This window comes from Rhinolophus sinicus, chromosome 17, assembly GCF_057876585.1.
Source record: "Rhinolophus sinicus isolate RSI-liver-muscle chromosome 17, RSI-T2T, whole genome shotgun sequence".
NCBI lineage: Eukaryota > Metazoa > Chordata > Mammalia > Chiroptera > Rhinolophidae > Rhinolophus > Rhinolophus sinicus.
The window spans coordinates 196,675,105-196,921,999 of record NC_142517.1 but is presented as its reverse complement, the minus strand read 5'-3'; the positions used below and the strand labels follow the sequence as shown (position 1 = coordinate 196,921,999).

The 246,895-nt window shown below is 45.4% G+C and overlaps 10 protein-coding genes, 2 non-coding genes and 1 pseudogene across 30 annotated transcripts; 3 read left to right on the top strand and 10 right to left on the bottom strand.

The window, feature by feature from the left end:
• Positions 1 to 4,453: 4,453 nt before the first annotated feature.
• Positions 4,454 to 29,362, bottom strand: CNOT9 (CCR4-NOT transcription complex subunit 9). The gene is made up of 8 exons (XM_019741858.3): positions 29,139 to 29,362; positions 19,650 to 19,829; positions 18,440 to 18,555; positions 14,989 to 15,098; positions 10,401 to 10,510; positions 8,450 to 8,548; positions 8,144 to 8,235; positions 4,454 to 6,749 (listed from the first exon to the last, which is right to left on the bottom strand). The coding sequence occupies exons 1-8, from the start codon at positions 29,160 to 29,162 to the stop codon at positions 6,581 to 6,583; spliced, it is 900 nt and encodes a 299-aa protein (XP_019597417.1). The 5' UTR covers positions 29,163 to 29,362; the 3' UTR covers positions 4,454 to 6,580.
• A 79-nt stretch (positions 29,363 to 29,441) lies between these two features.
• On the top strand, positions 29,442 to 106,668 carry USP37 (ubiquitin specific peptidase 37). Of its 6 annotated transcripts, XM_074313365.2 has the most exons (26): positions 29,721 to 29,924; positions 34,179 to 34,319; positions 35,684 to 35,767; positions 38,370 to 38,593; positions 42,371 to 42,542; positions 43,705 to 43,805; positions 46,488 to 46,666; positions 47,026 to 47,103; positions 54,914 to 55,011; positions 57,393 to 57,477; positions 64,539 to 64,700; positions 71,468 to 71,599; positions 71,761 to 71,884; positions 72,384 to 72,574; positions 75,230 to 75,347; positions 76,609 to 76,688; positions 79,026 to 79,190; positions 80,933 to 80,998; positions 83,714 to 83,855; positions 85,569 to 85,824; positions 93,869 to 94,035; positions 96,345 to 96,405; positions 99,591 to 99,706; positions 101,019 to 101,088; positions 101,407 to 101,545; positions 102,063 to 106,668. In XM_074313365.2, exons 4-26 carry the CDS (start codon positions 38,438 to 38,440, stop codon positions 102,148 to 102,150), a joined length of 2,946 nt encoding a protein of 981 aa, XP_074169466.1. In that variant the 5' UTR covers positions 29,721 to 29,924; positions 34,179 to 34,319; positions 35,684 to 35,767; positions 38,370 to 38,437; the 3' UTR covers positions 102,151 to 106,668. The 6 variants fall into 6 exon arrangements, with proteins under 6 accessions (XP_074169461.1, XP_074169467.1, XP_074169473.1 ...); XM_074313360.2 differs by lacking the exons at positions 29,721 to 29,924; positions 35,684 to 35,767 and adding an exon at positions 29,442 to 29,580; XM_074313366.2 differs by lacking the exon at positions 35,684 to 35,767 and having other exon boundaries at positions 29,719 to 29,924; positions 34,179 to 34,274.
• Positions 39,406 to 39,466, bottom strand: LOC141568062 (U7 small nuclear RNA). The gene has a single exon (XR_012491077.1). It is a non-coding gene; the product is annotated as a U7 small nuclear RNA (small nuclear RNA).
• On the bottom strand, positions 58,372 to 58,474 carry LOC141568013 (U6 spliceosomal RNA). Its single transcript, XR_012491028.1, has one exon. It is a non-coding gene; the product is annotated as a U6 spliceosomal RNA (small nuclear RNA).
• VIL1 (villin 1) lies at positions 105,207 to 127,895 on the bottom strand. The gene is made up of 20 exons (XM_019741853.3): positions 127,827 to 127,895; positions 123,556 to 123,640; positions 123,160 to 123,234; positions 122,165 to 122,361; positions 120,676 to 120,784; positions 120,406 to 120,516; positions 118,697 to 118,899; positions 118,530 to 118,608; positions 118,250 to 118,348; positions 117,452 to 117,605; positions 116,806 to 116,906; positions 116,580 to 116,717; positions 115,799 to 115,957; positions 114,608 to 114,787; positions 113,940 to 114,085; positions 113,086 to 113,230; positions 112,479 to 112,667; positions 111,278 to 111,346; positions 110,135 to 110,275; positions 105,207 to 107,657 (listed from the first exon to the last, which is right to left on the bottom strand). Exons 2-20 carry the CDS (start codon positions 123,628 to 123,630, stop codon positions 107,544 to 107,546), a joined length of 2,484 nt encoding a protein of 827 aa, XP_019597412.2. The 5' UTR covers positions 123,631 to 123,640; positions 127,827 to 127,895; the 3' UTR covers positions 105,207 to 107,543.
• Positions 127,896 to 134,379: 6,484 nt separating this feature from the next.
• CTDSP1 (CTD small phosphatase 1) lies at positions 134,380 to 140,722 on the bottom strand. Of its 4 annotated transcripts, none has more exons than XM_074313270.2 (7): positions 139,861 to 140,722; positions 138,334 to 138,482; positions 137,788 to 137,892; positions 137,614 to 137,670; positions 136,906 to 137,073; positions 136,593 to 136,778; positions 134,380 to 136,043 (listed from the first exon to the last, which is right to left on the bottom strand). In XM_074313270.2, exons 1-7 carry the CDS (start codon positions 139,925 to 139,927, stop codon positions 135,915 to 135,917), a joined length of 861 nt encoding a protein of 286 aa, XP_074169371.1. In that variant the 5' UTR covers positions 139,928 to 140,722; the 3' UTR covers positions 134,380 to 135,914. The 4 variants fall into 4 exon arrangements, with proteins under 4 accessions (XP_074169371.1, XP_074169378.1, XP_019597406.1 ...); XM_074313277.2 differs by having other exon boundaries at positions 137,788 to 137,889; positions 139,861 to 140,715; XM_019741847.3 differs by having other exon boundaries at positions 136,906 to 136,998; positions 139,861 to 140,686.
• Positions 140,723 to 143,142: 2,420 nt separating this feature from the next.
• SLC11A1 (solute carrier family 11 member 1) lies at positions 143,143 to 152,745 on the bottom strand. 3 transcript variants are annotated; one of them, XM_019741843.3, is made up of 15 exons: positions 152,602 to 152,745; positions 151,918 to 152,051; positions 151,009 to 151,131; positions 150,590 to 150,709; positions 149,689 to 149,795; positions 149,194 to 149,264; positions 148,803 to 148,870; positions 148,491 to 148,646; positions 147,697 to 147,855; positions 146,730 to 146,819; positions 146,473 to 146,592; positions 145,895 to 146,044; positions 145,459 to 145,532; positions 144,893 to 145,046; positions 143,143 to 144,762 (listed from the first exon to the last, which is right to left on the bottom strand). In XM_019741843.3, the coding sequence occupies exons 1-15, from the start codon at positions 152,612 to 152,614 to the stop codon at positions 144,652 to 144,654; spliced, it is 1,650 nt and encodes a 549-aa protein (XP_019597402.3). In that variant the 5' UTR covers positions 152,615 to 152,745; the 3' UTR covers positions 143,143 to 144,651. The 3 variants fall into 3 exon arrangements, with proteins under 3 accessions (XP_019597402.3, XP_074169351.2, XP_074169363.2); XM_074313250.2 differs by having other exon boundaries at positions 151,918 to 152,141; positions 152,602 to 152,732; XM_074313262.2 differs by lacking the exon at positions 145,459 to 145,532 and having other exon boundaries at positions 151,918 to 152,141; positions 152,602 to 152,737.
• Positions 152,746 to 160,964: 8,219 nt separating this feature from the next.
• On the bottom strand, positions 160,965 to 166,345 carry CATIP (ciliogenesis associated TTC17 interacting protein). 3 transcript variants are annotated; one of them, XM_019741868.3, is made up of 10 exons: positions 166,211 to 166,345; positions 165,962 to 166,054; positions 165,423 to 165,623; positions 165,059 to 165,114; positions 164,340 to 164,426; positions 163,998 to 164,165; positions 162,847 to 162,971; positions 161,950 to 162,026; positions 161,562 to 161,650; positions 160,965 to 161,347 (listed from the first exon to the last, which is right to left on the bottom strand). In XM_019741868.3, the coding sequence occupies exons 1-10, from the start codon at positions 166,233 to 166,235 to the stop codon at positions 161,123 to 161,125; spliced, it is 1,146 nt and encodes a 381-aa protein (XP_019597427.3). In that variant the 5' UTR covers positions 166,236 to 166,345; the 3' UTR covers positions 160,965 to 161,122. The 3 variants fall into 3 exon arrangements, with proteins under 3 accessions (XP_019597427.3, XP_019597422.3, XP_088649896.1); XM_019741863.3 differs by having other exon boundaries at positions 163,998 to 164,426; XM_088793770.1 differs by having other exon boundaries at positions 165,962 to 166,235.
• A 7,292-nt stretch (positions 166,346 to 173,637) lies between these two features.
• LOC148754905 (small ribosomal subunit protein uS14 pseudogene) lies at positions 173,638 to 173,956 on the bottom strand (annotated as a pseudogene).
• Positions 173,957 to 174,364: 408 nt separating this feature from the next.
• PNKD (PNKD metallo-beta-lactamase domain containing) lies at positions 174,365 to 232,524 on the bottom strand. Of its 3 annotated transcripts, XM_019741779.3 has the most exons (10): positions 232,381 to 232,524; positions 231,452 to 231,620; positions 180,430 to 180,545; positions 180,183 to 180,295; positions 179,480 to 179,538; positions 178,675 to 178,767; positions 178,161 to 178,324; positions 177,363 to 177,449; positions 176,513 to 176,628; positions 174,365 to 176,279 (listed from the first exon to the last, which is right to left on the bottom strand). In XM_019741779.3, the coding sequence occupies exons 1-10, from the start codon at positions 232,445 to 232,447 to the stop codon at positions 176,106 to 176,108; spliced, it is 1,158 nt and encodes a 385-aa protein (XP_019597338.1). In that variant the 5' UTR covers positions 232,448 to 232,524; the 3' UTR covers positions 174,365 to 176,105. The 3 variants fall into 3 exon arrangements, with proteins under 3 accessions (XP_019597338.1, XP_019597340.1, XP_019597341.1); XM_019741781.3 differs by lacking the exons at positions 231,452 to 231,620; positions 232,381 to 232,524 and adding an exon at positions 193,596 to 194,005; XM_019741782.3 differs by lacking the exons at positions 174,365 to 176,279; positions 176,513 to 176,628; positions 177,363 to 177,449; ... (3 more) ...; positions 180,183 to 180,295; positions 180,430 to 180,545 and adding an exon at positions 230,024 to 230,432.
• TMBIM1 (transmembrane BAX inhibitor motif containing 1) lies at positions 213,339 to 229,325 on the top strand. 3 transcript variants are annotated; one of them, XM_074313229.2, is made up of 12 exons: positions 213,339 to 213,473; positions 222,088 to 222,329; positions 223,462 to 223,556; positions 224,346 to 224,410; positions 224,569 to 224,622; positions 225,041 to 225,091; positions 225,600 to 225,639; positions 225,878 to 225,915; positions 226,094 to 226,181; positions 226,476 to 226,571; positions 227,499 to 227,552; positions 227,941 to 229,325. In XM_074313229.2, the coding sequence occupies exons 2-12, from the start codon at positions 222,128 to 222,130 to the stop codon at positions 228,085 to 228,087; spliced, it is 930 nt and encodes a 309-aa protein (XP_074169330.1). In that variant the 5' UTR covers positions 213,339 to 213,473; positions 222,088 to 222,127; the 3' UTR covers positions 228,088 to 229,325. The 3 variants fall into 3 exon arrangements, with proteins under 3 accessions (XP_074169330.1, XP_074169336.1, XP_074169342.1); XM_074313235.2 differs by lacking the exon at positions 213,339 to 213,473 and adding an exon at positions 215,248 to 215,383; XM_074313241.2 differs by lacking the exon at positions 213,339 to 213,473 and adding an exon at positions 218,596 to 218,753.
• A 280-nt stretch (positions 232,525 to 232,804) lies between the features above and the next one.
• AAMP (angio associated migratory cell protein) lies at positions 232,805 to 237,894 on the top strand. Of its 2 annotated transcripts, none has more exons than XM_019741774.3 (11): positions 232,805 to 233,012; positions 233,429 to 233,587; positions 234,333 to 234,452; positions 234,966 to 235,105; positions 235,363 to 235,507; positions 235,803 to 235,886; positions 235,981 to 236,096; positions 236,258 to 236,361; positions 236,493 to 236,583; positions 236,848 to 237,002; positions 237,430 to 237,894. In XM_019741774.3, the coding sequence occupies exons 1-11, from the start codon at positions 232,892 to 232,894 to the stop codon at positions 237,503 to 237,505; spliced, it is 1,311 nt and encodes a 436-aa protein (XP_019597333.1). In that variant the 5' UTR covers positions 232,805 to 232,891; the 3' UTR covers positions 237,506 to 237,894. The 2 variants fall into 2 exon arrangements, with proteins under 2 accessions (XP_019597333.1, XP_019597334.1); XM_019741775.3 differs by having other exon boundaries at positions 232,806 to 233,012; positions 233,432 to 233,587.
• A 257-nt stretch (positions 237,895 to 238,151) lies between these two features.
• GPBAR1 (G protein-coupled bile acid receptor 1) lies at positions 238,152 to 245,760 on the bottom strand. Of its 2 annotated transcripts, none has more exons than XM_019741783.3 (2): positions 240,924 to 245,760; positions 238,152 to 239,330 (listed from the first exon to the last, which is right to left on the bottom strand). In XM_019741783.3, the coding sequence occupies exons 1-2, from the start codon at positions 240,978 to 240,980 to the stop codon at positions 238,293 to 238,295; spliced, it is 1,095 nt and encodes a 364-aa protein (XP_019597342.2). In that variant the 5' UTR covers positions 240,981 to 245,760; the 3' UTR covers positions 238,152 to 238,292. The 2 variants fall into 2 exon arrangements, with proteins under 2 accessions (XP_019597342.2, XP_088650169.1); XM_088794043.1 differs by lacking the exon at positions 240,924 to 245,760 and adding an exon at positions 239,884 to 240,914.
• Positions 245,761 to 246,895: the final 1,135 nt, after the last annotated feature.

The window sequence follows — 246,895 nt, the reverse complement described above, 5'->3', positions numbered from 1 at the left end:
GTAACGAGCTTCTTGCAAGGGCCAATGAATAGGCAGTTTAAACAGAAACCAAGATTGAGGAAACGGGAACAAGTGAGGAGAGTAATGTGGGACTGTAAAGGGCTTTATTATGGCCCCATTCTTCACAGTGAGAAACTGAGGCCCAGGGGAGTTTAGGCAACGTCCTGGACTCACATTGCAGCAGCAGAGACAGCCAGTCCCTTGCACTCTCCCAAGCACTGTGCACTGGGACGTACTTTTGCTCTGCTTTGGCAAGACTGCAGGACATGGCTCTTTCTGGACCAGTGGATGACCATAAGGCAGCTGAGGTCATAGGGCACATCTGTACTTGCACTTCTGTGGGATCCTTTTCCCGTGCGCTGTCTTCATCGTAGGCACAGAGTGAAACTAACTATATGAAATAATGTGATTTTAAGTGTACTGAGATCTGTCTGCTTCTCATGGCTCCCCAAACACCCCTCAACTGCCCAATATTCTACCATTAGTGATTATTTATAGCTAAAACGTTAGTCCCATTAAAATAAAATCCTCCTAAGTGATTACCATAAATGTCAGGATAGTAGTTACTTTGGGGAGGAGGTAGGCGTTGTGATGGGATAGGACCCAGAGCTCGTTTCTGAAACAGCCGGCCAAGTTCTAGTTCTACTTCGGGTGCTGACAAGGATCTTCCCTTTATAATAACTCACTAAGCTATCCATTTTCTTTATGTCGTTTTCTATATCTGTGTAATATTTTACAATAAGAGGGTTTCAAAATTTTGCAACTCGTCATTTCTGAAGCCTTCCTCGTTTTTCACAATTTACACCGAGGTTGAGTTTCCCATACTGTACTGAGAGCAGATTTTGATAAAGGAAGAGGGGAGGCAGAAGAGGGAGGCCATTCATGGGGAACAGAAAGATTAGGGGCGTATCAATATTTAAACTGTGCTGATTTCATATTTTACTTACTAGAGGCCGTGTCTCACTGCCTGTCTCTCTCCCATTCCTGCCTCCCCAACCTGGCCATGTCCTTATTTTTCCACGCTTGCTTTTCACATTCCCCACTCCTCTTCAACACTGCAGGATCATCTATGGTTTGCCTCTTGGAGTCACTATTTGCTTCACCTAATTGCTACCCCACATCCTTCCCTTCTGGGTGTTTTGTGAGGGGTACCATCACTCATTCTGGATTTTCTGGGAGAGTCCAGGTTTCAAATTTTCTGTTTGTGTCCTCATAAACATGTTAGTGCTCCCAGATCATGTGTTCTACTTTTGGGGACAGGCACTTGGAAACCTTCACAGGTGAGAACAGCTCCAAAGAGTGGCTTAGAAAACATGCCCCCCTGCAGGACGCTCTTTAGATCAGGAAGTGAGCAGAGAGACAGGGCCCCAGGCACAGGAACTGTCCATCTGGTTTGGTTGTTCCTATTTCCATAATGATCCTGGCCCTTTCCCCACTGTTGTCTATTATTAACAGATCCAGAAACCCGATCAGGGCAGCAGCAGAGGGACTCTCTGGGAACTATGCCCAGGAAAGGTCGAGAAGCCCCAAATTGAAATGAAAGTACAGCTGGCAAAGAGGAACACCTAAACACTATACTCTCACGCTGCCACCCAGATAAGCCTAGACCCTCCTCCTGACGCCTAGGAGAGATGCCCCAAACATTTTTCTTTTTGGGACAGTCAGGCTAGGGACTCAAAAGACCAGTTCCCCAGCCCATCCAATCTACTCACACTTCTGGAATAAAGCCCATCTTCTTGGTGGTCAAAAAGGCAACACAAAATATTAAATTTCATTTTAAAAATCACAAATGAGTCTACCTGAAGAATTAAAAGCCATGATATAAAACTTCAAAAGACCAGATACTACATAGCCATTCCTCCATTCCAAAAAAATTAAAAACAAAAAACCAAGGGGAAGGGAGAATCAGAAGGTGTAAAATATAGGTTAAAAAAAAAAAAACCAATGGTATAATATTCCATAACAGACCTTTCAGAAAAGGTCATACAACAAAATACAAGTGTGTGCTCTTTGTAACTCATCTGGGAATGGGAAGACTCCAATTTTGTTCTTACTCAAGATTACCTTGGCTGTTTTGACACTCTGAATTTCTAAACAAATTTTAAAATCAGCTTGTCAATTTTCACAAAAATAAACCTGCTGGGATTTTAGTTAGAATTGAATTTAACCAGATCATTTTGAGAGAAATGGCATCATTTTACAAGTTTTCCAGTCCATGGAGATGATGTATCTCTCATTTATGTGTTTCATTTCTTTCAAGAACGTTTCATTGTTTTCGATGTAAAAGTTCTGCACATCTTTTGATATATTTCTAGCTATTTGATTTCTTATATTTTTTTAAATTTCATTTTCTATTTATTGTATTTAGAAACATGCAATTTTTTTTTTTTTTTTGTATATGGATTTTGCATTCTGTGACTTAGCTAAACTCACTTAATTCTGAGCTTGTAGATTCTTTTGGATTATTTATATACACAATCACGGTGTCGGCATCCTTTATACTCTTTATTTTCTTGTCTTATCACACTGGCTGGGGCCAGAATAATGATAAATAGAGGTGTGATATTTCATTCCTCATTTTATGGTGAATGATTTCAATATTTTATCGAGAGGTTTGCTGTAGGCTTTTGGTTGATATTAGATTAAGGATGTGCCCTTCTATTCCTGGTTTTCAGGGTGTTTTGTTTTTTTTTAAATCATGAATAGGTATTAAATTTTAGTGTTCTTTTCTGATTCTATCTAGATTGTGATTTTTCTTTCTCCTTAGGTTACGTGGTAGGTTGCATTGGTTCCCTTTCAAGTATTGAATTCTTCTGTTTTTGCAGTAAACCCAAATTAGATGATACATTATCATTTTTTATATTGCTGGATTTGATTTGCTTATTTTGGGAATTTTATGTCTACATTCACGGGAGTTTGGCCCCTGGTTTTCTTTCTTGTGATATCCTTGGTGGGTTTTGGTGGCTGAGTTATACCGCTTTAAAAGTGAATTGGATGTTCCCTTTTTCTGTTGTCTGGAACAGTTTATGAAAGATCGGTGACTGTAAACTGTAAGTGATGTCCCTTTGTCCATTCCCAACATGTTGACATATGTTCTTCTTGATCAATCTACTAAGGGTTTATCAATTTTATCGATGTTTTCAAGGGAATGAGTTTTGGCTTTGTTGATTTTCTTTACTGTACATTTTTTTCTAATTCACTGATATGCTTTTTAAAATTCTTCCTTCTATTTTTTGAATTTGCTTTTTTCAGTTTGACATGAAAACTTAGATCATTGACTTACTTCAGCCTTCATTTTGTAATGTGTGAATTTAAGATAATGTATCTCTTTTAAGTAGTACTTTACCTGTACACTACAGGTTTTGATACAGCCTATCTTCATTATCATGCAATTAAAATTATCTAATTTCCTTTGTAATTCTTCTGTGATCCAGGGGTTATTTAGAACTGTACTGCCTGTTTTGTAAATAGCTAGGGAGGGACTTACCAGGCTTTTTTTCCTAGCTTAATCCCATCTGTTTGGTTCAGAGAACATCCTATTAATTTTCTTTTTTCTTTTGGAAATTTTTTGAGGCTTGCTTGATGGTGCAACTATGATCAATTTTGGTAAAATGTTTCCAGTGTAATCAAAAGGAGTATGTATACTGTTGGTTTAGATGACAGTGTTCTATATGTCAATTAAGCTAGGTGTGTTGTTCAACGTATGCTATATCTGCTTCTGAAATAAATGTATTCTTTTTAAGAATTAAATTCTACAATATTCAGGAAAGAAATCTCATTCCATTGAACGGTTTCCTATTCCACATGTCTCTTGGGCTTTTGATAGCAGTAACTTTGTATATCGACCCCCTTCCCCAGCCACTTAGCAGCAGGAATAGTGAGCAAGGGAATCACATATTTGGATATTAAGGAAGGCATGCTCTGAAGGCTACCAGTGCCTGTCCTTGCCCTGCTCCACCACTGAAATAGCCAGAGGCCCTCGAAAGTCTTAGAAGAAGCTGGAAGCAGAGGTTGGTTCTGTCCCACTGAGAGTCAGGAACAGAGAGGGAAACTACTCTGGAGATGTGCCCTAAGCCTTGAATCTTAGAAGGAAATGAGGATTAAAGTCTGTGATAAAATGCTGCAAGTGTTACCTCTTTACTTATGCAAGTCTCTTCCATACCAGTACTAAGTTCTGGCCACTACAGCCAGGAGTGAGGTTCTGTTCCAGCAAGAGATACTTTATCAGATAAAGGGCACCGTCTCAGTCTCCCAAGTAGCTTTTATATAATACATCAGCAAGACTCTCCCACAGGACCTATCCACAAAGGAAGCATCACTGCCCTCTTGGCAGGGCAGTGTGTTTGTTGTGCAGGGGGACAGACAGTAGAGGCAGGAGTGATGGGGATCCCCTGACCAAAGTGCCTAGATGTCTCTATAGTGACAAAACCAAATCTCCAGTTTAAAGAAAAAATTATTTTTATAAAAACAGAAGCATGTTTTATTTCAATTCTGTTGAGGGAGTGAGAGGGATGGAAAACACAAAATGAGGGGAGGGGTCTCTTTATACACACATGACATCAGGACCAACTACAAGGAACAATACCCATTTCCATCCCTCCCCCACAGCTCCTATGTGGAGCCCAAGCCCAGCTGAGAATAGATGGAACAAGAATTAAGACACTATTGGCACAGTAACATGGCCAATGCACCAAAAGATGGAAAAAGAATTTCCCAGGGAGGAAGGCCCTGGGCCTCAGCCGCTTCCCCAGTGGAGGGGGAATGAGAAAACTTTGGCTCAACAGGAAGGCGGTTAGCAAAAATCAGAGTTACCCTAGCTGGACTCTCCACATACAAACTATGGGCTAGCTAAAGGGAGTCAAGACATCTATCCAGTCCATGCCGTTTCTGTTTCTCCAAGACCTCTTCTCTTCAGGCTTGAGACTACTGAGAGCTGGCCTGGTTCTCCTCTTCATTTTGAAAGGCAGGGGAATAAGTGCATATCCTACCCTTCCTACATTTAGGCTATTTAATTACTACTTTCTGGGCCCTAAAGAGACAGAAGCCAACTAACATGGCCGGCTCCCTTTATGAAAGTCGGCTTGAAAGAGCCCTTGTGTTGGCAAAACTGCCTCTGCAAAGGTCGCTGAGCTTACCCCATAAAGACCCTCCCCAAACTTGTTCAGAGACACTTTCAACTGTGTGAGATACGGACAGAAAATACTTGGTCTCTCTCTCGCGTTGGATTAACAATCTTATCTTCGATTGAAGATGGGGATAAGAGAGAGAACAGGTGTTGGTACAGGGAAGGACTGGGAGAAAGCAAAGCAGTTTACACTGGGTTGTGAATAGAGTCATCTGAAGCTCCAAAGAAGGAAGGGGGATTCTCGAACACAATATGAACAAGTGGCAACCCTGTAATTCCCATAGACCAAAAGGGAATGTGTCAAAAAAAAAAAAAAAAAAGACTGAGTGGACTAAGATAGTGGACTCAGCCCTCTATCTTAAATCTGAATAAAATTAACTCAATTCAGCTAATACTGCTTCAAGTACAATCATGAAGACAGATGGAAATGCAGAAATTCACACTAAAACAAAGGATGGAATCAAGTAGCTTATCATCTTAATCCCTCCCTTTTAAAAGTCATCCAGGAAATATCTTTGAGGATTTGAACTGAAGGTAAGATCCACCGCCATCTTTCCTCCCCCAATATAATACCCTTTTAGGACAGCTTAATGAATTAAGACGTCTGTTTTAAGTTTGATAGGAGGAAAGTGAAAAAGGGGAAAGCACTGAGATTTGGAAAAGCTAGCAGCTAAAGCCAAAACAAGGCTAAGGTCCTCGTGGCATCCAGAATTGAGGGGAGAAGACTGGGAAATGGAAGGGAAATTTGGCGGTGGGTTCCTGCTGTCCTTTGGCTTTATACCTTTCCCCTGCCTCCCATTCCTCCCAACAGTTCATGCAGCTATTGGCCTGCTAGAGGGGATGTAATGCCCAGACCAACTTTTTATTGAGCTTATGCAGCTAACAGACTTGTAAACAGTGCCAATTGACAAAGTTTTGCTGAATATTACAGCTTGTGTTCACTAAACACACCTCTCTCCGAGATTAAAAACAAAAAAACCAAAGTAAACAAATACTGAGAGAGAGAATGAAGAGACACATCTTGAGTCTTCCAGGAAGGCAAAATAAACAAACGCCACATGGCTTGGTCCCAGGCGTTCACCAAGCCTAGAGTGCTGCTGCTATCACCACTGTCTCCTCTCCCTGCCAGTGGCCAGGTACAAGTCGGGGAGAAGGGTCGTCTTGGGCATGCTGCACATACAGCATTTGCTGGTGGTGACACCCTCCTGGGGCTGTGGTGGCAGACTGCTGTGTCAGGAGCCCATGTCCTGGGAGTAGCAGAGGGAGCCCAGGTCCTCCAGGCAGCCTGAGAGGGCATCTCATACACCTCGGCAGGGGTACCTTGCCCCTTTTCTCCAGTGCAGTTCAGCATTGAGGTTGTCTATTCCCGGTCGGTGATAAAACCTGAGCTGTTTTCCTTGAAGGTTCCCCCTCCCTTCCTCACCTTGTGTGAGTAGTGGGAAGGGACGGGGAGGATCACTGAGGGGGCAGGGGGATGCCCCGGGGATCGGTGACCTGGCCCTCTTGCAGGTTCTTCACCAGTTGTGCAAGCCAACGTTTGGTGGTGGTGTCATCTTTTAGCACCTGGGCAAAGGTTGTGTCCTTCAGCTGGTCAGGGAGGCACTGCCTGAGCGCTTCACGTGCCCTACATCAGGAACAAACAAACCAACCAGGGAGACCAACAAATAAACCCACATTGGGGGGAAAGGGAAGAGTCCCTTTCTTAGACATAAATATTCAGAATCCTGCAAATCTATGGCTCTGTCAAACTACTTTAAGGATCCATTAAAATCTTTCAAGCTTATATGTACAAGACATAGGCTTAGGCTCTGTAGTCTGCACACATTTTCAGAATTATGCCCCAGTACAAACTTTCATGACAAGAGAATGGAATAAGTGGTACAATAGTTGACTTCAAACTACTTTCTGATTTATTGCAGTAAATACTGCCAATATACTCATGTTAGAAATATGTGAGTTATAGTAAATAAAACATTTCCAAAATCAGTACATTAACAGGGAATATGACCTGACTCAATGTATGATAAATGAACTTTTAATTCTAAATTAATATAAATTTGTGTCTTTTCAAAAACTGCTTCAGTTTTATAGTTAAAACCCTTAATAAGAGATGAGCAGTAAAAACAAAACTATGGTAGCAACGTTATTAGATGAAGTTTTACATGTTTCATTTTCTTTAACCGATAACTAGCAGAAAGTCATGTCTGAAATCCTCAAAGAGGTAAATGTTATCTCTAAGGCAGTTTTAAGCCAAGTTACGGCTTTTGTACTCAGGCTAATTTCCTCGTACAAGTAGAATTTCAAATAAACATATTTTCAAACTTAGGTGAAAACAGGAACCACTGAAGAATAGGACAAAATAGTTGAAGAAATAGCCAAGGCCGAATAACCTCAGGGGCAAGAGGCTAAGTTCACATTAAATCAAATTATCCCCATGCCTAGGAACACAGAAATTGCCCCATTATGTGGTTTAGCAGAATCTGAGAGTGGCTTTCAGCATGAATTATGGATTTACACAGCAAAAGGTCAAACATTTCTAAATGCATTATACCTTCAATGTATGATTTCTGGCAGAAAGATTCTGAACATAGTGAGATAAAATAATTAGCTCAAGGACTTTACAGGAATCAAAGAGAGAATTGAAAATGAATCAAGAGCCCTCTGGGCTCTGCTCCTTTCTTAAGAGATCTTTGAAAGTATCTTTTTTTTCTGACCACCTGGAAGAGCACTAGAAAGTTCAAATCACAGGAGTCATGTATCATAAGGTTCTTTGGGAACTGTCTGCACTCCTTGGAATTTTAGAATAGGGTACAGAGTTACAGTGGGGAAATAAAGCTCTGATGGATTTTTTAAATTCAGCACTTCATATTTTAAAAGGAATTAATCAAGTTCTATCTCAAACTAAATATAGTTGTATCCCTTCCCTGTCCTAAAGATATAGAAGCTATGCCGTGAGATGGAACAACCATTTTCACCAGAGTATTTCCCCCAAATCCTATAAATACTGTAAATGTTTACCTGGGATTATCTGAGAGGCGAAGGTAACATCTCACTACATGTTTCAGCAGACGGGCGGAAGGCTCTTTGGATAGCTGCAGGACCATCTTACCCTGTTTCCCCCCAAAATGGGGTGGGGTAGGAAAAAAACCACAAAACACAAAATAATCCTAGTTGACATCAGAGATCAAATATTGCAAGACTTGTTACACAAGATTCCAGGTTGCTATTTCTAGGTGGAAGACTGAAGTTGCTCAGTGTCATCTGCAAAGGGAATAAGCTGTGTGGTCAGCAGCAGTTGCAAAGAGGGTAGATAAAAGAACTCACCAAGATCATGGCGACATGGGAGAAACGCTCATATGTCTGACATATATAAGCCAAACCGGTGTCATCTAAGAGGATCTTCTGCAGGATGAATGTGGCAACCTGGAGTAAAACAAAATTAAGGGCCCACAACATTGTCTATTCATCTCCCAAGAATAACGATCAACCAGAAAATTAAGCAGAGGCCTTTGCACTATATACAACTTACTTAACAAGATATGCTCAGTACAAAAAAATTAATAAATATCACCATATTGAACACTTATTATGTGCCAGAATTTCTCCTAAAAGCATAACATGCTATATCTTATTTTCTCTATAAACCCATGAGGTAGGTACCATTGTTATTCTCAGATTAAAAATGTAGAGACTTTCACAGTTATTGAACACTTACTATGTGTCAGGTAAAACTATTAATTAAAAACTTGCCAGGTTAAGGTCCCAAGTGACAAAGCTATTAAGTTGCAGAGTTGAGATTCAAAACTAGTTTGAAAACAGAGCCTCTTCTCTTTTCTATGGGCCAAGATGATTTTAGAGATTCAGTCAGCTATGCCTCATCTCTTCCAAATAACGTAAGGCTTTTCTTATTCTTAAAAGATCTTTAAGAAATAAGATTTTGGGGGCAGCAGATGGCTTAGTTGGTTAGAGCGCAAGCTCTGAACAACAGAGTTGCTGGTTCGATTTCCATAACCATGTTAAAAAAAAAAAAGATGAAGAAAAGCACAGGTTGACTGTTATTAGTCAGTACTAAAAGATCAGGTACCAAGTTTGGTCCATCATATTAGCAGCAGTTTAGCCATCTAAATCATTTTTCTATCACTCTTGCTAGATAAACCCGGTAAATGCTACCTTACATGGCAAAGAAGTGCTTTGTAGATGTGATGAAGCTCAGGATCTTGGGGGAGATTAATCATCTCGGATTATCTAGGTGGGCCCTACGTGTAATCTCAGGTGTCCTTGTACGAGGGAGGCAGAGGGAGACCTGACCACAGGAGAGGGTGACGTGACAGAAGCAGAGAGAGATGTGAACATGCTACACTGCTGGCTTTGAAGATGGAGGAGTGGGGGCATGAGCCAAGGAATGCAATTGTAGAAGCTGGAAAAAGCAAGGAAAGGGACTCTCCCCTAGGGCCTCCGGAAGGAATGCTACCCTGTTGACACCTGACTTCCACTTGGTGAAACTGATTTATGAGTTCTGGCTTCCGGAACTATTAAGAGAATAAATTTGTGTTGTTTTAAGCCACCAAGCTTGTGGCAATTTGTTATGGAGCAATAGGAAACTAATACAAACATACACATGGTAAAATGTGTGAAGTGCACAAAGTACACTAATCTTAAGCGTATCTCGATGAATTTCTACCTGTGTACACGTTTATGAACCACAACCAGATTAAAATATAGAACATTTCCACACTCCAGGAGATTCCTTGTGCCTTCTCCCAGTCAATATCCTTCCGTGAAAGGTGACCACTATTCTGACTTAGCCCCATTGTCTGGTTTTGCCTGTTGTTGAATGTCACGTAAATGGAATCATACAGTATGAACTCCTATGTGTCTGGCTTCTTTTGCTCAACAAAATGCTCATGAGTCATCTATATTATACTCATGTATCAGCAGTTCATTCTTTCTTGTATATGTATTGTGATATATAGAGGGTGCCAAAAAATGTATATACATTTTAAGAAAGGAAAAAACTGTATTAAAATTGTAATACTCAACATATACCGATAACAAAAAATAAATAAAGTCATGTGTATACATTTTTTGGCACCATTGGTACATGAGCACTCACTTCTCTTGGGTATATACCTCAGAGTGGGACCACTAGGTCATACAGCAGGCTTATTTTTGGCGGATACTGCCAAACACCTTTCCAAAATAGTTATACTACACCATAAAGAAGGAGCCCTAGAGCCAACACAATGTAGAATCTAATTAAGTTAAAAGCACATACCGTTTTAGAGAGCTCACTTCCAGATTCCATGATGCGCAAACACAAAGGGATAATTTCTGTTGTCAATAAAAAGTTGATTACTTCCTGCTCATCTGTTTTTACCAGAGCCCCTAAAGAAAATATGGACAAACAAAATTATTTCAGAGTCAGGGCTCCCAATTAAAATTAACTTCGTATTGTTCATCCAGCTAGTTGTGGAACTTAAACAACACAGAACACAAACTGTGGTTTATATGTCAGAGAAATCAGTCATACCCATGTAACAAAAAAAGAGAAAGAAAAGCACAGCTTGACTGTTATCGGTCAGCATTCAAAGATCAGGTACCAAGTTTGGTCCATCATACAGTTAGCAGCAGTTTAGTTATCTAAATCATTTTTCTATCACTCTTGGTAGATACAATAACATCACATCTATTCTCCATTTATTTTGGGTAACAGAGAAGAATCTACATCAGTATTAAAGCATATTCCCAGGTAGCAAAGAAGTGGTGTCCGTCTGAATCCTACTTCACAATGGGCACAAAACATTACTTCTTGATTATTTCATTGTCCCTCTTTCCCCAAACACAACCACAGTGGGTATATCAAAACAAGAAGCACACATACACCTGGATTCTAATCCTAGTTCTACAACTAGTTTACTTAAGTTTGATAAAGTTACCTTCCCTTTGTAGGCCTGTTTCTTTATCTATAAAATAATAGTCGGAGCAAATGACTTCTAAAATTCATCCCAATTGTATCATTCTGTTGGTTTCTAAACTGACACGAGTGGTCAGGTGACCGACACAGCTCAGTGCCATCTTCTCCATTCTGTAGAGAGGGAAGCAGAACCCCATGGAACAAATGACTGCTCTCTGAGCTGTCCAATGCATCACTGGCGTTTTTATGAAAGGCCTTGGTTAACTGGACCTGTACTATCTAAAATCAATCGTTAGGAGAGAGTAGGGAATGTCATTTGTTTTAACCACAACGGGCAATCTACAACTGCTACATCTCTAAGCCCCACAGCAAACAGCATGTACCATAATTTACTAATAAGGCCTACAGTAGAGGTCAAATTACTATTTCATTTAGATTTTACATGTAGGTCTAAAATCCATTTTGAGTTAATGTGTGTATAGAGTACACAGTATAAATCACTGTTCATTGTTGTACATATAGATATCCAATTGTTCCAGCACTATTTATTGAAAAGACTATCCTAAATTGTCTTTGTACCTTTGTGAAAAATCAAATGACCACGATGGTGTGGATCTATTTCTGGACTCTCCATTCTGCTTCACTGAAGTGCAAGTCTTCCCAATACCACATCGTCCTGACTACTCTAGTTTTCTAGTAGGTCTGAAAATCAGGTAAGGCCCATCTTCCAACTTGTCCTTTTAAAAAAATGTTTAGATATTCCAGTTCACTTGTCTTTCCATATAAATTTTAGGATCAGCTTATCAATTTCTATTAAAAAAAAAAACCCCTGCTGGATTTTTTGGGACTTGCTCTAAATCTATAGATCAGTTTGGGAGAACTGACATCTCAAAAATAGTAAACTACTGATATGAAGAGTATGTCTCTGCATTCCTTTAGGCCTTTTTTTATTTCTTTCATCATAGTTTTTAGCTACAGAGCTTGCAAATACGCGTATTTTGTAAGATTTATACACAAGTTTTTCACAGGTTTTGGTGCCATTATAAATAGTAGGTTTCAAGTTCTAGTAGCTTTTTTGGGTAGATTCTTCAAGATTTTTTTACATGTAGTTAATCATGTTGTCTGTGAATAGACAGTCTTATTTTTTTCATTTTAAGTTTTATGCTCTTTATTTTTTTCTCTTGCGTTATTGCAGCAGCTGGTTACCCAGGATGACACTGAATAGGAGTGGTGAGAATGAACATCCTTGCCCTGTTCTCAGTCTTCGGGGACGACATTCACTTGTTCACTTAACCATGACCTTAACCATAGGTTATTATTTTTTGTCTTTTATCAGATTGAGAAAGTTCCCCTCTATTCATACTTTGCTGGAGTTTGGATGCTGAACATGAATGGATGCTGAATTCTGTCAAAGGCTTTTTTTAAAAAACTATAGAAATGATCATATGATTTTTTTCATTAGTCTCTTGATATGATCAATCAATTGACTGATTTTTGAAAGTTGCACCAGCATGCATTCCTGGGATAAACCTCTCCTTAGTCATGATGATTCTTTTCATATACTTAGATTTGATTTGTTACCATTTTGTTGAGAATTTCTGCATCTGTGTTCTTGAGCGATACTGGCCTATAGCTTTATTTTCTTTCATTTTTTCCCCCTGGTTTTGTTATCAGAGTAATGCTGGCTTTACCAAGATTTCTTGAGATGCCTCCTCTCTGTTTTCTAGAAAAGTGTTATAGAATTTTTATTATTTCTTCGTTAAATTTTGGCAGAATTCACTAGTGAAATACACCATCTGGGCCTGTAGTTTTCTATGTTGGAAGGTTTTTAACTATGAAAACAATTTATTTAATAGATGTAAGACTATTCAGCTTATCTATATTTTCTTGAGTGCATTTTGGCAGACTGAATTTTTCAAAGAATTTGTCCATTTCATCAAAGTTGTCAAATTTATGGGCATAAACTTATTAGCAGTGTACCCTTATTATCATTTTAATATCTGTAGTCTGTTATAACATACCCCTTTTCATTCCTGATATTTGCAATTTGTGTCTTCTCTTTTTTCCTCAGTCTGTCTGCTTAAAAGTTTAATTTTATTGAATTATTTTTCAGTAAAAATTTGGCGGTGGATGAAATGGGTAAAGGTGGTCAAAAGGTACAAATTTCCAGTTATATGATAAATAAGTCCTGGGGATGTAATTAATGTACAGCATGATGACTAGAGTAACAATACTGCACCGTATAATTTGAAAGTCTTTAAGGGAGCAGACCTTAAAAGTTCTCATCACACACAAAAAAATATTGTTAACTATGTGTGGTGATGGGTGTTAACTAAACTTGTTGTGGTAATCAGTTTGCAATATATACATGTATCAAATTGTGTTGTACACCTAAAACTAATACAATGTTATATGTCAATTATATCTCAATTTTTTTAAAAATCAGCTTTCGGTTTCATTGATTTTATCTATTGTTTCTGTGTTCTCATTTTCTTGGATGGCTATTCTTTATTATTTCCTTCCTTCTGTTTGCTTTGGTTTAATTTGTCCCTTTTTCTAGTTTCTTAAAGTGAAAGCTCAGCTCACTGATGAAAGACCTTTCTAGTAATAATTTAATGCTACAAATTTCCTTGTAAGTCCTGCTTTAGCTGCACTCTACAAATTTTGGTATGTTGTGCTTTTATTTTTAATCAGTTTCAAGTGTTTTCTAATTTCTCTTATGCATCATTTCATTTGTATTCAGACTTGTCTGATAATGCTTAAACTGTAAGCAAAAGATCTAGGCCCAAATATTCATCTTCTGTTTGTTTTCTCAACTGACTTGGAGAAACTGAGTTTCAGAAAATATATGCAAGGGTGGACAATTGGCTTAAATATTGTCCTCCACTGCTAAATTTATTCTAACATCTCATAAATGCATCATCTAACCTCATTGGTCAAAAAACTAGCAGAAGTATGATGATGTGAATTAGATTTAAGAATATAAATGTTTTCTTTTGGCTGGAATCCTGTTGATGTTTTAAATCCTACATGAAAAATTTTTATAGCTTAAAACAGAAAATAATATATTAGAGAAAGTTTCTAATTAGAGTTCCCCTTGGGAGGAGATCTAAAAAACAATAACATTCATTTGGAGAATATGAGATAAGTTACTCCTTAAAAGTAGAATAAAATGTCTCAGACATATGTATTAGAAATACCAAACTTTTAAATTTTACTTCCTGATTCATAGTTTATAATCACAGGCATGTGAACACAGGTTGAACATAAATACAATAACCTAACAAAACAAAATTTGCATAATCAATGTTCTTATTGTTTGGTCAGTACGTAAACAAAAACCATGAGAAAAAGAAATTGAAAAAAGGAAGTGTAATTTGGGAAAGAAACTCTTGAATGTATTTGCATGTCACAAATCCAAAGATAGGTCTTTACTACCCAGGAAACTGACATCTAAAATAGCTGATACATTATTTTCTTGAGTAAAGAGAATTTTAGACACATTTCCCACAGTAAATGTATATGGAAATATTAACTTGAGCATGCAAAAATTTAACTAGGTGAAAGAAGTTAAACACTTGGAGTTAAGGAAGAACAGTTTAGAAGTGAGAAAAAAAGACAAAACAAAATACAAACTCAAATTCTTATTTCTATAATTACATTCTTTATTTGTTGACTGAAGGTCTTGTTCTTTACTCTCCCTACAATTCCAGTAAACATTTCTACATATATGCTGAAATTAACCCAAAATGTTGGGCCTTATTAGCAATACTCAGAATGGTACTTGATAAGAACCATCACGTTCCTTTATCAGTGAAGAGACTCAATCTCAAAGACAAAAACGAACAATTGATGGACAAAAACTATAAAACACCAGCCAAAACACCCAAGTTAAGACCATTATTATGAATTAGGGCTTCAGGCTTGCAAAACAACCCTAATAACTCACCAATAACTCCAAGACTGGTTAGCCGAAGATATTCAAAGGGACGCGTTTTGCTGACAGTGTGCAAAAAGGGGTACAAAAAAAGTGGGATGTGTGCTGCAAGAAATGCTGACCTGAAAGAGAAAAATAATCACATTTAGAGCCCAGAGCTAATTTCTAAGAATTCTAAACATTAAAATTTCCAGGTGAGGCAACCAACTGAATGGCAGAAGATTTCTGCAAACAGTGCCTCTGATTAAGGGCTAATATCCAAAACATACAAGGAACTCATGAAACTCAATAACAGAAAATCAACAATTGAAAAATGGGCAGAGGACCTGAACAGACATTTCTCCAAAGAGAATATACAAATGGCAAATAGACATATGAAAAAATGCTCAACATCACTAATCATCAGCGAAATGCAAATAAAAACCACAATGAGATACCACCTCACCCCAGTCAGAATGGCTATCATCAACAAGACAAATAGTAACAAGTGTTGGAGAGGCTGTGGAGAAAAAGGAACCCTCATACACTGTTGGTGGGAATGCAGACTGGGGCAGCCGTTATGGAAGGCAGTGTAGAGGTTCCTCAAAAAATTACGAATAGTATTACCATATGACCCAGCAATCCCTCTCCTGGGTATCTACCCAAAAAATCTGAAAACATTTATACATAAAGACACGTGTGCCCCAATGTTCATTGCAGCTTTGTGGCCAAGACATGGAAACAACTAAAATGTCCTTCGATAGATGAATGGATAAAGAAGTTGTGGTATATATACACAACGGAATACTATTCGGCGGTAAGAAAAGATGATATAGGAACATTTGTGACAACATGGATGGATCTTGAGAGAATAATGCTAAGCGAAATAAGTCAGACAGAAAAAGCAGAGAACCATATGATTTCGCTGATATGTGGTATATAAACCAAAAACAACAAAAGAACAAGACAAACAAATGAGAAACAAAAATTCAAAGACACAGACAATAGTTTAGTGGTTACCAGATGGTAAGGGGGGTGGGGGGTGGGAGATGAGGGTAAAGGGGATAAAATATATGGTGATGGAAGGAGAACTGACTCTGGGTGGCGAACACACAATGGGATTTATAGATGATGTAATACAGAATTGTACACCTGAAATCTATGTAATTTTACTAACAATTGTCACCCCAATAAATTAAAAAAAAAAAAAATTTCCAGGTGGTTAATTCTGTAAGGTCTATAACACTGCCTGACCAAGGGACCTTTAGGAAAGATGGTTATTGGTCAATAGTCTAGAACAGTGGCTCTCAAATGGGGTGATTTTGCCCCCCAGGGGACATGTGGCAATGTCTGGAGATATTTTTGATTGCTACAACTGAGGGGATGCTATTGGCAACCAGTAGGCAGAGGTGCTGCTAAACATCCTTTAATGCACAGGACAGCCGTCTCCCACCCTCTTCCTCCCACCACAAAGACTTATCCAGCTCAAAACATCAGTGGGGTCAAGGTTAAAAAACCCTAGTCTAAGCCAATGGTTAAGAAACTACATGATTTTACCTCTTATCAGCACCAAGTACCTTAAAAACTGATAAAATAACCAACTGCAGATTTTAAAAAATAGATCATAAAATGCAATCAAGTGTCCTAGAGATTCTCTTACTTGCCCTCTCTAACCTACTTTATGGTTGAATAACAATATTCCCAGGTATAGTCAGATAAAACTTTATAAACCAAGACAACAAAACCACGCAGCCATTATCAGGGTTTATCTGCTGTGCTTAAATAAATGCACACTTTTCTTTTTTGTTAGAGAATTTCAGGTATACTAAGTATTCTAAAAACATCTTAATCTTCAACTGTTATGTCAGAGAACTAATATGGAATCAACCTATTACTTTATATTATTTATAGTTAAACCTTGTAGATGAGCCAACACCCCAAATTTTTAACACTCAAAGTACTTGTACATTTTTCTTAAGTGCTTAAAAATAATTTTCTTAGTAACTTCGCTAAAGCTCTGGAAGGTCAGTGCCATCATCCTAGCACTCAGATTCTGTAAGGAAACTTGACAAAGAGAGAAAAAACTTTAATAAGATGACTATTAAGTGCTTTAGGGTCATAAAAGTCACAAAGCAGATTCCTAAACAGTATTTCCCTTTTCTTAATTTTTCAGCTATAGCAGGAAGGCAAAAATGCTTCGACCTGTATGCCAGTTCTTATCTATTACAGTGGTTGCCTAGAGTCATATATTAAGAAAGATTCTGATGCCAATCTAGATTTGGTGAAAAACAAGTGCTCGGTTCAGATATTTACTAAATACCATGCACTGCTTCACACAAGGCACAGTGATGCCTACCATGGATTCAGGAGGAAGAAGTGGCTGTATGCCTGACCTTTCCTGAGATGTGAATACCACTCCTTTAAAATTCATTGCTATGAATGGGTAAAAAGTAAATGAGACAATGGAATATTATTCAATCTTAAGGAAATTCTGACATATGCTATAATATGGATGAAACTTAAGGACATTATGCTAAGTGAAATAAGCCAATCAACAGAAAGACAAATACTGTATGATTCCACTTAGTACTGAGTAATCAAAATCATAGAGACAAAGTAAAACGGTATTGTCAGGGGTTAGGAGAATAGACAGTTATCATTTTTCCCCCCTCCTTCTGCGCCCCCCGCCCCCCTCACCTCCCCAACCCACCTGCCCACCTGCCCACTCTGGTGCAAGCTGTTGTTTCTCAGTCTAGTTGTATAGGACACAGCTCCCTGGCCCATGCTGGTATTATGAATCTTGCACAGCTCGAGGCAGGCAGCCGGTCGCCAGTTGTCAGTGGGCGGCTCACAGAAGCTCACAGCAGCTCTCGCAGGCTACCAGTCGCTCACGACAGCTGCCGGCCACTCATGGCAGCACACAGTAGCCCGCGGCAGAGGCAGCACACAGTAGCCCGCGGCAGCCCACAGCAACTCATGGCAGCCCAGCTCCAGGGAGAGCCGTTGTTCACAATCTTAGCTGTAGAGGGCGCAGCTCACTGGCCCACATAGGGATCAAACCAGATCTCTGCGTTAGGAGCACAGCGCTCCAACCACCTGAGCCACTGGGCGGCCTATAAGGGCGAGTTATAATTTCATGGGTATAGAGTTTTAGTTTTAAAAGATAAAGAGTTATAAAGCCGGATGGTGGTGATGGTTGACTATTATAAATACATTTAATACTACTGAACTGTACCCTTAAAAATGGTTAAAATGGTCAATTTTACGTTAATGTATATTTTATCACAATAAAAAAAGGTTAAAAAGATTAATTATAAAAGACATGTTAAACAATACTATACTGTTACTACACTAAAACAGAGTGAATTAGAGACCAGACCCACACACACGCAACCTACCGTATGCCCCTCCTGTCACCATTAGAAACGGTTAAAAAGACTGTTCAGTATAAACCTTCCCCAATAGATGCAGTCAAAGTCTTTACCTGGTTTCTGGGTGTGATGCCACACATTGCAGTAATGCCAGAGCATTGCAAACTCTGTTAGATTGGTGTGCTGTCAAGGTGGGTGGGTTGATGGACGGATAAATATTTACAATTTCCTAAAAAATGGAAAACAGAACCAGATGAACATGGAATAACTTATAAAATTAATTCCTATGATATTAAAGCAAAGAACTTAAAATAAACAAACAACGCTCCTATCCTTTCATCAAAAATACACTTGACTGAGGTATTTCTACATATGTCTCTAGGAAGATTTCTATGGAGGCAACTTTGGTCACCGACACTTTCTTTATATCCTGCATCTGTCAAGGTTTTTATTTGAGGGACTCTTACGTTTATAATCCCTCTTTTTTGTCAACAAGTTATAGTGATGAGATAGTTGTCCAGAAAGTGTTAGTAAAGCAACCATAGTGACTCATAAAGAACTCTGAGTTTAGTTAGGTAGCAACTGCAAAAAGGCAAAGATAACAGGGGTATACGCATGGGGATGTGTATAAACAGCAATGAATATATGTACTGTCACAAGGTGATCATTTGTTGAATACAACCTCATTTATTTCAATTGTAAAACTTTTACATAAAAATGTTTCTATAAGATTAGATTCTTGGCTACATGCAGTAGGGATAGAATGTGAACTGACTTTACGGATCTGAAAAATTATTAGGTATTGTAGACAGTATTTAAAGGATGATCATTCCCCACCAATGACCATTTTTGTCAGAACCAAATGTCAGTTATTTATTCTTGAACGTACAAATGTATGCACCTTTAACACTACAGCTGGTTCTATCTTTAACATGTTCTTTGCTCAGAATATACCGTGCAGTCCTTACACCTTACTTTCCACCTCCTCCCCAGTCATGTAGAACTGTCTTGTAGCACTCCTAAAGCTGTGTTTCTCAAAGTGTAGTTCTTAGAACACTTGAATCAGAATCACCCGGGGGCAAAGAAGGTTCTGGTTAAAAATAGAGATTTTTAATCTCAGACTAAATAAATCAAATATCTTGGCTAGGATCCAAGAATCTACATTTTAACGAGCACCTTAGACTTTTCTAAAACAGATTCTTACAAATGCTAACGTTTAGAGAGACTCATCCTACTAATGTCTTCAAAATCATTTGGGCAAAGGCAGACAGATACGACGGTGACGAACAGGACTGAACTGCAACTCACGCCATGTGTACCCACCTGTAAAAGTGCTGCAATCGTACCAAATGAATGCCACAGCATGGGAGCAAGGTCAGGAACAGATTCTCGCTTTTTACTCAGCTCCAGCAAAGCATTCTCCCTGGTCTCAGGACTGGACAGCTCGTTGATCCACTGATAGATCTTTTCTCGATCCACCTGAGCCAGTGCAGTAGGCACAGGCTACAAGTGAAAACAAGAAAGTAAACAAATGAGTTTCTTTAGAGTCAAACCAAGTCTTACTCTGCAGCAGTGCTGTGGAGGCAATATAGTTTTCATAAATACCAGGAGAGGTTTTCTAAATACATACACTTGATATAAACTATTTGAATCTATCAAAATCTAAAATGCACAAACGCTTTAATAACTCCATGTTTAGGAATTTATCCTATAGGTATACTTGGGCTGTACTGAAGACATGTCAGGATGCAGAAAACTTGATATAACAAGTATCTACCAATAAGGAATTGGTTAAACATGTATGGGCACGTCTTTATATGGAATACTATGTAGCCCTTTAATAAAAGAGATAGCTCTGTAAGTGCTAATACTAAATAAAAAACAAAAACAAACAAAAAAGGGTACTGAATAGCATATATGCTTCCATTAACACACATATATATTCTTATATATTTACATATAAATTTTTAGGACACCTGGGAGACTTTTCCTTGTATACAATAAAATCTTCTGCATAGTTTAAACTTTTTTTTAAAAAAACTATGTACCTGTAACAGTTTTTGAAAGAAAAGTTACAGCTTCCCCGCCCATTGCTGGTCTTTTCCCAGTAATTCCAGCATCCCACTCCGTGGAGCAGAAAACCTATGTAATTTGAAAAAGCTCCCTTTTCTAATGGTTCTCCTAAGAATCATTCATTACTTACTCATGTAGGGACTATGTAAACAGACTTATAGAACATGCTTTCACTATTGTGGTAAAGAATCGCAATATTCCAAAAAACTTTGAGGATTTCTATAATTCTTCACATTTGTCAAATAGCCTTGTGACCTTGGTTAAGTCCCTTGATTATTTTTATCTGGAAAATAAGATGGTAGACTAGAAAAACGATCACCATTACTATTTCTAGCTCTAAAGTCCTAACAAATTCATGGTGATTTCTATCCTTGTGTCCAATATTCTTCTCACTTAATTCCCCCCAAACCATGAAGAATAAAATTTGGGGAAATAGAAAGAAGGGATCTACACTTGCAGAGAACTATGCTCAGAGGAATCGGCTTCTTCAAGTCACTCAAGTATGAAAGTGCATATTCCAGTGCTTTCTTGAACTGTATCATACAGCTCCTCACGGTATTTACACGTTCCCCCTACACCTTAGGGTGATAGAAGGATGGTCTACCCATTGCCAAAAGGAAAGACGAGGACAAAAAGGGTAACTGTCTCTGATGAACAACAGACTGAAGACGGACTCTGAGGTGTGCTCACACTCACCCTACCCACGCTGGACACAGCTGTCTATAAAGGGAAGCTGAATCAGGAGCTTTTAGCCTAATGTTTATCATTTCACTTGCTCGACAGAATGAACCACAAGGTGTTCTGCTAAGTGAACTTAAACACCATGCAGCCTAAGTCTTCTTGAAGTGCCTTAGAGCATCCTGTGAAAAACTGTTTCGTGATTCCCATCAGGGATGCGCCTCAAGGAAACAGGCCCCTAAAGCAACAATATGATGTAGAAAAAATAGGGTAGTTTTTTCCCCCTCCCAACAACCAAAGTAGTATTGTCCAAGCAGCTGCCCTCTCAATGCTGCTCCAGACAGGCCCTCAACTGAAAAATTATTTTTGGAAATGTAATTCCCACCAGAAGATAGGGTATGTTTATTTAAAGTATTACGTCACCTTAAAGGCTCAGTGGAAACAAGGGCTAAAATTTTAGCTTTGGGTTTCCTGCCCAGTCTCTTGAACGGCCCACAATCCAGTAACTAACGAGGGCCTCATAAACGCTGCCCCAGCAATATAGTATCCACCCTGATTAGTCATTCATTCTTGTCAGCTCTCCCCAAAGTCCTGTCACCAGACACCACCATCAGTAAACTCCACACCCCACTAGAGCCAGTCAGTGACTTGTATCCAACAACCCTGTACCCCGTTCTGCCCTGGGGTACCCGACGTGAACACCACCAGGCTGCACTAGTAGCCACCAGTCAGCATATCATGGCTTCTGAACACCAGGCCCATCCCCCCATATTCCGTTCCCGGGCCTGGCCTGACTCCCGCGAGGAGATGGTACCCCTGGAATGGTGTTGGCACTCCGAGGAGCCAATGCCCAGTGCCTATTTGGGTCCGTCAGGCCATGGCCACCGGAGGCCAGAAATACTCCAACTTTTGAGACTACACGTGGGAGCTACAGCCTTCTCAGGCACTGCTTTGGAGCTATGGGTTCCGTAGCCATTCTAGCAATGGGAAGGCAGTGAGGGCAGTTTGGTACCAGGAAACACCTGGGGTAGGGACCCCCTTTTCATCATCCCTATTGAACTTTGCCCCCAATTTAATAGCGGGAGTTAGTTTAAACCCACTGAAGACCTATTTGTTATGGGATGAATAAAATTGTTTCTTAAAATAAACATGGGAGCTAACATATATAGTGCTTACTGTCAGGTACTGGCCTAAATAAATACTTATCATCACTACCCTCATTTTATGGATGAAGAAACTGAGGAACAGAGAAGTTATTTAAAATCTTAAGCAGCAAAGCCAGGATTTGAATTAGGCAATCTGGCAATAGAGTCCATACTCTTAACTGCTTTGCTAGTGCTGCTTGTCATCTGTCTCAAGGATTAGGTCTGATTTAAAGACGACTTTCTAAATAACTATCTCCTGTGACCCAGACAATAGATAGAGAATGTATAAAAATCTCAGACAAAAATTAAAATGTTACTGCTGTTAGTTCAGCAGAATCTGAAAAACAATCAGCCCCATGAGCAATGTCACTGATATTAAGAGAAATTCTCTATTTGTTGAGATTACAAGGTACTTAATAACCATAAATTTAATGGGAAAGTCTGTGAAATTGTTTGACATAGTTCCCTATGTCAAATCATGGCTCAGATGGGCATAATTTAGCTAATGATAGTGACGAACACACACACACACCTATGTATCAACAATCAATTTTATCACACACACGGAAATTCAGTTATTTTGGAGAATAAAAAATATTTCTACAATTCTGAGTTACATATTGATTTATAAATTAATTTATATTACCAGACAATTGATAAAATACTTTGGACATCATCCCTGAACAAAACTCTAAAGCACAACTTTAGCATCTTACTAGATGTTTTTTTGAGGTAACACTGGTTAATAACATTATGTAAATTTCAGGTGCACATTATAATTTGGTATCTGTATACACTACAGTGTGCTCACCATGCCCACCACCAAAAGTCTAGTTTCCATCTGTCAACATATACTTGACCCCGTTTCCCCATTTCATCCTCCCCACACTTCCCTTCCTTTTGGTAACCATCAGTCTGTTGTCTACATCTAGGAGTTTGTTTTTGTTTTACTTGTGTCTTTGTTTTATACTCCCCGAGTGAAATCATATGGGTTTTGTTCTTTTCTGACTTATTCCACTTAGCATAATATCCTCAAGATCCATTCATGTTGTTGCAAATAGCAACATTTTATCTTTTTAATAGCTGAGTAGTACTCCATTGAGTCTGTGTCTTTACACACACACATCATCCTTATGCACTTATGTTTTTTCCAATGCACTTACGTTGTTTTCATATGTTGGCTACTGTAAATAACGCTGCAATGAATATAGTGGTACATGTATCTTTTCAAATTAGTGTTTTCATATACTTCAGATAAATATCCAGAAGAGGAATTGTTGGATCATATGGTAGTTCTATTAAGTTTTTGAGGACTCTCCATACTATTGTCCACGGTGGCTGTACCAATTTACAGTCCCACCAACAGTATACGAGGGTTCCCTTTTTTCTACAACCTCACCACTTGTTATTTCTTGTCTTTTTACAGCATTCTAACAGGTGTGAGGTGACAACTCATTTAGGTTTTGATTTGCATTTCCCTGTAGGTGATGTTGAACATCTTTTCACATGCCCGTTGGCCCCTCTGTATGTAAAACAATGTCTATTCGGATCCTCTACCCATTTTTAAATCAGGTTGTTTGGGGTTTTTTTGTTGAATTAATCTTTAATCCATCTTGAGTTAATTTTTGTGAATGGTATAAAATAGTGGTCTAGTTTCATTCTTAGATCTTGATGGTAATAAAAACCCAAAATGCATTTCACTTTCCTTCTGAATCCCAAGGATCATTTAGGCACACCTTTCACAAAAATATTAGAATCTGAAAATTGAGGTCTTCTAAAAGGTAGTGGGAAGTGAAAGTGGGGATGAGGGAAGAGAGGGATCTATATGCACTTTTGAAAAAACATGGTTTCATTTAATGATCACAATAAAGTGGTTTCATCCTCATTTTACAAATGAAACTGTGAGTAAATGATGGTGACAGATTTCCCCCTTCCCATGCTTGATTTAAAGATCACCTCTAAAGATTCCTGATTCACTTGCTACTATTCTTAAATTTATAATTTACTAATTACTTTTCTGAGGCTGTGGCTGATGTGGAACTCAGTCCAGTAGCACACACTGTCCAGTGGTAGATAAGCAAATTCATGTATGACTTCCCTACTGGAGACCACCTAACTTAAACATTTTAACAATGATGGCAGGATACCACAAGCACAAGGGTTAACATTTCTTGAATCAAATGAAATCTATGGATCTTTTCCTCAGAAAAATACATAATTGCAAATTGTTTTGTACATAATTTGTTTTCCACAAATTTACACATAATTTCAGGGAATTCATAGACCACCCCCTTTGCAACCTATCCATGGACCTAGGATTAAGAACCTGTTTATCAAATGAATGAATAGGAAACGCATAAGTGGAACACACACTGGATTAGAAGCCATAAGTGGCTTCAAAACACAGCTTTGCCATTTCCAGCATGTGTAACCTAGGATAAGTCATTTACTTTTGCAAGCCTCAGTTTTATCATTGGTAAAATGAATGAATTAATTACGGAAGTCTCAATCAGCTATCTTAGAAATTTATTTAATTCTTTGTTATAAGTGAGAGACTAATCTAAGTGGCTCTTTAAAAATAATAAATTTTATTCAGGTATAATTTATATACAATAAAACTTCAGTGCACCCATTTTAAGTATACATTTCAATGAAGTTTGAGAAATCTATCTACCTGAGTAACCACCACCACAATCAAGATATAGATCGCTTCCATTACCCTCAAAAGTTCTCCAGTATTCCTGTCAGGAACCGTACCACACCCAGCCCTAGGCAACTATGGATATGCTTTTTGCTGCTATAGATGAGGTCTGCCTTTTCTAGAAACTATTTATAGGAGGTAATATTTACTGAACATACCATGTGCCAGTCACTGTGGATCATCTGCCTTATTCTCAAAATTCTAAGAAAGAATGGGTTCAGGGAGGTTAAATATATGCAAGTTCACACAGCGAGTATATGGCAGAAAATTAGATTTAAATTCTAGGCTACTTCTCTCTAGAATCAGTGGTAGATTTCAATCCTACCTGGTTTATAGGATTGAAGTCACAAATATCTCTCCAAGTTGAAGAAAATATTTCTTAAGATCCCAATACAGACTTTGAAGTTTAATATCCTATTGTGTATAATACAGCTCATTAACAGTTGGATTTGGATAAATGGTAAGTTCACTTACATACCCAGAAACATAAGGTCATTTATGAGAAGTCTGATTTAAACTATTAGTTATCTTCCTCAATACTGTCTTCCAAGATTACAAACAAGATCTATTGGATATAACTGTATCTTCAGATATAACTCGCTTAATGTCAGTGGTCCCTTCCTTTCAATGTTAAAAATGTCTGTATGGCCAAAATTTAGGAGGGAATTGCTCTCCCCTTTTCTGTTTAATGATTTGTATATAGAAAAAGTATTTCAAATAACTTTTTTCTTTCAACAAAGCTTAACATAGGCAAGACATTTACCACTGTGAGTCACCAACGGTTAACTTCAAGTGTCACAAACACAGGGTACTGATAGTTGGTCTTCTATCTCTGTAAGATCTTAATACTTAATGTGAAAAGGAAAAGATATTTAGAATTTAAATAAAAAGACCCACATTTACCTATAAATGAGAAAGAAAAATGATTTACCCCTTATGAGGAAATTTAAACATTGATGTTGATGGCTTTTCTTAAACAGAAAATATCTAAATCTTTCAATACAACTTTATGTTCAAGGGCCAAAATAGCTGGCTTTTCTACCAATGAATATGTGACAATGAATAAAGAAAGAAGAGAATTAGATTGAAATAGAGATTATTTTCCCAAGTCTGGAGATGACTTAACAAGTGTCTTTGAATGTCTAGCTGATGATATTGCAAGAAAACACACTTTCTAAATATTGCCAAAGGGAAATATTAAATTAGCTTAATTATCCTCATATCTTTATAAAAATAAAGGCCAGAATGTTCTTCAAAAATAACTTTTTAAAAATAGAAGTGAATAAGCAAAAAGAAGTTAGGCAATTTGCTTAAAACTTGAACAGGAGACAGTCCTTGAATTAGATGCGCGAGAATGCACAATATTCTTTTTACTTGTCAAAGAGGAAGGCATCTGGGAGTCTAGCACAACTTCAACAAAAAGATATAGAATAACTAATGACGCTGCCCATTAGGTGGAAAGCAAGGAAAAAATAAGGGTTTAAGGATGTTAGAATTGCCAGTAGAAATCAGTGGGGAATATTTTTAAAAATGCATACCCAGAGCATCTCGTAAGGGCTCTCCTTCGGTTGTTTTAGATCACTACCATATCATTCATTACAGAAGACCCACAGTGTGTGAAGATATGTATAATAATTCTATTAATCAACCTCCCAGGTCCATAACAAAGTGATTTGTTACTCTGTTGAGGCAGGAACTAGAGTCCCAAAGCTGAACCTAGGAGCAAGCCATTTAACCAGCGAGTGAACCTAGCCAACCACTGATCACTCTGTTATTCTTATTTCATCTTTAAATAATCCTGTGTGTATTTGTGTCCTTATTTCATAGGTGTGAGAAAGAAATGACGTTCTATGGTGGCAACAATGAAGATATTAGGATGTATTCTGTAAAGAATGAAAAGTCTATTATACCATACATTTCTAGTACACTACTACTCAAGTCAAAATTTAAGATACTTCCCAGATTATCTCAAATCCTCCCTATTGTGAATGAAATCCTGCATTCACATGATCACATTCTCCTTGGACAGTACTATCTCCCTAGCTGAATGATGAATTACCTGTTATTTTAAAAAAGATAAATAAAGGTACACACAAATACAAATTTTCATCATTAGGCAAAAAGTAATGTTGCTTAGATTACTGCAGGCACTGGTGCATGTATTAACTTTTCTCAATTTCTAGTGAGTGACAAACACCATTACTGTCCCTTTACCCAGATCAGAATAAAACAGGCAGTTTAGTCCAATGGAAGGCATGCGCTTCAGTCTCCTCTCTAACCAAATATTCTAGTGAATGAGTGGTAGAAAGTAACTTGTCAGAGCTTTCGTGTGGTCTAAGCAGCCCAACAAATGAAAGTATATCTAAAAGTTCATATTTTAAATAAATGTATTGTCAATTTAATTGAAGAAACATGTATTGAGTACTTAATTATAAGTAGTGAACCACAGCTTTAATCGCTATTCAAAAGATGAATTATAGGGAGCAAATGAAAATAAAAGAAATTGAACAGGTATGGGTATAGAGTTTGGGGAGGCACAGAGAAAAGAGCAGCTTGGCATCCAAGTGTGGAGAACACACAATCAGATTTTGAGAGATGGACAAGCCAACCTTAGAAGAATCTATTTACCTTGTCCCTCCCTACTAGCAGAAACCTCATCTTCTGACTTGCTTCTTCCAAATTATACACGCAATTTGGGAGAAGAAACAAAAAAGTTGGGGAAATTGCAAACATCTAATTGAAAGATATAAAAGGTACTTCTCCACTTTGAGTAGTTACAAACACTTAGAAACATGGTGACAGGAGGCAAAGAGATGCCACTGGCTCTGGAAATGACAATGTTTTCTATAACCTAATTACACTAAGCTTCCTTTTTATATTTAAAGGCAATTTTTCGGGTTCTCTATTTCGTGTTTGTATCATTTTGCCTACTAACGCAACTTAAGTATATTATTCTCTCATTAAGTCACTTTACCTTGGTGAAACAGAAAAAGTGGGATGGGCATTTACAAAAGTGTGCTCAAATCACATGATCCCATTTTCCCACTGTGGATAAGTGTTCTCAGTGGCCACCTCCTTCATCTGCACCCCTCATTTAGCAAAGTACCCGAGCCCTTACTTTGTGCCAGGAACTGTCCTGGACTAGGGTGACCATGTAAACAAGACCCACATGATCCCTGTCTCTGTCCTCAAGAGGGAGACAATCAACAAGCAAATAAATACCAAAAAAAATTACAAACTGGAATCAATGCTGTAAAGGGTACTCTAAAAGTAAAGTTGGGAGGTTACAGAACTACAGTACTTTAAAAAAGATGGTCAGGGTCAGCCACTCTAGGGAGATTTGGCAGAGATCTGAGGGAAGCCAGCTATGCCCACATGGTGTGTGTGTGTAAATTGGAAGAGCATTCCAGGAACAGAGATCAGAAAGTGCAATTTGGAGTGGAAAAGCACACCAGAAGAGATGGTAGAACGGATGGCCAGTGTAACCAACTGGAGCCTACCGGGCAAGTGACATAAGACAAAACTGTAAACGTGGGTAAGGACCAACGAGGGTCTTCTTTGTCATGGCGAGGAGTCTGGATTTTATCTAAATGCAATGGGAAGCCACAGTATTACACGAGACAGGTGAACTACCCGATCCATTTTGGTTAAAAGACCACACTGATAAAACGAGATGTGTGAGAAAAGGTTTTAAGCGCAGAGAACCGTAAATCAGACATGATAATTATTCACTTCTCTGGGCCTCAGATTTTCCGTCTGCAAAGCAAGTGGTTTGAACTAGAAGCCATTTCCTTTCCGCTGCGATGTGCCTAGGCGGTCAGTTCCGAGAGCCCGGGGCCTTGTCAAATTGATCACAGAATTACCCTCATCCCCGCCGACGCCCAGAACGCAACTGGCACCCGGAAACTGTTGGTCAGGGCAATGAATCAATGAATGGCCAGTCCGGGCCGCGAGGGAGGCGTTCCGGGCGCGGGACCAGGCCCCGGGGCCGGAAAAGAACGCGAAATGCGGCGCGAGAGGCCACAAGCGCCGGTGGGCGAGGAAAGTGGGGGGTGGCTTCACCGCGACCAAAGCGCGGCGAGGAGGGGGGCCGGGGCCTCGTGTGTCGAGGGCAGGAGCTGGACTCCAGGCTCCACAGAGGGAGCTAGGAGAGGAGGCCGAAACGCAGGACTGAGGAGGGGTTCCGGGCCCAGGCTGGGCGGCGCACCCACTCACCGCAGCCGTCGCCAGGCTGTGCATGTTGGGAGCGGCCACCGCTCTCCTCCCACCGCCGGACGCGTCCGACCCACGTCCCAGCTTCAGCGACTCTGCCGCCAAAGAGCCGCCGCAGCCGCCATCCGCCTCCGGCTCGCTCCGCCCCCTTCGCAGCCCTATGACCTTTCACCCCTGACACCGCCCACAAACCTCTTCCCTCCTCCTAGCTCTCGGCGGACTTAGTCCTCAAGTCTGTCCTTTGTCTCTTAAGATTCAGGACCTGAAGGACGTCCGCCTCCTACTAGTCCTCGCATTCCCCGTCAGGCATCCCCAGAGAGGGGAGTGAACTCTGACCCTCCTCCGGAGGCCAGTGAAGGGCGGGAAAAGCAGGGCAGTCCCCGAAGGAGAAGTAGTGCGCATGCCCGACTGGGCTGAGTAAGATGGAAACGCTGTGAAGTCGAAAGTGAGTGAGTAAGAAATGCGCATGCGTCCTGTAGTCAGATGGGGCGGGGCTGCCTTGGTGAAACTTCGCCGGGTGCTGGGGCGGGGCGAGGGCGTGGAGGGGCGGAGTTTGCATTCCTGCGCGCACGCGCCTCGTCCGGTCGCGTAGAGTGTGCGTGCGTGCGTTGCGTGTTTGCGTGTGGTCACAGTTCCCGCCATCAGCCGCTCTCCCTGAGTCGGGGGGAGTGAGCTGTCTCTCTCCTTCGTGCTGGGTGTCCCTTCCTTCCTTCCCCCCCACTTTTCCCCCTCCGCGCGGACTCCGTGCTTCCGGCGGGCCTGTCCCGGGCTCAGGACTCTCAGGCACAGGTAAGGCGGGCCCAGAAAGCTTCTCAACTGAGCGGTTTTCCCCGGCGGCCCCCCCCACCCCCGGTCCGCCCACTCGGCGTTCACTCTTCTGGAGTTAGCCCCGCTGCTGCTCAGCCTGCCCCCGTCCACTCGACGCTCCCCTGGCCTCGCCGGTGCTGCACTGGGGTCTTCCCTCAGGCTTTCATTCTCCTTTGACCTGGTCTTTACTGCTACTCGCCCCCTCCGCAGCCGGAACCTCCCCCATTTCGCTGGGGGCTGTCGTCCGCCACTCGCCCCTTAGCGAGGCCTGCTGTCTCTAAAAAGAGGACCTACGTTGCCGCACATCCACAGGCCTTGGACGTGATTCTCTCACTCTCTTGACAGTTCCTCACCTTCTTTCCTCTCCTAACCATCTCTCACTAAAACGCATGAATTGTGTTCTTGTCGTGCATTTGGTTGCTCCCCATCTCTAGCCGTCAGTTCAGGTTGTCCGGTTTACCTGTTTTAGGGCATGAGCCATGAAAGGAAATGATAGTTGATGACAAAAGCCTGTTTTCTGGAGACTTGGCCTGTAGTGGCTTTGTGGTAGTTCTTTCAAAATTTTGGCTCTGTAAATGCCTTTGGGGGGGTGACAGTATCTGACAAGTAGCTAACTGGAAGAGATACCTAAGAGAGGATGTCAAGTTAGCAGTTGGATATATTGGGTTGGCACTCAGAGGAGAGTTCTGGGCTGGATATATAAGTAAATGTATATATGTCATTGCCACGTTGATGGTAAACACATGGATGTGGATGAAATTGCCTAAAGTGAGTATAACGCTAGAAAAGGGGATTTAGGATGGCTCACTGAGGGGTTCTTGACGTTTAATAACTGGATAGAGGAATACAAGTCTGGTAAAAGCGATGGAAGAAGTAATCAGTAGTGTTGCATTTTGCTGAAAGATGAATGAGGACTGAGAAGCCCAGTGAAATCAAAGTAATCGATGATCATGGTGAGAGAGGTTTAATGGAGTAACATGGAGTATCTTGGTTCAGTCCTAGGTCCTGTTCTTTTTGCTCTTCCCTTTCCACCCTAAGCTTTGAATTCTACCTATATATTGATGACTTAAGAACTTTTATTTCCAGCCTCTTCCCAAAAGCTCAAGATCTATTATAACTAGCCCCCATTTGCTTGACATCTCAGTTTGATTTTTTTCCTTGAGATTTCAAATATAACATGTCTAAAACCAAATTCTTAATCTTTCTCTCCGTATCCAAATTCTTTCTCCAGTATCCCGTCTCATTAAGTGGCATATCCATTTATCCACTTACATAGGCTAGACACTTGAAAGCCATTCTTGACTCCTCCCTCATCTCATGTATCCGCGCCCTCTTCAAGTTCTATTTATTCTATTTCCAATATGTGTGTTGAATCTATTTCTGTATATCTTTCGTGTCACTTTTCTAGTTCAAGCCACAACCCTCATTCCCTTGGACTTAATGTCACTGCTGGGCACCCTGTATTCTCATCTGTGAAATGGGTATAATCACACCTTATTGAATTTTTATGAAGATTAAATGAGATAACTGTGGTAAGAACATGATACATAGTAAACAGCCAGTAAGCGTTATTATTGTAATTGTTATAAGCTGAATCACTTTAATTCTTTCATATCTGGTTGTCCTGTTTTCTTCCATTCTTGTTACTTTCTCCTCCCCAAATTGAAATCACTTCTTTGTTCAGCAGTAACATGTCATTTCTCTGCTTAAAACCCTTCTGTGGATTTCCCAATCACTAAGTATTTATTACATTTAAGGTAAAATTCAAAATCATTACTATGGTGTACAAGATTCTGCATAACCTGAGTCTTTCCTGCTTTACTAGCTTCATCTTGCACCATCCTCCTCTCTCTCTCACGAAACTCTAGTCACACTGCTTTTCATTTCTTCAGTCATACCAAGTTACTTTCTGTCACAGGGCCTTTGCACATTTTGTTCTGTTTACCTCGGTTGTTCCAGCATGACTGTCCTTCAGTGAACTCTTTCTTCAATTTTCAGCTTATATGGTACTTCCTCAGAGAAACCTTCTCTTGGTGCTCTCTAACCTTTAACCCCCAGTCTTAAATCAGGTACCCTATTATAAGCTCTCATCATGCCCTGAACTTTATATTATCTTTCAGAACTTGTAAATATATATTTATTTGTGTGGTTATTTAAAGTCTGTCTCCTACTAGAATATAAGCTAGTAACTATTTCATTTCTGTTTCTGAAGAATTGGTTAAATGAGTAGCCATCATGTCTTTTGGAAGCTTACTGACATTCTTGTCATCTGTTGACAAACACCTTTTCTGTCTGCAGACAAATCAAAGGATACAAAAAAACAACAAAGGGTTTTCCAGCTTTGGATGAATTTACATTTTTGTGTCATTAAATCATTTAGATTTTAGACTCTTTGAATTGGAGATAAACTTTATCTAGGGCAACTTCTCTCTTTCAGCCACAACACTAATTTTATCTTTGTGCAAGAAAGCCCTTAGAAATCAGAGCAGTGGTTTATATATTTTTAAACAACAGATTAAACTATGAGACCAGCAAGGAGGAGGTTTCCAAAACTAAAGGAAAACATCCTATTTAAGTAAGTTGGTGGTAGATGGGAAGGAAGTATTAAAATTTAACAATTTGTGTGTGTAGAACAGGATTTTTGTTGAGAAATAGAAAATAAAACATAGGACGTGTATGAATGCCGAACAGAGAGGCATTTGGATTCATCTTGTAGGTAGTGATGAGCTGTTAAAAATGTTTGGGAGAAAGTTTCAATTAAGCAAGCTGAAAAGTTGAATAAGGTCTAGCAATATGCTGTACAACATGGTATCTGCTGTTAACAGTGCTGTGTTGTATACCGAAAAATTTGTTAAGAGGATAGATCTCATGTTACTATTCTTACCACAATAAAATAAAAATTTAAAATTGTTTGGGAAGGAATCAGCATCAATAGCAAGTATTTAGCACATACTAAGTGCCTGTTATTTTGTTGGAGTACAAAAGAAGGTAGGACAGGTCCTCCTCCCTTGCCCCCCGCCCCCACACTTTTAGGGAGAAAGTTAAGGAGGCAGTGTATATTCTCGTTGATAGGAGATAAAAAGAGTAGTTCTTTAGAAAGGGTAAAGATTCATTGGATGAAAAAATCCTGAGGGAATGGAGACTGGAAAGTGGTTGCTGCAAATTATTGATGAGGATACAGTATGGTATTAGTTAAAAACGTGGGTTCTGGTGGTAGACTGTTGTCTCTTACTGACTCTGTGACCGTAGGTAAATTATGTAATCTCTCCAAGCCTTGGTTTCCTTATCTGTAACATAGAGATAATAGTAATCCCTATCCTTTAGGATATTGTGAAAATTAAATGAGATAGTGCATGTATGGAGCTTAGCACTGTGCTTAGTAAATGCTGCATAATGAATATTAGGTTGGAGTGATGGCAAAATGATGTGTTTCTGAATTAGGGTAGTAACTAGTATGAAAAGACTGGGTTTTAGATAAATGCGAAGAGGTTAAAGCTGATGCTAGGATTTTTTGCCTGAATGAAGGTGGAAGGAGAAGTATAGAGAAGTCTGGGGAGCCTCTTGAAGGCATGGACTGTATAATTTTCACATTTGTATCCATACTAGAGTGCTATCAAATTGGAGTAGCTCAGTAAATGATTTTTTACTAAGTGAATAAATGAGTTTAAAGTTGATGTTACAGCTTTCAAGAAGGCAATGAGAGATGTTTGAGTTAGAACAGCCTTTAAGTTGAGGCTTAAAGAGGCCTAAATTTGAAAAAGAAACCCATAAAGTTAGTTTTGAAAGAAAAGTAAAAACCAGGTTTACTTAACCTTTTGAAATTGTATCAGCACATCATAGAAGTGGTATTTTAATACTTAAGACATCATTATGAAACAATGTTTCTGAAGTTAACAAAAGATACACTCTTTTTCACTGCCTTAGTTTCAAAATGTAGCAGGGATAAATAAAGCAAGACACAAATTGATTGAAGTGCAGGCTCCTCCTGGGATCCCTCATTTTGCCCATAGATATATCCCTACAGTTCTATTGCACTCTCGTGTGTGTGTGTGTGTGTGTGTGTGTGTGTGTGTGTGTATAGCTTAAGCATTATATTTTAAGTGTTTTCAGTAAGGTGGTTTATGGTTTTTAAATAATCAAAAGGTTAATCTTTGTTGTATAAATGATCACATTTTAAAATAATTTTAATTTTATACATTGGATTCATTTAAAAAGGCACGCTTATATTTTCTTTAGCTGAGTTGATGGCTTCCGGAGAACTGGCATAGCTGCAGAATATGAGTAGTTCCTCAAGAAGAGTGCATTGCCTTTGGCACAAGCATCAGAATAAAGGTGAATTGTTGTTACATAGGGTTTTTCAGTAAAAGTCACTGAAAAGTAAGTAATATTTTTATTTTGGATATGTGTTTCCAAGAGTATGCATGTTGACAAGAATTGACAGTTTTCATCTGTTTTGTAGTAACTGTTTTATTCTTTAGCCTGCTTTCTTTACCGCAGAATGCACTTTCTGGGTAAGGATGTTTTCAAAGCAGTACCTAAAATAGCAATAGCATTTATATACCTGTACGAGGGTATAGAAACATGTTTGGTAATTTTATTGAGTATTTTAATAATTGTGAAGAAATTTAGGGAAAGGGGTATCTCTCTGGATATACTTAAAGAATGAGTTTTTGTTATACTTTGTCTTCCTAATGTCACTGTGATAGTGAATTAGCATTACAGAGGTCAAAGAAACCTTGTCTTTGTCCTAGTTTCATAGAAAGTTTTAACTATTACTGGATCATGCCAAATACTGAAAAAGAAACTTAGTGTTTTTCTCTTAACCAAGTAGGGCAAACCCTGAAAATATGAATATACAAAAGTAGATATAGTTAATCCATTTAATGCAAGAGTAGGTAATGGACTAAGTTGAGGCATTAAGAAAATGTTTTATGTCCTGTACCTTTTAGGTTTTTTTTTCTTAGAAGAAAAAGAGGTTGTTAGTAGAAATGGTTAGGAAAATGTTAAATATCTGAAGTAAAATTTTATGTACTTAACCAAACTCTGCATCAAATGTTTGAAAATTATGTAGAGAGAAATTATAGAGAGAATTATATGGAGAAATAGAAATAACCAATAAAGGTTTTTTTTCTGCTGTATTTTAGTGAACTTTGAAATCTTTACCTCAAAATTTTGTTAAATAATCTAATTTTTAAAAAATATGATTTTCTTGGTGGAATTCAAGGTCAACAACCTTTACTTACTTTTGGCTTATAAGGAAAACACTAAGATAATGGGGTTTTATATTATTTCCTTTTAATTTGGCACCCTGACCCATAATGACATATAAAGAAAGATCAGGAAATTTGACAAAACTCTTAAAATGGAGTTTTTTTTATTGAACAATGAATAATACAAATCCCAGTTCAGGCAAATTCACTAAGGTTTTTGTTTTAATAATGCATTATTATCTTTTTCATTGAGTCTTAAGATATGAGGACAGCTGTACATTTAGTGAAGTTCATATGCACATAGAAAAAGCTTAAGCGTTCAAAAGATGAGTTATATGTAATACAGTGCATAGTGATACACTTGTAAAGAACTTAGGAAATATAGCCCTATATATCCACATACAGGGTAACATAAAAGGGATTTATGGCTCTAGTATCTACTGTTGTATATTTTCACAGTAAATTGAATAAAATTGATAGTATGGATTTGTTCATTATTCGTGAATAATGAGTTTATTTCTTGTGTGTCAGACACTGTCCTAATGGGGATGCAAAGCTTAAAGAACACATTCCTTGTCTTTAAATAGAAGAGTCTAGATAGAGAGAGACAAAGAGGTAAGCAGTTTATAACACAATGTGATAAATGCCTTACTAGAAGTAAGCGCGGGGTATAACAGAAGAATAGAGAAGTATGGAACAGTCTCAGTGTGGATATGGGGTGAGAGAAAAAGTGAAAGATAGCTGGGAAAGGCTTCTTAAAGAAGATTACATCTAAGCTGAGCCTTGATTTTATAGACAAGAAAAGAAATTATGGGAACTTGTGGGGTATGGGGAGAGTACGTAAACATCCTGCAGACTTCAGCCTCTGTGAGTGCAGCATGAGAGCATGTGGCTTTTTTAGGGAAATTATAAATAGTTCAGATGGCTGGATTTGGAGGGCTTGTTGGGAAGAGAGGTAAGCAGAACCTGGATCATGAAGGGCATTTATGTCATGTTAGTGAGTCTAGATTTTATTGGGAGGGCAATGGGGAGTCATTGGATAATATTGAGGAGAATGATATGATTTGATCTGCATTTCATTATAAAGTTGTCTGGAAGGTGTATGGAGGTAGAACTGACAGGACTCTACCCTGACCTTCCATCTCCAGTCCAATACCAATAATCATCAAGAGGAAGTCAAAGATAACACTCATGTTTCTGGCATAAGAAACTGGGGTAGGAAAGGGGCCACGTATTATTGGCAGGGCTGAAATAGAGAAGAAAAAATTTCAAGGATGTATCCAAACAATGAAGCACCAAAAAATAGTATTACAAACACATTGCTGGCCCAAAATTCTCTAGTTACTAGTTTGAATAAAATGGTGTGTAACAGACAGGACTATAAACAAAGTAGTGGGCTGTGTTACTTTGATGGATTCGTATACCCAGCAAACTATACTAAATCTGGCTACAGTAGACACTCAAGAAATTTGATGAGGTGAGTGAATAATGATAAGAGGACTTACAATGCATAACACCTTTTAACTATTAAGAGTGTTTTCATATCTCCTTAAATTTTATTCCCTGTTATTTGATGTACATTATATAGAGGCCTTAAACTAGCGGTCCCTAGGCTGTAACCCTGCCTACAGGTGGGTTTTGTTTGATTTGTAGCTTTTAAAAATAACTTTGAATTCATTGCCCACAATTAAAAATGGACAGATTTACATAAAAATTTGTCATTTTCTTGAAAAATTAGACGATCTGGTAATGCTAGGTTCACCATTTCTACGTGATAAAATTGGCTGGATTTGAATAGCAGTGTTCATCTTTTGCCTGCCCATCATTTGTGTTACCTGACTGACCCATGTAGGTAGTTGAATTGGTAACCCCTGTTAACTTATTTATCAGGTGTCTTTGAAGAACAAAGTGTTTGCAGACAAGGAATAAATTCAGAAAATGGACACTGATTTCATATTAAGGCTAGGGTTTGTTGAGTGCCTAATGTGTGTTATTTCATTTAAGTCTGCAACACTATAGCATTTGTTGTTTCTATTTTACAATTGAGAAAACTAAAGGTTAGAAAAGATAAGTTACAAATTCGTAAGTGACAGCTGGCTCCTGATATCTAGACCTAGTATGTTTTTCCTTTGATAACTACTTTTTTTGAAAGTTTTTCTAGTTGAGCTCTTTAGGCAGATGCAAAGTTTAATGATTTTTAATTTATTAAATTATAAGCACAAATCTGTATTAGAGGCAGTGATTTTAGAGATTTGAAAAGAGTATAAATAAAATGTTTTAACATTGAGTGTGATGTGATTTGATCTGCAGTTCATTATAAAGATATCTGGAATGTGTGTGGAGGTGGAATTGTATAACACATACACTATTGTTGGCTTTCTCTGCTATTACTATTGTATTTGTTGATATTTGGGAAGCTACTTTGAAGAGTCTTAGACATTCTATTATTGTTGTAAGCCACTTGTAAGTATTAGAAGGTCATTTGTGAAATTTGAATATCTGTCATAGATGAAATTGGTAAAGAGTTCCAGGAATTGTAATATTAAACATAAATGGTAAGTGGTTCTTAGGAAGAGAGGTTTTTTGTTTGTTTTCCCTAGAGAATAAATGATTTTCTCAAATAATACAGTTTTGGGCGTTAAACGAATTTGATTATTCTTACAGTTTTGCTTTCACTTAATGTCTTCTATACATGTGGATATGCTTGGACTACTTGGTATGAGTTGGTATTTTGAGAACTCCATTCTGAGAAATGGAGTCAGCTGACTGAAAATATTTTTTTACTTGTATTTGAAATTCAAGACCCTTTAGCATTCGTGAAGGAAGGTAAAAGTTGATCGTGTTGCTGTAGGCAATCCCACTGAGAATGCAATCTTTAGTATTGACCTGCCTTTAGTGGCAACAATATGGTGTGAGTGGTACAAAATGCAAAACTTAGGCACTAATACATAGAGGTACTAGACACATGGCAAAGAAGGGAACATGTACTGAAGAAGTAAGTAAATGCTGGCTATATTCACACAGTCAGGATCAGTGACTGCTTTAGTTGTCTTTCTTACCTGTGCCATGCCGCTAATCAAGGCCTTTGAGGCTGCTTAATAAAATGTGGTTTATTGAAATGGAGAAAAGGACATAAGATGGTTCATTAAATGTCCTCTTTCAAACACTTATTTTAATTACTGGTAAATTGTAACTTTATTTTATTTTTCTTCCTTAGAATCTGTCAGGTGAAGGTGTATTTTTGCTTTATAATTTGGCTAGAAGCAATTTATTTTTTAAGAAAGTATGTCTCCTCTGAAGATACATGGTCCTATCAGAATTCGAAGTATGCAGACTGGGATTACAAAATGGAAAGAAGGATCTTTTGAAATTGTGGAAAAAGAAAATAAAGTCAGCCTAATAGTGCACTATAACACTGGAGGAATTCCAAGGACATTTCAGGTATTACCAAATTTCGATTTGGAATAGATCTTCAGTGACATGTTTTAGTGAATGATTGTTCTCTGCCATAGTAAGTATCATGGTAGCCCTCCTCCTACATTAATATTTCTTGTTTTTTATTTCCAGCACACTCATACTCTTATATTCATATGTTATAAATTATTCAGTAACATTATTGATCATGTATAATAAAGAGTGGGAAGTAGTCACCATTATTGAAAAGAAAGTTGACGGGAGGAAGATTAGAGGAACTGAGTTTGGATGCTATCTATCTAAGCTATTTTAAAAACCGCAGTAGGAGAACTTCATTCCTTTTTTTTCCTTCTCTTTAACATAAATGATAGATTTATCTTTACTTAGTGTTAGCTTTTAATAGGACTTCTTAGTATCATCTTAATGTCTGCTTCCTAAATAATCCTGCCAGAGTGGTGGTATAGACCATTCAAGGTCATCCTTACAGCTGTTTTCTTCTAATTGTAAACTTTTAAAGGATCTCATTGTTTTATCACTGCAGAAAAGAGATAATTTTGTTTTCACTTCTATACTGTTTATCTTGTGCAGCCAAGAACTCATCTTGATATGAGTTGAATTTAAGAACATAATGTCTTACGTTTTTTCTGCACTTTAAAGTTCCATGTTTATTAATTAGATTATACAAAAGCATATCTTAAAGTACTCTATTGAAGAACAATTTATAAAACTTTATGCTTGAAAGCCTGAGCTGAGGTAAAATTTCCATTTGTCTTTGCTTTTGAACTATGAAAATAAATTGTTTATGATTTTGTGTATCAAAGATGCTCTTTTTTGGGTGGGGGGGCTCTACCGGTGAGAACTGGAAGACCTAGACAAATTCAAAAAGAGCTGTAAGCACTAGGTATTCTTAAATAGATTAGAAATGGTGACAGAGGTAATAGAAACAGTACAAGTTTCTGCCACATACATGTAACTACTAATTGCCCATCTCAATTAAATAATTTTTCCAAATAGATAATCAGTTTTTCTGTCCTCAGCCCAAATTAGCACTGGGTAAATATTTCAATATTCAAATAAGCAAGCATAGATCTTTAGGAGCATAATGATTGTACCTGTGATTCTACCCTCATCTCAGTTCTAGATTAGTTTGCATTCAGCATTCATTTGTTAACCACCTACAGCTTGCTGTGGTGGGTACTGTGCTAAGGGCTAAGAATACAAAGTTCAATGAGATACTTTTCCTCTAGAACTTAAAAACCAAATGCAGTCTCAGCTGTAAACATATTTCAAAGAGATGTGGAACATATATACAATGGAATATTACTCAGCCCTAAAAAAGAATGAAATTTTGCCATTTACAACAACATGGATGGATCTAGAGGGTATTATGCTAAGTGAAATAAGTTAGAGAAAAACAGATACTGTATGATTTCACTTATGTGGAATCTAAAGAGCAAAATAAGTGAACAAACAAAGCAAAATAGAAACAAACTCAGATATAGAGAACAAACTGATGATTGCCAGATGGGAAGGGGTTGGGAGGATGGGCAAAAAAGATGAAGGGATTTAGGAAGTACAAGCTGCCAGTTATAAAAATATCACAGGATTTATACAGCCTAGGGAATATAGTCAATATTGTAATAACTATGTATGGTGCCAGGTGGGTACTAGACTTATTGTGGGTATATAAATGTATAATCACTAGGTTGTACACCTAAAACTAATATAATATTTTATGTCAACTGTAATTTAAAAACAAAACTGTTTGATTGTATAAAAAGTATTTCAAAGGTACTGAGGTAACACAAGGGGGTGGTTTATGTTCTGAGGATTTAGAGGATAAATAGGAATTTGCCACATCTGGTAGAGGTGATGCAGAGGTAATATCTATACGTGGACAAACACATGCAAGTGTGGATCAACACTGAGGAAACCAGAAAATTATTTAAAAATAAATAGACAGTAGGGAGTGAGTGGCAGAAATAGATGCTGAAGGGTTAGATAGGAACCAAATCTTGAAATATCTTATTTGTCATACTTAGATTCTAAGGAGCCAAGCATCTTAGGTTTAGTTTCGTTGGAGGACTAGGCAGATGACTTTATTTCAAGAGATAGTGGGAGAATAAGGACATGTAGGAGGTTATTGTGGGAGTTTAAGAATGAAAGTCCTAAACAAAGGCAAAGACGTGGGAGAAGCAAGGGGAGGAAAGGGTAGATTTGAAGTGATTTCAAGGAGACTTAACTCAGTAGATTTGGGGGGTAAGAGAAAAGTGTTTGGGGAGCTTCCTAAGTTTCTTGGTGGGTGGCCGTCCCTTTTATGTCCTCTGTGATGGAGCAGGGGGAAGATTGGGGTGTGGAATGGGGAGAGATGAATTGTTTGAGTTGTTAAGATATTGATGTCCAATGGGCTTTAGGTAAACAGGACTGGCGCTCCACCAGAGAAGTCTATATTTAGAGAAAGAATTGGGAGGCCTCACCACATGGGTAATTACTAACATTGTGGGGCTAGATAAGATTTTCAATTATTGAAGTGATCCAGTTCAAGATGATTCTCATCGTTTGTTAATGAACAAACGTTTCCCCTTTTATTTAACTTTCATTTTTAAAAAGTGGTATATTGAATGAAATAATGGTTTTATGTGATCTATTTTCCTTTTGCTTTCTAAACTGTTCATTTAAATTTTGGACTTAAAGCACTTGAAACTAGTTATTGTGTTTTGTGATAGAATTTCTACTAAAAGACATTAATTTAAGACCTACTTTGAAGCTAAAAAAAAATACATTGTTTAAACTTTAAATGTAAATTAAGTCTGGTAAAAAAAATATTGTTTAAACTTTAAATGTAAATTAAGTCTGGTAAAATTGTTTTTTCTTATCTAAAAATTGACAAAGGTCATTCTTCCTAATTTAAAAAATAAGTATGAAATGCTGTTACTTCCTTCTTTATGCTGTTCAGAGGGTATGTCTTCATCAAAAGTCAGCTTTAGAAACTTTTGTGTATGCCTGCTGAGGGAGAACATTAGAGAATAAGGATGCCTGGTTGGTAGGAATTATTTAGATAATAAAGAAACTGAAAGATTTATTAATTTAGTCTTGGAAAAATTTCAGCCAAGAGAAAATAAAAGTTATCACTTTGTAACACACATCCAGAGTCTGGAGAAGTATAAGACAGGTTATTGAACCATTTCTGGGGAGAGGGAGAAGGAAGCTAAGATAGTTCTTTGTGATTGAATAAACGTTAAATGAGCCTGCTTAGACAGTTAAAGACAAAAAGATGTCTTTACAATGATAAAGTTTTATTTCAATGTGTTTTTGAGAAGTGGAATTATTTTAAGGACTATAGTTTGAATTAATATATCCTTTTACATTGTAGCTACTTAAACCATTTGCCAGGTATCTTGCAAGCTTTTGTTTAAAAGAAAAAGGAAGCCTCTAATCCAATATGGCTTTCGAAATTGGTGATGGTATAACCATCTAGATTCTGAAAATTAACTCACTAGTTTTTATAACTTTATAACTATACTTGCAGATATGTAATTCCCTACCATAAAATCAAGAGTGCTAGGATTACGATGTAAAATAAATTTTAATATTATGTGTTTGCCTCTCCTAAAATTGAAAATTTTGATTTAAATGTATCAAGAAATAGTAACTGTTTTTTGGTTGGGGGGAAAAGAACTAAATGTGGGGAAGAGTATGAAATGTAACTTAGAAAGTATAAAGTTTATTGATTATACAGCTTATTATATGCTTCATTATTGCATGTTTTTAGTGATAAGATAATTTTTCTTTTGTGTTGATCAGTTAAGTCATAACATTAAAAATGTGGTGCTTCGACCCAGTGGAGCAAAACAAAGCCGCCTAATGTTAACTCTACAAGATAATAGCTTCTTGTCTATCGACAAAGTACCAAGTAAAGATGCAGAGGAAATGAGGTTGTTTCTAGATGCAGTCCATCAAAACAGACTTAATGCAGGTGAGCACTAATCATCCCAAGGTCTAACATTAGCAGTTATAAAAGAATAGTACTAGACTGCAGACCAGTATCCCTGGTGAATATTGATGCAAAAATCCTCAACAAAATACTAGCAGACCAAATTCAGCAGCACATTAAAAGGATTATGTACCATGACCAAGTGGGATTTGTATCTGTAATGCAAAGATGGTTCAAGATATAAAAAATCAGTCAATATAATACAACCCATTAACAGAATGAAGGACAAAAACCACATGATCATCTCTAAGCAGAAAAAGCATTTGATAAAATTTAACACCCTTTCATGATAAAAATACTCAACAAACTATGAATAGAAGGAAACTACCTCAACTTAATAAAAGTTGTATATGAAAACCCATAGCTGATATCATACGTAATGATGAAAACACGGAAAGATTTTCCTCTAAGATCAAGAACAAGGCAAAGATGCCTTCTCTCACCACTTCTGTCAACATAGTACTGCAAGTCCTAGCCAGAGCATCCTTTACCCCAACAAGTCTGTTCTAAGGAGTTTATCCTACAAAAATTGTTCCATTAGTGCAAGAGATGTGAAAGGACGGTCAGATTGTTTACAATTTTAAAAATTGAAACATTCCAAATGATCATTGGGAAATTGGCGAAGTTTAAAATACTTTTAAAAGTATACAAATTCCTATTTATGTAGTATCTTGCATGTTCTTTAAACTATCGTTGATTTCTTTGGAATAGAAGCCATGTGTTCCACTTGCTGAACTTAAAAAGAATGTTTTGGAGTCTGCATTATTTGAAGTATATCTGTCACTGGTTCTGACATGTTTCCCTGGCATCTAATTAATGTCATTGTTCATGCCATGGAGACACAGTAACTAATTTTTCTATAGTATTAATTACCAAATATTTGTATAGGAGAAATTCTAGCATGTTCTTTTTCCATTTAAAATTTTATCCTGCTGTGTGCCCAAATTTTTGCATGTTAATTAATTTTTTGCTTGAAACTCTAGCTCTAAATTTTAATTATATATCAGATGTGCTTTCTATTCAGGAAGAATTGGTTTATAAGCACTTTGATTTGTTTTATTCCTGCTTCTGTTTCTTCAGTATTATATAATAACAAATCTCTTTATTAAAATAAGTGATTTGGGTTTTGTTTGTTTTGTACCAGCCATAAAACCTTCTCAGGGGTCTGGTAATTTTGGAGCTATTCTGGGCAGCAGGACTTCACAGAAGGAAACCAACAGGCAGCTTTCTTACTCAGACAATCAGGTATGTTCATTTGAATCTTTTTAGCTTTTTTTAAAAAAATGGTAATCATAGACATTCTGTAAGGTAATTGCAGGAAGTAGAATTTAGACTGTAATGCCTAATAATTCTGGCATTGTCACAAGGGTATTTTCCACATAACTGAAATTTACCATTTTTGCTATCTCAAGCTCTTCAGCTATTTTTATGAAAATCTTTCTCAAATTTATCACATTCTTCCATTTTTACATGTAGTTCTACTGAGCACAATTTAACGTTGCTCAGTGTCTCATGGTCATCATTACGAACCACAGTATAGTTTTTAAAAGCATAGCTTTAGCGTTAGATGTGGGTTTGAGACTTGGTGCTGACACTTATTAGCTGGGGGTCACTGGAGAAGTTCCTTAAGTGCCTGAACCTTATTACCCATCTGTAACATTGAGAGAGCAATAATACATTAAGGGTTGCTGTGAGATGATGCATATAAAAGTGCTTAGCCCATAATACGATATACTAACAACCCTATCAGTGTTTGCTATTATTTCTGTGATGCCCTCTGTGTCTGTTCTGTATTACGAACTTTGCCCCTACGCTGTATGATACCGGACTGTTTTGTTGAAGTCTTCTGTTTGCTTTTTATTTCTTTTAATTTGTTTTACAAAGGAAAACCAGGTGTTAAAGAGAAACTTTGACGCTCTCCTGTAAGTAAACTGATGAGTTCTATTTGGCTATGCAGAGAGGTGATTACTCAGTCCATTTACTGGACTAAGCAATGAATAAGGTTTCATTTTTATTAATTTCTTTTTATAGAATGGGTGTTTTTTTTAACATTTTAGTTGAAGTATAATTGACATTAAGTAAATTGCACATAATAAAGTACAGTTTGATATATTTTGACTTATATACATACTCGTAAAACCATCACCGTAATCAACCTAGTGAACATAGCCATAACCCTTAAAAGTTTTCTCATTCCCCCTTTGTAATCCTTCCCTCCCTCTCCTTCTCTGGCTCTTATCCCTAAGCCACAGCTAATTTGCTTTCTGTCACTATAGATTAGTTGTATATTCTAGAGTTTTATATAAATGGAACCAGAGTGTAATTTTTTTAAATCTAGCTTTTCCACTCAGCATAATTAGAAATTCATCCATTTATAGGTAGAAATTTAAACTGTTGGAATTTAACATGCATAGCAGGCTATCTATTATATTATATAATAATATTTATATTTATTAACATAGCAGGCTATACACAAATAATGATTCCCATTAGTGGGATTATAAAATCAATTTTGTGGTTTGTGACTAGCATTAAATAAAGGAAAGAATAGACTAGGAATAGAATAAGAATAGAATATAGAAGGTATTGTACATAGTAACAAAAAGTATTGGTTTCTGAAACTTGTTTCAGTTTTATTTATGTGTGTGTAATAGATTGTGATGTAAAATATGTCTACCGTACTAGGGGGTCAAAAAGGTTGAAAAGTATGCCAAATGGTATACATATTGTATGCTACCATTTGTATAACAAAAAATAAAATATTGATTTGCTTTTGCATAAAGAAACAATAGAAGAATACTTACAAGTAGTAGGAGAAGGAAGTGGAAGAATAGGTGGATGGCATGGGAGTGACAATGGGACTTCTCAGTGTATGGTTTTTATAATACTATTTTGATTTTTGAATCTTGAGAATGTGTTACCCATTTGAAAATAAACTTAGCTTTTTAAACCGTTCATTCAGATGACCTCAGAGATGTTTTCTTTCCTATCCAAAGATTATAATTCTGTGGAAAGTTTTTGGAAATACCTTCCATAGAGAAATCACATAGCTCTTAATGTAGAGTTATAAAACTTATCTGGCTGAATGCTGTTCGAAAGCACTACTTCCCAACTAATACTTTTTAATTACTGTTTTCTCTCTAAATGTTCTTGATATATCTTTCGGGTACACTCTTTGATTCAGTTTCTGCCAGTGGTCTCTGTCCCACTCTCATTTTTCCCATGATTACATATATTTGTTTCATTCCTCCAAACTAGAACTGCCTCAAAAGTCATATGTGACTTGGCATTTAAGTTGTGGCAACCAGATGTCATTGTTCCTTTTTGTCACATCTATGTTACTGTAAGACAATAATGCTGGGGAAAATAGAAGGCACCAGGAAAATTGGAATACAAAAAATGAGATGGATACAATGCCATAAAAGAAGCCATAAGCACAAGTCTACAGAAGCCGAGCAGGGCTGTTGAGGACGTTGTGGACATCACTCATTCGTAGGGTCTCCAGGAGTTGGAATCAACTCAGTGGCACATCACTTTAATTTATCATAATCATAATTGGATTTTTTAATCTAAAGATTTATTTTCATGCAGGTCAGGAGAACCATGTCTTGTGTATGTGAATCTTTTCCCCCCCGGTAATTCATAGTAAATTCCCTTCTGCTCTTCTGCTCTAGGTGTGCTGTGGAATTTTTAAGTTTACGAGAGTACTGCGGGGAAAAAAGTGTTGCTCAGTTTATGACATTAACCATACATTAGAATCACCTGTAGTGCTTTAAAAAAATACTGATGAATGGGCCTCATCCCAGACTAATTAGGCTAGAATCTCTGGAGATGGGTATTTTTTGAAGTTCCCCACGTGAGAATCACTGTTCTAAAAGTATGCCAATTTATTTGAAGATTTAGCTTTGTTAAACTTTATTTTTACAGGCCTCTTCAAAAAGAGGAAGTTTGGAAACTAAAGATGATATTCCATTTCGAAAAGTTCTTGGTACTCCAGGTAGAGGACCGATTAAGACTGCAGCAGGAAGTGGAATAACTGTGACCCGGACGATTCCCTCTTTGACATCTGCATCTACACCTCTTAGATCAGGGTTATTAGAAAACAGGTATGAAAGATTTTTTTTCTTTCTTAGTCACTAGCTGTGCCTCTTTATAAATGTCTTTCAGGCCTTGTAGAAAGATCAATAATTTGAGAAAAAGGAGGAGATTGTCCAGTAAGTAAAGCGTATTGGAAGAAGAAAGTATAGAGTCCATTTTTAGTAGATAGTTAGTATTTGTCTTACGTGGTTTATGCCAATGACACGTAGTGAGAAATTCAGATATACAGTATGTTAATTTAAATGTGGTGTAGAGAATGAGATAGCAGTCGTCACCGTTCCTGTCCTTGAGTATGTTGGTTTATACTTTTTAATGGTATGAATTACGACTTTTTAAAATAACCTCTTTTTTTCTCTGTTCTCTGTAGGACTGAAAAGAGGAAAAGAATGCTATCATCTGGCTCAGAGTTGAATGAAGATTACCCTAAGGAAAATGATTCATCATCGTAAGTTGCTTTGAGAACCTTTAAGGCCCTAGATCAATGTTTCTTATATTGGTAATTATAACCACTAAGGAAAGTGGGGCGCGGGGGCGGTGATATTCAATTTATGGGAATTCCAAAGATAAAAGAGTAAAATTTAAAGTATTTTGATGACAGTAGGTTGTAGGCTCAGTTGAGAGAGGATTTGGCTATTGCTATTGCTTTGGTCATTTCATTGCACTGTTCCTATCATAGCTTTTTTTTGTTGTTTTTTTATCTGCAGTACTTAGAGGAGGAGGAATAGAGCTGGAGAACTCTAAATAAGTGTTTTTTTACTGACTGCTCTTTCAGTGTGAATCCTTTCCATCCCTCCTCCCTTTACATGTAAATTTTTTTTTTTTTTTACCTTATTCATGTAAAAAGTTAGCTTAAGGGTAAGAGGATGTAAACCCTACATAGATTCTAGGCAAGGAGCATCGATGTTTTAGAGCTATTTTCTGGGTTGAACAAAAGGGGATACACCTACAACAGGAGAGTCACTAGCTCACAATCCTCTTCCTCCTCATGGGTGAGTCCTTTCTTTTGTTTTTGTCTTCTGAGGAGAGAAAACTTATTAGTTATTAGTTTAATACCTCAACACCTTAACAGAAATCAGTTGTTAGTCAGTTGACTGGTATTCAAAGTCAAGGGGTCACCACAAGGGAATTAGAAAAAGCTGAAGAAACTTTATATATTAATTGGGATCTTGGTTCTGCTGCTGTAATAAGATGTAAAAATTTGTGTAGGTTGTAGGTCTCGTGTGGTATCTGAAACTATAATCACCATGGGTGCAGATTCCTTCTATCTTGTTGATCTGCCATCTTTAATAAGTAGCTTCCATTTTGTGAACCAGGATAGCTGCTTCAGCCTCCACTCTCATGTCTGTATTCCTATTGGTGGGAAGGAGGAACAGAGCAAAGGGAAGGCATACTGTTTTCCTTTAGGCTGGAAATAGTATACACCACTTTTCTGTATATCACATTGATCAGAACTTAGTCATATGGTTATATCAAGTTACAGGAAAGTCTGGGAAATATGTCTAGCTCAAATTTTACTATAATGGCAGAAAGATACAATGGTTATTTGGGGACAATTAACAGGCTGCTCTAGTTCACCCCTCTAGTCACAGAAATAACCCCGTTCATCATTCTTGCCATACATGGAAGACTCTTATCCTCATCCTAATGGAGACAGCTTCCGGTTCTCATTTAGTCCTTGTATCCATCTCAGAGTCCAGGATCTCTAGGTGATGTGCAGTCCTCTCCATAAAATCCAGGTGTGCTTTGGACCACACACCTCATGGTCTGGTACCTAAAAACTAAAAGGCAAGTTAATCTGCTTTCCCCGCTCCCATCTCTATACACATCATTAGGTTTAGCTCGGAGATACTGTGGATTTGGTTCCAAACCACCGCAATAAAAGATCACAATAAAGTTACACAAATTTTTTGTTTCCCAGTGCATGTAAAAGTTATGTTTATACTGTAGTCTAGTAAGTGTGCAATAGCATTATGTCTAATAAAAACAATGTGTATACCTTAATTAAAAATACTTTATTGCTAAAAAATGCTAGCCATCTAAGCCTTCAGTGAATCATAATCTTTTTTGTTGGTGGAGGATCTTGACTTCAATTTGTAAAAAAACACAATTATTTGCAAAGCCCAATAAGATGAGGTATGCCTGTACATTGCTGGACTAGGACAGGATATCCACAATAAAAATTTACATTTAGAAAACACAAGCATAGGGAACTGCAGGAGTCACTGGTCTATAGCAGCAATAAAGTCATGCTAAGCAGAAATTGTGAAGGCAGTCAAGTCTTGATTAGCCCTTGTAGCAGTGTGTCTCTGTTATGTCTTCTGGGAGAAACCCTTGCTCATTGTACTCCGAATGACTCCTGGCTTTGTCCTCTGGTAGGTTTCCTTTGTCTGTTATCTTTCAAGGCCATAGCTGAAGGTTTTGCAAATTACGTTCTTCTTTGGGGCCATGCAGCTTTTATAGCCTGCTTCATGCTGGTGCTGTTCTAGAAGTTTAGAAGTGTCTATAGAAATCTAGAAGTTTTAGAAATCTATGTTTTTTTAAAGGTAGGCCAAGCAGGCTTTTTTAGGCTCAAAAAAGAATTGGGACCAATATTTTTATTGTTTGGTGTTTTTGTTTTTATAAAACTTTCACATTTTGGAATAATTTTAGATTTACAGAAAAGTTACAGAGATAATATGGATTGCTCCGGTGTACCTCTCATTCAGGTTCCCTGAATATTAACATCAAAGTTTTTTCACAAACCTATTTTTCCATTTACCTCTTATCATTGCCTCAGTTTGAGAATCAGAAGCAATTGAATTTATTTTGATCCCTTATAGTCTCAAATTACCAGATAATTTCAATTCTAGGTCATTGGCACAGAGAAATGTATTCCTTTTTATCCTTGCTTGCAAGCTGTCTTGTTCTTGCCCAAATTCATCTGTCTCGAGTAGGACCTTATTGAAGGCAATAAGAAGCACTAACACAGACCACTGTTCTTAATTGCCTCAACATTTTCCTTTAGAGCTATAGGTTTCGCAAGTATTGAACTCTGCCTCCCAAGACGTTACAAATAACAATTACGTTTTGCTGAGGTACAACAACAGTCGCTGGCTTTCCAGTCTATAATATTTATGTCCTTACCTGCTCTACCTTCCTACTGAGCTGGTACTACATATTTTAGGTTTGTTATGGTAGCCTCCCACTTCTAGTAACAAAATATGTGTTTTTGGGATCCAGTTGTAGGGAGCAAAATTCACTCTTAATCACCGGTAGTTTACACACTAAGATATTTGCATACAGAGAGTATTAAATGGCTTACCGAATCATTAGGAAAGCTGAAAAGGTAAGTAGGCAGGCTCTAGGTTAAGCTTTCAGGAATGATTTTTGAGAGCCATGCCACAGATTAGGTCATCAAAGATGCTTCTGGCTACCATGAAGCTAGCAGCTGAATTGGAAGCTATCACGAAAGCTATCATCTGTAGGACCGTGCTGCCATTGGCAAGTTTGGAAATCTACAGAAAAACCAGACACCTCCAAAATGATGTTTGCCATCATAAGTAGCAGAACACATGGCCTCTGACTTCGTCTTCCACTTTCCAGATACTGTACAAGTACATATAATTGCCTTGTCTTAAATTACATCATGAACACTAACTTGGAAGTGTAGTTTTTTTAGCTTTCTGGCTTCTGTAGAACAGGGAGGTACACAAAAAGTGGTTGTTGCTTGTCAGTTCACCATATTCACCGCACTTTGGAGAAGAAGTACCAGTTCTGCTTAGAATTCTGTTTGATGAGCTCTAAATTTTTGATCATTATTCCAGGCACTTTTTACACCATCATAGTTAGATTTTTTTTAAAGTTTGAGCTTCCTAGAAGCAGATTCTAAATGAATATACTTGTGCAAGTGACTTATTAAAGAAGTGCTCATAGGAGAGACCAGTAATAGAGTGGGGAAGGCAGGACAGGGAAGGAGTGGAAGCCAACCAAGGATGTGTTTTAAGTAACGGTCCCATAGAAAGTAGGATCCAGCCAGGAAACTCGGGGCTTGTCCCAACCTGAAGTAAGGAAAATGGGCTTTCATATTCCCATACTGCACAGTCTTTGGTTCGCGGCTGTCCTGAGGCTCTGCCCAGATCTGTAAGGAGCCCGAAGCAGTCCTCTGAAGAACTGCAGGTGCTGTTGAAAACACAGTCTGGAGGTGTGAAAATACAAAAGGGGCTCTGATGAGCATTACTATTAAGTTCATTTTATCTTAGCACAGATTCTTCACATTGATGCTTTCCAATTTCTGGGTGAGAATCTTACAAAAGGAAGGTTAGTGGGATGAGCTACAGTCCTTATTGCTACTAATAGCCTTGAAGCAAGAACTGATATTATCTCCTACCATCCATTGTAGATTTGCTGCATTTTCCATTTACATTTCTGTTGGTGGTAGTGGTTTGCCTTATGATATGACTGAGATCTTCATATCTGAGGGGTCTGAGCTCCTGGTTACCGTGTACTTGTCAGGCGGTGGTTGCTGTAATTGCCCAATCATAGTTAAAATTGAGCATTAGAGCACTAAAAGATTTCCTAGTGAATCCCCTTTATTCATATACGTATGCTTCCTGCCCTCATTATATAGCAGCAACCCTACTTCCTTATAATAATCCAAGTCAGTTATCTCTGCCTGTATGGTAACTCCTGTCTTTGCCTGTTGATCTGCCAGCATGAGGAGCCCAAAAGGACTAGATAGCAGCCATTACTTTAAATGGGACTCTTATTGTCCCTCTTGGTGAAAAAGTCCCCCCTCGGAACCAGGACTACAAAAATTTAAATCAAGGAGACAGGAAGCACAAATTCTTTAAGTGGGTTATTGATAGTGATAGTGAGTGGGGGCAGTCCTAGCTCTACTCCTTGGTTTCCAGACCTGTGTATTCTCTGTAAGTATAATGGCTTATTGGTTTCGGGTTACATTGTAGCTTGAAGGGCACACTGTTCCTAATGAGATCGTCTCTAAGGTGTATCTTTAAAGGCTATGAGAACACTTTATCAGGCTCTCAGCTTTGGGGTAATAACCATATGTGATAATCAATGAATTCTTTGGTCGTAGGCCCAATTATACCTCCTTTTATTTTGTGTGCTGTGGGTTCCTTGTTCCGGGATGATGTGATGTGAGACTTCATGTTAGTAAATCATCTGATTCCTCTTAGGAGCCCTCAGATAGTGATGTGGCCAAGGCACTACGGGCAGAAAAGTCAGAAGTGAACCTAAAATACATGCCAATCTTAGGATTCATTGCTGCTCTTTCTAGAATGTAAGGAATCTGGTATAATCAGCTTGTCACCACATGACTGGTTGTTTCCTTAAGGGCTAGTGGTCAGTCGGGCTGAGTGTCAGTCTCTGCTGCTGACCAGTTGGACAGTTAGCGACAGAATAGCTAAACCAGCCTCAGTGAAAGGGAGACCTTACTGTAGGGTACATGTGTAGCTTTTATCTCTGCCACCATGGCTGTTATTCATGAACCCTTTGAAAATATTGGGATGGCTGAGTACAGAGATTGGCTGGCATCTACTGGACAAGTTACCCTGCCTGAGTATTTAATGTCTCTTTAGTGGAGTTCTCCGGTGAGCATTAACATATGAAATAGATCTTCACCCTTTGTACATACTTCTTTCTCTATGGCTATTCATATACCTCTTCCATAAGTCACATCTTGATCTTCCAGGCTTGCTCCTTCCAGGCCCATGACCATCTATCTAAACCATTTGCCACCTTGCAGAAGTCCATTGACCCACTTTTTTCTCCACACAGAGTAGATAATGAGTTGCACCTCTCAAACTCGGCACAGTGGAAGATTTCCTTTCACTACTGTCTTTCCGGCCAGTCCCTTAGTGGGGCTGGAGTGCAGCAGCAGCTCATTTTCAATTTGTCCTCCCAGTGTACCAAGATGATCCATCCATGAATCAGCCTCAGGTTTTTCTTTCTCTTTCAAAGGGTCATAAGGAATACTCATAAAGTCTTGTTATCTATTCCTGCTTACTTAGGCTAATCCCATATGTACCACTTCCATTTGATGATGGATTACTGCTGTAACTACCTGATCTTATGACTTTGTTAGTATGATAGCACCCCGCTCTTGATGGCTAGCTCTGGTTGCATAGTTCCTTGATAACCTATAGTCAGATGCTCAATCTCTTCCAGGACCTAGTAATATGCCAGGAGTGGTATGCATACTTTACAAATGATGTATTACTTTCCGCTGCATACAGCATAGTATTGCTCTTAAATCCTAAGAATCTGTGCTGCAACTCCCTTGGGTGAGCCATTCTACATGACGTCTTTGTCCTTAAGTTGGTAATTGGCTCAACTGAGCCTGTCATTTCCACTCTTAAGTGGATACTCATAGCAACAACCAACTGATTCCGTAATCTTTGTGATTATTTACTTAATATCACTTGTATCAGTTATATATTGCTGTATTATAAACCACTGTAAAACTTAGTGGCTTAAAATAGTAACTTTTATTGCTTATGAGTTAATGGTCACTTGAGTGGTTCTGGTTGTCTGGGCCAGGCTTGGATGATTGTGGCTGGATTCTCTCATTTTCTCATGTACCCATCATGGTCAGTTGGTGGGTTGCCTAAGGGTTGGCTGGTCCAGGATGGCCTTACTTGTATGACTAGGCTGCTATTTGGCATGATGAGGGTGGTTGGCCATGTGTCTTTCATCATTTAGCAGGTTAGCCTGGAATTACTCATATAGTAGTGGCAGGGTTCCAAGAAAGTGAGTGGAAATTTGCAAAGTGCCTTTAGCCTTAGTAGGACTTAACACACCATTATGTCTATCACATTATTTTGGGGAAAGGAAGTCACAAAGACAATTCCATTAAGGGTTGGGGAAAGAGAATGCATTTCTTGATGGGGTTGAGGCTTAAGTACAAGGAAGGGAATAAGTTGGGACATTTTGTAAACAACTTTATTGAGGTACAGTTTACATACCATAAAATTATTTTAAGTGTTTTAAATGTACAATTCAATAGTTTTGGGTAAATTTATTGAGCTGTGCAACCATCACCTTAATGCAGTTTTAGAACATTTCTGTAACTCCAGCAAGATTCATCGTGTAGTCTACCACATTTCTTGAATGCTAGAGATACTGCATGAGCCATATCCTTTTCTACTTTATCCCATCCCAGTTCAATACAGTGTTCTTTCATCCAAAAGATCCATGAAAAATCTTAGTAATTGTAACACAATTATAGGATAACAGAGGTGTTACTATCAGCAATGGGATTTCTGTTGCCATTGCCAAACAAGTGATCCAATTCCAGAATCCTGTCCTTAGTGTGCTTCCTGGAACCAGCTGTTGTTCTCCAGAAAGCAGACCCTGAAATGGAGACTAGTGTGCAAGTGACTTATTAAGGATGTATTCCCAGGGAATACCAGGAAGGGAATGCAGAAGGCAAGACAGTGAAGTGCAGGAAACGAAACGTTAGTGTGATCTCAGACTATCCCTAAGGAAACCAAAATAATAGAATGTTATTAGGGGTATCCCTAGGTACTGATACCAAAAATATACTTAAATTAGTGTGGAAAAGCAGATACAAAAATGGGGTCAGAGGGAATCTGGGTGGAGTTGTCTGCTAGCAGGCTTTATTTATGATGGTTCTCCTAAAGTAAGTACTTTTAATCAAAGCATGAGCGTGTATCTGAATGGACCAACTCTACTTATATAGGTTTGGAGGGGGAAATGGAACTGACGAAATTTTAACTTTGTGTTCATGAACTTAAAATACTTTAATCACTGTGAATTTAAATGATGTTGACATTTAGTAAATAGTGTTTCAAATCTATAAACTAAGAACATTTTGGTGTGTTTATTTGCTTTACTTTTTAAACCTACTTAATAGTCAAGCTTGAATAGTTTACTTCTTAATTGATTCTTTTGGTCTTAGTAGCTAAATCATTTCATCTACTCTTGACTTTGGCTAAGAAAATCCATATAATCTTGCTGTCTCTCATTTGCCTTTTGTATAAATAAAATGCTCCTTCATTTTTGCTTAGTTACCAGGGTTATGGATTGGATTGGCTTTTGACGGTAATGAAAGCTTATTTTCACGATTCTCATTTGCTTAAGTCTGTGACCTCTTGAGTCTTTAACACCTTGTAGCCTAACTTCCTAGCAAATCAATGAATTCAGCACTTGCAATGTAAATTTTTTAATGACAACTATTTAAAATTAAGAATTATATCTTTACACGAATATATATTGAATTAAATTATTAACTGTAGGAACAACAAGGCTATGACAGATCCCTCAAGAAAGTATTTAACCAGCAGTAGAGAGAAGCAGCTGAGTTTGAAACAGTCAGAAGAGAATAGGACGTCTGGTAAGTATTTGGCCTTTATATGTAAGATACTCATTTATTATATGATACATTGTATAGACTAGAAATAAAACCCTAACCTGGGACATACCTCACTACTTTTCAGGAATACTGCATAAGTTAGTACTAGTTATTAAGCACCAATTTGTATCCAGTACTCTGTTAAAGTATTAGAAATATATATTTTTACACCAATTATAATGCAATGTAATGTAATACAATATAAATATTCTATTTACGAAGACTCTAGACTTTACCGTCTTTCCTATTTAACTGCCTAGAATTCAGCTCTTTTATTATCAAAGTAACTGGACAATAGAATGATTCCAAGGACTTAAAGTGGTTGAAATTAAAGTTCATTGGTGTTGCTGCTTATTAGAAGTTCTAGAAGATATTGAAATTGTTGCTTCAAGCTGTTGTTTAATCTCACCTTGTACTCTGTTTTTACAAAAACTGAAAGTTAAACTGTCCATGAATTTTTATCAGTGCTTCCTGCACTTAACCTCTCTCTCTGATCCTCTACACTAGAGACTCAGCTATCTAGTATTGATTTGAATATTATGTCAACTTTAAATTGAAGCAAACGAAAATATGGCATAAATTTGATAAATTGAGAGTTTAAGGGAATTCATTTGATCGTAACTCTAGGAATGGTCTCCTTTTAGTGGTACAGAATTGTGACATTGCACTCCTACAGAAAGGAGTAGCTCTAATTTTTACCTCTGAAATAATAGTACATTATATAAACTCCATTTATTGGTTTTCAGCTTTTACAATCAACCTATAGTTAGAAAATAGAATTCTTACAGATGTAATAAGCCTTAACAATGTTGAAGTTAAGGCTTCAACACCTTGTAGCCTAAATTCCCAGCAAATCAAGAAAATATACCTAAATTGGTGTGGGAAGGAAAACACAAAAATGCGGTCAGAAGGAATCTAGGTGGAGCATTTAAGTTGTTTGCAACAGGCTTTATTCATGATGGTTCTCCTAAAGTAAGCACTTTAAATCAAAGGAAATCACTTTCTACATCTTGTTTTTAATTTACTTTTTCAGTTACAGTTGACAGTCAATATTAGTTTCAGGTATACAGCATAGTGTTTATACATTTATATAATTTATACCAATTAGTCTAGTACCCACTTGGCACTATACATAGTTGTTGCAACATTATTGACTATATTCTCTATGCTGTACTTTACATCCCAGTGACTATTTTGTAACTTCCAGTTTGTATTACTTTTTATTTTTTTATTAGTTTCAGGTGCACAAAACAAAGTAATACTTAGGCGTTTATCATTCATATCCCTCACACTGTGTCAACCCCCCCCCCCACTCTCCCTCTAACATCGCACACAGCCGTTACATTTCCACTGTCTTTATTCCTAATGCTGTACTCCACTTCTTATAAGTATATACATTGTATTTTTTAACCCCTTCACCTTTTTCACCCAGCTCCCCAATCCCCTTCTACTCTGGCAACCATCAGTTTGTTCTCTGTATCTATAAGACTGTTTCTCTTTTGTTTATTCATTTATTTTGTTCTTTATTTTCCATATATAAGTGGGGTCACATATTTGTCCTTCTCAGTCTGACTTATTTCACTTAGCATAATACCCTCTAGGTCCATCCATGTCACAAATGGTAAGATTTCATTCTTTTCTATGGCTGAGTAATAGTCCATTGTATCTGTTTACCATATCTTCTTTATCCAGTCATCTATTTCAGATTAGTGTTTTGGATTTCTTCTGATAAATACCCAGAAGTAGAATTGCTGGTCGTAAGGTAGTTCTATTTTTAATTTTTTGAGGAACCACCAAACCATTTTCCATAGTGGCTGCATCAATTTGCAATCCCATTCACAATACAGGAGGGTTAAGTTAAGGTACATCTTACAAAAGTGAATGTGAAAGAGGGAGAGAGAGAGGGAAGTAAGTGGTCAAGTGATAAGAAGGTTCATGGAACATAAGAAGATTCATGGAACAAAATGTAGATTTTTTAAGTGTATTAAAGTTACAAAGTTAATCAGTAGAACTAAAGTTGGAGAGAAGAAGACAAGAGTCGGGGTGATGTAAATGAGAAATTTCTAATTTTTCCTAATAAGGAGTTAACTTATACTGTTCAAAGTGAATCAAAAAATAGTAGTAGATACAGTATTTAGTGCTATGGAGGAAATCAGAGAAACCAGGTTTTAAAAAATGGTTAGAAATTAGAAGCAAATTTGTGGAGCTTTGGGGCAGGATAGTATTCTTTGCTATTATAATCTTTTCCACAGCATTTATTGAAAAGAAAGGGAGACAAGTTAAGTATAATCAAGCCCAATGCATAATTTTATTGGATGGTTGATTTAGGAATTAAATTTTTCCTGTGTTTGTTCATTTTATAGGGCTTTTACCCTTGCAGTCGTCATCCTTTTATGGTAGCAGAGCTGGATCTAAGGACTACTCTTCTGGCACTACTAATCTAGACAGGTAGGCATTGGTTGTATGCCTTGTAAAGAACTTAAAGAGCTCTTCTTCAGAATATTGAATGATGGGATAGGCTGTATGTTACACTCTCAGTGAATACCCTAATTTAAAATAACAGAATTGATAAGAATCATAGGCTCATGACATTTCAGTTGGAAAGTACTCTACAAATAGTTTAGTTCCATCTCTTCTTTTTTTACGTTTTTCAAGAAATGAATAAACTGAGTTCTAGGAAGATTTGTACGGAGGCTACAGGTGGTGACTGGCAATGCGATCAGATTTAGACCAGTGTATTTTCCATCATCCCAAGTGATGAGAGTATTAAGATCTCTCTTCTGAGGCATTTTTGAATTGCCTTTATTACCTGTGTGTTTGCTAAGCTACCTACCAAAAGTTAAGCCATTTTCTTTTAAAAAGCAAGTTTCACATTAATGAGTCTCTTACTGGAAAAGGCTAGTCAGAAAATTAATAGCTGATTCTATGGATACAGATAAATTTTTTTGAGATTTATTGAAAGCTGCTAAACACTTGTCAGGGCGTGATTACGGAATGCGGCACAGAGGAGCAGGAGTAAATGTGAAAAGTGGGGACACAGGTGGTGTGTAACAAATACGCTGTATGATGACCAAGGAAGTCAGATTTTTTTTTACTAGAATTTAATTCAGAGTGGTAAAAACATCTTGATTATTTATATAAAATGATTAAGGTGGAGTACAAAATTTAAAAAAACAACAACCTTTATTTCCAGGCATTCTAAAAGACTGCACCTCAGCTTTTAAGTAAAATATTTGGGGGAAAAAATTGTGGTAAACACATAGGAAAGAAAAAATAGAAAGCTGACCTTTCACACGGATACTGAATTTACAGAAATACATGTTTGAGAGACACTAAGCCAAAAAAAATATGGAACGCTTCATGAATTTGCATGTCATCCTTGCGCAGAGGAATGCTAATCTCTGTATCATTCCAATTTTAGTGTATGTGCTGCCGAAGCGAGTACTGGAGTAAAGAATTTGAAACTGTACATTTAGCCTTGAGTGGTCTCTGTCAAGCACTGAATGACTACAGTGGTAACCAGGTTATTTGAATTTAAGAGAGTGGAAGCTTGACATAATTCTGTTTATTAGAAGAATCTTAAAAGACTCTAAGCTTTTTTCAAATACCAAATTTGATTTATAAATGATTTATTAAATACAATACAAATTTCTTGTCAAAATAATAGAATGAGCATATTCATTGCACATAGCCCTGACTAAGGGAAAAAAATTTTAATGCAAAGCTATACTCTAAGATAAGGTGAAAATTTCCAGATCAGTGGGAAAACTAATCATGAGTGAAGGCCTATGCCATAAGGCACATGGAAAACACAAACAGGAGTCAAGTATTTAGCTCTGGGTCTTCAAAACCAGCGTGAGATTGGGAACTGAACATGACCCCAGACCAGAACTTGGTTTCTTACATGAAGCTATGTGAAGGTGGGTATCTAGAACTGCTCTTTGTGCTAGTAAACCAAGGCAAAACACTTCTATTAATATATAACTACCTAGGTTTGGAACCATAAATGTGCTGCTTACCTGATGCTCCCCAAGCAGAGAGCAAATACACAGAAATGGGAATTGCAGTGATTGGCATCTGCTTTAGTGTTATGTGCATAGAGGCAAGAATTCTGAGCCCCTAACATGAAGTCCTGTGCAGATTAGAGGTCCAGACTGAGGCAACTGCTAAGTATATCAGAAAGGTCTGATCATGGAATATAGCACAGAGAGGAGATGGTAAATGTAAATGAAATTAAGAGATTTATGTTGGGCTCCTTGGTCTACCTTCATGTCTTAATAGCAGTTGGGGGGGGGGCAGACTAAGGGGAATAAAGGCAAGGAATTTGTCAAAGAAATAATGGATGAAAATGATGAAAGTTCACACATGGAAAAGTTACCTCAACAAATGCCAAACAGCAAATATTTAAAAAAAAAAAAAAAATCTGCATTGTAGAAGATGATGGGTAAAGAAATTTTAAAAACTACTGGAAGAAAATATGTCGTCTATAAAGGTAAAACAGACTGACATTAGCAGCAATAGGAACAGAAGGCACTGGAATGGTAGCATCAAAGAATTCTATGTCCAGCTAAATTATAATTAAAGAATGCAGATAAACAATGCTGTTTTTAGATAACACAGAGAGAATTTATTCAGCAAAAGGAAAATTGAAACAAAGAAAGAAGTGGAAGAAATAGCAGTGAGCAAAATAATTTTAAAAGCGTATTTTAAAATCTAAATACTTTTAAAATTTATTCTTTTGTATAACTAATAATGCATATGGTAGAAACTTCAAAAGTTACAGAGTATATACAGTGAAAAATAAATCTCCCTTTGTTTCCTAAGTCCTAGTTGTGCATTTTGTCTTGCCAGAGGCAACTACTTTAATATTGGTCCAGGGTTATTCTATGCACCTAAATACATTTTGATAGTTTTTATAAAATGAGGATATAGTAGCATTAAAAGCAAAATACTAGACAATAAGAAATACAGAAGTGGGGAAGAGTACAGGGAAATTTTTAAGTTCCTTTTATTTGAGAGGAGGCCACAGTTAAATTAAATATATTAAAAAGTTAAAGATGACTTCCTCTTCTGGCAAAGATGGAGTAACAGGGACCAGATTACCCTCCTTCATGAAACAACTAAAAGCCTGAACAAATCATAAGACACAAGGGATCTTAAGACATTGGACATGAGGCAGTGAAGGACATTGATGCCTGGGAGATGAGAAATAAATGAAATTAGCCTTATGACTGCCTAGCTTGTTTGCTAGAGAAAGTTTCTACGCGGCCACACAAAGGGAGAGCCAGGAGGAGCCCTGTGCTCTTCCTGAGTTCAGAAAAATAGAGCTAGGAGTCCAGGGAGGCCAAGGCAGCTAGAATTCAGGAGTACCATATGGGAAAGCTGCACGGAGAGAATCGCAGAAATGTGCAGAGGGTCCCCTTGAATATTCAGTTGAGTGCCAATCAGCTTATGTAGGTGAGAAAACTAGCCAAGGCCAGTTTTCAAGGTGGTTCTCAAAAACCACCCAAAGGGATCTAAGGGAATAATACTTGGCGTTCACCTAAAGCCTGACGTAGTTCTTGTTCCTAATAGCAGTTTGAATGCTAAGAAAGGGTTTGCCTCATTAGTGAAGAAAATTATCTCTAGACTAATTGCCGCTCTGGTCCCACATCATAAATCTTAAAAGCAAGACCCAAAAAGATCAAACTGTTTACAGGTAACCTAACCACATCTCAGAACAAAATTCAAGAATGTTAAAGAAGTCAGAAAAAATCCAGCACCCAACAAGATAAAAGTCACATCTGCCATCTGAGAAAACATTACTAGGCATACAAACAAGCAGGAAAATACAACTCATAAGGAGGATAAAAGTTAGTAAATACTGACTCAGCAATGACACAGATGATAGAATTAGTAGACAGGATATTAAAACAGTAACCCAGTACTGGCATAAAAACAGACACATAGATCAGTGGAACAGAATAGAGAGCCCAGAAATAAATCCATGCCTATATGGCCATTTAATCTATGACAATGGAAGCAAGAATGTACGGTGGGGTAAAGACAGTCTATTCAATAAATGGTGCTGGGAAACCTGGACAGACATGCAAAAAATGAAGCTGGACCACCTCCTTACACCATATACAAAAATAAATTCAAAATGGCCTAAAGACTTAAATGTAAGATCTGAAACCATAAAAGTCCTAGAAGAAAATATAGGAAGAAACTTCACAGACATTACCCGGAGTAAGATTTTTACTGATATATCCCCTCGTGCGAGGGAAGTAAGAGAAAAAATAAACATGTGGGATTACATCAAACTGAAAAGTTTTTTCACAGCAAAAGAAACCATCAATAAAACAAAAAGGGATCCTACTGCATGGGAAAAGATATTTGCCAATGATATATCTGATAAGGGGTTAATATCACAAATTTATAAAAAACTCACTCAACTCCAAAAAAACAAACAACCCAATTAAAAAATGGGCAGAGGACATGAAGAGACATTTTTCTAAAAAGGACATACAGATGGCAAACAGACATATAAAGAAATGCTCAACCTCACTAACCATCAGAGAAATGCAAATAAAAACCACAATGAGATACCACCTCACTCCAGTCAAAATGACTACCATCAATAAATCAACAAACAACAAGTGCTGGCGCGGATGTGGAGAAAAGAGAACGCTTGTGCACTGTTGGTGGGAATGCAGATTGGTGCAGCCACTATGGACAACAGTATGGAGGTATCTCAAAAATCTGAAAATGGAGCTACCTTATGATCCAGCAATTCCACTCCTAGGTATCTATCCGGAGAAGTCCAAAACTCTAATTCAAAAATCTTTATGCACTCATATGTTTATTGCAGCACTATACACAATAGCCAAGACATGGAAACAACCGAAATGCCCATCGGTAGAGACTGGATTAAGAAATTGGTACATTTATACAATGGAGTATTACGCAGCCATAAAGAAGAAAAATCTTACCATTTGCAACAACATGGATGGACCTAGAAGACATTATGTTAAGTGAAATAAGTCAGACAGAGAAAGACAAGTACCATATTATCTCACTTATATGTAGAATCTAAAGAAAAGAATAAGTGAATGAACTAATCAGAAACAGTTTTGGAGACATAGAGGAAAAACAGGGTTGCTAGATGGGCGGGGGGGGTGGGGATAAGGTGGAAGGTGAGGGGATTAGAAAACAGTCGGTAACCACAAGATGGTCACAGGGTTTTGAAAATTAATTTGGGGAATGTAATCAATAATGTAAAGATTTTGTAGGGTATCTGATGGACACTTGTCCCATTTGGGAGACCACCTCAGGGATGATGTAGATGCCTGATCACTGTACTGTACACTTGAAGCTAAACAATAATGAATGCGAACTATAATTTTATATGTATGTATGTATATGTATATATATGTATGCATACACTTACAAGAAGCGGAGTACAGCATTAGGAATAGAGACAGTGGAAATGTAATGGCTCTGTGCGATGTCAGAGGGATAGTGGATGGGGGGAGGGGGGTTCACACAGTGTGAGGGATATAAATGATAAACGTCTAAGTATTACTTTGTCTTGCGTACCGGAAACTAATAAATAAATAAATTAATTAATTAATTTTAAAAAACCAGAAACCCAAATCAGTAATGATATTAAATATAAATATACTAAATGTTCCAGTTAAAGAGAAAGATGGACTAGATTTTAAAGGAAGAATAATAATCTATTTGCTATTTAAAAGAGAAACAACTACAATATAAAGATTCAGAAAAGTTGAGAGCAAAAAGATGGAAACAAATATACCTTGCATTGTCCAAACAACAACGTTCAGTAGTGCATTATGGACAAACCTGATAGAAAGCTAGTGATAACTTTCAGGTAGAGGATCAGGGTTGTGTTTAGGAAGAAGCATTTAGGGGGTTTTGACGTTAGTGATTGTTACATAGTTATTTGCTTTATAAAAATTTAGTAAGCTCCACACTACACTTTTTAAAAAATTAGTAAACCTTATTTTTTGAGCAGTTTTAGATTTATAGCAAACTTAAGCAGAAAGTGCAGTTTTTATATCCCTCCTGTCCCCACACATGTACAACTTTCCATACTATTGACATCCCACACCACAGTGGTACACATTTGATTTTTATACACTTTTCGGTATAATTATTCTATTTCACTTTTTTTTTTTTTTAAAGTAACAAAACCAAACAATGGCTAAAGGATGGCCTACCGAGACAGTAAGTCGTTAGGAGACATTTGTTTTTTCTTTATAAGAAAGTAAATCACATTCCTACTTCACGACGTACAAAAAAATGAACATCCAAGCAGATTAAAGACCTAAGTAGGAGGGAAAACAAGATTTAAAACTTTAAGGGAAAACATTTCTGTGACCTTGTGTTACAAAATCATTCTTAAGGCACAAAAAGTGAAACTCTAAAAAAGATTGATAAATTTGACTATGTAAAAACTTGAAACTTAGACTAATAGACAAAGGATTAGAACATAGACTATATTAAAAAAAACTGCAAATTTTATAAGAACCCAGTGTAAAACTAAGGGTACACAAATGTAATTCAAAGAGTAAACAGTTTGTTCGACTTCAGTAGTAATCAGGAAAATAAAATAATAATGAGAGATCATGTTTCATTCATTAGATTGGTAATAATTAATGGAGACTGTGAAGAAGTGAAAATTCACTTGGTGGAAATATAAATTGGTACAGCCTTTTTGGAAAAAAATACTATCTAGGAAAATTAAAAATGAAAATTGAAAATACTTCTAACATTTTCACTTCTAAGTATATAAACTGGAGGGAGTTCTCAAGGAGATTGGGTAAGAATATTGGTAGTGTCATTTTTTTGTCATAGTAGAAAAAGTGAACTGGCTAAATGTTTTCAAGACTAGGTAAACTAATGTATGATATCCATTAAGTGGATAAAAGTGAATAAAAAAGTAAAACTATAGTTTTTCTCAAGCCATTAACTTGGATTATTTTGATTGTACGGTATTATATGCCTCTTCAGTTCTCTATCAACAGACTTACATTTGTGGAATTTTCTCAAGTGATCATTATTATTGATATTTCCCCAAATTTAGATTTCTTTTTTCTTAGACATTGACTTCTCTGAATCTACTGGGGGGGAAAAGTAGCATTCAAAATTGTTTTTTTTTCTTTTTAATTCAAGTTTATTGGGGTGACAATTGTTAGTAGAGTTACACAGATTTCAGGGGAACAATTCTGCAATACATCATCTATACATCACATTGTGTGTTCACTACCCAGAGTCAGGTCTCCTTCCATCACCATATGTTGGATCCCCTTTACCATCATCTACCACCCCCCTCCCTCAAAATTGTTTTGCCCCTTCATTGTCTATTCTTTTTTTTTTTTTTTTTTTTTTAAAGGAGGGCTCAGCTCACAGTGGCCCATGCGGGGATCGAACTGGCAACCTTGGTGCTGTCAGCACCGCGCTCTCACCAGCTGAGCTAACGGGCCGCCCCCTGTTCTTTTTTATAGGACTAATGTTTCAAGCCAAACTCCCTCTGCCAAAAGAAGTTTGGGATTTCTTCCTCAGCCAGCTCCTCTTTCTGTTAAAAAACTGAGGTGTAACCAAGACTATACTGGCTGGAACAAACCAAGATTGCCCCTTTCCTCTCATCAACAGCAACAACTGCAGGGGTAGGTAAATTGTTTTACTTAGCTTTCTTTTTATAAAGTGATTCAATTCATGTATGTTTTGACTGATGTAAAAAATGATGAAAGGAATCATATTGAGTACAGTTCTAAAATATTTGCTCACTTATTAAAGATTTATCACATCCATAAATAATAAGTCTGTTATGTGGTACAATTTTTGAACTTTAAAAAAAAAAAAAAATATATATATATATATATATATATATATATATATATATATATATATATATAAAAAATATTCATTATAAAGCAGAAAATAAGTAATTTCCAATCCCATATACTTCATCCTACTCCTGAGATACTTCAGCATTAGGTTTTATTTATATCCTCCCCAACCCCTCCATTCTTAATTTTTATTTAACACAAAAATAAGATCATAGTATAATAATTAATAATAATAGTAATCTTACCTGAAGTGTTTGTTATGTGCCAGATACTGTGTGCTAAGTTTTTAATGGATTTTTTTTCCCTTTAAATCCTTATAATAGCTCTGTGAACTAGATGTATTAAAAGTCTGCTTTTTTATTAGGTTGGTGCAAAAGTAATTGTGCCAATAATTTTTGCAATTATTTTTAACCTTTTAAACCACAATTACTTTTGCACCCACCTAATAGATGAAGTAACTAAGCCTTAGAAAAGTTAATTAACTTGCTCAAGGTGATACAGTCAATAGTATACCTGTAGTAAATCTCGGCAATTGGACTCCACTTGCATTCTTAACCACTGTGCCTATATTACTTCTCTGTTCCCTCATTTTTTCCCACTCCACGTTCATCCTGGGAATTCTCAAATATTAATATATAACCTTCAACCATGTTAGTATGCATTTAGATTTCCCCTTTATTCCAATTATAATCCAGGCTAGAATGAACATTCTTATATGCATATGTTTTTAATATTTGTTTGGACGCTTCTATAGGATAAAGTCTTGGAAGTGGAATTGTTAAGGCTAAGGAAGGCATTTTGACATTTTTGATTACTGTTACCAACTTGTTCTTCCCAAACCTACCAGCTTGTTTGTTTGTTTGTTTGTTTGTTTGTTTGTTTTAAGTGTGTTTTTCCAGGACCCATTAGCTCCAAGTCTAATGGGAGCTAGTTGTTTCTAGTTGTTTCAACCTAGTTGTGGAGGGCACCGCTCACAGTGGCCCATGTGGGGATCGAACTGGCAACCTTGTTGTTAAAAGCACCTCTATCTAACCAACTGAGCTAACCAGCCGCTCCCAGCTTGTTTGTTTTTAATCTCACTCAAATTACTGTTTTTCTACCAGGTTTAAGATTATATTTTTACTTGAATGAGTGGTGTCTGCCAATTTGGCTTTTCCAAAGTAGTTTATATGCTTCATATCTTAGAAAACAGCATAAAATTTGCAGTGAAAACATTTCACTTTATTCTCTGCTTACCTGTTCTTTTCTCTGAGCATCGTCTTTTCTGCTCTGTCTTGTATTTATCTTTCAGTTTAATTCTTAATTTCCTTTGTTCTTCATTCTGATTGGTCTGCCTAAAATTATCTTGCTGTCTCCTTACCAAACAACATTCTTATGTTAGTCTTACCTATCCCATTTTGTGACCATTTTTCATCTAGATCTTTTCTCTGTCTACCTTGGTCTTGTCTCATTTTTTTTTATTGCCCGCTTTTGTGTATTTTATAGTCTACTTCTGGTCTCCGTCATTCACCTCCTTCAGAGTGCTTTGGTGTCCTCCTGAATTACTCTCCTTTGGTGCTCCAGGCTCCCTGTCTACCTGCAGTGTTTCTTTAATTTCTGTATCATACCTGTACCCATCTCTAGAAATGCAGCTTTCCTTTTTTCAAACTTCTTCCAGGAATTAGAGTGTACTGTTTCAAGTAGGCTAAGTACTCAGGACAAAGGACTTAAACTGAGTAGAAAACTGCCAGGTCTAGAGGATATTGAAGGCTATCTAATTCCAGTGTTCCTCACAAGTCCTCCAAAACACATGAATGCAAAGAAAAGCACTCATCACCTTCAGCATTACTAGGATACAAAGAATACTATCACCTTTAATCTGTCTTCTAAGTAGAGAAACAAACCAAAGTCCAGCAGTGTACCTGAAAACTGGAAACATGTGGAAATTTAAAAACATACTTTTTTTTTTTTTGCCTAATGCATTCTTTTATTTTTATTTATTTTTAAATTACAGTTGACATTCAATATTGTATTAGTTTCAGGTGTACAGCATAATGGTCATGCATTTATATAAATTACCAAGTGATCCCCCCGATAAGTCTAGTACTCGCCTAGCACCATACATAGTCATTACATTTTATTGACTATATTCCCTATGCTGTACTTTACATCCCCTTGACTATTTTGTAACTGCCAATTGGTACTTTTTTTAAGCTAGAATATTTCTTTTTTTAAAATTAAAATAAGGTTACTCAGAGTATCTTTTTTCAGCTATAAATATGTATAATTATTTCAATTGCAGTAGCATAAAAGAAATGATTAAAGGAATTAGAAATAGTTCAGCAGTAAAAGAGACTTGATAAAATTTATGACACAGACCTTAACCTGGAGTGTCTGTGGGAGGAATTCTCACATTCTATGTTGTTATGACAGCCCAACAGGCCCAATTTGTACTTTTTAGTCCCTTCACCTTTTTCACCCAACTTCCCAACCCGTCTTGACAACCATCAGTTTGTTCTCTATATCTATGAGTTTCTTTCTGTTTTGTTTGTTCCTTTATTTTGTTTTTTCTGGTGTTTTTTTTTTGGTTTTTTTTTTAGATTACACATATAAGTGAAATCATATGGTATTTGTTTTAGTCTGATTTACTTCACTTTAGCATAATAACCTCTAGGTCCATCCATGTGGTTGCAAGCGGTAAGATTTCATTCTTTTTTAAGTCTGGGTAATACTCCATTATATCTGTGTACCACATCTTCTTTATCCAGTCATCTGTTGATGGACACGTTGATTGCTTCCATATCTTGGCTGTTGTAAATAATGCTGCAATGAACATAGAGGTGCATGTATCTTTTCAAATTAATGTTTTGGATTTCTTCAGGTAAATACCCAGAAGTGGAATTGCTGGGTCATAAGGTAGTTCTATTTTTAATTTTTTGAGGCACCTCCGTACTGTTTTCCATAGTGGTTGCACTAATTTGCAATCCCACCAGCAGTGCACCAGGGTTCCCTTTTCTTCACATCCTCACCAATGCTTGTTTAAACAACATACTCTTAAACAACCAGTGAGTCAAAGAAGAAATCATAAGGGAAATTTAAAAATACTTAGAGATGAATGAAAGCTAAAACAGTGTACCAAAACTAATGGGATACAGCAAAAGCAGTGCTCGGGGAATTTTATAGCAGTAAATGCCTACATTAAAAAAGAAGTGCTGATGAGGATGTGGAAAAATTAGAACCTTGCTGGTGGGAATATAAATTGGTATAGCTGCTATGGAAAACAATATTGCATTTACTCAAAGAATTAAGAGTAAATTACCATATGATCCAGCAAGTCTATTTCTGGGTATAGAATTGAGATCAGTGACTTGAACGGATATTTGTACACCCATGTTTATAGCAGTGTTGATCATAATAGTCAAAAAGTGGAAGCCGCCCAGGTGTCCATTAATGAATGAGTGGTTAAGCAAAATGCGGAATATACAGCATTAAATAGGAAGGCAATTCTGACACATGCTACAATATGGATGAAGCTTGAAGACATGCCAAGTGCGATGACATGCTAAGTGCAGTCATCAAAGGACAAATGCGGTATGATTCCACTTATATGAGTTACCTACAGTAGAAAATGATAGCCAGAAAGTAGAATGGTGGTTGCCAGGGAGAGGGGAATGGGAAATAATTGTTTAGTAGGCCAGAGTTTCAGTTTGCAATGACGAAAAAATTCTAGAGCTAGATGGTGGTGGTAGTAGCATAACAACGTGAACGTATGTAATGCTTTTTAAGCCGTACACTTATTTGGTAAATTTTATATTGTGTGTATTTTACCATAATTTTAAAAAATGACCTCAAATTAATAACCTAACTTTACATCTTAAGGAACTAGAAAAAGAATAGTAAACTAAACCCAAAGCTAGCAGAAGAAAGAGAATAATAAAATTAGAGCAGAGATAAACAAAATAGAAAAATAATAGAGAAAATAACACCAAAAGTTGATCCTTTAAAAAGATTAATAAAATTGACAAACCTTTAGATAAACTAACAAAAAGAGAAGACTCAAATAACTAAAATCAGAAATGAAAGTGGTTATATTACTACCAGCCATACCAAAATAAAAAGTTATAAGAAGATAATATGACTAGAAGTATACCAACAAATTAAATAACTAGACAAGTTCCTAGAAACAATGTAGAATTGTGCAACTGTGAAAAGAAAATGAAAAAAAGAGGGTATATGAAGTCAAAACCAAAGTGAGACATCACTTCACACCCAATAGAATGGCTATAATGAGAAACAAACCTGAAAATAACAAAAAACATATTGATAAGATAAAAAAAAAATTGCTGAAGCGTATATATCGTATGCTACCTTTGTGTAAGAAAGGAGGGAGAATAAGAGAACATGTGCCGTATAAAATATTTACAATATTATGTAAAATCCATTTTATATATTATATAAAATGATATATGTAATATTTTACAGAGTATATAAATGTATTTTATTTTAAATTATATAAAATATATAAATTTTATGTATTATACAAAATAAACACTCATTTTTGATATTTTATGTTGCTAAGTCTGCAAGTTCACTGGTATTTCCTTCTTTGGTGTTTAATATGCTATGAAACTCATTCAATAAAATTTTCCTTTCAAATATTGTGTTTTTTATCTCTAGAAGTTTAATTTGAGGCTTTTTAATATTTTCTACTTCTTTCCTCATATTTATGTTTTTCTTCACATCCTTGATCACATGAAGCATATAATAGGTGTTTTAATATGCTTGACTGCAGTTGGGTTTGATTGTTTTAAGACTTTAAGATTGTTTTAAGCTCTTTGAGCTCAAATCTAGAGTGGCTTCTGCTCTAAGGCTAATTTAATTCCTTCTCCAAAGCGTGGCCCCCTGGGTTCTTTAATGCCCCAGGAATTCATTTAGTTCTCTCTCTCTCTCTCCTGTCTGACTGGTGGGAACTCAATTTTAGGTTCTGCATGAGCTCTGGGGACTGTTCGGCTAATAGCTCCCCAGTAATCATTGTTTCCTTGATGTTCTTCCTGCCTGGTGTCATGGGGTCTCACCCTAAGCATGCACAGGTTGATGTTCAACGAATACGCAACCAGGTTTCTGTGCAGATATTTGGAATTCTTCCTTTGCACAGTGCCCTCTTTTCAGGTCCAGAAATTTTAGCAATCTCAGCCACTCAGACTTCCAATTTCTTTCAACTTAACTGAGCAAAATTTCTGGCCTCTCTCTGGACTGCAGTTGACATATTACCGGCAGGCTGAAGACCCTTCATAATGGTAGGGTTCATCATTTATTTTTCTTAAAGATCACAGTCCTGGGCTGCGTGTTGTCCAGTATTTTGTCCAATTTTTTTCATTGTTTATGACAGTAGGGTAATTCCAGACCCTGATATTTCTCATAGAAGTGGCAGTTCTCAAGGGTATTCAGAATTGACATCATCAGTGAACAGCACAAGAATACTGTGTGCCTCTGTATGTGATGTCCTTGAAAGGATACAGTGTCACTGTGCATTACTATGTGCTCTTCCAGCCTGGGCTGAATCGCATCATGAGAAAATAGCAAACCAAATATGAGGAACATTCCACTAAAAACCAAGAGTGAGGGGGAACTGTATTCTTCACAAAGGTCAATGTCCAGAAAGAGAAAGCTGAAGAATTAATTCCAGATTAAAAGAAAATTAAAGAGAAATGAAAACTAAAGGCATTATGTTATCCTGGACTGAATCTTATACTTAGGGAGAAAAAAAATGCTATAAAGAACATTATTGGGTCAATTGATAATACTGGATTAAAGAAAATATATTACATAAGACTTTTATTAGCATTTAATTGTATAATGCTGATAACTGTACTCTGGTTAAATAAGAGAATGTTCTTGTTCTTATGTAATGTACCCTGAAGGATTTAGAGCTAAAGCTATGATTTCTGCAACTTATTCTCAGATGGCTCAGAAAAAAAATAGAGAGGTATTAAATGATAGAGCACATAGTGCAAAAGGTTAACAATTGGTGAATCTAGGTAAAGAAGATTATTCTTGTGCAACTTTTCTGAAAGTCTGAGAATATTTCCTATTAAAAGTCTTTTTTTAAATGTGAATTTTGGAAGAGTGTTTGGCAGTATTCACTAAAACTAAACACAACGTATATTCTATGAACCAGCAGCAGTTGTACTTCTGGGCATATACTCAAGAGAAATGAGTAAGTTATAGCTCAGTGAAAAAACTAATATTATAAATAAGAACAAATAGCTCTTTGGGTAAGTCCCCAGTCCTTTTAGGCATTCATCTGAAAATGTGTAATTTTTCTTGAGATGAAACTAAAGTAGTTACAATGCAGTGGTTCTCAAAGTGCGGCCCTATGCTAGACTCATCAGCATCAACTGGGATCATGTTAGAAATGGTTGTTTATGCGTCTTCTTTGTCTAGACCTACTGAATCGGAAACTCTGGAATCGGGGCCCAACAGTGTGTATTTTAATAAGCCCTCCAAGTGATTCTGATACATGCTATACCAGAGAACCCCGGCTCTAGTGAGCATACTTCAGGAATTACTGTTGACTTCAAAAGTACTATTTCTTTCATTTTCAGCTTCTCCAATTTGGGAAATACCTGCTATATGAATGCTATTTTACAATCCCTATTTTCACTCCAATCATTTGCGAATGACTTGGTTAAGCAAGGTATCCCATGGAAGAAAATTCCACACAATGCACTTATCAGGTAATTGTTCCATACTTCCTGGGTAAGCTTTTACCTTATTGATTATAGAATATTGGAATTTTACATATTTAAAATTCTATGTACCATTGTTAGTAGTCTTTAAAATATCATACCATCCAGTGTTTTGTAAACCTTGCTAAACTTGTCTCTTGTTTTATCAGACGTTTTGCACATTTGCTTGTTAAAAAAGATATCTGTAATTCAGAGACCAAAAAAGATTTGCTCAAGAAGGTTAAAAATGCCATTTCAGCAACAGCAGAGAGATTCTCTGGTTATATGCAGAATGTGAGTACCAGTTGCTTTTAAACACTTTAGAGACGGGAAATTGAAATGATTTTAGTGTGTTACCTGATTTTTATTTTAAAGTGAGATTTGTATATGTAGGTGTGTTCATCACAGGTTGAAAACTTTGAGGACTTCTGGTAAGGGTCAATATAACTCTTCTGTGTATTTTATCATATTTTAATAATATAGATGTGGTCTAGCAGAACCAGAATTTGGGTTGTTTTAGCTACAAAGGCTATTTTAGAAAAATTACTTTTTTTAAAGAAACAAAGTAAGAAGTGATTCATTTATTCATTCATGCTAAGCCAACGAATAGTAAAGACTTTAAAATCCATCATTTGTTTTTATTCACAAAATATTATACCCCCAAACAGTAAATCTGACCTTTTTTATATAATGTTATTGATTTCCAAATGCTTTAGTTGTATAAATCACAATGTTGATAAGCTATTATTGTGACAAGAAATGTTTTGATCTAATTAAAGATATTATGCCTTAGGATGCTCATGAATTTCTAAGTCAGTGCTTAGACCAGCTGAAAGAGGATATGGAAAAATTAAATAAAACTTGGAAGACTGAACCTGTTCCTGGAGAAGAAAGTTCACCAGATGTTTCAGCCACTAGAGTATACACTTGCCCTGTTATTACTAATTTGGAGTTTGAGGTTCAGCACTCCATCATCTGTAAAGCGTAAGTGGTCTCCAAGAAAACACTTTTCCCTTTTAATGCTTTATGGCAAGTGATTTAAAACTGTTCTGAAGGTTTTAATTTTTATCTCATCTTCCTTCCTATGTCATAGGGAAACATTAATACAAACATCTTTTTTCAGTGTCATTACTTTCTATAAAAATGCTTGGTGGGGTGAGAACTAAGGTGCACTTAAATATTTTGTCATGTGTTTTAGTGCTGACTAAAGCAGTTAATTTGGACCTATGTTTTTTGGTGTGTGTGGTTTTTTTTCTTTAATCACTGTGTGGAATATCAAGTTCTTTGGGAGTACTCATTTTTTTTTCCCCTGCAAAGACTCCTGTTAGTTGCTTATTTTGTTGAACCAAATTGTTTTTATTAAAAATGGGTTTTTAATATGAAATAGATCAAAATAGATCAAAATTTGAATTATCTTTAACTTTTGCTTGCTTTTTAGCCATGTTTACATTAGTTACTCAGATTTACTTTCTACATTTCATTAATTTTCATGCTCATTGTCAGGGCTTGTCTACCATGTACTTCACATCAAAAGGTGCTATTTTGATTAATCTTCCAGTTATTGATAGTACATCTCTGAATACATTTTTTTCAGAGAGAGTGGAATTTTTCACAGCCCCTATATAAGTAAGAATTATTTCTGTGGCTTCTACACGTGAACTTAATATAGCATTATTGAGTCACACATAGCTTTTCCCCCTCAACATATTACATACACTGTTCCATCATATCCTGTTACTCTGCGTCACTTGGGAGAAATCTGATTTTTTGGGTAATCTTTTTCTTCCTGAAAATCTGTTTTTCTCTTTCTATTTTTCTTTATTTATTGGAAATTCACAACTTCACTAGTTTACGTCTAGGTATTGACATTTTTTGTTAAATTTGCTTCGAACATCATGGGGCTTTTTCATCTGAAGATTTGGGGTTTTCTTCAGCTCAAGAAAACTGTTCTCTAAATACTGCTTCTGTTCCATTTGTTCTGGAATTTTCTTTAAAAATACTCAGTACCCCCCACCACCACCCCCAAAATACTCAAAACCCATACATATATTGTCTCTCCATTCTAAAGAAAAAGTCCACTTCTTAAAAATACAGCTCACCTTTTTGTAAAACCTAGAGAGCCCATCAGCAGTTAATAATATGATAGACCGCGATCTTTCCCTTTCTTCCAATGCACTTTCCAAGCAAAATTTGTTCATGTCAGAGAGAGAAGAAAAGTTTTTTATCATTATTTTGTTTACTTGTGGAGGAACCAACCAAATCTCTTTTGGTAGGAAAATTTCGGTTGCCTCTGATAGAAGTGACCATAGGCAGCACAGGAAGAAAGAAGACCTTGTCAAAATGGTGGCTGCCACCTTGTGCCAGCAGCATCAGGCAGGCACTGTAGCTGTGCAGCACCCAGGTGTGAGGTGTGTGTACCAGCGCATAAAGTGATGGGGCTCCCGGATGTCGGTACACCAGGCAGCCAGGCTGAACAGTGTCCAAGGCGTTTGGCAAGTCCGGGGAACAACAGGGTTCTCTGGGGCCACAGCAGCAGTGGTACAGCTATCTCCTCAAAGGCCTTTATCAGTCATTTTCTTTTAAGACAGTTCTTTAAGTACAAAATAGTTTCTGGCTGAAGGAAGATTCTATTTACCTTATACCTCAAATTGTAATTTTCCATGTTTAGCCTCTGTCCCATCTGGCTGTAGGTTAGTTTGGCCAGATTGCCAAATGTACTACCGTTTTTCGTTTTTTTTAAAACTATTATAGTTTAAATTGACTGGTTTTCAACTATTATAAAGCGTTTCAATATATTAATGGCATTATCGAATATGAAGAATTATGAATTATCCATTTCAAGAACTTAAAAAATCCAAAATTGAATACTTAATATTCCTCCTAAAACTTCCTCTGCAGTCTTCCCTATCTCAGTAATGACAGTTCCGGAAATGTGTATTTCTTAACTCTTTCTCTTGCACACCTACATCTCGTATGTCAGCAAATCCTTTCAACTCTTCACAATACATCCAGAACCTGACCACTGCCACCACTTTGGACCAAGCCACTGTCATCTCTTGCCTGGATTGTTGTAATACCTTCTAAACTAGTCTCTGTGTTTCTGTCCTTGTCTCTTTGTAGTCTGCACATTAGTCAAAGTGATCCATTTAGAATGAAAGTTAGTTAATGGCAGCCCTCTGCTTGTAACCCTTAAAGTAAAAGCTGAAATCCTCACTGTGATCTACAAAAACCCCTTATGATCTGCCTTTAAGCAACCCCTCTCCCCCAATTAATGTATAATGTACTTAATGTGTAATCTCTGACTTAATCTCCTACCACTCTTCCCCTTGCTCATTCTGTTCTAACCAAACCAGCTTCCTTGCTTTTTCTCAGAAATGCAGGATACTGGTACCTCAGGCTTTTTCACATTTTAAGGAAGTGCTTAAATACTTGCAATTGAGGTTTTACCTGTATTGATTTAATACGCTTAAAGTAAGCATGATTAAAGTTTTATATGTTGTGTATTTCTTATGCCTAGTCAGTCTGTCAGTACCTGGTTAAGTTCTGTGGGAGAACAGTGTTTCTGGAGTATATTTGTATTTCTTTTGTATAGTAATTAGACTTCTAAATGCTTGCATTTGTTGTCTTTTATTCTTACAGATGTGGAGAGATTATTCCCAAAAGAGAACAGTTTAATGACCTCTCCATTGACCTTCCTCGAAGAAAAAAGCCACTCCCTCCTCGTTCAATTCAGGATTCTCTTGATCTTTTCTTTAGGGTAAATAATCTTTTCAGTATTTTGACATAATTGAATTTTATAGATAATTGTATTTGAAGTTGATTTCTGTAAGGCAGAGTTTGGAAAAAATTACTTGCAGGGAAAAACATGAGAAATATTTATAAATATTTAAAAGTTTGATAAATCTAATTGTTAACTCATTGAAGAAGAAAATTGATTGCTTAAGTAGATTATACATTTGACTCAACAATAAATGTTTTAGACTTAGAAGTAGTTATTTGTAAACATATTAATTTGAAGCATGAAGTAACTAACACATGCTAAAATTTGGTAATGTGGATTAAAATTGGAGACACTGTATAAGTTAGTATACTAAGTTCTGAGAAATAAAAAAATACTCTTTGCTTTTCCTTAGGTTGTGTGTACCCTATTAGAAACAAAAGGGAAGAGTCGTGTTTATCCAAAGCTGTAAATAAATATTTGTGTCTGTGATATACTGTTATAGATATTCTGGGGCATAATTGGACCTGTTGTGTAGCAGTCCTTATAACTGATGGAAATCTGCCAGGATCACCCAGTCTTTATAATAGTGGTTCTTGTTTTGTTGTAGCAAATAGTCAGGGTTGTCTTCCTAAGATTTAAAAAAAATGCCTGTTCTTTAAATGATGAACATTTAGCTCCACCCAAAGCTAAATACTTTTCTTTTTGTTTTAATCATTCCTTACTATTCCTGTTATTATCGTAGAATTTGAAGCTTTTTCTATGTATCTTTACCCCCATTTTTTAAGGATTTCTTGTTTCAGTTTTCTCTAGGTAATGCTATCCACCCCAAACTTGGGTCCTTTTAGAGCAGTTGTTCTTAGTGGGCTGTCACCAGAAGATTGAGTTCCATTATAAGAAAGGGGTAGAGTTACACCTAACAGACCAGGAACACCGCCTAACCTGAAGGTGATCTTATCTCTGCTATGGCCAAATGTTAAGTCTGGATATACTTTTGGCAGTTCTTGTGTGTCCATGGGGAAAAGGTTGAGAATCTGCTACTGTAGTCTAGTTACTGTCATAAAGTGAGATGTTTCCTTGGTAAAAAAGGAAATTAGGAATTCTGAAATAGGGCATGATATAACTATATTTTGAGGATTAGGTCTTAATTTGGTAAGGTGTGTGACTAGACACAAAATATAAACTGGTCAGAGTTGTCATTCCACTGAAGTAGTATGACTAGAGAAGAGGAGTAGCATTAAATGGGGTAATGTTGATTCAACTTCATACTTCTTTATTTTTCCTTCTTGTCTTTTTACAGGCAGAAGAACTTGAGTATTCCTGTGAGAAGTGTGGTGGGAAGTGTGCTGTTGTCAGGCACAAATTTAATAGGCTGCCCAGGTAAAATTAATTGTTCTTTAATTTTTCTTCTTTAAAGTGCTTACAAATATTACTAAGTGAGATTTACCAAAAAAGAATTGATAAAGAAAATCAGCAAAGCTGATGTATAAAAAGCGTACATGATAGAAAACTAGAATACATAAGGAAGGAAGAGGATTTGGAATGTAGAACTTGAGAGTTCCAAGAAAATGGCAATAAGCAGACATGGCTTGTGAGACTGAAATAATGGTAGGGACTAGCTAGTAGATTGTTAATTAATTCAGTAATATATAACATTCAGTTATAATTTGTTGTTCAGTGTTGAAATGTAGCTTCCTTCTCTTATCCTAGACTTTCAGTAAAAGTCTGCTACAGACACATACACATGTGTGTGAAAATAAATTAGGAAGAGTAATTTTCTGCAATTTGTACTTTCGTTTATTCAGAGGGTCTTATAAGATGGTAAGTTTCCTGTAATAAGAATTCTGAATTAGGAATGAAATTAACTTACATTGTATTAGTTCTCTATAAACAAATGTAAAACCTAACTAGTTAGAAAAATTATGAAGTAATTATAGGACAGCTTTTAGTTCTTCCCAAGAATAGATCTCAACCACAAACAAGGTTATTATTAACATTAAGTATTTATGTGGCACTTTGCCTGCAGAGTGCTTTACTTTCTTTTATTAGCTTCAATTTTTCTAAGACTAAGTGTGGAGTTTCTGGAACCTAATCCCTAGAGACTAATTCTTTTGCATTCCATAATCTGTTCCTTTTTAGAAAGTGAATTTCTTTTAAAGAAATGACTTTCTAAATCATAATACTATTATTATGTTGACCATAGTCTATAATTCTTAAGAGACCTATTCTTTCCTATTTGTGAGTGTTTTGAGGCATTGAGAGTGGGGGGAACAAGTATTAAGGCAAAGGATTATTACCAGCTCTTATTAAACTAAGGAAACTGGTGTACAATTAAAAATACCTGGTTGACCTGGCAAGCTGACTGTCAGTTCCCTTTCCCATTGTCTAGCTATTTGGTTTTTCAAATGGGAAAAAAAACAATACTGAGGGGAATTTTTCTCCTTGGGGTTTTTTTTTGTTTGTTTGTTTGTTTTGTAGGCACCTATGTTAAAGGTTAATTTATACCAAACTTACGTGAAATAGAAGCCTTTGTATCATAAGTCTTAATTATTGGATTTGCTTTGTTTTTGTTCATTTCAATATTGAAGCCAATCTAGTTTTATTCTTGAAGGGTCTGGTATCTTTATCAAATCTGTTCATTTGTAGTCCACCTTATCTTTACAGGTCAGTGATTTTAACTATGTGTCTGTTTCATATTACCTTTTATTTTGGTAGGATTATTTGAAAATTTAGTCAAAATATTTGACATTAGTTTTAGTCTCTTCACATCAGTTGTATCCTGGTGTTCTCTGAAGTTGTGAACTTGAAGGTTATGAATTCTAACATTCTTTTTAAAGAGAAATATAGTTGATAATTTTAATTTACAGATTTTTGAGTTTGTGGTTTCTGTGATGAAAGTACATGTATATGGTAAGAAAGGAAACAGTTTTCCATAAATCAGACATTATTTTTGCCTACAATTGAGGTTTATTCCAATAAGAGTTCTGAAATTCAGTTGTTAAAGTGTTCTTGTGGACTGTGAAGTATATCTAGTTCATCAGGTAGAGATTATGTTCTGTATCAGAGGTGAAAAGTTTGCCACAATTGTAACTGAAAGTGTTTTTACGGAGTTAAAATCCTTTTCAGACCCGTAAACCAGATGTGCCATGAAATTTTATATAACTTTTTTCTAAGTGGAGAAAAATGTTCCATTTTTCTCTTAGCTATCTTCAGAGAAAGTGCCACTGAAATAAGAATAGTTCTTGTCAGAAATCATCTTGAAAAAAAGGTCACCATCAAACACAGGGCTGTTTAACACTTTAAATTATCATTAGTGGTTATATAAAACCTAATTTTTTTAACTATATAACATTGACATAAATTAAAGCTTTAACCCAATATCAATATCAGCGTTTAAAAATTTAGAGTTCTTGTCTAATGTGTTTTATTTGGTATGGTTTTTTTTTTCTAGGAACATTGTAAGTATTTTACCCAAACCTCATTGATCCACCCAATGCCCGTGTTTTATTTTTATTTGTGTTCTTAATAGTCAGCACAGTGCTTAGCACATGGCAGGTATTCAGTAAATGTTTTTTGGCTAAAACTTTAGTTTGGCCAAATGTACTCTTTAAATCAAAAACGATCTAACATGGTTAGTTGCAGTGATCTCGTCTCACCAATAAGAGAGCTACCTCTATTATGTACAAACTAGTAATGTCATTATCTCCTGTTTTTCAGGATCCTCATTCTTCATCTGAAGCGATACAGCTTCAATGTCACTCTCTCACTTAACAACAAGATTGGGCAGCAAGTCATCATTCCAAGATACCTGACCCTTTCGTCTCATTGCACTGAAAATACAAAATCACCCTTCACCCTTGGTTGGAGTGCACATATGGCAATGTAAGCCCTTTAGTGAGAATCTCTTTGCCTTCCCTTTTGAAGTAGAAAAACATTTAGTATCTAATGAAAAGAATGACTGAACTAGATAGATAACATGACTCCCAGGTAAAATCAGATCAAGAAGGAGATTTTAATTTTGCTTTATTTTGGGATTTTGTATTAAATTACTGCCTGACTGAAATAATTGTAGTAATAAATTGAAGTAATAAAATTTTTAAACAAAATTCTTCCAAGTACATTAGTTGCCTTTCATAGTAAGTTACCTTTTTAGGGAATGCTCTTACGCTTTTAGATCACTAGAAGACAGTTTGATATATTTTGGGAATATAAACCTAATTTGCATGTTCATAAGAGTCACCTGAACACTAAATTTACCAATTCTTGTGTTCTTTCCCTAGAAGTTCTGTTTCATTAGATGTAAGTTAGGGCTTGGGAATAGATATTTTTAACAGATGCCTTTGCTGACTCTTTGGGGTATGCAAATTTGGGAAACTGTGTATATTAAATGTTATTCTGAGGTCCCAAAAATAGATTGTTTTCATAAGTGTATTGTCACTATTGGGAGTGAAGAACTTCAGTGACTCCTAAAAATTTTTCCATGAGAAAAGAAGTAACCTTTACGTTTGATTTTGCTTTATCATGTATGCTGAGAAAACCTTAGGACTTCTCTGAATGTTGCTCTTTCTTCTAAATACTTGCATTACTTTGGAGCCATATATTGTTCTTTTTTATACTTGAACTCTAGTTTGATATGATCATCAAGTTTAGAACTTTAGAGGTAAATGGGATTTTAGAGATTTTATCTAAATTCTTAATTTTATAGAGGAGATCAAAGTAGATTAAGTAATTTTCTTAAGGTTATAAGTTAGTAACTGGAAGAGCCAGGTTTCTTGGCTGAAATGGAATAATAGACATTTCAGGAAGTGAATAAACATTTGCTAACATGAATTGATGCAGTTTTATAAAATGTGTTTCTCCTTGGGTTAATAATTTAAATATACACTATATCATATAAGTTTACACTAAAGGCCTCAATGGGTCTACTAATAAAGACATGTTCCCAGAGAGGCTTAGTGTTTCTGGATTTTCTCTTATGGCCTTTGTTTGAAATAGATGTGTGGGGTTTTTTTGTTTTGTTTTGTTTTGTTCATTTGTTTTTTGTTTGTTTTTTTGCTTGATGCGGTTGCCCTCTGCTGATAGAGTTATTACTCTTTCTGGCAGTAGTACTATTTCAAACCATCAGTGTAGACTCTATATGATAGCCTGAAACCAGGCTATCTGACTCTGTAATTTAATAGTTTTAAGACTTTGGACGAAATTCCTTGACCTATCTGTAGGGAAAATAATAGAGTGGTTGTGAACATTAAATGAGGTGATATACGTGAGTTCTTACTACAGTGCCTGACATCTAGTAAGTCCTCAACAAATGAGAGCTATTATTATTTTATTGTTTAAAAGTAAAGAACTGAGACAAGATGATTTTTCCCAGATTGTTCTTTTCATGTGCATTACATTTGACTTTGTTTCCAGTGCTGTTTATTGAGGTCATTGGATCAGGGAGAACCAGAGATGGTATTTTGTTTTCTTTTTGGCCTCTATCACTAGTAAAAATATTATAATTGTTTGCTTTTCAAGAGGATACATAAGGGTCTATAGTACAGAGTAATTCATTTTGTAAGTTAAATATATATATATTTAATAATGTAATTGTATACATTACATATTTTCTAATTTTCTGATAGTTCTAGACCATTGAAAGCCTCTCAAATGGTGAATTCCTGCATCACCAGCCCTTCTACACCTTCAAAGTGAGTTACATTTCTTGTGTACCCAAAATTTGTATTTTTAAGGATTTGGCTTACCCTAATTTCCAAAAGTATCCTCCCCTTTTCTTTGTTGTTTCTCTTTTTGCATGATAACTGCTCTGTATTACTATACTTCGGAATTTTCCTGAATCTGCTTTAAACTATAATCTAGGGTATAACAAGTTTTTAACAGTGAAGCAAGTTCAGATGATCCTCTCAAAATTTTGTTCTAAAACTTCTTAAATCATCTGTTAATATTGTAATATTTCCATCGTACAACTCTAGAAATTGACTGATGGTGAGGATTTTTAAGGATTGAAGGGATGAAATAACCCCCAGTTGGTGTAAAGCACTGTTCCTCAAAGATGCGCATGGAGATCCCAAAATATCTTTTTACCTGTTGTTAACCAGTCTGGAAATTCTTGTCTTAGACACTGAACTGGAGCTATTCTGAAAGGGGACAGGAAAACAAACACACACTGGAATGTAGCTGTTCTACAAGTATATTTCTTTATTTTTGCTTAAGACCAAAAGTTTGTCCAAGAAGGGAAGCAAATACTTTTTTTTAATATACCTCCTCCGTGATTAAATTAGAGTGACAGTTCCTGATTGGACAATTCTAAATGACTTGCTTGTCATTGATCTTTAAAATTAGTTTTTCTAAAAATTTGGTGTCCCAAAGTACTTTTAGAAAAGAGACATTTTTGTTGTTTAAGGGTTTTGGGGGGCTTATATAACCATAAAATGACATTTGGGAACTGCTATTTTCTTTTCCTCCTGTTAATTATTTTTCAGTGCAATTAAAACCAGATGACTAACATGACTAGAAATCTGAAATGGTACCGATATGAATACTCTTGCCCGTTCTCAAGATACAAATGAGCAATACCACTTGGCTGCTTAGAAAGTGAGCAAGTGATGCATTTACAGGATGAATATTTTTCATTACTACAGGCAAGCTGCCTTCTGTGAATATAGTAACTATTAATGGAATGCACTCTTTATGTACCAGATCACTATAGTTTCAAGAAAGAGATGGTTTCATTGGGCATCATTTTACTTGGCATGGTCATCTGTTCTCCAGGGTCTATTGGTATCAGAATTTGAGAATTGGTCACTAAAGGATGATTAGGCCCTAGAAGACCTGTCATGCCGATCAAACTTAAAAGAGGCTGAGTTATGAACCGAATATCATTGGTTCTACAATGTCCTTTGTCACATTTGACCCTGGCATATTAGTAGCCAGGTGTCACCCTCATTCAGCAAAGTATTTACGTGGATAAACAAATTAATATGTTCAGTTTTGCATTGGTAAGCACGAAATCAGAAATGAGGAATTAAGGTGGCTAATTGGCTATTTCTAAGTTACACTAAAAACCTTTTTGACAACATAATGGGAGGCTCTTCAAGTGTTCGGGCTGGAGTGCACTGCTATCCTGGCTGCTCTCAGCCACAGACTATGTTTGGGCTTATCACTGACCACTTGCCTCTTTTCTTTGATCTACATTGCTATGCAGTTCTCTTGGTTTCCATTGTGGCCTCTTATTTCTTGGTGCCATCATTCTGTATGTTTATTTACAGTTTTCACATTTAGATTAATTGCATTTTTCCAATTTCCATTTTACGTTTTTTTAGTATAGCATATGAATTTATGTTAACCTTCATCAAAGAAAATTTGTACACTTGGACCTTTACCACTTTTTCCTTTAGCTTATTTTCAGCTCATTTAGAAGACAACACAGTAACACCTTACTTATCTGGTATCATTGAAGAATGATATTTGATATTCCACATAAATGAATTTTTATATAACTGAAGCTTGCCTTTTTAAGCATTAATCTTAAATTTTTTTAACCATTTTAGGTGGTTATATACTCTGTGACTTTACAGAACTTCTTATATTCTTAAATAAAATATACTGAAGATAACTTAAATATGTTGTAATGACTTAGAATGAGCATTGAGCATCAGTTATTGCACTGTTTTAATATCGTAATGCCCTCAGAGGCTCTTAATTCTTACAAGACAGTTTAACTTTATATTAAATGACTTTATAGTTCTTTATTGCCTTTTTTGTGGTTATTCTCTGTCACTTTTTAGCTCTCATTTCTTGATGAACTTGCTACATTATTTTATACATCATTTCCTGGGAATGAAGGGTCCCTTTCTAAAGAGTAAAGTGCATGGGCTTTGAATCTGCTGCCTTCCTCAGAAGCCTTTTTTCTTACTTTTGAATCCCTGTACTCTGGAAGGTAGAGGTTGCCAGAAATCTGACCTACATAATTGGATAAGTGGAATGTTACTGTTAATTTTAAAACACATGGATCATAATTTAAAAGATCAAAAATTAGTCCTCATGTACTCTGTTGTCAAAAACATTTATTCATTGCTATGTCTGCATGCATTCAGTAGAGTACTTGTTTTATAAAAACAATAACAAACTTTGGGGTTGATCATTAAAAGAAAAAAGGCACAAAGTGATTGGTTTACTGATATGTAATAGCATAAGAATTGTCTAATTTTCAAAGCATGACTCTTGGAGTGGGGCAAAGGTAATGCTTAAATATAACTTTTTGGTATATCTTTTTTTTCTCTTGTTAAATCATTTTCCATAATGGAAAAGTTTTTTGTTTTATTTTTATATTTATGCATCAAAAGATAACAAGGACAAATATCTATCAGACTTATATAGGGTCTTATTTTTTTCTTGAATTACAGGAATTTCCCCTTCAAATCCAAGAGCTCCTTGGCTTTGTGCCTTGATTCAGACAGTGAGGATGAGCTAAAACGCTCTGTGGCCCTTAGCCAGAGACTTTGTGAAATGGCAGGCTGCGAACAGCAGCAGGAAGACCTGGAAAAAGTAAGTAATTTCTTATCAAAATTTCTGACAAAGATTTGTATAGCTCTTACTCTCCAAACAAATGCCTTTCATGACCAGCACCAACAAACTTAATATACAACATAGATCATAAACTCAGTGGATCTGTTCACACTAGTTTTGGACTGTGCCTTCTGTAGCTACAAAACAAGTCTGTTTAAAGATGGATTGAGACTTTTTATATTGAGGTATGATTGACATATAACATATTAGTTTCAGATGCACAACATAAGGATTTGATATAGTATATGTTGTGAAATGATTACCATAGTAAGTCTAGTTAACATCCATCACCATCCATAGTTACAAAAATTTTTTTCCTTATGATGAGAACTTTTAAGATCTACTCTCTTAGCAACTTTCAAATATGCAATACAATATCATTAACTATAGTCACCATGCTGGACGTTACACCCCATGACTTCTTTATAACTGGAAGTTTTTATCTTTTGACATCTTTCACACACACACACCCCCCACCACCCTCCTCTGGCAACCACCAATCTGTTCTCTGTATCTGTGAGCTTGAGGTTTTTTGTTTGTTTAGAGTCCACATATAAGTGAGATCATATGTTATTTGTCTTTATTTCACTTAGCCTAATGTCCTCCAGGTCCATCCATGTTGTTACAAGTATCAAGATTTACTTTCTTTTTTATGGCTGAATAATATTCCATTGTGTATATGTATACCACATCTTCTTTATTCGTTCATCTATTGATGGGCTTTTTTTAAAGTATTGGTGTGACAATTGTTAGGTAAAGTTACATAATGGTCGCTTTTTTGTTTCCAAGATTGAGACTTAAGAAATGAAAGTTGTAGATAAATTGCTTTCTCCTATTAACCTTCAAAGCTCCTTTAACATATGGGTCCTCAAATTATTACTTGCTTTATTTTGGTACTAGTTGTTAAATGAGAGAACCATAGTAAACATTTTATGTCAACAGGCAAACCACATAAACTAAAGGTTTGAATAATGGGTATGAAGGCATAACTACATTATCTTCTATCTTGACACATAATGATAGCTAATACTTTGAAGATACAAGCTTTTCTAGGAGTTTGCAACATCTTATACAACTGTTTGATTTTAAATCTCCCTTTCAGTAAGGTAATTATTTTAGTAGTTATTTTTTGTTCTGACTTGTTTCCCATCTTACTTTAAAGCTAGAAGTGTTTGTGGTTGCTACCTTGAATGAGAAATCATAAAAAATCAAAAATTCTCCCAGAAACAAAAGTTATTCAGAAAATAACTATGAATATTTACATAGTGTTGATGTAGTTTTTATTTTCTCATTTATTAGAAGAAAATAAAACTTGCCAACATTTAAAAAGGAATATTAGGTATAGTGACAGAATATTTACAGTATAATCCATGTATATCTGAAGAAAATACAGTATTATCTCTGATGGATTTTGAGTGAATTTGTTTTACTATTTTTATATATTTTCCAAATTTCCACAAAGAACATACTTAACACTTATTATAATCAAGAAAATAAACATGTATTTTTATGTAGTTATTATTCAAAGAATATTAGGTTTGCTAGTAAGTTTTTATATTGTTATTGATAGTTAAATAACCCAAAGCATCAAAGAAAGGAAACTCTAGAAATAAAATAAACTCACTTTAAAATCTTAAGATTGCTATATTTGTACTCATTCTAGTTTCCTATAAAAGTAACTCTCTTCTTCAGGATTCAAAATCATGCAGAACAGAGACTGATAAGTCTGAATTGGAAAACTCAGGATTTGATGGAATGAGTGAAGAAGAGCTTCTGGCAGCTGTCCTAGAGATAAGTAAGAGAGAAGCTTCACCATCTCTGAGTCATGAAGATGATGATAAACCAACAAGCAGCCCAGATACCGGATTTGCAGAGGATGATATTCAAGAAATACCTGAAAATCCAGATGCAGTGGAAACTGAGAAACCCAAAACAATCACTGAGCCAGGTAGGTTTAATGAAAATATCTGTTAAAGAAGGCACACTTGTGTTCCAAATCCTTGTAGTGATACCTGGCTTCTGAGTAATGAGGTGAAATGGATCTGTATCATGTATAACGGAGCTAATGATATTTTCGTGCTTTCTTTTTAACAGTTTTAAAAATGAGAAATAAATAATGTGAGTAGTACCCAGAGGCTGTTATACCCTTTGGGTGTACATCAGAAGAAAAGTCAGTATTCTTATGTGCATTTAATAAAAGTTTGTATCAGTTTTTGGTCACTTTTCTCTCACCACTGCTCGCTCAGAAGAGTGAATAATTCTTAATTTTTCTATATTTGAACAAGTTTTAGTGTGCAGTCGTCCCTCAGTATCCATGGGGGATTGGTTCCAGGACCCCCACCAATACCGAAATCCACATATGCTCAAGTCCCTTATATAAAATGGCTTAGTATTTACATATATCCTATGCACTGCCTCCTGTATACTTTAAATCATTTTTAGATTACTTACAATACCTAAAACAATGTAAGTACTGTGTAAATAGTTGTTATACTGTATTGTTTAGGGAATAATGACAAGAAAAAAAGCCTGTACACATTCAGTCTAGATGCAACCATTGTAGGCCTAACTATTAGTACATATCAGCAATAAGGTAGCAATTTTTTTTCAAAGTATGTTCAATCAGTGGTAGGTTGAACCTGGATGCAGGACCCACGGATACGGAGGGCTGACTGCATAAATAATTCAAGTTCTCCATTCTCTTTTGGGTTCATCCTTTCGTAATGGTAGAAAAATCACTCAACTAAGAGGTCAGATCTTGGGCCTCTTGTCTTGGCTATACCACTAACTAGCTATGAATTACTAAATAGGTCATTTACCTCTTTGATACTCAGTTTTCTTATCTCTATATGGGGATCTACCAGACATACTTCTGAAGGTTGAGAATAGAATATTAGGTAATTAATTTATAGAGATAAAAATTATTTTTGTGGTAATTATTATATTTTGTTACTTCTCAAGTTGTCAGTGGGAACAGCAGAGCTGAACCTCTGCCTTGCACGATGGGTATTTTAAGATTTTTAGGTAGAAAATTTTTACTACTTCCTATCACCAACTCTGATATTTTTTATCCTTATATTTCTAACATATGTATCATTTAGCTAGCTAATGTGTTTCAGTATATCAAACCTAGAATTTTGGAGATGAAGAGAATAGTAGTGTATCACAGAATTGCTTTCTGTATTCTTGGGGTTAGGGCCTCATCAATTTTGAATTATTTTATGTGCAAGTGAAATAAGAATTACTGCAGCCTCAATTTTTTTGGGGGGAATAGCTGATGATTTTTGTTTATCAGAGTTCTTTTTATTCCTTCTTGATGCAAGTATTCTTATGAAATCCCCTTCTCTTATTAAACTTATTGCCCTTAGGTATCATTGGTTAATATTAGTGCGTTTGTCCCTTGCCGATTTATTTCCTGCTTTCAGCTCTTTTAATTTTGTCTCAGTCCCACATCTCCTTAAAATTAACAAAGGAAGTTATTCTTATGTACATTTAGCTCTAGATTGTCTATGCCAATGGAAAACACTGAGGTTATCAAAATCATTAATAATCTCAGGTGGTTTACAACTACAGCAGCTTTGGTGAGAACGAACTTGTTTGTAAGTACTTTATATGGAAGAGCCTCTATTGTTTAGTTACCATCGTCCCCAGTTGGATGCTGGCCACGATTGTTGTGTTTCCTGTTTCTTTAACCTCACTATTCCATTCATCTTCTTACTATAACTGAAACCTAAAGACGTTGCTTCTCCTGCAGTTATTTTTTTATTTCTTTTTCAATTCTTTTTTTTTTTTAACATGGAAAATATTGAGCAAAGACTAAAGTAGAGGGATGAGTATAATGAACCTTCCCCCTTGTACCCATTATCAACAATAATTACCCAAAAAAATCCAGTCTTGTTTCATCTGTATCACAGCTTCCTTCTACACCCCATTCCCTGGATTAATTAAAAGTGAATCCCAGATACTAGATCATTTCATCACTAAGGGTTTCAGTGTCTCTAAAAGTAAGAAATCATTTTTAAAAACATATCCTCAATCCCACTGTCATACTTTAAAAATTAACAATAATTCTAAGGAATGATCAAATATTAAATCCTCCATGAGTCAAATCTGGAGAGAAGTTGAAGAATAAATAGTGAACACTTACATATATCCTACACCTAGATTCATTAATTTCAGATTCTCTTTTTTCTACCCACCCCACCCTGTGTGTGTGTGTTTGTGCAGCAGTTACCTGAAAATTAGGGTCTTAAAACAACAGTAATTTTAATATCGCTCATAATTCTATGGATTGGCTGGTTTTAGCTGGTAGTTCTTCTGCTCCGCATGATGTTGGCGGGGACTTATCAGGGCCACAGCATCCAAGATGGCTTACCTTGGCATGTTGGTTAGAAGGGCCCACTGGGATGGCTAGATACCCTCTCCATTCCTCCCTTCCCCTCCCCTTGCCCGTCTTCCTCCCCATCTTCTCTTCATCTTTTCATGTAATCTCAGGGCCTCTTCCTTTCCATGTGGTCTCTCCAGCAGGATAGCCAGGCTTCTTACATGACAGCTCAAGGCTCCCAAAAGCACAAAAGGGGAAGCTGCCAGGCTTCCTTAATGATTAGGCTCAAAATGTGCATGGAATCAATTCTAGCACAGTGCTTTATTGGTTAAAGCACTCACAGGATCTGTCCAGATTCATTGTGAGGGGTCTACACAAGAGTAAGAATACTGGTAGGCATGGTTCATTGGAGGCCATACTTAGAGACTACACAAACACTTTTCTTTTTTAATGGAACCATTTGAAATGCAGGTATCATGACATTTCATTCTAAAACACTTCAGCCTAAATCTTCTAAGTATATGGAAATTTTCCTACATAACAATTATCACAAATAAGAATACTAACAGCAGTTCTATATATAATTCCAAAATAGAGCCCACACACATTTCCCTGATGGTCTCCAAAATATTTTTTATACCTTTTTTTTTAACCTAAATCCCAAAGTTTACTCACTGTATTTGGTTGTTAGGTCTCTAGTTAAGGCCAGTTTTTCTTTGAAAGGCTCTCATTTTTTGTTGTCATACTGTTTTTTAGGTATAAGCTGTTTTTTTCCCCCATACCCTAAAACTTTAGAGGCTAGAGATGGAATAGGTTTCTCCTTGTTACCCATTGCCATTTCCAACGGTTGGTCTCCTTTTATCCTACAGAATTTCAGGCTGCTTTGAAGTACATGACGTCAGCCTTTGCCACCTCTTATCTCTTCCTGTAGCTGTCTTTTACCTTCCAGCAACTCCCCTCAACATTCTTAGGGCCTTCAGCATCCTCATGAATGATCCTTCACCAGCCTAGTTTCTCAGTAGATCTTCTTCCCCATCTTCATTACTAACAGAAGTCATACCCTAGACCAGTTATTGTCAAAGTGTGTCCCCAGACCATCAGTGTCATGTGGGAACTTGCAGGAAATGCCTTTCTTGGCCCTACCCCACAGCTACTGAATGAACAACTCTAGATGTGGAGCTCAACATTCCGCGATTTGATTCCAAATGATGCTCAAGGATACTAAAGTTAGGGAGCCACTTCCATAGACTTAGTTACCATCAGTAGTTGTACCACCTTTGAAATCTTGATCTCAAATAGCCTTCTTTAACCCTCCTCTCCTTTAGCTACCCTACTGTCATAGCCTTATTTCAATGATTACTTGGTGTCATAAAGACTTCCAGTCATTTGACTTTTTTGCTATTCATCACCTCCCTCTTATCACGTCCTTCCCCAGTCTATCTGCCGTACTGTGGTACTCTTTTAGCTCCTTGTTCACTTTTCTGTCACAGTCACAAAATCTCAACTCTCAGCTCAATTAGCTTCTTATTCTGTGCCTACTTTCACAAGCAGCTGAAGATTGCTGGAGAAAAATCACAAAGCCGTTGACTACACTTTCCTCAAATTTGTGATTATACTCTTAAATGGGCACCAAATTCGATTATACTAGTTGTATTATACTTCCTTAGTAAATTTCTCTTCTCAGTCTCCATGATCTCTTCCTCAAATCTCCTGTTTTCCTTTCACACACATTCTGCATTCATAACTTAGCAGTATACTTTTCAAAGCAAATAGATGCAATCAGATGAAAGCGCTGCCTTCACTTTCACTAAGGAGGAAAAGTCCCTGTTCTTATTTAAGGCCAGTCCCTCCATTCATATCCAGAATCTTATTCACTTGTGCCTTCTAAAGACTTTCACTCTTGAAATTATGCTCTTTTTCTTCTGCATCAAGTCTTCCCTCTCTTTGAAATTATTCCTGTTGTGCTTTAGTATCACCCATATTTTAAAAACCCTCTTAGGACCTTATGTTTCCCTTCAGCTACTGCCCCCTTTCTTTGCTCCCCTCACAGCAAAATTATTTTGAGAGTTGTTTAATTCATTCTCTCTACTTTCTTACCACCTCCATGCTCTTCTCAGCCCTCTCCAAGTGGGCTCTCCTCCCCACCACCCCATTTATATGGTTTTTATCAAGTTTACATTAGCAGTATTTCACACAATCTACCTACCACTCCCTACTTCACATTTAAAACTTTGTAAACGTTTTTCTCTGAACTTCCATCGTACTACACTTGTTGGGGTGTTTTCTTCCTACTAAAACAACTACTCATTTCAAGTTGGTTTGTTTTGCCTCCCTCATCAGAACTCTAATTGTTGGAGTATTCCCAGGACACTGTCGTTAGCTGTGTCTTCTTTTCTACTTAAGCGCTCTCACTAAGTGATCTCATAGTACCCCGGTGTCACAAGATCAGAGTCGTATTTCCAGCCTAGCCCTCTCCCCTGAGCTTTGAACTTGTATGTTGAAATGCCTACTTGAATGTCCATTTGATGTTTAATTTTTATCCCCCTTCCCCTAAATATTCCTTCCCCATGTCAGCAAATGGTACCATCATAAATCCAGTTGCTTAGGCCAAAAAAATACATCTCCCTAGATTTTTTTTTGTTTTACTTCACACCTCGCATTCACCATCAATAAGTCCAATCAAATGTACCTCCAAAATACATCCTAAATCCAACCATTTATCAACATCTTCATGGCTACAACTCTTATCTTCCATCTCTCACCTGGGCTACCACAACTGATTCCAACGTCTATTCCTTCACTCTTTCCTCCTACAGACCTTTCATGAACAAAGTGGCCAAAGTAATCTTTCTGAAGCATAAATCACACGGTCACTTAAAAGTTATTGTGACTTCCTATTGCACTTAACCCAAGTTTCTGACCATAGCCTGTCTCCATTCTCCCGCTCTTTCACTTACTGTTTGTTTTAGCCATACTGGTATTCTCTCTCCCTCAAATATGCGAAGCTCATTCTCACCTGAGCCTTTGCGTTTAAGCTCCCTGAATGCAAGCTATCTTGCCTTAATAATCACCGTATCCCCAGCTTCTGCAACCGTGCCTGGCGCGTAATAGATTCCTAATCAATATTTGGGGCTCAAGAGAGTAATTATCAACTGAAGAGGAACAGGAGGGATAGGGTTAAGTAAGGTTTCACTGTCTCCAGACACCAGCCAGAAGGAAGAGTGTGCAAAAGCCCACATATGAGACAGGCCATGGCAAACTAGTAGACCTAAAAAAAAATTCAGCATGGTCTGTATGACTGGAGCATAAAGCAGGAGGTGAGACTAGAGAGATACGCACTCTCCAGTCTTTACATGGCCTAAAGCCATGTTTAGGAGTTTGGACTTTTATTTCAAAAGCATTAGGAAGTTATTGAATACTTTTAAGCAAACAGGTGTTTGATAAAGATTTATATTTGGAAAAGGTCACTCTGGCTGTAATGTAGCTTATAAATTAGAGAAGAGCCAAATTAATGCTTTGAGACCTGTTAGGAAGTTGTTGCAATAGTCCAGACCAAAAGTTAATATTGCCCTACGCGAGCGTTTTGGCACTGAAAAGAAAAAAGTTGGTGGGTTCAAGCGATAGTTGGAAAATAATGATTTATCTGATATGAGGGGTAGATGAGAAGTCAAAAATGACTCCCAGGTTTCTGTCTTAAAAAAAAACAACAACTCTGTGGACAGTGATCCCATTCACTGAAATTCACTGAAATACAGAATGTTAGAAACAGGTTTCAGTGGGGGGGCAGGGGCAGAGGCAGATGTTATATTCAGTCTAAGAATATTGAGTTTTAACACATAGTTCCCTTTTGATTCACTGTGCAAGTTCCTTAAAAGTGCATCATTATTTTGTGGTCATATTTGTCCCATAAATCTTAAGTAGCTTTTGTATCTATCTGATATTCTTGTCCAAAAGACAAATGTGTGTTAATTTTAGCATATCAAAGTGAACTTTATTTGTTTTCTATCATGTGGATTAGTTGCTAGTGTAATTACAGCATTGTATGAGGTACATTGGTACATTGAGTGGTGAAAACTATTGGTTAAGAAAAGTTGTACCTCTGTCACCTTTTATGAGTGTTTTGATGATAAAAGTAATAATATTCATCTTATGCCCTAAAATAGTAGCCTCAACTCTCAAATCTTTCTTCCCCTTGAAATGCTCAACATTACCTAACTTTGAATGTCTCAGTTCCAAATTTCCACAACTTACCTGATTGAGCAACACAAATATTTATTCCTGGTCTAGTAAGCTAAGGCCAAAGGATGGGCAGAACCATACAGTCTTCAGAGCTGCCTCTTCCAGGTTATGGAAGTGACTCTATTTTTTTTTAATTGAGATCATACTGCTTTTTGTACTTAATATATCCTTAATTTGCCTCTTTTAATGAATATTGAGTTAGTTTTAGTGGTAAATATTCAGTCAGCAATTCAATACAATGAAAAAATGACGACTAGTTGCTAATTTAGAGTCTAAAGCCAAGATGCCGTAAACTTCAAAGTTGCCTGTGGTGTGGAAAACTATTTATCATTTAAATGGTTAAAATGCATTTTGGAGGCAGGTAAACGATATATACTAATTTTAAAACAATACATATAAGGTTAATCTGTAAAGGTAATTCTTATTGATCAGTCATACTTTATGAAAATTTCTTTGCTAAGAATTTTTGCTTTGGTAAAGGTTAGCGATGGGTGGGTGGGTGGGTGGGTGGATGGATGGATGGATGGATGGAAAGTCCTCCCCACTTATCTTTAATACTTACCAGTATTAAAAATGATAATGAAATGTTGTTGCTAACACAATTCAAATAACCAGAACAAAATCATGGCCATACTGTTTATCCCATCCCAGTTAGCCATAGTCCAGAGACTGAGAAGGAACAAAAAGAAATTGATGATTAATTTTTTTCTTCTCTCCCTGGATGAATGTTCTAAACATATATGTTATATACTTGTTCGGTACATGAAACGTTTATTACATATTTTATGAAACTCTCTTGATATAGAATATGTACAAGACTTAAGTTGATTATTAATGTAAAAACGCATACTCATTTAATATACATTGTAATAAATGAGAAAATCTCAATATTAGCTTAATAATTCTAGCCTCATTCTTCATTTACTCTAACAATAGTTTATTCCTAGTACTTGATCATGTGACATTATGACCTATGAATATAGCTGTTAATTCTTTTCCATCCTAACCATAGTGCTTCTGGTGATTGGTTAAATTTCAGAACCCTTGCTGTAGATCAGTGGATCTCAACAAAGCGCAGTTTTGTCCCCAGGGGACACTTGACAATGTCTGTCATTTTTGGTTGTCACAACTAGGGAGGGGGATGAGGCTACTGGTATCTACTAGGTAGAGGCCAGGCATATTACTAAACATTTCACAATGTACAGGACAGGCCCCCGACAACAACAACAAAATTGTCCCACCCAGAATGTGTCAGTAGTGCTGAGATTGAGAAACCCTCAGCTAGATGTAGTAAGATAAATTGTATGTCCCAAGAAAGTTACCTCTGAGGTTATGTAAGTTTCCCTCTGAACAGTAGATGTCACTCTAATCCAGGGATTTCGGTTTATTAGAGAGGATTTCCCAGTTATATTATGTTCTGCTTCCTCAGATCCTGCCAGTTTTACGGAGATAACTAAAGACTGTGATGAGAATAAAGAAAACAAAACCCCAGAAGGACCTCAAGGAGAGGTTGATTGGCTCCAGCAGTATGATATGGAGCGTGAACGGGAAGAGCAAGAGCTTCAGCAGGCATTGGCTCAGAGCCTTCAGGAGCAGGTAAGATATTTATATTGCTACTTTCTCCATACCTATCTTTCCCAAGAAATAGAATAATAATAATAATTAATTAATTAATTAACTGACGTGTTAAGCACTTACTATGTGTCCAGGTGATTTATATACAGTAAGTCACTGAGCCACCAAAACAAACAAAAAAACTTCTTTGGGGCTTTGCATTGGATTTGAAACAGAAACATTGACAGTTTTTCTGCTTTTAAAAATCCAAATGCAACAAAATATATTGTTGGCTACCTCCCATTACTATAATTCATTGCATGCTAAAGCAAGATGTGTTATTATAGATCACCCTAGGCCAACATTATTTTGCATGCTGTACATGCAGCCAGTATACCACCGCGATTTTATTGTTCATTTTAATGCAATGTATTTATTTTGGTCATTTTCTCACAATATGAGTCCTTTCCTATGAATTATTTGAACACAAAATTCTTAGGAATATTATCTGAATTTTAGATTTTATTCATAGACTAATACCTGCTCCTTATGTAGTAATCTTTTCTTCAATTTTTAGTTTTTTATGCTTATATTTGCCAGAGTTGGTTGATTTGCACTATTGCAGTCACCTGAGGTATCTGACTAAAAGGTGTTTTCATGGTTGTCTAATCCTATGCAATCCAAGTCATGTTAGTAATAAAAATTTACCAAGACTCCCTAGAATGCATGCATAGTTTTAGTGTGTGCAAATAATCAGATTAAGAAATCTAACTTCTCTAGCACAGTGTGTCTCAAGGTTAACTGCACATTAATATTATCTGGGGAGCTTTTAAAAATACTGATCCCTGGGTGGTTCTGCCCCTCAGAAATTCTGACGTAATTGATCTGGGCATCTAGATTTTTGTGATATATAAAAACTTCACCCATTGATTTTAATGTGCAGCTAAGGTTGAGAACTGCTGCTTTAAAACCACTTCAAAGCCAGCTGTTCTGTATCATTTTATTTATAGAAAGTACCTCCCTGGCTGCCTTGTTATCAAGATGTATACATGTCAAACTATTTTACAAATAATATGTAGTCATCATTTTTTTAAGAAAACTTGTTTTTAATGTAAAAAAACAAGGCCTGACTTCTTAAAGTAGTACCTTATAGTGCAGGGAAAGAAAAAATTCAGCACCCCTCTTTTTTCATAGATGAAAGACATATATGTTATTTCTTGTGAGCTGACCGAATTAAAACTCTTATTTTTCTCAGATGTGAGGGGTGGGTTATAAAATGAAGTTTCTTTAGTTTGATATACCCACATCATTCTATTAATAACTAAAAGAGAGTGACCTAGCTTCAGCATAGACTTTATATATTTGAATAAGTTTAATCTTATTTCCTCTTAGAGAATATCTCAGTTGCTTTCTTGAACACAGTATTAGTGCTCCCAGTACTGTAATTCAGAATAGCTCATTTTAAGCTTCTTACATACTTTACTAACTTTAAACACAAGTCTAGAATTGAGGAAAGTATAAAACAGTTGCTTAAATTAAATTTTTTCTTTATTCATACGTTGTTTGTAAATTCTCTTTTCTCTGAAGATGAGAGGGGAGATATTTATAGTCAGCATTTCCTTATTCCTTTTTATAATTAGTCATCTAGTTGAGACGTTTTCAGAGGTACTAATTTTTCTAAGAAAATCTCAGATGTATTAGAAAAGTAACAGTCAACAGCATTCATTTAGTATTTACTGAGCACTTACTATGTGTCTTGGTTTCTTTAGCAAGAACAAAAATAGAAATCTATGAATTAATACCCTGTGGAAATATTGTTTATCTTGCTGTCATAGACTTAGGGTCAGTGGTGTGCTAGAGCCAGCTCAGTCTCAGCTCGGAGAGCCATCTAGTACACACCTCTTTCTAACTCTGCATTCAGTGTCACCTTGATTGCTTAAAATTGGCCACGGTGGGAATACTTATACCATGGAAATTGGCAAACACTATAAATCAGGGTAGAGGAAAGACAGCAATTTACTAAGTATTTGCTATATGCCAGCTATTTCGTATGTGTAAGAAGAAAGGGGATGACGTCATAGTGTCACATTGAATGGCTTTAGGTTGGCAAGCCAAATGTCACTGACTAGAGGAGACAGCATTTAAGCCTTTTTAATCCCCAAGTTTATGTTTTAGGAGGATGGTGTTGGAAGTAAAGAATTTCTTTAGATCCTTCAAAAGGTCATATTCCAAGCATCCAGAAGATTATGGAAAATATTTGCAAATACTTTCACAGCAACTAATTTTATCCTCATTAAATAAGTTTAATCACTACCTCTTTAACTACCTTAGTTTTGTTCTTGTTTCTTTAGGAGGTTTGGGAACAGAAAGAAGATGATGACCTCAAAAGAGCTACAGAGTTAAGTCTTCAAGGTGTGGAGATAATTTTAATTACATTTTTTTAAATGATGAAATGTATCACACAGAGAGGAACGTATAAAATGTGTTTGTTATTTTTAATAACGAATTTGATCACTTCCTAGGTAAAGAAATAGAATCTTAGAAGTTATCTGGATACCCGTCCTTCCCCCTTCCTGCCAGAGGAAACCACTATTCTAACATTTGTATTCATCAGTAACTTGCTTTTTGAAAAAAAATCACATTTATTATATCCATATCCCTAAAGCAACAAACTATATATATATATATATATATGTATTAATTAATTAGCAAGGACAGTCTGTCTGTAATCCATCTATGTGAAAGCAGTACTGCTACTGTTAAGAGACTCCTGGTAGAAGATAAGGTAGCTTCAGTTTCCCCAGAGCTCACTCTAGAGAAGTCAGTGGGCAGAGTGAGAATTCAGAAGCATAAGGTTCACCATAGTCATGGCATTTGGCAGAACTAATATATGAACCAGGTACTGGAAGTCCACAGGGGCATGTAGTCATAGGAAATAAGCTCACTATATTTTCTGTTTCTAGATCACTGTAGCCTTTCTCCAGCTCTCAGGAATAGATCAAAACAGAACACTTTGGTGATGCAAAATGAGTGTTCTAGGGTGGTCTAGACACCAGGGCATGGAGAAAGAGCAAGAATTTCACTAGCACATGGTTGAGACAGTTACAAATCAGAATTCAAGCTAGACTCATCCAGGCATCCTGTCCTCAGATTAAAAAGATGGTGCTGATTGTGGTGATAACCATCTTGGGTCATATTGCTCCCATGTGAACTAATTGTCCTCTACATCCGTGCACAGCTATCCTGATAGCTCCCTCTGATTCCCCCTGGGAATTCCCTCTGATTCTCTCCTCTGTTTGGATCTCCCATTTCCTGTCTCACTCTGCCTCATTCTTCATCTGCTTGTGCTTTGATAAGAGAGCATCCCCACGAGTTTTCTTGAAAAAGAGGCGATGTGACTTAGATTTTTTTGGAGACCTTGCAAGTTTCATTATATTTAAGTATTTGGTTAATAGCTTGGCTAAGTATAGAATTAATTCCAGGTTTACAGTCATTCTGAAAGTATTGTTTCCCGCCGACTTTATGCTGCTGGATGGGAGAAATCTTGTTTGCAGGGTTGCTGTATGAAAAGTCTAAAGCTGTTTGTTCTTGATCCTGATGTGACCTCTTTTTTCTCTGAAAGCTTGTAGGATCTTCTCTTTGTTTCTATTGTGATCAAGCTTCATGGTGATGTGCCTTGACATGGGTCTGTTTCGTCCACCTTCTGGGCACTTGATGGATCATTTTAATCTAGAAACTTGTGTCCTTGAATTCTAAGATATTTTCACTAATTTTCTGCCTTCCACTTTCTCTCTTTTCTTTTTTTGAAACTCCTATTATCCAGACCTCCTAGTCTGGTCCTCTTAATTTTCTCATCTCCTCTCTTTAGTTTTCCATCTTTTTGTCATTTTACTCTACTCTTGGGAAGTTTCCCCAACCTTATCTCTAACTCCAAACCTTCGTTTGAGGGTTTTATTTCTATCATATTTCTAATTTTTAAGAACTGATTTGTTTTGTGAATATTCCTTTTTTAATAAGTATTTTATTTGTTTTTGTTTGATTTGGTTTGGTTCATGGAAGCAATACTATCTCAATTCTTGAGGATATTAAATATAGTTTGTTTATTTCAAGTTTACTATTCTTGAATAGATTCTTTCCTCCCAATTGCTCTGTCCTGTGTGTTTATTACGGTCTTTACATTTCTTGTTAGACGCTTTCCTCAGCTATCTAGTGATGCTTGACTGTCAGCTTATGGTTAAGAATAGGGGACTGAAAAGATGATTGGAAGCTCTGTGCACATGAATAACTAGGGCTTGACAACTTTTGAGTTTTACAGGATGGGACCATTTGGAGGAGGATGTTTCTATTTTATCCTTTCTCTTGGACTGGTCAGATTCCTAAAGAAGGGTTTTCTAATCTCTGGCCTTTGCCTAAAGGTAAAAGATGTGGCGGCCAGAGTTCTGGGAGCCAAGTATAAGAATAGGGATGGGGGCTGTTATAGTCATCTTTCAGTACGCAAACTGTCACCGCCTCCCATTTTCAGTATGGTACCCATGGCTTCCTCTGTGCCTCGCATCCCGCAATCCAGAGACTGTTTTACCCTCTCCACGGAATAAAGAGCTCCAGACTTCTGTCATTGCCTAGCAGCATGAAGTGGTGGAAAGTGGATCTAGGAATCTTTCTCAAACAGCTTTCACTTAATCCTTATTTTTATCCTCCCCTTAGCCTCCAGTTTCAGTGGTGCTTCCAAGTTGTATGTTTTTTAAAGATTCTGTGATATAAATTGGATTGGTTCTCAGTTTTTCCATTACTAGCTTAGGATTTGGCTTTGGGTTTCTTAGGTCTGCTAAGTCCATCTACCCATCTACTTTTCAGCTTCCAGAAGTTTGAGGCCATAGTCTTTTTCCTGTTCTTCCCATTCTTAGGTAGTCATGTCCTTTCAACAACTCTATGCTGTGATTTTAGTGGAATTAATTATATTTCAAAGCAAAGAGCCATTTATGTACGAATGCTCCTGGAAGTCTTTATTTCAAGCAATTAGTAAAGATGGAGTCTTCCAGTGGAAGCACGTTACTAAAGAAAAAAAGTGGATCTTGGATTTGTTTGTTTGTTTGTTTGTTTGTTTAGTGTATTTTTAGGTGAGATTTAAGAGTTAAAGGTTGAATTTCCTTTATTTTTGTTAAATTTCCAAAAAATGATTTAATATTAAAGAGAATGAAAGGATACTGACCTCTTTTCTGTGAGGTAATTTATATTTACTGGTGTTACTTACAATATGCACCATGTACTTCAAATCTAACATATGGTTTATGTAATATGGAATTTAATAAAGTTGGGTTAACTTTCAAATTATATTCTCTTCAGTTTTATTCCTTTCTTACATGAGTTATATGCCCTTATATATAAATATATAAAAAAGAAAAAGTATTTCTTTTACAGATAGTGGTGCCTGAATTGTGATTCCCCAGCATTTGTTGAGTGAATTGGAACTCTAATAATACGTTTTATGTTTTCTTACAATGATAACATGTATCCTCAAGCTGTTTTTTTATTTTCTTAATCATTTCTTTGTGTCTATTCCAAGAAGTTTTACAAGACTGTGCCTTTGTGTTCTTCAGAATTTAACAACTCTTTTCTGGATTCATTGGCTTCTGATGAGGACTCTGGAAATGAGGATGTTTTAGATATGGAATACACAGAAGCTGAAGCTGAGGAACTGAAAAGAAATGCTGAGGTAGGTGCCGTTTTATTTCCGGAGTAGAACTGGTCAATAGTCAGTATCACTCCTGCTCTTTATCTTCAAAGGCCACACTATCAGTTTCTATTGCAGGTTCATTTCTGCCTCTTTGGCAGCCACGAAATGAGCTTCACTTTCTTTTGTCCTTTGCTCCTCATTTCTTACAAGATTCAGAACAAAATGAAACAAAAACAGAAATACATTCTAATCACTTTATGTGCATGTTAGGTAATTGAGTAACATGCCTCTCAAACTCATGTTTATTAAATCACCTCTTAGCTCTACCAAAACTATGAAAACTGTTGAATTAATGATATTAACTAGAGCACATTAGAATCTTTTTTTTATTCTTTTAAAATTAATTTTTTTATCCCACTGTTCTAACAAAACTGTTAGCATTTTGACATATTCTTTTGTCATCCCTACCCCCAAGTATGCTTTTAAAAAAATCATAGTATACAATTTTTATCCTGTTTGTTAAAGACTAATTGTTAATACATTTTATTTTTAATGGCTATACTATATTTTTTCAAATGAACATACTATTTTATTTTTAACATTGAGGATTTAAGTTTTTTCTGTTTTTTCACTGTGATAAATAATACATTGAAGAATTTTGTAAGATTGTAATGTTTTCTATATTTAGGAATTTTCTTTAAGTAAGTCGCCAGAAGTCAATTACTACATCAAAGTTTAGGAATATTTTCATGGTTTCTGGTTTACATATGACACGTTTCTTCCCAAAATTGTACCTCATAGTGCTGCCTCTGTGCAGGAATATCCCTTTTTAGTTTTGTTTTATTTTTCTACTAGCAGTATTTTAATAGCGTTTTTAAAAATCTTTAAATATTGATTATTTCCAGTACTTAACTGTGAACATACCATTTTTATGGAGCTGTGGTTATTGTGTGCATTCATGTGGGTTTGAAAACAAGGTAACATCTTGGTGAGACCCACGTGATTCTTTTAAAAATAACTGAACGTTGTATTGAGTTGCTACAGCACTAACTGCTTAACCATGATTGGGCCTATTGTTAGTTCCAACTTTTCGTTACTAAAGATAATGCTACACTAAATAATTTTATACAAGTATTCTCTCCTTTTGAATTATTTTCTTAGGATACATTCTTAGTTGGGAGTAGAATTCTTGGGTCAAAGGATATGAACAATACCAACCACTGGATATTTTATTAAATCTGACCACACACACTAAAAGTTAGCCATCTCAGCTTTGATAATAAATTTAAATGTAGTATTTTGCTTTGATTCAAATGAAGAGGTAAGAGTCATGCCCACTTCTGTTTTCCAGACAGGAAATCTTCCTCATTCCTATCGGCTCATCAGTGTTGTCAGTCACATTGGTAGCACTTCTTCTTCAGGTAAATGGACATCATGAGGTCAGCATTTTATAAATGAAGTAACCAGCATTCACTCCTTATTAGGTCGCTCTTTGCCTAGTTTGTGAGGTGTAAGTTGAATGCATGAAGAAAAACTTTGAAACCTTTTATCAAAAAAGTGGTTCTGGTGTAATCTATTCCTCCTGTAAATTTTTGTACATGTTTTTTTAATGGTTTTTAGAAACATTTTGGGGGGGTAAGGTGTATGGGGTGGCTGTTTCTTTCTGAAATTTCCTGTACCTAAGAAAAAGTCAATAATGTTTTTTAAAAACCTGAATTTTCTGATTTGATTTCTTTCAGGTCATTACATTAGTGATGTGTATGACATTAAGAAGCAGGCCTGGTTTACTTACAATGACCTCGAGGTATCGAAAATCCAAGAGGCTTCCGTGCAGAGTGACCGGGATCGGAGTGGTTACATCTTCTTTTATATGCACAAGTGAGAAACCAGCAGATCTGAAACCAGGGCTGAAAAAGTCACCCAACTCTTTCTTCTTCCTTGAAGGATAAAATGTTTCTATCACTTAATTGATTGATAATTTTTGGTTTTTGTTAACCTTTGCTTAGGGCTCAGGTCTTGATTATTTCCTTATAAGTCCAGAATATGTTCATTAATTACTCATCACATAGTTGCATTTAGATACAGAGCTTAAGGCTGTTTTATAATAGAAGCTGTCTTCTCATAAACCCTTTTGGTCTTCCAGTTGTATTAGCTAGAAGATCTGAGTTATATCCATGGGAACCACATAGCATTTTTATGAAAGCTAGCTATTGCCAGCTTCCTCCCTCCTAGTGTTCTCAAAAATCAGCAATTGGGGTTAAGATGGTGATCAAATGAATGAGCTGCTCATTGAATAAAATTTAGGCACCAAATGGGATTATGCAGGCTTTATGTACTTTCTGTCTATTCTTTGGCTTTGCTCACTGAATGCTAATTTTGTTTGTTTTATTTTAAGGGAGATCTTTGATGAGCTGCTGGAAACAGAAAAGAATTCTCAGGCACTTAGCATGGACGTGGGGAAGACCACTCGCCAGGCCTCGTGAGGAACAGACTCCTGGGTTGGCAGTGTGCACTGCGTATTCTTTCTTACTGTCACCCACCTCACTCTCCTCTGCTCGAGGAGAATTTGGAACTCTACTTGATGCGGGAGCAACAAACAGCTCAGGGCCAAACCAAACGACGAAAATTGCAGTTGCGCAGAATGCTCCATGCTAATTGTTTTATGGCAACTTTGGTCTCATATCTGTAGCTGATTATCCTCTTTTTCTCCTACAAGAGTAGCACTTCCTTTTGTCTTAGGAATACATGTTGTAAATATATATATATGTACATACACACACATATATGTGGAATGAATGGAGCCTTAAAGAGTTAGGGTGAGCCACCAGAGTATGCCTGCTCAAAATTAATAGCACAGCAGTTTGGAGAAGAAATGAAGTTGTCACAGAGTCCATTCTCCTGAGAAATGTGTGGAAATACACATATCAGTTGGCATTTAGTGTTTATGTTTTTTGAGTAGTTTCACTCAAGTCTGTAATCTTTCATGTGTGTTTCTGATTAGTAAAGTTCACTGGAAAACCAGCTCTCCATGTTACACTAATGACAGTTTGTCCTCCTTGCAAAGGAAGGGCATTTCTGCCACCTGACTTGGGGGCTTTTTTAAAAAATTATTTCATGGATTTGTAATGCTTTTGCTGTTTACATGCAGTCCCAAGAAATGGATTGTTGGTGCTCGGAATATGTTATGGTCCCACATTTGGTATTCATTGTACACTTTATATTTTCTTTAAAGAGACTCCTTCACACAGTGTATTCATTGTATATCATCTGTTATTATTATGGTGGTGAAGATAGAATCTTTTCTTTTTCTTCTGTATCATTCTTCCATGGAGCAAGCATTACCCTAACAGATTGCAACCAAAACATTAAGAGGTAGGAAACTAATATTGTCTCATTTGGGACCCCCCCGCAAGGATACTTAAGGATAAGGAAGAAGGCTAGCCTCTCTGTCTCTCAAACATAGAGACATCAAGAGGAGTATTCTTGTGTTAAAGCTAAAGCTCTGCACCACGGAAGCTAAAAGCCCTACTGCAAGTATAAAGTAAGTACATAACCTATAGGATAAAGCTTGAACATTTAACCATTCGCTGTCTAGCTTTGCCCTTAAAATAGGGTGGGAATTAAAATGTGATCCGTTTAGGTAACCCCAAGAATTAACACATAACACAGGTGTGTAATATATTTATCTTACTTTTTGGGTGCTTTGAGTTGAAGCTAAATGGGGATACAACATTAAGTGCTACATTAGTCATGATGACATAACCAGTTTGGTTAAGCAGCTTGTGAAACCATATAAAGAATGAATCTGAGAGTAGAATTCTGTCCAAAAAATAATTGTGTGAGCCCAGGAATCATTAGGATCACACAGAGTTAGGTATAGCAAAATGAAGCCTTCAGTATTTTCTTTCATTTTTTATTTTTCTTTTTTTGTAAATGAGAAGATTACTCTTAAGTTCTGTGGTAGGGACAAAACCATATCATTTTCAAGGGGAGAAAACATTTTGAAGTCAGTCATCACAGAAGATGCAGCATCTTTTCTGAAAGATTGCCTTCAGAGGTCTCCAGCCCCACTCGTGAACCTTGGATGTGTCTGACATAAGTTACCTCTTCTTAAACTTTGAATCTTTGAATCATAAACAGCCCCAGTACTTCTGCTTAACTACTGACAAAAGCTTTGCTTCCTACCATTTATTTACATCTTACTCTAGTGAACATCCCAAAATGATACGGTGGTAGGATATGCGGGAGTAGTAGAGAACAGAGTAAAGTATTTGTTTTAAAAGCTCACTTTTTTATGTTTTGATCTATTTCCACTGGGGAGCCTTTTGTTTTTCTTGAAAATAACTGGTTTTCTCATAAACAAATGAAGTGGTGATCAAATTCTTTAGCTATTTATTCTCTTCCCTGTGTCTGTATTTGAGAGCTTTGAGAGGTGCTGTTAAAAAGGAATGATTTGAAGTGAGGGGTACATTAGGGCATAAAAAAATTAGAAATAATGCTATAAGCCTAGGTTGCCCAAGAAGTACCCTCATTTGACTTGCATTTCATAGCTTGTGTGTATGTATGGTTTAGAAGTACACTTGGCTCAAAAACCTAATTTGATTTGATCTTCATGTCTTGGGAGGGACTTACTAGTTGACAGTAGGTTAGTGGGATAAATGAGTTATCTCGCTGCTCATATACTTGCAAGTTTGGGACTTGAATTTTCCTTGTTACCTATTCATTGTTGTATCCTGGTCAGCTTTCCTCTCTCCCTTCACTCTTTTAACTGTTATCCCTTTTACAGAGTTACTTTTTCATTTTGGTTCAGTGAAGGGTTAATGACTACAGATGGAGGTTTCAGCTGGACCATGTTGATGGGGTTTGTTGTTTTGTTTTGAGCTGACTATATATTTAAAAATTATAAGTGGATAATATTTTTTGTGCAGTATGATCAGTTTGCTCAGCATTGGGGGGTGGGGGCATTTGGCATGTTGGGGCCAAGAAGGGACAACTTACATAGGGGCAGAGTACTTCAGTCCCAGGTAGCCTGCACAATGACTAACTTTCCTATTTAAAATACCACGTGGTTACAGTACTTTAAATGACATTGAATTGGAACTTGATAGCGCTTGGTTCTGCACACAGCTGAATTTTTTGGAAGGGAAAACTAAACTGAAATTCAAACTTGATTCTCATCAGCTAATATTATGGAGAGTTGGAAAGTTGCATGTGGCCAGATGCTATCTAGTGTCACTTTAGTAACCATGAGTATAATTTAGGCCTGTGAGGAGATACTTTTTTATGGGGGATGTATTTATGTGTGTGTGCACATAAGTTTTGTTTGAGCAGGATAGAAAAGAAGCAAATCCATGACTTGTTCTTCTATTTATATTTTGATTCCAAAAGCTATTTGTTTACTTGGCAGTGGTCTGTTAATTTCAGGCCTAACTTAATGGTTCAATAGCAGATATAACAAATGTAAATGTGTTTACATTTTAAGAAGTATGCAGTGATACTTAAAGATCAGTTAATTAACTCTGGGAGGCAAACATTAGACTACACGTTTCTTTATTTCTGTCTGATCAAATGTAAAATTCTTCTAAAAGAGAAGCTTTAAGAATTAAAACCGCAGCAAGTGAATTCATTACTTTACTTGTTCTTCCATACTGCAGTTCCCATTATGTAACTATATAACTATAGCTACAGCTACAGATACAGTTGTATAATGAAAACTATTTGGACACACCTCAATTAAAGAGATTCTTGGCAGTGCCTGATACATAACTGAGCATTATGAGTGCAGAGAGCACAGGGGAGGACAGGGTGGAAATATAAAGAAAAGTAGTTTGTAAACTCATTTGTGGTCTACTGAAAAGAGATTGTATTAAAAACATTGCCCTTCTTGCCCTTCTCTGTCCTCTGAAATGACCAGTGGATGCTCTTAGTCATCCAGCCTTTTTGTCCCCCCCATTTAATTGATCCCCTTAAGTAGTGTCTTGTTTTAAATCAGGGAAACAGCTAGGTCTCCAAGTACAGGTGGATCTTGTATAGATGAGGAGATTTTTACAAAGATCAACAACAACCCAGTACCAGATGCAAGTCACATAAGTGTCCCCCAAAATTAGATCTGTCCTTTTCCTCCCCATCTTGCTTTACACTGAGTAATGCACTCTTTAAATGTACAAAAACTAAACAGAAATCTGCCCTCAAACATCCTTCAATTCATTACTTCAGAATTCTTATTTTGTCTCTCTTGATGTCTTAACATCTGGAAAAACATTCTTTTTAATTGGGAAACTATAGTTTGTTAGGCCTTGAGAATTTTGTGACAATTCTTTTGCTGTGTCTCACCACAATCATTGACTCCTTTGTGGCATGCTTTGATTACTAGACTTCAGGCAGTCTATTTCGTTGTATCATATTTATCGACAATGAGTACATTTTCCTTACCCTGTGTGCTGTGTCTAAGGTTTTGAATAAAAAGTGTGCCAGTATGAATATAAGCAGTTGATTTTGGTAACATTGGGCTTTAATGTACACGGCATAAGAACAGACTGGATGGAAGGTCTGGATTAGGATCCAAGTCTGTTAGGTCATCTGTCAGAACGAGCCATTGGCTAACCTGCTCTATTTCAAGAACAGAGAGGGTGCAAAGAGTGAGACTGCATGTGGGTGTACATGCCTCTCGTCCCCAGGTTTCCCTCCGCCTTCTCTGGCCTGTGAGTGTTTGTTTATGCTACAGAGAGAAAAACAAGAAGTAAGCTTTCTACACTTTGCATAATTGAGCCACTACCAGGTTTGCTGGCAGCTTTGGCCACGTGATCTGTGAGGTGATTTTCTTTGTGTTCAGAGTGACTTCTGATTCTTATTCTTTGTTGTTTTGTATGGAGCGGCACTTTATCTGTGTTTTAGCAGAACTGTTCCTCTGTATCCTTGACGGTTTTTCCTTGTTTGGGTTTCCTTTTTAAATTATGCATAGAGTTTTTTTGTGTGTGAAATTAAAGCCTTTATTAACCTTGTGTTGGTTCGACTGTTATTTCTGAAAAGGACATATTCTTGCAGATACTTAACCAGTTGTTGAAGTTGTGGAAATCACCTTGCATTGGCCTTCTGACTGGGACTTCCATGGGGCACTGTTAAACCGCAAAGGAAGTGGACTGGCAACCCAACGTATGCCCAGAGTCAGAACCCAGTGCCGTTGTTTTCATCTGGGGAGCCAGTGAAGCTTTGCAGAGGGTCCGGGTAATGGCTTGTAACCCGGCACTGGCCATAGCTACGCTCTTCCTTTGCCTCAGTAAGAGTCGCAGAGAGGGGCTGCAATGGCATTTGCGTTTCATACTCGCCTTTAGGCCTCAAGCCTAGACCCAGTGGATATGTCGCTCTCACTGGGGACTGGTTACTGAGTGTTGTGAAACCTATTGGGGCCATTCAACTCTCTCAAAGAAGGGATCCCCTTAACTTACCACCTGAGGAAGGCTGTGAGGAAAATAACGTGAACAGGAAAGCCATTAGTCTAGGAAAGGTGTAAAACTGCAAAAGGCTTCAGCCCACCTGCCATTAATAAGAAAAGCCTAGGGAAGGCTCCTCAGAACGAATGCTCCACGGAGCATTTGGCTCCTCTTCTAAGAAGGGAAAGCTCCACAACATGATGGTTAAAAGTGCTGCAGCCTCCCAGGATAGAAAAAATGCGACCACCTTGAGAGCTGAAATTGGGACGTCCTTAGGGAAGCACCATCTTTATGGAGGAATGGGTTACAGAAGTGGTGTTGCCACACTGCTGCTCACAGGGACAAGTGTAAAATTTCAATTAGTACAGGATTAATACCAGTAATGAAAAGACGAAACTGCAAGCAGGGTAACCAACTGCCTTCACAAACACAGCTACTCTTGCTTCTCAAAATAGTCCTTTTGCTTTCTTGAGGTTTTGTTGCTTCCATCGAGGCAAGACACAGAAGGCATCTGGAGTCATCCCCAGGGCTTTGGTGAAATCCTCGACAGACAGGTGCTCCTAGAAGGAAGCAGAGGGCAAATATTACAGTCTTCCCCAAGGTTTATTTGATGAGTCAAACAGGTGTGGTAGAGAAATCAAATGACCAAAAACAGGCAATGTGGGGAGAGCCAGCAAAGGGACGGGGAGGAGGCGCATGGCATGAGGTCCAAGAGACTGATCCCTGAATGGGAGCCTAGTAAAAAGGACGGTGACAAATTGAGGTAGATTGAGCTCCTTTTCTTTTGACCAGGGTCAAGTTGACATTAATCCTGAAATAAGAATTAGGACATTTACTTGATTAAGGAGTTGCTTCTCTTTCCAGGTCTTAGTTTTCCTCTCTATAAAATGGGAGAGATTCCTTAAAGATCAATTTTTGCTTTGTAATGCTTTTATGGGGGTGAAAATAATATATGTGAAAGGGCATTGGAGACACGATCTCTTGTTCATCTATCTACTTAAACTGTGACCCTACAGCTAGGAATTACCTTTCTAGGCCTTGGATATCTTCAGCCATAAGATGAGGGGAATGCCTGAAATGACCTTGGCTCCCAGCTAACAGGATATTACAGTGATACTATTAAAGGCAAGCTAAATGCCCTCGAGGTAAATTCAAATAAGAACCCCAAATTAAAGCTGCTTAAACCAGCCTTCGAATCTGCTCCCCCAGGCACCAGGAGAGGACAGGGTGGAATGAAAGCAGTGGGTTTCTTTCCAACCTTGGGCTGCTCTGCTATGGGGAATTCCCCTGCAGGACGCTGTACTGACTTCTGCAGCGAGCCCCGAACTGAACAGCTTCTTGGTAAACACCTGCAGATGGATCCCAAGCTCAGGTGAGTCGGATGCCCCAGTTCTCTAACCTGTCATTAGCTTTGCCTCCAGCCCCTGGGCATTCTCTCCTCAAGACTCTTGGGAGCCCTCCCCACTCCCCCAGTCATGGCAGTGGAGCGTCTTTTTTGGAAGAAGAGAAACATGTGAGTGAGTGGTTTAGGCATCAGTGGATAGGGAAGAGCTGCCAACCCCAAGTCTGGAGCATTCCCCTCCCCTGCCAGGTCCCTCACTACTGTGGCTGCACAGTCCTGGCTCTGCAAGTGGCTTCAGGTTCCCTCTCTGGCCCAGCCAGGCTGGCTCCGCAGCTTGGTCAAGACTTCTGGACTTTGACCCCGGGGCTAGATAGCAGGGACTGCCCATCCCAGTGGACTTGTATCTTTCCACGGGTCCTGTTCTTACACCCTGTAGTCCTACCAGCTGATTACCAGCCTCACCCATGCCCACATCCGCCTCTCTGTGGCTTACTCATTGGTGCTCAAACACAGATTACCCTCTTGATACTGCCCACAGGCAGACCCACCACCCCACTGTTCCCTGACACGCTCCCCTCGAGTTTGGAGCAGGCTGAGGTCTGAAGACCTCTCCCACCCTCACCACTTGCCACTGAACCCCCAGTTCTCCCACAAGAATGGATGCTACTACCACAATAAAAAATCTAACAGACAACTGCTTTTGTAAAAAGGACCTAAGAATTCCTAGACTACGGTACTTCTGCCATGATGGGGTTGTGTCGGTTCTGTTTGCTCCATTCAAAATTAGCAATCCATTTAGCCTCCTGTCAGTCAGGCTGAAGCTGTGCTACCAGATAGGTCTGCTCTGGCGCCTCCCAGACGCCTCAAACCCCGCGGCTCGCCCTGAACTCATCACCCTCTCTAAGCGCAGTCCCTCCTGGGTTTTTTATCTCAAAGAACACAATTTCCCCCTCTCATCCAGTACTTACCAAGTGTCATTGATGTCACCTCCTAATATTTCTCTAGACCATCTCCTCTCCATCTTCTCCAACCCCATATATTCTAAGCTCCCGTCTACCTCTCAGCCTGACTTACAGCTGCTGCATTTGCCACCTTCCAATCCATGCTTCACCACCAGCTTTAGTGCTTTTTTAAAAGTGTAAACTTGACTGCCACCCTTTTGCTTCAACCATGATGGCTCCCTTGCACTGCTAAGATAGACACACCACCCCTAATGTGGCATAGAAGGCACTGCTCAGTGCGGCCCCTGGCCCCCCCACCCCCACCCCGGCCCACTGTCCCTCCCCAGCTTGTGTACTGCCACCGCGCTGGCATTCTGCCCCACCCTGTGCTTATTCCCTGCCTCTGGGCATCATGTATGCTATTCCCTTCTCCAAGAATAACCCGCTCTGCCTGAATAATTCCTCTTCACCTTACAGAATGAAATTTTCTCTGACTAAATCAGGTTCCCTTTTGTAATCCTCTTCATGGCACCTATACTTCAGCTTTGGGGCACTCAACTTCACTGAAATTCAATAACACGTAATCTGGCTCCTTTGATCTTTCTGCACTGCGATGTAACTTCCCATGAAAGGCAGAGACTGGGTCTGCTTTGTTCACCAGCTCATCTGCAGGGCACAATCTGGGGGTCAGTCAGTGTCGCCCAACAAACGGACACGCCATAGCTCTTCGTCCTCCTGCTCGAGTCTGACTCACCTCTTTCCTGCTGGGGTCCACACCTGGGGGGAGCTCCTCCACTGGCTTGTTCACCAGCTGCTCCAGAGGAAAGATGGGTAGAGGCCCAGAATTGAGGTTGCTGTTAGCATTGAACACATCCGGTGTAGGGCTGGTGATATCCTAGGGAAGAAAAGGAAACCACTGGTACTTCAGCTGGTTTGTGGCTGCCTCCCAGGCTGCCTTTCTCCCTGAAGTCCACATGGATCCTATGGCACCTCCTTCAGGACATCATCCATGAGCGCTCACGCCCCATACACACACTCATAAGAACACAACAGATAGGCTTGGACTCACAAGCTAAAGCTTGATGGTCTGTATGCAACCAAAGCCAGTGGGGGAGAGATGACTTTTGTTTTATGACTTATGAACTTCTCAATGGCTTCCTCCATATGTTCAAGGTCTATCTTGGACATTTATGATCTTTCTCTTATCTGTTGTGAAATTGTCACATGTAAAGTCACTTAGCCTTGACCTAGCTATCCTTTCCTGCTTGTTCCATCAGTCCACCAAGAAAGGTTTACGAGTGCTCTCAGCTTGTGGGTGGGGCCAAGGAGTCATATGTGTTTGCTGATGACCTTGGTGTGTTTGGGAAATCGCTGTCGTGTTCTGGACACATTTCTGCCAAGTCTACTTGGCTTGTTTCCCGTGCAAGCCGGTGAACTTAAAGGAAAGGTTTTACTTTCATATTTCCCTATCCCAGGCCTAGCGTCTACATACATGTCTATAGCTATCTGAAAGATCAAAGGAATTGCAGTTATTCTACCTGTAGACGGGAGCCCAAGGCTGATAATGTCTCCCTCCTAGTAGAGAAATTATTTCTCAAAGGGCAGCCTGTGGACTAATGGCATCAAAGTCCCTGCAGTTTAATTAGCTTCCCTCACCACCACCCCCAGCTCCCCATCATCCAGACTCGTATGCATGATAAAAATTGGGAACCATTTCACTAGGGAATGGAGAAGACAAACCAACTAGAAGCATTGAAGTGAAGCAGCAAGAAGACCTCCATGAGAAGTGGGAGGAAACGGAGGGAAGGAAAGCCCAGGACAGGAGCGTCTTAGGAACTTCCCAGCTCCCACAGCTGATTATGGTCAGCTGGCCACCTGCCCCGTACCCCGTACTCACAGTAATGATGTGACCCCAGTCCCCAGAGTTTCCAAGCTCGGCTTTCATGTCCTCGTAGGATTTGGCATTCTGTACATAAAGCAAGCAACAAATGAGACCTGGGTCACAGCAGAGGAGACAAAAGACCATTTTCCTTCAAGGGTTGAAAGGAGGCTGGCCTAGGGCCCGGGGGTGAGAAGGGGAAGAGAGAGTTGGCGGAGGCTGGAGGAGGTCAGGTGGTGATGGTGGGCACTGAAGGGGCTGATGGGTCAGAAAAGGCTGAGTGGGGGTTATTTGTCCCAGCTCAGCCCGACATGGGGACACAGAGGAGTATGACCTTCTAGGCTCAGAGACCCATGGAAGCCACTGCTTGCAAACTTGAGAACCCTGCCTACATTGCATAGGTGCCAGGGGACCCTGGGGGATCTGGGGTACTGGGGGGCTCCTCTCATAGCCTGGAAGGAACCGTGCCACAGAGGAGTGAAAAGAGTCAAAGGGGCCGTGGCTCCATGGGGAGCCCCATCTCCATATCCCCGGGGCCTGGCACTAAGCACGCACATCATGAGCTTCAGTTATATGGAAGGAAGGAAGGAAGAAAGGAAGGGAGGGAGGGAGGGAGGGAGGGAGGGAGGGAGGGAGGGAGGGAGGGAGGGAGGGAGGGAGGGAGGAAGGACCACATGTGTGACCCATTTTGCTTAGAATTTAGAGCCAGGAAGGCATGTGTGTGTCCTTTAGACCTGACATGTTTCACCGGGCACGAGGGTTCCCTAGTACTAACCCGTAGAAGTTTCTGTGATGATGAAAACATTCCCTTTCTGTGCTGTCCAGTATGACAGCCACTAGACACATGAGCCTACCAGGCACTTCAAGTGTGGCTAAGGAGAAATTGAGGCTTCAGTTTTGTTCGATTTTAATTAATTTAAATTGTAGTCAGTACAGCTCCAACAGCTTGGAGCTAAATCTAGTGCACAAGTCAGGGGCTGTAATGAGCCTGGGTTTCAGTAGACTTTCATCTCCTGAGCAGGGGCTCAGTGGTCTTACTGCAGCCTGACTTTTTATTCTAAGGCCCCTCTAAGCCTTTTATAAATATATCACATGTCGTCTGTCACCACAGAACAGACAAGCCTGGGAGTCTGCCCTGCCTTGGAGGTGTGCCATGAAGCAGCCAGCCAGAGAAGGGTATGCTGGGCTGTAAGGCCCAGGGCGAGCTGGGGCCACTCACACTCCACTTAAAGGGATCCCACGCCAGGAACCAGCCCGTGAAGGTGGCAGGCTCGTGTCCTTGCTTCACCACAATGATGGGGGTCTCAGGGTCCCGGCCACTGGGGTGGGTCTTGAGGTATTCCTGCACGGTGATGGCTGCAGCTTTCTTCTCGTCCTCATTGGCATGCTTCCCGATCCAAAAGAAGACCTATGGAAAACCCGGAGCTCCATCAGTCCTTCCTGCCCCCCGGCCCCACAGGACTCTGCCTGGTTCACCCAGGCTTAGATGCCCAACAGTGCATTGGACTTGGGCTTTGACTTTGCATCTGGGAAACGAGGAGGTTGGTGCTTTCTACTTAGTCATTCTGCAAATGCATGCCTCCCAACCTCTCCGGAGCCAACGCCCCTCCAAAACAAGGCTCTGCTACGTGAAACGAATTTGACTTTGGGAGAAGATACAGCCCACACAGCAGCCCCTGCAGGAACATCCCTCCCTACCTGCCTTCTTCTTTCTGACACTCCTCTTGTTCATAATGCTGCTCGGGAAAACATATATGGGAGCCAAGAACATGTCAACCCTTTCCTGTCCCTAATGCTGCTCTTTCTTGGCCGGGCCTGGGTCCCACCTGGTCCCAGACATCCAGCAGGAACACGTCATCCTCTTCCAAATCATCCTGAGTGAAGTCAGGGATTTCTGTGGCCCGGAAGCACCCGGTCTGGTTGGAACATTCAAAGAGCCGGGCAGTGACGACCACGTTTTCTTCCTGTAGTCTGTAGGATGGAGGGAAGACTGTGTTGGCAGGAAGGTGTGGGGGAAGGAAAATCAAGGCCACAGAACTTGGAGGGACTCTAACATGGAAAGCCACCTCCTAAGAAAACACTCTTTTTCTGATCACATCCTGCCAAGAGTCCAAGAGTGCTCCACGGGAGACATTCCTACTGCTTTTCTAGAACATGCATTCTAGTGGCTCTTCTCTCGTCCTGTTAGGAAGTTCTGTCTGATACCGCCCCTCTGTTACTCCTGGTGCTACTGCAGTACATGGCCTTCCTTTTGAATTGGGGGTCATGGACCTTCTTCAGAAAAACCGTTGGAAAGAGGGTTTACGCTGGTCCTCCTCAGCATCCGGGTCCCGTGTCAGCCTGAAGGGCAAGGGCTGGGTGGGCTCTGACATCTTCTTCCCAAGGGTAAACCTATAGCCCTGCCCCTCTCTTCGAGCGGCCTGCTATGGCTGTGAACTCCCTTAGCCAGGGAAATACCCCGTCAGGCCCCGGGCAGACCATGGTGAACAGCACGGACACAGTCCCTGTGCCCAGGAGGGTCTGAGGACATGTACTGTCCTTGCTCATCCTGTGGCTTTGGGAGTCTGGCACACAGGGCCCTAATCCATGCCTGCTGCAGGCTCTGGGCCATGGGGATAGAGGTCTGGGAGGCTCTCCAGCATCAGAATGTGAGCTGGAGGCAGAGGGACCTCACACTTACCTCTTGGTGCTGGCATAGGGGGCCTTCCCGCCCAGGGCGACCCAGAAGTTGGCTGGCTCCTGCCCTTCCACCACCACTTGCTTCTCCGTCCGGGAGATGGTGTTGGCAACCATCTTGGCCATCTCCCGCTCGTCCCCACTACAGCCCTGGGTAAAGGAGGGTGGGGAGACGGTGCTGGGGGAAACCATCTCTAATACCAGGCGGACCCCCACCCTTCTGAGCTCCCGGGGCTGCAAAGGCTCTCCTAGATCAGGACCCCAGACCCATGGCCAAGGCAGAGACAGTTGTCCCATCCTATCTTCTGTCCCTGCCACTCCAACGAATAGCAGAGGAGACAAGAGATTCTGCACACTCCTTACAAGGCAAGAGAAGGATTACAAGAGGCTCGTTACAGAGATTGATGGAGAGGTAGTGATAGGCGCCGGGATAGAGAGGTCCTAAGACATAAAGACAGACCAACACTGGGACAGGCAGGGGTGGCCAGAGACCAGCAGAATGAGAGACTGACCGGACACAGAGGCAGAGAATCTGAGGATGGCCAGACCCAGAGTTGAGGAGGAGGAGGAGACAGGGCTAGAGACTGTGGGGGGCTAGTACACAGGGCCTATTTGGCCAGAGGCTCCCGTCCTGATCCAGGTCTGCTCTGCGGCTGGGGGACCTGCACACACCTTCCCATACCACAGGTAGCAGCAGGACGGGGTCTTGAGTATGAAGACGTCGTTGGAGTTGAGGGAGGAGGCCCGGGCTGAGACCTCGAAAGCCTTGGTGTTGTTGCTGCTGGTTCCCCGGACCTGGAACAGCCTAGTGGAGGGCACAGGCTCCTGGCTATTAGCCCGGGAGGTGCCTCCCTGCAGAGTGGGGAAGAAGCAGCAGTAACTTAGAAGAGATGGGGTGATTAGAGGGGCACAGACCAGAGACGAAGAGAGGCTGGAAAAGGGTCTGCCTGCCCCTCCGGGTCTGCCGATTCAGCATCACCAGATTCATCTTTCCAAAACACTGCTCTGGTCACGTCACTCCCCTGCTCAGAAACCTTCCATGGTTCCCCACAGCTGAGAGATTGCTCTTCAACGGGGCCTTTGAAGACCCCACACGATGAAGGTGCAAAATGCCTTTCCAGACTCTGCTCTCTCCAAACCCTGCAGTTTAGCTTTCAGGCTTCTCACTGCTCCCCATGGCTCCCTTCCTCTGGGCCTTTGCCCTCACTGCAGCCCCTGCATTGCATGCCCCCATTATACCTCTGCTGAGCTCTTCACCTGACTCCAATGACCTTCTCCAAGCCCCCTTTCTACTATGCCTATTCCCAGATTACTGTATTCACACTCCCCTTTGAACTCGACTTATATAAAGTACTTAACCACATGGTGCCTTGGGCTATGAGCTCACTGCTCTCCCAGCAAGATGGCTAACAGTATTAGCATGACATTCTCCTCCCCCCTTGGCACTTTGCCAGAAGGCTGTGTGCTTAGTAGGTGCTCAATAAACAGACAGTGCTTAAATGAATTCAGGAGATGTCTATTTCATTATGTTGGAAAGCACCAATGCAGTTTGAACAAGTCCATCGTGTACGCAAATCTAGCCAAAATAATTTCCTTTTTCATGTAGAGGATCTGAGTTGAGGTGTAGAGAGAGAAAGAAACAGTGCTTGCACATGCTAAGTGCTCACTACATGGACTTTTTAAAAGTATTGAATGGTTGTGTCTATTTTCAGTTCCATGTGGTGACGGAACCTCAGTCCTCTCCTATGGAGAATGGGCTTCCCCTAAAGCCCCGCCTCCACCCCAGCCCCCTCCCCCATCTCCTGGATGCCCACCCCGCCTCAGTTGCAGGCACTGCCAGGCACCTCAGTCCAGCAGCCACACCTGGTAGACCACCATGCGTCCTTTGAAGATGGACATGAGATGAGATGGCTCCTTGCCCATCGGGACCCGGATCTGGACCGGCTCATTGTTGTACTGCTGGTCCAGGATGACAGCCTGGTAGGCCGAGGCTGTGATTTCGTCTGGGCTGGCCTGGCTGCCCTGGGGTGAGCAGGATAGAAGGCGTGGGATGGGGTCAGGCCCCGATTCTGGCCCTGTCCCTGCCTTCAGCAACAACTCCATCCTCAATTCTGATCTGGCCCCAAACCCAACTGTCTTCCCTACCGAACCCCACCCCGTACACAGCCAGAAACCCAGCCCGACCTAGACTGTAGTTCTGATCCCAGCCCCACAGCCCTTTCCCAGCTCCAGCCCATCCCTGACCCACCTGCGACCCCAGCCTTGACCCCAAATCTCCTCTCCTCCTTACTGCCCCTTTCTCAGGGTTCACCTTTTCACCATGGCTACCACATCACTCACCCCCAGCACCTAAGCATCTCCCTGCTCCCTAACATCTGGACACAGAAACACAGTCAGAGCAGGTGAAGGGAAAGAAGGCCATGGAAATGGGAAGGCAGACTCAGAAAACCAAAAGGGAAAAGGGTTGTGAATGGGGGTACTCACAGTCATTGGGATTTCACAGCCAAAGCAGTCCCAGAATGATAAAGGGGTGCGCCCCCCATCTCCACAGGTATTCAGCTCAAGGGGGATGGCCCCTTGGCAAGGGTACAGGGGAAGAGGAGCTGAGCTGCCTGTGCTCTGGACAGGGTGGGAGGGGCCTTACCTGCCAAATGTAAAGCAGGTAGTGCTGCTTCTCTCCGATGAGGTAGGTATAGAGCAGCAGGTAGCAGTCGCCCCCAAAGAAGTGGCCCAGCCACTTGGAATCCACAGGCACCAGCTCTAGGTTCTCAATGCGCCACACCTGGGGCGGGTCCCAGGTTAGCGTGAGGTCCAGGACAGGCTCCACCAACCCCTCCCACTCAGCCCAGGCCTCCCTTCCCTCACCATACCTGCACCTCCCCACTCCCGTCGTCTACCATCTTCTGCTGTGCAGCCACCTGAGGCTGGATATGCATGGATGCAGCATCAAACTTCACCTGCTCCACCTTGGCTGGAATGAGGGGAAATCATGACACCAACGGTCACCAGCTGAGGTCCCCCAGGTCCTCACAACAGCCCTGAGCAGTAGCTATAATTCTTAGACCCATTTTACAGATGAATCAGAGAGATTCAGTAGCTTACCCCACCAAGGTCACACATGACATAGTTAGAATACAGAACCATATCTACCTGCCCCTAAGAATCATGCTTCACCAGGGCCCCCAAGGGAACCAGAAGAGGGACAACACTTTTATCCTCCCCTAGGTGCCTGGCACTGAGCTTGCCCTCAGCCAATATTGTCTGGGGAGAGACCGAGCTGTCTAGAGAGACCCCACCCCTTTCCAAAAGAAAGGCAGGTCATTCTCAGCTCCCATGTGTGGCCACTCTTGAGTTTCTCCATGTCCCCTCACATCCCCACCCCACCTGGGGAGCACAGACCAGGGTAAAAGTGCACATGAAAAAGGTGTGACTGGGAAGGAGGATGGCAGGCAGGGCTGGGTGCTCTCCTGGCCCCACTCCTGGCTCCCAGCCCACCCTGCCTCGTCCGGCCCTCACCCACAGAGCCCACAGTGTGGGTTTTGCCCAGGCCTGAGGTCCGGTTGGGCACTGTCCACTTCTGGAAGAGCTGCTGGAAGACGGCGGACTCAGCCCCATCATTCTGCACCTCTATCTGCGTGCTTGGGGGGTACTGCTTGGCTTTGATAAAGTTCTGGGAAGAAAAGAGGGTGACTGGGGCTGTGTCCCACCCCTCGCCTCCACCCCTGTCCCCAGTGCAGGCCAAAGCCTGGCTCTAACCTCAACCAGACCCAACCATGAACCTACCCCTGGTCCCAAGCCCAACCCCCAACCCAACTCAGTCCCAAAGCTGACCCCCAAACCTACACTTACTCTTGCCCTAACCCCAAGGCCAAACCAGCCCCCCCACTTCAATTCTAACCCTGATCCTCAGCCCCCATCTCCAATCTTGAACCCAAACCCTAATCCAACGCTGAGCCCAAGCCAGATAGGGTTACTAACTGCGGCCCAACAATGACACCAAACTCTGACTTGGCCCAGCCCCACGCTGACCCCATCTTCTCTGCGGGAAGGCCAGCCTCCATGTCTCCCTCCCTTCGCTGAACCCAGCTTGAGGTGGGAGCCCCTATCCTGAGGAGGTCCCCATTTGCCCTGCTGGTTGGCTCCCTGGCATGCAGAGAACCCACAAGATGGCTGCACCACTGACACTCAGCGCCCCCAGCTGGGTCAAGCCCAGAGCGTGCCCTGGCCTCCACACCCTGTATGCCCCAGCTTCCCTCTCCCCGAGTCTCTCTACCCTCTCCTCACAGTCTCCTCCTCCCCGACCCCCATGCCCACCAGTGCCTGGCTCATGGCTCCCTTCCTCTCCTGGGCATTGGCGTTCTTCCCCTTCCACACGTAGATTTTCAGCCCACCCTGGTCCAGAATGTAACAGTCCTAGAGGTGGGAGACAAAGACTCAGAGGCAGAGCCTGAGGGCGCCATGGGGCTGGGCTGGGGGAGCTCTGGCACAGAGTCTTCCTCCTGCTCCTTTCCAGCCTGCTGGCGCAGCTCCAGCTTGGGGGAGCGTGGGCAGGGTTGGGGGTGGGGGTGGGGGCTGGGAGCCCAGGCCTTCTCACCTCGTGACTGAGCAGGTCTTGTGTGAGTGGCCGCGTGGCGACTTCCCTGACCACCAGCTTTCCCTCTGAGTCAGACACGCTGCAGGACAAAGGGATGGCATAAACCAGGAGGGGGCCAGCCCCAGGAAGCCCCCCAGCTCCCAGGAGGGGCCCAGCTGCGCACTCACTGGTACAGTTTGAGGGCGGCCTTGAGTGCGGGTTCCACCACCGTGTCAGGCACCGCGGGCTTCAGCTCCCTCCGCTTGCCCAGCACTTGGTTCATAACCTCCATCAGCTGCGGGGACGCCTTCTCGTTCTCCCCTTCGACCACGGCCACGTAGGTCCGCCCACCCCGCTCCTGGTCTCGTATCTCCTTGGCGAGGGTCATGCCCTGCAGGGAGGCCCCGGGTGACCCATGAAGACCAGTGGGGGACAGGGCAGCGTCCACCGCCTCAAACCGCGCCAGGAGACCCCCACCCACCCACAGCAGCCCAGAGGGGTGAGGCACCTCCCTGCTTTTCCCCTTTAAGAGGGTCCAGACTTTTCAGGTGCGTTTGAACAAACCAGGTGAAAACCCGCTGGGAAAGCAGGTTTCCTCATTGGTGGGAGAGTGTTTCCTGTGGACTTTGTGGGCATTCAGTTTTGAGGTTGTTTGAAATTTGTGGTTTACTTTGCAGTTTTGGACAAAAGCGGAGCCCTGAAGGTCACAGTACTCAGTCTCTTTGCCCAAAGCACGCTTGCGCGCGTGCACACTCACACACACACACACACACTTGCACACACACACACACACACACACACACTTGCACACACCCTCCTCAGCCCAATGTTCTACTTACTGGCACTTGGGTCCCAGCCCCTACTTCCGCCTAGGTGATTTCAACCAGTCCCCAGGGCTTCTGGAGGCTGTTCAGGCCCATATTTCTGTCTCCAGCCCAGCTCTCTGCTCTCATCTTATTTATCCAGCTTCCATGATAGCCCCTTTTTAAGATGTCCAAAACTGAACTCTAGATTTTCTCCCCAAATCTGTTGCTTCCCGATCTTTCCCCTCTCAGGAAATGGGACCCCATTCATCCCCACAATTGCTCAAGCACACTGCTCTGAGAACTGCTTCACCCCTCTCTCTGCATCCGCCATGCAACATACAAGTCCAGTGGATTCCACCTTCCCAGTCCTCACCTGACGGACAGAAGGCTCCCTGCATTCTCTTAGCCTTGTAGGCCTTTGCATCCCTCAGAAGTCAGAGTGACTCAACAGCCTCCGGGCACTGAGAACAAATCCCACCCCTCTTACACAACCTTCTGACCACGAAACGTGCCCCTGTAAGAGCTGCCCGCTCCTCTCCAAGCTCCCCCACATCCCTGTCTCATGCTCTGGCTGCACTGGAAGCCCCCACCCTACCCCAGCCATTTCCCTCCTGCCTTAGGGCCTTCTCCCACCCACACCTCCTCCCAGAAGCCCTCCCAGAACCCACAGAACTGCACTCCCCACCCCTCATTTCTCAGTTATTCCCGTCATGTTTGTCTCCCTCACTGGACAGCCAGCTGGAGGCCAGAGCCAGAGCAGGGGTCTACCCACTTCATTTACCCCTGGATCCCCAACGCTTGGCAGAGGGTGTGCCACACAGCAGGGACTCATTAAATCCCAGTGGATTAGCCACAGGTACACACAAGCCAACTCCAACGTGCAAACATCTCCCCATACATGGCAGCTCAGATCCCCCTTCAAACACCAGCCCCAGGCAGCCAGGGAAGAGAGGCCTGGGGAAACAGCCACTAGCTGGGGGAGGCAGAAGTCTGGAAAGTTTGACTCTGGGGGAGGCCAGGTGCTGGTGTGCCGGAGCAGGTGGGCGCAGGGTGGGTCTTGTGGGCAGGGGTGCTGCATCGGATGGGCTTACCCTGAGTCTCTCCATGCGGTTACTCTCCGGCCCGTTCCACTGGATGATAAGCTTCCCGAGGTCCAGGAGGAAAACGTCCCCACGGTTGAAACTCCTCCAGGACATTTCCACCTGGAGAGCCATGAGGGAGGAGCAGCCCCCACTCAGACCCATCATCCATCATCTCTTCCCCACCCTCTCCCTGCCCCTCACCCCACCTCGGCCTCTGCTCTCCACCAGGCTGGGAGCGGGGATAGGAGGCCATGCCCTAGGGCCCTGGTGAATGCCCACCTCTCCGGCCACCACGTTCCTCTTGCCCTTCACATGCAGCAGCCGCTGGACATCGCTGGAGTTGGTCTCCACATGCTTCATGCCAGAAGCCACACCCCCTTTCCGGATCCTGAGAAGAAAGGTGAGCTGACCAGAGAGAATGGGCTGGGAGATGTGCTCGGTCCCTGCCCTCCCTGATCCTGCCACTGGGGCCATCTGAGGGTCCGGGCTGGGACAAGAGTGAGATGCATGTGGCACCTCTAGTGCCAACTTTAAGGACATGTTCATCCGCAGGATCATTCAAGTGCAAGGTCGGTGTGTTGCCTACGTTTGCGTGACCCTGGCAGTGAGGGTCACCTTAAAGGTTGCACCCTAGTCCCTCACTTACCCTCAGTCCCTCCCCTCCTGAGAGAGAGGTCTGCAAAGACAGGTGCATGGTAATGTGGTAATGTGGAAAGACAGGACAGGACCCTGAGGATAGGGATTACAGAGAAGGAAAAGAAGGGACATGCCATGGACTGAACTATGTCCCCTCCCAAACTCACATGCTGAAGCCCTAACCCCCAGTGTGATGGCATTGGAGGTGGGGCCTTTGGGACGTAATGGATTTAGATGAGGGTAGGTGAGTCCCTGGGAGTGAGGCCTTTATGATGGAATTAGTGCCATTATAAAAAGAGACACCAGAAATCTTGCTCACTCTCTCCACCATGTGAAGACACAGTGAGAAGGTGGCTGTCTACAAGCCAGCAAGAGAGCCCTCACCAGCAAACGAAAAAGCTGGCACCTTGATCTTGGACTTGCCAACCTCCAAAACTGTGAGAAAATTAATTTCTATTTTGTAAGCCACCCAGTCTGTTTTTTTATCTTTTGTATGTTCTGTATTTTGCTATGGCAGCCCAAGCAGACTAAGACAGGAGAGGTGCCAGCTCAAATGTCCAAAGGAGTGGGTGCTGCTGTAAGGATGGCAAGAAGGGGAGCAAAAGAAAAGGGAGGGGTGGCAACTGTAGCTAACTCGATAGTTCCTGGCCTATCCTACAGATCAGTAGCAACTTGGCTCCTAACTGTGTTTCCATCAGAAAAATCCAGAAGCTAGAACTTCAGACTTTTCAAGAAAAGCTGGAAATCTGGGCTTTTAGTGTGAAAGGTCTGCTTTAGAGAGAGGAGCAGTCATTTGCCTGTTGGTTAGAGGAGAGACTTGATGTAATGCCTTCTCTCAGCACTAAGCTCTCCAGAGCATTCAGATAGAGGGTGATTTACAAAAATTCACAGCACACAGAGATACAGAATTTGAGAATGGACTTTGGGAAGCCAAAGACAAAATTTAGAGGGGTGAAGACCAAGGATGGGGCAGCAGTAAAAATGGGGGAGAATGGAAAGATGAACACAAATCACCCTTGTGGGCTCCCCCCACAACCTCAGACCCCCTTCCCAGCTCCAGCTCTGCCCCCAGCCTCAGGTGACCCTCCCTGACTTGGTCCCACTCCCCGGCCTGCAGCACGCCCCTCCATACACAAGGCCCTGCTTGAAGTAGCCTCGGAAGGCATCGCTCTCGTTGCCCTGGACCTCGCGATGCTGGACAGCCTGGCCCTTCAGGAAGTCGTCCATCTGGGTGGTGTAGATAGCAGCTGCCCCTTGCTCATCCTGAGACGAGGCCCGGCCAATCCAGTAGTGGATGTCATAGGACAGTCTGCTACCTGTCTTGTGGATCTAGGGAGAAGGATGTCCAATGTACCCGAGGCCCTGGGCTCCCACAGCCCTCTCCCACCTCTCTGCTTTGTATGGTCTCCCATGCACATGGGGCCTGGGCCACAGATGAGCCCAGAGTTGTGGTCTCAGCTCTGCCACAGACCTTCTGAGATGGGGGCAAGTGGCTTCCCCTCGGAGACTTGCTCTTCTCCCTTGGCAATAACTTGGCTGGACTATGGCAGCGTTTCCCCAAGTGATGTGCATGGACCATCAGAAGTCCGTGTGGTAATTAAAAGGTATACAGACAGATGTGTATATAAAACGATTATATAAATATTTTGTAGCTACTCTCTGTTCCGGATACGGGACACAGTTTCTATTTATGGTAATGACATACAGCCATATTTTAAAATAAATGTATTTCAACTTAAAAAGTGACTTATATAAGGAAAAATGCAAATGTATTAGTGGTACAGGTGATACCAGGATGTCATCAAAACCAAGACAGTGTTATGAAGATGACTGTGGATTTGGGAAATGTGGGCTTGAGGTAGGGTGACATCCCACCAGCTCAGAAGGTCGCCCGTGACTCTAAATTCACAGGAAGTCGCCTCTGCTGGGAGCTCCGCGGCCGAGGCAGGGAGAGCCTCTTACATCTCTGGCCCAGCAGAACTGCCACTAAGCTGGGCGCCTGGGCACACCCAGTGAGGACTGTCTTGGGGTGAAACCAGGCCAGCTCTGCCCACTGCCCCAGCCTCAAGTTTCCCCCCTGACCCCACAGTGGGCTTGGCTCTCTGCCCACCCCCACACCCCACTCACAGCCAAGACTATGTAGCAGTCACCATCGAAGAAGCTGCCAAAGGTGCTGGAAGGAACAGGCACCATCTGCATGGCCTAGAGAGAGAACAGAGGTCAGATGGGCCGCCCTGGACCACCCAGGACTCCGGGCTTCCTCCCTTAACCACAGAGAGAGTTGGGAGAGGCAGAGAGCCAGGAGGAGTAGGCAATGACCAAGCTGAGAAGCAGAAGGGATGTGAGGAGGGGGGCAGATAAAGGAGAGGAAGAGGCTGATGCCTGACGAGTGGGGACAGGTCACTTGGAGATAGGCATCAGGGGCTTCCATGCCACCAGGGCAGGACTGGAGGGCAGTAAGAGTCACCCCAGACCTCTTCCTTCCCTCAGGCCTCTCCCGCCCCCGTGCCCAGACAGGCTTACCTCAATCCTCCATATCTGTATCCCAGGGCTGGTGATGTTGAGAGAACCTTTGACTTGGGCATTCAGTTTGGTCATGGTGATGAACCTAGGGGGGATGCAGTGTGGCAGCAAGGCCTGAGGAGTGGGGAGCGCCCTGGGATTCAGCTGCTGCTCTCAGCCCAGCCTTGAGAGCTCCCAACAGTTCCAGGAGGCCAGGGCTCAGGAACCTGGAGGAGAGGGGGTTGCTCCCCCCCCTGCCCCCTGCCGCGGGGCCCTGATTGGCTGAGGGCTGAGACCCAGCTCTGACCTTGTCACTCTCTTGCTCAAGCACCTACCCTGACCCTCTATCACCATCTGGATAAAGCTCCCATTCCTTAGCCTGTCACTCAAGGCCCTTCTTAGTCTAACCCAAAACAACTTTTCTTTTGGAGAAATGTTTATCAAAGCATGGCTGGTTAAAAAAAATCATACGGGTTTTTTTCTTTAAAGGAAAGCAAAGAATAACAAGGGATGCAAAGTGTATGCACCCAAAAGAATTGAAAAAAACAGATGTTCAAACAAACACTTGTACATGAAGTTCATAGCAGCATTATTCAAAGGTAGAAACAACGCAGATGTCTATTAACAGATAAATAGATAAACCAAAGGTTGTATATTCTCACAATGGAGTTTTATTCAGCCATAAAGAGGACTTATATATGCTACAACGTGGGTGAACCTTGAATACATGACGCTTAGTGAAAGAAGCCAGACACAAAAGGCCATGTATGACTCCATTTATATGAAAGACCCAGAATGGGCAAATACATAGAGATAGCCTGGTTTTCAGAGGCTGGGGTGGGGGCAGGATGGGAAATGGGGAGTGAATGCTATTGGGTATGGAATTTCCATTTGGGATGATGAAAAACATTCTGGGACTAGATAGAGTAGCGATGGTTGTGCAATGTCGTGAATGTGCTGAGTGCCACTGAATTGTACACTTTAAAGTGGTTAAAATGATTTTATGTGTATTTTGCTGCAATAAAAATGTATATGCAGCAGTTTCCTATTCCTTCCCAGCTACCCCCAAACATCCCTCAATCACCGTTCTGATGACTCACAAGATGTAGACCCCACAAGGACGGGGTCCAGGTTTGTTTGTCAGTACTGACTCCTCAGCATCTAGCACAGTGCTGGCACTTTGCTGGGTGAGTGAATGGATGGATGGATGGATGGATGGATGGATGGATGGATGGACGGACGGACGGACGGATGGGAGGATGGATGGATGGATGGATGGATGGATGGATGGATGGATGGATGGATAAATGACACAGTGAACCTCTCCCATTGTGAACCACCCTCTACTCACTGAGCTGGAAGAAACTTCCCTTCCCCAAGCTTCTTTCATGGTATCTTGTATGGCACTTTTGGTTTTGACTTGTAGCTGTGTTTTCCACTCCAGCTGCTCATCAGTATCACTTGGGGAGCTTTTAATTAATACCAATGCCCCAGTGTGCAGGCCACCTCCCCAGGGATTCTGATTTAATTAGGCCAGGCTGGGGCCCGGGCATGGATACTTTATTTCCTGCTTTTTTGAGAGGGCATGGGTGCTTTTAAAACTCCCCAGTCATTCTGACATGAGCCAGGGTGGAGAACCACTTGTTCCCAGTTGTTCTCCCCCCTGGTTTCCTGCCCCTCCTCACCAGGGTGGAGGCCACCTCATTCCCCACTGAGCCTACCACCCAGCCAGTCAGAGTCCCCTCCATGAGTGCTCCTTGCACCGATGCACAATGAATGAAAGGTCACATGGCCCCCAGGGACAGCCTGAAATCTCTATCTAATCTCTCTCTGCACCTTGACTCTGAGTCACCTCTTAGACCGCTCAGTCGTCCTAACTGGTTGCCTGAGTCACCTCTTGGAACAATGACCTGGACTTTTGCTGCTCAGAAACTCCCTCTTCTGATTCCTGAGAGGTGACCCTTCCTCGCCCTGGCATTGCGGAGATTGGGGGCAAGGTCTCCCTCCCTCGCATCTCATTAGCGCCCCCTTCAGGCAACCAGGGCCACCTGCCCATCGCCAGCTCTGAGCTTGTTAGGAGCCTCTTGTGCCTGGGTCCTGCCTGATGCCCCTGTAGCCAGTGGCCTCTTCTGCGAGGTCCACACACAGGGACCCCAAAGCTCCCAGGGCTCCTGGTTCAGTAGAACCAATTTGGGTACAAAGAAGGAGAATGTTTGTTTTATTTCAATCACCATCTTTGTCGAATCTCCTTTCCTCCAAGACAGACTCTGACCCTCACAAACTGTATGAACATGGACCCCGTTTCTTCGTCTAAGAGATGGAGGGGCCGACTAGATGATCTCTAAAATCCCACCATGGACATGCTCCGATCCGAGGAGTGAACAGCAGGAGGAATAGAGGGTAGACATGTGAAGTGCTTTTTCAGGGCCGCCGGATGGCTCAGCTGGTTAGAGAGCAAGCTCTCAGCAACAAGGTTGCCTGTTCAGTTCCCACAAGGGATGGCGGGCTGTGCCTCCTACAACTAAGAGTTGAAAATGCAACTTGACTTGGAGCTGAGCTGCGCCCTCCTCAGCTAGATTGAAGGACAACAACTTGGAGCTGATGGGCCCTGTTCCCCAATATTTCCCAATTAAAAAAAAGACACACACAAGAAAGAGTCCCTGTTTTAAAAAAAAGAATGTGCTTCTTGCCCCTCAGGGCAGATTCAGGGGATCAGGGACTTGAGAAATTGGGCGCTCTCCCTCCATAGAGATTGGGGGCATAGAGATTGGGGACCTCCAGCAGCCTGAACAGGGGGAGCTGGAGGAGCCTCCTCATGGCCAGGAATGGGCAATGGGATTCTAGGGAGTGTGGTGCCAAGAGTTCCCCCACCTCCAGCCCCATGCTGCTTCTCACCCTCCCACCCATATCCTTGCTCCTGCTGTTCCCATTACTGAAAACCCTCCCCCACCTTTCTTCACTTGGTTAACACTTCTAGACTCAATTTAGAACTTCCCAGAATTCTCAGGCTAGTTCAAGACCCATTGCCAGGGGCCCCAAGGCTTCCTAGACCGATGCCTCTCTTGGCCCCCTGATCACATGGGATGAAAGGATCTGTTTATAAGTTTGAGATCCCCAAGGCCAAGGACCTAGACATGTTTGTCTGTGTAGCCCTTAGCTCCTAGCACATAGTAGATGCTCAACAAATATTCATGATGCTGAAAAACTGAACCGTGGAATGGAAGGAATGGACCCTTTGGGGGCCCCGGAGGTAGTTAGGGCTCCCACCCTACCAGGTCCCATCTTTCCTTTCTTCTCTGCTGCCCTGTTGTTCTTGGGGTTTGGACTCCAGAGAGGCCCAGGTGCTTTCGCTGCTCTTAGTCTACAGTCATGCAGTTCTGAACTGGACAGGGATGTGGCAGTCCCTGAAACAAGGACACCTTCCTACTTCCCCAGGCCCATGACAGCAGAGGGCGTGGACGCGCCTCAGCCCCCCAGCCTGCAGACTCTGTCCCCGCCGACCTGAGGAGGCCTGAGCAGGCTTCCTGGGAAAGGGGTGGTCAGTATGGCCCAAGATCCTGGCTTGGAATTGGCTCCCACCTCCCCTACCCCGGCCCCCATTTCAGCTGAATGGTGCCACCGTGCCTGGTGGGGCTGAGAGGATGAGATCTGGTGGAGGGGAGAAAGGGCAGATATGCAGGCCAGCGTGCCAGTGTGCACCAGGGCCAAAGGGCCCTGAGCCATCAGTCCCCTGCCTCTGCCTTTGCCAATTCATTCACTGATGGCTGTTGCTCATACTCTAGGATCCAGGAGGCAAGCGCCCTGAGGTCCCCAGAGTATTGGGGGAATGATGACACAAAGAAAGAAACCATTTCAGAAATGGTTTTTTTACCCAGAAGAAATGGGTAAAAAATGGGGGCAGCAGAGAGGGGAGTGAGGTCAGAGTGACCAATTAGTCCTAGTGTGGCTAGGACTGTCCAGGTTTTAAGTCCAGGAGTCTCATGTCTCCAGATTCTCCTTAGTCCAGGGCAATCTGGGATGGTTGACACCTGCATTGAGGTGGGGGCTAGTGGCAAGTAGGGGTCTGGAAGAGCAGCTGTCTAGGGTAGAATCTGCATGATTCTTTCCTTGGAGGCCCAGGAAGCCACACTGGGCTCTCTGCTCTTCCCAGACTCTGCAGAGTGCCACGCCTCTCCCTTCCGCCACTCCAAGGTGTTCCAGGAGGCCCTAGATTGCCAGAGAGAAGCAGGGGACCCCATCCTGTCCTCCTCCACCACCTATGGTGCCCATGTGTCCACGCAGGGTTACCTTACCTGGCTGGGGGAGGCAGCTGCCACCTGGAGATCTCAGGGAGTTGTGGCAAGCTGGCTGTAGGAAAGCGACCTTTGTCCGCACCACCCCCCCTCTAGGAACTGCCTTCACCATATAAGGGAAGATAGGGCCCCAGAGAGAGAGAATGGGTGAGGGGGGGTGGGGAGGCAGGTGCCCGCAAGTCCCTGGGAGCCTGGGAGCCTGGAGCCCAGCAACAGCCTGACAGCCAGAGCTGATGTGCCCCGCCCTTGGCTCCCGTGAGGAGTCCCAGGGATGGGGTGCATTTCTGCCCAGGACCCAGGCCCTCACTGCACTAGATAGCACTGGCCAGCGGAGGTAGAGGCCCCTGGATGCTTCCTCCTACCAACCCAGAGGAGGAGGCTCAGTGGTGCTCCCTCCATCCCTGGGGAGAATGGCTCACGGGCAAGGGAGCCCCAGACCCAGGGATGTAGGGCCAGAGGTTCACGCTTGGGGCCCCTCCAGGACAGATGGGCCCCTGTTACCCCTAGCAGTCTCTTCTACTGGGCATGACACTCATTTAGAGGGGGCACAAGTGCTCTTCTTGTCCCCCCTCCTTTCAGGGGCACTGACTCCAACTAGAGTTTTTATGAGCTGCCATAAACAAGTGCCTTTGGACTCTCTCTTTCGTTCTCTCCCAGCAGCCAAGGTTTCTCACCCCTGATCCGAGGGGGGCCCATCTCATTCAGGATGAAAAGAGTGCAACCCTCTCAAATACGGGAGTTGGCTTTGCCCACAAACTCAGAACCCTGTGGACATTCTCCTGTCACCTCTGAACTATGGTCATCTGGAGGGTGAGGTGAAGTGGGCTAGGTGAGGGCAGCCCCTCCGACTGACCACAACTTCCTGAGTTCTGGATACCAAGTAGTATACGTGTGACATATGTGCATGTCTGAGTGGGCTCACGCACAGTCTGGTGGGAAGAGGAAACACACTGAGGGTGCTATTTTGTTTTTTAAAACGACACCCTTTGTGAATAAAAAGAAGTATATGTGTTCACTCAATTATACAACCAGGCAAAAAGGAAAGAAAAAAATCAGCTATGATTCCACTACAGAGAAAATCTGCAGATAAATCACTGTCACTGTTAGTGATCTATTTTGGAGTTTTTCTTTCAAGTTATTGTTCAGTACAGACGCTGTGTGTGTACTATACGTATATAAAATCAACTTGTCAATCAATCTACACATATATACTTTTTACTCCGACATGTTATATGTTATTTTGCAACTTCATTTTAATTGCCCATGGCAATCCATTAGATACACAACATAGTTTATGTAACCAATAGGTCATTTTCAGACTTCCAAATTATATCCAATTATTGGATACTACAAATAATACTGTGGTAAATATTATTATTGCTAAATCTTTGCTATTAGATTGCAGCCATTATTATTCCTCTAGGATAAACACCTAAAAGTGGGAGTGCTGGGTCGAAGATGTGAGTAAGCAAATTGCCTTCCAGAAAAGTCACATCAATTGACAGTCCCACATTCAGGACAGGAGGCTGCCTGCTTCTCCACGTTCTTCCCAAGCCTGGGCTCCAGCTTTTAAGAAAATCTCTGTCAAGTTGAATGTCAAAAAGAAAATCATCGTGTGTTAATTTCTATTTCTTTGATTACCAGTGGGATAAACCATTTTAAAACATATTCATTCGCTCTGTCTTCTTTTGTGAAATTTTTAATAAATTTGTTGAGTTGTTTCTGTGTTTAATGTACTAAGATTGCTAACGTGCCTGTCATTGATAGGATACTCTGCTCCATTTTGTTGCTTGCCTTTTAATTTAGCCTCAGAATTTTTGGGGAGAACTTACGTTTTTAAAAATTGTTTCCAATTTCTTTATTATGATAAATGTCAAACATAGAAAAGTATAAATAATAGTACAACAGTATAATAATAAACACCCATGGACTTAAGAATTAACATCTGCCATATATGTATATACACAGAGGATGCCAAAAAAAATGTATACACATTTTAAGAAAGGAAAATTGTATTAAAATTGTAATACTCAATATACACCAATAACAAAACATGAATACAAGTCACATTTGACTTCTGCAATTACAAGAGTGGTTACCATCAGCATCCAGACACTTCTGATTACAGCGAATTACTACTTGAGCAACATTGACCAAAGTGTCCACTTGTATGCATTTTTTTGGCACCCCCGGTATATATTTGGAAGTAAGTGGCAGATAGAATATTCAGTCCAAAATATTTAGTTTATCATGCATCTCCTAAGAAAGAGGACATCTCTAAGAAAGAGGACATTCTCCAATGTGATTTTCACCTGGGAATATTAGTAGGTGGGTGCAAAAGTAATTGCGGTTTAAGAGGTTAAAAATAATTGCAAAAACCGCAATTACTTTTGCACGAACCAAATACAAATTATTTCTGATATCATCTTCTACCAGTCCATGGTCAAATTTCTCCAATTGTCCTCACAAAGACTTTAACAGCTGTTTTTATTGATTCATGATCAAATCAAAGGCATGCGTTTCCTTTGATTGTTATATCTCTTCAGTATTTGTTAAATCTAAAACAATCCCTCAGCTTTTTTCCCAATGACATTGACTGACCTGAGTCAAGGACAATTGTCTCATAGAATGTTCACACAATCTAAGTCTTTCTTTGTATATTATTTAGTTTGTTCCTCGTCCTCCTGTATTTCCCACGAATCGAAATTCCTCTAAAGGCTTGATGAGTCCTGGTTAAACCATTTTTTTCAAGAACGCTTGGAAAAGGCCAGTGCTTCTCAAACTGCAATAGCGTAAGAATCACCTGGGAATCTTTTTAAAATGCGGAATCTGATTCAATAGGTCTGGGGTGGGGCCTGAGGGTCTGCATTACTAACAAGCTCCAGGTGAGGCTGATGAGCCCATCTGGTCTGCGGACCACACCAGAAGTATCCTGGACAAGTGGTGCAGCGTGCTTCACACCGCTTTGCATCAGGAGGTATGTGATGTCAAGTTGTCCCAGCATGAGTGATACGAAGTTTGCTTCCTTGGTTTCTGCCAGATATTCCTACTGTAAAGGCACATTCCCTCCTTGGCAATCGGAAGTCATCTTGGGGTGATAGTTTGGCACTGGCAGTACAAAAATTTTTAATTCTTTATTTTCCACCTTCTTCTCCTCCTTATGTAATATTCATTTTGTAATTGCTTTTTTAACGTCTGTTTTTCCCCACAGTGACTGTTTAGCTCTCTGCTGTACCCGAGTGCCTGGTACAGAGTAGGCATGCAATGGCTGTTCCAAGGAAAGAAATGGAATTTATGATTTCTATTTTGGTATTTCATTTAGAGAGTTGACTATGTGTTTTTAATTTTAAACGGATTTTTATTATTTTAAAAATTAATAAAAGTACCTGGTAAAATCATTCAAAATACAAACAGATGTATAATAAAAAGATGTCCTTCCCGTCTTAGATGGCTCCCACCTAGTTCCCCAGCCCTCCTGCCCAGGATTAACGCCACTTCCCTTTTGTCGTTACCCTTCTGGAGTACACAAAAGTACATTTGTATTTATTTTTATATTTCTCCTTAGTGGTAATGTACCATCACCATTATTATGAATCTTGCTTTGTTTCCTTTATTGGTCTATCTTAGAGAATATCCTATATTTGTTTGCTTGGATAGTTCTACCTCATTGTTTTTCATGACTGCATGGTTCTGTGGCATAGATAGAGCAAGATTTATCTAACTAGTCCCTTATTGATGGACACAAGTTATTTCCAATGTTTTGCTATTACAAACCAGGATGTTCTGAATACCCAGATACATACAAGGTTATATGTATATGCATTTTATCTACAGCATAAATTTCTAAGAGTGGAATTGCTGGATCAAAGGGTGTCTGCATTTAAAAATATTTTGATAGATATTGTCAAATCACTCTCCAAAGAGGTTGCACCAGTTTACACTCCCGCAGCATTATCAGGCCCGTTCCTTCTACTGTGTGTGTGTGTGTGTGTGTGTGTGTGTGTGTGTGTAACAGACAAATAGTTAATATCTGTCCCATACCAGGCTCAGTGAGACACATTTCACAGCGGTCATCTCCAAAGCCTTCCTCCTTCCTATCCACCTTTGTCTCCAGAGCCAACCAGCCACAGCTTCCTGGCAAGTTCACCTCCTATCTCACATCCGTCCCTTCTTCCTTCTTCTCTCTTCACTCTGCCTCTGCCCTGGTTCAAGTCTTCATCCTCCATGCCCCATGGTCTCCCATCCCGTACCTCTGATTTAGCTTCCAATGTGCAGCTGCCATACGCCCCTCTCCTGTTCACTGTCCCTCAAAGGCACCCACTGCTTGCAAGAAAAAAAGGCCACTTCCACACAGACAATGGTTTGGTGGTTGCCAGAGGGTAAGGGGGGTGGGGGGTTGGGGGTGGGAGATGAGGGTAAGGGGGATCGAATATATGGTGATGGAAGGAGAACTGACTCTGGGTGATGAACACACAATGGGATTTATAGATGATGTAATACAGAATTGTACACCTGAAATCTATGTAATTTTACTAACAATTATCACCCCAATAAATTTAATAAAAAAAAAAAAAAGGCCACTTCCTTTGTTTGCCTATAGATATGCATTGTCTTGCCCCTCCTGCCTTCTGCAGCGTCATTTCCCACCCTCCCCCTCTGTGTACAATTCCAAAATTGTCATTTCCCACACTCCCTAACGTGGCAGGCCCCTGGCGCTTTGGTTTCCTTTCCGGTGTACCTCCTCACGCAGGCCACCTTCACCTGAATCGTTCCTCCTCAAACTCTTGAGCCTCACTCCCTTAGGATGCATTTTCCAACCGCTCCCCCCCCAACCCCATGGCCACCCCAGGAGGGGTGAGGTGTCCCCTGTTGCTCTGGCTTTCCATGTTCTCTCTCGCACTACATTTGCAGCATTTCAGGTTTTAGAGAGTCTGTTCAGCTGTCTCACTCCACACTAGGGTGTGAGTTCCTTGAGAGCAGAGGCATAGCCTAGTCATGGGGTGTCCCCGGTCCTGGCACCATGCCTGGCACACAGGAAGCAGATACATGTGGTTGTGTTGAAGTTTATGTGGGTGAAGTGTGTGTGGGTGGTGGTGGTGAGGAAAGGCTGACTGCGGTCAGTCGTATTCAAAGTCGGGAGCCCTGGTGACTCCCTGGCCTGTGTGGGCTTCTGGGATGCAAATCTGGGGACCACTTTGCATAGAGAGCAGGAAATCCAGCAGGACCCTGAGGAGGAGAATAAAGGGAGAGCCAGGCAGGACTGGGTAGTAACCCTGCCAAAGGCTGGCAGGCTCCTGCTCAGACTGGAGCTGATGGAACTGAGCACGAGTACTGCGGGTGTTCTTCCCAGGTGGGTGCTTCCCAGGCTTTCTACCAGGGAAAAGTCGGGGGCGGGGGGGGGGGGGGGGGGGGATTAAGGGAATGGAGAGGGGGTGGTATCATATGCACTGCAGATCACCCTCAAGGGACTTGGGGGACAAATCAGCGTCAGGGGCACCAGGAGGCAGGCTTGAGGCTGGATTCACAAGGTGATGGCGGTGTAGGAGGGGTAGGAGAGGTGGGGCTGGGGAACAGGAAACAACTTTTGGAAGGGGCAGATCTCCCTTCTCCCGTGAAGGGGATGGTGGGATAGTGGGGGGAGGGGAGCGCAGAAGCTGTCCACTCCTGGGAGAGGGTTGAATGATGACAGCCTCAGGGGTTGGGGAGAGGGCAGGCCGGAGAGGGCCAGCGCTGAGGCGTCCCGGCGTCCGCGAGGATGGAGTGGCCTCTGGTGGCCACCGTGGGAAGCAGGGGAGGGCGGGGCGGGGCGGGGCGGGCCAAGAGGGCACTTCCTGCCAGGGCCTGGGGCTGCCCAGTTTTGCAAAGGAAGTGCTGCCTGAGCCGAAGGGGCGGGGGCAGGAAGTGGGCCGGAGGCTCATGCAAGGGTGCGGCCAGTGGGGCGGATAGGGGGAGGGAGCACGGAGGGGAACGGGACCAAGCACCCGTCCCCACCCAGTCGCCCCAGAGTCCCTGACGCCTCAGCCTGCCAGCTCTTCCTGCAACACCGCCAGGGCGGCCCACGTCAAGCCCGTTCAAAGTTCTTCCGTTTGGAGTTGAACTTGGCTTCGCAGTAACTCGCCCCGCTCCCGACCTCCACCTACTGGTGCCTCAAGAGCCCCTCCCCTCCACTCTGGAACAGAAACCACACCCCTCCTGTCTCTAAATACCTTCCAGGGGCCTCCCCTAAGGATGCATTTCAGCTTAGCTTTAGAGTTAATCTTATCCAGTTCTCAAAGTGCAGGCATTGAATCAATTCTGCAAAGAGGACCGATCTCCATTGTGCAGCTCTGATGACTGAGGCCGAGAGAAGTTGGAAAATTAAATAGTACTCAGAGCATTCAAAGCAGTGCGCTTAATCTTGCACTTTCACACTTGAAGCCCCAGGGACCTAAGGCAGCCCTTTCTCCAGGACCACCCCACTGCCTCCAAAGGCTTTGCTGAAGTGGGGCGTGGCTTCATGTGACACACAATCACTCCCCACTTCTCTGCCCCACCAATAATCACAGAGGCAGGATAGGGGTCTGGCTTTCTCTTTAGTTCTTATCACACTGAGGGGCTCTCCATCACAGAGAAGGCACTTAAATGGGAGGGTCACCCAATTCAGACCCTGCATACCCTCCTTCCCACCCCCCAGCTCTCTGGGGGAGGAGGGACAATGACGTCTCCATTTGATACCCCCGTTGGCACTGGTATGTGGGTCCCCTTAACCATTAGGCCCTGGGGAGAGCCCAAGGCCTTGACCTCCAGACCCAGCATTTGGGGGAGGGGTTCCAAGTAAAGGAGGCAGGGCTGGAAGGCAGGATGTCCTGGGAGTTGTCCCCAGCCAGCAGGGGATTAGTCAGGGGGCTGTAGAGGGTGGGTTGGCACAGGGGAAGGGGGCAGCTTGGTAGGAAGACCCCCAAGCCCCACAAGGGTCCCACCTCCTACAGATCCCCTAAAGGCACCGGTGAAGTATGGGTTGGGTGGGGGAGGCACCAGTTAGGTGGTATAGAGAGCCCCCCCCACACACACAGCTGGTAGCCCTAGCAAAGGCTGGGCACAGAAGGTGCTCAATAAATGTGATTTGAATGAATGAATGAAACAAGACGGGTGTGAGGGACAGAGGACAGGGCCTGGGTCCCCTTTGGCCAGCTTGCTTCATTCAGAAAATTGCAGTTTAAAAAATGTAAAAATCCTTTCCCTCCCTCCCCCCGAATTTATGGGCCCAAGAAAGGGGTGAGGGAGGGTTGTCTCTACCCTGACCCTTCCCTCTCCCCTTCCCCTAAAAATCTATATACACATATACATATTTATATGGCACCACAAAGGGGTCCTACCTATGCCCCCACACTCAGAGCTGGAGGAGCCAAGCCCCAGGGCCTTGGGTGGTCAAGGCTGAGGTGAGGGGTCAGGGCATGGGTGATACAGGGAGCAGCCCTCAATTGCTGATGAGTCCAGAAAAACTGGACTCTGGGTCCTGAAGAACAGACCCCTGCTCCCTTCACAAGTGGTAACAGATCTTCTCCCCTCCTGCCCACAATTTCTAGGCAGTGAAGGTGGAAGCTGTCCCAGTCCCTAGGGAGGAGGTGGGGAGGCTGGTTCTTCCCCCACCAGCAGCCTGGAGACTGTTCCAGGTCACAGCTGGCCCTATCTTGCTCAGGGAAAACCAGAGGGGGAAGAGGGCTCTATAGAAGGCACTTTGTGTCCACCGTTCTCAGGCTGGGGGCCCAAGGCATGGAGCAGCAGGAACCCCTCCCCTCCCCCAAGCAGAACTGGAAAGGGCCAAGGGGCCCAATTTGGCAGCAGAGAAACATGGCAGCACAGAGAGAGAAAGAGAAAGGGGGAGCAGCACGCAGGTCCCAACAGGTCCCCCTAGAAGAGGGAGGAGGTTCTAAGGCACTGACACAGGGACCCAGGTCTCATTGTCCTTGGTGCAGCCTGCTGCCCCCTTTGCTGCCCACTTCCCCATGGTGCTGAGGTGGCCGAGGCTGCTGGGTTTTCTTAAGGAGGAGTCCACGAATGAAGGGTGTAGCTGTGGTCAGGGGCAGGTCCTGGCCCCAGGGCGCCTCACTAGCTGCCAGGCCGTGGCTGCCTGAGCACTGAGTACACGTCATCCACGCGGCTAAGCTGCTCGAAGAAGGGCAGGAGGTCGTGGAGCTCCGTGTCACTCATGTTGTCAAACCATGAGGCCACTGGTACCTGGGCAGATAAGTGGAGGGTGGTGAGGGGGGCAGGTGCCCTGGGCACAGAGTATCCAGGCCAGCCCTGAGCACCCACTGCGTGGTGGGCCACCTCCTGGAAGCCCCTTCCCCAGTTTGCAAACATTTTGACAGCAGCCCCCAGGAAGTCACATGTACGTATATAACAAAGCAAGTTTTTTACGAAATGATACTTTACTGTGTGTAAAGCACTCCGATATTGCCTATTCTGTTTCATTGTTTAAAAAATCCCAACTAGGACCCGCTAAATTATTTCTGTGACCCACTAACTTGTTACAACTGGCAGCTTGAAAACTTGCAACTGCTGCAATGCCCCGCGGGGACCCTAGCCCTCTACACACAGGCAGAAGGGACCGAATGACAGATAAAGTCTGAAGTGAGTGGGCACAGGTTAATGAGGAGAGGGAAGAGAGAGGAATAGGAGGGCACCAGGCCAGGGACACTGCCCAGCTTGGGAACAGGGGACCAAGGCGGCCCAAACAGACTGACTCCTGTCTTTGGTCTTAGCCCCGTCCCATGAGGCACTCACAGCGTTGTCCGGATGGAAAACATAGGAGGCAGGCGAGTTGTCCACAATGAGCACCCGACGAAGGTCACGGCCCAGCCTGCTCAGGTCCTTCACGTAGTTCCCTCGGTGGAAGACGCATGACTCACGAAACAGCCGTGCCCGGAAGGCCCCCCACTTGTCCAGCAGGTCAGCGACTGGGTCTGCATACTGCAGGTAGGAGGTGAGTCATCTGGGGCCCAGGGAGCCCCCGAGATCACTGCCCAGAGGTCACATGCTGGAGGCGGAGGGGAGAGCAGGGTTGTCCCAGAAACCCTTCAGAGGATGGCGGACTCACCTTGGCGAGGCTGGCGGTGAACAGCACGCACTCGAAGAGCTCACCCATTCGCTGAAGGAACTCATCCACGTGGGGCCGCTTCAGCACATACACCTGGGGGGTGGGCCAGTGAGGGGACTGCTGGCCTACAGGCTGGGGGTGCTGGGGTAGCTGAGGGCTGGGAGGGAGCTGGCAGAGGAGGCAGAGGGAGCACAGGGGACAGGCTGTTCCCAAGCCCTGTGAGGCACCCACTTGATGAGTTACCCAACTGGTGCTGGAGAAACTACCACCCTCCCCGAAGAGGATAAAAACGAAGCTCCGACTCCAGGCTTCGGGGAATCACTAATTCCCAGGCTCTTGCCCCACCGAGGCCTCAGCCAAACGGGGGAGCCTGCGGGCAGCCCCCTCACCCCAAGGCTGCAGGGCACCGGCCCCCGAGCCAAGTAATGGAGAACAGGCTGGATGGCACACAACCTATCCTGAATTACTTGAACTGGGTCCCGGGCAAGGTGGGGCAAGGGGGTGCCAAGGAGAACCCCACTCCCTGCAGGCCTTGGAGTTAAGTCCCTGAGGGTCTGTATGACTTCAGGCATCTCTCTCTCTCTCTCTCTGCCTCAGATATTCCACATCTAAGACCTATATGGGACTCTCAGGATTGCTGGGAGGAGCCTGGGGTTTCAATGGCAAATGCCAAGCCCACCACCTCCCCCCCAATACCCAGCCCCTCACCTGGTGGACCACCCCATCGATCTCCACAGGGATGATGAAGTCAGCATTGTTCACTGGCTGTGAGGGGGGGGAAAGAGCGGCTGGAGTTGGGGCGAAGCCCACAGAGACTGCCCTCCTAGGCCAGGGCAAGCCCCCTCAGCACCCCCCGGCTGGGGGCTGCCAGGCAGGGCCCACCTTGAAGGAGCTGTGCACCAGGGTCTCGTCCAGGTCGATGACCACGCAGATCTTGTCTGAGTCCTGGGCCTTGGCCTCGGGGAGCAGGTACTGGACTGGGGTCTGCTGTGGGGATGGGCGGGGCTGGCTGGGGCTCCTCTCTCACACCCATCATTTCTACTACACAGGTCTTCCCTCCCCTAGTCCTCTACCTGGGAGCCACAAGGACATGGGAAGAGACCACCCCCTACCCCACTTTGCCTCTGCCAAGTCTGGAGCCTGGGGCAGGACCCCTGGCTCTCTAGGCCTCACTTCCCCACATGGGAAACCAAGGCAGAGAACGGCTTCCATCTATGATGGGGAAATTCAGAATTCCGGTGGCTGAGGGGCCCTCCCCCAGGTGGCAGCCTCAGAACTTTCTGGGGCCAAGATGGGAGGACCTGAGAGGGCTCCACCCTCCTCCAGACCTCCCAGGGCTTACAGGCAGGCCATGAGAAGCCCTTTCCCCTAAATCCTCTCTGGGCTGAACTCGGGTGCTCCTGCAGCCCCCACCTAGCCACCACGCACCTTGGGGACAGCTCCATTTTCCTCCACGAGCAAAGGTGCCCCACTGTGGGTGGGCAGGGGCTCCCCATCGTCCCGGCAGACGCAGCAGAAAAGCGAGTGGAGGATTCCCCGGCTCCGGGGCTTCTGAGAAGCAGCTGACTTCTGGTCACCTGAAGTAGGGAGGCCCAAGGTGGGGGCGTGCGTATGTGCCCAGGTGCCAACCCCTAGAATGTGAGGGTCTGGCCATGCCCCCTTCATGAAGGGAGACACACTCAGGTAGCTCCAGGCCACCCCTCTGCTTCCCACAAGCCATTCTAGGGTGGGTACAGAGGTACCCCTATTAGGGAGTGCGCTGGCTGGAGAGAGTACCAAGAGTGCTTTCTCTTTTCCTCCCAGCCTCCATCACTGCTAAGGGATCAGCCCCACTGGGGGAGCTTCCAGACTCCCACCTTACTTGAGCAGACCCTGCTCAGTCGGGCTCAGGAGGACTGGGGCCTGTGGCCCTGGGACCCATTCCCGCTCTCTTTTCATACTCTCCACCCCCATGAGTCCAAAGTCCTCACTGAGGCTGGACTGAGAGGCAAGGGTGGACCTGGGGCCAGTGTCCAGCGGCCATCCGCCGACCCGCCTCCTCAGCCCCTGCCCGGCCCAGACCTCCAACCTAGAGCGGGGAATAAGTCAGCTGATTGAACATGCCCCCTCTCCACCTAGCCCCCGACCCCCCGGTTCCCGGGAGGAGCTAGACCCAGACCAGAGGTGGGCAGACCTAGAGGGACTTCTAGCCTCTGAAATCAACACCAGGACAGGGAGGGGCAGACTTCCAGCCCAAGCCCGCCAGCCCGAGGCACGGCTTCCCGGGTCGGTGCGTGTATGCACAGGCCCTGTGCCCCTTGGCCTGCAGCCAGGCCGCCTCGTGCCCTGCCCAAAGCACGAGTCTCCCCGCGGGCGCGCTGGATACTTTTAGAAGTAGTTGCCCCTGTCTATGCTCCTGAGGGACTTAGCGCCTCCACGTCTGACGCGGAAGTTTGTGGGGATCGTGGCTGTGTTGGCGGGAGATCCTTCCAACCCTCCCCAGCCTGCTGTCACCTCGGCGCCCCCTCCCGCGACCCAACCAGACTGCAGCCCAGGGGAGGGGGGAGAGGGGCGGGGTCTCAGCGGGTGGCCTGAAGGCGCCCTCTTCAACCCCCTCCCCATCTCTCAGCCTCACTGGCGCCAATCGGGGGGCGGGTGGGGAGCGCGACTATCCGGCATCGCGCACTGCCAGCCTGCGAGACCCGGAAGGAGCCCCCTTTTTACCTCTGCCTCAGTTTCCCCACCTCGAATAGACCGGAGCACCCAAGAGGCTCCAGGCCCCGCCCCGCGTCTCTGAGCCTCCCCAAGTTCAAACTCTCTCCCCGCTCCCTCTCAGGTGGGGAGTTCCGAGTCCCGCCAAAGCGGGCGCCCGGGAAGGCTGCGACGGCTGCCCGGGGGTTGGGGTGGGGTCCCGACCCCCTCCTCCTCCCCTCCCGCGGGGCCCCGACTGTGGCCCCCTCCGCGCGGCCCTTCTACCTTTGCCCCGTAGCGGGCCCCGTGCCTCTTCCTTGCTGATCTGAGTAATGACGGCCGAGCTGTCCATGGGGCCGGCGCACTGCGCGCCGGCCGGAGTCTGGCCCCGGCGCCCGGCCTCCCCCCCGGCTCGGGCCGGAATCGGGGCGCGGGGGGGAGGGGAAGGGTGGGAGGGAGGGATCCCCGCAAGCTTCAGAGGGGAGGGGAGCCAGGTTCTAAGGGGGAGGGGGAGGGAGGGGGCGCGGAGGAAACTTTGTTACAACATGGAGTTTCCTCCCGGCGAGGCGGATGCAAACATGGAACCCGGGCGCCGTTTCAAGGCTCCCCCTTAAAAGGGCAACGGCTTCGGTGTGACCTGGACTCCGCCGCTGCTTTCATCACTTCTGGGGCAGGCGCGGCTCGGCTGGCGGGGAGGCGGGCCCGCCGGTGTTCCCGCGGTTCTCAAGGGGACGTCGCCTCCCTTCCTGCCGTCAGCCTGCGGGGAGCTTCTGCGGTTGCGTGGCAGGACCTACACCCGGCCCAACGTTCCAGGCCGCCCAGCGTGGAGGGTCAGAGCCTGCCCCACCCGCTGGGAGCGCCCACGCCGGGGCGTGCCAGAGGTCCGCTCGGCTCCACCTCTGCGCATTCCGAGGATCCGGGACAAGTTTCTTCTCAGTTTTCTCATCTGGGAAATGGGGATAACGCTATCTGGTCTATAAAACGGGCCTTCTCTCCGATGGTCACAGGAGCCACCTCGCAGTGTGTCTTGAGCGAGCGGTGGTTCTTTGCTCCCTCGAACATCTGTGTAGATCCACACAGTTATGCTATTGACCAGAATCACCCACCGCAATCTCAGGACCAGGTGACCTGTATTTGTAGGCCGTGAAAATTCCAACTTCCTGCCCCGGGATGACCCCTGCTGACCTCTCCCAACTGCCCCACCTGGCGCCCACGCCAGCCACCTAGCGTTTCCCCCAGGAGGCGCCTTCGTCCGTGATGCTCCCTCTGCCTGGAATGCGCTTCCTCCCTTTCCTCCCCTTTCGCGAAGCCAAATCCCACAGACCTCGATGAAATGCTAGTCTCCAAGAAGCCTTCCCAGACCCCCTTCCTCTGCTCCCACGTCGGCCACTCTGTGATTATTGGGGGTGGTGTGCGTGTGTGTGATGGCACCCGCACACAGTAGGCTCTTAATCCCTGCGGACCCAGTGCCGACCGTGGGGGCCTCAGACATCTATTCTTTGGAGGCTTTTAAACACCGGTTCCACCCAGGTCCTTGCAGACACACCCTGGCCGGCGCTGGGGCCGTGTGCACACGGACTCTTCACGAGGGAAACTTCCAAGTTATGCGCCGTGAGGGCTACGGGTGGAGTTTTTTGTTTTTATTTTTTTCCGTTTATGAAATTCCTTTCATTCGTCGTTACTATTTTGTGTTCACAATTTAAAAAATAATAACGCCAAGCCTTGACAAACACGCCTCAGCATTTCCTTCCCCCGCGGGCCTCGGGGCCGGGGCGGGTGCGTCCTATTGGGTCCAGCCGCCGGGTGCAAGCGCGGCTCAAATCCTCCTAGACCGTCGGAGGGGGATCGGGGTAGGGGAGGCCCCGCGCGGGGTCCGGGGCCAGAGGAGAGCGGCGGCTGCCTGAAGGCGCGCCAGCTCTGCGTGCAACGACAGGAGAACGGAGGAGGTGATCCTGGGCTGTGACTCTCCCCCCACCCCCAGACTGGACCCCCACGGTACCCCTCCTGCTCTCACGGCGCCCTCAAGACCGCCCTTATTGCATTTAATCGTAATCGCTAACGTGTAGCGAGTGCTTGGTCTGGGTCCCGCACTGGCTACGCCCCCTCATCTCATTTACTTCTAGGAACGACCCCTTTCTTACTCCATTTTACAGATAAGGAAACTGAGCTCCCAGAAGTGAAGTGACTTGACCCAGCCCTAAAGTGAGGCAGAGGCGGGATTCTGGCCACCAGGCGGAGCCCCTTCCCTTGGGCAGGCCCCGAGGATGTGGGGACGACTCCGTTTTATCTCCGAGGCCCATTCCGCATTGACCCCAAAAGGAAATGTGGCGAAGACCGAATGAAGCCCTGGCCTGAGCAGGGCGACTCGCCTTCCCGCCCCTCCTTTTCTTCCTCCGTGAGGACAGAAACCTGACTGGCTGTCCCCTTGACGGTCAGAGGAGCTGACGCGGGGGCAGGGCCGCTGCGCCCCTCCCCCACTCGCAATTCCCTTCGTCTTCCACCCCTATTGCCCCCTCCAAGCCTTTGCTGGCGCAGCCTCTTCCCCTGGGAGACCTGCTTTCCTCCCAGGCTCCCAGGCACTGCCAGGGTGCACCCTCGTTTTGGGAGTCTGGGCGGGTGGTTGCGGAGTGAGTCAGAAAGGCCCCTGCCTTGCAGGGTCGGCGACTGTGGGGACTGAGGCGTTGGTGGAAATGTTCTGTAGGGTTGGGAGGGTTCTTCGGGTTTCCTCACTGCGGGGCAGGGGAGTCCACACCCATTGCTGTCCTCTACGCCAGCTGCTGGAGTCACCTACAATGTCTATTCTTACCCGTTTCATGGGTTTGTACCCCAGGAGGAACAGAGTCATGGGGACCGTGAATGGGGAAACACCTGGTTCTGTCTGGCACCGTGGACAAGGGTTTTCCCCATCCAGCACGCAGCTAACCCATCTGCCAAATGGGGTTGGTAAAATGGAGTGGGGTGCCTTGAAAGGCAGGGCGCCCTGGGCAGGCTCCTGCCTGATCAAGATGCCAAGCCACTCCCACCCACTCAAGTTAGATCTGAGCCTGGGGAATGGGAGGACCAGAGCTGCTATGGGTATGGAGGGGGGGTGGGCAGCACTTTTTTAGTGGCCTCCCTTTACCTTGAAATGACTGACCTTGGCCTGACCTATTTCTAACCCCTCACCCAGGCCCAGGGTAGCTCCTTACCGGTTCCTGTGGTTCCCCCCCCCCCCCCCCCCCGTCGTCCTTGCCCCCAAGCCCTAAGTCCCAGGCTTAACTATTCATATGGCCAGACTGCCCATTCCTCTGGGGTGGCCTTCCTGCTCCAGAAGATCTAAGAGCTCCCCACAAATTGCACTACTCTGCGCACCTACACCCCCTCCCCCTCTTGTCATGCTTCTGTCCCCCTCTTGCTTATTCAGCTTTCAAAATCTGTCCAGGAATTCCTTTCTCTGGCCCTAGCCTCACTCTTCCCAGGTGTGCCCGACACACACACACACATCAGTGATTCTCCATCCTACTATACATAGTGATTTGTTATTTACTTGGCTGTCCCGTCACCCCTCGTCCCCCAACACACACACACTTCTTGAGAGCGGACGTCTTTAATTTAGAACTTTGCCTCCCTCCCCCACGTCTAACACAGGGCTGGTGCCCATTTAGTACCTACGTTTAGAACTGACCAGAGGGGTGTGCAGTGGGTACAGTTGGAGGCACCTCCAAGAAGCTGAAGAAGAGGCTAGGAGATGCCTTTCTCCACTATCGGACCTCTACCCACCCCCTCCTTCAGCTGGCGTGGGCCCACATCTTCTCCAGGGCCAAGTCCGGGTAAGGGGATTATTGAACAGCCTTCTTGCCCAGGTAACCTCTGCCACTGTTGCTCTGACTGAGCCAGAGCCGTCCCATTCCGTTCCGTCCCTCCCTGAGGGCCCCACTGCCGTTGTTGCCCTTTTAAGAAAGAGGAAATTCTTCTCATAAACAAGCGCCCCGTCCTGAGCGCGGAGCTTGCCCCGCCGGATCCCCGGGAAATCGGGGGTGCTTCCAAGCACAGCGCCCGCTCCGGGCTCAATCCAGGGGACAAGTCCGGCGACCCCTCCTTATCGCCGCTCTCCGCAGCTCTGGGGCTGGGGTGGGAGCGACGGGAAGAGGCCGGAGGAAGGACTTGGGGGAGCCTAGAAACAGCCCAGGGAGCGTCTGTAAAGTGCAGCCCCTGCATGAGGCGAAGGATAGCCGGGCTGCTCCCAGCAGCAGAGGGGGTTCCCCACCCACACAGCTCCTCCTACCCCCACCGAGTACCCGCCTTCTCCTCTTTGGCCGGGTTGGGTGAGGCCGACGCGGGGAGTGCAGGCGCCCGGGACCGTCCCTGCCCCTAAGGGGAGCTGGGAGTCAGCGCCCAGGGAGAGTTAACGGCGCGGCGTGGGAGTCCCAGCCGCCAGGTTCCCTGGGGAGATGGCAAATGAATTGGACTTCCGAGGCACAGACTCTTGGGTTCCTTACGACCTGGCGCCTGAACGAGGGAGAACCGCGCCTCGGTTATACTACCTGGAAAAAGGGTTGCTGGTGGAACAAAAATGCTGAGACCACCCCAGCGAGAATAGAAGGGAGACAGCAAGAGGAGGAGACGGAGTAGGGTGCTCTCCTGGATAGTTCAGGGATTTCGTGCTTTCCCTGTTTCCGTTCCCCCTGCTCTTTTGGGCGAGAAGCAAACTAGCCTTGTTTAGCATTTATCAGCTCTATTTTAAATGCTATTTGAAGCCTGTGTCCTGCCCCCAACTAGGTCAGTCAGGTGACTCCCACAGATGCTCAATAAGTACTTTGGGGATGATTTTTTTTTTTTAAGTCCGAGTGCCAGGCACTGTGTTAAAGCACTTTACATCCATTGCGAGGTTGGTGTCCCATTTCACAGATGAAGACACTGAGACCTGGAACTTAATCACTTGTCTAAACTAGGAAACAGCAGGTCTCTATGGAACTCAGGTTGACCTGCTTCCAAAACGCCCACTCCATCTGCTCTGCCTCCACAGCCCCCACCCTTATGACCAGAAGTCCAGTCTGCCCCACTCATTTCACAGCCTAGTCAGGCCTGGGTGGGAGTTCATCTTGAGGGCTCCCCCTTCTGCTTCTCTTCAGGAACCCCATACAAGAAGTGTCGGTGGGAGCTGTGGATCAGCAGAGTGGCTCCGTGGGCGATGAAACAGGTCCAGACCTGAGGGAGGGGCCATCATGAGTGGGGAGAAAACAAGACCTCTGGGGAAGCCCCAGTCCATCCCCCCCCCAATCGTGTGCCTCCTCTCCTTGCCTCCCCATCCCCAAGGCATCCACTGACCCTACATTACCAGGTAGGTAGTGAGGCCTAGGTAGGCTGCGGCCAGAAGGGCTACAAGCCCAAAGTAGGCGGGGTGGTGGAGGCCCGGCAGGTAGCTGACCACAAAGTAGAGGTTGATGGCACAGACCAGTGCCATGATGGAGGAAGTGATGGCCTTGCTCAGCCTGGGGGACAGGAAGGAAGCTCAGGGCTGGCTGCATCTCCGCTCCCGTGCCCACAGCCAGTCTGGAGCAGGGGTGGGGAGAGTAGCACACAAAGCCAACTTCTCTGGGCTATGGGACCTGGAGCAGACCCTCACCCACTTCTGCCTCCTGGTCCCTCCAGATTCCACCCTGATGGGTTTTGGCAAGAGCAGAGTCTGAGGTGAGGGTGAACTGATCAAGGCTCTAGAAACAGCCCCCACCCTGATTCCCGTCCTGGCTACCCACTTGCTAGCTGTGTGACCTTGGACAAGTTCCTTAACCTCTCTGAGCTTATCTGGATAATGGGGATAATAATGGTAATTCCTACCTCTGGGTGGTTGTGAGGATCAGATGCAGTAATGCAAGTCCAGTGCCTGGGAGAGGCAGTACTCACCAGCCATTGGCAAACTCCTGCATGAGGGTGGGCATGCTGGTGAAGGTGAGTGTGGGCAGCACAGCGAAGGGAAGCTAGGGAGAAGTGAGAGGACGGGGCTGAGGATCCCTAACTCAGAGTACAACGAGGAGGGGACCGGAGCTCTCATCATCCTCTGCCAGGCTCTGTGCCCATGGGCAAGTCTTTTAACCACTCCCAGCTTCAGTTTCTCCACCTAATGCCAGAGCTGCCACTGGTCACTTAACTGTGCATCAGTTTTCCAATCTGCAAAATGGTGATAATGGTGGTTCCTAGCCCCGGGCTGCCTGTGAGGATTATGTGAGCCTCGCTGGCAAGGTGTGTTTAGGTTGTGCCTGGGAGGGGGGTCGGCTCAATATAGGGAATTGCTGTGATTCCTGTTGAACTCCGCAGGGGCAGATGATAGAGAGGCCCTCACCAGCAGGCTCTGCAGCACGTTAAGCAGGTCATTGAGGACTGACAGGTCTCTGAGGTCCCTGAAGACAGCCACCAGCACAGTGGGCAGGATGGCGCAGGAGCGAGTGAGGAGGACTCGGGTGAAGCGTGACCACCGCAGCTTCAGGAAGCCCTGGAGTGGAGGGTGGGCACCTTAGTGGGGGGGCACCTTAGTGGCGGGGCGCAGAACTGGGGATTCCAGAGGAGGGACGTCTGTCATCCCGCAGCCTATCTCATGCCTAGGGGAACTCTGTTTTTCCATCTCTGAAATGGGGGTTAGCTCTGTCCCTAGTTGGTAAAGAGAGGATGGTTTAGGGGGTTCCCCTACCACAACTGATTGCTGAAGACTAAAGAGTTTTAGGGAAAGGGCTCCTGTTAGTCCTGGGTCTGAAACCTCGGGCCAGTCGCCTCACCTCTGAATCTGTTTTGTCATATGTAAAGTGGGGCTTATAATGGCTGCTTTAGGATCTGGGCTGTTTAAGGATCAAGGAGGCCCGCGTCTGAGCCCCCAGTAGTGTGCTTGTTGACCTCGGACCCCCTGGCCCTCCCTGGCCCATCCACCTCCATCACAAACTGTCCCGCGTAGGTGCCGGTCATGGTGGAGCTCTGCCCGGCCGCCAGGAGACCCACCGCCCAAATGTAGAGGGCTGCAGGACCGAAGAGGCAGCCCAGGATCACGCCCTGGAGGGAACAGCGCGGTCAGACCGGTGGCTCCGCCCCTCGCGCAGGCTCCGCCCCTGAGGTGAGCTTGGCGAGGAGCTTGGCGAGGAGCCTTGCTGGATCGAACCCTTCCAAGCCTGCGGGTGCTTCGCACTTACCCCTTGGTAAATGTCTACGTCCACTGTTTGGTTGTTCATGGGGAAGATCTTGGCGTACTTGTGGAGGCTGCTGTTGGCACAGACGTTGAACTGTGGGCAGCAGGGGCAAACTGTTGGCGCAGCGGGCGAGTCTGACCAGTGTGAGCTCCCAACACTGGCTAGCCGTTATTAGAGCCTCATGACAGAGACCCACTCAGCACGAGAGACAGGCACAGCCCCCAAATCCCAGAGTGCCAGGGAGGAGCTTGCTGGCTCCTCTTTCAGAGTCAGCTCCAATGTCGCCTCCTCCAAGCAGGAGGCCGCTTCTGACTGCCATGGCTAACTAGCCCCTCCCTCATCACACCCCCAATGATGTTTCATCACCCCCTTTATTTCCTTCACAACATTGTCCACATTCTTCCCTTTTGTACTGATTTGTTGATTCGTTTCCTGTCTGCTCGCTGCCCTCTGAATTTAAGCTGCAATGGAGCAGTCATGTGTATCCCCAGGGTCTAGGACACTGCCTGATACATAAGAAATGCTCAGTAAATACTTGCTGTATTAATGACGGTTTATCTGCTAATGAAGATTATGAGGAGAGAAGACTCAGAGAAGAAAATGACTGTGCACGTTACCACTCCACACTCATGCCCAGGTACCCACTCCTCCCAGAACTCCCTCCCTGCGGTTTGCAGCTGGAATGCTGAGTCCTCCAACTCGGCTCCTTCCTTCCAGGCCCCTCCTTTGGACATGTGTGCCTTTCAGTCCCTGACCTTCTAAGATCCTGCCTGGGGGGAGCTGTGTCTCCCCAGTGGGGTGAGGAGGAGCATCCCAGCCAGAGGCCAGGGTCACAGACCCCTCCCCCCACCAGTGCCTAAAGTGTAGGGCGTAGACTCAAAGGGCTTAGCTGCATTGCCTGGAGTCCCCCACAAAGCCTGCAGGGCACCTGTGCATGGGGCGTGCTACAGCGTGGGGAGGTGTGTCTCACCGCGTCCTGGTTGGTTTGCTGGTAGAAGGCTTGCCCAAAGACAGCCACGACAAAGAGGTTGATGAAGAAGGAGACAGACAGGGCAATGGTGGCCTCAACCAGGAAGTACAGGTTGGCTTCTCGAATGTCCCCCCGGTGGGTCCGGTCTATCTCTCGAGACTATAAATGTCAAAGGCAGGGGGAGGAACCAAAGTCTCTCAGAGCCACCCCAAAATTCTCCACTCTCATTCCCCAAACGTCAGTTCTTTCTAAAGCCCCCTATGGCATCTGGGACAGGCCCAGGTCAGCTGACTCCCTTCCTACAAGCCCAGCTGTTTCTCCTCAGGGCCTTTGCACTTGCCATTCCCTCTGCTTAGACGGTGTTCTCCCCTGATCTTCCTTCCCCTCCTTCTTGTCTCAAAGGTAGCCTCCTTAGAAAGACCGCTCCTGGCTACCTTTCCTAAAGTAGCTCCCTCCAGGTCATTCTCTACCACGCTTCTCTGTTTCGTTTCCTTCAGAGCGCCTTGCACAATCCGTAGTTCTTTCCTTTGTTTACTTGCTCATGGTTTGTCTCCCTCGCTAAAATGCAAGTTCGAGGAAGGTAGAGGACTTGTCTGTCTTTTCATCATTGACCCCCAGATCCCAGCACACAGTACATGCTCAATTATTAAAATATTGAACAAATAGAGAATGATTCACTTCCAGCTTAAAATCATGAGGCCAGGAGCCAAAGGGGCGGGGCTCCAGGCAGGAGGCAGGGCCAGTGTGACTCAGAAGGGAGCAGGCATCTCTCCATCCCTGCCCCGCCCCCTCACCTTGACCAGGGACGAATGCAGGTAGATGTTGTGGGGCATGATGATGGCGCCAACGATTCCCACAGCCTGCAACAGCTCTGGCTGGCCACAGCCGGGGCACGAGGGCAGGAACAGACCTTTAAGAAGTGCTCCCTGAGCTGGACGCGCCACTACGTACTGTGGGGGAGGAGACTTGTCAGCCCAAACCCCACCCCTGCGCAGTTATTCTTACCCCCATGGTCCTCAACCCTCGACCCTGGCCCCTCAAACTCTGCTGGGGGCATAGAGAGGGGTGGCCTTTGGGGGGGGAGGGTTGCACCTCTGGCTTCCCACCTCATAGCCGAAGGTCACGGCCATAATGGTAATAAGGAATCCAAAAAAGGCTTCCAGTTTCCGCAACCCTAAGGAAAAAGCAAAGGGGCAGAACAACAACAAAAACCCACAAAAATATTGTAACATCGGCAATTATTAATGGCGAAATCTTGAGCACTTCGTTCCACGCACTCAGTGAATCCTCACCACAGCCCTATGACGTCTGTGCTATTCTTTTCCCCATGTTCTAGGTGAAGAAACAGAAGTCTGTGTAACTTGAAGAAGGCCACACAGCCAGTGAGGAAGCTCTGCCCAGAACCCTTCCCCAGAACAACCCAGATGGTCAGCCAGCTCCTGCAGTCACTTGCCCACCCCACAGGACAGTCCCCTCTGAGATGAGGGGCACACCCACCGTAGTTATCGAGGAAGAGGAAGAAGAAAGTGTCCACGATGGTGATGAGGACGCCACCCCAGAGAGGGATTCTGAAACCAGAGTGGCCTGGGTCAGCCCAGCCTGGTCCAGGGGTCTGAAATTCCCACCCTCAGGCCTGAAGGCTGTAGAATCTGGGGTCCTGGGAGTAGAGACCCAAGTGGCCCCAGAGGGCAGTGGGAGTGTGCTAGGATGGAGAATGGCACAGAACATGAGAGGAAGGACCAGGTTGGGTGGGGGACCAGCGTGGTAGGCAGCTTGGGGTTACAGCCCTGAAAGCATCATCACTGCCATCTGTGTGACTTTAGACAAATAATGTTTGGGTCTCTGTTTCCCCATCTGACAAATTGGGCAACAGCTCTGAGTCAGAGGGGACCCTCTGAGTCAGAAATGGACTCAGGGAAGTACAAGGCCTGGGGAAGAAGTAGCATTGGTTCCCAGCACTGGACTGAAGTCCTGGGGCCCCTGGGGCAGTACCGTCCAGCCGAGAGCAGACTGAAGGCTATGGCTGTGCCGATGACCTCTTGCATGTCCGAGCCCACGATGGCGAGCTCGATGGTCAGCCAGACTAGGGTGCGGGGCACCTGGGGAGGAGGCAACCTTCATCAAGGCTGGGCCAGTTGTTTGGCTCAGACCTACACTTACCTTCCGTACTCAGCACTGTACTGTTGGGCTGGAAGCCTGCAAACTACACTTGCAAGACAGCCTTGCCAGCTGGTTTCCAATTAGATTTAGCACGAAACACGGGAGATTAAAAGGCAGGGAGAAATTATTTTTCCCCTGCTTCTGCTGGTGTTTCCGGCAGTGGCATCAGCAAAAGCACCAGGCAAGCTGGACTCCAGCAGCACTGGTGGCCATTTCAGCAGGGGGGGGGCAGTGCTCCCAGAAGCTCCACAGAAAATGATGGCTCCTTGGCTCCTGCCCGGCAGCTTTCTGACCTCTTGGTAACACCTCTTTCCCTTGCTCCTCCAGCCCTTCCAACATCTTTGCATCTACATCCCTGTATTAAATACCTTTGAAATACCTAATGGCAGGATTTCGGTTTTCCTGCTTGGACACCGACAACAGCCAAGCCCCCAGTGTCACCCCCACACCCCGGTCAATGACCATCCTGAGCTGATGCCTACCTATTTTTTGCCTTGGTTTTCCCAGGGCAGACCTTCTCCAGGTTTCAATTGCCCCTTCTATAAAATGAACATGGCATGTCTAACATGCCTCAATCTGTGTGCTATTAGTTTGAGCCTCAGTCTTCTCATCTATCAAATGGACTTGTGACACCCTACTTGAGATGATGTATTTATTTGATCATGGAAGCTGTAAATTGCTGTTTTGGGTTTGGGGCCTGTGGGTGTTTCCTGTCCAGGCCCACCAAGCTCACCTTGGGATAATAGAGATGGCAGATCTCGCTCAAGTCCTTCCCTGTCACCACGCCCAGCCGGGCAGCAAGTCGCTGGCAGAGCAAGCCCAATACCGTGGCCCACAGCAGCACCCAGAGCAGCTGTGAAAGGAGAGGGCTTCAGCCAAAGGCAGAGCCCCAAATCGGTGGCAACCTCTAGCCAAGGACACTCCTTGGAGAGGGTAGGGGAGACGGAGCAAAAAGACGAACCTTCCCCACACTCCCATACACCCTGCGCTCTGTCGGGGCTGCCCTGGGGGTCCTTTTCTGGCCCATTTAAACTTAACATCTTCTCTCAGGAACACCAGCCATGCATGCCTCTCTGGGGAAATGCGGCAAGCTGGGGTCTCCACCCACGTAGTCCGGTCACCCCCCTCCCCACAGTGTCCAGACAAAATCACTTTGAATCCAGCCACAGCGCCAGCCTGCAGATCCGACTCGATGTTTCCTGGGTCCAGGAAAGCGATGCTCATGAGAAAACCGGGCCCCGTGAAGGCCCACAGCTTCCGCAGGCTGAACGTGCCCTGCAGGTGGGAGTGGGGGATGGGGGTCCTTAGTACAGGAGCTGTAACAGCTGGCTTTGGCCCAAGGGGCTCATCAGCCAGGCTGGCCAGCCTTACCCTCCATTCCCTATTTCTGGAGCTGGGTTAATGGAAGGCATGGACTGGGAGGAGCCAATAGGATTCACTGAGTGAGGGCCTGTCAGCTCTATAGATCCATCTCATTCGGCAGCCTGTCTACACCTGATCAGCCTGCCCCGTGCGGGCCCTGACTCTAGATCCTCAGAGCCCCAAGGAAGGCTTTCCTGGGGTCAAGCCTTGTTGGTCCAGCTCCTCCCTCCCCAGCCCCTTGTCAGACCACAGGCCCTCCTCTCTGGAGTTCACTGAGCTGATGTGAGCCATTCCAGGGCTAGGCATGGCAGCCTGGAATCTGCTAAAGATGCTGAAAATGCAGGGTGACAGCCTCGCCCTAGAAGCAGCCTAGAAGCCAGCCTGCAGCCTTCTTCACTTCTCCCGATGCCCTTGTCCAGGTTCTTTCCTTTTATGATACAACAAATCCTTGAGGCGCCAACCTGAATTCACCCCAAGTCCCTTTCCGTTCATACGAAGGCCAAAATTCATCCAGAAAGCCACTTGATAATTTTTAGAAATGATAAACTCTGGGGACAGAAGCAGGAAAAGGGCATTGCACTGTGTCAGAGCTGGAAGGGACTTGCCGTGGTCTTCAGACGACCATCCTCCCCCAGTCCCTGAGATCCCATACGATCCTATCAATCCAGAAAGAGCCCAGGAAGTTTCCAGCATTCCCACCGGTTCTGTGTCCGGGATGGGGACCTTCTCACTCAGGTAGGTCGCTCCAGGAGGTGCTTGCTGTGTCTCTGCACTGGATGAGCTGGAGATGGAGCCATACGTGGGCCTGCTTGGACTTTGGGGGCCACTGTCACCTGCAAAAGGCCCCATGAGGCATGGTGAGTGACCTGCTTCTTTCTGGTGGCCCAGGGCTAAAGTCATTTGTGTTCTTCCCCCACTTCCTCCTGGGAAAGTAGAGAAATCAAGGCCCAACTGAATAGGAACCCTTGACTCCCATCTTGGGTCCATCACCTTCACCCCTTGACCAAATGTCCCAGAAGATATGTGGGAAGTAGAGCCTTCAGAATGTCTCTCCTTCCATGTGTGTGCAGAGAATCCCCAAATCCAGATCTCTCTTGCCACAGAGAACGTGGAGAGGGACGCTGGGCTCTGAGGAGGGCTAATTGGCACCAACATGTATGCCCCTTGCCTCACCCTTGCCTCCTCCAGCAGCTGAGGAAGCTCCAGGGCTTCAAATACACAGAGATCAGACAAAGGGACGCTCTGTCCTTGGGGATGCAAAGGGCCCAACCCCAGGCTCGTGTCCAGAATTGTGGTCTAGACCAGGACTCCCATGGGGAGACCAAAGGCTTCATTTGTCGCTCTGACTCTCCCCGCTCCCCATCCCTGGAGGCGGCTACTCACCTGCCATGATCATAGCAAGTCAGGCACTCTGTGTACGCGCGGTATCTGGGCAGCCTCTCAGACCATGTCTCCTCTCTGGATGTCAGTGTGTGAGCCCACACCCTCTTACCCATCTTCAGCTGAGCTCGGCTGTCCTCACACACACGGGACATTGTGAAACACTTTCCAAAGGCAGAAGTGGCCAGCTCTGGCGGAAAGGTCTGGTTGGCAGAGTGTGGACTTTCGTTCCTTTTCTGGCCTGACCCCCACAGTACCTCTGACCCCCTTCCAGGAACCCCATGTTCTATGCCTCTCAATTTAGCTCTGATTTCAAGATACTTCCTGCTAATTTGGGCGTTCACATCTGGATCACTTGACAGCCCCCTTACACAAGTAGTTAGACCCTTCACCTCTTCAGTCTGGAGTCCCATGACCACTGGTTGGGCTAAAGAGAGGAGGGAGTCCTGGTGGCTACCCAGCCTTCAGATTCCCGTTGAGTGCCTCAGAGGAAAAGACCTTCTGGATACTACCAAAGGGACATGTATTCAAAATTCAGGCCGAGGACATCCTCAGAAGGAAGGGGCACTGGGATCCTGGTCCAGCTTCTGCCACTGATTCACTTGAGATTGTCACCAGATTGTGTCCTCTCTCTGAGCTGGTTTCTTCTGTTAAATGAAGGGTTCAGACTAGCTAAGAGGTTAGAATGTTAGATGCCCAAGGAGTCCAGGCAGGAAAGATAAACTATGAAACAGGTTGGGAATAAGAAAAACAGTGCCAGCTCAGTGTTAAATGACAAATGATGCTGAACCTCAGTGTCGGGGGACAGTAGAGAGTGGGGGCCAGTGGAGAAAAACAGAGGTCATATACTGCGTCTGAAGAGGGCAGTGCCTACGGAGTTCCAGCTAATTGTCCTGTGGGCCCACTGTCACCATATTTTCTGATTTGTCAAAGATGCTGGAAATTTTGGAATTTTAAGCAGCATATGCTTTTTGAACACTAGGGTCAAAAACAAATATGTTTAATCTAAACAAAATATTCCTATGGCTGGATTCTACTTATTATTCTGTAACCTCTGAAAAAATGGTGGGCAAGACCCTTCCAGCTCCCAGTTTCTCCTCCTTGCCAGCTCCTGTACTCTCCCCACTTCCCTTCCTCAGGGTGTTCTCCTCCCCACATCCCCATGTCCTCTCCCCTGTAGCCTTCCTTTTCAGACAAGAAGATTCAAAACCTGAATTGTTATGGGGTTTCCAATTCCAAAATCTGATACCTCAAAACTCAGAGAAAATCAGGGCAGGTTCTCAGGCTCCCCCAGAGCAGCTGTGAAGGGAGAGGCCTTCAGCCAGAGGCAGCAGTTTCTGCTAAGCCCCAAATCGGTGGCACCCTCTAACCAGGGACACTCTTAGCCAAAGCCAGGGTGGGGGAGGCAGCCAATTCCCTGACTCCTTATTGATGGGAGAGCCTGGAGGGAGTGGAAAGCGGGTGGAGGGAAGGGGTGAGTGATGGGTCAGGGAGCAGTATCATGGTTTGTCACTGTGCAATCCTATTGCTCAAAGGCCCATCATCAAACTTGACCTCTAGGTTTGCACACATTTCCCGATCACTACCTTGGGCTCATGTGGGGATGGCTGGGGTAGGTTGTTGTGATAGTTAATTTTATGTGTCAGCTTGCCTGGGCCACCAGGTGACTGGATATTGGGTCAAACATTCTGAATGTGTCTGTAAGGGTGTTTTTGGAGGAGATTAACATTTGGATTGGCAGACAAGTAAAGATTGCCCTTCCGCAGGTGGGTGAGTCTTAGTCAACCAAATGGAGACCTGAATAGAACAAAAGGCTGAGTAAGGGACAATTTTCTCTCTCTCTCTCTCTCTCTCTCTCTCTCTCTCTCTCTCTCTCTCTCTCTCTCCTCTCTCTGCCCAACTGTCTTTGAACTGGGATATTGGTCTTCTCCTGCCTTCAGACTTGGCTTTGACTGGAATTTACACTATCAGCTCTCCTGAGTCTCCAGCTTGCAGGTGTTTGAACTTCTCAGCCTCTATACTCATGTCAGCCAGTTCTTGATCTATCTATCTATCTATCTATCTATCTATCTATCTATCTATCTATCTATCTATCATCTATCTATCTATCATCTATCTTCCCTCTAATTTTCTATTGGTTCTGTTTCTCTGGAGAATCCTAACACAGATGTTATCCTCTTTGCATTCTTGGGGGGCCTTATCTATAGTTAGGAACTCAGTGTCTTTGATTGATGACTGACCTCTACCCTGCACAACCTCTAACTTATGGGAGAGGTAATATAATGTAATGGCTAAGAGCAAGGCTTTTGGGCAGAGTATCAGACAGCAGGAAGCTACACAGCCGTCCCCTTGAACCTGGAGCTGTTGCTGGTATTGAACCCTGCATGCATGGGGTGAAATTTCATGAAGCCCAATTCACTCAAAATGGATCATAGACCTAAATGTAAATATAAAACTTTTAAGAAAAAAGCAGAGAAAATCCTTAGGATCTAGTGCTACACAAAGACTTGTTAGAATTGACACCAAAAGCACCCATAAAGGGAAAGATTGATAAATTGAACCTCATCAAAATTAAAAACTTTTGCTCTGTGCAGGACACTGTTAAGAAGATGAAAAGACAAGCTAAAGACTCAGAGAAAATATCTGCAAACCACTTATCTGACAAAGGACCAGTACCTAGAAATAGAAAAATCTCTTAAAACTCAGCAGTAAAAAACAAACAATTCAATTAGAAATGGGCAAAAACCATGAACAGACATTTCACCAAACAGGATGTCGAGATAGGAGAGAAATACATGAAAAGTCGTTCAGCACCATTAGCCGTTAGGGAAATGCAAATTAGAATCATAATGAGATTTAGCGACGTCCCTAGCAGAATAACCAAAATAAAAAAATAGTCACAACACCCAAAGTAGGAGAGCATGTGGAGAAACTAGATCACGCATGTGTTGCTGATGGGAATGTGAAACGGTATAGCTACCCTGGAAACAGTTTGGGAATTTCCTAAAAAACTGAAGATGCAACTACTATGTGATCCAGCAACTACATTCCTGGGCATTTTTCCCAGATAAATGATGATTTATGTTCCCACAAAAATCTGTCCATGAATTTTTATAGCAGCTTTATTCATAATGGCTCAAACTGGAAACAATCCAGATTGTCTTTCAATAGGTGATTGAGCAAACCATGGGCTATCCATACCGTAAACATACTCCTGGACCTTTATCCCAGAGAAATTAAACCTTACATTCACACAAAAACTTGTATATGGATGTTTATAGCAGCTTTATTCATAATAGCCAGCGCTGGAAACAACCCCTATTGTCCTTCCATAGGAGAATGGTTAAACTGACTACAATACAAACCACAGATTACTACTCAGCAACAAAAGGAACAAACTATTGACCCACACAATCAACTTGAATGAATCTCCAGGAAATTATGCTGAGTGAAAAGAGTCAATCGCAAAGCGTTCCATTTATATAACATTTTGCAATGACAAAGTTTTGGAAATGAAGGTCGAATCAGTGGTTGCCAGTGGGTAGAGATGGGTGAGGTGGGGGGGGCAGAGGAGGTGGGTGTGATTATGAAAGGGCAACTTGAAGGTCCTTGTGGTGTTGAAACTGTTCAGTATCTTTACTGTGGTAGTAGATACACAAACCCACCCATCTGACAAAATTGTACAGAACTTAATACACACACACGCACACACACACACACACACACACACACACGAGATCAAGTAAAACTGGGGAAATCTGAAAAAGATCAGTGGATTGTTTCAATGTCTATATCTTGCATGTATTGAAAACACGGATTCAAACAGATACGTGTATACCCACATTCATAACATTTTTCACAACAGCCAAAAGGCGGAAACAACCCAAATGTCCATCAACAAATGAATAAACAAACTGTGGTATATGCAAACAATGGAATATTATTCAGCCTTAAAAAGGAATGAAATCTGATGCATGCAATAATATGGATGAACCTTGAAAACATGCTAAGTGAAATAAGCCAGACATAAAAAGACAAAAAAATGTATGATTCCACTTGTATAAGGTACCTAGAGTAGGCAAATATATAGAGACAAAAAGTAGAATGATAGATGCCAGGAGCTGGGGGGAAGGGGGAAAAGGGAGTTACTGTTTAATGGATACAGAGTTTTTTTCTAGGATGATAAAAATGTTCTGGAAATGGATAGTGGCGATGGTTGCACACCAATGTGAATATACTTAATGCCACTAAATTATACAACTAAAAATGGTTAAAAGGGTAACTTTTATGTATAGTTTACCACCCAAAAAAGTGGAAAAAAATCATGATTGTAATATTGTATAGTTTCCCAAGATGGTACCATTGGAGGAAAGTGAGCGGGAAAGTGAATTATTTCTTACAAGTACGTGCAAATCTGCAATTATCTGAATTTTTAAAATGGAGGGAAAGACTGTGTCTTATTGAATGATATTATACCTCAATAAAAATTGCCTTAAAAACCTCCCTACCAGAGCCTCTGGAGTCAAATGGCCTGAGTCTGAAGCTTACTGACTAGTGCTATGACTTAGGCAAGTTTCTTAGGCCCTCAGTTTCCTCGCCTGTAAAGTGGGATAAAATCCTTACCTCAAAGAATTTGTATGAGGCTCACTATATACTTGTATGCGTCTATCTCTGTACCGTTAGCTGCTTTTGTAAATTGGGTCTAGGGTGTCGTTGGTCACTGTCAGTTCTTCAGAACTCCAAATGCATTTTCTGTTATAAACCCTGATGCTCGCGACGGTTTCATTCTCAGACTTGTCCCCAAAGACTTTGGATTTAGTGTAGCTCAAACATGGGACATTTGTGATGGTTAAATAGCAGAGGACAATTTATGAGTATCATAAAACAAAAAGGGAAACCACCCAATGAACAAGAATGGGTTTTGTCACAAATTCTGGTTTTGGAGAAACAGCAGATTTAACCAAAGGATTATTAAAGTGAGGAGCATGACCAAGATTCATAAGGCCATGTCTGTAACTTCCAAGGGCCTTCCCAGCCCTGGTTTTCGATTTTGTCATAAAATGTCAAAATGTGAGATTCTTCTTGTAAGACTTCACCTATCTGTGGCATTGTTCTTTGGTTATCTGTTCTCATTCTGGCTTCTTGTGGGAGGGAAAAAAACGCATTCAGGCATTTGCCTAACCCACCTCCAGGGTCTCTCAGTGTCCCAGATTCTGGCAACGCTTTACTTGGGTTCCCAGATCCCTCATCATCTCGTCCTGAACCGCTTGCCTTTGCGCAGACATTCACTGCTCGTGCCTTCTCACCTCCAGGACTTTGCCTATGCTGCTTCTGCTTCAAACATCCTCCACACCCTTTGCCTTCCTTCAGGACTCAGGTCTGGTGTGACTTCCTCCAAGCAGCCTTCCTGGATCTCTCCAGGGCCAGGCTGTGTGCTCCCTCAGCACAGTGCCCTCCCTGTCTACTTAGGCAACTCACAGCAGTGAAGCTGCTGTCAGTGACAATGCAATAGGGAGTGGAACAGTTTCTGGGAGCCTGGGGAAAGGAAAAGACAGTATACAGTCAAGCCTACTCTGGATGTATCTAAAGCAGGAAGATCTCTCTTCTCTGTTCTGGCAATTGATCTGTTTGTCAGAGTGGATTCATACATGGACCTGAGCCAGACTCCCTGGGTCCAAATCCTGGCTCTGCCATTAACCAGGTGTGCGCCTTGACCTTAACCTTTCTCTCCTCTGTAAAATGGGTATAATAATAGAACCCGCCAGATAGGGGTGTTGTGAGAATCATATGAATTATCATGTGTCAAGGGATTAGAATAGTAAGTGCTACATAGGGCTTGCTCTTTTATTATGATTCATTTCCCTCTGCTTCCCTGGGCTCCCACACTAGATCAAGTCAGCATTAAACACTCTAAATTGCATGTATGCATTTCCTTGTTAGCACTTTCCATGGTCTACATTTATCCATGGGATCCTTGAATGACGTCTCGTCTCTTCTAGTCTGTGTGCCATGCAGCAGAACCCAACCCTGATGCCCCCCTAGCAGTCCCACATCCTAGCCTAGTCCCCGGCTCTTCAGAAGTGCCCAACATTTGTTTTTTCTTTGTTCAGAGAAATATATATCTTGGTATTACTAAGCAAGAGGAGGGGGTCATAGAAGTTCCAGGGACAAATGTTGTGATCTAAAAACAAGCCAGTTTTGACACGAGTGTCACAGATCTGGCAGGGAAGTGGCTGGACTCCTTCCCAAGTCACTTGATGAAAGACAGCTCAGCAGAGGAAGGCCCTCCCCTCTCTCCCACTGCTACAGAATATCAGGGGCTCAGGGGGATCTTGGGATCTCTGCATGCATATTCTGGGTGCACTGGGCTGGGTCAGATTCAGTTTCAGTTCTCCACAGAGTAAAAGAACAAGCGAGGGCCTTCTGTGGTCCAGCCCTGCCTGCCTCACAATGACTGAGCACCCTCATCACCAGCCTCTCTTGCCCTCTTGTGCTCTGGCCTAGTTGGCCTCCTGTTTGGTATATGTTAAAACAAACAAAAGCCTAAATGTCGATTTGATGACTGCACTTCTCAGAATATATCCTTAAGGAAATAAATGTTGATGTATGCAACGATTTAGCTACAAGGAAGTTCAACGTAACATTGTTTATGATAGAAAACTAAATAAATAAATAAAAAGGGAGGAAGGGATAGAGATTGGTTACGTTATGGCAAAGCCATGCAAAATAGAAGACTGTGTAATGATAGGGAAATATTTTCAAAATATATTGTTAAATGAAACAGAGCCAGTGAGTTATACCTTAAAAAAAAAAAAGTTACAAAACACGAGGAGATTGGGGTGGGAATCTAGGGAGATTCCAGCTTTATCTGTATGTTATCTAATGTTTGAAACTTTTCAAGAATGTAATTAAGTATGCAATTACTGGTTAATGAGCATCTATTACTATATGATTTTACTTTTGTTAAAATAAATAACGTCCCTTGGAGCCGTAGACCAGATCAAACATTCTATATAAAAGTGCTTGGGCCGGCCCAGAGGCTCAGGCAGTTGGAGCTCCATGCTCCTAACACTGAAGGCTGCTGGTTCGATCTCCACATGGGCCAGTGCCAGATGGCTCAGTTGGTTGGAGCACGGGCGCTCAACTACAAGGTTGCCAGTTCACTCCCGCAGGGAACGGTGGGCTAAGCCCCCTGCAACTAACAAACAGGCAACTGGACCTGGAGCTGAGCTGCACCCTCCACAACTAAGACTGATATGACAACTTGACTTGGAAAAAGCCCTGGAAGTACACACTGTTCCCCAATAAAGTCCTGTTCCCCTTCCCCAATAAAATCTTAAAAAAAAAAAAAAGCGCTTGACAGAGTAAATGCTGAAGAAACACCAGCCCCCTTTATGCATAGAAAAAAGAGTAGAGAGAAAGACTGTTTGCTAATATGTTAAGAACAGCTGCCTCTAGGCAGGGGAATTGAGGTGAATTCACTTTTTCCCTTTGGGTTACCACCCCTTTTTAATTTTTCTCTGATGAACATGTGTTAATATTTCTTTTGAAATAAGGGTAGGGGACAATAAAATATATTATTAAAAATTCTTTAAGGCTCAACTCAAGCTACAGTTCTCCATGAAGCCTGCCTTCCCTGATTCCTGGGTCATGGACCACCCCTCACCCCAGCCTTGTTGATATTGGCTCATATTATTCCCCAGAGTGCAAAGCTTCTCTGAGTCCCTCCTCTCGAAATAGCAGGTCCCGTGAATGACTTGACAGATGGTGGATCCTGCATCCTCACTGCCAGCTGCCTCGGGGCAGTTTGCCTGATATTTGCTACTGAGCAGCAGCCAGCACTGGGCAGAAACAAGCCCCTGCACAGGCTGACATGAAGCAAGGCGCTTAAAGGAGGCGGTGGTGACCTGTCCGTCCTTTTTTCTCCCGGAGCCGGCAAATGGGGACTCTGCCCGCAGTTTGGGGGTTCCTGCGTATCAGTGGGAATGTTTGGGAGAGGGAGAATATCAGGGGAGGGAGAGTTTGGGAGACTTGGGAGGAGATGAGCAAAGCCAGTGATGGTCCAAATCCCTTCCCCATCACCCCCTCCCCGCACGTCATCTTCTCTTTTTCTTTGGGGTGGGGGGGATCGCGCAGTCATGCTAAGTGGTACCCAGAAAGATCTGGGTGCCAAGAAGCCCCACCCTTCCACCCCTGCTAACCTAGTGACCAAGAGGGTGGGTTTTGGAATCCAACCTCCAGGTTTGAATCCTGCTTCGCACGTGCTAACTCTGCGAGTTACGTAATCTTTCTGTGTCTCTATTTTCTTATCTGTAAAACCGGGATAATGATGATAATAGCATTTAGGAAGAAAGGCTGAAAATCGCTCGTTTAACGCTCTTCGTGGTTTCTATTCTTAGCCAAGACGAAACCGCAGCTCAGAAGGTGCGCGTCCCGGGTGCGTCCCGCCCGCGTCCCAGCCGGGCGGCGCCGGCTTCCTGCCCAGTACCCGCCCGCGGGGCCCAAGTCCAGCCGCGCTCCGGGCCTAGAGGAACTCCGGGTCCAGCAAGCCGAAGGGGCTGGGCCGGTTGGAGGAGCGCAAGCCAGGGGTGGGCGGCCAGCTCAACGCGAAGGGGCCGAAGTGCTCGGCGGCGAAGGTGACCACGTCGGCCGGCTGGCGCAGCAGCAGGAAGAGCAGGAAGTCGGAGACGAGCGCTTTGGCCTCCGGATGCTGCTGCAGGTACCTGGTGTGGCTGAGGCGCAGCTGCTCCTGGCGGGGACGGAGCCTGAGCCAGACCCATGACCCCCGCGCCCCGGGAAGCGCCCTACTTCGCTCCAAGGAGCGATTAGGGACATTGAGACCTCGCAGCCTCCTGGGCTGTGCATTGCAACCGGGCACGAAGAGTGATCAGTATTGGTGGAATTTATGTTGGGGGGCGGGGAAGGGGGGGAGAATGGGACCCCGGGCTGCAGCCTCTCTTCACCTTCCGATCCAGGAACCTCGAGTATAGCTCCATGTCCTCCTCCCACATCAGGGGCTTCTTCTCAAACACCGGGCGAGGCTCAATCTCATCTGGGTGGGAGGGAGGGAGGATGCGTACCCCCACCCCAGAACCTTTCTTGGATGCACAGGGTGCCCAATAACACCCAAACTGCAGGCTCAGGTAAAACCCCAGGGTTCTGCCCATATGGGTAGAGTTTCTGGAAGGGGGTTCCAGCAAAATGATCCTCCCCTAATTGTCATGAAGTCTGGCTGGAAGGCAAAGCTTCTCCATGTGATGACCTCTGGCCAGGAACCCAACCATGACACTCAATCCAGCCCCTGCGCCCAGGTTTCCCCTTCACTCTCCACCAGCCAGAGGCTTCACTCACCCTCCTCCCTAATGATGGGCATCTTGGTGACCACGCAGCAGCCGGGGAAGCCCACCTGGACTCTCTTGGCCAGGTGCCTGGAGAGCAACACAGGAGAAGGTGTGTCTATACCCACTCCCTTGAGAGCTGTCCTGGGGGCTTCGCTTTACTTCTGTATCCCTGCCAATCCCCCACTTGTCTTTGAGTTTCCAGGTCAAGTTCATTTCTAGATTCCCAGATAACAGCCCCTGCTTTTCAAGGTGGGTACTGGTCCCACCCCTAGAGATGCACGCAGTGTGCCAGGGCTGGACTGGGACCTTGAGAGATATAAGCACTGAAAAATTCATGACCCTCCTGCTATATGTGACACGCAAAATAGAAACAGCTAAGTTATGAAGCAAGGAAGGCTAAGGACATTCTGATTACTTTTTTCCGGTGTAGTGACTATGTCAATACTTCTTTGGAAGTGTCAAAAGGCAAATTCTTCCCCCACTCCTGAATTTCTCATGGTTTGGTGCCTGTGCTTTGCTGGTGACAGCTGGGCAGGGTGCCAGAATGCTTCTCCCACCCAGCATGTTGATTTTCATTGTATGTTGAGTTGTTCAAACCTTGGCGTTTTTCAAAGTGACACTCAACACCTATGGCAGCTGCTTTAGGCCCCGTGGAGGTGGAGTGAAAGTCCTCAGCCATTTAGGGCTCTTTGGTGAGGTTTGGGAGGCACGGTGAGAATCAGGAGAATGAACAAATGAAGAAAGGATGAATGAGGTGTGTAAAGCAGGGGCACTTAGATCTCAACAGCAACTCTTCTTGGTGGTGTCCCCAGAAGCGGTACTCGTCCTTGGCCCCAGCAGCCTCCATCGCCGAGCACCCAGGCTTGTGCTCAACGCTGCCCCCCTTGGCCCCGGGTCAGTAGCTCACCCATCAGGCAGCAGGTAGAACTGGCAGGACATGGGGATGCCCTCCTCGGAGTGTACAGTCTGTTCCACGATGAACACTTCCACCTGCTGATGGTCCACCTGGATGGTCTGGGAGCCCAGGGCTTGCTGGCAGCAGCCAAAATGGAGGGAAGGAGGTGAGATGGATGCCTACCAGGGTCTCCCCCCAAATCTCACCCTGGCCCTTCTCTCCGTCTTGCAGCTTCATTCCTTGTTCACCAGTGATAAGCAACGCTTGGTTCTCCAGACACTCAGTTACTACAAGATTTGAGTTAAGGGTCCTTTCATAAATAGCCGGATCCTATCCCAACCCCTCCCTATCCCCTCTCCATCACCAAGTGCTTCTAGATGGTAGATTCTGTTACAGGGATGAGGATTAACCAATCAGGTGTGAGTAGGGAGGGGCATGGGCTATTGGAGTGGTGGGGGGCAGGGAGGCTCTGGGGAGTGGGACTAGACTGAGATTTGTGGTCACTTCAGGCCCATGCAGCTGTTGGGGGGGAATGCTAACATAAGACACATGTTTCAAAGAAAGTGGGGGGAAATGGCATGTGCCTGTTTGTGTCAAACACTTGCTGTTTGTCAGGTTTCTGAGAGAGAAGACTAGAAGGTCATTTACAAAGTTAGTCAAATCTGCCCGCAAAGTGTGTGTTCAGAGGAGCAGCTTTAAAATCACATATTGCAGGAAGTCCTACGTATGTTGATAATGAAAAATTAGACGAAATAAAATTTATAAAGAAGAAACACCCTTACCAGGGTTTAGCCATAGTAAAAGAATATTTAAGCGCACTTGGAGATATTGCATTGCCTGATGTTAAATATATGTCTTTAAAAGCAGCCCCCCACGATGTTTATTTCTCTTGGACTGACTTTTGTGCAAAAACTGTTGCTTCCCTCAACTGTTCACACCTTTTGTCCCTCTCACTCACTCCACCTGCCCCACACTTGATCTTCTCTCGAACAAATACAGTCTTGCTTTCTCCTGCCTTTGGAAATCCCACCCCCTGGCCCCAGTTTTATCCCCATCCCACCCCCTCTTCCACTCCACAGCTGTCTCTTCTCCCACTTCAGTGTTCGCCATGCCCCTTCTAGTTTGCCCCCAGGTCAAGTCCCCTGCCTGGGGAGACCCCTCACGTAGGTGGAATAGCAGAGTTTGCCCTCCGTGTCCAAGGCCAGGAAGCGGGCATCACTGGGCACCATCCGCCGCCAGGCCATCACCCTCAGCAACAGTAGGTTGGCAGATTCGGAGATGAAGCCCGCAACTGAGTGCCAGGGGAAAAACGTCACTTCGGTCTTCACTTCCTGTTCAGGACAAATCTGGGTTAGGAATGTTGCGCTGGGAGGGGGCAGAGAGGGTAGACAAGCCAGGTGTTGGGCGTGGGGTCCTCGCTGAGTCCCCACTCCAGGCTCCCAGCCTGACATAATCTGGCCCCTGCTCCTGGTTTCAAGAGGATGTGGAGGACGGCTCCCACTCACCTCACCCTCCTTGATCCTTCTGGTCATGGCCAGCTGGTCCGCCTGCTTTAGCAAACTCACCTTCCGTTCCATGGGGAGGATGTGAAACTAAGGACCAGAACATGGACAGGAGAATCAGGGACTAACCAGATTGTATAAGAACAGGACTCCCCACAGATCACCTTATCCATTCTTCTTTATAAATGAGAAAACCAAGAGGAGTTTTGGATAGAAAACTTTCCACATGTAATAAAGCCCAGGAATAGAAGTCAGATTATGGTTTCTGTGGGGAGGTCGTTAGGCAAGAGTAGCTTCCAATGTGTAAACCGGTCACATTCCAGAAGTTAATGAAGTGGCTGGGGCTGGTTGTGAGGGGCACAGAGCGGGAGAATTTGGAAGTGAAGTGGTGACAGGCCCTTGGAAAAGGCCAGGCTCTGGGAAAGGTCAGCCCGCATGGGCTGACCAGGAAGCTGCTAGGCTCTCAGCCTAGAAGGGGTCCAGAGGCAGGGGCGGGACCGAGCCTTTGTAGATTAGGAGAAGGTCATCAGAAGCAAGCTGCTGATCTCCAGTCCCCTGGATGGACTGGTTTCCAAGTTGTGTGTGGTGGGAGAATCTCAGGGTAACTGGAGAAAAAGGTAGGGTGACAGTTCACTGAGTTCCCCTTTCCTCTCACCCCTCCCTCCAGGGTCTCTATTCTGTCAGCCTGGATTAGGGTCAAGGTTGGAGGCCCCAGGAGGTACCTTGATGAACTCCTGACTATGTTGTTCCTTGATCTCCAAGTTCCATGAGAGATAGCCTGAGGTGGAGGGAGGGGAAGAGTTCCGTCACAGGAGACAGGGTTGAGGATTGCAGGAGAGGAGGGTGGTGGCTCAGGCTGGAGGATTTGGGTATTGTGTGGCTACAGGAAAAACTAAGCGGTGCTCTAGTCTTGAGTCTGTAGCTGTGATTAATGTCCCTGTCACCCCCCACCTCCCACACACCCTCTGTGCCTCATTCTGGTCCCAAGAGGAAGTCCAAGGGTTGGTCCTGAGTAAAGGTCCTGGGATGGGGTGGAGGCAGTAGAGGAAGGATGTGGTGAAGGGCGTCAGGCAGCAGGGACTCTACCCAGGAGAGAGTTTCCACAGAGCGTCTTGTCCATGAAGCCTTTGCTGTAGGCATGCACGAGGGGGCAATGCAACAGGTCCCCCGAGACGTCTTTGTGATTCCCTCTCTGCACGTCAATGGTCAGCTCTCCCTGAGGCTCCCCTGTGTTGGAGACCATGGCCAGAGTCTCGGAGAAAAACAGCATCTGTAGCTCCTCCTGCCCTAGGGTGAGGGTTCCGTGGGGACAGAGAAAGCCCAGCTCTTAGGCCTCAACTCTCTGAACCCTGGCCTCCAGTGTCCCACCCCCTCCCCATCCACGTCTTCTAGGCAGCCCCTGCCTCCCCTCCACTGGCCTCTCCAGCAGCCAGCAGGTGAAGGCGCACTCCCACCACCCCATGGCCCTGGGGTCTTCCTTTGAAAAATATCAACAAATATCAACCCTTTCTGAGTCCCAGGAGAATCAAGGCTGAGAGAGACAGGGCCAGGTCTGGGCCTTCTCTCTTCGGTCCTCTCCAGACGTGTGCCCTGGCCCCCACCACACACCCATAGCCCAGGCTCACTGAGGGAGTTGAGGAAGTGAATGGCTTCAGCATTGGCCTCTGGGGGTGGCAGACTCTCTGGGGCTGAGGCCTGGTGGTCCTTGGCTCTGGGGCCTACATGGGGAGGAGAGGACAAGATGGCAGACCTTGGGGAGAAGGAAATGGGTAGGACAGGGGTTCCAAGAACATAATCCGCCAAGGCAGCCCCAGGATGGATTGTGAGGGAGAAGATGGCCCTCCCCTTTCTAGCACCAGCAGCCCTCTTCCTACCTGTGGATTGAACTTTAGAGGACATGCTGCCTGCTGTCTGCTACAGAGTCTGTATCCAGCTGTCTCCATGGTAACGGGGCGCTAGCTACCAACTCTTAAAGGGCCATCAATCCATTTCACTAAATACCCAGACCTTAGAGGAAATGGTAGGAACTATGTGTTAGCCAGAGGTATTGTCCAGCAGAGGGAGCATTTGACGTTCTTAAAAGGCAGGGGATGACATGGGTCGTTAGAATTACCTTAGAAACTTCACACACATTACCCGGAGTGAGATTTTTACTGATATATCCCCTCGCGCAAGGGAAGTAAGAGAAAAAATAAACATGTGGGATTACATCAAATTAAAAAGCTTTTTCACAGCAAAGGAAATCATCAATAAAACAAAAAGGGATCCTGCTGAATGGGAAAAGATATTTGCCAATGATATATCTGATAAGGGGTTAATATCACAAATTTATTAAAAAACTCACTCAACTCAACTCCAAAAAAACAAACAACCCAATTAAAAACTGGGCAGAGGACATGAAGAGACATTTTTCTAAAAAGGACATACAGATGGCAAACAGACATATGAAGAAATGCTCAACCTCACTAACCATCAGAGAAATGCAAATAAAAACCACAATGAGATACCACCTCACCCCAGTCAAAATGGCTATCATCAATAAATCAACAAACAACAAGTGCTGGCGCGGATGTGGAGAAAAGAGAACTCTTGTGCACTGTTGGTGGGAATGCAGATTGGTGCAGCCACTATGGAAAACAGTATGGAGGTATCTCAAAAATCTGAAAACGGAGCTACCTTATGATCCAGCAATTCCACTCCTAGGTATCTATCCGGGGAAATTCAAAACTCCAATTCAAAAATCTTTATGCACTCCTGTGTTTATTGCAGCACTATATACAATAGCCAAGACATGGAAACAACCGAAATGCCCCTCGGTAGATGACTGGATTAAGAAACTGTGGTACATTTATACAATGGAGTATTACGCAGCCATAAAGAAGAAAGAAATCTTACCATTTGCAACAACATGGATGGACCTAGAGAACATTATGTTAAGTGAAATAAGTCAGAGAAAGACAAATACCATATGATCTCACTTATATGCAGAATCTAAAGAAAAGAATAAGTGAATGAACTAATCAGAAACAGTTTTGGAGACATAGAGGAAAAACTGAGGGTTGCTACAGGGGCAGGGGGGTGGGGATAAGGGGGAATGTGAGAGATTTAGAAAATAGTCGGTAACCACAAGATGGCCACGAGGTTTTGAAAATTAATTTGGGGAATGTAATCAATAATGTAAAGATTTTGTAGGGTATCCGATGGACACATGTCCCATTTGGGAGACCACCTCAGGGATGATGTAGATGCCTGATCTCTGCATGGTACACCTGAAGCTGAACAATAATGAATGCCAACTATAATTATATATATATATATATATATATATATATATATATATATATATACATATACATATATATATATATGTATATATGTATATATATGTATATATATGTATATATGTATGTATATGGTTACAGGAAGCGGAGTACAGCATTAGGAATAGAGACAGTGGAAATGTAATGGCTCTGTGTGATGTCAGAGGGATAGTGGATGGGGGGGAGGGGGGTTCACACAGTGTGAGGGATATAAATGATAAACGTCTAAGTTTTGCTTTGTCTTGTGCACCTGACTAATAAAATTATATTTAAAAAAAAAAGAATTACCTTAGAAGTTGTGGCTCTGAATCAGACATGGCCTCACATGCACAGAACCCAACTAGATGCTGTGTGAACAGCACTACACGTTGGAGCCCTGACATGTAACAGTGATGGAGATCAGAGCGACAATCACAACAAACTCATGACCCTGCCAACCATAGGCCAGGCATTGTTCCATAGGGCCTCACACACATAGCTCAGTGTTCAGAAGAACCCTGTGAGCAGGTACTTTTCCCCTCCGTTTTATGGCTAAGAAAACTGAGGCACCGAGAGGTTAAATGTCTTCCCAAGGTCACACAGCGAGTAACTGGCAGAGCCAGGATTCAACCCAAGGAAGTCTGGCTCCAGAGTAAGACAGAATTCAGAGAAAAATGAAGCAATAAACAGATGATACATTGAACCCAAACAAGTGGTACCATAACATGGGTAGTAATTAGAGACAAAAGCTTGAAAATTGAATTATGCTGTACGCAAACCCCAGGTTGTGGGCTCTCTGAGCCCCACCTTATAAGTGTTAGAGTCTGTGTCATAGTGGCTATAAAAAGGGGCTCAGACTGATAGTTACGGTCCCAGAAAAGAAAAACATTGGCAGGAGGTGAGGGGATGGGTGAAAAAGGTGAAGGGCATTAAGAAGTACAAACTGCCAGTTGTATAATAAGCCACGGGAATGGAAAGTACAGCACAAGGAATGGAGTCAATAATATTGTAATAACTATGTCCGGTGACAGATGGGTACTGATGTAGCGAGGTGATCACTTCATAAGGTATGTAAATATCTAATCACTATGTTTTCACTTGAAACGAATATAATATTGTATGTCAACTGTAGTTTAAAATTAAATAAATAAAAGGCAAATCTTGTCATGAAGCCTCATCATCAAGTCACCTAAGGAGTTCTGTGTCCCCCGCGTCGCCACCCCCTGCCATTTACTTGGGAAGGTAATCTTCAAATAGCTTCCTACTAGGTAACTATCTATCAACTTCAGGAAGATTTAGAATTATGTGGAGAATAGCTTAAGAGAAACAAACAGTGTTACTATTTTTTGTGTTACATGGTGCATATTTGGTATTTCAAGTTCTTGAAATGTTTAAAATAATTTGGCATGGTAGGGTGCTTAAAAGATAGCCCTGGTGATTCTAATTTAAATGAGGCAATTGAATAGTTGATTTAGACTGTTCTTTGAAGTTAAATTATCACTGTGATTGTAAAAACATTTTTAAAAAACCTTCACATGTACTATATTTATATGTTTAGTTATTAGATTGCAATAAAAGCACTTGGGAGGCTGGTCTGTCAGTCAATTGTTTTATTTAAAAAAATTTCGGGGGCAGCCAGATAGCTCAGTTGGTTAGAGCACTAGCTCTTAACAACAGGGTTGCCGGTTCGATTCCCACATGGGCCAGAGAACTGCGCCCTCCCCAATCAGCCTGAAGACAACGAGCTGCAGCTGAGCTTCCAGAGGGGCAGCAGATGGCTCAGTGGGTTAGAGCAGCCACTTAGAGCACTAGCCCTCAACAACAAACGGTGACTGGACTTGGAGCTGAGCTGTGCCCTCCACAACTAGTTTGAAGGACAATGACTTGGAGCTGATGGGCCCTGAAGAAACACAGTGTCCCCCAATATTCCCCAATTAAAAAAAATTTTTTAAGAGAATTGAATTCTTCTTTCTTAATTTTTTTCCAGCTTTTCTGAGATATAATTAACATATAGCAATCAATTGCTTTACAAAAGGAAATACAGTAATCTACATATACAGAGGCTGCCAAAAAAAATGTACACACATTTTAAGAAAGGAAAACACTGTATTAAAATTGTAATACTCAATATATACCAATAACAAAAGATGAATACAAGTCATGGGGACACATTTTTGACACCCCCAGTGTATAGAAAGAATAAGGGGAATATAAGCTGCTGAAAGAGGTTTTAACTTTAAAAAAAGGACCAATTAGTAATCAACCCCCCTTAGAAGTTATTAATATTCAGTAGATTTATGATTAGAATGATATGACTAAAAAAAAGAAGAATGACATGACTATAAGTTGAATTTAAAAGTTTTTGAAATGTTTTAAAAATTAAAACATTTTAACTAAGAAATTGAGTATTAATTTTTAAAAGCCAAAGTGAATTCTGAGGAACAAGCCTTCCTCTGCACGTGAGCCACCAGTAACATTAGGAAACTTCACCACTGCTTTGGAAAGCAGTTTGTTAGTTCCTCAAAAAGTTAAACGTGGAGTTACTATATGACTCCTAGGTACATACCCAAGAGAACTGAAAATATCTAAGTACACAAAAACTCGTACACAGATATTCACAGCACTATTATGTATAATAGCCGAAAAGTGAAAACAACCCAACTATCCATCAACTGACGAATGGATAAGCAAAATGTGGTATACAAATACAATGGAATATTATTAGAAGGAATAAAGGAATAAAGTACTGACACATGCTACAATGTGAATGAACCTTGAAAACATGTTGAGTGAAAGAAGCCAGTCACGACCACATATTGCATGCTTCTATTTATATGACATGTCCAGTAACAAAAGACCACATATTGCATGATTCTATTTATACGACACGTTCAGAATAGACAAATCTAGAGACGGAAAGAGATCAGTGGTTGCCCAGTGTGGGGGTGCATGGAGACAGGGAGTGACATCAAACGGGCACAGGGTTTCTTTCCTGGATGTTGAAAATGTTCTAAAATTAGACGGCGGTGATGGTCGCAAAACTGTGCATGTACTAAAACCCATTGAATTAGACACTTTAAAAGGGTGAATTTTGTGTTATGCAAATTATCTCAATAAAGTTGTTAATAAAAAATAAAGCATTTAAATAAAATCTAAAAAAAGCAAACCCTATTGCTTTCATATGTAAATTACATCAAGTTTGACAACATCTTTTTGATTATTAGGACAACGTTCAAAATAAAAATAAGCAAATTGTGGTCTAAATGCACTTTAAGGGGTGCCCTTGTAGTTCCCCCACCTATTGTCCCCTGCCCATCTCCCTTCGGAGCTCTCCCTCCCCTCTCCTTGGTCAGGCCCCTCTAGGTGCCTAGGATCCTACCTGCCCATCCTCATTAGCTGGTGTTCTCAGCTCTCTCACATACACATCCCTCCCCCACTTCCTCCCCCTTGGTGCTGGCTATTTCCTGCCAGCTGCTGGGGAAGAAAGCAATTTGGCAAAGTAGCTCACAGCAGGATCAACATCAGTTTGTCTGTTTATTAATCCTCTGGAAGAGATCTATCAAGGTCATTTGTTTTTTAAACTTTTATTTGTTTATTTTAAGTGAGTTGTTCCAGGACCTGTCAGCTCCAAGTCAAGTAGTTGTTTCAATCTTGTTGCAGAGGGCGCAGCTCACAGTGGCCCATGTGGGGATCAAACTGGCAACCCTGGTGTTACGAGCTCGGTGCTCTAACCAATTGAGCCAACCGGCCAGCCCTGTCAAAGACATTTGTTATTGTCCTCTCATTAGGGCCAGTGGGAGGACACTCTAGCGTGGGTTGACATGCTAGCTATGCGGCTGTGTTGGGCAGGTTGGCCTCTCTGAGCCTGTGACACGGACAGCCTGTACCCGTTCAGCTGCTGGGGTGGGCATCTACTGAACAACCACCACCAACGTAGAGGGGGCTCACAATGTGCCCAGCTCTGCAAGTAGTCACTCATCTATTCCTCACAATCAGCTTCTAAGGCGGTGCTAGCATCATCCCCATTGGACAGATGAGAAATTGAGGCACAGAAAGGTTAAGTAACATGCCCAAGTTTACCCAGTTAATAAGTGGAATAGGTGGACTCTGACCCAGACGGGCTGGTTCCAAAGTCCATGTTTTAACCACTTTGTTCTATTGCCTCTGACAGACAAGCCCTAAGGTCATTAATAACAGTAAGAGGAGGGAGAGGCTGCTATTCACTGCATAGCACTGTGGGTCTTCTTCAGTTCTCCCAGCCACTCCAGAATGAGCCCCGGGATATGAGTCACCTGTCTGGTGTTACCCTCGGACAGAGGCAGACCCTATATTCGTTTCCAGACCAGTCCAATTCCAAGTCCTTTTTCTTTCTACCACCCTGTCCAGACTTTGCTGGAGCCTAGGGTTTACTGACCAGGGTTATGACCAGCAGGTTCCTACCCATTTTCGAAGGCTCCACCTGTGGCCAAGGCCTCCCCCCCCCCACACACACACACATATACACACAGGCCTCTTCAGTCTACATGTTCACGTCTGCAACTTCCCTTATTCTCTGTTCGCCATGGGATGCCTAAGGCTGCCCCACACTCCCTTTCTCCTTTTGTACCTCTGGAGAGACAGCCTGTGATTCAGGAAAACAATAGAAAAAATGAACTGCTTGCTGGTTATGTTTTAAATTACATATTAAAATTACACCTTGGAGGCCATATGTCTGTCTGCATTTCTTCTCCATAATTAATTATAACACTAGAAACCTGATGTAGCATTTTTCAAAGTGACTTCATATACTTTTTTTCATCTGACTCTTTTAATAGCCTCCAGTTAGTGGAATTGTTAGTGAAGGTGTATGATTTTATTGCCTTGTATCATTTCTGGTATTAGACCCCCTATTCCTTTAGAGGGCCCTTTCCCCACTCCTAGTGCACTGTGTTTTAGTTGAGTCTGACATTGCCCTTGCAGGTGTGGTCACGTGACCTAATCTGGCCAGTCAGAGAGGTCCATTTACCTAACCCCTATGATTGGTTCAGGGTTGGGCACATGACCCAAGCTGGGCCAGTGAAACTCACTCTCTGGGATTATGGGAGGTTCTGCTAGGTTGGATGAACTAGTAGCTTGGAACTTCTAGGAGCATCTTTCCACTGTAGGAGAAAGCCTGACACCGATATGGAAGACAGCAGAGCTAAATGACGGGCATCCTGTTCATCTTCATGCCTAAAGTCACCGTGACAGAATTCCAAACTTCTCAATTTCATGAGCTGATAAATTTCCCTTTTGGTTTGAACTTCTGTTTGTCACTTGCACCTGAAAGCGTTCTGACTTATTCAAGATTGTCTTCTCCATTGGAAGATGAATAAATTGAGGGCAGGGAAGTGACTTGCTTGAGTGATAGAACTGGGCCCAGAGTGACAGAACTGGAACCCAGGTCTCTAAGGCTAATGACATCTGCTGTCCTACAAGCAAGGAACAGGAGGCCTGGTTGTTGCTGGTCAGTGCCAGCTCTGGGAGAAGCATATGCCCTCTTTCAGGACAGATGCCCCAGTGGGAGGGTCACCCAACGCCCTTGGAAAATGTGTCACCAGCTTTAGAGAACCATCACCAAACGCCCCTCAAAACTGGGCATATCCAGAGTGACTTGTCCCTGGGGCTTGCCCATTCAAGACAGCAGCGACCCAGAGACAATCACAGAGCACAGTTAGCCACCCATCTCCAGGTAGGTGAGGACCACGGCCCCTTTCCCACCCTTGCCTCAGGTGTAGCCCTGATCCAAGACAGTCAGGGCCAATGTCAAGTTCCCTGACTTGAGGTGAGGAGTGCCTGAGAAGGAGGCGGAAGTATGGCCAGGGGACGGAAAACCATGTATTCCACTGGCTCCAAGGAAATGTGGAGCTAAGTCAGTGCTTCAGCCTTCAGCCATACCAGAGCCAACTTTAAGACTTCTGCGATAGCTGAGGGTCACCTTTACTTCTTTTTTTTTTTTTTTAAGTCTTTTAAAAATTTTATGTATAAAGAGCTAGCTAGCATTGTTTCTGCAGTAAGGTAGACGTATTAAATGATCCATTCAAGGAAGTTCACTTAGTCCAACTTAATGAAGCCTATATCCTTTGCGCAGAAACACTGGTGGCACATATTGGGATCAGGCTTTGCCAGTTTCAGCAGACATGGCAAGAATAAGAACCTTGGTTGAATTTTCTCGGATGGTTCCAGTAGCGCTGCTGGTGCCCCATCTTGCTCTCTCAGGTGCAATGAGGCAAAAGGAAAAAGCTACCTTTATTTCTTATTTCCCTATTTCAATAAATATATTTAATTAGTTATGAATTGAAAAGTGCTGTCATTTGTCACAAATATTGACCCCAAAGATAAATACAATGAAAACAACACGATGTTGTTAGTCTCCAGCTAGTGGAGTCTGGCTCTTAGTTTGTTACAGAGGCGTTAAAGAGAGGCTGACGTCACGGCCTTGCCCTTGAAGCACATTCACTGCTGTGCTGTGACCATGTAAAACCATCTCCCCTGTGGCCAGGGTACACCTCTGCATCTCAAGCTTTGGAAAACACTGAGGTAAGCACATTGTAAACCCTGAACAAATGCACATGAGCCATGGGAGGACATAGTTATACAGTTGTTTCTGGCCAAAGCTCTTGGGGTGCAGTAACTCCACGCTGGCAGACCTGTAACCCAGACAAGAAAACGGAATCAGCAATAAAGACAAGCCCACTGAGTGATCAAGGCTTGGTTAAATCATTCATTCATTCAACATTTATTGAGCGCCTACTGTGTGCCAGGCACCGTGCTAGGCGCAGAAATACAGAGATGCATAAGATACAGTCCATGCCCTGAAGGGTTCACAGTCTGGAAGGGGAAACAAACATGTAAACAAGTAAAATACAGTGTGACAAGTGCCAAAGAGAAGCATTTACAAAGAGCAGAGGTAGCCTGGGGGGAAGTCTTCCTGGAGGAGGGGGCTTTTGAGGGGGATTGTGATGAACAGGTGTTTGCCAGGCAGACAAGGCAAGAGGAGCAGGGGAAAGGCATTCCAGTCCAAAGAAACAGCATGAGCGAAGGCACAGAGGCAAGAAACTGCATGTCTTAGGGGGCGGGGAACTCTAACTATTCTGGAAGTATTGCTAGAGTTGGTACCAGAGGCCGTGGCTGGAGACGGGGGCAGAGGCAGATGATGAGGGGAAACAGAGCGCAGGGAGTACCTCGGAGGTTCACCAGAGGTGAGCAGAGCCTGAAGGAAAGCTTCTCTTTGAAGAAAGAGAAGGCTCCTGGCTGACCCAAGGTACGCCTGCTCGAGAACCATAGGGTTCCTTGCTTTGGCCCCAACGGGACCTGGACCCAAGACCAGAGGAGAAGCTGAGCTGAGGGAGGACTGAGCAGAGGGGAAGGGCCCAGGTCTGGGGTCCTGGAAACTGCCACCCACTTGAGAGCTCTCTGCTCTCAGGCTTCTGATTTCTGAACTCTGCTGCACAGACCCCCTTCCCACAGCCAGGATGGGACCAAGGATCAAATGTTCTTGGCAAACTGCAAGGGGCCAGATGAACGTCATTAATGACGAAAGGGGTTGAGGCTAAAGCAAGAGTCAGAGAAGGGCAGAAGTTCCTAAGAATATGGGCCATAATGAGAAAACCACAGTGGCCTGGCAGACAATGGCTCTCTCTCCCCTGGGAGTGTGGGGCCCTGTTGGCCCAGGGCAGGGGCAGAGGCCAGCAGGCAGGACCAGGCCAGCTGTGCAGGGAGCCTGCATGACATACATGACGGTTGGGCTGCAGTCCCAGAAGTCTCAGCTGTCTCCTCAGTCTGAAGTCAAGGTTTCCTTGGCAACCAGGACCCTCCCTCTTCCAGGCTGTGGGGGAGTCACTGAGGCAGAGACTGGCCAGACAGTCAGACTTCCAGCCCTTTCATGTTTCTCAGAAATGGCTCTGTTGTGGGGGCGGGGCAGGGCAGGGAGACTGGGGGAGGAGGGGCAGTGTCTCAGTAAACCAGGTGCCCCTTTCAGTGACCACTTTCCCAAGGCACCTCCCTTCAGACCACTTTGGGGGACTGAGTTTCTTTCCCAACCCTGAATGGGAGCAGGGGAAAGATGGATTCAATCTGTTCATGGCTCTTGCTGCCCTGGGTTCAGGGGCCACACTGAGAGCGAGGCCTCCTGAGGGAGAGGTGAATACCAGCTGCCATGTCCTCACTGCCATCACAGGAACAGGGGAAGGGAGGAGGGGACCCTCCTTTGCTGTTACCCTGGATAGCTCCGCCTCACCCCCGGGAGTCTCCCAGCCTAGGAGCAGCCCCATTCCTCGTGGCCTCCAGGTCTCCTTGCTGTGTCCCTCCTCTCCTCCTGCACCGTGTCGGGAACGATGCCCACCATGAGCACTGATGGAAGCGATGGTGGTAGCAAAGGGAGGGATGGTGTATGCGGGCGATGGGTGGCCTCCCCACCACGGGGGTGGGCTGAGGTGGGCCGGCTTGGGCGTCACTTGCTCTTGTGCAGGTCCTTCAGCCGGCGGAGCTTCTCCAGGAGCTGAGCCCGGGCGTAGTCATCGTCCTCCGTGGGGCCTAGGCCTGGCCCCAGAGCCTCCTGCAGCACCAAGCAGTGGGTCCTCAGGAACGGGTTGTAGGAGCGCTCCTCTCCCAGGGTGGATGGGCACTGGGGGACGAAAGGCACCTGGGTTTGGTGGGGAGAATCTAGAAAATGGGCCCAACAAGGGAAGCCTCCCTGCCCCCCGCCCTGTCTCATAGTCCAGGAGTTCTCACTCAAAGGCCATGAAACAAACATGTCTGAGCACGTGGGTGCATGCAATGGAGACACGCAGACCGGATTTCCTGACTTCACCCCTGGGTGGGGTGCCCGCCCTGCCGCTCTGGACCCCAGCCCCGCACCGTGCTCCTGCGCTCCATCCGCTGCCTCTGCACCCACTGCATCTTCCTCTCCCGGGCCAGATTTTCTGGCTCCACCACGCCTGCAAAGCCCAGGTTCTCTTCGGCGTACTCATGACCTAGGGACGGCCATGCGGGCAGAGAGAGATTGGTGTGTGGTCAGAAAACGTCCTCTCTGCCCCCAGGCCTGTGGGGACTGACAATCAGGGCGGAGGGGTAGCACTTCCAGGAACACCCCAGTCTCACGGAGATGCTTCTCCAAAGGTGGGCACGAGTCAGCCATGAGTGAAGAGGCAGAAGCAGTTCAAGGGGAAACCACCAGACCTGGAGCCTGGAGCCCTGCATTCTAGCCCGACTATGCCTCTGCCCGTGTGACCTCGGTCAAGTCACGGCCCCTCTCTGAGCCACAGTTTCCTTTGGCAAGCGGAGAAAACAATAATGCCACTAGAGTAAGGATGTGTCCCTGCAACAGAGCCTGGTACATGTTAGGGGCTCCAGAAAGCACGAATGGGTGAAGTTCTGCTCCGAGGCTTAACTGAGATACTAGTGACTGTTTTAGAAACTAGAGACATGCAGTGCAAGTCCGTATGGACGTGGATGCATGCAATGGATACACGCAGGCCGGATGTACTGACTTCTCCCTGAGAAGCAAACGCTCTCTTCCATTCTAGGCTCTGGCTAAGCAGAGGCTTCCCAGAGTCAGTGCCCCAAAAAGAAGAGAGTTCTGCCCTCACTGTTCAAGTGGGCTCCTGCAACCTCCAGAGGTGGAGCTGTGTCACCTCTGGGCCAGGAACTGGGACTCTGGGGACCCTATAGGGGTGAGGGCCCTGGAGGAGAAGTGGGGGCACCTCACCCGGCCACAGCAGAGTGTCGTCCCCCAGCCCCAGCACAGTGTCCAGCGAGCTCAGCATGGTCTCTGCGGTGCCCTCAAAAGTCCGTCCTGGTGGAGTCAGGGGTACAAGGAAAACACAGCCTGGTATAAGGTACCAAAGCAGGGTGGGCACCAGCTTGGGCTGGCTACCCGCCCTCAACCGTGCCCGACACGCCCACCTCCTGGGCATCTACGCCTTCCTTCCCACTGGGAGCTGGGCCAATATTCACCCCCAACCAAGCCCGCCTGAGGCCTCCTTCGCACGTACTGACACGTGGATGGAAAGGGGCTGCCAAGCCTTCAGGCTGCGCACTCACGACCCCAAGCGCAGGCATGTCGGGTTGCTCTTTCCCACATAGCACTCCCTTCATGGCCTGTGCTGCCCTTTGGCACTCGCTACAGCCTGGGATTTGTGATCCCACAACCATAGCGTCATCCTCTCACTCTGGGCTCTCAAGTTGTTGTAACCTAGACCTCAGTCACTGTATCAGAGAACCAGGCTCCACCCAGTGGAAACAAATGCCCTGCAAGGTCTGTACTCAGTTACAGGCATCGCCTCATCCTGTCCATCCCCTGTGGGAAGTTGTGAGGGTATATTTTTTTAAATAGGGTAACATAGTAACTGTTACCCTAAATTGGAGTAACTGCCGAGACAACATTTGTACTGAAATCAATACTTTATTGCACTGCATGGCACCGTGGCTGTCCTTGGGCCCCTGCCCTGGCCTCTCTTCCTCCCTTCTGTCCCCCCTCCTCCCTCTGCTCTTTGGGGAAACTCACCACAGCCGGAGAGGAAGAGCAGGTCCCCTGAGAAGAGGCAGGAGGGACCCTTGTAGGGCTCCCCGTCCAGCAGGTAGACCAGATGGCCTTGCGTGTGGCCAGGGGTGGCCAGAGCCCGGATCTGAAGCCGTCCCACGCTAACCACTTCTTGATGACACAGGGGACTGAGGAGCAAGGCGATAGGGAGAGAAGGTATTGGAGCTCATGCCATGCCGCTCCCACCCAACCCTCGGCCCCAGGCGCTGGGTGATTCACAGGAGTCAGGGCTTCCACACCAGACAGAAAGCGCCATTGCGCAGGGCTTCACATCTCCGCTCTTCCTGTTTTGGGGGCTGGATCAGTGAGGGGTGAGCAGTGCCAGTTTTCAAATAGGCTGCAATCTGCTCTCTAAGGGCCACGAAGGGCATCGGCCAAGATTCAACTGCCGATACCCCTGAAATACTCAACTGAAGGATAGAGGGTGAGGGAAAGGGCCCAGGGAAGGGCCACCCCACCTCCTGGGTCAGGGACTTACTGGGTAAGGTGGGGGATGCTGTCCTGAGAGCTCCCGTATACCCGGCAGTCCTGGTGTCGCCGGCAGAGGTCACGGTTCCCTCCACTGTGGTCCCTGTAGGATGGCAGAGACGGGCAGGGGCTTTGAGGCACAACTGCACCGGGCTTCCTCGCCTCCCTCTTCCCTATGGCATCTCCAGGCCTTTGAGCCCTGGGGCCCCTGGCTTCTAGGCTGAGCCAAGCTGTCCACACCTTTAGGCCTTTGCTCAAACTATTCCTCTGCCCACAATGTTGTCCCCACAACTTGCCACCCCTCCTCCCCATCACCTGGCCAATGCCAGCTGATCTTTATGGACTTTCTCAGCCCAAGGGTCATCAGCCTCTAATCCTCCAAGTGGATCTGATTATGCCCCACCTGGTGCCCCCCACCTACTATACCCTATGCCAAGTGCCATAGTTGTCATCGTTAGTCATTGGATACTTTCATGCAGAGCTGTCTCCCCTGTTAGACTATAATCTCCTTAAGGGAAGAGATCATAAGGTTTGTCCATGTTCAGTACACAGTAGGCATCTAATACATGCTCATGAAATAAAAGATAAATGCCTGCCCTACCCTGCCCTCTTCTGGGGCTTCAGGGGCCTAAGTGGCACAGTGGCAGACTCGCTCCTTCCCTTCCCTCTCTGCGGTGCCCCAATATTCCATGAAAGTGCTGTCCCACATCCTGACTTCTTGACCCCCAGCCCAGCCTGTCCTGGCAAGCCCAGCAGGGGCAAGGGTCAGCCAGGGAAAAGCATCTGCATCCAGACCCCCCACCCCAGCCCCTTACCAGTGCTTGTGGGTGCAGAGAATGGCAACCAAGGTGACGCCCTCCTTTTCAATAGAAGCCTGGGGGAGAGAGGAGGTCTGAGACAGGAACAGGATGCAGGAGACAGACACACACACGGGTGGGGGTGCTGGGTGGAGAGGAGAGGAAAGGAAAAGTGGGAGGGAGAGAAAAAGGGAGGGGATGCAGCCAGAGAATGAGAAGGGGGTGGGCGTAGATGGCTGGAGAGAGTGGGGAGAGCCGAGACCCAGCATGGGTACATGGGAGGCAGGAAGGTGCAGGAGGGGGAGAGGGAGACTTGTAGAGGGGGCAGACACACAGACATATGCACGCACAGAAATAAAAAGTGGGAGGAAAAGACGGAGAGTCCCCGATACTGACAGACAGAGGTGAGGAGAGAAGAGGGTCAGAAAGGGGGCCACAGAGAGTGAGAGACAGGAAACCCACTAGACCCATGGTCTCGGGTCAGCATCATTCTCTCTCTGGCTCTGGTGCCCCCACTGCTGCCCACCCCTTCCTCTAGCCATGCCCTGGACACCGACCCTCCCCAAGGCTGTGGCTGCGGGGCTCTCTATGTGCTTGTCGGGGTTTGCATGAGTGCATGTGGAGGGGGCACACCCCATTGGCAGAGGCAGCAGGGCCAGCCCCTCTCTAGTGAGGGGAAGCTGCCAGTCTCCAAGGTGACCCCAGGTACCCCTCCTCTCACCTGCACGGCCTGAGGGTCGGAAGGGTCCACAGCCACAGCCAGCCGGGCCTGGGTGTCGATGATGAGGTAGCTGTAGTTGTCCGAGAGAACGGGGATGGGGAGCACCTTCACTCCTGAGGGACAGAGAGGGGCTGTGGGCGGGCTGACAGGCAGGGAGCCCAGCAGTAGGGGGCATGTGACAGGGAGCAGGCAGGGAGGGGGGTGGGCACAGCTGGGGCTGATGCTGGCCAGGGGAGCCAGAGCTCACCGTTGAAGAGGCGGGGCTGGGTTCTGGAGTGGCCTTTGGGGTAGCGATTCCGAGCCCTGCGCAGCTGCTGGCGGTAGAAGAGGTACCCAAGCCAGGTGCGGGTGTACAGGCTGTACCTGCAGGGCGGGATGTCTGTGCTCAGCCCCCGTGCCCTGGACCCTCTGTGATGACCAGGCCCCAGGTATCCACTCCCTTGGCCACCCCTGAGGGTACCATCACGTACTGTATGCGTACTGTGTGCCCTGCTCAGTACTCAGGACAAGCTGGAGGAGACAGACAAACCCCCCAGTTCATAGCCCATCAGGGGCAAGGTGAGGCATTCACAGAAAAGACTGCAGGAGGGTGAGGGGTTTATTTGGTAAAAGGGGTAGAGGAATCAGGAAGCTGAATTAGGTGAGAATATATTTCAGGACGAGCAGTGGTACCCCACAATATGCCGGAGAATGTTGAACCAGACTCCTTGGCCCCACCTGACTCAGCAGGTCTGGGGTGGGGGCCTGGGGATTTGCATTTCTAACAAGCACAGGTGCCCCAGGGACCACAACTTTGAGAACCATTGTGGTAGAGGAACCGATAATAGGAAACTATAATAGCAGACAGCAGGGCTTGTTCGGGGGAAACCAGAAAGTTCTACTGGGCTGTTCAGTGGAAGCAGCTAGGAGAAGTGAGGCTAGATGGGCTGACTGCACTCCCCCCTCCTCAGGTCACTCCAGGTCATCCCCTGGCTACACAGCGAAAAGGCTGCAAAAAGAATAGAGGGGACTTGTGAGTGACAGAGCCCTCCAAGTACAAAATGCCAGCAGGCAGGGCCAGCTTCACAGGGATGTGACCTGTGTGGTCTCACAGGGCCCCATGCTTGGTTTAATGCTCTGCTGTTGCCATCTTGAAATCCTTAATGATTTTACCTTTGACCTGTGTCTTGTAAGTGAAGTCTGACGGGACAATAGAACGTGCACTCTGGCAGTACGTGTAATGTCCTGTTCCTTACCACCCCATACACAAACCATGCTCACAATGCCACCATGAGCACAGAATTCTGGTGGACCTCCCATGTGTGGGAATTCAACAAGACTCCAAGTGATACAAGGAGAGTATCCACCTACGACTGAGTAAGGGGGGCACTGACTGGCCTGCGGGGCCACACCTTCAGTTCAAACAAGAATTTGCTTCAAAGGCATAAAGAAAGCAGGGGTGTTCTAAGAAACACAAACGACCAAGGTACCCTACCACGTCCTTTCTTACTCATGTTACTTCCCTGTACGATCAGACCACGTATGCTGCAAATGATGCTACAGAAGGAAAGGGAAAGGGGGTGGCCCATCTGTCCTCTTCCTGTCAGTCCTTCCTTGCTCATCAGTAAGCTGAAGGTAAAGTGTGAAGGTAGAGAGAGCTGCTAGAATGCGAGTGTGCCAAGACGTGAAATAAAAACAATTGAGGTAGTTTTGTGCAGTCTTTTCAGGGCTCTGGTAAGAACAAAACACATATCCCTGTACAAGCTAAGAAATGTGAATTAATGTAGTTTCAGTGATTCCATATGAGTCAAATGGTCTTATACATTTGCATTTAAAACTGGCATTGCACAATGTAAAAATGGCAAAATTCATGCTAATAATTTAGATTTTTAATTTTTCTTTACTTGGAATGACATTAAATATCAAATTTAAAACATCACGGCAAGTCAAAAGAGAGACCGTAGAAGAAAGGAAAAGCTTTATATTTTAGTACCTTGCGTGGCACTATTTTTTTTTTAAATTTTTATTGGGGAATATCGGGGAACAGTATATTTTTCCAGGACCCATCAGCTCTAAATCAAGTCGTTGTTTTCAATTTATTGAAACAACTGGCCCATGTGGGAATCGAACCAGCGATGTTGGTGTTATGAGCACTGTGCTTGAACCAACTGAGCCAACAGGCTGCCCTGAGTGGCACATTTTTGAACAAGACGCTCAAACTTTCATTTTACGTTGGGCCCTACAAAGTATGTAGCTAACCCTGTCAGCATTGGAAAGGAGCTGTCTCAGGCCCTGAGCTCTCAGAAGGGAAAGTGAGGCAGGGGTAGGGATGGGGCAGTTGATGCTTAGGGTTACACAGCAAGTCAGTCAGAAAGGGCAGAGGGATTCTGCCTGATCAAACTGGAGACAGAAAAAGCAAGGTGAGGGAGGGGTAGATGACAGACCCTAAATCTACATAGGGATTTACTGTGTCTATGTTGGGGTGGGGAGGTGGGATACAGGGGAGACGGCTCTGGGATCAAAACCAAGCAGGTTTCCACGACAATTTGGTAGAAATGATTTAACTGAAGTTTAATCATTGCAACCCCCGCTTTGTGTGCCCATGCATTTGTACCGATCGGGAATTTCAACACACTATGGAGGGGTTTTGCCATCCTTTGTGTCTTTATGTCCATTTTTTATATCAGTTTCAGCCACTTCATACTTCCATTCATTCAGTGATATTTAGTGAGGCCTTGCTATCAGCCAGCTCTGGGCACACAGTGAGTAAGGCAGAGTCAGCACCCTCTTGCAGGTTATAGTCTAGTGGGGCAGACAGGACAGTAAACATATTGCAAGTAAAGATGACAAAACAAAACGCAGCCAAAGGACAGAGGATAATGACAGGAGCTGCTATGAGATATTGTGGTCAAGGAAGGCCTCTCTGGAGGTGACTTTCCAAGAAGTAAGGGGACAGGTCATGTGAGACTCTGGGGAGAGCTCATCAAGAACTGGACAAAAGGGAGGTGCAGAGCCCCCAAGGGAGAGAGGGAGCGAGCTGGTGGGAGTTGCTGATTCTCTGCTGTGCTGTCGAGATAACAAAGAGTTGGCACGATAGAGATGCCAACCAGAGGGGATTGGTTGGAACAACCTAATATTCTGGGTTGGATTCTAGACCAGAACGATAGTGGGACCATTGGTGAAATTCCAGCAAGGTCTGGAGAGTCATTAATAATTTGCATTGATGTTAATTTCTTGCTTTTGATAACAGTCCCGTGGTTATGAAAGATGTTAATATTTGGGAACGCTGGGTGAGGGGTATATGGGAATTCTGTGTACTATTTTTGCAGGTCTGAAATGACTTCAAAATGAAACGATAAAAAAGAATAAATAAACAAATTTTTAAAATCACCCTTTCCTCTGTGCCCCGACACCACATTGCATCCATGCCTGGAGTCCTGCTCCGGACTTCATTTCTTCCTACTGAGGCTTATGGAAAGTCCAGGACCTCTGCTAATGGAAAGCTCTGGGTTCCAGTCATGACTGGGCCCCTCCTATCCCTGAGAGCTTGGGCCAATCTTTGGACTCAGGTCAGATTTCTCATCTATAAAATGGTGATACCAGGACTTACCCCTGCGGGTCTGTGTGCAGACTACGCGACATAAAACAAGATAACAAATGGTAATACTTAGTCAAGGGCCTGGCAGTGGAAAGTGCTGAGCAACTGTTGTTTCCTTCCCACATTTAGCTAGGTGCCCCTCGCAGCTGCTAGCGCATGGCTGGCCACATCCGGGGGGTGGGGGAGCTGATAAATGCTCCCTGTCTTCTCTTCTTGGATGTTCATTACATGTACTTTGTCCACCAATGAAGGCCAAGATCCACTAGAGCAGGGGCTGTGCGCTAAGAAGCTGCAGTAAACAAGGCCCCTCTCTTCCATTTGCTTTATCCAGCAAATATTTACTGCACATGCCGGAAAGGGTGCAGACCCCAGAGAACAAGGCAGCTGGGTGTAGCAGCGTGATGACTGGAGGGGCCACCAGACCAAACCGGAAGACAGACCTATCAACAGACAAGCAGCTCACTACAGCTGCTGATGGAGGGGCGTAGGAGGAAGGGAAGAGGTCCTACTGTGGGCAGTGTGGTCAGGGAAGGCCTCTTCTCTGAGGACAAACTTTGAGCTGGGAATGGAAAGATAAGAGGAAGCTAGCAGTGCAGATGTCTGGGGGGTGCAGCACCAAGTCCCAGGGGCAGGCAGGAGTGGACATGCTCTGGGAGTTTCCAGGAGCCCTGGGCAGGGCCAGAGGGGCAGAAAGCACCAGAGGTCAGCAAGGTGGGCAGGGGCCAGGCCATGGAGCGGGGGGTGGAAAATTGCTGGCGGCTTTTAAAGAGCTCACTTGGCTGCTCTTAGAGGGTGCAGTGAAAGGCAGTAGAGTGGAAGGTGGCAGGGGAAACTGAGTCCCTAGGTAGCAGAGATGACCAGGGCTTAGCCTAGAGGGGGTGTGGGAGATGGAGAAAGTTGGGGATGGATGCCAGACCTGTGCTCCGCTGGCTTTGGGGAGAGGGATGGGGTGGCCCTGGTGAGTCTAACATCTGGATCACAGTTCAGAGCAGGGGAAAGTAGACGTGAGGCTATGGAGGGAGGGAGGGGCCTGAGGACCTACTGACACTGGGATACTCGCTCCAGGCTCTCGGGCCCAGGCCTTCCCTGACAGTGGCTTCCACACGACCCTCAAGTCCCTGAGCTCTGGCTCCTCCTTCATCTGCCTGCACACTGGCAGTGTCACAATCACCGAGGTCCAAAACCATGCGTGTCAGCTCTTCCGCCTGCCGCCTCTCTTTCTGGGAAAGGCCCTGTCATCCTCCCAGTTACACGGCTTGAGCTCTGATTTAACCCATTCCCTGGCATATGTGACCTAAGCAGCATCCCTCTCACGTTTGCCTTCTACCCCCCACCACCTGGGCTCACCCAGGAACAGGCCCTAGAAACTCTTAAATTGACCCTTACGACAGCCTCCTTTCCCCAGCTCTCTGCCTTCAATCCAAACGGCGAGCCGCTGGCAAAAATTTAAGTTCCCAAAGCATTGCTGTTGACTGAGCCCCCCTCCTGCTCAAAAGCCTTCAGCGGCTCCCTGCTGCTGACAGGAGAATGTGTGACTCCCAGTCAGGCCCTCTGACCTGGGACAGAAGCAAGTCTTCCCCGTCCTCCCCTCTGCATGGCGCGGCGAAGACCCTGTGCTCTTGAGAGTGAGCAAGCAAAACCCCCGAATGTCCACCAACAGCACAAATAAGCAGTGACATATTTAGACCATGGGAAACTACACAGCCAGGAAAACGAATGATCTAGACCACCAGGTCTCAGCATGCACAAAGCTCAAACATAACATCAAGCTAACAGACATGCTGCAGGGAAAACAATCTCACAATATTTATTTAACATGCCAAAGCATGCAAAACTATCATCTACATTGTTTAGGGACACAGACATATGTATATCAGTAAAAGATATACATATCTTTTACATAAGGGAAAGGGGGTCTTTTACATAAGGGAAAGGGGGTCATGCAGGGTCCCCTCAGGGGCAGGGAGGAGGTGGGCCAGACAGGTGGGCACAGGGGCTTCACAGAGTCTGTAATATTTTCCTGAGCTGGGTGGTGCAGAGATTGTAATCTACTCTCTTTTGAATGCCTGCAATAACTTATTAAAATTTCAAAACTACCATCCTCCTGCAGGTTTCTGGCCTAGAACACCCTCCAGGTCTTCTCTACTTACTGGAATCCTAAGCCTCCTTCAGGGATCAACTCAAAGGCTCATCTCCCCATTACCCCAGCAGGAAGTCTCCTTCCCCTGCTCCATCTGGAGCACTCAGTCTCTCCCCACCCCTCCACGAGGAGGGGTGAGCCTCTGAGAGCCCCTCCAAGGCAGGGCCTTATCGACTTCTGCCAGCGTGCTAATCAGGACCACGCAGCGGGCAGACGACCCGGCTGGAGACCCGGCCTGCTCCCAGTGGCTCCCTGCACGGGCACAGCACAGAAGCTGTACTCACCAAATGTTTCGTGATCAGAAAAAGCCAGGGAGGGCCAGGCATGCAGGTGTGAAAGCTACCAGGCACAGAAAGTGGACTGTCACTCGGCAACCCCTGCAACTGGCCCCATGCCAGGCTGTGGACCCTGTGAAGCCCAGCGGGAGTGTCCAGAGCCCAAGTAGAATAACAGCCACCTCTGCCCCTGCTCTCCTCTCCCCTCCTCACCCACTGCTTCCAAGTTCCTCTCTCTCCCTGCTGCACCCATACACCTAAGAAAAAAGTATACTCTGCTAAGCACCCAGCCCCAAGGGCATGAGTGGGGTTGCGCCACTGGGGCACAAAATCCCAACTTCCCCAGACTCAGAGCCCCTGAAGTGGAGGAACTGAGGGAGCATGAGACTGGGGGTCTGCAGACAGGTCCACAGTCCTGGCTCTGCCCACCCAGGGTAGGGCACGTGTCCAAAGCTCACTGGCTTATCTTTAATAACAGCAACCTTTTCCAAGCATTCCTAGACCCCACTTGTGAGCAGCCTTAAGCTAAATGCCTATCAATTACCTCCCATCATCCTCCAAACAACCCAGAGGCAGGTGTCATTTCTTCCACTTTACAGACCAGGGAGGGAGGACAGTGGAGCCCAGAGAAGAGGGAAGGGATTTGCTCAGGACCACAGAGCAGTGGGTGGCAGGGCAGAAATTCACCCTGGCAGCCTGACCAGGGAATCCATACTCCCAACCCCAAATGAGGGGCTAAGATGAGATGAATGGGCCGGAACTATTTTGGGGCAGACCCAACTCCTTTGAGGTTGTTTGCTGAGAAAAATGATACACCAGCGGGGTTACAGTGACCAGACACACAGCCCAGGACCGGGACTCTGGGGCTCCTGGGGTGCTAGTTTGGGCCTCTTTGACACACCGACCGCTTTGAGAATCAGGTGAATGCTGTGACTCCTCTCCCGGGACCACCTCATTACATATGCAGCATTTTGCCATAACGGCAGTGTTAAGAGACCCCATGAACCTCGGGATAAGGCACCCTGACCTGGATCCCGGAGGTCCCTTTCAAATCTGTGTGTGATTCCTAATCCCGGACATATAAATGGGTTGATGGTTCCCTGGGGAGCATCTGAGCCAAATGCAGAAGACAATTTAGGAAAAAAGAATAACAGACCCTCAGGAGCATTGAGATCTGTTTGGCTCAAGTAAACTCAAAAATTCAAAGGAATGACAGACCCTAGCTGGGAAAATGTGAAGGTGAAGGAGTCGCTGGGAAGGACCTTTCCTACCTCCTAGGCCCCATCCCGCTGGGAAGGACCTTTCCTATCTCCCAGACCCCCACCCCACTGGGAAGGACCTTTCCTATCTCCTAGCCCCCACCCCACTGGGAAGGACCTTTCCTATCTCCTAGCCCCCCACCTCACTGGGAAGGACCTTTCCTACTTCCTAGCCCCCACCCCACTGGGAAGGACCTTTCCTACCTCCTAGGCCCCACCCCGCTGGGAAGGACCTTTCCTACCTCCTAGCCCCCACCCCGCTGGGAAGGCACTGCCCCATGGAATGGGCCCAGCTTCCTTTCTTCTGTTGCTGGAAGCAAGCAAAGCCCCACAAGCTCACGTGACTCACAAGATGACAAGGGCACCCAGGGCCAGGTATGGGACTCAAACTCTCTGCCCCGGGATCCCCGGCACGACCAGAAGTCTGGGATCTAGGCCTGGGGCCGCCTGCATCGCAATGATCCCGGGGTGCTGGTTAAACAGGAAAATTCTGCCCTTTGCCTCATTTGGCCCCCTTCCTAGATTCTAATTCAGCGTTTCTGGGGCCTGGAAATACCCACAGTCACCTCACCAAAAAGTTTCCTAATTGGTCCTCTGGGACCCAGTGGGAGACAGAAAAACCACTGTGCAGGGTCAGGCTGGGGATTGGGTCGAGCCCTGCAGCTGTTCTGAGGGGCCCTTCCTGAGGGGTTCAGGATGCAGACACACCGCCAAGCACCCCAGTGAGAGGTCACGGGTGCACCTTTCGCTCCTCGCCTCACTGAACCAGAGCGTGGCTTCTCTGATATCTGAGTCAGAACCTCCAGCCCCAGGGGAGGCTGGTGGGACATCTGGGGGCAGTGAGACACAGCGCCACCCCACTAACCTCTTCCCTCTGGCACACAGTGGAGAACATACAATGATGCCCTTCTTTCCCTCTTCCCTAAAGGGCAGTCTCACCATCCTGGGCAGCCCAGAGAGAGGCCTGAGAGCTTTCAAGTGTCTGTTCCAACTAGCCCCTGTGCCCCAGCCTCAGGCCAGCCTGGGGCAGAAGGGGAGCAGCATAAAGGGGGGCTCTGCATCCAACAGAATGACCTAGAAAGCCCCTATTGCCACGGTCACCCCTCCCTCCCTCTGGTACTCCCTAAATGACCCCAATCCTGATGGGGCCCCAGACTCCACCAGAACCCAACAGGCAAGCCAGGTAGGTGAGGCCTCTGGTTAAGGGGTGCTTTGGGCTTCTCCTCTCATGCTCCCCAGGGCCCAGGCCCCTGGGTTTCGTTTGGTTTGGGTTTCTTTCTTTTGGCTTCCCCCACTCTCCCTCACCCCAATCCCAGGCCCTCTTGATCCAGTCCTGCTTCCTGAGCCAGGCCTGTGGGAGTTCAGTGGGGAAATCAGACCTATGAATACCTAGTGCAGGAACAAACAAGAAAATACAATGAAGGCTTTGCATCTGACCAGCCTCGGGGCATTCTTTATGAAACCAAACCCGGAAATGGCTATCTTAGGGCTGAGGGACTCCGAGGGCCACCAGGGCACAGAGTTCTGGGGAGCGAGGACCTGCTCCAAGATCCCTCAGGGACAAAGAGAGCAGTTCAAGGTTTTGTGTGTTCTCCAAACGGAAGAAACTGAAGAAGATAATGAGACAGCTAAAAAGGGTGAGCCTTTTCTGACGCTGCCAGCAGGCCTGGGGGATGGGCTGGGTGGTTACTTCCCCATGCCCAGGAGAGGGGCAGTGCTGCACGTGGTCAAAACACAGGCCAGCCCAGGAGGTCAAGGGGCCCGTGACCACCGTCTCCATGCTCATCCCAGCTACAGCTTTCCACAGAACTTGAAGCCCTCTCCAGATTTTGCCCGTCTTTCCCAGAGGGGGCAGGAGCTGCTGCTGAGGGCGCTTGGGGAGGGCCAGGGGCACCGTCACTGCCGGTGGCCTGCCCATGGTATCTCAGTCCTGGCCGGGAGGCCTGGACTAGTTCTGTCTACCCACAATCCCAGGCCACCTGTCCATCCAAAGCCCCTGGGTTTTGGTCTGTTTGGTTTGGCTCCCCCCATCCACCCTCATCCCAGGCCCTCTTGATCCAGTCCTGCTCCCTGGGCCAGGCCTGTGGAGTCAAGTGTCGGGTGTGGGGGGAATCAGACCTGTGCACATACGGTGACGCGTACTATGGAGAATAATAAAGCCGGGTAGCGGCAGTAGAGGGTGCAGCGGTGGGGGTGTTGCTAGTTTTATATGGAGTAGTCAGGGCAGGCCTCTCTAATCAGATGAAATTTGAGCAGAGGCCTGAAGGAGGGGAGGCAACAAACCATGTGGCCACCTCAGAGAAGGTTCTAGTGAGAGACATCAACAGCAGAAGGGCTCGGAAGTGAGGCTGCCTGGGAGTATCTGAGGAAGAGGACAGGGGTCTGGGTGACCCAGGCAGAAGGAGCAAGGTGAAGGGCGGAACACGTGAGGAAGGCCTGGAGCCAGGGTCTGAGCAGAGGACTGATCCGTTTCTGAATTAAAGTGTAACAGTGTCATTCTGGTTGGAGATACAAGGCCAAAGGAAAGAGTCCCTTTAGGAGGCCAGATGTGAGATGACGGTGGCTAGGCCCAGGGTGAGAGCAGTGGAGGTGGGGATGAGTGTTCAGATTTGGGATATATTTTGAAGGTGAGCTTTCAGGGTGCAACTAAATTTGACAGGTAGAGATGTACAGAGGAAGGAAGGCCTGACAGGCTCTCAGACAAAGCCTGGAGAAAGAATTGGGCAGATCTGGAGGGGGTGTGGGAGGGTTCCAAAGGCCTGGGTGAGGGTTGTGGACTTCATTTTGTAGGTAGTGTGGCTTAGGGGAAGGGCCACCCACCCAGAGCCATGGTTTGGAGACTAACCCGGCAGCAGAGGGGAAGCTGAGTCAGGGGAGAGCAGAGGGGCCACTATGGATGGTGGGGCTGCAGCTCTCCAAGGTCCCAAGAGCATATAGAAAGGAAAAGGACCCTGCTTCCCTCCTACAGGCTGTGTTGTGGATGGCCCAGGCCACTGCCTCTACCCAGACTTAATTCAGGCCACAAGCAGGTGGGTCATGCACCCAAGGGCCCTCAGCTCAGGACTCTTGCCACCCATTGAAGTCAAGCCAGTGGGCCTCACTGGCCCCAGAGAAGGGGCTTCCTCTTGCAGAAGTGGGGCAACCAAGGTTTGTCTCAGGAACCGTTGGTTTTACTTGGGTCAGGAGGGTGAAGAAAGATCCTCTATGCCCAGAAACGGAGAGGGGGCTTGGTCAAGAAGGGAGTGAGGGCTTTATCAGCTAAAACTGTCCAGCCCCAAAGGCCGGCGCCATCCACTTTCTCAGCTCTGCAGACGTTCCCAGCCCTGCACGAGCCCAGTCTCGTTCCCCATTCATCCCTGCTCTTCAGACAGACGCTCTGCTCAGGGCCCTGTTCTTCAAACTCCCGTCAACTACTGCTGAGAAGGCAAAGGGACAAAAGGGAAACTGAGGCATGAGGTGGGGGTGGGGTGGGGGCACACATGGGAGAGCCGACATTCCTGATCCCAGCCTTCTCAGGCGTACCCTGTCACTCCCGAGGAACTTGCACGCCCTGACTCCTGCCATAGATTGGGTCCCGGTTCACAGGCTCCTGCCCCTGACTCCTTGAGAATAGCCACCAGTCTCTGCTCACATCTTCGATCCCACAATCCTGACCCAGGGCAGCTGGGGTTCACTGAATGAATAAAGGGATGCGGGATTTCCTGATGGCTGGGTGGGCAAGATGGGCTTGGAAGACAGTACAAGTATGTAAGGAAGCTCCAGAAAGAACCTGCAGGTGCCAAGTACCTCCCCCACCCATCCCCATGATACAGAATGAGCATTTGCTAACATCTGTTGAGCACTTACTATGAGCCCGACCTTGTGCATGTAGATGCACAATTTAATTTTATCCTCACAGGAGCCCTAGGAGGTAGGCACTATCACTATGCCCATTTTACAGATGCAAATAACTGAGGCACAGAGAGGCTGAGTTATTTGTCTAAGGTTACATGGCTATTAAGCAATAAAGCTATTAATAGGATTCAAAAGCAGATTTATCTGACCCCTCAAGTTATGTGCTTAACTACTACACACACTGTCTCCCAGGCCCGGCAGAGTCCCAAATACATGTGTCTACCTCAGGTTAGCCCAGATCCACCCTCCACTGTGCTCAGTTTTCCCCATCCCAAGACAACTGTAGTTATGTTTGAGGAAAGCCTTTTATAAAATCGTCAAACACCAGTGATTATTGTCATTAATGATAACATTAACCATCGCTCTGCTCTCAGGCGTTACTATTTCCACTGTCTGCTGTCTAGCCCCCAATAGATTCCTCTATTTGTGGTCTTCGCAGGCACACGTTTAGGGTGCGGTGTGCCCATGCCCTCTGCCCCTCCCCATCATGTCCTGTCCCATCCCACTCCCTCCCTCTCCATCCTTCCTGGAGGCACCCCCACAGCATCAACACCTGCCTATTTCCCCTAGCCTGTTTCCTGCTGACACCCCCTGTACCTCCCCCAAGGGACTGGACTGATTGTTTCCCAGACCATGGAGGGGCAGGTTCTGGAACTCTGACTCCAGGCACACCCTTCTGTTCTACAAATTTGGGGAGTGGATTCCAAGGCAAACTTGAAATGCAGACACAGGAAAGCCCACAGGAATACTGAATTCCAAAGAAGCGCTCTGAGAATTCCAAGTTTGGGGATTGGGAAACTCCCAGATCCCATGTTCTAGGAATGCCCAAACCCTCAGGATTCTGAGATGGTGAACTTGGGAATTCTGATCTCGGGACTTCTGATTCTAGTTCCTTGTGGAAACTTCTATTTCCTACTTCTTCAGGCCGTTTATATGACTTCAACGTTACCAATTTTGAAAGCTAGAAGTCGGTTTTAAAATCCTCCCCCACACAGAGAAGTAAAATTCCCAGAAATTTAGTGAGGAGAAATGGTTTTTTTAATCACAAATATGAAGGTATTTTAAACGCTTATAAATCTCATTATTTTAATGCTACTTGCAGAGCAGTGGTGAGTTGGTTGGAACATTATCTAAAACGTGACCAATGTTTGGTCTTTTAGAGATGTGACTGCCCCAAAAGGCACATACACAAGACTCGCTCCCCCCCCATGTTTTTCCACTTTTCCCCCACTAGGCCCTTATATCTCTCTACTTCTTAGACTGTATGTGAAGTAAATCCTAGGGCTGAAGCTTCTGGAATATCTGGGGAGGTCTGGGGAGGAGGGGTGAATTGTACAATGTCTTCTCAGAAGCTCAGGAAATTCCCAAGCTGAGGTCCTCCCCCGAACCTGGCCTGTGGCCAGGGCCCCCACAGTTCCCATGCCCAACACCACTGTCCTTCAATTGGGGCTTGAGGTCCTGCCTCCCGGCTCTGCTGGGAATGGGAAGGGGACAGGGGCCCTAGGGAGCCTTCTTGGGGCTCCTTCCCTGCCTCTCAGTGTCTCCGTGTAGAACAGAGCTAGTGACCTGCCCTTGCCGGGCCCAGGACGGGGCAGAAGAAGGGGGGAGGGAAGAATGCGGATTGGAGGGAAGGGGGGCTGGACAGGAAAAAGTCCTTGGAGGTCAGTGAACCTCAATAAGTCAAGCAGCGTGAGTAGGGTCAGATTTCATAGCTTCACACGCAAGCCGAGATAGGAAGGGGACAGACTGGTCACCAGGGTTGGGACTCTCACTTGGGACAGAGGAGCTTCCATGGTGTAGTGGGGAGGTGGGCGATGGGGAGAGGAACGGGGACACGTGGAAGGAGGTGGCAGCTTCAAATGACACTTAGACGGTCTGCAGCATTCCGTCTCTCCTGCACCTGCCCTCCGGGACCTTCTCCACCGGGACACTGCAGCTAGCCTCCTTTCCCAGCTCCCTTGTCTCCGGTCCCTCATCCAGCTCTTTTCTCCAGATATCTTCTCCCGTCCCATTTCTGGCGACCCTCGCCTGCCCCTCCAATCCTCCTTTCCCAGCCCACCAATTTTCCAACACCCCCACCCCAGCCCCTTCTCTTCCCCCCGTCAGTGGTTTCTCCGGCCCGCCTCTCCGACCGCTCTTCTCTGGACCTGGATACTCCAGTCCTTACCCGGTGCTGACCCCCAAACCTCCCCCACCGCCGCCTCTCAGTCCCCTTTCCCAGCGTGCCCGCCTTCCAAGCCCCGCATCGCGTCGGAGCCCGGCACTAACCCGATTCGGAACAGCAGCCGCTTGCTGCGCGCCATGAATAGGCCGCGGAGGGTCCGCCGCGCTCGGCAGCTGCGGGGGCTCAGGAGCAAGGCGAGCACAAGGAGCAGCAGCCCGCAGCTGGCGACCCACAGGAACGCCGCCGGCCAGCTTTGCCAGGCCATGCTGGGGGCAGGCGCCCGCAGCGGCCCGTGGGGGGGCGGGGCGGGGCGTTGCTAGGCAATGGCACGGCCCAGGCCCCCACGCTGGAAAACCGAGTTTGGGGCACCGCCCCCTGCGCCCGCAGGCTGGGGGCTGTTGGGGGCGTTATGGCCCCGCCCTGCCATTGACTCGCGTTCGAATCCGCCCCCTCGCCTCCCGCGGCCCTGCTCACTCCACGAATGCCACCGGAGAGGAGGCCTGGCCCCGCCCTCGCTGGGCCAGGAGGCGGGGACCCAGCGGGCCATCGACCTGCGCTAATCCCTGTCTACAATCTCCCGCGTTCTGCAGGGCGACCAAGACTTGTGTCCAACCCCCAAACCCTCCCACCTTTCCCCTCTAGGGGTCTCTGGGAGAGGCCCTGGAATGGTCCTCTTGGCGGGAAACCTTAGACAAACTTTTTCAGCTGGAAGGAACCTGAGAGATCGTGTGAGTCAGCGGCCATTCATTCATTTATTCATTCACTGTATCACTTTTCAGTGTCCTCCTATGTGCTAGGCTCTGTAATGGGCTCTGAAGATGCAAGCGTCAAAGACACGTCTCAGCATTCTTGGAGCCTACAATCTAGAATCCAGCAGAGAAACCAACCAAATAAGCAAATAAACATAATTGTGTATGTATATTTATACACACATATGTACATGTTATATATGCATACATACATATATGTGTGATCGGGGGCAATGATATAGAGGGCAGAGGACCAATTTAGATGGGGGAAGAGTTCCTTGAGCAGGTGACATGTAAGCCACACCCTGAAGGATAAGAGGCCACCGAGGCTCTGAGGAAGTGACTACCAAGGTTATGCAGCAATGGGTGGCAGAGACAGAATTAGGACCAAAACGTTTGACTCCCAAGCGTAGTGGGATTTCCACATCACTACCCACCATCCAATCCCTGCTTCTGCCTTCCAGATGGCTTCCAGAAGTTGTCAAGGTTGGTGGGAGGGAAATAGATGTAAGGACAGGTGTGGTGACATCTACAAGTTTGGGCAAAGGGGAGCTAGGGCGGAGCTCCTGGCTCCAACTCTAGTCCTGACCCAGCACAGAAAGAGAAGCAAATGCTGCAAGCAGTCAAGCTAGCTCTCTCTCCCACTGGGAGATGGTTTGAAGGAAACAGGTGAGATGGTGCTCGTCTTCTTCCCGGTGACCTGTGCTCTGACCTGAAAGAACCTGGCCCCGAAATCACACATTTTCTCTCTGCCTCTGATGTACTCTGATTAGATAGGTGGATCTAAATCCCCAGAGTGGAGAGTATGGAAGTATAGGATCCTTGTGCCTCATTCCCCACCCCATCCCCATCCCCCAAAAACCCAACAGATGCATTAAATTATCCCCAAACTGAATTGTAATCCCAACACCTAATCCTGGGTTTCATTCAGAAACCCAGACATGAAGTTTCTCTTATGTGGATACATCTTGAGAGCCAGAGCCTATGGCCTGCTCCCTCCTTGTCTCCTCTCCCACAATTCAGCTTCTTCTAGGTGCCTGGCACATAAAAGTCTCTCAATAAATATCAATTGCAACAGTTACGTAAGGTGTAAGAGGGGTAGTAGATGGCAGGGAGGTATCACTTTGTGAGCGGTGTAAATATCTTACTAGTATGTTGCTTTGTATACCTGAAACTAATAAAAAAAAAGTGTCAGAATGGAATTAAATGCCTGCCATTAGTTTCCCACCTGTGTGTGCTACAGAGGAGGCATGGGGGGTGGGGGGAAGAAGACAGACAAACTAATTTGCAGAAGGTCCTTGTAGGCCAAGGGAGTTCATATGTCTCTAAGTCTCTGTCTATATATGCAAAGGGAAGAATTATGCCTCATCAAAAGTCATTGTGAACACACCTTTCTGCAGGGAAGACTGTGCCAGGCATTGTACTGAGAAATTAAAACAGTCTGTGTCATCTGAAACAGGAATCACAGGCTCAGACATGAGCCAGCAGAGAATACGGAGATGGCTGAATTCTAATCTCAAGCCACACACACATTGATGAGTTTATAGATACGAATCTAAGATGCATTTTATGAAATACTTGGAGCCAAGCCAGAGCTGGGGATAAGAAGTGAGGATGGGTGTCTTAGGGGACTCATGCAGGCTCAGGAAGCCATCCTCCCTCCCCTGCACTGTTCTGGAAGACTTCCAACATCTGCTCCAAATCTGCTTTAGTTTCACCTCTGTCCCCAGAGAATCTTCTGTGCCCGCCAGACTGATGCCTCATTATTCACCCCCTTCTGCACTTTGTACCTTATAATACCGAATGACTTGTATTTCCTTTGAACCTGTGACAGTGTTTCACACCCTCATGACTTTGCACATGCTGTGCCTTCTGCAGTGCCATTCACCCTCTGTTCCCCCAAAGACTCAGATCAGATGTGCTCTCTTTGAGAAAGCTTTTCTTAAACATTTCCATCCCAGCATGGGCCCAAGTATGTCCCCCCCTTGGGCAATTCTAGGTCTTGTACATACAGTACAACACTTTGATCATTCAATGCAACACCCCCACCATGCTATATTTTTCTTGTTTTCATGTCTACCTGAGAGTCCAGAGTCTGGAATTATTGTCTTCCTTTAGAGTAAGGACTGTGATTTAATTTTTTCATCTTTGAATCACCAGTGTCTGACACATTCTAAATAGTCACAACTATTCTTTGGAATGTCTCACTCCAAGCTGGGCCGCTGCTTGGTGGGACCAAGCCTGTCTTCCACCTCATCAGATGCCATTTTTGCTCCTTGTCACCATGAACCAGCCACACTATTCCTCAAATGTGCCAAGCTCATCCCCTCCTCAGGACTTTGCTCATGCTCTCTCCACTTGGAACTATCTTTCCTCAGTTCTTTGACTCAGGAGGGCCGCTCATGAACAGGGAGTCAGAACAAGCCTGGTGGCTGCCTATATTTCATAGCACTACGGAAGGCTGCAGGAGAGCCAAGTCTGAGGGCCCATACACTCGGGGTCTGTCCACAACCTCCTGCTCTGAGTAGCTTGCGGGGATATTACCAAGACTAAGGTTTGCCTCTGCGACTCTCTTAGGGAGAGGCCCATTAATAACCTTGGTCAGGTGACTGGTTATTGTGCAGTTCTGGCCTGTGACGTGGTGGTTTTCGAGCTTCACAAAGAGCAAGCCTCCTTCCAGGTTTCTGGGGGGGGGGGGGATTCTTGAGTCTGCTCCTTATCCACTTGCCATCGCAGCCTTTGTGTCCCTGGTGTCTGAATCCTGCCTTCCAAAATGGCCTGGGAGCTCCCCTTAGGATTGAGAGCCTGCCTTCATCTTTGCATCATAGCTCAAGCTTGATGCCTGGTGCTTGGCTGGCATTCAGGGAACCATAGTGATGATGACGACGATGACGATGACGATGATGACAATAACACAATCATGAAAAAACTGAGATGGTTGGAACCGTTTGAATGTTGGAAAAAAGACACATCTTGTTGGACCAGGGTGGAGAAGTTAGTTCCGTTTTGAAAAGTTAGCCAACTGCAGAAGTGGCTATGATAACCTGGTGTGGGGACAGAGCCAGGAGTGCAGTTTCCAGGCTCTCTGCCTCACGTGGAAAGGTGCTCACTCGAGTAGTAAATGGCAATCAACTGTGACTGGATGGCCATCAGCTGTGGCCAGTTGGCTGTCAGCTGTAACCAGTGAGCCATTGGACACTAATATAACTGCCGTGGCTAAGCTAGCAGAAAATGGGGGCTAGTAAGAAGACGGTGGCTGAGTTAGCAAGAGCGGATTGCGGTTAGCACGGCGGATTGCAGGTAGCAAGCGTGGAGTGCAGTGGAGTGTGGATTGCGGTTCTGTGGCTCCTTCGTGTCTCCAACCCAGCCGCCAGCGAAAATATAGTGGTATGACTCCCCTATCTATAGCTCCGTGGGTTTTCCTTTTTGGCCTCACCATGTCCTGTGGTCTTATGCGGGGAGCGGGAGCAGAGACCCTGCCTGACTCCCTGCATGACACATGGCTTCCCTCCTTGTGAGAACTCAAGTTCAGTCCCTTGAACCACGCACCAGCTCTCAGCTTCCACATTTCCTTGTCCCTCCAACCTTTGCCTGCTAACCTCCAGACCTGCCTATACCAACCTGACAATCCACAACTGTCCCACTTGAGTCAGGGCTGCTACAGTTCAGGCCTTACTGGGACCCCCGACATCAGTGCTTGGCAGTACTTTTACTTGGCTGAGGTCTCCTCTCATTATCCACAGTTGTTTTTTTTGGAAACCTTAGGCCCAGCTCCTATTCCTCTGCTTTCAGTTGATATCCTTCTTAGAGGAAATAAGTTCTGTGCCCACCCACCCCTCTACAATTTTGCTACTTACATATGAATTTTTAGAGGAAGTGCTATAGCCCCTCTTGCTCATACCTTCAAGCAGTGTTTCTCCTGGCCACCACTTTTCTTCACCCAATAAGTAACTTGAGTATCTCCCTGCCTTAAAAACTTCCCTTGAACTTGGGTCCCTTTGTAGATTCTGTCTTCTGTCTTGCCTTTATCTTAACATAGCCTAGTTTCCTGAAAGTCTGCCTCTGTGGGTGTGGTAGATTGCATTTTGGTTCTCAATTCTTGGTCTCTCCCTGTAAACAAACCCTTTACCATATGCTCATGCACCATTTCCATGGAGGTGAAATGTATTTCCCCATGCCGTTGAGGTTGGCCTTGGGTTTGTGATTACTTTGGCCAATGGAATGTTAGCAGACATGATACAAGCAGAGGCCTTAAATGTGCTATTGTAGTTGAAGTTGGTCTCTGTGCCTGTACCTTTCACCACGAGAACACCCCTTAGTTAGTTGCTGGTCTAAGGATGAAAGACACATGGAGCTGACTTGACCCCACCTGGAAGCCAGCCTCGCCCAGCAGAGCCCAGCCTAGATCAGCTGAAACTCAGCCTGCCCACAGATGCATGAGAGAGAAAGACATGCTTGTTGTTGTATGCTTTTTAGTGTTGGATTTGCTTGTTACACAGCATTATTGCAACAATAGCTGACGGAGACAGTGGGAAGTAGAAAGATTAGTTATTAATGGTGTGGGAAAGACATGGTGCTTGGATAACTGATTAGCTATTTGGGAAAGAGCAATCTAGACCTGTGCTTCCCAGAGTACGCCAAAATAAAGTCCACGTGAATTAAAGTGTTAAGGACATAAAATTAAACCTTACAATATTAGAAGGAAATTAAATACATGTCCAATCTCTGATAGTGGAAGACTTTCTCAGGCTAAAAGCAGTAAAAATGTTTTCCTAATTTTCTTTAATAGGTACCTATTACTCTTAAACTCAGACAAAAGGCAACTGATGACCGAACAAGGGACAGAATTACTCTTTTGGCTACTTCAAAATTTTTAAATCTTCTATATGTTAAAAAAAAAAGAACATGAACAAAAGGAAAAGCCAAAAAATTGTGGAAAATGTTTACCTCAAATTTGCCAAAGAGTCAATCTACTTAACATATAAAGACCTTCTTAAATAACAGAAAACGGTGCTCGCTTCGGCAGCACATATACTAAAATAACAGAAAACGCAAAGACCCCAAATAGTAAAGGGATAAATGGCTAATTTTTGTGAAAAAAATGTTAAACCTTAAAAAAAAAAATCAAGAAAATGCAAGCTAAACAATGAGATGATTTTCATCTATCAAAATAGCAAAGATTAAACACTAATAAAATCCTGGAGGTTTTTAAACATATGGGAAGATGGGTATTTTGTTTGTGGTGGTATCATTGGTACAATTTTCTAGACAACAATTCCCAATATGCATCAAGGCTTTAAAAGTGTTCATATCTTTTGACTCAGTAATTCTGTTTTAGAGATCTCCCTAAAAGATCCACCCCCAAAAGCTATCATTTGAAATGTACACAATGGTGAGACTGTGTAAACAGCTGAAGGGTCCGGAAATAAACGAAGAATTAGGTTCTGTGAACATCTATGCGGTTTTTAAATGTTTATAATTAGAACCCAAGGCAATGTGCGATCCTGGATTAGAACCTGGACCAGAAAAGGATGCTAGGGGGACAATTGGCAAAATTTGAATAAAGACTGTGGAGAGGTTATCAGAATTGAAGCAATGTTAATGTCCTGTTTTTGATACGATACTGTAGCTACCGTGTTTCCCCGAAAATAAGACCTAACCGGAAAATAAGCCCTAGCATGATTTTTCAGGAGGACATCCCCTGAACAAAAGTCCTAATGCGTCTTTTGGAGCAAAACTTAACATAAGACCCAGTTTTATTTTTGGGTAAACATGGTAAGTAAGATGTGAATTTGGAGAAGCTAGGTGGCAGGTGTAGGGGACCTCCTTGTACTTTTTTGCAAATATTTTGCAAGTCAAATACCTTCAAAATAAAAAGTAAAAAAACAAAACAAAACAGAATACACACAAATAGAATTGTGTTCATATGTTGATAAAGGTTTAAAAAAAACCAAATGAGGCAGATCTTGTTGGCTTATTAATCTCTACTCTTCTTTTTATCCTTGTTAACCCCTATTTTGTCGGCTTTCCTATGGACTGCCATAGCTTCTAAGTGAGACCCTCCCCAGCACTGGTGGGTGGGTCTCGATTGGTCCAAGCTAACTAGGGCATTCATTGCCCAGCCAAGTGATTGGTTTGACCCAGAAATATGACATAATTCTTCCCATGAGATAATAATAGCAAATATTTATATAGCATAAATCATGTGCCAAGCACTGTTGTAAATGCTTTACACAAATTAACTCTCATCTCTCACAAGAGTCCTATGAATCAACTATGGTTATAATTCCCATTGTACAGATAAGAACATTGAGGCACTTAGAGATCAAGCCATCGCTCCAGGTTGCACAGCTATGAGATAGGAAGGCTGGAGGCCCCCTAGTTGTTGAAAAGGAACACATTAGAACCATGTTCTTTTCTTGCTCCAGGATGTTGTCATCTGCCTGTGATGCCTGGAACTACAGCAGCCATTTTATGACTATGAGGGAACACCTCAAGAAGATATTCCAATGCACTGAAGATGGCAGAGCAAGTGAGATGGAACCAGTGTCCTTGAAGACATAACCGAGCCCCTGAATTAAACAGTCTAGATGACCCTGCCCTTGAACTTCTCATTATATAACATCAAAATTGTCCTTATTGCTTAAGCCACTTCTGGTTACGTTTTTTGATACCCACAGCCAAAAGCACTCAAACTAGTATTGTGGGTAAATTTTACATTTTAATTGTAAAGCGGGGGGAAAAATAGGATACGAAACTGTATACATTTTGTATAATTGACATGGTTGCTGTAAACAAAAATTCATAGAAAAAACCTGAAATGCCATCAGCAATGATCTTTGATGGGCTCATAGAGTATCACTTTAAAAAAAAAAAAAAATTATTTTAAGGAGGGCACAGCTCACAGTGGCCCAAGCGGGGATTGAACCGGCAACTTTGGCATTATAAGTACCACGCTCTCACCAACTGAGCTAACCAGCCACCTAGAGTATCACTTTTTAAAAAATCTACTTACAAATATTTTCTGAACTTCTATAATGAAAATATATTACTATTTTAATCAAAAATGTTATTTTATTAAAACAAAGAAAGTCGTCCTCTTTGCTGCCTCTACCGCTCATTTCCCACCCAGTCTCAGGCCACTCAGCTGAGCTCCTGCCCACACACCCTTCCATCCTAACTTGGTTCTGACCCCTTGCACCGCAAACCCATTTGTCACTGTCAGTCCTTGTCACTCAACCTCTGGGCAGAGGCTTCTTCTGTCTTCACCTTCCCTGTCACGGTCTCTTCTGGTTCTCCTCTCACGTCCCTTACAAGCTGCCCCTGCTGCTGCTGTCACTCACATGTCCAGACTCCGCAGAGTTCATTACGGGGCCCTTTCCTCTTCCCACATTACATTCACTGCTTCCCCTGACTTCAGCTATCACTTGATATATAACTCATTACTCCCAATGAGAAGTGTCTAACGTTGCCTTCCTCTTGAGTTCTAAGTCTAAATGCCCACCTTCATCCCTGTCATTTCCAGTGGTGGGGCAGAAATAGGGAGTCTCAGTCTCTCTGCAAAAGGGACTGATAACCTGCATGAAGCTATTCTGAGGATTAACTATGATTAGCCAAGTAAAAGACGCAGTGCCCCGTTCATTACTGTTACTCATTAAATGCTCATGGATGTTATTGTATCTTGTACTATTCTTGCAACATCAATGTCTGCTCCTTGTAGGTACTCCAATAGATATTTTATGGGTAAATGCTGAGGGCGTGATCTTTACCCTCCTATTGCTGTCACCCAAATTTAGGGCTTTGAGTCCTAACACCTGGTCCATTGCAGGCAGCTCCAGCCCCCAGCCATCTTACATAGTTATTAGACAAAGCCTTTGGAAGCTCAGGACCGAATTACGTCTGCCCCCTGTTCAAAGCCAGTGTCTACACAATTAAATTTACATTTGGTTGATTTAACAATGCAGTCTAAACCCAGTTTTCTAGTGTTTTATGCTCCCAGTGCCCTCACGTGCCCCCCTTCCAGTCGGCCTGTACTGGTCACTATCCTGGGATTTTTGCTCCCCTCCAACCCCTGCCCCACCATATCTGGGGAAATCCTTCAGGGCATACTTCTCAAGCCACCTTCTGCCCCAGCGCACCTGAGGTGATCTAAATCCCTCCCAGGAGTAACTCACTGAGGCCCGGCTGCTCCCAGTCTGGGGAGTTCTGCAAGCTTTCCGAGGAAGGGAGGAGGTGAGTTCAGTCCCCAGGGAGACTGATATGCCAGACCTTTTCATCCTTTAAAGCGAAAATTAAATTCCACCTCCTCTTTCAACCCCTTTCTGATCACCACAGCTCTTTACAATGCTGGTCACTACTCCATCTGCAGACCTTGGAAAAATGCCTGCCAAGTAGAAGTGAAAAAAAAAAAAAAAAAGACGGTTTGAAAAGTAACCCTCACTCCTTTCTGCTTTGCATGATGGGGGAATGGGGCAGGAGGAGACACCGTGTCTCCTTTACAGTACTGTGACTTCTCTGCAGGTAGACGCGGTGCCCTGTACGCCTTGGTCTTTCCTCACCCCTGTGCCTAGACTCTGCTTGACCCATGTAGAATAATAAGTGTTTGCTCAGTTGCGGGGGAAGGAAGAACGGAACAAGCACGTATGACGGTCTCCTGTGCGCTAGGCCTGCACCAAGCCTTTGCATCTGTTATTTCCTTGTCTTAACTCTGTAAGGAAGGTAATGGTGCCCCGTGTTAGAGATGAACAACTGAGGCCTGGGGGGGCTAACTGATATACTCCAGCATAGAGCTCATAAGTGACAGAGCCAGAATTCAGTCCTGGTTTTACCTGACCCCAAAGTCTAGGCTCTTTCCGCTGATACTGTGTTGCCAGGCAGGGTAGGAAGTCTGCCAGGAAACAGAGGACACACTCGAACTGGTAGCTAGAGGACAGCTTTATGACAGGACTACGCTACCCGGCCACGGGCAAGGTATAGGAAACACGAGGGGCAGTGCGGTTCCCCAGGGCTACTGACAGTGCTTCTCTGTCAACCACCTCTAGGTCCGACAGGTGAGGGGAGGGAATGGTTATGGAACTTGGGGGACAGAGCTGTGCGGATAGGGCCACCCGACTAGAGCTGTCACCTTCGGTTGAGGGATGAGCCAGTCCTTGGTGACCCTTCAGGAAGGGAGAAGATCAAATATGCCAACCCCACTGGCTCCTTGACTCCTCTCCTGTGGAGCTCGCCATTGGCCAAACCCAGCTGAAGCTGGAGGACCAAGAGCCCCTCAATGTGCCCACACTGGCCAGCTCTGAGCACGGTGGAGAAGGGTGGATGGATATGGGGAGGCAAATGGAAGATAGTCAGCCCAACAAGGCTCAAGAAGATATGTGGGTTTGGGGTGGCTGTGGGTGGGGAGCGGACTGACTCCAGAGGTGGAGGCTAGCCACCACATTTCACCTGATGACTGCGACAGCTCCAAAATGGCCTCCCTGCTCTCATGTTCCACCCCCAACCCATCCTCCACTCAGAGCCAGGGGATTTTCTTAAAATGCGTCCCAAATCACGTTCTTCTCCTGCTCATAATCATTTAATGGCTTCCCTAGAGGATAAAATCCAAAATCCTTAATGAAGCCCCAGAAGTCCCACAGACCTAGCCCCTGCCCACCTCCCCAGTCTCCTCTTAGGCCACACCCCAGTGGTCACTTCCCAGCCACACTGGTCTCCTTGGAGTTTCCAGAACAACCCAAGCTCTTTCAGCTTTCACGTCGTCTCCACCACCTTCATGCAGCTTGTTCCTTCAGTGGAGAATGGTCATAGCATGGCTGCCACGGCATGCGTGCACACACACAGTCATACACACACTCATGCACACACACACTCATGCGTACACACACACACACACAGCCATGCACACACACAGTCATACACACACTCATGCACACACACACATCCCATATACACACACGCACACACACACACTCATGCACACACACACACTCATGCACACACACACACACCCCATATACACACATGCATTGCCTGTCTGACTCAGGCTACTCTTGGATGTCACCTTTTCAGAGCAGCTGCCTCGGCCTCTCCACCTAAACGAGGTCCCCATGTGCTGCTCTCTTATGGCACCGAGTCTGTGTTCCTTCAGTGAAGGTATCACCACTTGTAATGATATATTTACTTGTGAGGTTAGTTGCTAATGTCTGCTTCCCCCGCTGGACGGCAAGCTCCAAGACGGCAGCAGCTGTACTTGTTTTATCCACTCCTGTCTCCGCACTGCTTAGCACTGCCCAGCGCATAGTCAGCCCCTCAGAAATACTTGCTGAATTAATATTAAAGGATTGGGTTTGAGTCCTGGCTCTGCCTCTCCTGTGAGCCTATGAGTTGCCATTTTGCTGCTCTGAGCTCAGTTTATCTTTAAATTACTTTTTTATTATGGAGAATTGAAAACATCTAAACAAAGAAGAGAAAACAGGATAACGAGCTTTCATGTATCTGTTTCCTAGCTTCAACGCTATCACCTTATGGGTTTGGTTTCTTTAACGGCAGGTAAGGGAGATGAGAGTGATTTTCAAACTTTTTTGACCATGACTCACGAAAAGAAAGATATTTTCATCAAGACCCATATGCAATACATATACAAAGAAAACTAAAACAAAGTTACACAAAACAGTAATACAGTCATTCCCTTGGTACCCACGGGGGATTGGTTCCAGGACACCCCCCCCATACCAAAGTCTGGATGCTCAAGTCCCTTACATTAAACCGCGTAGTATTTCCATACGTATAACACACACATCCCCCTGCATACTCTAAATCATCTCTAGATTGCTTATAATACCTAATACAATGTAAATGCTATGTAAATAGGTGTTACACTGTATTGTTGAGGGAATAAGAAAAAAAGGTCTGTACATGTTCAGTACAGACGCAACCAACGTAGGCCTACCTACACACGACACGACAGCAACAACGTAACATTTTTTTCTGAATGTTTTCAATCTGCAGTGGCTGAGTCCTCAAACGCAGCACCTGAGGACTAAGGATACGGAGGGCGACTGTAGTGCTTACATTCTCATTTTTTTCTAATCTATTTTTAAAAATGTTTCTGTGATCCACTTAATTGATTTTACTTATGGGTCCAGCAGTATGAAAAACACTGCGCTGAATGATCTTCCACCCGTCTCGAAAATTGTTAGTTCCCCTTTTCTTGCCAAGTGATGATAGCCAGATCCTGCCCCCTAGTGTTCATGTTTGGGAACTGATTTTTCGGAGAAGTGAGTTTTGATTTGGGAATAAATTCATTTCAGTAAAAAGTACTGAGTGGAGGCCCTACCTAGGTCAGGCCTCTGGGGGGTGGGGTCCGCGATGAATTGTGGCACAGACCGTTATAGTTTTCCCCCATTGATGACCATAGCATAACTGCTAGAGGTCTGAGCTGTCCAATATGGTATCCACCACCCATGTGTGGCTATTGAGTAGTACTTGAAATGTAGGTCGTATAGCTGAGAAATTGAATTTTAAATTTACTTAATTTTAATTCATTAAAATTTAAATATAAAAATCAAATGTATACTGTTTCAGTTACTGGAAAATACTCAAATATGTTTGATTCCCATATACAACCCAGGTATGTGAATTTACTTTTTCAACTGTACTTTTTATAAAATCCAAATAAATATCCACTATTTCTGATGAAAAGTTAACATCCAAATCCAGATGTGCTGTGAGTGTAAACTACATACCATATTTCAAAGAGCCTAGCATGAAAAAAAAAATCCCACTAATTTTTATGCTGATTAAATAATATTTTAACTGTATTGGGTTAAATATATTGTTAAAATTATTTTCACCTGTTTCTTTTTACTTTTTAAAATGTGGCTACTGGAAAATTTAAATGACTTATGTGGCTCACATCATATTTCTATCGGACAGCACTTGCAAAGCTGGAGACCCTTCTGATATTCCTCCTTCCAGCTCCTCCTGTATGTCTTGCATCCTTGATGGAGATGGAAGAAGCTGCTAGAATCCTCATTCAGGCTGCGGTGGGGATGGGGATGTAGATTAGGAGTTAAGCGTTGGACATATTAAGGTAGAGATGCCTTTGACCTTGCCAGTCAGAGTGTGGTCTACACAGCAGCAGCCTTACCTGGAGCTCATTAGCAATGCAGAATCTCAGGCCCACCCCTACCCCACTAAATCAGAATCTGCGTTTTAACAAGATCCTCATGTGACTTATTTGCACATTAAAGTTTGAGAAGCAGTTGCCAATTAGATAGCCAAGTGGAGATACGGGTGGCAGTTCTCTGATTGCTTTTCTTTGCTCAGTGACTTAGGAACAAAGGTCAAGGTTGAGAGTAAGGCTGTGAAGAAGGTGTTAGAGTTTTGCAAAGATTGGAGAAAGTGCAGAGTCATTATCTAGGATGGGAATGTTAATAGGAATGGACCAGGAAAACCTAAGTCTTCCTGAGCTGAAAGTGAGATCAGTCAGCACCTTAGATGTTTTTCTCCTCCCTTTTAGTTATGTGGGTGCAGAGCTGGGGTTTTGCCTCCTGAGTACCGTAGGCAGAGAGGGGCAAAGAGTGAGGAGTGATTCTAATGAGGGGCCTAAGCTGGTTAAGGAGGGAAGGGAGGCTGAGAGGGACAAAGAAAAGGGCGTAAGATGCATAGATTGTCAACCCTGGTGTGGATCAACATGGAGTTGTTGGAATCAGGGTTGTTGGGCTGGAGAGGCAGATGGTGGTGAGAGTGAGGGGTGCTTGAAATTGAGACTATGGAGCGGGTACAGTTATTGGTAGTGAGAGGTTCTAACGCAGCCATTATCTTGGGCTGGGAATAAGGTAAGAAGAAATGGGTGCTGGCTCGTTGTTTTTTTTTTTAATGGAGTTGTTAGACAAATGCAAGTGAAATAGGACAAAGGGCTTCTTGTCCAGGAGGTAGCTGCACACGCTGGGACTCCCCTAACAGGTCGGGAGGACTAGGAGGCCAAGTCCATGGCAGCAGAAGGCCAGGTATGAGGGCACACAGCTGGGACCTGGGCCTCCTGAGCGACAGCAAATGCATCCATCCAGGTCCTGTTTAGCCTTCCACATGCAACCACACCGCGGACCAAACTGAGGTTGTGTTCATCACTCAATCGCTAGGCTTCTAGCTCACCACCAACAATAATAATTGACAGTTTTTACGATGTCCCAAGCTTTTGAAAACTGCTATTTTAAATCTCTACCACACTATATTACCTCCCATTTGAAAGGGATACCAAGGCTCAGAGAAGTTAAGTAATGTACCCAACGTCACACAGCCACTAAAGTGATTTCAACAGAACCCCTGTCTATCTAGCACCAAAGCTGGCTGATAATCAGATTCACTTGGGGGCATTTGTTTTAGTCTCCTCTGAAGATTCTGACTCAGGGGCCTAGAGAGAAGTATCCCTGAGAGAATCTCCAAGTTTTCAAAAGCCCTTCAGGTGATTCTGATGGTCAGGGGAGACCGGAAAGCATCTCTCTGCACCCCAGTTGCAGCTCTGTAGCTGTAAAGCCGGTTCCTGGCCCAGCCTTCCCCAAAGGTCAACACTTTCTTGCAGGAAGGAGGAGCTCTTGTCCAACCCACTTCCAGTTCTATCTAGCTGGGTAGAGTCATGAACGAAATCCCCTCATGCCATTTTCAGTGTTTTGCACATAGATGATTTCATCTGAGGATTCAAAAGTCATAGGACGTAGAGGGAAGAGCAGTACGATTGGACCCATTAGCAGTCATGCACCGCTTAATGACTGGGATACGATCTGAGAAACTGTGTCAGTGATTCCATCATGGTGTGAACATCACAGAGCGCGCTTACATAAATATAGATGGTATAGCCTGCCTACTGCTCCTAGGCTACAAGCCTATGCAGCACGTCACTGTACAAGACAACACGAGATAAATCAAGCACAAGAGAAAATGATGCATTCAAGACACTCGGCAAGCACGAGATGGAGGAGCCGGCTGCCAGCCTAGCACCACATACTGTTTTACAATCTACTCTAAAATAGTGATAAAAAGAATAGCATAGTGTCATGCAGGGTGTCATGCGGGGTCTCCTGTCCTGCTCCCCACATAAGAACGCAGGATAGGGTGAGGCCAAAAAGGAACACTCACAGAGTCATAGATAGGGGAGTCATACCACTATATTCTCGCTGGCGGCTGGGTTGGAGACACAGGAGGCAGGAGCCACACTGTTCGCAACCCTCACTGCGCTGCTTGCAGGCTCAGCCACCATCTTCTTGCTAGCCCCCATTTTCTGCTAGCATAGCCACAGCAGTTATATTAGTGGCCAATGGCTCACTGGTTACAGCTGACGGCCAACTAGCCACAGCTGATGGCCATCCAATCACAGTTGATGGCCATTTACTACCTGAGCCAGCACCTTTCCACATGAGGCCAAGAGCCTGGAAACTGCGCTCCTGGCTCTGTCCCCACACGTAGTAAATACGTAAACCAGTAGCATAGTTATCCACTATCATTATCAAGTGTTATATAGCACAGACGTGTCTGTGCTCTACTTTATACGACAGGCAGCAGTAGGTTTGTTTACACCGGCATCACCACAAACATGTGAGTCATGCATTGCACGACGTTAGGAAAGTACGTCACTAGGCAGTAGGACTTTCCAGCTCCATTCTAATCTTATGGGACCACAGCATACACGGTCCATCCTTAACCAAAACATCAAAACATCTTTATGTGGCACGTGACTGTACAGATAAAGAGATGGGCCTCGGGCTCATGGCCATTCAGTGGCAAAGCTAGGACGAATCCTCACTCCTGGGACATCCAAATACATGATTCTTTCTACTCTCTATTTGTTGATGAAAGTTTATTATCCATAAACTAATGTGTATGGATAATAAGGCTAATTTTTAGGGGGAAAAAGCGCTAACTCCCCTTCACCCCCAATATCTGTCACTAGTGCCTGAGAGCCTTGTGCTGGTTGCAATTTAGAACATCAGAGTTCTCTCAATTCAACAGCCGGGGCAGGGCTGTGCTGGGGCCTAGGGATGAATGAGACTTTGTCCTTGCTCTCTAGTGGGAGGAGAAAGAGCCATGTTTACCCCAGGCTGGGTTAAAGGCTGCAATTCAGTCAATACAAAGTGCTCTGAAAAAAGACAACTTCTTAGAGAAAGTTAGTGATAAACAAAAGACCTCTCTTGGGCGGGGTAATTCTGAGCGCTCAGTAATCGGGCACACTGCAGGAGGAATTTGTAGGGTGATTAGTGGGGCCCTAGGGCTGCCGTCAGCCTGGCAGCAGAGAAAGTTCTCTGGGTTCACCAATTCAGTTACGTTAACCCTCTTTCACCTGGGCTCAGGGGAACCACTCCAGGGACCCACCCTTCCAATCTCCATCCATCTTCTCTCATCAATCACTGAATTTTGGCTACTTCGTCCCTAGAATAAATATCAGCCGGATCCCTTTCATTACCCCCACTTTCCTCCCAGGGCAGGGTTGCCAGAAAAATACAAGACACCCAGTTACGTCTAAACTTCAGATAAGCAACAAATACTTTTTTAGTATAAGTATTCCCTCCTGATTATAAATTCCAAACGGGGCAGGTCATGGTGGGGAGTCACACTCCAGGTATGTCACTTCTTTAGTGGGAGGTTTTAAGCCAGCTCTGTCCATTATTGCTGTCCATGTAGGTTAACACAATTTTGCAATACCAGAGGTAATACCCCTTGAAGGGGGTATTAACCCTCAAGAGAGCACGTAATCTTGTTCACTATCCTGTAATCCAATTCCTGCCTTGGTTTCTCCAACCTTTCTTATGTCCCCTCCTTAATTTCAAATGCATAGAAGAAGCTGCAAACTGTTCTCCATAGCATTTGAGATCTTGTTCCCTGGCATTTGTTGCCAATTTGGCTCGAGTAAACTCTTATAGAACTTCTCTACAGGTTTGAACATTTCTTATGTTGACATGATTGTCCTGCATCTTTATTTGCTGAAGCTGGCAAGCGTGTGCCAGCATCCCTGCCAAGCCTCACCTTATCCTCCCAGCCTCCCGCTAGATGGCCTGTTGACAGTCTCATATTGTCTCCCCATTGCTCTTGGGGTAAAAGTCTCAATTCCTGGCCCCTGCCTCTTTGCCCAGTCCCATTTCTTACCACTCCCACCCCAGTCCACCCGCCCAATCCTAGATTGCTGGGACAACAGGCCCTAAGCCCTTTGCTTCAGATGCTGCTCCCTCTACCTGGAGAAACTTCCCTGTCCCTCCAGTGGTGAGGTTGATTCCTAAACACCGAAGAACACTCGAATCAGGTTACTGCCCCTGAAGATCCTTTCATAAAACACACCCACCCCATGCTGGGTTAGGAGCTTGGTCCTCTGAGATCCCACAGAACCAAATGAACACTTCTTGACCCCAGCACTTGTCAAACCGACAACATTGTAATTATCTGGTCTGTTACCCTTAGGCGAGTTTCTTGAGGACAGGGTCTGTGGCTTTCAGTGTTGTCACCTTTAGAACCAGAAATTCCTGCTGCTTGGCACACAGGAGAAGCTTAGTTAACAATCTGCTAAGACTCTTACAGATAAGGCCCTTGTTCCTTTTATTCAGTTGTGGACGAAAAAAGGACCACATACCAAACCTGACAAGCTCAGGGGAGGCAGGCACGGTGGGCCTTACAAACTCAGAGACCGAAAATAACCACATAGGATGGTCGGAACATAAAAATTCCTAACTGAAAGTGGGTCATGGTGGGTAGTCACGTCCTAGGGCTGTAGCTTCTTTGACAGAAGTCAATCTTTCCCTTAAGTGAGACTGTCTATTGCCTTTTTGCATCTAAGATAACATACCTTTAAAATTTAGAGTAATCTCCTTTTCCAGACCCCTCAGGGCACAACCACCACCACAGCACAGACCACAGAACCCTTCATTGTTATCTTGTTCTCCCCCCATAGCATCTACCTGGGCTGTAAATGTTAACTATCCTACACTGACTATTGTAAAAGAAGTGTCTCTCAGTTTTACTTTTTATCCAATCCCAGAGAGTCCCCCGCTTTGCTTTCTCCCACTCCCTTAATCTATCACCAATAGATTTCAGGTAACCTTCCTATGTCTTCTCCTTTTATTCTAATGTATAAAATAAGCTGCAAACCCAGCATTATCTGGAGCATTTTCTCAATCCATTGAGATTTTGCCTCCCAGCAATTGTCGTCAGTTTAGCTCAAATAAACTCATAAAAATTCTCTACAGGTTTGGACGTTTCTTACATCAACACAGTGATAAAAAGAGGTCAAGAGAAGGAGACGCATTTATCGAATGCCTATTGTAAACTGTCACTCTGGGTCGGTGTTTTAGATTCTTTTTAGGATTATAATCTTGATTCCATGATCAGAAAAATGGGCTCAGGAGAAAGCTCGTGCAGCAAGGCTTGTGTGGGGCTTGTCTGTGTGTGTCCCCACATTCCACTTTCCCAGGGGGCAGATGTGATTGCTGGCTGGAAAACGAATCTCTTTGGAGGCCACTCTTGCAGTTCTAGAAAGGGGAAAGCACTTTCTGGAGAAGGGGCTCAAGTGTAGAGAGCATTAAGAGACATCAGGAGACCTGGCCAGATTCTGCAAGGCTTGGAAATTCACCCTGGACTCTATTCCGTGATCAAGGGGGAGACTGAAATTGAGCAGAGCTGTACTTGCCCCTCAAGTTCTTGCTGTGGTCTCACGCTTTGGAAGGGGACTTCCTAACATGAGGCCTTCTGCCCCTAGGAACTGAACTTACATTGAAGTGTTGGGGTGGCTGAGGCAGTTAGCCTGCCATGGTGTCCACCATCATGGTGGACTTACATTATATCTATCTATATGAATAAACATACAGTGTGTCAGTGTGTGTGTGTGTGTGAGTGGTGGGGGGAGGCAATTTTAAAAACATTTGTTTTGATTGCTCTGAAATACACAACCTAAGTGGCAACTTTGCTTACTTGCTTACTATGCTTACTAGTAAGCACATTGCTTTCACTTATACTTAGTATGCAAATGATCTTCCAGTAAATCCAAGGACTCCTCCTTCCTAAGTCTTACTCTCATAAAGAGCTGGACGGGCCACAGGAGATAACGTCAGGAAAAGCGCTTAGTGATGGGTTTGGAGTCAGGAAGTGCTCAGGTTGTCTTGGGTGTCTAGCTGTGTTCATTTCTAACGTTGTTTAGTCAAGAGAATCCTTGTCCATTCAAAATGGAAAAGCATCAACAGGCTGTGAAAGACATTTAGTAGTAGTGTTGACCTGTAGCTATTAGCACGAGATAAGCACCTTAAATAAAGCTGTTCATCTACCAGCAGCAGCCTTGGTGTAATGGAAAAAACATGGACTTTGGCACTATACAAACTGGGCAATGTTTCAAAACTTCCCAGAACCCATTTCCTCATCTCTAAGCTGGAACTGCTATTGCCTTCTTCCGTTTGCGGCTGTGACAGTTGAGACGATGGGTTCAAAGCCCCCAGCGCAAGTTGTGCACTGATAGTAGTAATCCACACCTCGTTTCAGGGCTTCTGATTTATAGCTGCTTTCCCGATTGAAGCAGCTTCAAGCAGGAAATGTCCTAGCCCCCAGGACAGCAATTCTAAGTTTCACCTCTACGTTTGGATGTTTGAAATTTGAAACTTAAAAAAGGCATTTAGCTTAAAAGCATAGAATTGTGAAGGATGTTCATCTTGGACTTATGCCTAATAATGAAAAAATGGGAAACAATTTGAAAATCATCCAGTAGGAAATTGATTTATTAAATCAGCATAGCAATGGGATAGAATACCTCGAGGCATTAAAATTGTGCTTTTGAATAATATTTAGTGACAAGAAAATGTTCATGATAATATATTAAGGAAAAGCAATAAAACTTATCATACAATGACTCCACTTTAGAAAAACAAGATACGTAAAGGCAAAGAAGCACCAAAAGCAAGCGCTTCCCGCTGGGAGTCAGGAGGGGGTGGAAAGAAGTGCTTTTCTTCCTGTATTTGTGTGTTTTCTGTTTTCATCAATGGTCACATATGCCCTTTAAATCCGAAAATACTAGTAGTAATTCGTTGGGGCCTCAGGGCAGACGCGGCTGGGACCTGGGCGGACCCCAGCGCCCCCTGGCGGCGCCCCGAGGCCCCGCCCCACAGGAACGGCGCGACGGGGCGGGGCGCGGAGCCCCAGCCCCAGCCCAGGCCTGCGCACGGTTCCGGACTCGCGACGCCTGGAGGCCGGGAGCGCACCTTCTACAACGGCCAGGCAAGCCAGGGGCCTGGGGCCGGGGTCGGCGGGGACCAAGCTGGGGCTGGGGCGGCGCTGGGGCGGGGTCCAAAACTTTCTCGGAGTGTGCGGCGGGCCGGGCCCGCTGCCGGCCCGGGAGCTGGTGCTAGAACGGGGATCCATCGCCCTCTCGGTTGGAGTTTCGCTTGCCCTGTGCCCCCGGGGCGGACGAGTGTCGCCTCTTTATCCTTGGGAGTCGAGCGGCTGGTTGTGGGCACCGGGCGAGGGTGCCAGGGTCTGAGGGTGTCATGTGCCCCTCTTTCTGGCGCGTGTCTGTCGCAGGGCGTGTCCACAGGGCCAGTCCCGGGGTGGCCAGCTGTGCGTAGAGTGAGGGCTCTCATGGGCCCTCAGCGGGTGGGAGGGAGGGCCCAGCCCCCTCCTCTGGTCGGCCCTGCACTCCCGGGTGCCAGCCTGGTGTAGACAGGTGAAGGAATATTCGAGTGCGGAGGGGAATACGGAGCCCTAGGTCGGGGCAGGGCAGAAGCAGCGAGCAGCCTTCCCCCACTCCCCCCGCGTAGGAAAGTAGCCGCCTCTGTCGCTGTGACTTTGCCTCAGCTTGCCTGCTTCCTGCGTCCGCCCTCAGTCTGGGTTCCGAAAGCTACAGGGGAAGTACCGTCCTCCTCCTGGCCTCCTTGGGCCTGGAGAATGGGGAAAGGAAAAGGGGTACACCAGTGGAGACGGGGGGAGCAGCCAGGGGACAGTGGGGGAGCAAGCAGAGGAAGAATGCTGGGAGGCTTAGCCCTGATCTTGTGTGTGCGCCATCACTTCTTGTCGTCTGGGCGGGGCGGTGGGTGGGGTGGGTGGTAAGGGGGTGTCTGTCCTCCCTGGGCCCACTGTGGCCTCCATGGGACAAGTGATGGTAGGCCTGGGAGCCGGGGTCAGATCCACATGTCATGGAAGGTCCCTCAGGTGTCCAGTTCTCTGGGGCTCTGAAATATTCATCTCGCTGGTGAGCTTTGGTTTCAAAGCTGGCGCCTTTGGTCTGGCCAGTGCTGGCATGGGGAGCCAGGTGCTTCCCTGGGGCTGCTTTGCTAGGACAAGGGGAAGCCATGCTTCCTTCTCACTGGTCTGCTCTCCCAGTCTCTACAGTCATGAGGACCCAGAGGCCCAATTTGTAACTCAGGAAAATAGGGGTGGGACCACACAGTGTCGAGGGCCCTGGCTTCCTCTGTCTTCTTGTGGCACCATCTCAGGGCCTCACTTGTAAAAATGGGCACATCAGAGAGGTAATGATGGGGTTATACCTTAAATACGGGGAGAACCTCGTGTCATGAGCTGAGGTAATAGCCACCTCAGCTCAGCCTCCTCCCATGGGAATACACCCACCTCAGAGCACTTCCGTCCCCCAAACTTCTTACCCTGGGCCCTTCAGAAAGAGCAGAAACCTCAGAGAAGGGACACACACTTGTGTGTTTTTAGAGGGCTGCCCTGGGAGGGCCAGAGAGTGGAAGCTGATACAGCTCTCTGGGAAGAAGGCCTCTGCTACGTAACCATAAAGCCCTGAAGTAGGCATTCTGGCGTATTCTGTTGGAAACGCCATGGAGGGATGGACTTGATACAATCTTCCAACCCTAAGATTCTGGAATTCTAGGCCAAAACCTAGGTCTGGTTTGAAGTAGAAATGATATCCAGAAGTACTCAACGTACCGGTCAGGTAGAAAGATAAGAATGAGTCCTTATTTTTGTAATGATTTGTGTTTCCTCCTATCACATGAAGCTAATGTCAGAGGGTGCCAGCTTCCTGGTTCAGTGCTAGCTGGAGATGTCACCCAGCCCTTGGCAGTAAGGAGATTATAACAGCAGCTGCAGGGGAGGGGGAGAAGAGGAAGGACCCTTGGAGCAGATCCTGGCATTGAGCTGACTCTCCTGGCAGTGAGGGGGCATAACTGGTATGTAATGTGACTACTCTGAGGGGCTGGGTGTAAGGACAGGGGTTTTTAAGACATGAGAGGTTAGTCAATAATAAGATAATAGACAATAATAAGATAGAGCATACTTGAAAGTTGCTAAGACAGTAAATCTTAAAAGTTCTTGTCACAAGAAAAATAATTTGTAACTTTGTATGGTGACGGATAGTAACTAGACTTAAGTGTGGCGATCATTTTGCAGTGTATACAAATATCGCGAATCATTATGTGGTACACCTGAAACTAATATAATGTTATATTTCAGTTATCCTCAATTAAAAATAAAGATTTGAGGAGTTAGGGCATGAATCATCTTTAGGGTTGGGTCTATGTTTAAAAAAAGGTGGCCTGGTTAGTAGCCCACAAGAGATTAATTGGGTGTGCTTTGATAAAATGTTTCAGGCTTAAGGAAGTTTGAAAGGACGCTGGGTTAAAGTTGAGCAGGATTGCTCACTGCAGGCCTTCTCAGAGGCCTCATATGCCATCGTGCCTTGTGAATTTCCAAAAGGGGATATGGATTATTTTTCAGACTGATCTGTTTTCAGAGCTCATCCATTCCCATCTCCTGGGGGCAGTGGGCTTTCGAGCGGTCAGGAAATGTCTGGCTTGGTGATTCTAGCTCTGCTCTCTGGTTCCGGTGACGGACCCCTCCCCCTCTCCCCCATGTGGGCTGATTTGGGGGAAAAGGAGACCAAGGGAGGTCATCTGCCTGGATTCTCACAACTAGTTGGTGGTACAGTTAGAACTTGAACCCAGTGGAAGGGGAGGCGGCGCCTCATTTTCTTTTCTAGTGCTACTGTTTCTCTGGAGGGTCTGGGGTGAGTGAGCCCCTCGGAGATGCTGGCCACAGGGTCCAGAGGACAAGATGGGGGCAGTTTGGGAGGAGAGGGAGTTATGGCCACTCGCATGCCCAGAGCATGCCACAGGCCTCTGCCTCTGTGGACGGTCCTCCAGCCCTGTAAACGTGACTTCAATGTAGATTCCTTAGGAAGTAGGTCATTCTGCCCTGAAGCCTCCTGTGGAGTTGGCATGGACTTGATCTTTTGGTTCCGTGGACTCATTTATGGCTGAGGAAACTGAGTCCAGGGAGGTGAAGTGGCCTCCCTGACTCATACAGTGGCGCTGGGACCAGGGCCAGGACAAGAACAAGCTCCCTGCCCCCTAACCCAGGGCCCCGGCCTAGACTGACGTTCCACCAGGGAAAGGGACCGATTAGCAACAGCAAAGGTCTTTCTACCTCGGTCGCCCTGAGTGCTGGCCTAGTCCACACGGGTGGGGGTGTCTCAGGGGCTTCTGCTCCAGGGAGGTGTAAAAGCAAAGGATGTGAACTTTAAAATCAGACATGAGACCTGGGTTCAAACCCATCTCTGCTGTTCTCCTGCTGTGGTCCCTTAGATCGGTTTTTCCCTGAGTTTCAGTTTTGTCATCTAGAACGGGGATGAGAACATGTATCTCATAATCTCACAAGGCCATTGAGACGCTCCTGTGTGCCTTAGTCCCTGGTAAGTGGCTCTCTTCCTTCCCTGCCTGCTTAGTGGCTCCCGTTTTCCTTATCTGCAGTCCCAGGCCACTCTGACTACCGACTGGCCTGGGTCTCTGGATGACACACACTGAGGTCCAGTTCTGCCCCCAAGAGGGGGGTGCAGGAGCTGTGGCTGCCTGGGTCCTCCCTGCTCTCCAGGGCGGCCTCCCCTTCCTTGGACACGGGAGCCATCCCTGTCAGTGTTTGGTTGGAGACAGGCCGCCCTGGCCAGTGACCGGGGACTGGGCGGGAAGTCACGGGCTGGCAGTCTTATCTGTTTCTGAGCAGGAGGGCACAGAGAACGGGAGGAATGGGTGGTGTGTTCTGGCTCCGCCTCGGTGGTGTGTGTGCTTGCTTCTGTTTCTCAGAGTTCTCAGACAGTGGGCAGGGCTGGGAATGAAGTTCCAAACCCATGACCCAGAGGGCTTGTCATGGGCTGGGGCAGGAACTTGCTTGGCTCTGGGGTTTCCTTGTCTGTCACGTGACTGGATGATTTCTAGAGTCCATTCCAGCTCTGACGTTTCAATTTTTAGATCTGCTCAGTGTCATCCTATTAATCCCAGGGGCCAGGTGGACAGAAGGGTACGTTGATTCTGGGCCCCTCGGTCCATGTGTGTCAGGCCTGGTGACTTGCCCAGACACACCTGGGTATATCTTTTTAATCCTCTGCCCTGGTGGCTATGTCTGGGGTAGGAGGGTGAAATGTTTTCTTGGTGGGGAGGGGACAACGGGGGGAGTTGGGGAAGGTAAAGGAAGAGGGAGGTAAAGAGACTGTCGTCAGAGACCCCGTCACAGAGGGCCAGGGGCTGCACTCCTATGCCTGCTGGGTGGAGTTTCCTGAGATGCACACGCTGAGCTATTCTTTCCATTCTGACTCTGGGCATCCATTCCTGGCAGGGAGGAGGGCATGCTGCCTGGACCAGTCAGCTGCTTCTTTCCGCCCCTCCCGCCAATACACACACCCTCTTGCTGTAACCCCAGAAGCTCAGGACTTTCTGCAGATTCCAGAGTCTTAACCCTTCAGACGCACCCAGGGGAGCCTGAGCCGGGACCCCAGCCGCTGGGAGCTGGGAGCACGCTGGCCGCCCTCCCAGGGGAAGGAGATGCTTCCTCACGGCTGCATCTGAAAACCTTGATGGACAGCCAGCCTTGCATTGGAGCACACCCACTTCTGCTCCTGTGATGGCTGTGTCTGGGGGTCCTGCCGGAGAAAGGAGAGGTTCTGGCTCCTTCCTGATGAGGGACCGAGGCCGTGAGACACAGAAGCAAACTTGGATCTGTAATGTGGCAGGGACGGGCAGGCCTGCATGTCTTCACAGCAGGCCTTGTGAAGAAGAAAGTGCTAGTGATTCAGCTGCCTTGCTCCCTGTCACTGGAGTGTGTCCAGTAGAAGCTGAATGCCCACTGTGTTTTAGGAAAATTCCAGCTTCCAGTGGGGAACCTTAAAGGTCCTTTTCAGCCCCTAGAGACTGTGAGCCCCCCCAGTAGCTACCAGCCGAGCCTAGATGACCTGATTCCTGGTTTCTGGTCTTTGGTCATGAATCATCCTCTGGATCCTTTCCCTCCTTTCTCCTCCTCCCCTTTTGACTCTTCATTCTTCTCCAGCTCCCATCTTTAGTCACAGCCGAAAGTAAACACTGACCACTTCCCCCTTTCCCTACAACCTATGCAGAGGCCATCCCCAAATCTCATTCCTAGCCGAGGCCTTGAGGAGGAGGAAGTGGCCGTGGCCGTCACTTAGGTCGGGCAGCAGCCAGGGAGCAGGCGTAGAAGCTGCCAACGCTGGCAGCCCTGGGCCCGAGGCTCCGGCCCGTCTGGCATTGCTCAGAGGTGAGTGTGGCCGAGCTCAGCCACTCCCCTGACTGCCTGGACACTCTCCGTCTCCTGTTCCCAGGCCTTTACACCAGAGATCTGGGATGTAGTCCCGGCCCAGGCCCAGCTTTGTGACCAACGACAGGTCACTCTGCCTCCCTGCACTGTGGCTCTCTGGTTGGTAAAGCCGGGGGTTGACTGGCCTTAACTGATCAAGTTTCCTTTCAGCTCTTACATTTAAGAATCTCTCTCTCTGGCAGCCCTGTTCTGGCGGTAGCACAGAGTTTGGGAACGGGGTGGGGGGGTGGGGGGTGGGGGGTGGGGTGTGTCATGGAGGGGGCTGAATGGTTCAGCATCCGCTTGCTGTGTAAGCCTCGCGTTGTCATTACAGTGTCTTAGACGGGAAGCCGTGAGAAGCGATGACAGGGTTCCGAAAGAGGGATCTGAGCGGGGTTTAAGAGCAGGGGCTTTGGGGTCGGTCTTGGTGCTCACGTCTTGCTTGCCTTCCTCGCACTCTAGCTAAGTAACCGTGGGCAAGTGACTGCATTCTTCTAAGTCACTGTTTCTGCATTTGTAAATAGGAATAGCAACATTATGTACTTTGTTGGGCTAGTGTGCGTATTTAATGAAAGAATAACTAAAAGTAGTCAACTGTTTATCAAGGGTCAGACACGGTTGTAAGTGCTCTCTGTGTATTTTCTCATTTAATTTTTACCACTCTGGAGGGCACTATTATAGTGTGAAACCCATTTTCCAGGTGGAGAAACTGAGGTATAATGAAGTGAAATGGTCAGTGCCAGTCTCTGGTGAGCATGGCTTGGTCGCTGAGGCACCAGAGAACTGGGCTGTGACCTTCTGTGTTGCCAGATCTACTGGTGAATCCCTCTGAAACCAAAAGAGGCAACGGTGGGGGGGGGGAGGGGAAGAGGGAGTCCTTGTGAGTCAGCAGCCTGCTGCACTAGACCGGAACCCTGGAGTCCCAGTGGCCCATCTAAGGCTGGGGTTGCTCTCCCTGATTTCCTCTTGGGTCTGGGGAGGGAGGAGGGACCTGTTTTTCTGGCTTGGCTTCGAGGAAGGAGGGAAGGAGGGGCAGCTGGCTGGCCAGGCAAGAGGCAGGCGTAAGTCCCAGGATCCCAGTCTGTTAAGAGCTGGAAATGAGCTCAGAGATCACCTGGTCCACTCAGCCCATTTCAGAGGCGCATCCCATGGAGGCAATAGGACCGACCGGGCCCTGGTGACACTGTTTAGTGACTCAGCTGGAGCTTCTGACCACAGGGACTTTCTTGGGCCGTGTTCAGCCTGTTAACCAGTGTTAACCACCACCAACTGGACGGTGGCCGTCAAATGGGTCTGGGGTGCTGAGATGATGGTAATAATGACAGGTAACCTGACTCCAGAGGTCACCTGCACATCCCTCTTCCTGCAAACAGGCCACCCTTCTCTTGGTGGAGTTAAAAGGGGTTTTTTGGAGGGGGTGGCTAGAGGGGTACGGGGAGAAGGACCCTCTTGCCTCAGAGAAAGAGACTATTTTTTATTCTTCCTTTTTTAAAAGTCTGTTAAGGAGATTTACATATTGTAACTACTTATGAATATTTCCCTACCCTTCCATAAACCTGAAACATTTTCAGAAAAAATGTCTGTTTCTTAAACTCACAACACTCAGTTTTCAGTTTTCCCGGGTCCTCTTTACCCCCCGTTTCCTTAGGTCACTGCAGCCTTCACCACGACCCCTCGTTTGCTGTGTTACACCCTCACTGTCAGGGCCCATTTTCTTATTTTTGACCTGACACGTTCTTGCTGTTCTGGTCCGTTTGCTCTGGGAAGATGGAGAACAGCTTTCCTCAGAATAACCCATTTAGAGACCTGGCCTGTTATTCAATCCCTCCTCCCCGCCCCTCCCTGCCACCTTCCCCTCTGAATTATCCCAGTTGTGTAAGAGGGAAGAGATAAGACAATCCTTTATCTGATCCCTGAACTGTGCAGCGTGTCCTAAAGAGAAGCGGGCTCTTCCTTTTTTCCAGCAGAGGCTCTGAGGCTGTCTGCTGACCTGGATTTGGGGGTGCTTCCTCCCCGTGGGACCCTAAAGGTCTGCCCCTTGGGAGATGCTCTAGGGAGAGCCGGTGGCCCTGTCAAGGGGCCCAGACTCTGTCAGGGCTTGTCCCTAATAGGGGCCTTCCGAGGATCTCCTTAGTTCTCCCTAAGCCCCCATCTCCGCCACCTCAGAGAGGAACACCAGGCCCAGAGGACACTTGCACGGCATGAGGGGCTCACAGAACCCGCACAATACAGGGCACACGTACCCAGGACGCTGAAGGCCTTGATTCTGCTTCTAGTTCTGTGATCCTGGGGAATCGCTTCACTGTTCTGGGCCTTGGTTCCCTCATCTGAATTGAGCATTTGGGGGCCGTAAAACCTGGAGGTCCCTTCTAGCTTTCCTGTCCTCTTCCTTGTCCCCCAGATGTCCCTGCTGTGGGGCTCTTCCTACCGCAGGAAAGGTACTGACTGGACCTCATGGCCTGAATCCTCAGTGCTCTGTCTTCCCGGCGAGCCACTGCCCCTGGGGGGACCGGGCAGGAGTCACAGATACCAGATAACCCGGGGTTCAAAACACGTGTCCCCTCCCAGGGGGCGTTAGGGCCCTGCGAGCACGACCCACTCCCTGCAAGGCCATGAAGAGAGCAGTGGCAGCCATAGGTGTGACACTCCTAGGCTGTTATTTAAAGGAACCAGAAAGTCCCGTCTCAGGCAGCGTTTTGTGTGGCCTCCCAGCCCTGGCGGCCAGCCCCGCGCACCCACTCCCCTAGGATTCAGGCGTCCTCTGACTCAGCTTGCCAGGTCCTTCAGCCCTCCCCCTCCGGGCCTGGTGCCTCCAGCTCCAGGGAGAGCTTGTCCTCGCCGCCTCCCCCACCCCCAACTCTGGGCCTTGGCTCCTCCCAGGCCTGCCGCTCCTGCAGGCTGCCATGGGGGCTGGTCCCAGCTGGCTCGGGGACTCACCAGGCTTTGCTGGGCCATCAGGCTTCTTCCCTGATCACTAGAAGTCTTTCTTAAATGAGCGCAGGGGCGTTCCCAGGCCCCTGCGCCTGGTCTCTCACCCACTGATGCCCAGTGACCCCTCCGGGCTCCTGCACTGCATCATGCCCCCCTTTCCGATGGTGGGTGAGGAGGGCTTTGGACCGAAAGCTGGTGTGAAGGCGAGGGGCAGGGGGTGCAGTGGGATGGGGAGGATGGCTGTGGGCAGAGAAGGACACACCATGATTGAGAGAAAATAGAGGGTCCCCTTCCACGGAGGCAGCCTGGACTGAGTAAGCTGGGCGTGGGCACTCATGACTGCTTGTCTTATCTCCCATTTCAGGTCCCGGCAACTGGGGTCTCCCCTCAGCCCTTGAGTGGCCATGTCCAACCCCAGCGCCCCACCTCCATATGAGGACCGCAACCCCCTGTACCCTGGCCCTCCTCCCCAGGGGGGCTATGGGCAGCCGTCTGTCCTGCCTGGTGGGTACCCTGCCTACCCTGCCTACCCACAGCCTGGCTTCGGTCATCCTGGTGGCTACCCACAGCCTATGCCCCCCGTCCATCCAATGCCCATGAACTACGGTGAGTCCCTGAAGGGTGGCTGGTGGGGGGTGGGATGGGGGGTGGCCTGGGGGGGGAGAGGGGAGAGAGGAACACTTGCAGTACCTGAGGCCACCTCCTTTCCTTCCTTTTTTCATCTCTCCATTTCCTGTCACCTCCCCACTTCTCCCCTCAGCACCTAGCCCCCCTGGACCACCTGCTGGCGCCTTTATTCCGCAGGGAGACTGAGTCCATAACACACCCCAGAACTTACACGTCACAGGAGAAAGTGGCTGAATGGAGTAATTCGTTACTTCGCAGTGGTTACCTTAGAGGCCCTTGCTACGCAGGCAGCTGCCAGCCACTCCGACGCTCTCTGCCTTTGGAACCTAAACCCCTTTTTTTCCTTTTAACTCGGGGCTGACAAATCCTCATCCTTTAAGGTAACATCTGCTTTTTACAAACATCCACAAGTCATTTGGATGTTTGGTGAACGCCACGGCAAGTACACGCTCTGTTTGGTCAGAAATGAGATGAGATGAGAAAGCAGTTCCCAAGGAGGCATTCAAGGAATGTCTTGAGGCCCTGCAGCCTGGAGCCCTGGAGCGCGGCCACGCTCATCTGCTCTGCTCTAAGCTCAGGTCCGGCCTCGTCCTCTGACCATGTACCCAACATGTCTGTTTTCCCTGAGTCCTCATGTTGGCCTGGCGTACATCATGGTCTGTACATCTTCTCCGCCCTCCACACACATGCTGTGTTTCTGCCTTTTCCTCCTTCCATCCCTGAGTCCCCTGCTCCGACCTCAGCCCAGCTCCTCTGGCTGATGCTCCAAGCTCTGCACCTGCCTGGCTTCCTCACCGGACTGAGCCCTGCTGGCGGAGGCCCCAGAGCCCCCGGGTGTGGGCTGGGCACCCTTACCCTCAGTGCGTGCATGCTGATGGGATGGCTTTAACCGAAGCTCCTTTGTGACGGGGCACATGACTCCGTGTGTTGCCCAGGCCAGCTCTGCCTCACTTCGGGCATCGAGAGGACCTGGCTTGGGCAAAGGAGTTAAAGTTATAACACTTGTCTTTTGGCTGAAGATACCTGAGACTTTGCGATAACGTCCCAGAGGCTTTGGGATTGAGGCCCCATGTTCCAGGTTCCCAGTTGGTCATATGTGATCTGTCCCCAGGCCCAGGCTATGACGGGGAGGAGAGAGCAGTGAGTGACAACTTCGGGCATGGAGAGTGGGATGACGTGAAAGTCCGACACAGCTTCATCCGAAAGGTGAGACCCAGGCTGGGGGGCGGGGTGCCTGGGCCCCTCGGGCTGTGGGAACGGGGGTGTGAGGGGCCCTATCAGCCCCAGGGTACTCATTCCCATAGGAATGTGCTGCTGCCTTCCAGGTTCTCGCTCCCTAGCCCCGTGCTGTTCTGACTCCCGTTCCCTAACCTTTTGCTCCTCTTTCCGTGACCTGGTTTGGGGTAGGGGACAGATTCAATCCTGGAAAATCTCAGCAGGCTCCACAAAGTATTCTGCCCTCCCCAAATTTCTTTCTTGTGTTCGACTGTAAACAACTCAAAGCTAGAAATGATCACGCTGGTTTGTAGCCCCCCCACCCCTCAGCTCATGTCTGCACAGTGCCCTGCTGTGTAGATACCTGGCAGATGGCAGCCTGAACTGCTACAAATGTGGAGGCCACACGTGGCCGTTCCGTGAGGCAGGGGAAGTAAGCAGTAAACTGAGGCTGGATGTCAGACAGGGAGGCGGGTGGGTCAGCCGTAAGGTTATAGTACTGAGCCAGGCTCCGCGCTGGGCCTGGCCTCTCAGTGGAAACAAAGAGTAGGTCCTTCCAAATGGAGGAGGAGCCCCTCCTGACCATTGACAGACAGCGGAGGAGAAGGTGACAGGAGAAGGGTGACGGTGTAGGACCTTTGGGGCCTCGTGGTCTTGGGGCTGGCTGCTGCCTGGGGAGGGGCCAGGGGTGGGAGGAGCAGGGTGATGAGGGGGTGGGTGGGGGGGCTGGCTGCTGCCTGGGGAAGGGCCAGGGGTGGTGGTGACGCAGCTGTGTTTCAGGTTTACACCATCATCTCCATCCAGCTGCTCATCACAGTGGCCATCATCGCCATCTTCACCTTTGTGTGAGTCTCTCAGCCTCCCCGCCCGTCACCCGCTCTGGGGTCCTGGGCCCGCGGCTGGGGCACCTGCCAGGGCTGGGGTGGGGAGGGCAAGCAGAGTTGGATGTGGGCGGGGTGGGGGGGATGGCTGTGACTCCTCCCTTGTCCCCCCTGCTCCACAGGCAGCCCGTCGGGGAGTTTGTGAGGAGAAACCAGGCTGTCTACTATGCTTCCTAGTGAGTGTCCGCACCTTCCCTGCTGGGCGCCGAGAGGACGGGCAGGGATCACAGGCTTTCTGAGAGGGGCCCTCCAGGTTGCCACCCGATTTGGGAAGTGTGGGTGTGTGCCACCCAGTGAGGAGTAACAGCAGCACAGAGCCCTAAGAGTACAGGTGGGGAACTGGTGGCAGCACGCAGACAGCTAAATGGTCCCCACGTTCTGTTAGCCTATCTGCTGCAGTCACCTCACCCTCTTCCTGGCCAAATCCCGTTACAGAGGTTCTCAGTGCCCTTGGCTGAGGTGGTCTTGTCCTGTTGGGTAGCTGCCCCTTAGACTTGCAGACAGCTCTGTGGGCCCGTGAGTGCTGCCAGGCCGGGCCAGGGGGCCAAGAAGCACATCGGGCCTGCGGACTACTTCCTGTCTCTTTCTCCCCAGTGCTGTCTTCCTGGCTACCTACTTGACCCTTGCCTGCTGCGAGGGCCCCAGGTAAGTCCCAGAATCTTAGACAGGGAGAAGGGATGGCAGGGGGCAGGAGTGGGGTCAAATAGTTTCGAAAGAAAGGGGATTGCTTAGCGCAGCTGAATGGACACTTATAAGCAGTAATGAGATGACAGCATTTTCAGCCTGTGTGGGATCTAGTTAACCGGTAGTTATTATTCCTAAAGCAACCCTGCAAGATATGTAGCATTTTAACCATTTAAAAACTAGGAAGAACCCAAGGCTCAGAGAGGCTGAGTAACTTTCTCAGTCACACAGATAGGGTGAGAGCTGCAAACGAATCCAGGTCTTTGTGGCTCCATAGCCCCGGTCTGTCCTATTGCCCCATGTTGTCCCTGCATAGAACACCTGAGCAGGTACCAAAGGCCAAGCCAGCCTCCCCTCCCCCACGTCAAGGCCTAATCTCTAGGCACACAAGCCAAGAACTTCCTTCTGCTAGAGGAGTCTGATACCTGGCTGGCCCCACGTCCCTTACTCGTGGTTTCTTTCCCTTCAGACGCCGTTTCCCATGGAACATCATCCTGCTGACCGTCTTTGTAAGTCTAGAAGGGTGGAGGGGGTAGTGGAGAGGGTGTGAGGGAGGGTGGTCTCAGGGAAGGGAAGGGAACGCTGCTGTAGAAGCTGCCTCTGGCTCTCTCGCCCACCTAATCCTGACCCCTGCCTCGGTCTCAGGGGCTGCCTCTTTCCTCCTCAGTCACATTCACCCCCAGTTGTAGCGCCCCACCATGGCCATTCCCCTCTTAAGTGTTTCACTCTTGTCTCTCCTTCCCTTAGACGCTTGCCATGGGCTATATGACTGGCGCCATTTCCAGGTACATTCAGGGACAAACTCCCATGACCTTGGGAAGTGTGTGTTACGGGGCAGTAGGGCAGCCCTGGGCGGGCAGTCACCTGCAGGGGGGATTCTGGGCGGGATGCTTCCGGAAGTGGTGGTTTCAAAGTCAGTCAGACGTGGCTTATGCCTTGGCCTCTCTTAACCCCTTCCCTCAGCTTTTATGGAACCAAAGCCGTCATCATTGCAATGATCATCACTGCTGTGGTGTCCATTTCCGTCACCATCTTCTGCTTCCAGACCAAGGTGAGGCCATCCCACCCCCCTCTCTTGTACAGACCTGGCCCTTAAGGCTCGGCACTTGAGTGGGCCTGGGAGGGCCAGACCTCTACACGGGCTTTCCCTTCGATACTCTAATCCCCTTCCCTTCATAGCTACACCAAGACTGCTTCCTGTGTCTGCCCTTAGAATGTCACGATCACTCCGTGTCCCCCAGGGGGCAGCACTGGGGCTCCCTGGTTTGGGGAGGCAGGGCCGGTCTGGTGGGGCTGCTAGTTGTGGCATTCATCTGACAGGTGCCACCTTTCTCCTTCCTGGCAGGTGGACTTCACCTCATGCACAGGCCTCTTCTGTGTCCTGGGAATTGTGATGATGGTGACTGGGATTGTCAGTGCCATTGTGCTGGCCTTCAAATATGTAAGTGTCCCAGGAGAGCAGGGGTCAGTGAACCCAGTGCTCAGAGACCTTCTGTATAACGAATGTAGCAGGCCCACACGCCTCCGGGCAGGCTCTGACTTCCAGAACCTCTCGACTGGCCAGCAAAGGCACCAGTGCCGAGGCCCCACCTTTGGATTAGCGGATAGTACCCTCTTTAGCGACAGAAGGCCCTAGGAGCCTGAGACCTTGGACAGTGTCACAGAATTCCTGTGAAAGTAGGAGGTGAGCTCTCACCGCTGAGACTAGGAGCCAGGAGGCAGACGGCTGGGTGGAAGGGACCTTAGGAATCACATCCAACTCCTCTTTCATCCTAGTTGGCTGGGGAGAGCATGAGGCCTTAGGCTGAGCAGAGCCTCATGGCGGGGAGGGGAGAACAGTGCTGGAAGCGGAAGCATATGAACAGAAGGGCTGGCCGTGCCCTCTGGACAGCAGGGATGCCCTTGGGGTGCCATCTGATTCTGATTTCATCAGAGTGGCTGGTGTTCCGTCCTAGCCCTCTTCTTTAATCTGTCCCTCCCAGGCTGGGCTGCAAGATCCACTCTCCTGAAGGTGGACCATGGCTGGGGGGAAAGGTGATGGGCTCTTCAACCAGTACATGCCGGGGTCCGCCCCGCCCAGAGCTGTAATTCCACCACCTTCTTTGTTCCAGAAGTATAGTAGACACCTCTGTAGCTTAACTCACTTTGGAAATTATTTTTCTGTGGCCATTGGAGGATGGCTTGTTTTCTCTGCCCAGTATGTTACCATTCTCCAGGATCTGGAAGGCAGAGCTAGTCCTTTCATGCAGGTAGCTTCCTGGATCTCCCCACTTGGATGCCAGAATCCTGGGGGAAGCTGGTCCTGAGGGCCTGCCTTGGTGCATGCTTTGCTAAGATTTCTAACACCATCCCTGTTCCCTCTCCCCAGATTTATTGGGTCCATATGGTCTATGCTGCTCTGGGGGCCATTTGCTTCACCTTGGTGAGTAAGGCCCTACTCCCTCTGGGAAGGGGAGCTGAGGGTGGAGAAGAGGAGCTGAATGGATGGAGCATGAATTTAGGCTGCTTGGGGGGCAGGGAGTGCGGTCACAACTACCCTTCCATCTCCCCACTGTCAAGAGGGTCCTCTGCTTATCTGGGCATTTCCGCCTTCTTTTGCTCACGCCACCTGCTCCAGAACACTCAGCAGGCTATACTGTAGATGGGGTGTGTCTCTCCCTTTCTGGCCTGTGAACTTCTTGAGGGTAGAGACCACGTATCGTGTCCCCTAAGCACACTGCATGGCACAGGCTCTGGGGACAGATCTGCTGACGGGAAATAAGCTTGGGCCCTGTGCCCGCGGTCCTCACTCGGCCTTCCCGCCCCTGCAGTTCCTGGCCTATGACACGCAGCTGGTCCTGGGGAACCGGAAGCACACCATCAGCCCGGAGGACTACATCACGGGCGCCCTGCAGATATACACAGACATCGTCTACATCTTCACCTTCGTGCTGCAGCTGGTGGGGAGTCGCGATTAAGGAGCACCCCCAGTTCTGCTCCACCCTGAGGGCTGGGCCCTGTGATCAGGGTCTGGGCCCCAGACCCCTATCCTTCCCCTCAGTTTCCTTTCTGTCCTGGCGTGGGTGGCCTCTGGCTATGGATGTGCAAGTGCCACCTGGTGAGGCTGGAGGAACTGGGGACTAACTCTTGCCTATGGTGGACTTAGCAGGTACTAGGCTGAAGATGTGCCTTCTACCTCCACCCGCTATGTGGCTCCAAATTCTTAACAGCTGGGGCCAGCGGGGGCAGGGATGAAAAGAGCCTAGTCTACAGCTAAAAGGGAAGGAGGCAGAAGCGACCTCAAGGTGATGAGGTTTTCCCTCCCACCTCTGCCGTAGACTCTGGGCTAGGGAGCCGGAGCCATTTCCTCCACCAGAGCTGGAGAGCTCTGTCCCCAGCCTCCGGGACTCCTAAGCCATTACCCTGTATTCCTTTGGCAAACCTTGGCGCTTCCTGGCTCAGGAAGATTGAAGAGATCTGTGCCCATGGGTACCCCTAGATTCAACCCCTCTTCTTTTGATGGCACGTATATACTGTTTATCCGGGTGGGGGGGTGGGGAGAAGAGCAAGCAAAGTCAAGCACAGGCCAATACTGAGCTGCATCTACCCTGGGCTTCCTCTGGTGGTGGCAGCAGCAGAGACAGCAGGTCCACGGCTATCTGGGCCCCATTCTCCAAAACTGCCTAGGGCCTCCTGGGGGCTTCTGGGATCACTGGTCAGAGGGATCTCTTGCTTCCTGTGCTCAGGCTGCTCAAAGCAGAAAGTGAGGGGCACAGGTCAGGAGACGGGGTGGTTAGATCCAGGAAGTAACCAGGATGAAGAGATTGGGCTAGAGGCAGGGAAAATGCCTTGAGGTCCCCTGCGTGGTCTGAGAGATGGAAGCCTACTATGGCACCCATGGAAGCTTTGGTGTTCTTCTGCTAACCTTGGGGAGGGCCCTGAGAGGAAGGAGACTTCCTCTCTGTTTGTTCTTAACACTTACTGGTGAATTTTATACTGGAACCCCATTTCTCCAGCCAGCTACTGCTTTCTTGTGGCTCTAAGTGCCTTAAGCTGGAAGGGGGAAGAGGGAGAGGGGTCGCTCTATCGGGTGGGGAGGAAACCAAGTCAGCCCAAGGGTATAATTAGGACTCCCTAGTAAGTCCTCAGTCCTGAGTATATCACACAAAAGGATGTAACTAGAAATGTAATAAAGTTTTATGTTTAGAAGTTAAAACCCTGTTTGGCTCTGGTTTGCTTCACTTTAAGGTGTCAGCTCAGGGAGTACCAGTTTGGCTCTCCCCACAGCGTCCACTTCCAACCTTTGCATTCTGGCTTGCTATCTTCCACCTTTTCTAACATAACTAAATACTATGCCGCAGTGCTTCCTGGTGACGATGCAACAGGCTGGTGAAAGCTCCACCTGCATCACTGGGTCTGGCAGGGACTGCTTAGAGCAGCAGCACGTGACCTCTCTGCATCATGGACACTTTACAAAACCTCCTCCCCACACAGCTGTATGTGTACACACCCTTTCACAGTTGGGGTGGGAGAGATGGACTGCAGGTTCATGCTTAAAACCCCTTGCCTTAGAAATCACTAGTCCAAAACCTCTTACAAACAAGTAAACTGAGGCCCAGAGAGGTTGAGTCTATTTGGACTCAGCCATGAGTAGTGTTTTTTTTCTTCCACACCCTCAATGCCCTCTTTGATTCTTATTATTTGTTCAAAGCTGAGAGACACCCCACCCTCCTGGCCAGCAACTCTGAGGCTTGGTCCCCAGGGTCTGAGCCTAGGCTTGTTGCTTAAGTCTCTGTGGTTTCCTCAACCATCAAGCCCAGTACACTGAATGCGTCAATGAAAGGCAGCACACGGGAGTAACCAACCCCGCCCTCTGCCGCTCCCGTCCCAAGGGACTTACAAACCCAGTCCGGGTGCCTTTCCACTCAAACACTCAATAACTTTATTTGCCTTTGGCTGGTTTCTCAGGCTGGAGGGGAGGGTAGGGGAAGGATGAGGGCTGGCAGCAGCCTGGGCTTCATGCGCCCCCTGGTGGACCTCAGAGGCAAGGACCAGAATTGCAGCCAAACCCAAAGGACTTCACAGCCTGGAGGCCAGTCAATACAGTCTAGGGGAGGGCTGCAGTGTTCCTCAGGTCTGCACCCCGGACCCAGCTTCAGGAGACGGGGCATGATGGGAGGAGGCCCTGAACCTCTGGCTCTCATACTCGCCCGTGTTGGATGCCCGCATGTTCTGCCGAGCCTTCATCTGCTTCAAACGGTTCTTGTCCACTTCCCGCTTGGTGAGGATGAAGAGAAGGATACCACAGGGGAAGCCGATGGCCCTAGGGGTGGGGAGATGTGCACGGGGTTTGGGGAGGGGCCACGCCTGAGCCAGAAGAGCTGCGGGGAATCTCATTCCAACTTCATTGAGCTCATGAACACTGCAATACCTCTTGTGTCTATCAGCGTTCGCGCTGGCGGCTGGAGGGCCCCATGAAATTCAGATCCTGCTGCTGCCCTGCTTAAAACTCCGTAACAGCTCTCCATCACTTCCTGGACAAGTCCAAACTCCTAGGCATGGCACAAAAGGCCCAGTGTGGTTGGGTCTCTGCCCACTTTTTCATTCCTTTCACCTGTAGCCTGACACCTTTCAATATGAGCCCTGCAATTCTGCTGCACAGCCTGTGCATGATTCTCCTGACGGCCCATCCTCTCCCTCTCCAATTCTTGGCAAAAGTTCCCTCTGCCTAAACTGCCCCAATCTCTCTCCCAGACTCCCCTTCTTAATCTGAGTAACCGCTACTTAGGAGGCACCTTAGTGTGGGGAAAAGGGCATGGAGTCACAAGACCTGGTGAGAATCCCAGCTCTGAGCCTCAGTTCTCTCATCTGTGAAATGGGGATGTGATATTTATCAGAAAGACTAAAACATTACACTGTAAAGTCCTGGCACACCTAAGGTGCTGAAGAAAAAGGTTAATTCCCCCTCCTTTACCTTTAATATTGATCAGTAATATGTATTAAAGTCAGAGTTGGATCCAAATGATGATATACTGAACACCTTTTATGTGAGACCTCAATTGGGTCTCACGTCAAGCTCCCAGGAGAGGATGACGCCAGGGACCCAAATTTAAATCCAATTAGCTCAGCTTACCTCCACAGAAAACCCACTGTCTCTCCAATTGCACACACTTTCCCACCTCCCCTGCCCCATTCCTCTGAGAGTCCAGTCCTTGCACCCAGCAATTCTGTCCCCACAACCTTGGATTCAGTTCACCCCCTGAAACTTAGAGAAGTTTCTGGGTCCTGCCCTCCCCTGGCCCCACTCCTCATCGGTGGGCAAAGGGTTACTTTAAAACTCACCAGGCTAGTCCCACTGCTTTCATGGGATTCTTGCCCCTCTTTCTGGGAATGTATTCCAGTTCAGGAGATAGGGGCTCAGGCTCTTCCTTGCACTCCGGGGAGCTGTGGCTTTGCAGTGCCCGAGTTCTGTTCTGAGAAGCTTTGTTAGCTGTGGCTCCAGAGAGAATCCCTGTGGATGGAGATAACGAAGGTCAGTAAGGCAATGAGAAGAAAGCCTGGGGAGGAGTGGCTGAGATCTGAGGAAGGGAAGTGACTGCAGTTTGGTGTAACAAGTGCCAGGGAGATTTCAAAGGGAAACGTTTGGAAAATCGCCATCGAGGTGACACTTTTGGAAGCCACTTCTACGTCATTGTGGGCTCATAATCCTGGTGCCAGGAGAGCAAGCCTCGCTGTTCTTTATCTCCTCGGAAGACAGGATGGGAAGGACTGCAGTGGGACTCACATGAGACGTATTAAGGAAACCCGAGAAAATGTTTTCAAACGCAGAAGTTAACACGGGGAGGGAGCTTAAAGGTGGTCTACTCCGTCCCCTCGTTTTATAGAAAAGGAAACTGAAGCCCGGAAAGACGAACTGCTTCTCCCAAGGTCAAACTGCTAATTATCCGGGGCTAGAACCCAAGCCTCCAAAAGCTCAGGGCTCTTCCCTCTGCACTGCGGTGAGTGTGAAAACACCTGGAGCGCGGGAGTCTAAAAGGCTTCCTTGGGGCTCCCTCTCGCAGCAAGACCCCAGAGGTGCTGTGTAACCCGAAGGCAGAGGGATGGACTGGGTGACCTCTAGAGACCATCTTTTAGCCCCCAGATTCTTTAAGATCCTGTAGAGAGGTGCGAGCAGCACTCGACAGCCCTAACCTCCTGCTATCGCCGGGCGGGATGCTGAACAAAAAGGGATCCCCTAAAGTACTGACCTCCCCCGGGGCCCCTCTCCTTACCCCGGAGGACGCGGGCATTTCTCGCCCCCCGGCCCTTCAGCGCCGTAGCAGCTACCACCGCCGCCATGTTCAGATCCCACCCCCCTTTACCGCGCTCCCCGTCGGGAATTGTAGTTTGCGTAAGGGGCCTCCCCCGCTCCTTCCGTCCCGCCTACAGACCAGAAACTACATCTTCCAGAAGCCCGCGGAGGGAACCGGCGAGAACTACTCAGGAGATCCGGAGGCGCGCACGCTCGCTTGTTTCTCTCCTGTCGGGGGCGGAGTCAGGTCGGGCGGAGTTTGGGTTCTTCCCGCCACGCCTTGTCCCTGTCTCCCAACTCTGCCCTATGATTGGTGGTTAACCTAGCCATCCCTTTTCCCTACTGGCCGAGCGGCCGTCGCTCTTCTTGCTGGGGGAGTCGCCTACGCCTACTTCCTTCCCGGGAGGAGGGGCTCGAGTTCCGCGTCGTCGCGCAGAGCTGACTCTGGGAGGCGTTTGGGCCCAGAGAAGTGGATCGGCCGCTTGCGCCGCATGGAGTCCGAATCGGAAAGCGGGGCTGCTGCTGACACCCCCCCACTGGAGACCCTAAGCTTCCATGGTGATGAAGAGATTATCGAGGTGGTAGAACTGGATCCCGGTCCGCCGGACCCGGGTGAGCATTGCTGGTCCTCAGGCCATGGGACAGGAGGCGTTCACCCCTGGCCTCTGACCCCTGCTTCTCCCCCCTCCCCTGCACACCCCACCGGTCATTCCTACCGACCTCCTTCGCCCTGCCCCTCACCCCCACCCCCACACTTAGTTCTCAGGCCTGGCCGGGGTGGGGGTTCCCCTGACGCCTCCTTTGGCCCGTCCCCTCACACACCCCCTTCCCATCATCCCCTCGGTCCTCCTTTTCCACAGTCTCTGGTCAACCTCAGTTTCTCAGACCCCTTCTATGCCCCCGCTTCGTCTAATTTGACCTCACCTACTCTCTTGCCACTTGACCCACCCCAGCGCCAGGCCTCCCCACACTTCTCTCCATCCCTCTTACCGCCTGCTGAGCCCCATCTTTTATCCCTCTCCCCAAAGCAGATGATCTAGCCCAAGAGATGGAAGACGTCGACTTTGAGGAAGAGGAAGAAGAGGAAGAGGGCAACGAGGAGGGCTGGGTTCTGGAACCCCAGGAAGGGGTGGTCGGCAGCATGGAGGGCCCAGATGATAGCGAGGTCACCTTTGCCTTGCACTCAGGTAGGTCTCTGAGGAGACCCATCATGAAGCCAGGTTTGAGCATCGCACATCCGCTGTGTACACAGCGTTAGGAGGGACCCAGAGATGGGAAAATGCTGGCCTTGCCCTGGAGGAGCTCACAGGTAGGGGGCGGTATGATGGAATGGAGCAGAGCTTGGCTCCTCGAGTCCGTTGAGAAACATAGGTTCAAATCCTATCACTGCTACTTACCAATTTATGATTTTTATCAACTTCTCTGGACCTTAGTTTTCTTTTTTTAGTTAAAGTTTACTGGGGTGACAATTGTAATTAGTTTTCTTTTAAAACGTTACCTTGGTGTAAATGAGATGTAACAGTACCCTTTGGAGCGTATTTGCTATAATCCTCAAAAGTTAGCTCTTCATAAGAAACCAGTACCGTGCTGCTCCCCTCCCTGTTTGTACCCAGCCTGGTGGCATCCCCGGCTGAGAGCGGTAGCGCTGCACACGCACCCTCCTCCTGTCCACAGCATTAGTGCGGGCTGGTGAAGGGCGCAGCACTGTAGGGAGATCTGCCCCGAGAAGGACTTGGAGCTTGGCAGGCTTGGGGAGGGACTTCTCCAACAACCTGATGCTTGAAACTTAGAAGAACTTGAATGCACCCTTCTTTCCCAGGAGGAAAGACATGTTGCTTTGGGTGCAAGGGGGTGGGCTTCCTGCAGGTCCCAAAGGACTGAAACCTAGGTGGGAGCCCCATCTCCTTACTCATGGAATATCTCTTGGGACAGCATCTGTGTTTTGTGTGAGCCTGGACCCCAAGACCAACACCTTGGCAGTGACAGGGGGTGAAGATGACAAAGCGTTCGTGTGGAGGCTCAGCGATGGGGAGCTGCTCTTTGAGTGCGCAGGTGAGGGGGCCAGGTGAGGTCGTGTCCCTTTGGAAGTCCTCGGGGCTGGCCTGCAGCGGGTGTGCAGCCAACAGCCATGTATCGATCCCCGTGTTGCCAGCTCTGTGCTGGGCCTGAGGACCCCAAAACAGAATAATATCGTCTGTCATGGACGTAGGGGAGTGAGGCACTAATTGGGAAGGGAGTGTGGGAAAGGCCTGAGGCGGCGACACAGGCTGGCGTCGGGGTATTTGGGAAGAGGGAAGCATGTGGGTATTCCAGGCAGAGGTGTGGAGTGGACAGAAGGGGAAGACATAGGCCAGAGCTACGTGTGGTTGAGTTGGGGGCAGCACTGTCTCCCCTGGGAAGACCTGGGTGTGTGAGTTCCTGCAGCGGCAGTGAGTTTGGTTACCTGTTCAGCTAGGGCCTGCCCTTTTTTTCCCAGCTGGTCTTTTTAGGGGCCAAATAACCTGGGTCATGTGTCCCCCTCACTAGGGGCCCTGATGTTCTTTTTCTGCCCACTTTTCCTTGAAGGCCATAAGGACTCTGTGACTTGTGCTGGTTTCAGCCATGACTCTACCCTAGTGGCCACAGGGGACATGAGTGGCCTCTTGAAAGTGTGGCAGGTAGACACCAAGGAGGAGGTCTGGTCCTTTGAAGCAGGAGATCTGGAGGTGAGATCATCAGAGTGGAATTCAATTCTGGAGGGGTCTTGGGTCCGGGGTGAGTGCTTGGGGGTCTAGTCCCATCTTTATCAGACCAGCTACCTCTGAGCCAGTGCACTCTCAAGGTGTAGCACCAATATCTGTGCCTGTCACCTAGAGTGTCCCCACTGATTCAAAAGCAAGGAAAGCTTGGTAGGGCTCATGAGGCAGGTTCCTAGGTGAGATGGGGTGACGGGCCTCCCTGCTGACCTTTCCTCTCTGTTCAGTGGATGGAGTGGCACCCTCGGGCACCTGTCCTACTTGCGGGCACCGCCGATGGCAACACCTGGATGTGGAAGGTCCCGAATGGTGACTGCAAGACCTTCCAGGGCCCCAGCTGCCCAGCCACCTGTGGCCGAGTCCTCCCTGATGGTGAGAGCAGCTCCCGTGAGCATCCCTGAGTGCTTTCTCGAGTGCAGAGGTTGGATGCGGCGTGCCATGTCTCTTAGGCTCCCTCCAGGGCCACAGCTGGAAATCTCCGAGCCTGCTCTCAGCACTGACATCCTAGGTCCCCGAGCAGACAGCTCCCCCTTTCCCACCCTGAAGTGGTCTCCTCAGCTGGTCCTTGGGGCAGTGTCCCCTCACTTTCTTGCCCTCTCCATTCCCTCGCTGGGTGTGTCTGAGTGTGCTATCTGTCCTCTCTTCATCTGTGCTTCTGGCCCTTTAGGGAAGAGAGCTGTGGTTGGCTATGAAGATGGCACCATCAGGATTTGGGACCTGAAGCAGGGAAACCCTATCCATGTACTAAAAGGTAACGGGGGCGAGTGTTACCCTGGGCCTTTGTAAGGAAGGGGCTGAGATCTGGGGCAGGATGAAGTGTCACTTATCCCCCTGCTCCATCCTAGGGACGGAGGGTCACCAGGGCCCTCTGACCTGTGTTGCCACCAACCAGGATGGCAGCCTGGTCCTAACTGGCTCCGTGGATTGCCAGGCCAAGTTGGTCAGTGCCACTACCGGCAAGGTGAGTGAGACCTGGAGCTGAGCTGTGGAGCCCTCCGCTTTCTGCTTCCTCTCCTTCCCTTGTCTTCTTTCTTCACTCGACCTCCCTGCCCCACTGCCTTCTTTCTGTATTAGAGGACCAAGTTTCCAGGCCCTTCTCTGACCCTTTCCTCTGGCTCCCAGGTGGTAGGTGTCTTCAGGCCTGAGACTGTGGCCTCCCAGCCCAGCCTGGGAGAAGGGGAGGAGAGCGAGTCCAACTCAGTGGAGTCCTTGGGTTTCTGCAGCGTGTGAGTGTGAGCCCAGGCCTCAGCCTGGAGACAGGAAGGACGGGGTGAAGGGGGCTTGGGGGAGCAGGAAGGAGTGAGGGCATGTGAGCCCAGGTCCCTCCGTGATCTTTGTGGTGCTCTTTTCTACCCAGGATGCCTCTGGCAGCTGTTGGCTACCTGGATGGGACCTTGGCCATCTATGACCTGTCTACGCAGACCCTCAGGCACCAGTGTCAGCACCAGGTACAGGCAGTCTCAAGCCACGGCCATGACTGTGCGGAAGCCCCAACCTCTAGGAGCATCTGCCCTAGACCTGGCTTCTGTTTGGTCCTTCTCGATGGCCCGTCCTCCCCTCCCCTCCCCTCCCCACCCCTTTCTCCCCTCTCCTCCCCTCCCCTCCCTCCCCTCCCCTCCCTTCTCCCCCTCCTTCCCTCCATGATAGTTGGGAGTAGATGCCTCAGCTCTCCTGCCCCTGACCTCTGCTCTGCCTGTTGCATCCTGGTGCAGTCGGGCATCGTGCAGCTGCTATGGGAGGCAGGCACTGCCGTGGTTTACACGTGCAGCCTGGATGGCATCGTGCGCCTCTGGGACGCTCGGACCGGCCGCCTGCTGACTGACTACAGGGGCCACACAGCCGAGATTTTGGACTTCGCCCTCAGCAAGTAAGTGAAGTGGGCAAGGGCTGGGGTCTCTGTATTTAGAAGGTGGGAATAGCACGTGGGGGGACACGGGGACCTGGGGGTATGGGAGGGCATTCCCGAGGGAAGCTAGGACCCACGGCTTGGTCGCAGCCGGTGAGGCAGGGGTGCTGGGAAGCCTGAGCGAGTCGTGGCTTCCGGTTCACAATGACCTACCCTGGTCTCCCGGGTCAGTCCTGGGGCTGAGGGGCTGGAAGGACTCCCCTCAAGCTGTGGCTCTCCTCTCAGCCCCTCGCTGGTTGCTGGCTTCAAGTGTGTTTACTCGACATGGGTGTGTCAGCTTAGTGCCAGGCACTAGCTGTCTAGACTTGATATGCAGGAGGAGGCGCCTGGGGGGGCCCCTGGTGATGGGCTTTGACCATTTCCTTTGACCCATGCTTTCTGTCTACAGAGACGCCTCCCTGGTGGTGACCACATCAGGAGACCACAAAGCAAAAGTATTTTGTGTCCAGAGACCTGACCGCTAGTGGCTGCAGCCTCTGCTTTGCGTCTGGTGTTGGGATGAAGGGAGACCCCTCACTAGCAGAGGCAGGAGGGTACAAGAGGAGGGGAGGGGCCTCAGGCTACTTTCCAACCCCTTCACACTGACTTGCCCCTTCTGTCCCTTTCTTCTCTTAAGAGACCCACCCCTCGGGCCCCTCCCCCCTCACCCAGACCTGGCCCATCCCTGAGAGGGAGGTTCAGACCTTTCTCTTTCACTTTCCTTTGCTGGTGTGAGTCATGGGGTGCATACTTGTATGTGGGGAGTAGGTCTTTGAAGTGCCCGTTCTTTCCCTTCCCAAGTCTCTGGGGGTGGAAAGGAGGAAGAGAGATTAGTTACAGATTTTAAAAATGTAAATAAAATATACTTCCCAGAGACAGTGTCTGTGTGGATTTTGTGGTGGCTGGACCTGAGGAGGAAACGGGCATGTGAGGGTGATCCCCCCGTCGCCCCCCATCTGCTGGATTTCCAGCTCTCAGCTCACCCTCTCTGCGGGTGGTACGTCCCCACCTACAATGACCGTCCTGTCCAGGGTTGGAATCTCCCTTGATAACCCATCTGGCTTTAGGTTCTTTCCACAGCTGTTCACCTGTCTCTGCCTCTCTGTGACACGGAATGAGACACCAATAACCTGGCCCCGAAGGGCTTTATTCGGCTAGGCTGGGGTAAAAGAGAGGCAGGGTCTTTGATACAGAGGTGTGGGGACAAGTGGAGACGGGCTTGTTGGCTGTGACAGTGGCCGCTTCTCGCAGGAGTGTGCGGAGGCCCTGGCCCTAGTTCAAGTCCAGGTCCACGCTGCTTTGGGTGCTGGTGCAGTAGGCAGTGCTGGGGCCAGGACCGGCCTGGGGGGCTCTTCCCCGCAGTGCGCGGAGCCACCTTCGCGCAGCTGCCCTCCAGGGAGCCGTGTAACGCTGATCACCCAGCCCCATGGCCACAGGCACGGCCGCGGCACTGGCACTGCCCAGGGAGATGAGGGCCAACAGAGTTCCAGCCCCCAGGGGTGGGCGCTGCTCGTAGGCCAGGACCGAGAGGAGCAGCGTGGCCACGTAGGGCCCCCAGCACAACCCAAAGAGCAATGTGGCTCCAGCCTGTGCCCGCGCTTGCCTCCAGGTGAGGGTCCGGGCCAGAGCCGAGGGTGCCCCTCGGCACACTGCCCGCTCCAGCCGGCGGATGTCCTGCAGCTGGCGGTGGGCGGTGACCAACACGCGGGCAGAAAGAAGGGCGGCAGCACCCACGGCAGGCAGCAGCAGCCCGTAGACTTCGAGGTAGAGGTAGGGGGCTGGAAAGACAGCCTGGGAGCTGCAGTTGGCACCAGGGGCCCAGTGGTTCCACCCCAGGGCGGGCAGGCTGGCAAAGAGCAGGGGGCCAGCCCAGGTGAGGAGCAGGGCCAGCCGAGTGCTCCCACGGGCGCGGAGGGGCCGCAGCACCGCCATGTAGCGCTCCGCGTGCACCAGCAACAGGTTGGCGAGCAGGGAGAGGAAGGAGAAGTTGGGAGCCAAGTAGAGGAAGAGACAGGACCAGTAGCCTCGGTGGCTCTGGCTCCAGAGGCCTGGCAGCGCAGGCAGGGCCAGCCCGGTGAGCAGCCCCGCCAGCAGCAGGCTCAGGAAGAAGCAGCCAGCAGGCGGGCTGCGCAGGTGGCGGTCCCCGGCGATGCCCAGGGCCAGGAGCAGGTTGGCCATGACGATGAGGCTTGCCAGGACCAGGGAGAGCCCTAAGGCCCCCACGGGAACGGCACTGGGCACATCCCTGGTGCTGTTGGGTGTCATCTTGGGCCTGGGCACAGGGGAGGCCTGAAGCAACGGCCGGCATGCCTGGACGCAAGACGGGGAGACCAGTTAGGGTGGGGCTGCACATTAATCCAGAGGCTGCAGACCAAAGTCCTGTAGGCCATGTCCTGTCTGCTGATATACAATGTTTTTTCAATTAATAGCAATTAACGTTTTTTTTAAAAGTACCTATTTTTGCTTAAGAAATCAGGTGCGGCCACATGTATGTCCTGCATGGCAGCAACCAGCTGCAGCAGAGCAGTGGCCGCCTTCGGACAGGTCCCCACCAGGCCACTTTGCCCATTTTTGTTATCTGCCTGGTCCCCTCTGGGCAGCTGTGTTTATGCATCTGTTCAGACTAAAAGGCGGATCCACCCAGCCCCAAAGCATCTTGTCCATCCCTGTTTCCCCTGGTGAGGCCTCCAAAGCTGAGAACCTCCTTTGGGCCAGGGTTGGGACCAGGTGCTAGGAGTGGGTGCTAAGAGGGAGAGGGGTCCCTGTCTTCAGATGCTCACAGCTTGGTTGGCACCAGAGCATTAAGGATTGGGGGTGTGGGCAGGAGTGAGGAAGAAGCGGGGCTCGCTGAGCACTCACGTGAGTGAGGAGGCCAGGGCAATGGCAGCAAGCGGGGTGCCCTGTCCCTTGGACCCCCTCCCCCCATTGCCCTTGTAGCCAGTTGGTTACTGCTCGGTGAGCAGCCTCCGGTAGGACTTCCAGCCCATATGCTTGACTCATCCGCATCACACTAGCAACAGGGCCCTTCGGGGGACCTGGAGGAGGGAGAGGAGTTGCTGGGAGGGGGAGGGGGGAAGATTGGCCGTGCATGTGGAGATGCCATCGGCAAGGAAGATGCCGCCCCCCCCACTACCTGCTGCCCGGGCTGACGCTGACCTGAGGAGAGGGAAGAGGAGCTGCTGGACAGGGCCGGGCCTCTCTGTGGCTCTGATCTGTCCCTGTCCTTTCCTTCCCTTGACTCCCTGTCCCCAGTCCTCCAGCGCTCTGGCCCCACTGCCACATCAGGGAACCAGGAGTGGTCCTGGGCCCTGCCTTAACTCCTGCTTCTGTCAACAGGGGAGCAGCTTCTGTTGCTAGGATTAAAGTCAATAAAGGGAAGATTTCTACCTGCCCCCTCTCCCAGGTGGGAGGATCGGAGGGCCCACAGCCACTCTGAGCTCAGGAGAAGCTGCCCCTTCTATTCAGTTCTCCCCAGGCTGCCCAAGCGGGACCTCCCAGCTGCTGCACTCCCTCCCCCTCTCCTGGTTCTTCTTCTTCAATCTCCCCTAGTGACCTCCACTCAGGACATCTTTCCTTCTCAGCAGCCCTCCGGTTTCTGTTCCCTTTCGTCCAAAGATATCAGGGTCCGTTACTTCCAACCTGGCCTCTGGATCCTGGGCTGGAGCCCCAATCCTCCCCTGGACCAAAGCCACCCCACTGCAACCAGAGCAGCAAGAAGGGCAGGGCCAGGCCCCCAGGGGTGAGTTCCCAGGGGTATGTGGGCAGTGGGACCCACACACTGCACACCCCTGTGGCCCTGGTGGCTTGGGGTGAGGTGCTGTGGCTTCTTCCAGGTCTGGGGCAGAGGTCTCCAGGTGCAGCTGAGGCAAGGGGTGGGGGAAGTGGGGGCGCGAAGCTACTCACATGGCTGCTGGAGAGAGACAGGTGTTGCTTGCCCAGCCTGGGTCTTCCTCTGAGCATCAGGGAGCTGCTGCAGCCAGCCCTGCAGGACTTCTGGAGATATTCGACGTCCTGGGAGGGGGGAGCATGGTGCCTCCACTCCGGAAGCAAGCAGGGCCCTGGGTTCTGGGCAGCCACGGCTCTGCCCAGACTTGGGTTGTGTAGGGATGGAGCTGAGGCTGGTGGGGCTCAGTCTGGCCCCGCCTCTGGGGGTGGGACGTGGCACACCCTGCGCTGTAGCAACTGGGAGGCCTTCCTTCCTCTCCTGCTGTACTAGTGTTCCCCGTTTCCAGCCACCGGCTAGCACTTGCCATTTAGGTGAAGAGCCTCTACTTCAGGCCTCCCAGCTTGGAGACCTCTCGCCTGCTACTGACTAGCTTATCTGCGAAATGCATTCCAGTTAATGAATGATTTTGACTACCTTCTCCACTTCCTACCCCAGCAAATACATTTACATTTTATGAGCCTCATACCCGAGTGGCCAGCCAGCTGATAGCACATCCAGCTCTATAATTCTGCCCGTCTGTGAAAGAGGAGTGTGTGTGAGGGTGTCAGTGGTGGGGGTGTTTGGGGCCTGAGGATCTTCACTGCCCCCCATCCTATTGCCTGATAGAACTTCCAGCTTATAAAGCCAAACTTGCCTTCCAGAATTGGGAGTCATTCCACTTTCCTCAATTATTCTGAGTCAAATTCTGGGCTACAAGGTACAAATGGCTCTGGAGGTGTCATCTTGGGCAAGCTACCTCTGGTCCTCAATTTTCCCACTTGTAAAATGGGAACAAGGAAAATCACTCTCAGGGGTGTGGGGAATATCACAGTATAACATCTGTAACTGCATATATCCCAGTGCCTGACACTTAATGGGGAGGAGAGGGGCTCAACAAATGACTCCTCCATGATGAAGAGGCATGAGCCAGTTTGGGAATCAGAAAGCCTGGCCAGGATTAATTCTATAGAATCCTGGCTGGGAAAATATTTTTTTTGCTTGTGAATTTGGGCAAATAACTCAAGTCCTCTTGCCTTAGTTTCCTCATCCAGTAAAACGGGGCTCACATTGTACTCACCTATTTTGAGACTAAATGAAATGAATAATGTGTGACAAAGACTGAGCTCAGTGCTTGGCACATATGCAAAGTTAGCAGTTATTCACATGAATAGGAGTTCTGCCCTTCTCTGCATGGTCCTTCCCGCCAGCCACCTGTCTGCGCTGAGAAAGAATTCCCTTGAGAAAGGCAGATAGAGAGCCTATGAAAAGCAAGAGGGGAATGACACTTGCTCCACAGGGAAACTGAGGAAACTAGATACAGTCATGTGCCACTTAACCAGGGATGCCTTCTAAGACATGCATCGTTAGGCGATTTCTTTGTTGTGGGAACATCACAGAATGTACTTATACTAACCTAGATGGTATAGCTACCCTAGGCTATATGGTACAACCTAAAGCTCTGTAGGGGTGGAAAAGTATTTTTTCCTCTACCCTTCTGGGTTCTTGGCTGAGACATCCCTGTCATAATACAAATGAATAGAAAAACAAACAACAAACAAAAGTTTGATAACATGTATACCTGGGAGAGACCCAGGAAAAGTGAGTAGAAACTCATCAAAATGGCTGAAGTCATCACCTAAATACCATCTTCAGCCTAAGACAAAAGATGTTGGGGGTGTGTGTGTGGGGGAAAGTATAGCCAACAAGGGAAAGGTTGTTATGCAGATTTAAGTTGTGGTCTTCTGCATTAAGTTTCTAGAGATAAGGTCATCCCCGTCTTCCTGGTACAGTGAGGGAGACACCCTCACAAATGTACCATGTATTTTACAAAGGGTAAGAACTACTACTTGGTTTTCAGAGCTTCTTGAAAGTCTGCCGGTTTCTTAAAATTTACCAGCCTAAAATAATCCTTATGCCAGAGACATATTTTGGGGTGACAAATTCTGTTCCCTTACAGCTCCTAGGTTACCAACCTGCACAGCATGTTACTGTACTGAATACTGCAGGCAATTGTAACACAATGGTTATTTGTGTAATGCATTGCACTACAAAATCACTAGGCAATAGGAATTTTCCAGTTCTACGATGATCTTATGGGACCACTGTCCTATATATGCAGTCCTTCATTGACCAAAACGTCTTCATGCAGTGCCTAACTGTAGAGAGGAATGGCACTTTCAGGGCTAAGAAGCAAGAGGTGTGGTGCCCCCATTTCCATATAAAGAGTGGCTTTGGGGTGAGGGAGAAAAGCCAGTTACACTCCCTGAAGACCTGAACCGGGAGGGAAAAGGCTAAAACTGCAGCAAGAAAGCTGGGGGTGAGATATTAGGGAAGACTTCCTCGTTTGAGTACAAGTGGACGGAGCAAGGGGACTTCTGGGCTCTTTGGGGGAGGCCTGAGCTGACGGGCTGGATGGAGGCACAGCGGTCAGGGGTCCTGGAGAGGCAGGACTTCTGTTGGGACAAAAAGTGGGAAGAGGAAAGCATCCAGCCTCAAACCTATCCTCAAGGGAGCTGGTGTGCAGAGGACACTGGTTCCAGCAGGAGGTCCTCAGCCCCACGCTATCCGTCGGGCAGAAGTCAGAGGCTCTGGGAGAGTTCACTCCAGAGTCTGGTGTGGGGCCCCTCAGATATCCGACTGCCAGGAATAAACAGACCTCCTTCTGTTCCCAGCCCGGGCCTCCTCCCTGCAGGATCCAGGATGTCTGTGTTTCTTCTTCACTGCTCTGTCTAAACACTGTGTGTGGGATGACGTGTGAAGGGGGACAACTTAGGCGGCGGGAGCTGGGAAGCCTGGGTTCCATCCCTTGCTTGCCCAGCTGTTTCTTACTTACTGGATCACCAAGTTCCTCTCTGCTCCCCGATCAATCCCTGGGACTGCCTCACCCGTCCTTTTCCCCTTCGCCCACAGGAGGGCCCTGGTGCAGGCTGTTTGCAGATGCTCCATTCAGTGACTGCAGGCCCTACTGCCCCAACCCTAGCCCCGTCGTCTGTATCATGGTGCCTGGACTCTGGCTGGGAACCCTTACAGGATTCCTTCGTCCATTCCATTCTCTTGGAGATAGGAATTTCTCTCTGCTGACCCTTGGGGTCTGCGGGTGGTATGTGGAGGCTGGAGGTACCAACTAGATGAGTGGAGGCAACGGGGCACTGGGGCATCCTGGATCCTGCTCGGCCTCTTTGAGCTGTTCTACGCTTCACTCCCTGTAAGCAAGAGCTGTGAGTCCTTAGGCGCCTCTGAAGGGTTCTGGACACAATCTTGTGACTGAGATTGGCCAGGATCCTGGCTTCAGGAAGCCCTAAGTCAGCTACAGGGTAGAAGAAATCTTGGTCCTCCTGTTAGGGTTCAATAGCCCGATTCTCCAGGTCTCCCGAGGAGCCACCGAAATTGCAGTGCTTCTAGCAATACCCAGAAGAGGGAAGAAATGCTTGAATTAGAAATAGCCCCCTGAGTAGAGCCAAGCTTAGGTCTCAGGCCCCTGTAGCTTTTGGGAGGAAGGTCCATCAGGCCAACTTGAAATGAAACTGAAGGGAATACGGCAACTGCTAAGTAACACCTCCCCGTAAGGGAGCCTATGTAGCAGACAGCATTCCTTCTTTTCCTGATTTCAACTTCCTGTCCATCTTATTTCCTTTCCTGCCAAGCTCCTAGTTCTTAGCATGCTCAGGTCCTACTTGATCCAGGCAAGGAGATTCCCACCAACACCCTCCTCACCCCCAGTGCAGTTGAACGGCGACTCATGCAGGGAAAAGTGCAACTCTCTTGGGAGGACCTGGAAAACCCCAAGACAGAGTGACCTTGGCTTACATTGGACTTCTCTCTCTTCCTTAACAGTCCTGCCACTTCTGATCCCCTCAAGTGAATAGGAACGGAACTGAGGCTTGTTAGATAGCATTATCAAGTATAATTATAGGCATTATAAATGCCTGTGATGCGATAGGCACTTATCGGTTCTCTTCCTTTTATAAAGCCGAGATAGACGGTGTTCTATCCAACTGAAGGTGAGGCCATCAAAGGTGCGGATTAAGCAAGTTGCTCAGTCACACACTATTGTACAGTGCAACTTGGATTCTAACCACGTCTATCTTCACGACATCGTTTCCACCTCTACAGCTTATACCCAAGGTCACTTACACTTGCCAGACGTGGACCCTCAGGCAGGTGAGCCGATGAGCAGTGACTGAGACTAGCTTCCCTTTTTCCCGGGGCGTGGGCTGACCCTCATCCTGAGACCTCCCTCCTCCCGTAGGCCTGCGGGCCTTGGCTGACATTACAGTGGGCCTTTGTCCACAAAAAGAGGGAGGGTCTTGAGACCACAGCCACGCTAACACGTGTGTCCTGCAAACAGGTGAAAACAAAGGAGCGAGTCTGGAGAGGGGTTTTTCCAAAAGCATGGATTTTTTATGCCAACATACTGAGGTCTGACAATGAAGTTTGCGAACTTGTTGCCAACCTTTGTTGGTATCACAGGGATTCTTCATTATGAATTTGTACCAACTGCACAGTTAACCAATTCTACTATTTGGAAGTGCTGAAAAGGCTGCGTGAAAAAGTTAGATGAAAACGACCTGAACTTTTCACCAATTCCTGGCTCTTGCATCACGACAATGTACCAGCTCACATGGCACTGTCTGTGAGGGAGTTTTTAGCCAGTAAACAAAAAACTGTATTGGAACACCCTCCCTACTCACCTGATCTGGCCCCCAATGACTTCTTTCTTTACCCAAAGATAAAGGAAATATTGAAAGGAAGACATTTTGATGACATTCAGGACATCAAGGGTAATATGACGACAGCTCTGATGGCCATTCCAGAAAGAGTTCCAAAATTGCTTTGAGGGGAGGACTAGGCACAGGCATCAGTGCACAGCTTCCCAAGGGGAGTACTTCGAAGGTGACCGTAGTGATATTCACAATGAGGTGTGTAGCACTTTTTCTAGGATGAGTTCGCAAACTTAAATTGTCTGACCTCGTATAGTCTTGGAATTGACACTTCTGTAGGATTTATTGCTATAAAAAATATTCAATGCCTCTTTCTCCGCCTAACTCCGTCATTTCTAAGCAACACTGTCCTTGCCATCCACAGCACTTCTCAGAAATGTGATTCCTACTACTGGCAAGAGTACAGTGAGTTCCAGCTTACTAAGGCGTTATGTTCTCAAGTCAGGAGGACAACAAAAAATGCTTCAAAATTACTCCTGAAAACCCCTTTAATAGCTCATGGGGTACAAAATACATGCATGTCACCATCTCTCAGTGTATCTAATTTAGCCAGGTTTTCCGCCTGCCACAAGTAGGTGAGAAAGGGCCACGTCGCAGGGAAACACTGGGCAGACTCGGCATGGCACACTCTTTCCAACTGGGGGCCAGAGTCAGCCCCACCAAGGGGACAGCACTCGCCAGGGCACATTTGTTGAGGGGATGAGCATGTAACTGCATCCTGGGCTTTTCAAGGGCTTGTTTAAATGAAGTCTGGATGACTGAATGACCTGCAACTTTCAAACTTCTTGATCGTGACCCACAAGAAAGGGACATTTTTATAATCCAGCCATGATGTGTGTATGTAACTAAAACATATTTGAAAGTCAATACTTTAATAGGTATGATGCACTCTGACTGACCTAGTCTATACGATACTGTTTTTTAAAACTGCTGGTGACAAAGCTACACGTGATAAAAACGCATAGAAATACATAATACACACACAAATGAGTCCATGTAAAACTAGTAAAACCTGAGACAGGCCAGGACTGTGACAATGTCAGTTTCCTGGTTATCCTAGTCATGTAAGATGTTACCATCAGGGCTACGGGTGAATGTCATACTGGATCTCTCGTATTATTTCTTACAACTCTATGTGAATCTATAATTATCTCAGAACAGTTAAGGAAATAAAAGTACTGGTTGTGATACAGTCAGGAGATTTCACGATTAATGAGCCTCTCAAACCA

Bases quoted from the DNA above. Each gene is read 5' to 3' on its own strand.
- CNOT9 (XM_019741858.3), bottom strand. From the start codon at position 29,162: ATGCACAGCCTGGCGACGGCTGCG. The intron at 8,549-10,400 runs GTATGTGCTTTT...GTTTTACTCCAG, and splicing joins GAAGTGAGCTCTCTAAAACG to GTTGCCACATTCATCCTGCA. The intron at 6,750-8,143 runs GTAAACATTTAC...TTCCTGATGTAG, and splicing joins CGCCTCTCAGATAATCCCAG to GGCACGTGAAGCGCTCAGGC.
- USP37 (XM_074313360.2), top strand. From the start codon at position 38,438: ATGTCTCCTCTGAAGATACATGGTCCTATCAGAATTCGAAGTATGCAG. The intron at 42,543-43,704 runs GTGAGCACTAAT...GTTTTGTACCAG, and splicing joins TCAAAACAGACTTAATGCAG to CCATAAAACCTTCTCAGGGG. The intron at 55,012-57,392 runs GTAAGTATTTGG...TTCATTTTATAG, and splicing joins AGAAGAGAATAGGACGTCTG to GGCTTTTACCCTTGCAGTCG.
- VIL1 (XM_019741853.3), bottom strand. From the start codon at position 123,630: ATGACCAAACTGAATGCCCAAGTCAAAGGTTCTCTCAACATCACCAGC. The intron at 120,785-122,164 runs GTATGGAGGGGC...CTTTCTTCTCAG, and splicing joins TACTTCAAGCAGGGCCTTGT to GATCCGGAAAGGGGGTGTGG. The intron at 118,900-120,405 runs GTAAGCCCATCC...GCCTCCCTGCAG, and splicing joins ACCGCATGGAGAGACTCAGG to GGCATGACCCTCGCCAAGGA.
- CTDSP1 (XM_074313270.2), bottom strand. From the start codon at position 139,927: ATGGACAGCTCGGCCGTCATTACTCAGATCAGCAAGGAAGAGGCACGG. The intron at 138,483-139,860 runs GTAGAAGGGCCG...TCCCTACTTCAG, and splicing joins GGGCCCGCTACGGGGCAAAG to GTGACCAGAAGTCAGCTGCT. The intron at 137,671-137,787 runs GTGGGCCCTGCC...CCCCCCTCACAG, and splicing joins TGGTGCACAGCTCCTTCAAG to CCAGTGAACAATGCTGACTT.
- SLC11A1 (XM_074313250.2), bottom strand. The intron at 150,710-151,008 runs GTGATTTTGTCT...CTCCTTTCACAG, and splicing joins GCGCTGTGGCTGGATTCAAA to CTGCTCTGGGTGCTGCTGTG. The intron at 149,265-149,688 runs GTACTGCCCCAG...CTCTGGTTTCAG, and splicing joins AGTCTGCTCTCGGCTGGACG to AATCCCTCTCTGGGGTGGCG.
- CATIP (XM_019741863.3), bottom strand. From the start codon at position 166,235: ATGTCCTCTAAAGTTCAATCCACAG. The intron at 165,115-165,422 runs GTAGAGTCCCTG...CCTCCACCTCAG, and splicing joins CTGTGGAAACTCTCTCCTGG to GCTATCTCTCATGGAACTTG. The intron at 162,027-162,846 runs GTGAGCTACTGA...GTTGCTCTCCAG, and splicing joins TTCTACCTGCTGCCTGATGG to GCACCTGGCCAAGAGAGTCC.
- TMBIM1 (XM_074313229.2), top strand. From the start codon at position 222,128: ATGTCCAACCCCAGCGCCCCACCTCCATATGAGGACCGCAACCCCCTG. The intron at 223,557-224,345 runs GTGAGACCCAGG...GCTGTGTTTCAG, and splicing joins GACACAGCTTCATCCGAAAG to GTTTACACCATCATCTCCAT. The intron at 224,623-225,040 runs GTGAGTGTCCGC...CTTTCTCCCCAG, and splicing joins GCTGTCTACTATGCTTCCTA to TGCTGTCTTCCTGGCTACCT.
- PNKD (XM_019741779.3), bottom strand. From the start codon at position 232,447: ATGGCGGCGGTGGTAGCTGCTACGGCGCTGAAGGGCCGGGGGGCGAGA. The intron at 178,768-179,479 runs GTAAGGGGCTGG...GCCATCCTACAG, and splicing joins CTCTGCACCCACAAGCACTG to GGACCACAGTGGAGGGAACC. The intron at 176,280-176,512 runs GTGCGGGGCTGG...TTCGTCCCCCAG, and splicing joins GGATGGAGCGCAGGAGCACG to TGCCCATCCACCCTGGGAGA.
- AAMP (XM_019741774.3), top strand. From the start codon at position 232,892: ATGGAGTCCGAATCGGAAAGCGGGGCTGCTGCTGACACCCCCCCACTG. The intron at 233,013-233,428 runs GTGAGCATTGCT...CTCTCCCCAAAG, and splicing joins TCCCGGTCCGCCGGACCCGG to CAGATGATCTAGCCCAAGAG. The intron at 236,362-236,492 runs GTGAGTGTGAGC...TTTTCTACCCAG, and splicing joins TCCTTGGGTTTCTGCAGCGT to GATGCCTCTGGCAGCTGTTG.
- GPBAR1 (XM_088794043.1), bottom strand. From the start codon at position 239,946: ATGGGGGGAGGGGGTCCAAGGGACAGGGCACCCCGCTTGCTGCCATTG. The intron at 239,331-239,883 runs TCACGTGAGTGC...TCTTGCGTCCAG, and splicing joins CATTGCCCTGGCCTCCTCAC to GCATGCCGGCCGTTGCTTCA.